At 33.0% G+C, this 288,358-nt stretch overlaps 1 pseudogene; it reads right to left on the bottom strand.

Moving 5' to 3' along the window:
- Positions 1–99,728: 99,728 nt before the first annotated feature.
- LOC141540596 (baculoviral IAP repeat-containing protein 2 pseudogene) lies at positions 99,729–254,731 on the bottom strand (annotated as a pseudogene).
- Between the last annotated feature and the right edge of the window lie 33,627 nt (positions 254,732–288,358).

Below are 288,358 nucleotides of genomic sequence, written 5' to 3'. Positions count from 1 at the left end.
GTATCTCAGAGTTGTCTTAATTTGCATCTCTCTGATCAGTAGTGATTTGGAACACTCTTTCTTATGAGTGGATAGAATTTCAATTTCATCATCTGAGAATTATCTGTTCATATCCTTTGACCATTTATCAATTGGAGAATGGTTTGATTTCTTATAAATTTGGGACAGTTCTCTCTATATTTTTTTAAATGAGACCTTTTTTGATTTTATCTTGGTATATGGTGTTAAGTGTGGATCTATATCTAATTTCTGCCATACTAATTTCCAGTTTTCCCAACAGTTTTTTCCAAATAATGAATTTTTATCCCTAATGTTGGTATCTTTGGGTTTGTCAAAGACTAGATTGCTATAGATGTACCCTTTTTGTCCTTTGTACCTAATCTGTTCCACTGATCGACTGGTATATTTCTTATCCAGTACCAAATGGGTTTGGTGACTGCTGCTATATAATATAACTTTAGATCAGGTACACCTAGACCACCTTCATCTAACTTTTTTTTTTCATTAGTTCCCTTGCAATTCTCGACCTTTTATTCTTCCATATGAATTTTGTTGTTATTTTTTCTAGGTCATTAAAATAGTTCCTTGGGAGTCTGATTGGTATAGCACTACATAAATAGATTAGTTTGGGGAGTATTGTCATCTTTATTATATTCACTTGGCCTATCCAAGAGCACCACTGAATGACTTTCCAATTATTTAAATCTGACTTTATTTTTGTGGCAAGTGTTTCGTAATTTTTCTCATATAATTCCGGACTATTCTTTGGTAGATGGATTCCCAAATATTTTATACTCTCAACATTTGTTTGGAATGGAATTTCTCTTTGTATCTCTTGCTGTTGCATTTTGTTGGTGATATATAAAAATGCTGAGGATTTATGTGGATTTATTTTGTATCCTGCCACTTTGCTAAAATTCTGAATTATTTCTGATAGCTTTTTAGCAGAGTCTTTGGGGTTCTCTAAGTATACCATCATGTCTTCTGCAAAGAGTTATAGTTTGATTTCCTCATTTCCTACTCTAATTCCTTGAATCTCTTTCTTGGCTCTTATTGCAAGGCTAGTGTGAAACAGGATTTTCAAGCATTCATGATGAAAAGACCAAAACTGAATGGAAAATCTGATTTTCAAATACAGGACTCTGGAGAAGCATAAGGAAGTAATCAGGAAAGTTATATCATAGGGAACTTAATAATTTTTATTTGTTTACATTCCTACACAGGAGAATGATATTTATAATTCATTAGAATGTTCTCATATTGTGGCAGTTAAAAGGAATATATATATATATATATATATGAGCAGAGGGTATAGGTGTGAGTTGAATATGAAGGACTAATACCTTTTTTAATGATTTAATTAAGGGATGAGAGAGGAAAATTATTACACTTTGAAAATTAGTATATTTTGTCACTATAAAATCCAATCACAGTCTTGATCTGATGTTGATCTGAGGGAATCTGAGGAGACCTCAGGCAATGTCCTGGCTTCTCTCTGCCATCCTGCTTCCACTTCCCCTATCCTCCCATCCCTTTACCCCTCCATTCTTTGTTTAGAAATATTTTATGACAAAAATGGGACTTGTTTAAAATATTCCTCTAATTTTAATTCTTACCTAGGAAAAGAAAATTGTATTTTTCATATTCACATTCATGTTTAAAGAGAAGTAGGAAAAGCATCTTGTAGATTGTCTATAAGAGAGACAGATATAAGGCCATACTATCTCATTCCAACTTTCTTTGCAGACTAATATTTGACTTGCTATGATTATACCAAAGGAATTTTTATGGAACATCTCAAACTCAATTTATGTTTTAAAAATACCATTATTTCCCCCTAAAATCCATATTTTTCTTTTTTTTTTTTTTTAACATTTTTGTTAAAGGGGTCACCTATTTCTGTCACTGGCATTAGTTATGAAGTTTTGGCAAAATTCCAGTTACAGATGTTCTATAGGATAATTAGAGATGCAGGACTAGAGACAAAGAAAGATTTAAGTGCAGGAATCAGGAATTAGGGAGCCACCAATTTAGAAATAAAGGATTTCCAAAGAGAAAAGAATGGAGAGAAAAGGACTGAAAGAAAAACTCTAATATTTTGAAAAAAAATTAGAAAGAATAAAGAAAGAATGATTAAAGAAAAAGGAAATAAAAGTGAAGGGAAGATAAGAAAAAATCTTAAATAAAACAAAATTGGTTGCAGAAATAGAGGAATTTTTTTCAACAGGTGAATATGGAGATTATTATAATTATTATATACCAGATAAGTGATGCATTGGATAAAAAAAATGGATTTCAAAATCAGGAACACCTGAATTCAAATTTGGTCTCAAACAATTAATATTTGTGTGACCCTGGGTAAATCATTTAACCTCTGTTTCCCTCCATTTCCTCATCTGTACAATGGAATGATATAGGACTTAACTCCTAAAGTTAATGTAATAAAAATGAAATAATCATTGCAAAGCACTTAGTGAAGTATTGTTGAGAGCCAACGGCTTCGGCCCAGGTGTCTCTCCCCACTAAGTGGGTCTGCCCAGGTGACTCTCCCCCCTAAGTGGGCATTACCCTCAGACAAATTGTTCTGAGAATCGGCCGACCACAGGTGGGCATTACCCTCAGACAAATAGTTTCAAGAATCGGCCGACCATAGAATATTCCAACTTTGTATACTGTTCCTGTTCATTGAACCAGTCATCCCCATGTTCCTTTCCCAGGCCCAACCCAACTTCTCCATCACTCATGCTCCTTTCCCAGGCCCTACCCAACTTCTCTTTCTCATGATTTTTGCTATATAAGCTGTACCCCAAGAGCAATAAACTGAGACTTTGACAAGAATCTGCTTGGTCTTTCTCTTCTTTCTTGCCCGTTTCTCTTTCAGGCTGGGTCCCCTTCTACTCCCCGAATAACTGAGTCCCACTGGACTGGGACAAAGTATCTTGAATATAGTAAGCACTATATAAATGTTTGCTATTACTAGTTTGGGGAAACCCTATATGTAAAACTATTCAGACTAAATTTAGATTGTAACATACTGTTCCCAGTGAAAGAAGAAAAGGTAGTATTTCATAGTATTTTGTTTAAAGATTATTATAGGAAGCAGCTAGATAGAACAGTGGATAGATTGGCAGCCTTGAAGTCAGGAGCACCTGAGTTCAAATTAGCTTCAAACATTTAACGCTGCCTAGCTATGTGACCATGGGCAAGTCACTTAATCCCAATTGCCTCATAAAATAAAAAATAATGATTATGGGAAAAATCATTTACCATCACCAAAGACATTTCATATTTATATTTTCTTATATTAATTTGCTTAAAGCTTAAAAGTCTCTATAAACTTTTATTGAGCAAAGATGGCAATTTATATTTTCAAATGTTTATCTAGATAATGCTGCAATCCATGTTGTTTTTACATTTTGGGGGGTCATCTGTCTCAGCATGGGTTAAATTAATTTGCTTTGTAATCTTTATTCCTAAATAGTTGAACTCATTTTTAGAACTGAAGAATTTTACCTTCTAATTTTACTGTTGTTGTTGGTGGTGGTGTGTTTTTTTTTTTTTTGTTTGTTTGTTTTTTTGATTTGTCTATATTTGTTCAAAGTCTTTGAATTTGTTTTTCTTTTCTCCCCAGATTTTTTGGTAATTTCTCCCTCCCTTTATTTTCTGTAGCACTTGGAATTATCTCCCTTGTTATTATCATTTTAGGAGGGTTTGATGTTTATTTGATTACAATTGTGCTGGCACTAGGGTTATTTGCCCCAACATTGTCACTTCAGAACATTGAAGCACTGATACTAAAGTATTATGGCCCTTGGCAGACTTTTACTCCTAAAGCATTATAGACATCTTACTATTCATAACAGTCACAGCATCCAGTAGCCATGGGAGGAGTAAGCTTAAATTTAAACCTTTTGTCATACCAGGACAAGTTTGTGCAGCATTGCTAAGAGCCTTTTAAAGCATAGGAAAAAAGAAGAGGACCCCAGAAGGGTAGTAGACATTCTTTTAAGCCTATGTATAGCATATTATTATTTTGCTTACATATTTGATCATCTTGGGAGGTGAGGGGAGTAGTTCTGAATGAGTTCAGTTTCAGTAAGCATCAGTTCATCAGTAAGGACTAAATTTTTGGATTTTAAATGTCCTATACCATGAAGAAAGATGAATTTATTAAACTTTGAAGCATAGTTACTGTTTTAGAGAGGTGTGAGATGTAGGATTGAAGAAAATATTTAAAATTCATATGGCTGCTCAGATGACCGATAAATCCTTAAAATAGCAAATCAATTATGTCTTACATCTTTATTGTCTCAGATAAAAACAAAATAAAATGCAACCTTATACATCAAATATTTGAGAAAAATTATATTTTTCATCCAAGTTATTACTTAATATGTATTTGGATAAATACATCTTGGTTTGTTATATGTACCATACTAATGTTTTTTTTTTTCATTTGTATCAAACAAAGATTATTGAATTACATTAAAATTTAAAATAAGAACCATTGATTCTAATCATATTTTCATGTTATACATATGTATATGCATATAAAATATACTACATATATATATATATGAATATATACCTATATACACATAACTTTATTATATGCACATTTATGCATGCAAACTATGGATACATGTACATTTACACAACTGATCAATTAAGTTATAAAAACACTCTTTTTAACCAGGAATGCATGATGCCTTTAGCTTCATTAGAGCTCTGTACTTTGTAGGCATACAAAGAAAAGAAATATAAGTTCTGTTGAGCTCATTACTCCAAAACTTGGAGAAGGCCTTAGGACACACCATATGGTAAAAATCAGTTTTGCTTTGTAGGGGACATTAAATGTGATTTGAGAGTGAAGACAGATGGTATGTTACTGTCCTGTGTCCAATTCATCCCCATAATGAAGAATCCAGCCATAAGCTATGTCTATAGATCCTCATGAACAAGTGCACATGTATTATATTGACTAGATTCAGTGAAAAACACAACTTAAAACAATTATAATGCCAAAAAGAAATCATAAATTCATACCAAAACATTGCCTATTAAAAGGAAACAATATCAACAATTGTTTTAGTCATTTTTATTTGTGTCCAACTCTTCATGAGTCCATTTGAGATTTTCTTAGCAAAGATATTAAAGTGATTTGCTATTTTCTTCTCTGGGTTATTTTATAAATAATAAGGCAAAGAGGGTTTAAGTGATTTGTCCAGGGTCAAACAACTAATAAGTGTGAAATGCCAGATTTAAACTCAAGTAAATAAGGTTTCTAAATCCAGATGTGAACGTTCTAGTATTCTTATCCACTGTACTAATGACAAACAGAATTTTAATTATGTTTTATATAGAGTCTGATCATAGCTTTCAGGTCAAAGATGATAAAATAAAAAGAACTTATTGAGAAGTCTTTCCAAAACTCATTAGGTATGTCCATTAATATGTTTCAATGAGAATGTTTTCATTTAAAGGAAAATGGAAAACCATGAATATCATAGCAGCAACAATCATTAATTATTGAATATTTATCCTACCTACTCTTTTTTGACAGTTAAAATTCTAATATGCTTATTTATGAAGGATTAATCCAATGATAGACCTTACCTATGGAGAATTCTACTTAAGTAGGTATTAACATCACTCTTCCCCTTTAATTGCTTCTCTATCTCCCCCACAATGTACACAATTGTATCATGTTAGAAACAAAATGAAATTAATTGAATATGTATCACCTATTACATATTTTGATGAGCAGGCTGATTTCAGAAAATCAGCCTGCTCAAAAACCTACTTGAACTCATATTCAATGAAGTGAGAAAAACCAGGAGAACATTGTACACAATAACAAAAATTTTGATGAACAACTGTGATGGGCTTGACTCTTCTCAACAAGGGAGTGATTCAAGACAATTTCAATAGACCTGATGAAAAATGTTGATCACATCCAGACAAAGAAATATGGAGAGTGCATATGAATCAAGAAATAATATTTTAACCTTTTTTTTCTAAAACTTGTTTTTTTTTCCCTCTTTTGGTCTGATTTTTCCCTGCACAATATCACAAATATGAAAATATGGACAAAAGGATTGTCCATATGAAGGTTCTATTAAATTGGTTGCTGTCTTGGAATGGGGGAAGGTAAGGGAGGGAGGGAAAAAATTTAAACACAAAGTTTTACAAAAATGAATATGAAAAAACATCTTTACAGGTATTTTCCTTCATATTTCTGTTTTTCTTAGGAATTTTTATTACCCATTGTCAGTAATCATTTAACTTTTACAAGTTGTTTTATGGATTAACAATTTTTCCCCTATGCATTATTTCCTCTTGACTATACAATAATTCTGTTATTATCTTTCATATATATATATATATATATATATATATATATATATATATATATATATATATATATATATATATATATATATATATATATATATATAAAACCATCTGAATCTAGGGTTATGATCATGACAAATTCCTCTGTCATGTGTACTTCTTCCCAATTTAGAAAGAAAGAAAACAAAAAATCGTTAGATTCTAAACTATTTTACTGTCTAGGGAAAATAACATTGAATTTAAAATCACAGGACTTGATCCTAATTTTGCCTTTGAGATTTATAGCCTAGAAAAATCACCTGGCCTTGCTGTTCCTCAGTTTCCTCATCAGTAAAATAAGGAATTTGGACTAGATGGCTTCTATGATATTTTTGATCTCTAAGTCTCTAATCTTATGACATATTAAAAGAACAGAATTTGCTATGATTTTGATTTCATACTCTGGCCTTGCCCTATTTTCTTTTTTTCTTCTTTTCTTTCCCCTCCTTTTCTTTTCTTTGTGTTTACTCTCCTTCTTAGTTGTAAATTAATCTTTTTCCTCCAACTACACCTGCCTCCAATTGAAAAGACTTAAAACAAAATAGAAAGAAAGAAACAATAATTCAAACTTCATAATATATAAACACATAATGGGTTAATGAACAGATTCCCCCATTAGTTTAATAAAAAATTGGAAGACATTTTCACCAATTTAAAGTTACCCTCAGTCTGGAGGCCAGTGATTTGTTTCATTTTTATTTTAAATACTAGATTTACTATTGAGTTGATTAATGAGAGAAATCCGTTTTAAAGTCTTTAAACTTCTTTTTCTATGTATTGCTATAATTGTTTAAACCATTTCATTTTGTTTCACTTTGCTCTATACTAATTCATAAAGATTCTTCCAGCTTCCTCTGAAATTATCAAATTCATCACTTCTTATGGAGCAACAATATTTCATTGCATTCATTTATGACAATTTGTCTGTACCGTTTCCCATATGGAGGCATATCCAGTTTGGGGCCACCATGAAAGGAAGTGATATTGTCACAATGCTTTGAAAATAGTAAATGCTTAATGCATACTTGTTTCCTTCCTTCTTCCAAATATTTGTGCATATAATAAATCATTTTTCTTCTTTGTTTCCTTGAAAATATCATTTGCCATGACCTTCATTTATTTATATGAGGCTAGTTCAAATATGTAGGTCAAAAAATTGAGGTTTGAGGATAGTGAGAAATAGTTGGAGTTTTGTTTTTCCCCATATGTTTCTATTTTTCTTAGGAATTTTTGTTTCCCATTGTCAGTAATTATTTATTTTTACAAGTTGTTTTATGGATTAGCAATATTTTCCTCTGTGTGTTATCTCTATTTGACTACAAAATAATTCGATATTATTATATTATACACATACCCACCTGAATCTAGAGATATGATGATGACAAATTCCTTTGTCATATGTTCTTCTTCCCAATTTAGAAAGAAAACTATCTAAAGAGAGATCAGAACTCAAAGGCAGGGCTGAATGGGAGGGAGGAAGAAGTTGTTTTGCATTTTGAAGAAAAAAGTGCAAGACATGAGGAGGGGAAGAGGAGAAGAGCTTAGAAGGACAAGAGCCCATACTTCAAAGCAAGTAATCAGAGTTCCTTACCAAAAAAAAAAAAAAAAAAAAAACCCAGAACCTGGGAGGTGAATTCTGAATGAATACTAGCCTCATATAAATAAAGGTCATGACATGTTGCCCTTCAATCGCAAAGAGGACCAAAATTATGTCACTATATTATAGTCAAGTCACAGTGTGTCCAACTGTGATTAATCAGACCAATATGAACTCAGAATGCTCAACCATAGGTCCACCAAAAATAATCTATGTGAATATGTTGGATGGACTCTATAAATTAAAGTATCTTGAATTTCTTTTGAGCTACTTCAATTATGATTTCCTAATAGAAGAGAACACCTCCTCAGATGGAGGCACTGCTTGGTAGTAAGTCTAATATTTCCTCTCTTCCACTCTTTCCCAAGGAGCCTTGCAAAAACTGGGCTAGCTCTGGCAATGCATGTGCCAATTTCATTATACATGTGTATATCCCTGGAACGTCTACTGCCAAGGCAATGGGACTTATCCACACAATACTCAAAACTTCTCCGTTTGCTGTAATCAATGATTCCATAAATGGATGGTATGGTGCTAGCTAATAGAGCAGCTGGGTTTTCTTGGTATTAATTGTTAGGTCAAAATTAACAGAAAGAGCAGAGAACCAATCCATACTTTTTTGAGTCTCAGCTTCAAAAACTTCATTGACTGCACAATCAGGTGTAACCAAAATATTACATATGAATACCTATCCACTTTAGTTTCGGCTTATAAAGTTTTCAAGTGGAAGAATCTGTCATCAGTACATATGATCTTGAAGCCATATGTAGCTTCATTGAAAGCATTTAACATGCCTGAAAACCTCATGCTAAAAAGAATGGAACCAAACATACAGCTCTGTTTAACTTCACTGGTGACTAAGAAAGGGCAAGAACTTTGTTCATTATTCAGAACCCAGGCCAAAAAACAAAAACAAAAACAAAAAACACCATGTAATTGATATAAAGTCCTGATGAATTTCTCTGGGTAACAGATTTTGGTATAGTTTTCCATAAGACCTTGCAACTGGTAGTATTAAAGGCCTCAGTCATATCTACAAAAATTGTGTACACAACTCTGTTCTGCTCCTGGCATTTCTACTGGAGTTGGTGGGCATCTTATACCCTATTCACTTTTCATTGGTACTTTTTGAATCCATACTGGCCGTGAGATAGATGACCACCTTCCAGTTAAAGAATCTATCGATTAAGAGGGAATCTGGTCAGAATCTTGCCAGAAATGACTGAGAGAGAGCACTGTGTGAATGTCACAGGACAATCTATTTCCTTTTTCTTTATAGATTTGGACAATGGAGGCATCTTTAAACTCCTGGAGAATAGTCTCCTCCTCTTGCTATATAACCTGGAAATTTTCATTCAGCTTTTGTATAATTAATGGATTCCCATTTTATAAATCTTAGTTAGAATACTATCACATTAAAGGAGCCTAATGATATTGAAAAACCTCTTCTTCAGTTGAAATTTGAAACAGGAAGTAATTGATTTCAACCTGATATAAACAATTAGTGTCAGTTGTTCCAGCCTTGAATGATGATGTTCTGTTGAGAACATTATGAAAGTGTTGAACCCATTTCTCTAGGATCATGTCCTTATCTCTAGTTAATGTCCCTCCATCAGCATTGAATAATTAAAATACTGCATAAGTCTTTGACCTACAATTTTCCTCAGGGCATCACAAAAGGGTTGTTGAGTATCACTATCACCATAAAACTGAATTGCATCTGTCTTCCTATTTATTCAAGAATTCTACATCTCTCTAAGCTTTGTTTTATTTTACCTTTGATAAAATCCTCTTAAAGATGAAGAACTATCCTCCTGTTAAACCCTGGAGTTTTCATTTTTTAGTAGCTTAACAATTTCCCCATCATTTTCATCAGACCAGTAGTGATGTTCATGAGTATTCGACCTGAATGATACAATGCAGTAATGTACATCAAATCTCTGAAGCTGTCCACTTCTTTTCTGCTCCATTGTTGCAATTGTATGTTGTCTCACTCTACCTCCAAGTGGCAACAGTTACACTTCAGAGACGAGTATTACTTGTATCTGTTGACATGAATTTTTCTGGTAGTGTTTTTCTTGGAGTCTACCAACTTTGTGAATGCAAATATCTCAGCTACAAGTATAAGTCTATAATCTGTCCAGCACCCCATGCTGGATCAATCATCCTGCTTCTCTAATCTTCTTCTAAATATGACATAGTCTATTAAATGTCAATGTTTTCTGCAAGACTGCATCCATGAACATTTAGATAATTGGTAATAAGAGTATTATGAGATGTTCCAATCTTCAATAAAAAAATCACTACAGCTATTGCTGTTTCCAACTCCATTCCTCCCAAGGGCTCCCTTCCCTGTCTGATAATATGAGCTGACACTAGTTACACAGAATTATAAACTTGTCCTCTTTTAACAGTGATGGCAAAACTTTTTTTTTTTTTTTTTTATAAAACATTTTATGTTTACCTTATCAGTGTAGCTTGGTGGCAGCATAGACATTGCTGAAGTTAACATGGCGTTTTCCTGCAAGTGGCAATCTCATTGGTCATAGGTCTATATTTTATTCCTTTTGGTAAGCATACACGCTTGTTGAGTAGATGGGGTTTTATTGAAAAATCATGAATCATGATACTTGCTTTCCTTGTGGTCACCCCAGAAAAATATGCTTGCATCTCTGACATCGGTAAATTGATTTTCATTACCAGCCTTTTTTCACTCATGAGTATTTGGATGCAATACTTGCTAAGTTCTCCTGAAACAAGAGTTGTTCATCTTTCAGGACTACTTTTTTTTAATACGTGCATGCACATTCCATGTATCAATTTAGTATAATCATCTTTGCAACAATTTTTTTTGTATATTTTTGTGTGTGTTTTCAATCACAGAATGGGATCTTTACCTGCTGTGATAATGAGGCCAGGGTTGGGAAAACTAACAACTTTTAGGGCACCTTTTAAAGCCTTTTCCTCATAGCAGGAGATGAATAGTGAGGGTATTCAGATGATAATGCTGAATCCCACTGTTGCTACCATTGAGAAGACATGGACTACTTATAGGCAGGGTTCTGACTACAGCTCCCAATGTATTTGCATTCCCTCCTTCATCACTTGCCTATAGTTATAGGACTTTGATATATGCAAAATTGGTGAAATGGTATAATTGATGTCTTTATTTTTGTGTAATTTGAATTTAAATGAGGCAGAGTTGTATGAAATCAACCGCTCAGTCTCTTTTCCAGTGCAGTCCAGTGACAGAATATAATCAAGATGATTAGTGATGTCTCTACATGCAGTAATTACCTTGGATTCTTCAATGTATAACCAAGCTGAAAGAACTCCATAGTACCTGCTTGAGCTGCCTTCATACCTATTGGAACAAATTGTTCTCATCTATCAGAGGAAGTATTCATATGCTTAGGATAGACACACCCCTAATTTACCAATGCATTTGAGAGCCCCTGATTAGCTTCAAACTGATTTAGCTTTTCTGCCAAAATGGTTTACCAGGAATGTGGCTACTTGAAGCCACAGGTGATAGTTAGGTGGATCGGGTGAACACCAAAGGTAGTAAGTAGTCCTGAAAAGGGTTCAGCCATCCAAACACCAGAGGTACTAGTATTTATCCTACATCCCCATGGACATTTATAATAATTTTGTTAGAATGCTCATTTGCTAGTTCTAAAAATAATAATACTTTTATAAACATCTGTACTTATTTTTTTTTCTTTATGCTTTTTGACATACTTTATTTGTGACTCGAGGTCATATGAAACACAATGGAAACCATTCTAGGGAGAATAGACTTTCTTATTAAGGTTGAAGAACTAGTGCTCCATTGTTGGACAATTCCTCACCTAAATGAGGCTATAAGCACAAACCATTTCATAAGCACAGAATTGCTACAAATCTGTGCCCTCTGGCAGAAACTGACCTCATAGACACAAACCAAGGTTACAAATATATTATTTCAATTTTACAGATAAGTACATTAACATTGAGAGGTCTGTTGGCACAGTGAGAACTCCAACCCACATCTTCGGATTCCCACTCCCAACATTCATTTCCCTCCAAAACACAACCTCTCAAGTAAAAACTCCTCATTAATTTGGTATTGTAAAATATCTCTGAAATGTCTGGATTATATATTGTTATCACTGTACTTAACATCATGCTTTACATGCCAATCATTTACTGCCTACTATAAATTCACCATGTTCATAGCATTTTCAATGTAAATTATGCCTTTGATTTAAAACATAAAATGTAGAGCTCTACTATAAAACATTCAGGCATGCAACAGTGAATCCATTAACGAAAGAGCTGAATGACTGCTAATTTGATTACCAGCAAATATTTGAGTCTCTGTATACAGCAGGTAAAGCAGACAGTGATTGCTTTCATATTGGGGTGGATAAAAGTCATTGTTTAAAAACTATGCTTATTAATGAAATGAGAATGACTGAGTATCCAATGCAATAAATATAAATCTAAATAAATCTAAAATACCTGAGTACTTTATAGGAAAAAAAAAAAAACAGAAGAAATCTGTACAGAATGTTTGAGTAAAGACAACAAACTATTGATTAGTGAAACCATTTTGATCAGAAAAAGGAAAAAAGGAGCAACATACAATTCAGGGCACATCATAGTAAAATTGAATAATGTCATTAACTATAAACATCTAGAAGAAAGAACTTGGTGAATAAAGGAAAGAGAATTCAAGTAAGCCAGGATAATTTTATAGTCACAAGAAAAAAATAAATAATTGTTTTAATCCCCAAAGAAAAAAAGTTCAGATTGTGAACTGGATAACATATCCTGTAAATCTATAGCCAATTATAAGGAAAATATGCTCTTGATAAGAGAGGCATTTGAACATTTCTACAAAACAAAACAAAAATAAGTAAATTATTATACACACAAAGATTTCACACACACAGACACACAGACACACACACACACACACACACACACACACACACACACACACACACAAACCCCAAACCAAGACCAAAAATAAAAAATTTACAATATTCCTTTGGGCAACATTTGCTAAATTTGTTTTGCCCCTGGAAAGTTGACTCTTCATGAGTGCTGCTATCTATTATAGTGTGACTCTCTGCTCTTTTCAGTTTAGGTGTTTTAAAGTTTTTGAAATAGAATAATTATCGTTACCTTTGGATCCACAGAAGCTTCTTTTTCTTATTTGCTCAGAACAGAAACTGTGCAGTTGTTTATCACCTTTATATAAAAGGGGAAAAAAAAGGTTGTCCTATAGACATTTTTTTTTCTTTTATAAAATTTTCCCTACTAAAAACCCCATTTTCCATTGTATATGCTTAAGTCTTTAGCTGGGATTCTTATGTAAATGAGCATCTAGAAAGGAAGTTTTAAATGCAGGAAGAAATAAAACATTTCTTAAGAACCTACTGTGTTCCAGGGGACAGATACTATTATCATTTTGATTATAGAATTGAGAAAGCTGAGGCAAATAGAGTCCAACTGATTTGCAAAGGGTCACATAGATGGGAAATGTCTGAAATTGTATTTTAACTTATATTTTTCTAAGTCCAGGCCTATCATTCTATATACTAGGATATTTAGCTGTCTGTGTGACCTAGAACCAAGTTTATTATTTTCCTAGCTCCCTCACATGCTATTAAAATATTCAAGTCTTCCATCCTTTTTTAGGGTGAACAACTCTTTTGCATATTCAGGTTTTTCTTTTATATATTAATGACTCTGCCTCTTAGCCACTGCAGACCTTCAGCTTTTGCTAAAGATTTTTTGGGAAATCCCATTATGAAGATCAAAAAATATAATTATCAAGCAAAGGCTATGGATAATGAAATAAATTGTCTCATTCTAATAGATTTTTAAAGAGAAATAGACATTTTGACAAAGATAGGGATAGACAAAAAAGTGATTTGGGAAGTAAAAGAAAGAAATAGGATCATCAAAGGACAAAATTAATCCAGGGTACAAAAATTTTAAGAATTAATAAAAGGGAAAAATTAAGAGTTAAATAAGTATTCCATAGGCTAAATAGCTTGAGACATTAAACATTTGAAAGGAGGTTATAAACAGAAAGATTTGCAAATGAGAAAATGGAAGAAAAGTGATATTGATTATCCATCCATAAGGGAACGATCATCCCAAATCCTAATCCTCCCAAAAATCATGTTAGGAATGTGCAAAAATAGCATGAATACAATTGAGGGTAAATAATAAAGTATAGGGGAATAGATGCAAGAACAAAAGTGAAATATCACATAGCACAAGTCAAGATGGAAAGAGATTTGCTGTAAAACAATATTTCAAAAAGGAAAGATTTATATGTGTGCAGTAAAAGCCAGAGGGAAAATTAGAATGAGTTATGTGGATTATAATCTGCCCATTACAAAATTGATGAATTCAGCAAAATTAAATATGTATTATATATATATGTACATATATATATATATATGTATGTATGTATATATGTATGTATGTATACATATGTGTGTGTTTGTTAAAAAAAAAAAAAAAAGTATGGAAACAAATACATAGACACGTTGCACTCCATGGTGACTGAAAAGACATTCATTATCCAAGCATGATGTTGTGAAACCAGTTTATAATATTTATGAACTCTCTGGGCACCCAAATTTTACCAGAATCTTCCACAAGCCCTTACAACTAATAGTATCAGAAGACTTGGTCTGATTGATAAAAGTTGTACATAGACATCTCTTCTTCTCCTGGCATTTCTCTTGAAGCTGTCAAGCAGCAAATACCATATTGACTATTCTTTGGCCCATTCTGAAAGCACACTGCCTCATAGATAAATGAGTATCTTCCAGATAAAGGATAATATGATTAAAGAGAAGTGTGATAAGAATTTTGCCATCAGTAACTAAGAGAAAAACACCCTTGTGATGCCACTGGATAATCTATTTCATTTTCCTTTATAGGCATGGGAAATGGAGACATTCCTGAATTCCTGGATTAAAAACCTCTCTTTGCCATATAAACCAGAAAATTTCAGTCACCTTTTGATTGAGCAATGGAACCCAAGCCTTGATGTTATCAATGAAAATAGTATCAGCTCCAGCACTTTGCCAATAGAAAAGAGACTAATAGGAGCCAAGATAGCAGAAAAGGTACATGCAACTTTCTAAGTTCCTCTCATGCCCTCATGACCAATTGTTGAATTCAGCCTCAAAAACAGAGTTTGACTGGTGAAATTCACAAAGATTAAAGGTACAATGACTTACCATATGAAGATAATCTGGAGGACCACCAGAGCAGGTTTGTCCTGAGGGGCAGGGACAGACCAGTGGCAGGCAGGGAGATAGGAAAGACTAGCGTACTGAGCAGACCAGAGACGGGGGTAGCCTCTGTGGCTAGAAAAGTAGTGGAGACAACTCTGCCATAGGCTGATTGCTCTGCCTTGATTGCAAAGCAGTGGACCAGCAGAGAGATTAGAGCCAGAGATACAGGGTACTCTAAAAATGCCAGAACCTAACAGGACATGGCTGTACCCACCCAAAACTGGAAGTGCCTCAGCATAGACCAGCACAATTGTGCAGCTGCATTCTGCAGCATGGCCAGGGCAGTTGCAAATCTACATGGCAGAGGGGCGCAGCCCAGGGCAGCCTCTAATCTTCACAGTGGGGGCTTGGCTGAGGGCAATATAACTTCCTCGGTATGACAGCCCTTTCTAGGGCAGAGCCATTTCCAATGCCTTGGGGAACTATTCGCTGGGCAACTACTAATACCCACAGCCCCACAATGGGCTTTGGCTTGGGACAGTGACACTTTCACTGTTCAAATTCTTGTCCCAGGGCAGTTGCTAATCTACATAGCAGGGTTCTTTGCAGGGCATCTCCACAGCTCAGCAGTGCAGGTCTGAGTCATTTCTGTTGGGAAATTATTTCCCAAAGCACTCCAGAACCTGGCCACTCTTTGTAGCTGGTTGGCAGGCCATCTATACAACTACCCCTGTTCTACAGAGGAAGCTGGTGAACTTGTGGCCCTGAAAATAGACTCTACAGGCTTTAGAAATGAGTAAGAAAATCAAAAGGAGAATTGCTAGCTTCCATACAGAAAGAGAGCAGGTTTTCAACCCCGAGGAGACTAATAGCAGACAGTCTCAAGACAATTGCTGGTCCTCAACACAAAATGATCTCCTAGAAAAGACTATTAAAAACCTTAAAAGAGAGCTAGAAGAAAAATGGGGAAAGGAAAGAAAAGCTATGCAAAAGAGTAACAACCTCCTTAAATGTAAATTGGCAAAGGAAAACAATTTCTTGAAATGTGAATTGGAAAAGGTAAAAAACTCCCAGGAAGTGCAAGGACAATTGGAGTGAATTGGAAAAAGAAAATAACTCATTAAAAAAATTAGTGAAATGAAAAAAAAATTCCATAGAGCAAAACAACTCATTTAAAAACTCAATTGGACATATACAAAAAGAAGTTAAAAAAAAAAAACAATGAAGAAAAAACTCATTAAAAATCAGAACTGAACAGATAGAAACAAATGATTCATTGAGACACCAAGAATCAGTCAAGCAAAAAAAAAAAAAAAAAAAATTAGAAAGAAACATTAAATAGTTATTGGAAAAACAACAGAGCTGGAAAATAGATAAATAGATCTAGGAGAGATAATCTGAAGATTATTGGACTTCCTGAAAATTATGATGAAAAAAGAGCCTAGATACTATTTTACAGAAACGATCAAAGATAACTTCCCAGATATAATAGCACCAGGAGGTAAAATAGGCATTGAAAGGATTCATAGAGAAACATTCTGAAAAACACTCTAAAACAAAAACTCCATGGAATATTGTGGCCAAATTTCAGTACTATCAAATTAAGGGAAAAAATATTACAAGCAGGCAGGAAAAAAAAAACAATTCAATACCAAGGGGTCAAAACAATGGTCACTCAAGATCTGGCTGCTTCCACATTAAAGGATCATAAACCCAGAATCTGATATTCTGAAAGGCAAAAAACTTGGAATGTAGCCAAGAATAAACTACCCAGCTAAGCTGAGCATTTTTTCTATGGAAGAAGATGGACATTCAATGAAACAGATGAATTCCATTTGTTTCTATGAAAAAAAAAAAACAGATATAAACAACAACAACAAAAGAAAAAATTATGTCCAATCATAGGACTTAAGAGAAGCAGAAAAAGGTAAAAGGAACTCTTGAGAATTATATTTCTGTTGTGGATATACATAAAGAACACATGTATAATTTGATTGTACTGATGCAACATAAAAAGGGAAGTAGAAATGAAAAGGGGATAGAGTCACAAAAAAGGCAAAAGGGTTGATAAAAAGAAGGAAACTCTACCCCAGGAAGAGGCCAAGGAAACCTCTCATATCTGAGGGAACTTAGAGGGAGGAATATTGTTAGAATATTATTCTTATCAGAGTTGGCTCAAAGAGAAAATAATTGATATATTTGTTTTACAAACAATTCTCTCTCAACTCATTAAAAAGTGGGAGAGGAAAAGGGAAAAGGAAAAGAGTAATGAGGGAAGGGTACAAGAAAATGGAAGGGATTTAAAGGGAAGAGGGCGGGATCCTAAAGAGGGAGAGATGTGTGACATAAATGGGGCCCATAAGTTTAATACTGGGGAAATAGGTAAAGTTGGGGCAAGGAAAAAAAAGAAGAATAATCAAGGGAAAATATGATGGCAGGAAATTCAGAATTAGTAATTTTAACTGTAAATGTGAATGGGATGAACTCCCCAATAAAGTGGAGGCAGAAAGCAGACTGGATCAAAAGTCAGAACACTACAATAGGTTATTTACAGCAAACACATTTAAAGCAGGGAGATGCATACAGAGAGAAAATAAAAGGCTGGAGCAGAATTTCTTATGCTTCAGGTGAAGTTAAAAAAAAAAAAAGGAACTGTAGTCTTCCTTATTGGAGATCAAGCAAAAGCAAACATTAATCAATTAAAAGAGATAAGGAAGAAAAGTGTATCTTGCTAAATGATAGCATAGACAATGAAGCCATATCAATAGTAAACATATATGCACCAAGTGGTATAGATCTAACTTCGGAAAGGACAACTTAAGAGAGTTGCAAGAAGAAATAGCAAAACTGTAATAGTGGGAGATCTCAACTTTACACTCTCAGAATTAGATAAATCAAACCACAAACCAAATAAGAATGAAATTAAAGAGGTAAATAGAATATTAGAAAAATTAGGTATGAGAGATCTTTGGAGAAAACTGAATGGTGACAGAAAAGAGTATGCTTTCTTCTCAGCAATTCATGGAACCAATAAAAAAAATTGACCATATATTAGGACATAAAGACCTCAAAATTAAATTCAGGAAAGCAGAAATAGTAAATGCTTTATTTTCAGATCACAATGCAATAAAAACTATATTCATCAAAAAGTTAGGGGTAAATAGACCAAAAAGTCATTGGAAACTAAATAATCTCAAGTTAAAGAATGATTGGGTGAAAGAGGAAATTATAAGCACAATTAATCATTTCACTCAAGATAATGACAATGATGAGACATAATACCAAGATCAGTGGGATGCAGCCAAAGCATTAACAAGGAAAGATTTTTTAGCTTTAGAGGCTTACTTGAATAAAATAGAGAAAGAGAAGATCCATGAATTGGAATTGTACCTTAAAAAGCTAGAAAAAGACCAAATTAAAATCCCCCAATCAAATACTAAACTTGAAATTCTAAAATTAAAAGGAGAAATTAATAATATTGAAAGTAAAAAAAAAAAAAAACCTATTGAATTAATAAATAAAATTAAGAGTTGGCTTTATGAAAAAACAAATAAATTAGATAAACCTATGGCAAATCTAATTTAAAAAAGGAAAGGGGGGGCGGAGCCAAGATGGAGGAGAAGAAACACACGACTCTGTGAACATCCTTACTCCCTCACAACCAATTAGATAAATCAGCCTCAGAAATAGCACTGGACTGATAGATACCACAAGAACTGGAAGCACAACTTACCAGCTGAAGAGAATCTGGAGTTTCAACAGAAAAAGTTAGTTCCCAGGGGAGGAAGAAGAGAGGCCAGCACAGACAGCCGGGTGCTAGCATACTGCGCCGTTCGTGCTGGGAAGGGCTCTGGGATCAGAGAAGCCACTGAGATAAAGGAATCAGGCACAGGCTGTTAGCTCTTCTCTGCTTATAATATAGCAGTTCAGAAGAGAAATCTAAACTACTTTAAAAATTCAGATAGATTAGATCTTCCCGGATCCTGGGGGTGACTCAGCAGATCTCAGCACTGGGGGGTATGGCCCCTAGTCCCTGAGACTAGTTAAGAGATTGAGAAGTGGGCAGATATGGCCCAAGGCACAACACACTGCCTAGCTCAGCTGGAGGGTGTGGAACTCAGGTCCGGAAGTCCCAAAGAAGCTGTACCTTTGAACTAGGGACCATGGTTTCTGGCAGACACTTCCAGTTTGAGCAATGGGGCTTTTCACTTCACCTGCTGCAGACATCCACGCCCCACTGGGACTCATAGGCTGGGCTTTGTGCCTTCTTTACTGTTCAATCTCAAACCTCAGGGAAGCCACTAGAACACAACACCCACAAGGCACAGCAGTGCTAGTCACCTCTGAGGCATTTCCAGGGAGGGGGTGGGGAACTCTCTCCCAGAGCTCTCTCTTAGCTCAGGCTCAGGAGCCACTGCATCCATTAGGTCTGAGAGGAAGCTGGTAAATAAATAAATAAATAATTTCCTACCCCAGGGACAGACCCCAAAAGATTTTTCAAGTATGAGCAAAAAGCCCAGAAAAACCATAGAATCCTTCTACACAGAGAAAGAGCGGGTATCCAACCCCAAGGAAGTTAACAGCAGAGAGTCAGCAGATTACAACCTAAAGGGGAACGATTCCTGCCCCCCATCACATAACTCTCTCCTAGAAGAGACTATTAAAAAGTTAAGAGAATTTGAAGAAAAATGGGGAAAGGAATGGGAAGCTATGATAGAGAATAACAACGTTCTGAAATTGGAGTTGGAAAAAATAAAGAATTCACAGGAGATGCAGGGAAACAAAATTTGTGAATTAGAAAAGGTTAAAAAATCACAGGAAAGTAGGATTTCTGAATTGGAAAAGATAAAAAAGTCTCAAGAAAATAGAATTTCTGAATTGGAAAAAGAAAATAATTCTCAAAAAAAATTAGGGAAATGGAAAAAAATTCAATAAAGCAAAATAATTCATTTAAAAACGAAATTGGGAATTTACAAAAAGAATTAAAACTGTGAAAGAAGAAAATAACTCCTTAAAAGTCAGAATGGAACAAATAGAAATGAATGATTCACAGAGAACCCAAGAATCAGTCAAACAAAAAAAAAATGATCCGCAGGTTATCTCTCATAGATCTATTTTCCAGGTCTATAGATTTTCCCAGTAAGTATTTGACGTTGTTCTCCAGCTTCTCATTTTTTTTTTTTATTTTGTTTGACTGATTCTTGGGTTCTCTGTTTCTTGGTTTCTTCTTTCACAGTTTTTAGTTCTTTTTGTAAATGCCCAATTTCGTTTTTAAATGAATTATTTTGCTCTATCGAATTTTTTTCCATTTCCCTAATTTTTTTTTTTTTTTTAAGAATTAGCTTCCCTTTCCTTTCCCCATTTTTTCTTCAAACTATCTTAGCTTTTTGATAGATAGACTCTTCTAGGAGAGAGTTATGTGATGGGGGGCAGGAATCATTCCCCTTTAGGTTGTTATCTGCTGACTCTCTGCTGTTAACTTCCTCGGGGTTGGATACCTGCTCTTTCTCTGTGTAGAAGGAATCTATAGTTTTCTGGCTTTTTTGTTCATACTTAAAAAATCTTTTGGGGTCTGTCCCTGGGGTAGGAAATTATTTATTTACTTCTTTACCAGCTTCCTCCCAGACCGGATGGATGCAGGGGCTCTTGTGCCTGAGCTAAGAGAGAGCTCTGGGAGAGAGTTCCCCACCCCCTCCCTGGAAGTGCCTCAGAGGTGATTAGCACTGCTGTGCCCAGAGGGCGCTGTGTTTTAGCGGCTTCCTTGAGGTTGAGATTTAACAGCGGCTCAAAGCCTAGCCTATGAGTCCCCGTGGGGCGTGGATGTCTGCAGCAGGTGAAGTGAAAAGCCCCATTGCTCAAACTGGAAGTGTCTGCCAGAAACTGTGGTCCCTAGTTCAAAGGTTCCGCTTCTCTGGGATATCCGGATCTGAGTTCCACTCCCTCCAGCTAAGCTAGGCAGTGGGTGTTGCCTTGGGCCATATCCACCCAATTGTCAATCTCTTAACTATTCTCAGGAGGGAGCTGAGGCCACACCCCCTGGTGCCCAGATCTGCTGAGTCACCCCCAGTGTCCTGGAAAATCTGATCTATCTGAATTTTTAAGGTATTTTAGCTTTTTCTTCTGAACTGCTATATTATAAGCAGAGAAGAGCTAACAGCCTGTGCCAGATTCCTTTATCTCAGTGGCTTCTCTGATCCCAGAGCCCTTCCCAGCACGAACGGCGCAGTATGCTAGCACCCAGCCGTCTGTGCTGGCCTCTCTTCTTCCTCCCCTGGGAACTGACCTTTTCTGTTGTCAGTGCAGGGCTATTTCTGAGGCTGATTTATCTAATTGGTTGTGAGGGAGTGAGGACGTTCACAGAGTCGTGTGTTTCTTCTCAGCCATCTTGGCTCCGCCCCCCCCCAAACTATCACTTTTTGCAGATGACATGATGGTATACTTAGAGAACCCCAAAGACTCTGCTAAAAAGCTATTAAAAATAATTCAAAATTTCAGCAAAGTGGCAGGATACAAAATAAATCCACATAAATCCTCAGCATTTTTATATACCACTAACAAAATGCAACAGCAAGAGATACAAAGAGAAATTCCATTCCAAACAAATGATGAGAGTATAAAGTATTTGGGAATCCATCTACCAAAGAATAGTCAGGATTTATATGAGAAAAATTACAAAACACTTGCCACAAAAATAAAGTCAGATTTAAATAATTTGAAAGACATTCATTGCTCTTGGAAAGGCCAAGTGAATATAATAAAGATGACAATACTCCCCAAACTAATCTATTTATTTAGTGCTATATCAATCAGACTCCCAAGAAACTATTTCAATGACCTAGAAAAAATAGCAACAAAATTCATATGCCTGTCATCGGGGGGAGGGAGTAGAGGGAGGGGGAGCATAATTTGGAAAAATGAATACAAGGGATAATATTATAAAAAATATTTATAATAATAATAAAAAAAGGAAAGGGGAAAATCAAATTGTTAATCTTAAAAATGAAAAGGGGGAACTTTCCACCAATGAAGAGGATATTAGCGAAATAATGAGTTATTTTGCCCAATTTTATGCCAATAACTTTGATAACCTAAATGAAATGGATGACTACCTCCAAAAATATAGGCTTCTCAGATTAATAAAGGAGGAAGTAAATTGCTTAAATTGTCCCATTTCAAAAAAAAAAAAAAAAAAAAAAATCAAACAAGCAATTAATCATCTCCCTAAGAAAAATACCCAGGACCAGATGGATATACATGTGAATTCTATGAAACATTTAAAGAACAATTAGCCCCAATGTTATATAAAGTATTTGAAAAAATAGGGAATGAAGGAGTCCTACCAAATAGCTTGTGACACAGACATGGTACTGATACCTAAATCAGGTAGTTTGAAAATAGAGAAAGAAAATTATAGACTAATTTCCCTAATGAATATTGATGCTAAAATCTTAAATAAGATATTAGCAAAAAATGACAGAAAATCATCCCAAGGATAATACACCATGATCAAGTAGGATTTATATAGGGAATGCAGGGCTGGTTCAATATTAGGAAAAGTATCAGCATAATTGGCCATATTAATAATCATATTAACAAAAACCATATAATCATCTCAAGATGCAGAAAAAGCATTTAATAAAATCTAACATCCATTCCTATTAAAAACACTTGAGAGTATTGGAAAAAATGTACTTTTCTTTAATATAATCAGTAGCATTTATTTAAAACCATCAGTAAGCATCATATGTAATGGGCATAAACTGCAACCATTCCCAATAAGATCAGGAGTGAAACAATGTTGCCCACTATCACCATTATTATACAACATTGTATTAGAAATGCTAGCTTTGACAATGAGTTGAGAAAAATATTGAAGAAATTAGAATAAGTCATGAGGAAACCAGACTATCACTCTTTGCTGATGATATGATGGTATACTTAGAGAACCCCTGCGATTCTACTAAAAAGCTATTAGAAATAATATACACCTTTAGCAAAGTTGCAGGATACAAAATAAACTCACACAAATAATCAGAATTCTTATATATCATTAACAAAATCAGAGCTACAAAGAGAATTTCCATTTAAAGTAACTTATAATAGTATAAAATATTTAGGAATCTATCTGCCAAGGGAAAATCAGAAACTACAAAACACTTTTTTCACACAAATAAAGTCAGATCTAACCAATTAGAAAAATATTAAATACTCTTTTATAGGGCAAGCAAATATAATAAAGATGACAATACTACCTAACTAATTAATTTATTTAGCGCTATACCAATCAATTTCCCAAAAAACTATTTTAATGATCTAGAAAAAATAACAACAAAATTCATATGGAAAAACAAAAGGTCAAGAATTTTAAGGGAATTAATGAAAAAAAAATCAAATGTAGGTGACTTAGCTGTATCAGATTTAAAATTATATTATAAAGCAGTGGTTACCAAAACCATTCAGTAAGAAATAGACTAGTTGATCAGTGGAATACGTTAGGTATAAAAGACAAAACAGCCAATAACTTCAATAACCTGGTTTTTGACAAACCAAAAGGCCCAAGCTTTTGGGATAAGAACTCACTGTTTGACAAAAATTGGTGGGGAAATTGGAAATTATTATTGCAGAAACTAGGCATTTATGCACACTTAACACCATACACTCAGGTCAAAATGGGTTCATGACATAGGCATTAAGAATGATATTATAAATTAGAAGAGCATTGAATATTTTACCTCTCACACCTGTGGAAAAGGAAGGAATTTATGACCAAAGAAGAACTAGAGGTCATTATTGATCACAAAATAGAAAATTATGATTATATCAAATTGAAAACTTTTTGTACAAACAAAACTAATGCAGACAATACTAGAAGGGAAACAATAAACTGGTAAAAGATTTTTACAGTCAAAGGTTCTGATAAAGGGCTCATTTCCAAAAAATATAAAAAATTTACTCTAGTATATAAGATATCAGGCCAATCTCCAATTGATAAATGGTCAAAGGATATGAACAGACTTTTCTCAGATAAAGAAATTGAAACTATTTCTAGTCATACAAAAAGATGCTCCAAATAATTAATAAACAGAGAAATGCAAATTAAGACAACTCTGAGATACCACTACATACCTGTGAGATTGGCTAGAATGACAGGGAAAGGTAATGCAAAATGTTGGAAGGGATGTGGAAAAACAGGAACACTGACACATTGTTGGTGGAACTGTGAATACATCCAGCCATCCTAGAGAGCAATTTGGAACTATGCTCAAAGAGTTATCAAACTCTGCATACTCTTTGATCTAGCAGTGTTAGTACTGGGCTTATATCGCAAAGAAATTTTAAGGAATGGAAAGCGACCTGTATGTGCAAGAATGTTTGTGGCAGCCCTCTTTGTAGTGTCCAGAAACTGGAAGCTAAGTGGATGCCCATCAATTGGAGAATGGCTGAATAAATTGTTGTATATGAATATTATGGAATATTATTGAAATGACCAATACGTTGATTTCAGAAAGGCCTGGAGAGGTTTACATGAATTGATGCTGAGTGAAATGAGCAGGACCAGGAGATCATTAAATACTTCGACAACAATACTATATGATGGTCAATTCTGATGGACGAGGCCGTCTTCAACAATGAAATGAACCAAATCAGTTCCAGTAGAGCAGTAATGAACTAAACCACCTACATCCAGCGAAAGAACTTTGGGAGTTGATGATGAACCACTACATAGAATTTCCAATCCCTCTATTTTTGTCCACCTACATTTTTGATATCCTTCACAGGCTAATTGTACACTGTTTTAAAGTCCGATTCTTTTTGTACAACAAAAAAAACTGTTTGGACATGTATCCATATATTGTATTTAACTTATGATTTAACATATTTAATATGTATGCATCAACTTGCCATGTGGGGGAAGGACGGGAGGAAGGAGGGAAAAAGTTGGAACAAAAGGTTTTGCAATTGTCAGTGCTGAAAAATTACCTATGCATAATTTTTGTAAACAAACAAACAAAAACAAATATTAAAAAAAAGAAAAAAAAAAGAGCCTAATAGAATTCAATATTTCTTTTTTATTTGAAAGTTTGGCAAAATAGCAATTGTCTTCAACCAGAGGTATACAGTCAATGATTTCAATATTAATTGACAACAAACTCTTGAAAATTCTATGGAGGAATTTAAAGTCTATCTCTCTAGGATCATGTGGTCATTACCAATCAATGTGGTTCCATCAGTGATGAGTAGTTGAGATACATAATAATTTTTTGTCCAAAAATATTCGGCAGGAAATCACAAGAGTACTTTGAATTCTTGTTACCATCATAAAAAAGAAGGTCATTCTGTCTTCTTACTGAATCCTGAATCTATATAAGTTTTGCGTACACTTTACTTTTGATGAAATTAAAGAATGCTTGGACAAACTTTCCCAGTGGTAACCCTTTGTGTATCCTTTTTCTTCTTGTTGTTTTTATTTTGCTTTGTTTCTATTTAGCAATTTCTGAATTTCTCTATTATTTTAATAAAACAAATATTCATGTTTGGGAGTGTTCTAGCCCATAACAATAAATTTATTGGAGAGATTTAGTGTTAAATCTCTGAAAGCTGCACACTTTTTTCTGCTCCTATCCTGCCAATTTGGTATTGGTTCTGTTAGAAAAAGAAGAAAACAGAAACAAAAGCTTGTTTATGTGTTTAGGCACTAAAAATCACTCCAATCTGTTGACATTAAACCTTCTGGTGATCATCTTGCCCTGTTACCATTGCTTTTATTGAATGTGAAGGTTTAGCTTGGAAGAGAAGTCTATATTCGTTCTGCCAACTATCTACGTCATCTTTATCACTCTTGAATCCCATTTGTCCCTTCTTTTTATAATGACATAGTGTATTAAATGTCAATGTTTGTTGAAAGATCATATCCACAAAATTTTTATTGCAGTGAAGTAAATAGAAGACATTGTTGGTTATGAGAATTTCATGAGACACATATTTTTTTCAGTAGTAAGTGACCATCAGAGTTGTTTGTTTTTTGTGTTTTTTTTTGACTCCCTTTTGCTCAAGGATTCCTTACAATGTCTCAAAGTTTCTGCCTACTTTGTTACTAAAGTCACCTAAAATTAAAATTTATCTTCTTCTGGTACATCATAATGAGAATCTAGAGAACTTCATTTTTTTTTTTCTTTGACCACATCAGGTTTCATTATGGTCAGAGTATACATATTGATGATGATGGTGTGACACATTCCTGCAAGTGGCAATTACATTGACATGAATCTGTCTTTGATTCCTTTTGAGACTTATAAAGGCTTATTGATTTGATTAATTTTGAATGCAAAACCTTCAGAAGCTTCACATTGTTCTTCATTTCTTTGATTACTTCACAAAAGCATGCAATAAGACTGACTTTGGTAAGTTGACCTTCATTGCTAGTTTTATTGCACTCAGGGCTTCTGTTTGGATGTGATTCCTGATAAGTTCCCTCATAATAAGAGCTGTTTGTATTTTAGCTCTACTGGATTTCATATTTTCCATAAGAATGCACACATTCCATGCACACATAATGAGTTGACTCATCTTCATAAAAGTTTTTGTACTGTGTGTGTGTATGTGTGTTTGTGTCAACTTCAATGTGGAAACTCCACTTGCCACGACAGACAATTTTAGGGCACTTTTTCTAGCCCCTTCCTAACACTGAATATGAGAGCAATGTGGTCTTTTGAAAAGATTGCTTAGACAACTACCGAACTGCTAAATTCCACTGATGCTTCAGAAGAATAACAAGATGATCCTGTGGCCTGATTCCTATGCAGGCTTGTGATTAAACTTATTAGTGTTTTCACACATGCAGCTTCATACTTGGAGGTAGGTTAAAAATAATGATCTAGAAAATAAATCCAAAAGAAGCAATTTAAAAGTATTGGCCCAAAGAAAAACCATGATGAAAAAAAAGGAGCCTGGCCAGCATCTTTTAAGCGATCATCAATAACAACTGCCCTGATGTCCTAGAACAAGAGAGTAAAATAGTCATTGAAAGAATCCACTGAACACCTCCTGAAAGAGACCTCAAAATGAAAACTCCAAGGAACACTGTGCCTAACATCCAGAATTATCAGATTAAAGAAAAACCATGGTAAGCAGCCAGAAAAATTCAAATGTAGAGGAGACGCAATCAGAATTACTCAGGACCTGGCAGTTTCCACATTAAAGGATCTCAGGGAAAGGAACATAATATTGTAGAAGGTAAAGGAGCTGGGATTAAAAGTGAAAATCAACTACCAAGCAAAACAAAATTTTTAAAGGTTAACATGTTTATATCCCAATATGGGAAAATGATAATTGTAACTCTTGAGAATTGCATTTTGTCAAGGAAGTTAGAAGGGGTATACATTGGCAGAACATATGGGTATAAGTTCAGTTTAAGATGATTATATAAGAAAAGAAATTAAAGAATCAGAAAAAGGATTACCCTGGGAAAAGGAAAAAGGAGAGTTAAAATAGGTAAGTTATATCACATGAAGAAAGAAGGACAGAAGTAAAAGAGGAAAGGGATAAGAAAAGGAGGGACTGATAAAAAGGAGGGAATATTAAAGGAATTGGGGATCAGAAGTAAAGCACTGGTGAGAATGGAAGGAGTGAAAGGAGAGAGAAAGTACATACAGGGAAAAACAGGATAGGAGGAAATAACAGAATCAATACTCTTAACTGTGAATGGGAATGGGATAAATTCTTCCATAAAACCAAAGCAAATAGCAGAGTGGATTAAAAGGCAGAATCCTACAATATGTTGTTTACAAGAAATACATTTTAAGTATAGAAATAAATATGGAGTAAAGGTAAAAGGCTGGAGCAAAATATACTATGTATCAGCTGAAGTTAAAATAAATGAATAAAACAGGAGTCTTAGACCAAGTAAAAGTAAAAATAGATCTAAGTAAAAGATATAAGAAAGGAAAGTGTATTTTACTGAAAAGTAACAAACATAATGACTTATTGTCAATACTAAAGATACATATGCACAAAATGGTATAATGTCGAAATTCTTAGAGAAAAAGCTGAATCACAGAAAAAAGAAATAGTCAACAAAATTATACTAGTAGGGGATCTCAATCTCCATTACTCAGAATTAAATAAATTTAGCTACAAAATGAATGAGAGAAGTTAAAGAAGTGAATAGAGTTGTAGAAAAGATAGAAATGATAGACCACTGGAAATAATTGAATGGGAATATAAAGGAATATACCCTTTTTTCAGTAGTACATAGCACTTACAAAAAAAACCTAATCATATATAGAGTATAAAATCTCACAATTAAATGAAGAAAAGCAGAAGTATTAATTACATTCTTTTTAGATCATTATGCAACAAAACTATTTATAATAAAGAGCCATGAATAAATAGACCAAAAATAATTAGAAACTAAATAACTAAATCCCAAAAAATAAGTGATTCAAATGACCAATATTAGAAACAATCAATAATTTCATATAGGGAAATGTCAATAATAAGACAACATGCCAAAATTTATGAGATCAGTGAAATATGTTAAGTTTACAAGTTATAATAATCAATGACAATAGAAATCAAGTGTTTGATAAGCTCAAAGATTCCAGCTCCTGGGACAAAAACTATTTGGCAAAAAATCTAGAAAGTATTAATTTTTTTACAGCCAGTGTTTCTGATAAAAAGCTCATTTATAAAATACATAGCGAACTGACTCAAATTTATAAGAATACAATTTATTCCTTGATTGATAAATGGTCAAAAGATAAAAACAATTTTGCAACAGTGACATTAAAGCTATTTATCATCTTAAAATGCTTTATATCACTATTGATTAGAAAAATGCAAATTAAGGCAAACAAAAAGTACAATCTCACACCTCTAACAAGCTAAGATGACAAGAAAAGATAATAAGTGTTGGAAGAAATAGGGGAAAACTGGGACAGTATGAATTTTTGGTAGAGTTGTGAAATGCTATTTTTTTGACAGTACATATGCATGAGTACTTTTTTTATAACATTATCCCTTGTATTAATTTTTCCAAATTTTCCCATACCTCTCTCTACTCCCTCCCCTCGATGACAGGCAATCCCATACATATTACATGTGTTACACTATAACCTAGATACAATATATGTGTGTAAATCCAATTTTCTTGTTACCCATTAAGAATTGGATTCTGAAGGTATAAGTAACCTGGGTAGAAAAACATTAGTGCTAACAGTTTAAATTCAATTCCCAGTGTTCCTTCTCTGTCCATCATTGATCAACTGGAGGTGAGTTGGATGTTCTTTATGTTGAAGACATCCACTTCCATCAGAATATATCTTCATAAAGTATTGTTGTTGAAGTGTATTATGATCTTCTGGTTCTGCTCATTTCACTCAGCATCAGTTCATGTAAGTCTCTCCAAGCCTCTCTGTATTCATCCTGCTGGTCATTTCTTACAGAGCAATAATATTCCATAACCTTTATATACCATAATTTACCCAACCATTCTCCAATTGATGGACATCCATTCATCTTCCAGTTTCTAGCCACTACAAAAAGAGCTGCTACAAACATTTTGGCACATACAGGTCCCTTTCCCCCCTTTAGTATTTTTTGGGGATATAAGCCCATTAGTACCACTGCTGGGTAAAAGGGTATGCACAGTTTGATAACTTTTTGGGCATAATTCCAGATTGCTCTCCAGAATGGTTGGATTCTTTCACAACTCCACCAACAATGCATCAGTGTCCCAGTTTTCCAACATCCCCTCCAGCATTCATCATTATTTGTTCCTGTCATTTTAGCCAATCTGACAGGTGTGTAGTGGTATCTCAGTGTTGTCTTAATTTGCATATCTCTGATCAATAGTGATTTGGAACACTCTTTGATATGAGTGGATATAGTATCAATTTCATCATCTGAGAATTGTCTGTTCATATTCTTTGACCATTTATCAATTGTAGAATGGTTTGGTTTCTTATAAATTAGGGTCGGTTCTCTATATATTTTGGAAATAAGGCCTTTATCAGAACCTTTAACTATAAATTTCCTAATTTGTTACTTCCCTTCTAATCTTATTTGCATTAGATTTTTTTTGTTTGTTTTTAAATACAGAAGCTGTTTAGTTTGATGTAATCAAGATTTTCTATTTTGTGATCAATAATGACCTCTAGTTCTCCTCTGGTCATAAATTCCTTCCTCCTCCACAGGTCTGAGTGGTAGACTATCCTCTATTCCTCTAATCTATTTATGATCTCATTCTTTATGCCTAAATCATGGACCCATTTTGATCTTATCTTGGTATATGGTGTTAAGTGTGGATCCATATCTAATTTCTGCCATCCTAATGTCCAGTTTTCCCAACAGTTTTTTTTTTCCCAAATAATGAATTTTTATCCCAGATGTTGGTATCTTTGGGTTTGTCAAATACTAGATTGCTGTAGTTGTATCCTTTTTTGTCCTTTGTACCTAATCTGTTTCAGTGATCAACTCGTCTATTTCTTAGCCAATTCTAAATGGTTTTGGTGACTGCTGCTATATAATATAGCTTTAAATCAGGTACAGCTAGACAACCTTCATCTCACTTTTTTTTTCATCAATTCCCTTGAAATTCCATACATTTTATTCTTCCATATGAATTTTATTGTCATTTTTTCTAGGTCATTAAAATAGTTTCTTGGAGTCTGATTGATATAGCACTAAATAAATAGATTAGTTTGGGGAGTATTGTCATCTTTATTATATTCACTTGGCCTATCCAAGAGCACTGAATGTCTTTCCAATTATTGAAATCTGATTTTATTTTTGTGGCAAGTGTTTTGTAATTTTGCTCATATAATTCCTGATTTTTCTTTGGTAGATGGATTCCCAAATATTTTATACTCTCGACATTTGTTTTGAATGGAATTTTTCTTTGTATCTCTTGCTGTTGCATTTTGTTGGTGATGTATAAAAATGTTGAGGATTTATGTGGATTTATTTTGTATCCAGCAACTTTGATAAAGTTGTGAATTATTTCTAATAACTTTTTTATTAGAATCTCTGGGGTTCTCTAAGTATACCATCATATCATCTGCAAAGAGTGACAGTTTAATTTCCTCATTACCTCCTCTTATTCCTTTAATCTCTTTCTCAACTCTTATTGACGAGGCTAGCATTTCTAATACTATATCGAAGAGTAATGGTGAGTGTGGGCAACCTTGTTTCACTCCTGATCTTACTGGGAAAGGTTTCAGTTTTTCTCCATTGCATGTTATGCTTACTGACTTAAATATATGCTCCTGAGTATTTAAGGAATAGTCCATTTATTCCTATACTTTCAAGCATTTTTAGTAGGAATGGATATTGGATTTCATCAAATGCTTTTTCTGCATCTATTGAGATGATCATATATATTTTTGTTAATTTGATTATTAATATGGTTAAGTATACTAATAGTTTTCCTAATATTAAACCAGCCCTGCATTGCTGGTATAAATCCTACTTGATCATAGTATATTATCCTGGGTATGATTTTCTGAAGGCTTTTTGCTAATATCTTATTCAAGTTTTAGCATCAATATTCATTAAGGAGATTGGTCTATAGTTTTCTTTCTCAGTTTTCAACCTACCTGATTTAGTTATCAATACCATGTCTATGCCATAAAAGGAGTTTGGTAATACTGTGCTTCATCCCCTATTTTTTCAAATAGTTTATATAACATTGCAGCTAAGTTTTCTTTAAATATTAAATAGAATTTACATGTACAATGTACATCCATCTGGTCCTGGGGATTTTTTTCCTGGGGAGTTCATTGGTGGAAAGATCCCCCTTTTCATTTTTAAGAATAACAATCTGATTTTACTCTCCTTTTTCTGATCAGATTTACCAAAGTTTTATCTATTTTATTGGCTTTTTTATAAAACCAACTCTTGGTTTTATTTATTAATTCAATAGTTTTTGTTTTTTTTTTTTACTTTCAATATTATTGATTTTTCTTTATAATTTAAGTATTTCAAGTTTAGTTTTTGATTAGAGGTTTTTAATTTGGTCTTTTTCTAGTTTTTTAAGTTGCAGGCCCAATTCATTAATCTTCTCTTTCTCTATTTTATTCAAATAAGCCTCTAAAGATATATAATTTCCCTTTATTACTGCATTAGCTGCATCCCACAAATTTTGGTATGATGTCTCATCATTGTCATTATCTTGGGTGAAATTATTAATTGTTTCTATAATTTGCTGTTTCACCAAGTCATTCTTTAAGATGAGATTAATCTTTTTCTAATTACTTTTTGGTATATTTACTCCTAACTTCTTATTGAATGTAGTTTTTATTGCATTGTGATCTGAGAAGAAGGCATTTACTATTTCTGCCTTCCTGCATTTAATTTTGAGATCTTTATGTCCTAATATATGGTCAATTTTTGTATTGGATCCATGAATTGCTGAGAAGAAAGTATACTCCTTTCTATCACCATTCAGTTTTCTCCAAAGGTCTATCATACCTAGTTTTTCTAATGTTCTATTTACCTCTTTAATTCCTTTCTTATTTGTTTTGTGGTTTGATTTATCTAATCCTGAGAGTACAAGGTTGAGATCTCCCACTACTATGCTTTTGCCATCTATTTCTTCTTGCAACTCTCTTCACTTGTCCTTTAGGAAGTTAGATGCTATACCACTTGGTTCATTTGTGTTTAGTATTGATATGGCTTCATTGTCTGTGCTACCTTTTAGCAGGAGATAGTTTCCTTCCTTATCTCTTTTAATTAGATCAATTTCTGCTTTTGCTTGATCTGAGATAAGGATGGAATACCCTCTTTTTTGGCTTTACCTGAAGAATAATAGATTGTGTTCCAACCTTTTACCGTTACTCTGTATGTATCTCCCTGTTTTAAGCGTATTTCCTGTAAAAAAAAAAAAAAAAATATATATATATATATATATATATATATATATATATATATATTGTAGGGTTCAAATTTTTGATCCAGTCTGCTATCAGCCTCTGTTTAATGGGAGAGTTTGTCCCATTCACATTTACAGTTAAAATTACTACTTCTGTATTTCCTGCCATCATATTGTCCATTGATTATGCCTTTTATCCCCTTGTCCTCCCCTGAACTCCTTCCCCAGTATTTATTTTATAGACTCCACTTGTTACATGCAGCCCTCTCTTTTTAGTATCCCTCTCCCCCTCCTTTTAAGTCCCTTCCCCTTACTCGTACCCTTCCCTTATTCTCCTTTTCCTTTTTTTTCTTTTCCTCTCCCCCCTTTTAATGAGGTGAGACAGAAGTCTCTGGAAAACAAATTTATCAATTATTTACTCTTTGAGCCTTCTCTGATGAGAGTAACATTCACTCAATGTTTCTCTCCCTCTCTAAATTCCCTCAGATGTGGTAGATTTTCTATGCCTCTTCCTGGGATATAGTTTCCCTCTTTTAATCTATACTTTCCCTTTTTCAGATACTATCCTCTTCCCTTTACTACTTCCCTTTTTTTATATTATATCAGTAAAATCAAATTATCCATGTGGACTTTCTCTATATCTACAACAGAGATACAGTTCTCAAGAGTTCTTTTCACCTTTTCTTCTTCTCTCCAGTCTTGTGAATGAAGATCAAATTTTTTGTTTAAATTTGGTTTTTTTCTTCGAAACAAATGGAATTCCTCTGTTTCATTAAATGACCATTTTCTTCCATGGACGAAAATGCTAAACTTAGCTGGGTAGTTTATTCTTGGTTGCAATCCTTGTTTTTTTGCCTTTCAGAATATCAGATTCCAGGCCCTTCAATTCATTAATGTGGAGGCAGCCAGATCTTGAGTGACCCTTATTGTGGCACCTTGACATTTGAATTGTTTTTTCCTAGCTACTTGCAGTATTTTTCCTTAGTTTAGTAGTTCTGCAGCTTAGCCACAATGTTCCTTGGAGTTCTTTTTTTAGGGTCTTTTTCAGAGGGTGTTCAATGAATTCTTTCACTGCCTATTTTCCCTTCTGTTTCTATTATCTCTGGACAGTTCTTTTTGATGATTTCCTGTAAAATAGAATCTAAGCTCTTTTTTTGATCATAGTTTTTGGGAAGTCTAATGATGCTCAGATTATGTCTTCTAGATCTATTTTCCAGGTCTATAGATTTTCCCAGTAAGTACTTGACATTATCCTCCAGCTTTTCATTTTTGTTTTGTTTTGTTTTGTTTGATTGATTCTTGGTTTCTCAATGAATCATTCATTTCTATTTGTTCAGTCCTGATTTTTAGTGAGTTATTTTCTTCATTCACATTTTTCAGTTCTTTTTGTATATACCCAATTGAGTTTTTTTTTTTTTCCCCTCCCACACAGCGGGGTCCTTCACGGGGCATTCCTCAAAGCTTCAGGGGTGCTAACCACCTCTAAGGCATTTCCAGGCAGGGGAGAGATGCTGTGTGACCTAGCTACTGCCCTGAAGTTTAAGGCTGAACAGTGAAAGCATCACAAACCCCAGCCAAAGCTTCCTGTGGGGCTGTAGATATCATCAGCTGATGCAAAACCCCCTGAGGTCAAACCATAAGTGAATGCCCAGAAACCGCAGTCTCTACTTCAAAGGTTCTGCTTTTCTGGGAATTCCCCTGCTGCTAGAATTCCACTGCCTTTAGAAATAATTCAGAATTTTAGCAAAGTTGCAGGTTACAAAATAAATCAAACATAAATCCTCAGCATTTTTATACATTACCAACACAATCCAACAGCAAGAGATACAAAGAGAAATTCCATTCAAAATAATGGTCTATAGTATAAAATATTTGGGAATATATCTACCAAAGGAGAGTCAGGAATTATATGAGCAAAATTACAAAACACTTGCCACAAAAATAAATAATTGGAAAGACATTCAGTGCTCTTGGATAGGCCGAGCAAATATAATTAAGATGACAATACTCCCTAAACTAATCTATTTATTTAGTGCTATACCAATCAGACATCCAAGAAACTATTTTAATAACCTAGAAAAAATAACAACAGAATTCATATGGAACAACAAAATGTCGAGAATTTCAAGGGAAGTAATGAAAAAAAAAAATTAAGTGAAGGTGGTCTATCTGTACCTGAGTATTATAAAGCCACAGTCACAAAAACCATTTGGTATTAGCTAAGAAATAGACTAGTTGATCAGTGGCATAGGTTAGGTTCACAGGGCAAGATAGTGAATAAAAATAGCAATCTAATGTTTGACAAACCCAAAGATCCCAAATTTTGGTATAAGAATTCATTATTTGACAAAAACTGCTGGGAGAACTGGAAATTAGTATGGCAGAAACTAGGCATGGACCCACATTTAACACCACATATGAAGATTAGATCAAAATTGGTCCAAGATTTAGGCATAAAGAACAAAATCATAAATAAATTGGAGGAACAGGGGATGCTTTACCTCTCAGACTTGTGGAGGAGGAAGGAGTTTGTGTCCAAGGGAGAACTAGAGACCATTATTGATCACTAAATAGAAAACTTTGATTACACTAAATTAAAAAGTTTCTGCACAAACAAAACTAATGCAAACAAGATTAGAAGGGAAGTAACAAATTGGGAAAACATTTTTACAGTTAAAGGTTCTGATAAAAGCCTCATCTCCAAAATATACAGAGAATTGACTTTAATTTATAAGAAATCAAGCCATTCTCCAATTGATAAATGGTCAAAGGATATGAACAGACAATTTTCAAATGATGAAATTAAAACTATTTCCACTCATATGAAAGAGTGTTCCAAATCACTATTGATCAGAGAAATGCAAATTAAGACAACTCTGAGATATCATTGCACACCTGTCAGATTGGCTAAGATGACAGGAACAAATAACGATGAATGTTGGAGGGGCTGTGGGAAAACTGGACACTGATACGTTGTTGGTGGAGTTGTGAAAGAATCCAACCTTTCTGGAGAGCAATCTGGAATTATGCCCAAAAAGTTATCAAAATGTACATACCCTTTGACCCAGCCATACTACTACTACTGGGCTTATATCCCAAGGAAATACTAAAGAAGGGAAAGGGACCTGTATGTGCCAAAATGTTTGTGGCAGCCCTTTTCATAGTGGCTAGAAGCTGGAAGATGAATGGATGTCCATCAATTGGAGAATGGTTGGGTAAATTATGGTATATGAATGTTATGGAATATTATTGTTCTATAAGAAATGACCAGCAGGAGGAATACAGAGAGGCCTGGAGAGACTTACATCAACTGATGCTGAGTGAAACGAGCAGAACCAGAAGATCATTATACACTTCAACAATGATACTGTATGAGGATGTATTCTGATGGAAGTGGGTATCTTCAAAATAGAGAAGAGCTAATCCAATTCCAATTGATTAATGATGGACAGAATCAGCTACATCCAGAAAAGGAACACTGGGAAATGAGTGTAAACTGTTATTTTTACCTTCTGAATCCAATTCTTCCTGTGCAACAAGAAATTTGGTTCTACACACACACACACACACACACACACACACACACACACACACACAAAAAAAATTCCACTGCCTTAGGCTGAGCCCTGCAATATGTGGATTAGAGACTGCCTTGGGCTGTGTCCCCTACTGTTCAGGCTCTCAACTACCCCCAAGGAGAAGCCCTGGGCAGCAGAAGGTGGCTGCACAGCAGTGCCAAGATTGGTGTTAGGTCACTCCCAGATTGGGGTGGATTTAATATCTGGCTTAAATTTTAAAGTAGCTTGATTTCTCTTCTGATATGCTGTTTTATAAGCAGAGAAAAGCTATCAGCCTGTGCCAGATTCCTCTATCTCAGGGGCTTCTCTGATCCCAGAGTTCTCCCCAGTCCATTGGGCACAGTGTGCTAGCACCTAACCCTGTCTGTGTTCATCTTTTTTTCCTCCCCTTGGAACTGACCTTTTTTGTTGAAATTCCAGATTCTCTTCAGCTGGTAAGTTGTGCTTCTAATCCTTGAGGTTTTTATCAGTCCAGCGTTATTTTTGAGGCTGATTTAACTAGTTGGTATTGAGGGAAGAAGGGAACTTACAAATTTGCATGTATCTTCTCCACCATCTTGCCTCTGACTCCCCATGAAATGCTATTTTGGACAGCAATTTGGAACTATACCCAAAATGTTATAAAATTGTGCAGTCACTTTGATCCAGCACCCCACTACTAGGTCTTTATCAAAAAGAGATTATTAAAAAAGGAAAATGACCCAGTGATGCATATACATATATATATATATATATATATATATATATATATAAACTTTTATTTTTTAGTGTCAAAGAACTAGAAATTGAGTAGCTGCCCATCAGTTGGGGAATGGTTGAAAAAGTCAAGGTATTGAATGTAATGGAGTAATATAGTTCTATAAGAAATGATTAAAAGGATGATTTTTGCTGTTTTTTATGATATCTGAGAATACTACAGGATTTATTATTCTTTTTTCTTTTTTTCCTACTTATTTTCTTTCAGGTTATAATATGTTTTTACTCTGTTATAGCTTTAAAACATTCAATATTTCTTCTGTTTTTCATCAAGTCACTATTGGTTTGCTTTTATTCTATTTACATTCAAATATAATCTTTCTGTCTCAGACTTCTCATTTGTAAACTTTTTATTTCAGTATCTTGTCTCCAGCTTCTCTTTTTGCACTTTGACCTGTCCTCTTTTTTCACTTCAGTGCATATATTTATTTCTTTATACTCCTACTTTAGATGTTCGTGTTCTGCTCTTTTTAGAATGTTTGGGATTTAACTCTGCATTACCTCCTCAGGGAGAGAAATTGTCATAGGTTAATCATCATAACTAGGCTGATAATTCCTGTTATAATGGGCACTTGCATCCCTTTGATTCAACCTGCTTTGTGTTATTATGTCTTCTGCCCAGACAGACTATAAGCCTATATTAGATGTGTCCAGGGATACAGTGCCTCACAAAATAATTGACATTTTGCATCTTTTTTTTTGTTTAATTGTTATTTAAAAACAATTATAGTTAACTTTGTTTTAATAAATTTGATTAACAAATGTCCTCCTTTCTGATTAGAATTTATATAATTGTTTATCTTTTAAAAATGATTTTGTGGATATTTACAATCAAATGACATCATGTTTCCCCTCTACTCCCAACCCCATTCCACTGGTTTTTTTTTTTCTTCATTCACATACCTAAGAAGTCTCACTATTACCCATTACTTATAAGATACACAGAGTGAAGATTGGGTGATTGTCATGGAAGACAGGTTAGTTGCTGGAGCATATTGGATTAGCCACCACAATATAATGAAATACAAGCTTGTCAGATTGTTTGGACTAGCTTCATTCAGTGTAGAATGTAAATACTCTTTGATTCAGGATTGTTTCATTCATTGTATTTCTAGCATCTCACATAATGACTGGCATAGTATTCAATAAATACTTGTTTATAGATTGATTAATTTTTGGAAGAGACTGAGGTTTACTAAAGTGAATAGGAATTAAAATATTTTAGATTTGTAATTATATTTCTAAAGTTGCATATAACTTGATTGTTTCCCTCTTGATTTGCTAATGCAAATTACCTCTTCCTTCCTTTGAAGTCATCATGCTGAGCAAGTTATTTAAATAGCCACCCCTAAAAGAAAAAAAAAAAAAAAAACCTCCCCTAATTTGCCAATCACATGACTTGACAAAATTAATTAAACAAACTCTGCTTTTGTAAATTGAGATCTGAGGCTATTCACTTATAGATACACACACATACACATATGTACAATTACTTAGTTGTGTCTTCTATTGCCTATGATATCTGTCTTGGCAAATATGTGAGAGCCATTTTCTTCTCAATCAGTTTAAAATCGTCTAAGATAGAAGAACTTTGGTAAACTTAGTTCTATCATTTATTAGCTTTATATTATATTATATTATATATTAGCTTTTTTATAAGGTGACAACTTCTATTAAGCTTTACTTTTCTCATTTGTATTGATGGGCCCTAGATGTAAAATTAGATTTTTTTTCTATAAAACTATATTCGGAAGCATACACAAAACCAATTAAATGGATTGATTCCATTAAAATTGTAATGCAAGATGTTAAGGATTTCAAATAATAGATTCCTAAATAAGGTTACTATTCTGAAAGCTGAAGCAATCATCCAAAGGTGATAAGGTTCTAAACTTGAGTAACAATTAATATACATCTGGTAAAATTTAAAAAATAGAAATGTTTTTATTTTTCTTTTTTTCCCCTCTGTCCAGCTCTTAGCACATAGAGGATTTTTCTTGTATCTAAAAGTTTTAAAAAAGCAAACTGGTCTCAAAGCATTCTCAAACTATCAGATTCATAAGATACACCATGGCATGAATATTGATAGCATACAAACTTCATAAGGTAAAGAACAACGAGAATTAAAGAGCTCTGGTTATATTGTTACTAGAGAGATCTTGATATTTTGATATCAAAAGATAAAGCAAATAACCATGTTGAAATGTATGTGCTAATTTTTAATAGTCTGAAGATAATTAATGTTTGTGGATTTTTACATTAGAAAAGACAAGTGGTATAGTTTTGTTTACTTGTTTGCATATATATATATATATATATATATATATATATATATATATATATATATATATATATATTCCAATCTAGGGAAAGAGAGTCCAGCTAACTTTGAATAAAATAATCATGAAGAAGTGAGAAGAAAACAAGGATTGACAGATTTCCTTTAGTATCAGAGACTGCCATCATGAACTTTTCAGTCACTGTATATGATCCTAATTATATGGTCCTCCCCTTCAGAAGAAATTATGTAGAAAGTAAATAGGATAGGCTTCTGGGGGCAAGGCCAAGATGGCAGAGACAACACTTCTTTCTTTCTGGACTTTTGCTATAATCCTCAGATTAATTAGCAAATCCAGCCTCTGAAATAGCTCTGGACCGGCAGAAGCCAAAACTATTGGGAGTGCAACAAATTATCAGCAGAAGATAATTTTGAAGATTGCCAGAAAAGGTCTGTTTTAATTGCAAATGGGAAGTAGGCCTTTTGGGGCAATATAACCTGGTCCCTATCATACAAGGCTCTTCCAGAAGAAATTAAAAAGGATCTTTAAAGTGAGCTAGAAAAAAATGGTGAAAGGAAATGAACAATTTACAAGAGGATTTGGAAAAGGCAACACAGAAACTACCTGAAGAAAATTCACTATAAAATAGATTTAGTGAAATTGAAAAAGCATATAACTCTTTAAAAAATAAATTTTATAAAATGGGAAAAGAAGCAACTCCCAGAAAAAAAGAATTAGTGAAATGGGAAAAAAATCCATAGAGCAAAACAATTTATTTAAAAATTGAATTGGACAAATACAAAAAGAAGCAAACATAGTAAATGAAGGCAATAACTCACTAAAATTCAAAATTGAACCAATAGAAATGAATGATGCAATGAAACAAGTAGAATAAGTCAAGCAAAAACAAACAATGAAAAAATAGAAAAAAAATGTAAAATACTTCATTGGGAAAACAACCAACTTGGAAAATAGATCTAGTAGAGACAATCTAATGATTACTAGATTCCCTGAAATACATGATGAAAAAAACAGCCTAGATGCTACCTTTCAGGAAATCATCAAAGAGAACTCCTTGATACCATAGAAATAGAAGGTAAAATGACAATTGAAAGAATTCACTAAATGCTTCCTGAAATAGACATCAAAATTGAAACCCCAAAGAATATTGTGGCTAAATTTTAGATCAAGAAAAAAAATATTACAAGCATCCAGAAAGAAACAATTCAAATACCAAGGAGACACAATAAGGATTATTCAGGACATAGCAACTTTCACTTTAAAGAACTGAAGGGCCTGGAAACTGATATTCCAAAAGATGAAGGAACTTGGAATGTATCCAATAATAAATTACCCTGCTAAACTGACCATTTTCTTTCAGGAAAGAAGATGGACATTCAATGAAACTGGTGAATTCCATTTATTTTTGATGAAAAGACCAGAGCTAAATGAAAAAAATTTGACCTCCAAATACAGAACTCAAGAGAAGCATAAAAAGTTAAAGAGGGGAAACAACAACAACAACAACAACAACAACAACAACAACAACTCTTGAGAACTGTATTTCTGTTATGGGTATACATTGAGAGTACATATATAATCTGATTTTCCTGTTATAATATATTTAAAAAAAAACTAGATATGGGAAGGGGATTGTAACAGAAAGTAAATAGGATAGTATACTGGAATCAGGAAACATTATTTCAAATTCAGCCTCAAATATTTACCAACTGGGTGATCTTGCATGAATCACTAAACCTTAATTTGTCTCAATTTCCCTAATTATAAAATGGAGATAATTTTATGCACCTAATTACTAATGTGGATTTTGAGTTTCTTTTCTTTACTTCTCAGAAAGAAGCCAAAACTACTATCATCAAGTATAAGTAAGACTCAATCTATTCTATTTGTACATTGTGATTGTGAAAATGAAGCAGTTTTTGTTTTTGCAATTTTATTTTGGTGAGGAAATTGAAGTTTAGTGACTTGCCCAGTGTAATACAGCTGATAAGTATGAAGTATCTGAGGTCAGATTTGAACTCATGTTCTTCTGACTTCAGGGTCATTACTCTATTCACTGCACTATCTAATTTTCCCAAGAATGGAACTCTTTATTATCTTCTATCATCTATCCTTCAAACCTCTGGGCATCTTTAAATAATCTTTGAGATGTTGTTTAACATGTTTAGACAAGTCTGTGATCTAGTGGCCAGTTATATTCCATCTGGCTCCTCCTTGATCCATCCCTCTGCACTATCAAACTATTCCCTGCTCCTCTCTAAGAAGCCCCCCAGATTGTATTTTCCCTATAAAATACCTGCTCAAATGAAAATATTGCTAAGCTCTTTTCAGGACTAAATCCACTTTGAAGTATTCTTTCTTTCTCTCGTCTTCATAGTGTCTTCTTTTTAGTGGCATCTTTCTCCTTACTTTAGCTAATTCTTGTTAATCTGCTAAACTCTTCTATGGATCTAACATTTCAATCAATGGCATATTTAAATGTCATGGTATATTCCTCTAATGAATTTTTCCAAACTCCTTTCCTTGGTAACTCTTTTGCTTTCCATTTCTATTTCATATATGTTCCTCCTAGTATCTACTTTACCTTACCACTTTGTCTGTAATCTCTTGTCTCAAATAAGCCTACCTTTTTCCAAACAGAATTGTTTTTGTGAATTTGTCATATGTTTACTTCAAAAATAGAAATTATTATTTTGACCATTACTACCAAGAGGTTCTAAACATTTAGTTCAACGCCCTTTTAGGACAAGGCCTAAGTTTGTATGTCAGGTAGTGATATAGAAGAATAGATACAGAAATATATATCCCTGTGTGTGTGTATGTGTGTGTGTGTGTGTGTGTGTGTGTGTACAAATTCATATATGTGTTGGTATCTAGTAGCTAACAAATACAATATACTATTGAGCTCCACATTGCTTCAAAACTAACCATGGAACAAACAAGAATTATGTCAAATTCAATTTAATTGCCCATTAAATATTTTTGCAATCTCCATGAAGGTGTTAAGAATCTAAGCACAGAAACAAATCAGTGACTGCCTTTAAGGAATTTATGTTTTATTGGGAGTGAAGGCAGTAATACAGGATAAGACATGTATTCAAATAAGTACTTCAAATAAATAATTTAAAGAAAGAGAGAATGAAAGAAGATCATGAAAATTTCATTTTACTGAACTTAAACCTGAAGGCAGAGAAATTTTTTGAACTATAGAGATGAATATACAGTACACACCAAGTCCAAGAAACTTAATGTATTATCCTTTGGCATTTTTTCCAGGGCTGACCTTTTGCTATAATATATGATTAAGTAAATCCAAATTTACTCTGTCATTAAATAATTGCTTACCCCCAGAACAGAAGATTAAGAAGATACTTAGCATCCCTCATAACCCTCCACTCTTCCTATCTTCTTGCCTTCTACTGAAAGTCTACATATAAACACTGCCATTGTACTCCAACCTCCCCTACTTTCCATTTCTTTCTCTGAGCAGTAAGTACCATCATGAAACAAATACTATTTCCTTTCTGGAAAGACTATATCAATTGACTCCCACTACATTCTGAGCTCCTTGAATGAAAGGATTCTGTGTGTGTGTGTGTGTGTGTGTGTGTGTGTGTGTGTGTGTGTGTCCATGCATGTGAATGCTCACTCAACTTTCTTTGTATCCATTGTTTAAAATACTTTCTGGAACATAATGGTGTTTTAAATAAATATTAGTTAAATGATTAGTTGACTGATACAATTTTCTATGGCCATGATCCCCATTCTTTTGATTTGCCTAATCAATACCCCCTTCTTGTTCATGTGTGTTATTTCCTCCTTTGAAAATGTAAAATCTTTAAAAATAGGTTCTGGGTTGCTCGTTTACTTTTATTTTTTAATTTGTATTCAGTGCTTATTTTTGTTTATAGTCCTTGATAAATGTTTTCTTTTTCTTTTTTCTTTTTTTTTTCATTCAGGCATGGAGAAAAGCCTTAATAAAATAAATAATAATATATAGTATTTATGGATCAGAAAGTTTCCATTAGTCCATTTAACTGTAACATATAATCACAAAGAAAAATACTATAACACAAGGCTTGACACCAAGGTACAAATGAAACTCTCAAAGAGACTTATCAATAAGCTGAATAGTTTTTGTTTTAGCTTAGAAGCAATAGGGAGTCACTGAATGTTTTTACATTGAGGAGTGATATGTTTAAATTTGTGCCTTGGGGAGATTGGAGAATGATTTGATGCGGAAAGAAATTAGATAGGGGGAAGCCAATTAGAGGCCTATTAATGTAATAGAAATGACAGGTACAAAGATAATAACTGATTAACTGAGTTGAAGGGTACAGATTGGAGATTTTATGGAGCTAGAAAGGATTTGTGAAAAAAATTGACAATTGATTAGATAGTGGTAAGAGGGAAGCCCCTCAGGTTATGAACCTGAATGAGTGAGGACTATGATGTCTCAACAGAATGGAAATAGAGAAAAAAAAAGTTTGGAATACAGATATATATTTCATTATGGATGTGGCAAATTTGAGATGCTACCATGTGCTGGAGATATGCAGCACGAAGAAAATAATTGAGACTACAATTCAAGAGTGGGATTACTAAATGAAAGCTGGTGAAATATTCTTATTAAGCTTTTTCTATGTGCCAACATAAAGAAGAAAACAATATTGCTCCTCTTTTAAGAAGGGACTATTGTAATCTTATAAAAGTAGTGTCAACACATAAAAACGAAACCAAGAAAAAGCAAAAATTATTGACATACTTTGGAATGGATGAGAAAATGACATGAATATATTATCCCAGGTAAACATAAAGGTTTTTTTTTGGTTTGTTTATTTTTTTGTTTTTGTTTTTTTGTTTTTTAGGGGGAGAGAGAGTTCTTGTAGAGCCAAAAATTAATGTGGTAGACTTTAGAATTTTATTGGCAGTATTTGAAATAATACAGGAAACATTGTAAATGACAGAAAAAAGGTAGTGGAAAAAGCACAGAGACCAAATTTCAACCCATAAAAGTTGATGAAAACAAAGGAAAAATGGAGATTACTATAAAGTTGTGGATGACACTTATGCTAAGATGGATAGTGATTTACCAAAGACTATGCTGAAGTCATTATCAGATAGAGAACTGCTTAAGAGCTATTTCATGAAAAAAATAGGAGGGGTTTCTAACAGGAAGGAGAAGTCAATGACATCAAAGACTATAAAGAAGAAAAGAACATGGACAAGGTCATTATAATTAGCTATGAAAAATATTCTTGGCCCAAGGTGTAAAGTAGATACAATGAGATATGTTTCCTTCCTTTCAGCAGAAAAGTTGAGGGAATTAATGAAAGACTGAATATAGATTTCATTCTCAAACAACTTATCTGTGTCAGGTAGTCTTGATTATTCATTTTTCTTTTTCACAAAATAGAGTTAAATCTTAGGGGTGAGAAATTACTGTGGCCTAAAGACAAAAGTTTTCCATAAAATATACTTTTCCAAAAGTCAAAATAGAGTCATACTTCAGAATTAATATAAATTATATATTAAACCTTGAACTTCTTATTAAAAACTATTATTAATTTTGAAATAATATTTTCAGTAGAAATAGGATGAGAAATAAAATTGCATGGTGGTATGATTTTTAATGGCATACATCTGTTGGGAAGTATGAAAAGAAAAGTCAAATGGTAAGGATAGTCTCTGTCTGAAGATTTGCAGGGCATGAATATGAAAGGACAATAGGAGGTGAGAAACTATGGTGAAGGACAATATATACTTCTTTCAGTAAACTGTTGGGTCAAGACAGAAGGAGTGAAAGTGAAATAAGAATGAGGGAAGGAGAGTAGGATCAGAGGGGAGATCAGAAAGAGAAAAGGAGAGAGAATTGTAGTCAGAGAGAAGGATTTGAGAGTTCAGAATCATGAAGGGAAAACAGATATGAATGGTGGTGAAGTCTTAGGCATTTGTTACTTGTGTGAACTTGTGCAAGTAATTTCACACTTTGTGACCATTTCTTCATTAGTGAAATACAGAAATAAAATTGCTAAGATTCTTTCAGCTGTTAAAAGAGATTGGATTCTGAGTTGATCATCTTGTCTGGAGTAAAGTCATGAATGCTTCTGGAGGGGAATTAAAATTTCATGTAGGGAAAAGAATACTGGAACTTACTGCACTCAATCCCAGTAAAATGGGGAGGTGGATAAATGGTCTTCCAGGTCTCCTGCAAAAACAAAACAAAACAAAACAAAACAAAACAAAAACTCTAGGATTATCTAAGTCTAGGAAGCACAGGAATTTATGCTGAAAGAATAGTAATAATTATATGAGGCAAATGTAGTTTTAAAAAATAATCTAAAACATTTTTATTAATTTTAAACAAATTTATTTACTTAGAATTTCCCAATATAAATTTGATCTTGGGAAATTTTAATTTTCTGAATTTTATTTTTCTCATTTGTAAAAGCATAGTGTTGAGCTAGCTAGCCTTCAAATGTTTCTTTTAGCTCTAAATTTATAATATTATGAACTTATGAGATAATTTTGAAATACTGACAGAAAATAAACAAACAAAAAATCATTTCAAGAAACTTGTTGGTTCATCAAGTTATCTCCTTTTATGCAATTTACATAATTAGTTGATATTTAAAACACCTTTAAGATTCTAGAGAGTTTTGTGATATATTCTCAATGATGACATTGTCATGTCTAGACTGTCCAAAACATTTTTGGGTCCTATTTAATTTCTATAAAAATAATAACAAAACTCCTAGACAACATTAGCCAAGCCATATATTTGGTTTCTCATTATGTTAAAATGACTCTGTCTTCAATCTTATGCTGATAACATCACGTAAGGAATGTTAAAATCGCTTACTAACACCCTGTCTGTCATGTCCTCTGGATGAATTATGATATGTGATTACAGTGGCATGGCCATTATGTTATAATGTCATTACATAGACTAAGTAGTTTCAGATATTGAATATTGTCCTCTCTAAGGCAGCACTGCCACATATCAATGTCATCAAATTCATTTTATTAAGAAACAGGTTCAACAATTTGTGTTCTGATATAACAGCAAAACTATCAGTCTGTGAAATATCCACTAACATAAAGCAGCTAATATTTCTGAAATAAAACTCAATTAAAATAAATAGGAAGATGTCATTATACAGAGTTTTCCTTCTAGAAGATATTTTAAGATACCAAGATAGTTATAGTTGCTGTCTTCCATGTTGCCAGCCTTACAAGGCCAAACCAACCTCTTTGTCAACTATTTTAATATGAAAAAAATACATTAATTTTAGTGATATTATAATTGAGATGGAATGAGCAATTATTTAAACTATTACCAAACATCACATGCTTCCAGATTTTTTATGATTTTAATTCTTAACTTTTCTATTCTAATTTCTTAATTTAAAAAAAAATTTTAATTATTTTTTAGTTCAAATAACTTAATAGGTCGTTAGATATGAGGGCAGTCTATTCCTGCATTCCAAAATTCCAAATTCTTTTAAAATAACATATCTGTGTCCTTGATTACCTACTGATAACAAAGCCTTGCTACTCCAACAGGAACTGACTTATAGTGAATTATTGGAGCTCTTATCTCTTGCTGTATATTTGTGAGGTTTTAGAAAAATCCAATGACTTAGACAACTGGAATTGCCTAGATCATTAGATTTGCAGTTAGGAAGACCTGAGTTAGGACTTGTCTCAAGCAATTAATATTATATGACCTTGGCAAATAACTTAACTTTTGTCTGCCTCTAGGGATAATGATAGCACTTATATCCTAAGATTTCTGTGAAGATGAAATATTTATAAACCACTTAACAAATTCTAAAGTACTATATAAAGGTTAGCTATCATTTTTAAATTTAATTTTATTTAGTTTTTAAAGTTTTTATTTTCCCCAATTACACATAAAAACATTTTATTATACACATATACTCATTTTTTACATATTTCTTTATCTTCTCCTTAGATGCTTACTTCTCCACTAACTCCTTAATTTATTGCATCTCTCACATAATCCTAACTTAGCCATAAATACCTCAAAACTGTCCTAAAAACCTAAAATATATATAAATATTTCACTTTTTTTTCCTGCTTCCTTCTAAGCAGAATAGCATTTTCTCATTGTTCCAGCATGTAAGCTTCTTCTTCTCAGGCAATAAATGCAATTATAGCATTTGAAAACTGTGATTGGACTCTAATTCATTCTAAGTACCCCTTTTGCATCTGGCATTTCTTAGCAGTTAAGAGGGGATTTTATTTTAATAGCATTGAATTTGTTTATCAGAAAAGTCCATTTAAAATTTGACCAGGAGTAATTATTTGAAGCTTACCTTTAACTTTTCATTTCTTCTGTCACCTTTCTGATTCAGGGTTTTATTACTTCATACCTGACTTACAGAATTTAATAACATGTAATATTTTTTTTCCATTTTTCACTTCCAATGTCCCTTCTTTCTATTCCACATCTACAGTGGATGGAATGATCTTACTTTTTTTCTTTTTTTCTTTTTTATTTTTGCCTTAAGGAGCTAGGGGTTTTTGGACAAAACACACAATAGGGGAGCAGTTTAGAGTAGGTATCCCCTTGGGGCAGGAGCTCAGCTAGCCAGCATGCAAAACTCCTAGTGCAGGGGTATGTTGTTCAAGCCTTTGATATAAGTGCTCAAGGCTATATCCCTTGGCTTCTTCACTGGGCACAATTTGAAACACTGGAGGATAGAGATGAGAAATAAAAAGACCTCCTTTCAGTCCAGAACTGCCCCTATGCCCATATGCCTCCTTCAAGTGAAGGTCATAAAGGAATTATTTGTTCTGAAGGCCTTTTTCTCATCCAGGAAGTTGGTCAGGTCAACAATTCTGGGTACTTGAAAAATAGCAATCTAGTGTTTGACAAACCCAAAGAGCCCTACTTCTGGGATAAGAATTCATTATTTGACAAAATCTGCTGGGAAATTTGGAAATTAGTATGGCAGAAACTAGGCATGGACTCACATTTAATACCACATATTAAGATAATATCAAAATGGGTCCAATATTTAGGCATAAAGAACGAAATCATAAATAAATTAGAGGAACATAGGATAGTTTACCTCTCAGACTTGTGGAGAAGTAAGGAATTTGTGTCCAAAGGAGAACTAGAGATCATTATTGATCAGAATATATAGAAAATTTTGATTACATCAAATTAAAAAGCTTTTGCACAAACAAAACTAATGCAAACAAGATTAGAAGGGAAGTAACAAATTGGGAAAACATTTTTACAGTTAAAGGTTCTGATAAAGGCCTCATCTCCAAAATATACAGAGAATTGACTTTAATTTATAAGAAATCAAACCATTCTCCAATTGATAAACGGTCAAAGGATATGAACAGACAATTTTCAGATGATGAAATTAAAACTATTTCCACTCATATGAAAGAGTGTTCCAAATCACTATTGATCAGAGAGATGGAAATTAATACAACTCTGAGATATCACTATGTCAGATTGGCTAAGATGACAGGAACAAATAATGATGAATGTTGTAAGGGATGTGGAAAAACTGGGACACTGATACATTGTTGGTGGAGTTGTGAAAGAATCCCACCATTCTGGAGAACAATCTCGAACTATGCTCAAAAAGTTATTAAACTGTGCATACCCTTTAATCCAGCAGTGCTACTACTGGGCTTATATCCCAAGGACATACTAAAGAAGGGAAAGGGACCTGTAGGTACCAAAATGTTTGTGTCAGCCCTTTTTGTAGTGGCTAGAAACTGGAAAATGTTCAGATGTCCATCAATTGGAGAATGGTTGGGTAAATTATGGTATATGAATGTTATGGAATATTATTGTTCTGTAAGAAATGACCAGCAGGAGGATTTCAGAAAGGCCTGGAGAGACTTACATGAACTGATGCTGAGTGAAACGAGCAGAATTAGGAGATCTCTATACACTTCAACAATGATACTGTATGAGGATTTATTCTGATGGAAGTGGATATCTTCAACATAGAGAAGAGCTAATCCAATTCCAATTGATCAATGATGGACAAAATCAGCTACACCCAGAAAAGGAACACTGGGAAATGAGTGTAAACTGTGAGCATTTTTTGTTTTTCTCCCCAGGTTATTTTTACCTTCTAAATCCAATTCTTCCTTTGCAACAACAACAACAACAACAAAATTCGGTTCTGCACATATATATTGTACCTAGGATATACTATAAGATATTTGATATGTATGGGAATGCCTGCCATCTAGCGAAGGGGGTGGAGGGAAGTAGGGGAAAATTCGGAACAGAAGCGAGTACAAGGGATAATGTTGTAAAACATGTTATAATTATAAAATTAAACAAAACAAAACAAAATAAAAACAATTCTGGGTACTTGAACTGGATCAAGTCTCAGAGTTCCAATGATCGATGAACAAGAATAGAATAAGGTGAGTGCCCTTGGATAGGAAGTAGCCACAAAATTGGTGTTTGGAGTAATGGCTTCAGGCCAGCCCATGAGTAAATATTAATGAGTCTAAAAACAAGAAAAGAAAAAGAAACAACCATTGGTTATCTTCTATTAGTTTGGTATATGTAGAAGTATTAGAATCATAAAGGTATCTAAATAGTATTGTGCATATTTTTTAATCGCCAAATTGAGAAATCCAAGGGAACTTTCTTCAATCCACTCTCCTTTTCTATAACACTAAAATAGAAATGTTTCTGATACTTATACCTTTGTGAAGATGTGTGGGAGAAATTCTTAATGCTTATATTTCCGCTCTAAATTCTCTTAGAAAATTGATTCTAAACTGCTATTGACCCCAAACACCCTGGAAAATAAATTTTTATTTATTTTTTTTTCTATGAGCATTACTCAATCATTTTGTCAATAGTAGTTTTATTTATTTATAATAAAAATGCTTATTTCAGTTCAAAAAATATTAATTGAACACAATTTTTGTTCAAGACAAGGCTAGGAATACAAAAGTGAAACAAAACAAAAATGGTTCTTCTTTACAGGTAGCTTGACAGTTAATTGAATGAAAAAATGCAAAAAAATTATAAAGATAAAGAACTATTTCCTATAACAAGTGGTCACCAAAGGAAATTCAGGATACAAAGAGAACATGAGAGGAATATTATATTTGTAATATCAGCTTCAATGGCCAATCTATTAGAGAATTTATATACTATTATTAAATTTTAAAGAATATTTAATCATAAGTATAATAATTTTATTTATAAAGGAAATCATGAGACCAAGTGGAATTTTTCATCATTGTAAGTGATGTTAACTATCACATATTAAAAAAAAAAACTAGAAATTTGAGATGAAGAATGGAAAGAACATATTTTCAATGTGATTAGATTTTATCAAGAAAAAATGAAAATAATTTGCATTAGAGTATTGAACTGATATTCATTAATGTTACTGTGTTTCTATAGTGATAATTAAAGGTCTATCTCTCAGAAATAAATATGTCTTTATTGTATTGTTTTCTATATTATTAATAGTCTAGTTAGTGACTCTATGTACCAAATATTATTTGAAAATAATTTTTCAGATAATTAAACAATATTGCTAAGTATCAGTTAGTAAAATGAGGTGTGGGTTCAGAACTAATTAAAAAGAAGAACAAGCAAAATAAAATTGGACATCAGGGAAAACACCCTGGTATGGGGAAAAATTAGACTTGGGGCAGAATAGAGGTCCTCCTGGGGCAACCCAGGAGGATCCAAATAAAGAACCCAGGACTAGAGATTCAACCTATGTGAAGTGTAATCACCACCAGGCTGGCTCATTAAAAAGATCAGGGGACTCTGAAATTTGTTGGGTTTGAAGTAGCCTCAGCCACAACCAAAAGAACTTTCACTTCAGTGACAACCTGAGGAAGACTGAGCAAACTTTTGCTGATTAGCAATGACAAGCTCAGCTGTGCTTCAGAAATGTAGTCCTAAGCAAGAAGAAACAAGCACAACCAATGAATGCAGAAGCAGTGGGACAGGATTATTGTTGCATGGGCACCTGCAGGAACTTGAAGCTATAGGTTTAGGATTTTAGGTCAGAGGGGAGAAGTAAAGTAAATTTAGATGCACTACTCTCTCACCCAAGGATTAGAGGTGCTTACAATAATAGTTCTTATTTTTTTTTTAAATGAAGAGGCAAAGAAGAAAGAAACAAACCAAATTTATTATTTAGTTAAAAATAAAAAACCTCTTCTATGCCAAAGAATTAAATGACTACCTATTCCCAAATATCTGTTTGTGTGTGTATGTATGTATGTATGTATGTGTATATATATATATATATATATATATATATATATATATGTGTGTGTGTGTGTGTGTGTGTGTGTGTGTGTGTGTGTGTATACATAAAAAAGACTTTAAAAGAGAGAGATTGAGGAAAAAACAAAGAATAAATAAATAAATGAAATAAGAACCATCCAAGAAAAACAAGTTTATGAAAAAAAAAAATAACCAATTAGAAAAGGAGATCCAGAGTATTAAAGAAGAAATTGATGCTTTGAAAATTAGAATTGGGAAAGAAGCCAGTGAAGTTATAAAAAAAAAAAAAAAACAAGAAATAACAAAACAAACTTATAAAAAATGAAAAAAAAAAAAACAGAATGTGACACATAAGAAAAACAATGAATCTGGAGAACAGATAAAGAAGAGAAAATATAAGAATAATTGGACTACCTGAAACAAAAAGAAAACCTTTAAATAACAATGCAAGAAATAATCAAAGAAAGTTGTCTTGGAGTGATAGAATATGAGGGAAGAGTAGGAATACAAAAATACATCAATCAACACCTCAAAGAGATCTTACATGAGAAAAAAATAGGAATATTATTTCAAAATTTCAAAACCCCAAGATCAAAGAGAAAAAAATAATTCAAATATGCTGGAGCTAAAATGGAAATTCTACAGTACCTATCAGCAGGTACTATAAAAGACTATAGCTACTGGAATAATATATGCCAGCAATAAAAAAAAAAAGAACCTAGGTCTGTGTTCAAAAAAATCATACCCAACCTAAGCATACATTGAATTAAAAAAAAAAAAAAAAAAACTGGACATTTAACAAATTTGTAGATTTTCAGGACTTTGTCTCAACCAAACCTGAACTCAATAGAAAATTTAACATGTAAAAGCCAACATCAAAAAAAAAAAATTTCAAGGGACTCAGGACAAATTCTATATACTTTTAAATGAAAATGATAACAGGTTTAAGATTGACATTAGTAATGATATACTTTTAAAGAAAGATTAAGGCAGAGCTGAGTATAATCTGGTTCTACAAAGCAAAACTGTGTAGGAAAGAGTAAAAATAGTAATTAGCATACACAAATCAGGTAGAAAGGAAGATTCAAAACAGAAGCTTTAGAAGAAGCAGGAGGGCTGGTAATTTTGAAAAACTACTTAAATCAGGAATGGGTTAAATAGGAAACTATACATACTTATACATAAATATGAAGATTATAACACCCTCAAAAATTTGTAGAGAAATAATGGTGGAAGGAATAGGAGAAGTAGGATATAGATTTATGACACTAGGACTAGCTGCCTGGAATAATTGGAAAGAAATAAAAAGGGAGAAAACAGTGTCATCAGGGAACATGGAGCACAGAAAAGTGTTTAGGTAAAAGAATAAGATAAGATTTGTAAATTAATGGGAATGGGATCAAGAGGGAGAGAAAAATTGAGGGAAGATGTTAAGGGAGGGATTGATGGATTGGGTAAAGTTAACAGCAAGGCAAGGTAAGGAGAAGAATTAAAATAGAAGAATTAGCAAGGATAGGAAATAAGAAATATATATTATGACAAGGATCATAGAATTATTTAAAAAACAAAAAAAGGTTAGTAATCACTGATCTCAGACAGAAGCAAAAGTAAAGATTCAATCACAATAGAAATCTACATTCTCTGTTAGATATATTAATACTGTTTTTAGATGCAAATTTACATATGTAAAATGTGTCTGTTTATATGAGTATATGTATGCTTGTAAGTGATGCTCCTGTGTATATAGATATGCATATATGAGTATAGGTTTGAACACACACACACACACACACACACACACACACACACACTCATGCTTACTTTTAGCCTGCTTGGGAGAAATGGGGGGGGGGGGATGAAAGAGGAAAAAAGAATGAAGTAAAAAATGCAAAGCAGAGAAATAAAAAAAATAATTTACCATGAAGTGAGAAAAGATGGAAAACTATGAATATATAATCTCTTCTATGATTATATTTTCTTTCTTGAAATGGAAGTCTATTGTTAGATAATTTAAATTCTTACTGATGTTCTACTGGTCACATGACAATGTTTTCTTTAAACTTTTTTTCATTTTCCTTTTCTCTCTTCTATTTTTTTCTTATTTTTATTTAGTTTTTAAACTAAATAAAACAAAATAAAAATTTAATGTATAAAGATCCTTGCCAATAGTAGCAAAATTATAATGATTTAATATAATAGTAATAATTAATGTGGTAATTAATGAAAGCCTGAACTGAGTTAATGTCCATGAAAGTAGAAAAAAATAACAAATATGAATGTATCTGAGAAATATTTGTAAATAAGGGGAAATATATAATTCATGTTGCTAAAATTTATTAGAGTGGGGGGAAATGAAGGAATGGAAAAACTAGGGTAGAAAATAACTCCAATTTGAAAAATTATATGAGAGGAAATTGGGGCTATCCTCAAAAAATATAGCAAAATTTGGAAGGAGGTGGATTTAATGGGAAATGATAACAACTTCTGCTTAGAGATCAATGGATTTTTGTTGTAGATTAATTCATTCAATGAAAATGCTTTAATTACTAATCTTGCTTCTCCCAATCTTGAATCAGCTAGAGAGAACTGGAAGTTCTTAAACTTAAGAAATATATTTATAGGTTCTATTTTGTAAAATGTAGTTTCATGAATATATAGCTTTAGACAGCAAATATTGGTAAATATGTAGCCAATGGTCACACATTCAGAGTACTTGAACATACAATATATATATATATATATATATATATATATATATATATATATATATATATATATATATATATATATATATATATATATATATATATATATAGACATACACATATATATACATATATATACACACATAAATATATGTATAATTTATATGTATGCATATATATATATATACATATGCTTTATATGTATGTATATATATACAAATATATTATACATATGTATGTGTAAAGTATGTACATATACATTATATGTATATATATATATATGTGTGTGCATATATATATATACACATAAATATGTATATACTTTATATGTATGCATATATATATGCTTTATATGTAAGTATATATATACAAATATATTATACATATGTATGTGTAAAGTATGTACATATACATTATATGTGTATATATGTGTGTATGTATGTGTATATATATGTATATATGTGTGTGTGTGTGTGTGTGTGTGTGTGTGTGTGTGTGTGTGTGTGCATATAAAACCCATGGAGGGCCTTAGCGTCAGTCAGCCAGAGTAAATTAAAGTCCTTGGTCTTTAGGGGGAAAGGTGAAGGAGGCAGACAAGAAAAATCCTGGATTCTGGAACCCAGAGTCACCAGCCTCTCTCTTCCTCATCCTCTTACCAAGAGCCTCTGACTTCAGTCCCTCTGCCCTCCAATCCTTACCTATGATTATAGTAACACCAAACATTCAGCAATACCAACTGTATATATATACATACATATATATATATATATATATATATATATATATATATATATATATATGTATATATATATGTATATATATACATACACACACACATATATATATGTATGTATACTAATAGAGTCATTGTCTCCTATCAAATAGATAATAAGCCTTAAGTGCTTGGTTGTCTAATTCAAGCATAGCTTTTTGGAGTTTCAGCCTGCTCTCTCTCTCTCTCTCTCTCTCTCTCTCTCTCTCTCTCTCTCTCTCTCTCTCTCTCTCTCTCTCTCTCTCTCTCTGTATATATATATATATATATATATATATATATATATATATATATATATATATACACTTCTGACTCAAAGACTAGCTTGTTATTTACTATGAAAACTGCTTCTTCTCATATGTTTAAATTGATTAAATATCAAAATATTGTATGGTATACATAGAAGTTGGATCCAATTTCTTCAATGCCAAAGCTTAAAGAAAGTCAGTTGAATAAAAATGGCCGTTAACCACATTAATATTTTAAAAGTTCACAAAATACAGAGCAAATTTGATAAAATGCTTGTTGAGACTAAAAGTAAAGATAATTCATAGAATCTATACCAGAAAAGTCCCTTTTAAATTGTCAGCTTTCTTTTTTGGCATGGAATATTTTGGAGAAAGAAAATGATACAATAAGTTTCTACCAAATTAGACATTTCAGGCAAATCCTTTGCAGGTTGATGAAAACACAATTCAGTATCAATTAGTCTAATAAAAATCAAATCAGATTGATCACATCAATGAATGTTAAGTAATAACCTACTTTTTTGTGAACGATAAATGTTTCAAATCAAGTGTCTTAAATTGGCACCACTGAAATTGACTTATTTGACATGTTATAGATTTACCCTTCTTTGTTCATTGTTTTAAGATTGTAGGTATGTTATCAGATAAAAGTCCGATAATATGACTTCCTTCGTTAGCATCATATGTAAAATTAGAGAGTACAGTGACTGAGACAAATTGAATAAATAAATAAGAAAGAGATAAGAAAATTGACTGCTTTAGGGTGAATTTTAGAAGCAATGAAATTTATAATTTGCTTATAGTTTTTAATATATGACATATCCCTTTTCTTTCTACTAATATTTACTGTTGAACCAACATTGATCAGCTTATAAAGTGATTTATATTATGTCTTATTTGCATTACTTAGATAAAATACCAATAACAAATAAAAGTAAAATAAATATATACAAGATAAATATAAAATAAAAATATCCAGATAAAACATATAATATACAAAAGTAATAGATGATATTTTTGAGTTAAACATTCTTTTCTACTGAAATTGCATTACAATTTATCCAAAATTGATAATTATCATGTTTAAAATTGTCCAAAGATTAGGAAAACTATAAGAATAACTGACCATGTTAAAAAACAAACAAACAAAAAAAAAAAGAGTTCATATGATTATCTCAATAGATGCAAAGAAAGTTTTTGATAAAATACAGCATCTATCCCTATTTTAAACACTAGAAAGCAGAGGAATAAAAGGAGGTTTTCTTAAAATGATAATCAAGATCTATCTAACATCATCAATAAGCATTATATCTAATAGAAATAATCTAGAAGTCTTCCCAATAAGATCAGGAATGAAACAAGGATGCCTATTAGCACAACTGTTATTCAACATAATAATAGAAATATTGGCTAATGTTATAATAAGAATGAAGATATTAAAATAAGCAACAAGGAAACAAAATGAGGACTATTTGTAGATGATATGATGAATTATTTAAAGAATGCTATGATTTCAGACAGTCCTGGAGAGACTTTCATGAACTTATGCTGATGAAGTGAGTAGAACCAGGCGAACATTATATACAGCAACAGCAAGATTATATAATTATTAATTCTTACAAATGTCTATATTTTCAACAGCGAGGTGATTCAAGACAGTTCCAATGGTCTTGTGTTTTTTTAATAATTTTGTATTATATATTTTTTATAATATTATCCATTGTATTCATTTTTCCAAATTATCCCCCCTCCTTCTACTCCCTCCCCCCGATGACAGGCAATCCCATACATTTTACATGTGTTACAATATAACCTAGAAACAATACATGTGTGTAAATACCATTTTCTTGTTGCACAATAAGTGTTAAATTCCGAAGGTACATGTAACCTGGGCAGACAGATATTAGTGCTAACAATTTACATTCACTTACCAGTGTTTCTTCTCTGGATGTAGCTACCTCTGTCCATCATTGATCAACTGGAAGTGAGTTGGCTCTTCTTTATGTTGAAGATTTCCACTACCATCAGAATATATCCTCATAAAATATTGTTGTTGAAGTGAACAGTGATCTTTTGGTTCTGCTCATTTCACTCAGCATCAGTTGATGTAAGTCTTTCCAGGCCTCTCTGTATTCCTCCTGCTGGTCATTTCTTACAGAGCAATAATATTCCATAACCTTCATATACCATAATTTACCCAACCATTCTCCAACTGATGGACATCCATTCATCTTCCAGTTTCTAGCTACAACAAAAAGAGCTGCCACAAACATTTTGGCACATATATGTCTCTTTCCGCACTTTAGTATTTCTTTGGGATATAAGCCCAGTAGTAGCACTGCTGGGTCAAAGGGTATGCACAGTTTGATAACTTTTTGGGCATAGTTCCAAATTGCTCTCCAGAATGGCTGGATTCTTTCACAACTCCACCAGCAATGTATAAGTGTCCCAGTTTTCCCACATCCCCTCCAACATTCATTATTATTTGTTCCTATCATCTTAGCCAATCTGACAGGTGTGTAGTGGTATCTCAGAGTTGTCTTAATTTGCATTTCTATGATCAGTAGTGATTTGGAACACTCTTTCATGTGAGTGGATATAGTTTCAATTTCTTCATCTGAGAATTGTCTGTTCATATCTTTTGACCATTTATCAATTGGAGAATGGTTCGGTTTCTTATAAATTAGGGTCAGTTCTCTATATATTTTGGAAATAAGACCTTTGTCAGAACCTTTGCTTTTAAAAATATTTTCCCAATTTGTTACTTCCCTTCTAATCTTGTTTGCATTAGTATTGTTTGTACAGAAACTTTTTAGTTTGATGTAATCAAAATCTTCCATTTTGTGATCAATAATGATCTCTAGTTCTCCTTTGGTCATAAATTTCTTCCTCCTCCACAGGTCTGAGAGGTAGACTATCCTCTGTTCCTCTAATCTGTTTATGATTTCATTTTTTATGCCTAAATCCTGGACCCAGTTTGATCTTATCTTGGTATATGGTGTTAAGTGTGGATCCATATATAATTTCTGCCATATTAATTTCCAGTTTTCCCAACAGTTTTTTTTTCCAAATAATGAATTTTTATCCCTAATGTTGGTATCTTTGGGTTTGTCAAAGATTAAATTGCTATAGATGTACCCTTTTTTTGTCCTTTGTACCTAATCTGTTTCAGTGATCAACTCGTCTATTTCTTAGCCAATACCAAATGGTTTTGGTGACTGCTGCTATATAATATAGCTTTAGATCAGGTACACTTAGACCACCTTCCTCTGAGTTTTTTTTTCATTAGTTCCCTTGCAATTCTCGACCTTTTATTCTTCCATATGAATTTTGTTGTTATTTTTTCTAGGTCATTGAAATAGTTTCTTGGGAGTCTGATTGGTATAGCACTAAATAAATAGATTAGTTTGGGGAGTATTGTCATCTTTATTATATTTGCTCGGCCTATCCAAAAGCACTGAATGTCTTTCCAATTATTTAAATCTGACTTTATTTTTGTGGCAAGTGTTTTGTAATTTTTCTCATATAATTCCTGATTTTTCTATACTCTCAACATTTGTTTGGAATGGAATTTCTTTTTGTATCTATTGCTGTTGCATTTTGTTAGTGATATATAAAAATGCTGAGGATTTATGTGGATTTATTTTGAATCCTGCCACTTTGCTGAAATTTTGAATTATTTCAAGTAGCTTTTTAGCAGAGTCTTTGGGCTTCTCTAAGTATACCATCATGTCATCTGCAAAAAGTGATAGTTTGATTTCCTCATTTCCTATTCTAATTCCTTGAATCTCTTTCTCGGCTCTTATTGCCGAGGCTAGTGTTTCTAGTACTATATTGAATAGTAATGGTGATAGTGGGCATACTTGTTTCACTCCTGATCTTACTGGGAAAGGTTGTAGTTTATTTCTATTGCATATTATGCTTATTGACGGTCTTAAATATATGCTCCTGATTATTCTAAGGGATAGTCCATTTATTCCTATACTCTCAAGAGTTTTTAGTAGGAATGGATGTTGGATTTTGTCAAAAGCTTTTTCTGCATCTATTGAGATGATCATATGGTTCTTATTAATTTGATTATTAATATGGTCAATTATATTAATAGTTTTCCTAATATTAAACCAGCCCTGCATTCCTGGAATAAATCCTACTTGATCATAGTGTATTATCCTGGAGATAATTTTCTGAAGTCTTTTTGCTAATATCTTATTTAAGATTTTAGCATCAATATTCATTAAGGAAATTGGTCTATAATTTTCTTTCTCAGTTTTCGATCTACCTGGTTTAGGTATCAGTACCATGTCTGTGTCATAAAAGGAGTTTGGTAGGACTCCTTCATCCCCTATTTTTTCAAATAATTTATATAACATTGGGGCTAATTGTTCTTTAAATATTTGGTAGAATTCACATGTGAATCCATCTGGTCCTGGGGATTTTTTTCCTGGGGAGTTGATTGATAGCTTGTTCTATTTCTTTTTCTGAAATGGGACTATTTAAGCAATTTATCTCCTCCTCTGTTTATCTAGGGAGCCTATATTTTTGGAGGAAGTCATCTGTAGCGAGCTGTCTTCTCTAGAAGCTGCTGGATTGCTCTATGGGAAGAGATCTGCTGTGTCTTCTACTCAAATCTCTCCAACAGATTCTTCTTCCTGTAATGAACCGTTGTCTCCAGGCAGTTGCTGTTAACTCTTGTCCTTAGAAGTGACTTCCCTTCCTGCAGAGAGCCCTGTCAAGCCTGATGCAATGCAGAGTCTTTCTTCTTGAATCCTGGCTCTGAATCTCCTCCAGCTCTTATCCTTCTCCAGGCCGATCTGCTCTCCAGGCCCAATATTGTGTCTTTTATCCTCCCAGAGAATGGGCGTGGGATAATGCAAGGGCTTCTGGGAAGAACCACCCCAGCCAATGAGCTTGCCCCCTCTATCAAGTCAATCTGAGTTCTCACCTTGTAATTGTCCAGAAAACCTGAATTCTCACCTTGTCACTGTCCAGACAACCCGAGTTCTCACTTAGTAATCCTAACAGTCATCCATTTCACTTAAGTTATCAAATTTATTGGCATAAAGTTGGGCAAAGTAACTCCTTATTATTTCTCTAATTTCCTCTTCATTTGTGTAAAGATCCCCCTTTTCATTTGTAAGACTAACAATTTGATTTTCCTCTTTCTTTTTTCTGATCAAATTTACCAAAGGTTTATCTATTTTATTTGCTTTTTCATAAAACCAACTCTTGGTTTTATTTATTAATTCAATAGTTTTTTTTTACTTTCAATATTATTGATTTCTCCTTTTAATTTTTGTATTTCAAGTTTAATTTTTTGTTGGGGGTTTATAATTTGGTTTTTTTCTAGCCTTTTACATTGTAAGCCCAATTCGTTAATCTTCTCTTTCTCTATTTTCTTCAAATAAGCCTCTAAAGATATAAAATTTCCCCTTATTACTGCTTTAGCTGCATCCCACAGATTTTGGTATGATGTCTCATCATTGTCATTATCTTGGGTGAAATTATTAATTGTTTCTATAATTTGCTGTTTCACCCAGTCATTCTTTAAGATGAGATTGTTCATTTTCCAATTACTTTTTGGTCTATTTACCCCTAACTTTTTACTGAATGTAGCTTTTATTGCATTGTAATCTGAGAAGAAGGCATTTATTATTTCTGCCTTCCTACATTTAATTTTGAGATCTTTATGTCCTAATATATGGTCAATTTTTGTATAGGATCCATGAACTGCTGAGAAGAAAGTATATCCCTTTATATTGCCATTCAGTTTTCTCCAAAGGTCTATCATACCTAGTTTTTCTAATGTTCTATTTACTTTTTTAATTTCTTTCTTATTTGTTTTGTGGTTTGATTTGTCTAAGTCTGAGAGTGCAAGGTTGAGATCTCCCACTATTATAGTTTTACTGTCTATTTCTTCTTGCAATTCTCTTAACTTTTCATTTAGAAAGTTAGATGCTATACCACTTGGTGCATATATGTTTAGTATTGATAAGGCTTCATTATTTATGCTACCTTTCAGCAGGATATAGTTTCCTTCCTTATCTTTTTTAACTAGATCTACTTGTGCTTTTGCTTGATCTGAGATAAGGATAGCTACCCCTGCTTTTTTGGCTTTACCTGAAGCATAATGGGCTCTCTTCCAACCTTTTACCTTTACTCTGTATGTATTTCCCTGCTTTAAGTATGTTTCCTGCAGACAACATATTGTAGGGTTCTGATTTTTGATCCAATCTGCTATCCGTCTCCGTTTGATGGGATCGTTCATCCCATTGACATTTACAGTTAAAATTACTAATTCTGTATTTTCTGCCATCATATTATCCCCAGATTATGCTTTTTCCCTTGACCCCCCTGATCCCCCTCCCCGATATTTAATTTACAGACCCCCCTTGTGACGTGCAACATTCCCTTTTTTTTTTAAGTATCCCTCCCCTCTCCCTCCAAGTCCCTTCACTTATTCTCCTTTTCCTTTTCCCTTTTCCTCTACCCCTTTTAATGAGGTAAGAGAAAATTCTCTGAAAAACAAATATGTTAATTATTTACTCTTTGAGCCTCTCCTGATGAGAGTAAGATTCACACAATGATTCTCCCCCTCATTAAATTCCCTCAGATATGGTGTATTTTCTATGCCTCTTCCTGGGATGTAGTTTCCCTCTTTTTATCATTCCTTCCCCTTTTTCTGAAACGACCTCCTTCCCTTTACTACACCCCCCTTTTTTTTCTTTTATATAAGTAAAATCAAATTATCCTGAGTACTTTTTATATACCCACAACAGAGTTACAGTTCTCAAGGGTTCTGTGTACCTTTTTCTGTTTCTCTTCAGTCTTGTGGATGTAGATCAAATTTTTTTTTAACTCTGGTTTTTTTCTTAGAAACATATGGAATTCCTCTATTTCATTGAATGACCATCTTCTTCCATGGAAAAAGATGCTAAATTAGCTGGGTAGTTTATTCTTGGTTGCAATCCTTGATCTTTTGCCTTTTGGAATATTAGGTTCCAGGCCCTTCTATCTTTTAATGTGGAGGCAGCTCTTTTTTTGGTCATAGTTTTCGGGAAGTCCAATGATCCGCAGATTATCTCTCCTAGATGTATTTCCCATTTCTATAGATTTTCCCAGTAAGTATTTGACGTTGTTCTCCAACTTCTCATTTTTTTTTTTTTTTGTTTTGTTTGACTGATTCTTGGGTTCTCTGTGAATCATTCATTTCTATTTGTTCCATCCTGACTTTTAAGGAGTTATTTTCTTCTTTCAGTTTTTAGTTCTTTTTGTAAATGCCCAATTTCTTTTTTAAATGAATTATTTTGCTCTATTGATTTTTTTTTCCATTTCCCTAATTTTTTTTTGATAATTATTTTCTTTTTCCAATTCAGAAATTCTAATTCCTTGAGACTCTTTTATCTTTTACAATTCAGAAATCCTACTTTACTGTGATTTTTTAACCTTTTCTAATTCACAAATTTTGTTTCCCTGCATCTCTTGTGAATTCTTTATTTTTCCAACTCCAATTTCAGGACGTTGTTATTCTCTATCACAGCTTCCCTTTCCTTTCCCCATTTTTCTTCAAACTCTCTTAACTTTTTAATAGTCTCTTCTAGGACAGAGTTATGTGATGGGGGGCAGGAATCGTTCCCCTTTAGGTTGTTATCTGCTGACTCTCTGCTGTTAACTTCCTCGGGGTTGGATACCTGCTCTTTCTCTGTGTAGAAGGAATCTATAGTTTTTCTGGCTTTTTTGTTCATACTTAAAGAAATCTTTTGGGGCTGTCCCTGGGGTAGGAAATTATTTATTTATTTATTTACCAGCTTCCTCTCAGACCTAATGGATGCAGTGGCTCCTGAGCCTGAGCTAAGAGAGAGCTCTGGGAGAGAGTTCCCCACCCCCTCCCTGGAAGTGCCTCAGAGATGACTAGCACTGCTGTGCCTTGTGGGTGTTGTGTTCTAGTGGCTTCCCTGAGGTTTGAGATTGAACAGTAAAGAAGGCACAAAGCCCAGCCTATGCGTCCTGTTGGGGCGTGGATGTCTCCACCAGATGATGTGAAAAACCCCTTTGCTCAAACTGGAAGTGTCTGCCAGAAACATTGGTCCCTAGTTCAAAGGTACAGCTTCTCTGGGACTTCAGGACCTGAGTTCCACACACTCCAGCTGAGCTAGGCAGGGTGTGTTGCCTTTGGCCGTATCCTCCCACTTGTCAATCTCTTAACTAGTCTCAGGTGGGAGCTGAGGCCTCACCCCCTGGTGCTGAGATCTGCTGAGTCACCCCCAGGGTCCTGGAAAATCTAATCTATCTGAATTTTTAAAGTAGTTTAGATTTCCCTTCTGAACTGCTATATTATAAGCAGAGAAGAGCTAACAGCCTGTGCCAGATTCCTTTATCTCAGTGCCTTCTCTGATCCCAGAGCCCTTCCCAGCACGAAAGGCGCAGTATGCTAGCACCCGGATGTCTGTGCTGGCCTCTCTTCTTCCTCCCCTGGGAACTGACCTTTTCTGTTGAAACTCCAGATTCTCTTCAGCTGGTAAGTTGTGCTTCCAGTCCTTGTGGTATCTATCAGTCCAGTGCTATTTCCAGAGGCTGATTTATCTAATTGGTTTTGAGGGAGTAAGGATGTTCACAGAGTCGTGTGTTTCTTCTCCGCCATCTTGGCTCTGCGTCCAATGGTCTTGTGATGAAAAAAGCCATCTTCACCCAGAGAGAGCACTAGTGGGACCGAGCATGGATCAAGTCATAGTAAGTTCACTATATTGGTTGTAGTTAGCTTGCAGTTTTTCTTTTTCATTTTTTTTTCCTTTTTTATCTGAGTGTTCTTATGCAGCATGATAACTTTTTAAATATGTATAGAAGAATTGCACATGTTTAACATTTATTGGATTATTTGCAATCTAGGGGAGGGGGTGGGTATAACGGAAGGAGAAAATATTTGGAACACAAGGTTAACTTGTGTTGCAACTAAATATAACTGGATGGATTTTATATCAGAGATTTGAGTCAGGGCAAATGTTGAAAATTATCTATGTATATATTTTGAAATAAGAAGGTTTAATAAAAATAGAATCCTAGGGAATCAACTAATGCCTACCTGAAATAATTAACAACTTATACAAAATTGCATGCTATAAATATACCCTTATAAATCATCAGCATTTCTATATATTACCAAAAAGTCCAGCAGGAAGAAAAAGAAAAAAAAAATCATTTAAAATAAATTTAGACAGCATAAAATATTTATGAATCTACCTCTCAAGACAAAACTAGGAACTATATAAACAAAATTACAAAATACTTTTCATAAAAATAAAGCCAGAGCTAAACAATTACAAAAATATCAGTTGCTTATAGGTAGAACCATAGATGATATCATAAAAGTGACAATTTTTACTTAAATTAGCCAACTCATTCATGCCATACAAATGAAACTTTGAAATAGTGTACAATTAGCCTGTGAAGGAAATCAAAAATGCAGGTTGACAAAAATAGAGGGATTGGGAATTCTATGTAGTGGTTCATAGTCATCTCCCACAGTTCTTTCCCTGGGTGTAACTGGTTCAATTAATTACTGCTCTATGGAACTGATTTGGTTCATTTCATTGTTGAAGAGGGCCATGTACATTAGAATTGATCATCATATAGTATTGTTGTTAAAGTATATAATAATCTCCTGGTTCTGCTCATTTCACTCAGCATCAGTTCCTGTAAGTCTCTCCAGGCCTTTCTGAAAATATCCTTTTGGTCATTTTTTAGTATTCCATAATATTCATGTACCACAATTTATTCAGCCATTCTCCAATTGATGGGTTTCCATTCATGTTTCAGTTTCTGGCCACTATAAAGAGGGCTGCCACAAACATTCTTGCACATATAGGTCTCTTTCCCTTCTTTAAAATCTCTTTGGGATATAAGACCAATATTAACACTGCTGGATCAAAGGTTATCCTCAGTTTGATAATTTTAAGCATAGTTCCAAATCATTCTCCAGAATATCTGGATGTATTCACAATTCCACCAACAATGTATCAGTGTCCCTGTTTTCCCACATCTCCTCCAACATTGTGCATTATCTTTCCCTGTCATTCTAGCCAATCTTACAGGTGTGTAGTGGTATCTCTGACTTATCTTAATTTGCATTTCTCTGATTAATAATAACTTGGAACATCTTTTCATATGGCTAGAAATAATTTCAATTTCTCCCTCTGAGAATTTTCTGTTAATTGTCTTTGAAAATTTATCAGTTGGAGAATATCTTGATTTCTTTTTTTTAATTTTTTTTACTAATTTTATAATTATAACTTTTTTTGGCAGTACATATGCATAGGTAATTTTTATAACATTATCCCTTGCACTCACATCTATTCTGAATTTTCCCTCCTTCCCTCTACCCCCTCTCCCCTAGATGGGAGGCAGTCTCATACATGTCAAATATGTTATAGTATATCTTAGATTCAATATATGTGTGCAGAACTTAATTTCTTATTGCATAGGAAAAATTGGATTCAGAAGGTAAAATAACCTGGGAAGAAAAACAAAAATGCAAACATTTTACACTCATTTCCCAGTGTTACTTCTCTGGGTTTAGCTGAGTCTGTCCATCAATTGGAACTGAATTAGATCTTCTCTTTGTTGAAGATATATATTTCCATCAGAATACATCCTCATACAGTATTGTTGTTGAAGTATATAATGATCTCCTGGTTCTGCTCATTTCACTCAGCATCAGTTCCTGTAAGAGTCTTCAAGCCTCTCTGTATTCATCCTGCTGGTCATTTCTTACAAAACAATAATATTCCATAGCATTCATATACCATAATTTACCTAACCATTCTCCAATTGATGGGCATCCATTTCTTTTCCAGTTTCTAGCTACTATAAAATGGTCTGCCACAAACATTCTGTCACATACAGGTCCCTTTCCCTTCTTTAGTATTTCTTTGTGATATAAGACCAGTAGTATGGTTTGATTTCTTATACATTAGAGTTGATTCTCTATATATTTTGGAAATGAGGCCTTTATCAAAACCTTTGACTGTAAAAATGTTTTCCCAGTTTATTGCTTCCTTCTAATCTTATCTGCATTAGTTTTGTTTGTGCAAAAATTTTTCGATTTGATATAATCAAAATTTTCTATTTTGTGATCATTAATGATCTCTAGTTCTTCTTTGGTCATAGATAAACTATCCTATGTTCCTCTAATTTATTTATAATCTCATTCTTTATACCTAGATCATGAACCCATTTTGACCTTATCTTGGTGTACAGTGTGCAGTGTGGTTTCTGCCATACTAATTTCCAATTTTCCCAGCAATTTTTTTTTCAAACATTAAATTCTTATCCCAAAAGCTGAGGTCTTTGGTTTGTCAAACACTTAATTCAGTTTCAGTTTCACAGATTATGAATGTTATTGACTGTTTTGTCCTTTGAACCTAACCAACTCCACTGATCAACTAGTCTATTTCTTAGCCAATACCAAATGATTTTGGTAACTGCTGCTGCATAATATAATTTTAGATCTGGTATATCTAGGCCACCGTCATTTGATTTTTTAAATTTTTTTATTAATTCCCTTGAAATTCTTGATCTTTTTTTTCCATATTAACTTTGTTGTTATTTTTTCTAGGTCATTAAAATAGTTTTTTTGGGAGTCTGGTAAAGAGCTAAGTAAATAAATTAGTTTCGGTAGTATTGTCATCTTTATTGGATTTGCTCAACCTATCCAAGAGTATTTAATATTTTTTTTTCCAATTGGTTAGATCAGACTTAATTTGATTCAGAAAGTGTTTTGTAGTTTTGCTCATATAGTTTCTGATTTTCCCTTGGCAGATAGATTCCTAAATATTTTATACTATCAGTAGTTACTTTAAATGGAATTTCTCTTTGTAACTCTGTTGGATTTTGTTAGTGATATATAAGAATGTTGATGACTTATGTGGGTTTATTTTGTATGAGCAACTTTGCTAAAGGTGTGGATTATTTCTAATAGGTACTTAGTAAAATCTCTGGGGTTCTCTAAGCTATACCATCATATCATCTGCAGAGCGATAATTTGGTTTCCTCGTTACCTACTTTCATTCCTTTAATTCCTTTCTCAACTCTTATTGCCAAGCTAGCATTTCTAATACAATATTGAATATTAATGGTGATAGTGGGCAACCTTGTTTCACTCCTTATCTTATTGGGAATGGTTACAGTTGATCCCCATTACATATGATGCTTACTGATATTTTAAATAGATGCTTCTGATTATTTTAAGGAAAAATCCATTTATTCCTATACTCTCCAGTGTTTTTAATAGGAATGGATGTTGGATTTTATCAAATGCTTTTCCTGCATCTATTGAGATTATCATATAGTTTTTGTTAATTTGGCAATTAATATGGCCAATTATACTGATAGTTTTCCTAATATTGTTAACTAGCCCTGCATTCCTGGTATAAATACTACTTGATCATGGTGTATTATCCAGGATATTATTTTCTGTAGTCTTTTTGCTAATATCTTATTTAAGGTTTTAGCATCAATATTCATTAGGGAGATTTGTCTATAATTTTCTTTCTCTGTTTTCAACCTATGTGGTTTAGGTATCTGTACCATGTTGGTGTCATAAAAGGAATTTTTAGGAACTGTCATTCCCTATTTTTTGAAATACTTTATATAGCATTGGGGCTAATTGTTCTTTAAATGTTTCATAGAATTCACATGTAAATCTATCTGGTCCTGGGTATTTTTTCTTAGGGAGTTGATTAATAGCTTGTTCTATTTCTTTTTCTGAAATGAGATTATTTAAGGAATTTACTTACTCACTCCTCTGTTAATCTGGGAAGCCTACATTTTTCGAGGTAGTCATCCATTTCACTTAGGTTATCAAATTTATTGGCATAAAGCTGGGCAAAGTAACTCCTCATTATTGCTCTAATTTCCTCTTCATTGGTGGAAACTTACCCCTTTTTCATTTTTAAGACTAACAATTGGATTTTCCTCTTTCCTTTTTCTAATCAGATTTACCAAAGGTTTATCTATTTTATTGGCTTTTTTCATAAAACAAGCTCTTAGTTTTATTCATTAGGTCAATAGTGTTGTTTTTTTAACTTTCAATATTACTAATTTATCTTTTTTAATTTTAGAATTTCAAGTTTAGTATTTGATTAGGGGTTTTAATTTGGTCTTTTTTCTATCTTTTTAAGTTGCAAGCACAATTCATTGATCCTCTCTTTCTCTATTTTATTCAAGGAAGCTTCTAAAGGTATGAAATTTCACTTATTACCACTTTGGCTGCATCCCACAAATTTTGGGTGATAATTCATTGTTGTCATTATCTTGAGTGAAATTATTAATTGTGTCTATAATTTGCTGTTTCACCCAATCATTCTTTAAGATGAGATCATTTAATTTCCAAATACTTTTTGGTCTATTTACCCCTAACTTTTTGATGAATGTAATTTTTATTTCATTGTTATCTGAAAAGAAAGCCTTTACTATTTTTGCCATTCTGCATTTGAATTTGAGGTTTTTAATGTCCTAACATATGGTCAATTTTTGTATAGGTTCCATGAACTGCTGAAAAGAAAGTATACTCCTTTTTGCCTCAATTTAGTTTTCTACAAAGATATAGCATACCTAACTTTTCTAGTATTCTATTTAGCTCTTTGACTTCTTTCTTATTTAATTTGTGGTTTGATTTATCTAATTCTGAGAGTGCATTTTGTCTGAGTAAGTTATTCTTGGCTACATACCAAATTCCTCAGGGTTTAGCAATATCAGATTCCAGGCCCTTTGATCCTTTAATGTGGATGCTGCTAGATCCTTAGTAATCCTTATTGTGGCATCTCTATATTCAAATTGACTTTTTTCTAAGAACTTGGAGATGTTTTTCCTTGGTCTGATAGTTATGGAATTTAGCCACAATATTTGTTGGAGTTTTGATTTTAGGGACCCTTTCAATAGGTGATCAATGAATTCTTTCAATGTCTAGTTTATCCTCTGTTTCTATAACATAACATTGGGATAGTTCTCTTTGATAATTTCCTGGAAAATAGTGTCCACGTTCTTTTTTTCATCATATTTTTTTCAGAAAGTCCAATAATTCTCAGATTATCTCTCCTAGAACTATTTTCCAGGTTTGTTGTTTTCCCAAGAAGGTATTTGACATTTTTCCCATTGTTTCTTTTTTTTTTTTTTTTTTTTTTTTTTTTTTGGTTTTGCTTGTCTGATTCTTGGTTTGTTCTCAAGTCATTTAATTCTATTTGTTCAATTCTGATTTTAAATGAATTATTTTCTTCACTCACTTTTTAAATTATTTTTGTAATTGTCCAATTGAATTTTTAAGTCAGTTGTTTTGTTCTATGGAATTTTTGTGCATTTCGCCAATTTTATTTTTTAGGAAGCTATTTTCTTTTTCCAATTCACTAATTCTGTTTTTTAGGGAATTGATTTATTTATCCACTCTATCTTTAAATGAATAGGATGACTTATCCAGAACCTCTTGCCAAGCTTCCATTTCCTTTTCCCATTTTTTTCTAGCCCTCTTGTGAGAACGCTTTTAATTTCTTCTATAAGAGTCTTATGTGTTGAGGACCAGATCATATTCTCCTTTGGTGATTTATATGGAGACAGTTTGTGTTTAGTATATTCAGGGTTTAAAGTCTGCTCTCTATCCATATAGAAACTATCAATAGTTAGAATCCACTTTAATTTTTTGTTCGTTTTGTCAAAAAAGTATCAAAGAAAACAAACTAACAAAGAAAGCAAATGTAGTCTGCTTTTTTTTTTTTTTTGGGGGGGGGGGGGCGTCGGGTGGGGGGAGACTGGATGGTATTACCAAACTTCCTCTACAGATTACAGGGACAGCAGTGAGGCACTAGGAGGACAGCAATTGCTGTGCTATGTATGCAGTCTGAGACTCTGAGATGCTGAGTCACTCCAGGTGGGTATGACCATGTCCTGAGAGGCCTTAGCATTTTGAGTTAAAGTTTTTACTGGCTTTGTTTATAGCTTCTCTGTTGATCTACTGGCTTGCTGCCAGGACAAAGTACCCACATTGTGGTAAAGTTCTCCTGGCAAAAATGGCTGAGATCACACCCCACCCTCCTCAGGTCTGGTCAGTGTGAGCTGCTTTCTGTACTCTCACTGCCTGCCTTCAGTCTGGGTCTGATCTAACTGTCTCCACCCTAAAACAAAAACAGACTTTTTTTCTGGCAAATTTTGAATTTTGAGGATATCTTCTGTTGGTAATATATTTGTGGGTTTTTTTCAGTCAAGCCCTAATTCTGAGGTCTTGTCATGAAATAAAGTATTCTGAGAACAAGAAGGAGCTTAGATAGATGTGTGTGTCCTCTCTGCCATCTTGGCTGGAAGTCTTGACAATTACTTTTAAAGCTCTTGTAAGTTTCCCTGGTTCAAAAAGGCCTTCTGCATATGAAGCATTATTTAAAACAATTTGGGAAGCTTAGGAACAATTGAGCAAGATGAAAGAAAGCATTACTTAGATTATAGAAAGCCATGAGTTTGATTCCAATCTGTGAAGCTTCCTAGCTTTATGTGCATGAAAGAGCAGTTTCACTTCTCTGAAATCGAGTTTCCAAATCTCTGAAGTGGAGATGATTCTTGTAGCACCTCAGAAGATTGTTGTGAATAAAAATTATCTTTTAAATGGTTGTTGTGTAAACATAAAGTGATATTAGGAGAAAAACACAAACATTGGCATAGGATATGTGAATATGTAAAAAGATAAAACAGGAAAGCCTTATCATCAAAATCAGGATTTCAACAGAGTCTCTGGCCAGGGAAATGAGAAAGCAGAGAGGAATAATGCAAGGAACTCCAGACAGAGGAGAGAGAGGAAAAGGAAAGGCACAGAAGTTGAAGATATATTAATGTATACAAAGAATAGCAAAAATTCCAGGGAAGCTCGACTCTAAAATGCTTAAGGTAGAAAATTAATAATTTCTAACAGTCTACTTACATAATCCTTCCCCTATTGATCCTTGTTTTCTACAAGTTGGGTCACAGTGTCATATTTTCCCAGTGTAAATGTTGTCAGTAGGCTTTGACTTCTGTCATTTTATCTCTAAAGGAACGTCTAGTGGCAAGCAGTGACATTGGGTGACTCGGAATAAGTTCAGATGCCATAAATAATAAATAAAACAATAAGAATCAATTGGTTATTAAATCTTATTCAAAAAAGTTGATAGGGAAAAGTAACAGAGAAGGAAAGTGGGAAGCAAAGTGAGAAAGAAATTCAAAACTTACAGAAGTATCTGCATCTTGCAAAGTATAGAAATATAGTGCTATTTACTTAGGAAGAATGGGATTTTGATGGTCTCATAGCTCTAGCCATTTTGAATGTCTAGGTTCTGGGAAGGCAGGGGATTTTCGAGGTATGCAAATACTGAAAAGAAAGAAAAATGGTCAGTTAGTAAGATATTATTTTTGGGGGTGGACCCAACATGGCAAAGAGGACAGATGCCATTTTTTGAACTCTTCCCACAACCCTCAGACTAACTACCAATTCCGGCCTCTGAATTAGCTTTGGAATTACAGAACCCATGAATATTGGAAGTATAACAAATAACCAACAAAAGATAATCTCAAATAACTAGAAAAGGTCTGTTTCAATCAGGTCAGAGGGAGAGTGGCGAAGTACAAGCAATCCAACCCAAGCACAGACCCAGTATGTACAGGGAGGAATCTAAACCAGAGTTGGCTACTCTGCCCTTGCTGCAAGCCAGCAGATCAGCAGAGAAGTTATAAAACACCCAACACAAAAGGTAAATAGTGAACCCCAAAACATCAGAATCTCATGGGACCTGGCCACACCCACCCAGAATGTGAAGTTAGCACTTACCCAGCTCAGCTGTAGCTGCTTGTAGAGGAAGCTTGGACAAACTGCTCCCCTTGTCCTAAAACCAGATCTCAACTTTTTAAAGAAAATGAGCAAAAAAGCATAACTCTGACCATAGATATTTATTTGTGGTGAAAGAGAAGATCAGATTTCAAACCCTGAGATCATTAAAAGTAGATATTCTACAAATGAAGCCCTAAAGGGTGATATAAATTGATCCCTATCATACAAGGCTCTCCTTGAAGATAGTAAAAAAAAAAAAAAAAAAAAAAAAAAAAAAAAAAAAAAAAAACTATTCAAAGGAAGCTAGGGAAAAAATGTGTCAAGGAAATGAAAACTCTGTAAGAGTTTTTGGAAAGGAAACACTGAAATTATTGAAAGAAAATTCCTTACAAAATAGACAGTGAAATAGAAAAAGTATTTAACTCCATACAAAACAGATCTGACAAAATGGAAAAAGAAAAGAATTCCCTGAAAAATAGAATTTGTGAAATGGAAAAAGAAAAGAATTCCCTGAAAAATAGAATTTGTGAAATGGAAAAAGAAAATGACTTCTTAAAAAACAGAATTTGTGAAATGGAAAAAAAATCCATAGAATAAAAAATTCATTTAAAAATTAAATTGGCCAAATACAAAAGAACTTTAAAAGCCAAAAAAGCCCATAAAGTGTAGAATGGCTGAATAAGTTATGTTATATTAATGTTATAGATTATTATTTTTCTATAAGAAATGGACAGAGGATGATTTCATTTAGACCTGAAGATACATGAACTGATGCTAAATGAAAGGAGCAGCACCAGGAGATCATTATACATGGTAACAACAAGATTATATGACAATCAATTCGGATGGACATGGCTCTCTTTAACAATGAGATAATTGAAACCAGTTGTAATTTTTTTTTTTTTTTTGTGATGATGAGAGCCACTACACCAAGAGAGAGGACTGTGGGTACTGAGTGTGGTTCATAAATAGAATTTTCACTTTCTTTTTTATTGTTTGCTTTCATTTCATTTTGATCTCATTTTTTCTGGTTTGATATGATTTTTCTTTTATAGCAAGACAATTGTATAAATATGTAAGCATATATTGCATTTCACATATATTTCTACCATGTTTAAAATATATTGGAGTACTTGCCATGTAGGGGTTTGGGTAAGGGAGGTGGGAAAAATTAGGAACTCAAGGTTTTGTGAGAAGTAATGTTGAAGAATTGTCCACGCATATTTTTGAAAAATAAAACTTATCAATGTCAATGATGGATTCTTGCCTCATTGGAAGAACCCAACTTAAGAAAAATATGCTGATAACAACAATAATATCCAGGAACCTCTAATTCCCATACTCAAAAATAACATCAATGTTAATACAAATGTCTTCATATATATAAATTGTGCATTTCTAATTCAGTGTTAATAGTTATGGTTTCTAGTTTTAAATAGATATTAGTTATAATTGGTTCTGTTTAGCCAAACTGTTCAATGAAATCATAGTGATAATAATCACATATTTCCCTTAAGGCTATTTTATTGTTATTGTAGTAGTAGCAATGGTACATTTATGTAGAAAACAGCTAGAGAAGAATTTCCCTCATGTAGACTTCTGCTCAGGGGGACTGGAGTCTTTATTCAGGCTTTCACTTTCCCCTGAAGCCTGAAAATATAGTCTTTTGTGCTTGAAAAAGGTTATTTTAGGAGAGGTACAAAATAATCCTCTTTACACTTGGATGCTTCTTTACACAACAGGTAGAAATATATAGGCAATGTTGCTTAAAATGATTCTGAAGGCAAAAAAAAAAAATAAAAACAAAACAAAACATGGGTTCAAAAAGATTTTTTGAAAGTTATGAAGGAGGTACTCAGCATGATACCAAAACAAGAGCACTAGGGTAGTTGTCAGATCAGTGTTATAGGATCCTGCTGAGCAGCTGAGTTAGCTGCATCTCCTTGGCTATTTTGTTGAGCTGCTTTGTTCATCAGTTCTTAAACTGTAGAAGGAAAACATTGGCCTAAATGGTTGATCTTTTGCATTACTTGTCTCTAAAATCTTTGGCTCTGTTTCTGGGTAATTCAAACTAATCCTTATTGAATACTTATTGTCAAGTTATGATTATTTAGAACACAACACTAACTCTAAGAATACTCTTTCTGTATACAGTTACTTATGGTTTCCTGTGGAAAAAATCCCTTACTAAGAGACTTGTTGAAAAAAATTGTGAGATGGGGGGAAAAAGGAGCAAACACTTGCTAGGTGTCTATCATGTATCAAACATTGTCGTAAGCTCTTTACAAATATCTCACCTGATAATTACAATGATTTTGAGAAGGAAAGGTTAGCTGGTAAAGAATATGAACCTTTGTCTTCTGATTTCAGATTCAATAATATTTAGGTTCTAACTCATAATTTCCCTTTGAAAATAACATTTAAAATATTTTAACTAAATGAGCATAAATGATATATAATTCATATTAACAGTTACTTGGGAAGCTGATATTTCCATTATAGCAGTATCCCTTTCTCCCACCCCACCCTTCAAAATAAAATATATGGCAACATATAGGAAGAAACCCAGTCACATTCAAGAAATAATGAATGTTTTTATTAGTTCTAAGATGTTCCCTAACACAAAACCTCATCTCACTAAAAACATTTCTATCACTGAACCATGCTAATTTGGTCCACTAAAAGAGCAAAGGGGAAATTCATTGTTGTCTTCAGTATCAAATTCCATAAAATTATTTGCATGTTGGAAATGACAATAAATATATCATTCCATAAATCTGAGAAAAAGTGGTGATTCACACTAAGATAAGGGGTGAAATAAGGATGCTCATTATCACCACTAATATGAAACTTTGTACTAGAAAAGTTAGCTTTAGCAATAGGAGAAGATAAATAAATTAAATGAATTTTTTATTATTAATTTTATAATTATAACATTTTTGACAGTACATACTTGCATAGGTAATTTTTTTTTACAACATTATCTCTTGTACTCCCTTCTGTTCCAAATTTTCCCCTCCTTCTCTCCACCCCCTCCCCTAGATGGCAGGCATTCCTATATATGTTAAATATGTTATAGTAGGGGGCGGAGCCAGATGGCGGAGAAGATACACTCGATTTTGTAAGCTCCCTTCTTCCCTCATTACCAATTAGTTAAATCAGCCTCAAAAATAGTCTACCTCTCAGACCTGTGGAGGAGGAAGGAATTTATGACCAGAGGAGAACTAGAGATCATTATTGATCACAAAATAGAACATTTTGATTACATCAAACTAAAAAGTTTCTGTACAAACAATACTAATGCAAACAAGATTAGAAGGGAAGTAACAAATTGCGAAAATATTTTTAAAGTTAAAGGTTCTGACAAAGGTCTCATTTCCAAAATATATAGAGAACTGACCCTAATTTATAAGAAATCAAACCATTCTCCAATTGATAAATGGTCAAAAGATATGAACAGACAATTCTCAGATGATGAAATTGAAACTATATCCACTCATATGAAAGAGTGTTCCAAATCACTACTGATCAGAGAAATGCAAATTAAGACAACTCTGAGATACCACTACACACCTGTCAGATTGGCTAAGATGACAGGAACAAATAATGATGAATGTTGGAGGGGATGTGGGAAAACTGGGTCACTGATACATTGTTAGTGGAGTTGTGAAAGAATCCAGCCATTCTGGAGAGCAATTTGGAACTATGCCCAAAAAGTTATCAAACTGTGCATATCCTTTGACCCAGCCGTACTACTACTGGGCTTATATCCCAAAGAAATATTAAAGAGCAGAAAGGGACCTGTATGTGCCAAAATGTTTGTGGCAGCTCTTTTTGTAGTAGCTAGAAACTGGAAGTTGAATGGATGCCCATCAATTGGAGAATGGTTGGGTAAATTATGGTATATGAAGGTTATGGGATATTATTGCTCTGTAAGAAATGACCAGCAGGAGGAATACAAAGAGGCTTGGAGAGACTTACATCAACTGATGCTGAGTGAAATGAATAGAACCAGAAGATCTCTGTACACTTCAATGTTGTATGAAGATGTATTCTGATGCAAGTGGATGTCTTCAACATAAAGAATATCCAACTCACTTCCAGTTGATCAATGATGGACAGAAATAACTACATCTAGAGAAAGAACACTGGGAAATGAATGTAAATTGTTAGCACTACTGTCTATCTACCCAGGTTACTTATACCTTTGGAATCTAATACTTAAATGTGCAACAAGAAAATGGTATTTATACACATATATTGTATCTGGGTTATATTGTAACATATGTAAAATGTTTGTGATTGCCTGTCATCAGGGGGAGGGAGTAGAGGGAGGGGGTATAATTTGGAAAAAAATAAATACAAGGGATAATATTATAAAAAAATTACTCATGCATATATACTGTGGAAAAAAATTCTGAATAAAATAAAAAAAGAAGTAAAAAAATTGTCTTTGCTTAAATACCTGCTATACTAAATAGCTTTTTTCTTCCTCTTTAAACTCAATGAAGATACACTGCATTTTTTTTTCATTTGTTTTGTTTTGCTGAAAGATTTGCATAATAATTAATATCTGCTACATGGGTGAGGAGCCATGACTGTCCTTTTTAGCTTGTCTTTTATGCTGGCTCAATTTCCTTTCAGTGCTAAGGAGGGAAATAACTTATGAATGTCAATTCTAAATTAGGTAGTTATCTATAAGAAAAGGCCAATACCTCTTTGTCTTGATATAGGTGTTTAAAAGGCATAATTTAGCCTGGAGATACTGTCAGGATTGTCCTAAATGATGAGCCTAGAAGCAGTTAGTGCTATTTTTCTATGCAGTACAGTGAAACAAAATATGCTATAGGGCATTTATAATCTTTTAGGGGAGAAAGGGCAGGAACATATATGTCAAAAAATGACTAAAGAGCAGTATAAAGAAAAATGGATTAAACTATTTTAGGGGAGCAGTTAGTGAATCATTAAGGTCTTTTCTTATACAATATATTTTATTCTATTTGTTTTCATTTTGTTTTCTTTTTTCTTATTTTCCTTTTAGAAGGAAAGAATACATTTGAATTGTATCTTGAAGGCTGAGTACCATTTAGAAAGTTGAAAATGAAAAAGGACATTCTATCTTGAAGACAGAAAATAATGGACCAAATTATAATGGGAATGAATAAAATATACTAGATGATAAAAGGACATACAAACCTAGCTACATCTGAGCTTTAATGTCAATATCACTAGGGATGGGAAGAATGATTTAAAATGCAGGTGGGAATAAATTGTTGAAGATCATGGATCAAAGACAATGACTTAAAATGTTAATCCACAGGTTATGGGATATTATTTTTGTTCAGTAGCTGTTTTGCATAATCTAAATATAATATGAGGAAGATTAATACAGTTGCAGCATGGAAGCTAAGAGAAGTAGTAGGACCACTTAAGGTAATTGTGTTAGTTTTCTAAGTATAAGGTAATAAAGTCATTTATTCCAATGTTGGGACTGTAAATTGAATGATCAGAATTTTTGTAACAAATACATTAAAAAAGCCCTCACCAAAAGAAAACAAAGCTAAACTCTGAATTAATATGCCTTAGATTCATCTATTGATTTTGTGCATATACATTTTCAAACAATGGGTATTTTCTCTTGAATTGTGTTACACTGTTCAAGCAACAAAGAATTTAATCCCAGGAAATCTGAATCAGATAGTTTTCATATATCAAAGGAAAAAAGGAAGGAATTTTGAGTGAGAATCACAATATCCCTTGATAACGCCAAATATGCAGAAAATACAGGGTGTTCCAAGTGTCTTAGTGGAGTTTTAAGGTCTTAAAAGAGAGTTCTTGTATATTATAAACCTTAAGTAAATATATTAGTCAAAAATCAAGATAGTATGCCTTTTTGAACTATGGCATATAAAAAGTTCAAGAAACATAATTTCTTGATAATTAATCATTTCATTAATAATATTAGCATTCTATTAATAAAAGAGGTCAGTGACACTCCTGAATGCTAAAAACCTCAACATGACAGTCTCACAACTTATGTGCTCTTGGAAAAGTTGATATTCTTGAGGATGGCAATCAACTCTAATTATTTAACAAGTAATAAGAAAATGAATATTATAATGAGTTGTGGACTCATTCTTGTGATAGTCTTGGGATTTTGTGAGTTGGGATATCAAGTCTTAGTCAAAAAGACATACATATATATATATATATATATATATATATATATATATATATATATATAAATCTATATCTATCTATCTATATTTCAAAGAGAAAATACATTTCCAGTCCAAACCTGTCAGCCCAAACCTGTTCAATGAAAGAACTTCATAACTTTTATGTGAGAATGGCAATATTCTGTAATGACTCCAAATATGCAGAAAATACAGGGTGTTCCAACAGTTCTGGTAGAATTTTAAGGTTTTAAAAGCAAGTTCTTATATATTACAAACTTAAGTAAATATATTAGTCAAAAATCAAGATAGAAGTAGAAAAAAATCTTGGTTCTAATTCAACAATAAGTTATTAAATACAAAAGAGCAATTATCATTTCAAAACCCAAGGGCAATGATAATGATGATGATAATTTGCACTTATAAGACATTTTAAGGTTTTCATAATATTTACAAGCATGTTTATTATAACATAATCAATATAAAAATGCACATGTTCTCAATCTAGTAACAAACTGAGTTTATAAAAGATATATATATATATATATGTGTGTGTGTGTGTGTATATGTGTGTTTGTGTGTGTGTATAAATATATATTATATATATATGTATATATATATATGTATATGAAATTGTCCCTAACTTTATAGTTAAGAAATCTGACCCATAGAGAGATCATGTGACATTCCCATAGCTTTGAGAGTGCAGTTTTAATTGTACATCTTTCTGATTCCAAATTCAATGCTCAATTCACTATGCCTCAGTGTTGATCACAGTGTTAAAAACAGATGGTTTATTTAATCAGTACATGCAGTTCCCAACTTACAAGTATATTATGTCCCAAAGTTCATTTTTAATTTGGTTGTTTTGACTTGGAACACATTTTCCCATGGAATTAATCTTTCAAATGGTAGGTCGAATCCCAAGGCTATTCCACAAAAGCCTATTTAACATAATGCATCTAAAATTGTATGTATTTGCAATTTAAAAAAAAAGTATAGGAAAAATAACGTGGAGGAGGAGAAGCCTACTAGTAGGGAGAATCTCTGTACACTAATGTCAGTACTGTTATTAGATCACTAAAGTTTTAATAAATCTCAACCTTAGGCTTTTAATTTGCTTCTCCATAAAACGGTGTGTATGTGTGTGTGTGGCTTAAATAATGATGAATTATGATTCTAAAACTATATTATTTTGTGAACCAAACAAAAATGGTTCAAACAAAAATTGATCACAGGGAACTTTTTAATCCCATTGATGGCATTTGTTTCTTAATTAATTTTTAAATTTTATTAAAATAAAATTGTTTTTATTTGAATTTTTAATTAATAAATATGGTAGTGCTTGAGGAAATTCTGATATAATTTTTATGGAAATTTTGAAGGGAACTCATAGGACTTTTAGGTCTTTAGTTTTTGATAAAACTGATTATTTTGTTTTAAATTATAGATAATTTTTCAATGGAACAAATATTCTTCTTCTCACTCGGAATAATAATATCTCAATCATATTCAAACTTTCATGCTCTCTCATGTGTTGAGACCCCAGATCTCTTAGAACCAGCAGGAGTCAGAATGAGCAAGAGTCTTTATTCTTGGTCTTTTGCTGTGGAGATCAGGGGATTAGATCTAGCAATCTCCACACCTCCTTCCTCTCTCTCCACCTCCAAGAGAATGAATCAATCTCCTCCTCCTACTCCATCCACTGATCTCACTTCCCCTTCTTTGTCCACACCCACCTAGCGAGTCCAGCACAGAATAGTTGAGTTGGGTCATCCTCCAAACATGTGGAGAATTGTCCAATTGGTAATTAGCCTCAAGTGCCAAGCTACCTTGCATCTGCTCAGTTCTAGCCTCTATATCTCTTGCTTTCTTTTGTTTTAGAACACAGATGGTCACACCATCCCTGACTTCTCAGGGAGGTGAGAACCCCAAAAAGGAGATGATAACACCCTCCCTGACTTCTCAGGAATGAAGGTGAAAACACCAAAAAGGAGGTGATTGTACTCCCCCTGACTTTTCAGGAAGGGAATTGAAAGCACTAAAAAGGAGATAATCATGCCCTCCCTGACATCTCAGGAAGGGAGATGAAAAGCATCAAAGGGAAATGGGGATTGCTAGTGGGTTTCTGCATTGAAGGACCTTATTAGAGACAAGTATGCACAATGTATTGTAATGTATAACACAAGCACATAGCAATAATGCAGAAGCTATTAATGATGACTCTCCCCACAGTCAGTGCAGGCTCGATGTGGTGTAACAAACATGAATTGTGCATATAAGTAGTGATATAACAAACAATATAAATCAACATGGTCTTGTAAAAGATTTCCAGAAGTCCTAGAAGGAGGGTATGTAAACATCAGTCACACATACACCTTCTTCAGCAACCAAGAGATAGTCTAAAACCAATTTATTTTCCATTGCTTCATGTGTCAGGGAATCCAATGATCCCCACAAATTTTTGAAGTCCTGCAACAGCCTTTTCATATGTTAGGGAATCCAATGATTCCTACACGTTTTGAAGTCCTGCAACAGTCTTATGTTGTAGAGAATCCAATGATTCCTGAGGGTTTTGAAGTCCTACAACAGTTTTATGATGTCTCCGAGAATCCAATGATTCCTGAGGACTTTCAAGTCTTACAATAGTCTTATCATGTCTCAGAGAATCCTGAGGGTTTTCAAGTCCAACAATTTTTGATGTCCATGAGTCAAATGCCATAACTGCCAGGCTCTTTCAGTGGTGGGCACAGTCAGCAGGAGAAGTACCCTTCATTTCAAGGGTCTGCTCCGTCTCTCTCCAATGGACAAGGTGAATACAGCTCATTGGCACCCATCTGAATCCTTCTCCATCTGTAGAGATACAAGCAAACCCTCTCCCCCAAGCAATTAACCTATAATTGCTTCCCTTCCATTCACCACTTTCTGGGTCTCTCCACATGACCTGGCAATTATGTAAAGACAGTGGAGCTGCTCCCCCTGGACACTGCCCTTCTGGTGGATTATAAAACCTGTCTGCTGGAGCCAGTGCATCTTTGTCAAAAATTAAAAAAAATAATGGTATAGAGAACTAAATTTAGAAGTTTTCTAGGGTTACCCATGGCTTCCCCTCTTTTGTTTTGAAGGAGTGTTATAATATCTCTGTTTCTTCTCTCTACTATTGCCTGAACTTGAGGATTAAAAGGTATGCCTGTGGTATGTGAAATCTTATACTGTGCACAAAAGTGTGAAAAATGTTTAGAAATATATGCAGGCCCATTGTCTGTTTTTATTGCTTGTGGCACGCTCATAATTGCAAATGCTTGTATAAAAAATTCAGTGACCACTCTGGCTGTCTCTTTTGCTGCTGGTATTGCAAAAGTGAATCCTGAAAAGGTGTCTACCACAACTTGGATAAAAGATAGATGACCAAAAGATTTATAATGGGTCACATCCATTTGCCAAATTTCATTAGGTCTCAAACCATGACGATTCTTCCCTGGAGGGAGTGTAGGAGCATGGAAAGGAAGGCAAGCTGGACAGGCTTTTACTATGCTCCTAGCTTCTTCTCTTGTTATTCCAAATTGTAAATGTAAAGCTCGGGCAGCATGATGATATTTAGAATGGGATTCTTGGGCTTCTTGAAATAAAGGAGTATTGGCCAACATATTAGAAGGCTATCTGCCTTTGAATTACCATCAAAAATAGGACCTAGAAGTCCACTATGAGAGTGAACATGCAAGATATAAAGCCTACCTGTATGTTTTCATACCAAATGTTGAGACCCTGGATCTCTTAGAATCAGCAGGAGTCAGGATGAGCAAGTCTTTATTCTTGGTCTTTTGCTGTGGAGGTCAGGGGATTAGATCTAGCAATCTCCACACCTCCTTCCTCTCTCTCCACTGCCAAGGGAATGAATCAATCTCCTCCTCCTACTCCACCCATTGATCTCACTTCCCCCTTCTTTGTCCACACCTACAGTATAGTTGAGTAGGGTCATTCTCCAAATATGTGGTAACAGAGAATTGTCCAATTGGTAATTGGACTGAAGTGCCAGGTTACTTTGCATCTGTTCAGTTCTAGCCCTCTACACTCATGAAAGATCTAGACCTTTTAACTTCTCACCTGGTATGCTGAAATAAGCTATTCTCTTGGCTCCAGACTCTTGACACCTTCCATTCTCTTCACTTCTAAATACTCTTCTATACTATTGAAAAAGTGATATTTTTTCAAGCAAGGATTTACCCATGTCAATCTTTTAGTTATTAAACTTCATAATGACAAATATTTACGTAACACATTAGTGTTTTTGAAACAGTTTTAATAATTTTTTTTTCAGAAAGACAGATTTCAGTTTAATCAAAGAAACAGCTTTTTGGAGAGGCAGTGAGGAGACAAGTTTGATTGATATGGGATATGGAGGGGGGAATAATGATTTTTTTCTTGTTCAGTCATTTCAGTCATGTCCAATCCTTCATAATCCGATTTGGGGTTTTCTTTTTCTTTTTCTTTCTTTCTTTCTTTCTTTCTTTCTTTCTTTCTTTCTTTCTTTCTTTCTTTCTTTCTTTCTTTCTTTCTTTCTTTCTTTCTTTCTTTCTTTCTTTCTTTCTTTCTTTCTTTTTTTCCTATACACTTATATTTATTTATTATTTTTTTTAAATTAATAATTATATATTTTTGACAGTACATATGTATGGGTAATTTTTTTACATTATCCCTTGTACTAACTTCTGTTCCAAATTTTCCCCTCCTTCCCTCCACCCCTTCCCTTAGATGATAGGCAGTCCCATACATGTTACATGTGGTATAAAATATCCTAAATACAATATGTGTGTTCAGAACCAAATTTCTTGCTGCACAGGAAGAATTTGATTCAGAAGGTAAAAATAACCTGGGAAGAAAGATAAAAGTGCAAACAGTTTACATTCATTTCCCAGTGTTCTTAATCTGGGTGTAGTTGTTTCTGTCCATCATTGATCAACTGGAAATGAGTTGGATCTTCTTTATGTTGAAGATATCCACTTCCATCAGAATACATCTTCATACAGTATTGTTGTTGAAGTGTATAATGATCTCCTGGTTCTGCTCATTTCACTCAGCATCAGTTCCTGTAAGTCTCTCCAACCCTCTCTGTATTCATCCTGCTGGTCATTTCTTACAGAGCAATAATATCCCATAACATTCATATACCATAATTTACCATTCTCCAATTGATGGGCATCCATTCATTTTCTAGTTTCTAGCCACTACAAAAAAAGCTGCCACAAACATTTTGACACATACAGGTCCCTTTCCCTTCTTTAGTATTTCCTTGGGATATAAGCCCAGTAGTAGCACTGCTGGATCAAAGGGTATGCACAGTTTGATAATTTTTTGGGCATAATTCCAGATTCTTCTCCAGAATGGTTGGATTAATTCACAACTCCACTAACAATGCATCATTGTCCAAGTTTTCCCACATTCTTTCCAACATTCTTCATTACTTTTTTCCTGTCATCTTAGCCAATCTGACAGTTGTGTAGTGGTATCTCAGAGTTGTCTTAATTTGCATTTCTCTCATCAATAGTGATTTGGAACACTCTTTCATTTGAATGGAAATAGTTTCAATTTCATCATCTGCAAATTGTCTGTTCATATCCTTTGACCATTTATCAATTGGAGCATGGCTTGATTTCTTATAAATTAGAATCATTTCTCTATATATTTTGGAAGTGAGGCCTTTATCAGAACCTTTAACTGTTAAAACATTTCCCCAATTTGTTACTTCCCTTCTAATCTTGTTACATTAGTTTTTTTTTTTTTTTTTTTTTTTTTTTTTTTTTTTTTTTTTTGTACAGAAGCTTTTTAATTTGATATAATGAAATTTTTTTAGGTTCTTTCAGAAGGTGTTTGATGAATTCTTTCAATGCTTATTTTACCTTCTGGTTCTATTACCTCTGAGCAGTTTTCTTTGATGGTTCCCTGTAAAATAGGATCTAGGCTCTTTTTTTCAATCATAATTTTCGGAAAGTTCAATAATCCTCAGATTATCTCTCCTAGATCCATTTTCCAGGTCTGTCAATTTTCCAAGTAAATATTTGACATTTTTCTCCAGTTTTTCAGTTTTTTTTTTTTTTTAGTTTTGTTTGTTTGTTTGACCGATTCTTGGTGCCTCAATGAATCATTTATTTCTCTTTGTTCAGTTCTGATTTTTAATGAGTTATTTTCTTCATTTACTTTTTCTATTTCTTTTTATCAATACTGATCTTTATTTCTCCTTTGGTTACAAATTCCTTCCTACTCCACATGTTTGAGAGGTAAACTATCCTATATTCCTCTTTTTTTTCCTTCTTTTTGTATTTATTCAATTGAGTTTTTAAATGGTATGTTTTGCTCTATGGATTTTTTTTTTCCATTTCACTATTTTTTTTTATTTCTATTTATGTATTTATTTATTTGTTCATTTATTTATTTGTTTGTTTGTTTGTTTGTTTGTTTGTTTGTTTTTGTTTATTTATTTATTTATTTATTTTAGTGAGTTATCTTCTTTTTCCAATTCACAAATCCTATTTTCTTGGGAATTCTTTAACTTTTCCAGTTCACAAATCCTACTTCCTACTTTCCGGGTATTTTTTTTTCAACCTTTTCCAATTCACAAATTCTGTTTCCCTGCACTTCCTGTGAGTTCTTTATCTTTTCCAATTCACATTTCAGGAGTTGTTACTCTCTTTCCTTTCCCCATTTTTCTTCTAATTCTCTTTTGAGGTTTTTAATAGTCTCTTCTAGTAGAGAATTATATAAAGTGGACCAGGTAACATTATCCTTCAGGGTATTATCTGGAGACTGTTTGCTATTAGTTTCCTCGGGTTTGTAAACCTGCTCTTTTTCTGTATACAGTCTATTGATTGTTCTCTTCATTTTTTACTCATTTTTAAAAACCTATAGGGTCTGCCTTCAGGGCAAGGAGGTTAGCAGTTTCCTCTGCAGAACAGGAATAGATATATGGACAGCAGCTGTCTCGTGAATGGGCTACAAAGGTACCAGGGTGCTCTGGGAGAGTTTGTCCTCCCCCACCCCCACTGTAAGTGATTCAGAGCTGGTTACCATGGGCTGGGCTGTAGAAGTGCCCAGTGAAGAATCCCTGCTGTGTGGCCTAGTGACTAGCCTGAAGTTAGAGGCTGAACAGTGAAAGTATCACAACCCCAGGCCAAAGCCCACCATGGGGATGTGGATATTAGCAGCTGTCCAGTGAATATCCCTCCCTCCACCCACCTCTTAAACAGACCGGAAGTGTCTCTGCCCTGGGAAGCCCAGTTACTGCTGTGGAAGTTTTGTTGCTGTGGAAGTTCCACTGTGCCCACTATACACATTAGAGGCTGCCTCGGGCTGTGTCCCCCCTGCTGTGCAGGTTCTTCACTCATTCCATTTAAAAAAAAAAAATAGAAAATTTACTATTCCATTGAGCTTTTTGGTTGATGATTATTTTTAAAAGGATAGAATAAATCAAAATATCTTCTAAGTTCTTTTACACTGAATTGTTTAATGTACATACATGAAAATTATTTGAGATTATTTGGAAGATAAAATAAGAAAAATAATTCATTTCTTAGGCAATCTAAAATAAATTTCAATTCAAGTATGAAATAAGGGCCTATATGATCACCAAAGATATTCAGATAACACTGTTGGACTACTCAACTAGCACTGGATACAGATCAAAAAAGGTTTTGTTTGGTGTTTTGTTTTATTTTGTTCTTGTTTATCAGTGATGTCTTCAAGATACTCTTGTTTGTAGATGACAGTGTAATGAGAACTTCAAATAAGTTAACATTGTAGAATTTCCTGGAAGAGAAATTTAATCACTTAAATAAATTTGGTTTATTCATTCATGATAGAAAAACCAAGTGGATTATAATACCTATAATTTGGTATTTGTTTATCAGTATGCATATCTGGTATAGATAGTACAGATGAATAATGAATTAGGTACAAAGATGACCAAAAGAAAGAGAGTAGAATGGATTTCCTTTGGGAAAACATAGAGTTTTATTTAATGACCTCAAATATCCCATTAAAGTACCTTTTAAGTTGATTTATTGTTGTCATATAACATCTAGTCTTGCTAAATAGCTATAAGCAGGGAATACAGATGAATCCAAATAATTCAAAATAAGCATAACACAACAGGTGATGTCACAAATGGTGTCACTGAGAAGAATATATAATACTGGACTTAAAGTCAGGAAGGACTGAGTTCACATCCCACAACTAAAACTTGCTGACTTTGTGAAGAAAGAAAAACTAATTAATTTCTCAGAGCCCAAGGCATCTGTTTTTAAAATAAGTATTTTAAGTTTTATCCCTGGCTTATTCTGAGTCTCAACACAAATTTCTTTCTGAACTTTTCCATGTGTGGGTGGGGAGAGTTTGTGAGTATTTGGATGTATGAGTGTGTGTGGCTTTGGGTGGGTGTGTAGGTAGGTAGTTAGGTAGTGGGTTTAAAGTAGGAAAAACTCATCTTTCTGAGTTTTAACCTGTCCTCGGACACTTGTTAGTTTTGTGATCCTGGGAAAGACTTTACCTTGTTTGTCTCAGTTTATCATATGTAAAATGAGCTGCAGAAGAAAATTATAAACTGTTGAGCACCATGTTTAAGTGTGGAACCCAGAGAGTCTGTAAAAAGTTTAGAAGGGACTGCACCATTGGGAGCAGGTCAGTTCTCCAGCCTGCACAGCTGTGAAGCACAGCACACTAGAGAAACTAAAGGAATGTTTTGTCATTACAATATTTATCTTACTCTCTGAAGTAGGACTGAGTCCCAATGAAAAACCAGCAAAACACAAAGAGTCAGAAATATCTGTCTGAAGGTCATAAAACAAATTTACTGATGCAGATTCTTGCTTGAAAAAGAATGTATGATTTTCTTTAAATAATAAAACTTTCTGTACTTAGAAAATATATATTCTGTGTAGATTTCAAATAAATCAGAGGTTAGAGGTCAAGAGATCTTCATTGCTAATGTCTCTTAATCTCTTTGTATATTATCATCTTTTCACATGACACAATCTATTCTTCTAGTCAGAATTAGATCCCAACAATCACTAGCAGAATGCACATAATATATGGTAACTTTGTTAAGAAATCCCCAGTGACTGAAAGTTTTTTTCTCTCCCCCCCCCTCTCTCTCTCTCTGTCTCTGTCTCTCTGTCTCTCTCCCCTTCTTTCAAGAGTGTATCTGTGAATATATGTTTGTATACATGCATGTGCATATATACACACATGTATATTAATGGATATATAAATATGCTGTAGTTAATCAAGAAAAACTCAGAACTCAAAATTTAAGAACATTTAGATTATAATTATCCTTTTACATCAAATCATCAAATTACCATCTCCTTCACTAAAATATAGGTAAGAATTTTTTTTTCTTATACTAAATGATAAACCTTCAGCAGTCTTGGAAAATGCTGCTTTCAACATTTCAATTAACTACTGTATTGAAAAAAACTCCTCTATTCCACACTTTAACCAACTTGGTCTGAGGTATTTCTTTTGGGACTTTAACAATATTAATCTAACTACACTTATGAAAGGTTGTTTTATTTCAAATTTTAAAACAAAAAAATTCAAAGGATACACTCACCACTATTCTTGTCATATTAATAAAATACAATGACAAGTCACCATTCTTTGCCACTATATTTCAAATGTCACCTGTAGTATGTGCCAGAAATAGTGAATGCACTTAAGATACATGTTCCCTTTTTCTTTAATTTGCCCAAGATTAGTTGAAAAAAAATCACCATTATAACAAGATTGTTTACATATTAATAAGAAAAGGGAACAAATGATCTTACATATCAATATATAACTGTAAAAATATGAGGGGAATGTTTACAATGTATTTTTCCATCAAAAATCTGAATGCAAATTTCAAACTGAGTGGATTTTTGACTCGTATAAATATATGCTGTATGTACCAGTTAGTGTGACATAAGAATGATTCCAAATCTTTTGTTCTAGGTACAGGTAAAAATCAATGCTTTTATATGCATCCAGGACATTTATGTAGAAATCTAGGACTTCAGATTTTGTGGGAAAGGAGATTACTTGTTATATATACCAGCAGGGAAGTCACTCTTTATACAAAGAGATTCTAAATCTTAATATAAGAACCCTCATATAAATGAAAAATTTCTTGCATAAAGTAAGAGTTAATATGTTGCTTGTTGAATTAAATAAAAGCTAACATTTATGTATAATATTTTAGAAAGCACCTCATTTACACTATCTAATTTAATTCTTACAAAAGCCTGTGAAGAAAGTACTTGAATCATTCTTATTTTTTTCAGATGAGGGATCTGAGGTTAAAAGATGTTCAAGCCTTACTCAGGATCACAAAACTGCTAAGTGCCTGAGGCATCGTTTAGACCCTAGATCTTCACAACTTCAAGGACAACATTATTTCCAAGGGACAAGACTTGCTTGAAATGTACTGAATTGGAAGGAAATAAAAAGATAGAACTTGGTCTTTTATAATTCTGCCTTTGATATGAACAGACAATTCCCAGATGATGAAATTGAAACTATATCCACTCATATGAAAGAGTGTTCCAAATCACTTCTGATCAGACAAATGCAAATTAAGACAACTCTGAGATACTACTACACACCTCTCAGATTGGCTACGATGACAGGAACAAATAATGATGAATGTTGGAGGGGATGTGGGAAAACTGGGACACTAATACATTGTTGGTGGAGTTGTGAAGGGGTTCGGCCATTTTGGAGAGCAATTTGGAACTATGCCCAAAAAGTTATCAAACTGTGCATACCCTTTGATCCAGCATTGCTGCTATTGGGCTTATATCCCAAAGAAATACTAAAGAGTAGAAAGGGACCTGTATGTGCCAAAATGTTTGTGGCAGCTCTTTTTGTAGTGGCTAGAAACTGGAAGATGAATGGATGTCCATCAGTTGGAGAATGGTTGGGTAAATTATGGTATATGAATGTTATGGGATATTATTGCTCTGTAAGAAATGACCAGCAGGAGGAATACAGAGAGGCTTGGAGAGACTTACATCAACTGATGCTGAGTGAAATGAATAGAACCAGAAGATCTCTGTACACTTCAATGTTGTATGAAGATTTATTCTGATGCAAGTGGATATCTTCAACATAAAGAAGATCCAACTCACTTCCAGTTGATCAACAATGAACAGAAATAACTACACCCAGAGAAAGAACACTTGGAAGTGAATGTATTATGTTAGCACTAATGTCTATCTACCCAGGGTACTTATACCTTCGGAATCTAATACTTAATGTGCAACAAGGAAATTGTATTTACACACATATATTGTATCTGGGTTATATTGTAACATATGTAAAATGTATGGGATTGCCTGTCATCAAGGGGATGGAGTAGAGGGGGAGGGGATAATTTGGAAAAATGAATACAAGGGATAATATTATTAAAAATTTACTCATGCATATATACTGTGGAAAAATTATAAATAAAAAATATATAATTCTGCCTTTGTAATTTAATACTTCTAAAAATGTAGTCTATCATTAGGAACATTAACTAAAGAATGTGTCGACTTCAATGCTTCTATGAAGGAGAAATGTTTCATTAAAGCAGACAGTGTTACATTTGCTTTATAAAAAGTCACTCCTCTCATCAGGATAATCTATAAACAAATCTTGATCCTACCTCTCATTGCCTGTGCCATCAGAGAGAGACATGACTCTTAATACCAATAGATCTCAATTTCTTCTATAAAATTAAAAGTTGGTACTAGATGATCTATAAATTCCTTATAACTTTAGCTTTTTGATATTATGGTCATAAGCATTTCATAGATATTAAATATTTCTATACATTATTTCTTTTATTTAAACTCCAGGAAGAAGTAAGTGTAAAGTTTTCCTGTTAAAGTGATTAAGTTATATCTTAATAATGTATCTGTAAAAATAGTGATTTGGATTTCTAGTGTTTTCTCCTTTCATATCTATCAGCATGTGGGGATTCAGCACAAAACATTTCTTGGACTTCCTCTGAGAGAAAAAGATCTGTTTCCCTCTAAACAATTAAGTTAGATGCTTAGCCATGGGAATAGGAACACATATGGCTAGGTAAGTTTGAACTTGAACCTCTTATATTTTTGTATTTCTTTCTTTGAGTGTAAATGATTTAAGAGAAAAACCTGAAGTACACATTTTTGGTCTTGGACAAAGTGTCATGATTTCAAGATTTCTGGAACTCTTGGGGCTTTGAATTAGAATTGGATTTTAAAAGGAGAATTTTTTGACAACAGCAGCAATTAGTTCTTAGTTCATAGTCAGTGGATCAGATATCTTTTTTTTAGTATAACTTTTCTTTTATTGAGAATTTTTTCACAGTATATATGCATGAGTAATTTTTTTATAATATTATCCCTTGTATTTATTTTTCCAAATTATCCCTCCCTCCCTCCAGTCCCTCCCCCCGATGACAGGTAATCCCATACATTTTACATGTGTTACAATAAAACCTAGATACAATATATGTGTGTAAATACCACTTTGTTGTTGCATGTTAAGCATTAGATTCCGAAGGTTTAAGTAACCTGGATAGATAGAAAGTAGTGCTAACAATTTACATTCACTTCCCAGTGTTCCATCTCTGGTTGTAGTTATTTCTGTCCATCATTGATCAACTGGAAGTGACTTGGATGTTCTTTATGTTGAAGATATCCACTTCCATCAGAATACATCCTCATACAGCATTGAAGTGTACAGGGATCTTCTGGTTCTATTCATTTCACGCAGCATCAGTTGATGTAAGTCTCTCCAAGCCTCTCTTTATTCCTCCTGCTAGTCATTTCTTACAGAGCAATAATATTCCATAACCTTCATATACCATAATTTACCCAACCATTCTCTAATTGATGGGCATCCATTCAACTTCCAGTTTCCTGCCACAACAAAAAGAGCAGCCACAAACATTTTGGCACATACAGGTCCTTTTCCCTTCTTTAGTATTTCTTTGGGATATAAGCCCAGTAGTAGTATGGCTGGGTCAAAGGGTATGAACAGTTTGATAATTTTTTGGGCATAGTTCCAAATTGCTCTCCAGAATGGCTGGATTCTTTCACAACTCCATTAACAATGTATCAGTGTCCCAGTTTTCCCACATCCCCTCCAACATTCATCATTATTTGTTCCTGTAATCTTAGCCAATCTGACAGGTGTGTAGTGGTATCTCAGAGTTGTCTTAATTTGCATTTCTCTAATCAGTAGTGATTTGGAACACTCTTTCATATGAGTGGATATAGTTTCAATTTCAAAATCTGAGAAGTTTCTGTTCATATCCTTTGACCATTTATCAATTGGAGAATGGTTTGGTTTCTTGTAAATTAAGGTCAGTTCTCTATATATTTTGGAAATGAGACCTTTGTCAGAACCTTTAACTTTAAAAATATTTTCGCAATTTGTTACTTCCCTTCTAATCTTGTTTCATTAGTATAGTTTGTACAGAAACTTTTTTGTTTGATGTAATCAAAATGTTCTATTTTGTGATCAATAATGATCTCTAGTTCTCCTCTGGTCATAAATTCCTTCCTCCTCCACAGGTCTGTGAGGTAGAGAATCCTCTGTTCCTCTAATCTATTTATTATCTCATTCTTTATGCCTAAGTCATGGACCCATTTTGATCTTATCATGGTATATGGTGTTAAATTTGGATCCATATCTAATTTCTGCCATATTAATTTCCAGTTTTCCCAACAGTTTTTTTTCCAAATAATGAATTTTTATCACTAATGTTGGTATCTTTGGGTTTGCCAAAGATTAGATTGCTATAGATGTACCCTTTTTTGTCCGTTGTATCTAATCTGTTCCACTCATCTACAGGTCTATTTCTTAGACAATACCAAATGGTTTTGGTGACTGCTGCTATATAATATAGCTTTAGATCAGGTACACTTAGACCACCTTCCTCTGACTTTTTTTCATTAGTTCCCTTGCAATTCTCGACCTTTTATTCTTCCATATGAATTTTGTTGTTATTTTTTCTAGGTCATTAAAATAGTTTCTTGGGAGTCTGATTGTTATAACACTAAATAGATAGATTAGTTTGGGGAGTATTGTCATCTTTATTATTATTCGCTCGCCCCATCCAAGAGCACTAAATGTCTTTCCAATTATTTAAATCTGACTTTATTTTGGTGGCAAGTGTTTTGTAATTTTTTTCATATAATTCCTGACTATTCTTTGGTAGATGGATTCCCAAATACTTTATACTCTCCACATTTGTTTGGAATGGAATTTCTCTTTGTATCTCTTGCTGTTGCATTTTGTTGGTGATATATAAAAATGCTGAGTATTTAGGTGGATTTATTTTGTATACTGCCACTTTGTTAAAATTCTGAATTATTTCTAATAGCTTTTTAGCAGAGTCTTTGGGGTTCTCTAAGTATATCATCATGTCATCTGTAAAGAGTGATAGTTTGATTTCCTAATTTCCTACTCTAATTCCTTGAATCTCTTTCTTGGCTCTTATTGCCGAGGCTAGCATTTCTAGTACTATATTGAATAGTAATGGTGATAGAGGGCAACCTTGTTTCACTCCTGATCTTACTGGGAAAGGTTGCAGTTTATTTTTATTGCATATTATGCTTACGGATGGTCTTAAATATATACTCCTGATTATTCTAAGGAATAATCCTTTTATTCCTATACTTTCAAGAGTTTTTAGTAGGAATGGATGTTGGATTTTGTCAAATGATTTTTCTGCATCTATTTAGATGATCATATGGTTTTAATTAATTTGATTATTAATATGGTCAATTATACTAATAGTTTTCCTAATATTAAAAAAGTCCTGCATTCTTGTTATAAATCCTACTTGATCATAGTGTATTATCCTGGGGATGATTTTCTGAAGTCTTTTTGCTAATATCTTATTTAAGATTTTAGTATCAATATTCAATAAGGAAATTGTTTTATAATTTTCTTTCTCAGTTTTCAATCAACCTGGTTTCGGTATCAGTATGTCTGTGTCATAAAAGGAGTTTGGTAGGACTTCTTCATCCTCTATTTTTTTCAAATAGTTTATATAGCATTGGGGCTAATTGTTCTTTAAATGTTTGGTAGAATTCACATGTGAATCCATCTGGTCCTGGGAATTTTTTTCCTGGGGAGTTGATTAATAGCTTGTTCTATTTCTTTTTCTAAAATGGGACTATTTAAGCTATTTATCTCCTCCTCTGTTAATCTAGGAAGCCTATATTTTTGGAGGAAGTCATCCATTTCACTTAAGTTATCAAATTTATTGGCATAAAGTTGGGCAAAGTAACTCCTTATTATGTCTCTAATTTCCTCTTCATTGGTGGAAAGATTCCCCCTTTTGATTTGTAAAACTAACAATTTGATTTTCCTCTTTCTTTTTTCTGATCAGATTTACCAAAGGTTTATCTATTTTATTTGCTTTTTCAGAAAACCAACTCTTGGTTTTATTTATTAATTCAATAGTTTGTTTTTTTTTTACTTTCAATATTATTGATTTCTCCTTTTAATTTTTGTATTTCAAGTTTTATTTGTGGTTGGGGGTTTTTAATTTTGTCTTTTTCTAGCTTTTTAAGTTGCAGGCCCAATTCGTTAATCTTCTCTTTCTCTATTTTCTTCAAATAAACCTCTAAAGATATAAAATTTCCCCTTATTAATGCTTTAGCTGTATCCCACGGATTTTGGTATGATGTCTCATCATTGTCGTTATCTTGGGTGAAATTATTAATTGTTTCTATAATTTGCTCTTTCACCCAGTCATTCTTTAAGATGAGATTATTCAGTTTCCAATTACTTTTTGGTCTATTTACCCCTAACTTTTTACTGAATGTAGCTTTTATTGCATTGTGATCTGAGAAGAAGGCATTTATTATTTCTGCCTTCCTACATTTAATTTTGAGATCTTTATGTCCTAATATATGGTCAATTTTTGTATAGGATCCATGAACTGCTGAGAAGAAAGTATATTCCTTTCTATTGCCATTCAGTTTTCTCCAAAGATCTATCATACCTAGTTTTTCTAATGTTCTATTTACCTCTTTAATTTCTTTCTCATTTGTTTTATGGTTTGATTTGTCTAAATATGAGAGTGCAAGGTTGAGATCTCCCACTATTATAGTTTTACTGTCTATTTCTTCTTGCAATTCTCTTAACTTTTCCTTTAGAAAGTTAGATGCTATACCACTTGGTTCATATATGTTTAGTATCGATATGGCTTCATTATTTATGCTACCTTTCAGCAGGATATAGTTTCCTTCCTTATCTCTTTTAACTAGATCAACTTCTGCTTTTGCTTGATCTGAGATAAGGATAGCTACCCCTGCTTTTTTGGCTTTACTTGAAGCATAATAGATTCTGCTCCAACCTTTTACCTTTACTTTATATGTATCTCCCTGCTTTAAGTGTGTTTCCTGTAAACAACATATTGTAGGGTTCTGATTTTTGATCCAGTCTGCTATCCATCTCCGTTTGATGGGATCGTTCATCCCATTCACATTTACAGTTAAAATTACTAATTCTTCATTTCCTGCCATCATATTATCCCCAGATTATGCTTTTTTCCATGACCCCCCTGAACCCCTTCCCCAATATTTAATTTATAGGCCCCACTTGTGACGGGAAGCCGTCCCTCATTTTTTTTTTTTTGTTTTGTTTTGTTTTGTTTTGTTTTTAGTATTCCTCCCCCCTCCCTTCACTTCCCTTCCCTTATTCTCCTTTTCCTTTTGCCTTTTCTTCTCCCCCCTTTTAATGATGTGAGAGAGAATTCTCTGAAAAACAGATATGTCAATTATTTACACTTTGAGCCTCTTCTGATGAGAGTAAGATTCACACAATATTTCTCCCCCTCTCTAAATTCCCTCAAATATGGTGTATTTTCTATGCCTCTTCCTGGGATGTAGTTTCCCTCGTTTTTGTCACTCCCTCCACTTTTTCTGATACTACCCCCTTCCCTTTACTACACCCTTCTTTTTTTCTTTTATATCAGTAAGATCAAATTATCCATGAGTACTTTCTATACACCCACAACAGAGTTACATTTTTCAAGGGTTCTGTGTACCTTTTTCTGTTTCTCTTCAGTCTTGTGGATGTAGATCAAATTTTTTGTTTAAGTCTGGTTTTTTTCTTAGAAACATATGGAATTCCTCTGTTTCATTGAATGACCATCTTCTTCCATGGCAAAAATGCTAAACTAAGCTGGGTAGTTTATTCTTGGTTGCAATCCTTGATCTTTTGCCTTTCGGAATATTAGGTTCCAGGCCCTTCTATCTTTTAATGTGGAGGCAGCCAGATCTTGTGTGACCCTTATTGTGGCACCTTGGTATTTAAATTGTTTTTTTTTTTTTTGTTCTAGCTGCTTGCAGGATTTTATCCTTTGTGTGGTATTTCTGCAGCTTAGCCACAATATTCCATGGTGTTCTTTTTTTAGAGTCTATTTCTGAAGTAGTTCGATGAATTCTTTCGACATCTACTTTCCCTTCTGTTTCTATAATCTCTGGACAGTTCTCTTTGATAATTTCCTGTAAAATAGAATCTAGGCTCTTTTTTTGGTCATAGTTTTCGGGAAGTCCAATGATCTGCAGATTATCTCTCCTAGATCTATTTTCCAGGTCTATAGATGTTCCCAGTAAGTATTTGACGTTATTCTCCAGCTTTTCATTTTTTTTTTTTGTTGTTGTTTTGTTTGACTGATTCTTGGGTTCTCAATAAATCATTCATTTCTAATTGTTCCATCCTGAATTTTAAGGAGTTATTTTCTTCATTCACAGTTTTTAGTTCTTTTTGTAAATATCCAATTTCGTTTTTAAATGAATTATTTTGCTCTATTGATTTTTTCCATTTCCCTAATTTTTTTAGAGAATTATTTTCTTTTTCCAATTCAGATATCCTATTTTCCTGTGATTTTTTGACCTTTTCTAATTCACCAGTTTTGTTTCCCTGAATCTCCTGTGAATTCTTTATTTTTTCCAACTCCAATTTCATAGCTTCTCTTTCCTTTCCACATTTTTCTTCAAACTCTCTTAATTTTTTTTAATAGTCTATTCTAGAAGAGAGTTATGTGATGGGGGGCAGGTATCATTCCCCTTTAGGTTGTTATCTGCTGACTCTCTGCTGTTACCTTCCTCGGGGTTGGATCTGATATCTTAAAGATAAAAGACATGTAACTTAATTGAGTTATTAGGAAATAAAGAACAAAGACTAAGGGGGGACAAAAAAAAGGATGATCACGAATTCCACAAATGCGACAACTAGATGGCTCAGTTATAAATATTTCAGTATCTTTGCAAAGAAAACATTAGATGGGCCATAAACAGTCAGACATGACTGAAATGATCAATAAAATTACATAACTAATTTTTCATTTTTAATGGTTTAAGCATTAATATCTCAGGATACAAGGATATAATTGATGATTTACTCTTATATTTAAATTATAACAATTATTTATCTTATTTGTCTATTTGTCTGTGAATTTTTTGCATCTTAAGAAAAAAATTTTGAAGAAAAAATTTTGGATGTGTCCTATAAGTAAATTCTACTTATTATTATCTATTATTAGATATTTATTTTGTCAATTTATTGTTAGGGAAATTCTAGACATGGGGAACAATCTACATTTTTAATACTTTTCTCATGTACTCCAGAGTGGGTTGTGAAAAAGAGCACAAAGACACAGAGTATGTATGGAAGAAACTAAAACTTCTCCTGAAGGATCAAGTTCTCCAAGGGCTTCATCTGGTTTGAGAATAAGCCTACAATCTCCTAGTGGAAAAGGAAATCACAGAATCATTCCCATCCCTGTGAGGTAGCTTAGTCTCTTCTTGCATTATTACTATTACTATTTTTTCTTGTTTAATTAAAATATATATTTCATTTAAATATGCAAACAACTACAGCCCCATGAATGATTTTAATATCTCCCAGATCAAAATAGAGTTGTCCATGAGTGGGTTTAAAAATTAAAATTTGTTTTTGTTTGCAAAATTTATATCTTTTCAATAATAAAACTATTGTAAGTAATAAGGGATCCATAAAAGGAGATAATTATTTCAATAGTTTGCCTAATCAAGAGGTCCAGAAATAATTGAAATTTTGTATTGAGAAAAAAAAAAGAATAAAAAAAAAAAAAAACGCCATTTAAGTGACTATGAGCACCTTCACTGAGACAAAGGAAAAAGCAAAATACATAAAACAAGAGATTACAATTTCTAATTATGCTTTCACATCCATATATATTTATATGGATACATAATTTATATATATATATATGGATTTATGATTATATTAAATATAACTATGTTATTTCCATATAATTTCAAATGTATTTCTTCTAGATTTCAAGGCTATATGGAATCCATTACTCATATGACAGAATAATTATTTAAGCAGAAAATCCTTCTTCATTCTTAGCTATACACAATGACATGGGGGTAATGCTTTTTTGTCAAAGAAGCATCCTGAAGACATCAAAAGATGTTCACAGTTCATTTGAGCATACATTTCACTAAACCTAACAAAGACAGGCTTCTGTAAACCATATACTATTCTAGGAGAATGAAAGTCTTCAGATTTGAAAATGAATACATGATTCTAAATGGAATTATTGCTCACAAGTCTACAAATTACTTATTTTCTATTTTTAATTATACTGTTTATTGTAATTTTGTTATAATATGGAAAGAACAACTGGAAAACCAGATATATAAGAAAACTTATACACTGACAGCTCCATTGAGAAAGCACAAATGTCACTGCTTCATTGCATTTATTTATTCTTTAATTAACAAATATGTATTGACTGACTATGACATGCAAAGCATGTAAGAAATACAAAGATGACAACTAGATAGTTGTAAATATCTTCATGCTAAGTGGTATCATAGCAAACATTTATTAAAACTACTAGCAGTACAAAGAATACATAAAACAAATAATTACAATAGATACACATTATAAAAAGGGACATTATTACTTAAGTTTCACAAAACAAATATAATTTACCTTATAAAGAATGTGGTATTATCATTCTACCACATCAGCAATTTGTTTTGTTTTACAATAAACATATACAACAGATATGTTTCTGAAACAGAATCAATGTAAAAGGCTAGTTTCTAACCTTATCAGTCCTAAATTCACATATTCAATTGTTAGAAAATTTTTGAGAAAATAACATGTAATCTGAAATTTCTTTCAGATTCAGACAAAAATACATTACTTTATATACACACATACACGTATATATGTATGTGTATATATGAATGTGTGTATATATAGGTATATATTAAATTGCATCAACTATTTAGTTTGTCTCTTTTAAAAAATTTTCTATTAATCTATTTCTCATGATAGGAAAAATTTTCACCTCAACTAATTAGACATAGTCTCTATTTTACAACAAATTGGCACCAGAATCATGACAAATTTGGGGGCTTCTGGTTCCCACAGTTATATAGTTATATAGTATTCAAATATTCTAGTAAGCAAACCAAGTTTGATAATCCAAAACTGCTGCATAAAAGTAGTATGTCTAAGTATGTCTATCTCTTATTATTATACTTTCAAGAACATAGTATCATATCCTGCTCTTCCAACATGAAAACATGCACATAAACATACATGTACACACATAAACACACAAACTTCCAAGGAATTAAGAAAACCAAGTAACTGATACCAAGGCATAATTATATTTTCATTTACTATTAAAAGGGCTTTAAATAAAGGGCTTTCTTCCAAAAGGCTTCTGACTGACCTTTTAAGAATCTGTTACATACAAATTTGCATGTATGAATTTTTTTCATGAAAGAAGTATATGAACTGTGTCTTTGATTATACCCCTGAAAATAGGGCACTTTCTCAAAGGATCATATTCTTTACATATTGCAAAATGATCAGAAAGAATAAATACAATAGAAACATCTTTGCCCATAAAAACTTTACTTTCTGTAATCTCCTAAACTGTTTTTATTTAATAGGAAGATCAGAAACATATTCTGTTGGAATATATTTCATTTTACTTTTCATTGATACAATTTCTTCAGTTTATCTCTCTCCTTCCTCCTTTTTTCATCTTCTGCACTGGAGAAATCTGATACAACCTCATTGACTTTTTTAGTTTTTCCAGTTGTTAGGATATTACTCTAACAACTTATTTTACTAGACTTTTATTGAAACCCATTTCCAAAGCAGCTTTAATCACTGGAATGTTCATTATGACTGCAACTTCAGAATTATTTTGCCAGGTTTAAATAAATAATTGGTAGATCAGCACTTTCATCCTTGGCCATCCTTGTATAAGAGGTGTTCAAGGAGATGAGGGTACCTAGCTTGAACTTGATAAACAAACTCTTGCTTTTATTTTTATTATTCATACCTTGGAACCATTTGGCATGTTCTACCCAAGGATCTCCTGATTCTCAATACCACAGTCAGTCCATCATCATAGAAAAAGCATTTGACATCATCATTTTGACCCACCTAATAAAAACCAGCACTTGCTAGCTAGATGACCTGGAATTGGAGGTGGTCAGGTCAAGTCACGAAGGTTTTTACATAGGCTACATGGGTTGGCATGCTCAGATCAGAAACACTTAACAATGATGTTTCTTAGATTTGATTTTCTAGGAAAGAATAGTAAGGACATTATCTTCAATGTTCTGACATGGCATCATCTATTGGTTCCCAATTACTCAAGTTTCTCACCACTGGCAAAGCAACTACGATGTCTCAAAATCCTATTTAATAAAAACCAGCTCTTTCCTAATCTAGTAGTGACAGACATGTCAATGGCCATGTCTGATAAGTTAAAATTCTGAAATCTTCAATACTCACTGAATGACTATGGGGATTGGTATTCAAAATGCCCAGATCCTCTAAAATTTACTGGCTCCAGTGGAAAACTATAATAAGAAACAAAGAAATATCAATTCTTTCCTGAAGTGGAAAATAATGAACATGTCACATTATTCACTGAAGAAGAAATGTAAACTGAGAAGATTTCAGGTTAACTGTAATCAACTTCTAAAGGTACAGGTAGGATAAAGCTGTTATGTTTGTCTATAGCATTGTCTCCTTGTTTTCAATTATCCAACATTAAGCTGCAAGAGAAACATTGAATTCTGTTGTTCACACCAATGTAATAAAATCTAGCCCAAGCTTTTAATATTCTTTTTTTCAAATTAGAATATTGACTGGAAAAGTAGAATATGTAGACATTCTATACAGTGCATATGACAAATCATATTATATTTAATTTCCATCATCATTCATCAAACCTGATAACAGCACGCTGTTCTTTCCCATGTTCATAATTGAGTATTTGTGAAACAAAATGGGACAAGTGTTTCTCTGAGAGGTAGTTTTGTGCAGAGGTTTGTAATATTAGTTATATATTTAGCTAAAAACTTAAAAGTGATTTTTATCTCTTAAAAAATTGTGTAAGCTTTCTGTTATTAGATGTTTAACATTAAAGTTACATCAACTTCTGTAAAATGTAGAATAATTCTCCTAAGTTACCTGAATGGCATCTACTGTTATACTTTGAATTTGGTTAACTCTTTTAGGTTATATTTTACCATCCTCTTGCTCATTTACTACAATGCTACCTCAACAGAACGAAAGTTGATGCACTTTTTAAAAATGTATATTTTAAACTTACATTTATGTAAATATACACATGTATGTTTCTATATTCAAAAACCTTAAGAAATATAAAACATTAAAAGTTCAAAAATGAAATTTGCTTTAAATAATCTATTAGATAATAGTTTGTCTTTTTTCCCACATTTTCAATAATGAATTTTTTTGTAATAGACTTTTGGCTTCAAATGAAATCATTGGCAGGAAAAGCATTTTCATTTCAACATTGTTTTTTATAGCTGCAATATGTTTGTACATAAGATGGAAGAATAATTGTGAAATTCAAAATAAAAAGTTCATTTTAATTGCTCACATAGATTTGAAATGAAAATGTTTACAAAGGATCCATGCATATCAATTAGGTTTTTAATTATTTGGTAGGTCACACTTAATTGTAAGAATTTGTAACGTGCTCTCCTGGCAGTTACAATTACTAGTCTGTCCTAGACCCACCAGAGTACCTTTGACCACTGTCCTTTGCAGTGTGAGCTCTACCCGGCTCGCCTCCTCTGAGGCCTTCTAAGGTCTCTGGCCACAATCTCTTGAATCTATAGCTTAATAACCGGTAGCGCACTCAAGAACAACCACATGTAATCTTAAAAGCCTTTATTATACCTACTCACATAATGCCTTAACTGATGCCCTGACTTGTTGGTTCCCTGGTGAACACCTGGTCAGAAGACCCACGTGTTCACTACCAAAATCCTTACCTCTTTCGGCTACCCATCTTGGCTTGGCCACCCAGGCTAGGAGCCAGGGTGAACAGCAGGAGGTTAAAGAGGGCGGTTGCTGCCTGCAGTGGGCTTATATAGGGCCTGTGAGGTCACACACACAGCCAATCAGCGAGAGAGTCACCCATTACAAAACTATCTCAATATGGCCAGGATCCCGCCCAAGGGCAGTCCTAATATCCACAGAAATTACTTCTGGGCCTCAATCCCGATGCACTGTGTCCGCCCATTTAAAGGGCCCTTACAATTCCCTTTCTCTTGTTTTGCGGGAACCGCACATCTCACCAAGCTAAACTTTTAGCACCAGCTGTAGTTCACTTGGTCCATGAGATGACAGAGTGTTATGCCCAAGGAGGAACAAAGCAGCAGATTAGTAAACAGAAGTATGACAATGAGAACCAGGCTCAACAGTGGCCCAAGTGTTCAACCCATTCATCAAAGTCATACTCGAGATAATATGCCAAAGAGGTTGGATGCCAATGAGGTAGGATGTCAACACTGAGGTGGGAAGTCAACAAGGTAAAACATCACAATTCTAGTTAACAAATATTAGTAGGTAGGTTGTCACAATTCTAGTTACATTTATCACAGTTCTAGACCAATTCTAGTTTCTTACAATTTTCTGTTGCACTTTTCACACTCCTAGAACAATTCTAGCTTATCACAATTCTCAATTGCACTTGTCACAATTCTAGAACAATTCTAGCTTATCACAATTCTCAATTGCACTTGTCACAATTCTAGAACAATTCTAGCTTATCACAATTCTCAATTGCACTTGTCACAATTCTAGAACAATTCTAGCTTATCACAATTCTCTATTGCACTTTTCACAATTCTAGAACAATTCTAGTTTCACAGGTGCACATAAGCAGTCATGTCCAGTAACATTGTCTCAATAACAATGGCAGGTGGGTGTGTTGGTTTTTCACCCACTAATTTAAAAGCATAGTCCTTCAATAGAAAGCATAGGGCAAAGCCTCTTCCCAGGCCACCATATGGCAAGTGGCCACGGGAGAAGCAAGCAGGCCCATTGTCCATTTACAGTCTTTATATTGCGTATCACCCAAAACAGTCCATTTCAGCTGCAACACTGGAACTGTGTCTGGTGTCTCTGGTCACGGTCAGGAGGGGCATCACTGCCATCAGCGTCTGAAGGGCTGCGGACATCTGGCAGGTCCCTCTGGACTGTTGTCTGGTCCTTCTCTTGGATCCCCAGGTTACAAATGTCTCTGGTGGGGATGAACTCTGCTGCTGGATCTGCACCTAGGAAGGAATGTCCCCGGGGCCCAACTTGGGCCTTTCCAAATGCCATCCAGGCCTTTCCACATCACAGTGGAAACAAAGTTGTTGTCAAAAAGATTAACAAGTCAGACAAAAGTCAGTCTGTCACTTAGCTGCACTTTCTGTGTATGCCCGAAGTGCATTGCTAAGGTAAAATGCAAAGAATTTAAAAATGTAAAACCAAAATAATTTAAAAGTGTAAAACCAAAATAGATTAAAAATATAAAACCAAAATAACTTTAAAATGTAAAATCAAAATACTTTGAAGATGTAAAATCAAAAGTGTTTAAAAATGTAAAATCAAAATTTAAAATTGTAAGCAATCACATATCCCAAAATTCCCTTCTCTTGTTTAGAAGAGATCTTGGGGATAGTCTGTGCAGTAATGACTTTACTAGAACATTCTGGCTATATCCCTGAATTCTTTTGCCTAAAAATCAAAGTTTGAGTTTCTGATACCGAATTGTACTCCAGGAGTGTGAATCAATAAATCTGATATTTTCCTCCTGGGTCAAAGATCACACACTGTCTATTTATTCTAGTGATTAAAACAGCAATTTTCCAACCCATTCTAGACATAGACACTGTTTTATAAGTACCCGTAGGGGGTTGGGAAATCAAGCTCACCTGTGGAAGTGGAAAATCCACGAGGTAAGAAAAGAGGAGTTCCAACTCTCCAAAGACGATCCTAGCAGTTTTACAAGTATAAAACTCCACTCTCTCTAACTGCAAGATCTTGTCCCTGTAAGGTTTCTTAAAAATTAACTGAACTGTATTTTTAAAACTTTTCTGACTATACTCAATACCCCACAATTCCTTTTTGCCTTGGGGCATAAAGCCTACTCCTGTCCTTTGAAATGAAGACACAGGAGTTTTAAATGGATTAATGGGCAGTGCTGATGGTATTATCGCCCTTCCATTTCCTCCTCCCCCTTCTCCCTTGGCCCAAAAAGGTGAGGCAGAGGGAAGAGGATTTGGAAAATTCCCCAAAGGCTGATTTAAAATCCAACCTGAGCTTTGCATATAAAAAGAACTAAACTTCTTCTCAATGGAATAGTAATCAATAAATTCCTTAAAACAACAATGCACAAGGTAAACCAACAAAATGCTAAGAAGAATTTCTACAACTTTAGTCCATGTGGTTCGTTTATTTCCTTCCTTAGTTTCTGCCACTGGTTTGAACTCTTCCTGTTCTATCTGTAGTAACCTAGCTTTTTCTTCTTTCTCTATCTCCATCTGTAGTTTAACCTGCAATTCCAGCAACTCTTGCTGTGGCATTTTGTACTCTATACTGTCATACATACGCATTAGCTCTAGGTTGCTCCCTCTCCTAGCTCTATTTACTGGGTGTGGGGATAGCCTTTGTGGAGCTTGATTACAAGCTTCCTGCTGTTCTTCAGTGGTGATCTTTGTTAAAAGATCTTCCATCTGGCTCTTTAACCTCTTTATATAATAAGCATTATGTTCAGCTGTGTCCTTGAGCCTGATCCCAGATTTACCTGGGTCCATATTGCTTCTCTGTCTTCCCTCTTAAGTGGCTTTTCTACCGGATCTTTCAGAATCTTAATTCTGAATATTAAATATTTTCAAAACCTGATAATTCCTGATGCGTCCACCACGTTGGGCGCCATTTGTAACGTGCTCTCCTGGCAGTTACAATTACTAGTCTGTCCTAGACCCACCAGAGTACCTTTGACCACTGTCCTTTGCAGTGTGAGCTCTACCCGGCTCGCCTCCTCTGAGGCCTTCTAAGGTCTCTGGCCACAATCTCTTGAATCTATAGCTTAATAACCGGTAGCGCACTCAAGAACAACCACATGTAATCTTAAAAGCCTTTATTATACCTACTCACATAATGCCTTAACTGATGCCCTGACTTGTTGGTTCCCTGGTGAACACCTGGTCAGAAGACCCACGTGTTCACTACCAAAATCCTTACCTCTTTCGGCTACCCATCTTGGCTTGGCCACCCAGGCTAGGAGCCAGGGTGAACAGCAGGAGGTTAAAGAGGGCGGTTGCTGCCTGCAGTGGGCTTATATAGGGCCTGTGAGGTCACACACACAGCCAATCAGCGAGAGAGTCACCCATTACAAAACTATCTCAATATGGCCAGGATCCCGCCCAAGGGCAGTCCTAATATCCACAGAAATTACTTCTGGGCCTCAATCCCGATGCACTGTGTCCGCCCATTTAAAGGGCCCTTACAAGAATTGTATAGTTTTATAGGAAATCAGTAAAAGAGCATGAGAATCACAGCATGATATTTAGTCAAATTAATGTATTTTTCTTTTTCTATAAGAGAAACTTCTAAAATAGCATACATTTTCACAAAGACCAGTTATTGCTCACCTCTATAAATACACAGTTATCAGTTGTTTAATTTTATTTAGACAATGATGGTATATTCTCCCTTGCCTGTTAATTATATATACACATTCATAAAAAGTATTTTTTCAGGGAAAGAGATTTTGAGTTTTAGAAATTCTCTACCTGTCATAGAGACATTTTTCAAAGTATTTTCATCAGGAATTAAGCCATCCTCCCCCTAAGGTTCTCTAAAACATAAATATTACAAAGTTACAAGGTTGGGGTTCTGGTTTAGCTATCTGATTCCACTTGGAGAAGTAAGTTATTGTGTAAAATAGTGCACGTTGTATTGGGAATTAATGCGGAAAAGTACAGATGAAGGATTTTCTAAGACACAATACTGAATATCCCCTCCATTTGGTTCTGGGCCCTGAAAGTAATATAATGTTTAGTCGTTGTATTTGTGAGTCTATACAAACATTTTTAAAGGGACTGTTCAGTGTCAGGCACTGAGATACAAAGAAAGACAAAACCAAGAAAAGAATATTTTTTTAAAGTCTGCACCTGCTCTCAACAAGCTTATAGTGTAATGGAAGAGACAACATAGAAAATCCTATACAAACATAATATACATACAGGATAAACTGGATATAGCTATCAGAGGGAAGACAGTAGAATTAAGAAATAATGGGAAACTATCTAGAAAAAGGACAGATTTTAGCTGAAACTTGAGGGAAGGCAGAGAATCCAGGAGACATAAATCAGGAGGGTTAGAGTTCCAGATATGAAGGCCAATAAATGGAAATGTATGTAGGGAAATACAATGTTCTGTGCATGGAATAGAAAGCAGGCCAGAGTCATAGAACCAAAAACTACATAGGCTGTGTCTAAGAAGCCTTGAAGGCTAAAAGTGGCAATGTAGTAAAGGGATTAAAGACAAATAGCAGTGGAATAGCAGTGACATGGAAAAGAAGAGAATACTATGGATGGATGTTACAGTGATAGAATCAAAAAGATTTGGCAACAAAGTAAATATGGGATTTGAGAAAAAATAATAGAGATTGATGCTTAGATTTATAGCCAGAGTAGCAGGGAGAAAGTGGTACTCTCTGCACTATTAAGAGTTAGGAATAGGCAAGGGCTTGTAGAATATAATAATAATTTATTTAATTAATAATAGTAAATTTGGTTTTGGATAATCCAAGTTTAATAAGTATGACAAAATAGGTTTTTCAAAATTTTTTGTAAAAGAATCATTTTTGGGAAGCAGCTAGGTAGCCCAGTAGATAGAGCTCTATCACTGGAGTCAGGAGGACTTCAGTTCAAAACCAGATTCAAGATAATGGTATTAAATAATACTATCTGTGTGACCCTGGGCAAGTCATTTAACCCCAATTATTCCCCCCACACACATACACACATAAGAATCATGTTTATTTCTATGCCCCCTTAGGTAGTTGAAGGAAACTGCCTTGATTGAAGTAGAAGTAACTGCTATTGATCTTTGGATGACAGAGGGAAAATTGACTACTAAGATGACAACAATGCAGATGGAGAGTTATTCGTATCCTGGAGTAAGTTTGAAGAATTTGATTGTTGTACAGGAATATAAGGGATTCTAATATTTTAAAAGTATATAATTAAAAGTAATATTATATAATCTAAATTTGAAATGTATAAAGTCATTTTATATTTTTTCCTAAGAAATGATTATCTAAATTTGTTGAAGATTTTACAATGTTCTAAGCTATTACTATTTTAAATATTCTAATCAGTAGGAGTTGTTTCCTATATAAAGCTAAAATATACCTTAAAATCTTCTCTTCTCTGGACTTTTCACTGACGACCAAATTTTGAAAAGTTCAACATGTTAGAATGATGTGAAATAATAAAATGATATTTAATAGAGATAAATGTGTTAATGTTGGACTTCTTCAACAAATAAAGAAAATTATTTGTGTGTGTGTGGGTTTCTTTGTGTGTTGATATATTGTATAACTAGATTTCTGTTTGTGTAAAAAAAATAGAATTTTAGTGAATTGTCAGATCCATGAGAATCATTAGTACTATTTAAAACACAATAGTTAATATTATCTCAAATTACACTTAGAAATGTATGGTATACATATTGTTCATAGCCACTTTGCAAATATCATGCTTCTTTGATCAGAATTTACCTAAATTTCTATGCATATTTCTAGACAACACATTTTGAGAAGCACATAACAAGATAGAGCATTCAAGATGAAAGCAAGTAGGATGATTAATATGAAAGATCATACATACCACTTGAGGATTTGCCCTATTAAACTGAAAAGATTTAGTCTGGAGAAGAGAAAATTTAAGTGAAAATATGATGACAAATTTAAAATATTCATATGAAATAGTGATGTCTTACATAATGGAACTTTTTGCTCCTAAAAGACTAAAGTAGGAATACTAAGAAAAAAAATATGTAGAAATAAATCTAGATTTTGGGAAAGAAATTATGCCCAATAATTAAAAACAAAAAAAAGAGTTATTTTGATATTCCTAAGTGGAATTAATTAATTAATTACCTTTATGTTGATATATTTATTTATTTATTTTAATTTATTTTTTTTTTATAATATTATCCCTTGTATTTATTTTTCCAAATTATCGAAACCCTCCCTCTACTCCCTACCCCCTATGACAGGCAATCCCATACATTTTACATGTGCTACAATAAAACCTAGATACATGTGTGTAAGTACCATTTTCTTGTTGCACAATAAGCATTAGATTCTGAAGGTACAAGTAACCTGGGCAGACAGACAATAGTGCTAACAATTTACATTCACTTCCCAGTGTTTATTCTCAGGGTGTAGCTAACTCTGTCAATCATTGATCAACTGGAAGTGAGTTGGATCTTCTTTATGTTGAAGATATCCACTTCCATCAGAATACATCTTCATACAACATTGAAGTGTACAGAGATCTTCTGGTTCTGCTCATTTCACTCAGCATCAGTTGATGTAAGTCTCTCCAAGCCTCTCTTTATTCCTCCTGCTGGTCATTTCTTACAGAGCAATAATATTCCATAACCTTCATATACCATAATTTACCCAAACATTCTCCAACTGATGGACATCCATTCATCTTCCAGTTTCTAGCTACAACAAAAAGAGCTGCCGCAAACATTTTGGCATATACAGGACCCTTTCTGCTCTGTAGTATTTCTTTGGGACATAAGCCCAATAGCAGCAATGCTGGGTCAAAGGGTATGCACAGTTTGATAAGTTTTTGGGCATAGTTCCAAATTGGCTGGATTCTTTCACAACTCCATTAACAATGTATTAGTGTCCCAGTTTTCCCACATCACCTCCAAAATTCATTATTATTTGTTCCTGTCATTTTAGCCAATCTGACAGGTGTGTAGTGGTATCTCAGAGTTGTCTTAATTTGCATTTCTCTGATCAGTAGTGATTTGGAACACTCTTTCATATGAGGGGATATAGTTTCAATTTCATCTTCTGAGAAGTGTCTATTCATATCCTTTGACCATTTATCAATTGGAGAATGGTTTGGTTTCTTGTAAATTAGGGTCAGTTCTCTATATATTTTAGAAATGAGACATTTGTCAGAACCTTTACTTTTAAAAATATTTCCCAATTTGTTACTTCCCTTCTAATCTTGTTTGCATTAGTATTGTTTGTACAGAAACTAATTTCCAGTTTTCCCAACAGTTTTTTTTCCGAATAATGAATTTTTATCCCTAATGTTGGTATCTTTGGATTTGTCAAAGATTAGATTGCTATATATGTACACTTTTTTGTCCTTTGTATCTAATCTGTTCCACTGATCTACCGGTCTATTTCTTAGCCAGTACCAAATGGTTTTGGTGACTGCTGCTATATAATATAGCTTTAGATCAGGTACAATTAGACCACCTTCCTCTGACTTTTTTTTCATTAGTTCCCTTGCAATTCTCGACCTTTTATTCTTCCATATGAATTTTGTTGTTATTTTTTCCTAGGTCATTAAAATAGTTTCTTGGGAGTCTGATTGGTATAGCACTAAATAAATAGATTAGTTTGGGGAGTACCGTCATCTTTATTATATTCACTCGTCCTATCCAAGAGCACTGAATGTCTTTCCAATTATTTAAATCTGACTTTATTTTTGTGGCAAGTGTTTTGTAATTTTTCTCATATAATTCCTGTCTTTTCTTTGGTAGATTGATTCCCAAATACTTTATACTCTCCACATTTGTTTGGAATGGAATTTCTCTTTGTATCTCTTGCTGTTGCATTTTGTTGGTGATATATAAAAATGCTGAGGATTTATGTGGATTTATTTTGGATCATGCCACTTTGCTGAAATTCTGAATTATTTCTAATTGCTTTTTAGCAGAGTCTTTGGGGTTCTCTAAGTATACCATCATGTCATCTGCAAAGAGTGATAGTGTGATTTCCTAATTTCCTACTCTAATTCCTTGAATCTCTTTCTCTGCTCTTATTGCCGAGGCTAGCGTTTCTAGTACTATATTGAATAGTAATGGTGATAGTGGGCAACCTTGTTTCACTCCTGATTTTACTGGGAAAGGTTGCACTTTATTTCTATTGCATATTATGATTACTGACGGTCTTAAATATATGCTTGTGATTATTCTAAGGAATAGTCCATTTATTCCTATACTTTCAAGAGTTTTTAGTAGGAATGGATGTTGGATTTTGTCAAATAATGTTTCTGCATCTATTTAGATGATCATATGGTTTTTATTAATTTGACTATTAATATGGTCAATTATATTAATAGTTTTCCTAATATTAAATCAGCCCTGCATTCCTGGTATAAATCCTACTTGATCATAGTGTATTATCCTGGAGATGATTTTCTGGAGTCTTTTTGCTAATATCTTATTTAAGATTTTAGCATCAATATTCATTAAGGAAATTGTTTTATAATTTTCTTTCTCAGTTTTCAATCGACCTGGTTTAGGTATCAGTACCATGTCTGTGTCATAAAAGGAGTTTGGTAGGACTCCTTCATCCCCTATTTTTTCAAATAGTTTATATACCATTGGGGCTAATTGTTCTTTAACAACATTTCTTTAAATGTTTGGTAGAATTCACATGTGAATCCATCTGGTCCTGGGGATTTTTTCCTGGGGAGTTGATTAATAGCTTATTCTATTTCTTTTTTCTGAAATGGGACTATTTAAGCAATTTATCTCCTCCTCTGTTCATCTAGGAAGCCTATATTTTTGGAGGAAGTCATCCATTTCACTTAAGTTATCAAATTTATTGGCATAAAGTTGGGCAAAGTAACTCCTTATTATTTCTCTAATTTCCTCTTCATTGGTGGAAAGATCCCCCTTTTCATTTGTAAGACTAAAATTTTGATTTTCCTCTTTCTTTTTATTGATCAAATTTACTAAAGGTTTATCTATCTTATTTTTTTTTTTTTTTTGGTTTATCTATCTTATTGGCTTTTTCATAAAACCAACCCTTGGTTTTATTTATTAATTCAATAGTTTTTTTACTTTCAATATTATTGATTTCTCCTTTTAATTTTTGTATTTCAAGTTTAATTTTTGTTTGTGAGTTTTTAATTTGGTCTTTTTCTAGCTTTTTAAGTTTCAAGCCCAATTCGTTAAACTTCTCTTTCTCTATTTTCTTCAAATAAACCTCTAAAGATATAAAATTTCCGGACTTCCAGCCAAGATGGCAGCATGGAGGCAGACAGCTGCTTTAGCTCCTCTTCTTCTCTCAGAACTTACTTCATGACAAGCCTCTGACTTAATGCTTGACCCAGAAAGAAATCCACAAAATATTACCAAGAGAAGACATCCTTGAAAGTCACCAGAAAAGGTCTGTGTTTGCTTGGGGGAGGGTCAATCAGACTGGGCGCAGACTGAGGGCAGGCAGCCAGAGCAAGACAGGCAGCTCACACAGCTCAGACCAGAGGGGGAGGGGTGTGATCTCTGCCGTTTCTGTGAAAGGGCTTTTGCCCCAGTGTGGATGCTCCGTCTTGGCAGCAAGCCAGGAGCGGTGGAGAGGGTGTAAACACCTGAGGTGAAGATTAAAACCCCAGAAAGCCAGCGTCTCTCAGAGCCCGGCCACCCCTAACCCCCACCTGGACTGACTTGGTGCGTTATCGGAGCCTCTGAGCACAGACTCAGTACAGTCATTGCTGTTCTGTTAGTGGCTCTCTGCTGCCTTACCCCCAGTCTGTAGAGGAAGCCCATTAATACCATCCAGCCCCATCCCCCACAAAACAGACCAATTGTTTCTCTTGTCAGTTTGTTTTCTTTGATTCCTACTCTGACAAAATGAACAAAAAATTCAAAAGGGCTCTAACCATTGACAGCTTCTGTGTGGAGAGGGAGCAGACTTCAAATACTGAGGAGAGGAGGAACAGACTGTCCCCAGATGTATCCCCTGGGAGGGATATAAGCTGCTCCTCAATACAAAAGAACCTCATAGAGGAAATCAAAAAGGCTCTCACAAGAGAGCTGGAAGAGAAATGGGAAAAGGAAAGGGAAGCTTGGCAAGAGAGCCTGGAGAAGTCATCCCATGCATTCAAAGACAGAGTGGATAAAGAAATCAAATCATTGAGAAACAGGATTAGTGAGCTGGAAAAGGTAAACAACTCCAAGGAAAACAGGATTAGTGAGCTGGAAAAGGTAAACAACTCCAAGGTAAACAGGATTAGTGAGCTGGAAAAAGAAATCAGCTCTCTAAGAAATAAAATGGATAAAATGGAAAAAAAATTCCATAGAAGATAAAAACTCAATTGGACAATTACAAAGAGATATAAAAAAAGTGAGTGAAGAAAATACATCATTGAAAATTAGACTGGAGCAAGTAGAAATGAATGACTCAAGGAAAAACCAAGAGGGAGTCAAGCAAAACCAGAGAAATGAAACAATTGAAAAGACTGTCAAGTACCTTACCAGAAAGACAACAGACCTGGAAAACAGATCCAGGAGAGACAATTTGAGAATAATCGGACTCCCTGAAAAATGGGAGGAAAAAAAGAGCTTGGACACCATTTTCGAGGAAATTATCAAAGAGAACTGCCCAGATGTTTTGGAAACAGAGGGTAAAATAGACATTGAAAAAATTCATCGATCACCTACTGAAAGGGACCCTAAAATCAAAACGCCAAGAAATATAGTGGCCAAGTTCAAGAACCATCAGACAAAGGAAAAGATATTGGAAGCTGCTAGAAAAAAACAATTTAGATATGGAGGATCCACAATAAGGATAACCCAGGATCTAGCAGCGTCCACATTAAAAGAACGCAGGGCCTGGAACATGATATTCCAAAAGGCTAAGGAAACTTGGTATGCAGCCAAGAATAACTTACCCAGCAAGAATGAGCATCGTTTTCCAGGGAAGAAGATGGACATTTAACGAAATAAATGAATTCCATCTATTTTTGATGAAAAAACCAGACCTACATAAAAGGTTTGATCTTCAAATACAGAACTCAAGAGATTTCTAAAAAGGTAAAAAGAAATCTTGAGAACTATACTTCTGTCAAAAAAATATGTAAAGAACATATGTACAATTTGTCTTAGAAACTAGAGGTGGAAAGGAGATTATATCATAAAAAAGTGTAAAGTGGTGGTACTACATCTCATGAAGAGGCAAAGGTAACCTATTATATCTGAGAGAAAGAAAGGAGGGAGATGAACATAGCGTGTATCAATAGACATATTTGATTTATGGTGAAACTTCTTCCACTTCATTTAAAAGTGAAAGGGAAGGAGTAAGCTAAGGGGAAGGGAATACAGTAATTTTGAGGAAAAGGGGTAAAATAAGGGGAGGATCTTTAAGGTGGGGGAGGGATCCTAAAAAAGGAGGGCTGTGAAAAGCAAGTGGTGTTCACCAGTTTAATACTGGATAGGAGGGTAAAAGGGAAGGAAAGGGGAAAAGCATAAGCAGGGGTTAATAGGATGGCAAGCAATATAGAATTAGTCCTTCTAACCATAAGTGTGAATGGGGCAAACTGCCTCATAAAGAGGAAGCAGTTAGAAGACTGGATTAAAAGTCAGAATCCTACTATATGTTGTTTACAGGAAACACACCTGAAACAGGATGAGACATTCAAACTAAAAGTAAAAGGGTGGAGCAGAATCTATTATGCTTCAGGCAAAACCAAAAAAGCAGGAGTAGCCATCCTCATCTCAGATCAAGCAAAAAAAAAATTGATCTAATTAAAAGAGATAAGGAAGGGCATTATATCCTGCTAAAGGGAAGCATCAATAGTGAAGCAGTATCAATATTAAACATGTATGCACCAAGTGGTGCAGCATCTAAATTCTTAAAAGAGAAATTAAGAGAGCTGCAAGAGGAAATAGATAGCAAAACTATAATAGCGGGAGATCTCAACCTTGCACTCTCAGAATTAGATAAATCAAACCACAAAATAAATAAGAAAGAAGTCAAAGAGGTAAATAGAATACTAGAAAAGTTTGATATGATAGATCTTTGGCGAAAGCTAAATGGAGACAGAAAGGAATATACTTTCTTCTCAGCAGTTCATGGAACCTATACAAAAATTGATCATATACTAGGGCATAAAAACCTCAAAATCAAATGCAGTAAGGCAGAAATAGTAAATGCATCCTTTTCAGACCATAATGCAATCAAAATAACATTTAATAAAAAGCCAGGGGAAAATAGACCAAAAAATAATTGGAAACTAAATAATCTTATACTAAAGAATGATTGGGTAAAACAGCAAATCATAGACATAATTAATAACTTCACCCAAGAAAATGACAATAATGAGACATCATACCAAAATGTGTGGGATACAGCCAAAGCAGTAATAAGGGGAAGTTTTATATCTCTACATGCCTACTTGCATAAAATAGAGAAAGAGAGGGCCAACGAATTGGGCTTACAACTAAAATTGCTAGAAAAGGAACAAATTAAAACCCCCCAGACAAACACAAAACTTGAAATTCAAAAAATAAAAGGTGAGATTAATAAAATTGAAAGTAAAAAAACTATTGAATTAATTAATAAAACTAAGAGTTGGTTTTATGAAAAAACCAACAAAATAGACAAACCCTTAGTAAACCTGATTAAAAAAAGGAAAGAGAAAAAGCAAATTGATAGTCTTGAAAATGAAAAGGGTGAACTCACCACTAATGAAGAGGAAATTAGAACAATAGTTAGGAGCTACTTTGCTCAACTTTATGCCGATAAATTCGATAACTTAAATGAAATGGAAGAATACCTTCAAAAATATAGCTTGCCCAAATTAACAGAGGAAGAAGTAAGTAGTCTAAATAGTCCCATCTCAGAAAAAGAAATAGACCAAGCTATTAACCAACTTCTTAAGAAAAAGTCCCCAGGACCAGATGGATTTACAGGTGAATTCTACCAAACATTTAAAGAACAACTAACTCCAATGCTATGTAAACTATTTGAAAAAATAGGGATTGAAGGAGTCCTACCAAATTCCTTCTATGACACAGACATGGTACTGATACCTAAACCAGGTAGATCGAAAACTGAGAAAGAAAACTATAGACCAATTTCCTTAATGAATATTGATGCTAAAATCTTGAATAAGATATTAGCAAAAAGACTTCAGAAAATCATCCCCAGTATAATACACTATGACCAAGTGGGATTTATACCAGGAATGCAGGGCTGGTTTAATATTAGGAAAACTATTAGTATAATTGACCATATTAATAATCAAATTAATAAAAACCATATGATCATCTCAATAGATGCAGAAAAGGCATTTGATAAAATCCAACATCCATTCCTACTAAAAACGCTTGAGAGTATAGGAATAAATGGACTATTTCTTAAAATAATAAGGAGCATATATTCAAAACCTTCAGTAAACATCATATGTAATGGTGATAAACTAGAACCTTTCCCTGTAAGAACAGTTGTGAAACAAGGTTGCCCACTATCACCATTACTATTCAATATAGTACTAGAAACTCTAGCCTCCGCAATAAGAGCCGAGAAAGAGATCCAAGGAATTAGAGTAGGAAATGAAGAAATCAAATTGTCACTTTTCGAAGATGACATCATGGTATACTTAGACTACCCCAAAGACTCTGCTAAAAAGCTATTATAAATAATTCAGAATTTTAGCAAAGTCGCAGGATACAAAATAAATCCACATAAATCCTCAGGATTTTTATACATTACCAACACAATCCAACAGCAAGAGATACAAAGAGAAATTCCATTCAAAATAACAGTCGATAGTATAAAATATTTGGGAATATATCTACCAAAGGAGAGTAAGGAATTATATGAGCAAAATTACAAAACACTTGCCACAAAAATAAAGTCAGATTTAAATAATTGGAAAGACATTCAATGTTCTTGGATAGGCCGAGCGAATATAATAAAGATGACAATACTCCCCAAACTAATCTATTTATTTAGTGCTATACCAATCAGACTCCCAAGAAACTATTTTAATGACCTAGAAAAAATAACAACAAAATTCATATGGAAGAATAAAAGGTCGAGAATTGCAAGGGAACTAATGAAAAAAAAGTCAGAGGAAGGTGGTCTAAGTGTACCTGATTTAAAGCTATATTATAAAGCAACAATCACCAAAACCATTTGGTATTGGCTAAGAAATAGACCAGTTGATCAGTGGCATAGGTTAGGTTCACAGGGCAAGATAGTGAATAAAAATAGCAATCCAGTGTTTGACAAACCCAAAGATCCCAAATTTTGGGATAAGAATTCATTATTTGACAAAAACTGCTGGGAAAACTAGAAATTAGTATGGCAGAAACTAGGCATGGACCCACATTTAACACCACATACTAAGATTAGATCAAAATTGGTCCAAGATTTAGGCATAAAGAACGAAATCATAAATAAATTGGAGGAACATGGGATGGTTTACCTCTCAGACTTGTGGAGGAGGAAGGAGTTTGTGTCCAAGGGAGAACTAGAGGCCATTATTGATCACAAAATAGAACATTTTGATTACACCAAATTAAAAAGTTTCTGCACAAACAAAACTAATGCAAACAAGATTAGAAGGGAAGTAACAAATTGGGAAAACATTTTTACAGTTAAAGGTTCTGATAAAAGCCTCATCTCCAAAATATACAGAGAATTGACTTTAATTTATAAGAAATCAAGCCATTCTCCAATTGATAAATGGTCAAAGGATATGAACAGACAATTTTCAGATGATGAAATTAAAACTATTTCCACTCATATGAAAGAGTGTTCCAAATCACTATTGAACAGAGAAATGCAAATTAAGACAACTCTGAGGTATCATTACACACCTGTCAGATTGGCTAAGATGACAGGAACAAATAACAATGAATGTTGGAGGGGCTGTGGGAAAACTGGGACACTGATGCATTGTTGGTGGAGTTGTGAAAGAATCCAACCATTCTGGAGAGCAATCTGGAATTATGCCCAAAAAGTTATCAAAATGTGCATACCCTTTGACCCAGCCATACTACTACTGGGCTTATACCCCAAGGAACTACTAAAGAAGGGAAAGGGACCTGTATGTGCCAAAATGTTTGTGGCAGCCCTTTTCATAGTGGCTAGAAGCTGCAAGATGAATGGATGTCCATCAATTGGAGAATGGTTGGGTAAACTATGGTATATGAATGTTATGGAATATTATTGTTCTATAAGAAATGACCAACAGGAGAAATACAGAGAGGCTTGGAGAGACTTACATCAGCTGATGCTGAGTGAAACGAGCAGAACCAGAAGATCATTATACACTTCAACAATGATACTGTACGAGTATGTATGCTGATGGAAGTGGATTTCTTCAACATAGAGAAGAGCTAATCCAATTCCAATGGATTAATGATGGACAGAACCAGCTACATCCAGAAAAAGAACACTGGGAAATGAATGTAAACGGTTATTTTTACCTTCTGAATCCAATTCTTCCTGTGCAACAAAAAATTCGGTTCTACACACATATATTGTATCTATTATATACTGTAATATATTTAACATATTTAAGAGTGCTTGCCATCTGGGGGAGGGGGTTGGGGGAGGAAGGGAAAAAATCTGAATAGAAGTAAGTGCAAGGGATAATGTTGTAAAAAATTACCCATGCATATGTACTGTCAAAAAAAGTTATAATTATAAAATAAAATTAAAATTAAAAAAAAGAAAAAGGAAACTCCTACATAAAATAAACATTTCCTTGAACAAAAAAAAAAAAAAAAAAGATATAAAATTTCCCCTTATTACTGCTTTAGCTTCATCCCACAGATTTTGGTATGATGTCTCATCATTGTCATTGTCTTGGGTGAAATTATTAATTGTTTCTATAATTTGCTCTTTCACCCAGTCATTCTTTAAGATGAGATTGTTCATTTTCCAATTACTTTTTGGTCTATTTACCCCTATCTTCTTACTGAAGGTAGCTTTTATGGCATTGTGATCTGAGAAGAAGGCATTTATTATTTCTGCCTTCCTACATTTAATTTTGAGATCTTTTATGTCCTAATATACAGTCAATTTTTGTATAGGATCCATGAACTGCTGAGAAGAAAGTATATTCCTTTCTATTGCCATTCAGTTTTCTCTAAAGGTCTATAATACCTAGTTTTTCTAATGTTCTATTTACTTTTTAAATTTATTTCTTATTTGTTTTGAGGTTTGATTTGTCTAAATCTGAGAGTGCAAGGTTGAGATCTCCTACTATTATAGTTTTACTGTCTATTTCTTCTTGCAGTTCTCCTAACTTTTCCTTTAGAAAGTTAGATGCTATACCACTTGGTGCATATATGTTTAGTATTGATATGGCTTCATTATTTATGCTACCTTTCAGCAAGATATAGTTTCCTTCCTTATCTTTTTTAAAGAGATCTACTTCTGCTTTTGTTTGATCTGAGATAAGGATAGCTACCCCTGCTTTTTTGGCTTAACCTAAAGCATAATAGGTTCTGCTCCAACCTTTTACCTTTACTCTGTATGTATCTCCCTGCTTTAAGTGTGTTTCCTGTAAACAACATATTATGGGGTTCTGATTTTTGATCCAGTCTGCTATCCATCTCCATTTGATGGGAGCGTTCATCCCATTCTTATTTACAGTTAAAATTACTAATTCTGCATTTCTTGTCATCATATTATCCCCAGATTATGCTTTTTCCCTTGACTCTCCTGAACCCCTTCCCCAATATTTAATTTATAGACCCCCCCTTGTGATGTGCAGCCCTCCCTCTTTTTTTTTAATATCTCTCCCCCCTTCCTCCATGTCCCTTCCCTTATTCTCCTTTTCCTTTTCCCTTTTCCTCTCCCCACTTTTAATGAGATGAGAGAGAATTCTCTGAAAAACAAATATGACAATTATTTATTCTTTGAGCTTCTTCTGATGAGAGTAAGATTTACACAATGATTCTCCCCCTCACTAAATTCCCTCAGATATGGTGTATTTTCTATGCCTCTTCCTGGGATGTAGTTTCCCTCTTTTTATCACTCCTTCCCCTTTTTCTGAAACTACCCCCTTCCCTTTACTACACCCCCTGCTTTTATTCTTTTATATCAGTAGACTCAAATTACCTATGAGTACTTTTTATATACCCACAACAGAGTTAGTTCTCAAGGGTTCTGTGTACCTTTTTCTGTTTCTCTTCAGTCTTGTGTATTTAGATCAAATTTTTTGTTTAAGTCTGGTTTTTTTCTTAGAAACATTTGGAATTCCTCTATTTCATTGAATGACCATCTTCTTCCATGGAAAATATGCTAAACTTAGCTGGGTAGTTTATTCTTGGTTGCAATCCTTAATCTTTTGCCTTTTGGAATATTAGGTTCCAAGCCCTTCTATCTTTTAATGTGGAGGCAGCCAGATCTTGTGTGACCCTTATTGTGGCACCTTGGTATTTAAATTGTTTTTTTCTAGCTGCTTGCAGGATTTTCTCCTTTGTGTGGTAATTCTGCAGCTTAGCCACAATATTCCATGGTGTTCTTTTTTTAGGGTCTATTTCAGAAGGAGTTCGATGAATTCTTTCCACATCTACTTTCCCTTCTGTTTCTATTATCTCTGGACAGTTCTATTTGATAATTTCCTGTAAAATAGAATCTAGGCTCTTTTTTTGGTCATAGTTTTCGGGAAGTCCAATGATCTGCAGATAATCTCTCCTAGATCTATTTTCCATGTCTATAGATTTTCCCAGTAAGTATTTGACGTTATTCTCCAGCTTTTCATTTTTTTTTTTGTTTTGTTTGACTGATTCTTGCGTTCTCAGTGAATCATTCATTTCTATTTGTTCCATCCTGACTTTTAAGGAGTTATTTTCTTCTTTCAGAGTTTTTAGTTCTTTTTGTAAATGCCCAATTTCGTTTTTAAATGAATTATTTTGCTCTATTGATTTTTTTTCCATTTCCCTATTTTTTTGAGAATTATTTTCTTTTTCCAATTCAGAAATTCTATTTTCTTGAGACTTTTTTGCCTTTTCCAATTCAGAAAGCCTACTTTCCTGTTATTTTTTAACCTTTTCTAATTCACAAATTTTGTTTCCCTGCATCTCTTGTGAATTCTTTATTTTTTCCAACTCCAATTTCAGAACGTTGTTATTCTCTATCATAGCTTCCCTTTCCTTTCCCCATTTTTCTTCAAACTCTCTTAACTTTTTAATAGTCTCTTCGAGGAGAGAGTTATGTGATGGGGGGCAGGTATCGTTCCCCTTTATGTTGTTATCTGCTGACCCTCTGCTGTTAACTTCCTCGGGGTTGGATACCCACTCTTTCTCTATGTAGAATGAGTCAATGGTTCTTTTTGGCTTCTTACTCATGATTAAAAAAATCTTTTGGGGTCTGCCCCTGGGGTACTAAATTATTTATTTATTTATCAGCTTCCTCCCAGACTGGATGGATGCAGCGGCCCCTGCACCTGAGCTAAGAGAGAGCTCTGGGAGAGAGTTCCCTCCCCCCTCCCTTGGAGTGCCTCACAGGTGATCAGCACTGCTGTGCTTTTAGGGCTGCACTATATTTCCTAGTGGCTTCCCTGAGGTTTGAGACTGAACAGTAAAGGCAACACAAAGCCCAGCCTATGCATCCCGGTGGGGTGTGGATGTCAGCAGCAGGTGACGTGGAGAGCCCCTGCACTCAAACTGGATGTGTCTGCCCTGAAACCAAGGTCCCTAGTTCAAAGGTTCTGCTTCTCTGGGACTTCCGGGGCTGAGTTCCACAGTCTCCAGCCAAGCCCACTTCTCAATCTCTTAACTACTCCCAGGTGAAAACTAGGACAGCCTAAGTCAACCACACCCACAGTGCTGAGATCTGCTGAGTCACCTCTGGGATCGGTGAAGATCTAATCTGGTTTTAAAAAAATTAAGCACTTTGGTCTATATATTTTTTAAAATTTAATAGATAAAATATATATGTTTTGATTTTATAGTACAAATAGAAATTATTGTCATATCTAGAGAAATCTCTAGTAAGGAAGAAAACATATAATAAAAAGGACTCATCTGAAAATGCATGAAATATTCAATATCTGAAATATCCCCACTTCTCTATATTTTTAAAATTAACAGATTTTCCTCATCCATTTATTTTTGAAAACCATTAAAAAAGAAAAGGAAAAAGAAATACTTTGTAACAAATATGCCCAATTAAGCAAAACTGATTCTTCCATTGGATATTTGCAAAAGTATATATGCCTTAAATATGTATCAGTTCTCTATACTCATAGAATTTTTTCTTATTGGTCCTTTGGAATCATGAATGTTCACTTTATTGATTATAAATGCAATAGCTTTAAATTTGTTTGTTTTTGAAGTGTTGTAATTGTATAAGTTGAATTTTCCTATAATGACTTTGACCCAGTTATACAATGTATTCACTGTCTTCACTTTCCTTTGTCCAACTAGATTGAAAGTACTTTGAAGATAGGGGGCTTATACTTCTTTATAACCTCTATAATTTAACACAATACTTTAATCATAGGCATTCAATTCAATTCAAGACAGATTTCCTATTTGTTAGTGAATGTATTGAGTAAATTAACACAGCCGATTTCATTCAATATTTACTCCTGTTATATTTAAAATACATTTTCTCAGTGATTACTGCAAGGAACAGTAAATTCATGTGTCCAGAAGGATAATATCCAGTAGATTTAAAAACTCACTGTTTTGAAACACTTTGATAATGCTAATATAGCATATTCTAAAGTGTGTCTTTCAAAAATATATTTAAATTGATTCCTTAGCACTTCAAAATACCTGAAGACTTTAGCTGTCAATGATGGTCTCACACATAATAAAATACATATATTATGTATTTTAAATAAACATAAAATCCAATATGCATTTAAATAATTACATCTGAAATAAATACAAAGGCATTACATTTTTCATTAAGCTACACATCTGTGTTAGCAGCCAAGTAAATGAGCAGGTGTTAAATTAGCAACCCTAGGGATCCCATATTGTTCACTGGAGGGTTTTGAAACATTGACAATAAAAATAAGAGTCAAAATCAGTCCAATAGAGTTCAAAGAAAGTGCATGTATGTATTACAATCAAATACTTCCAAGTTTATTAGAAACCAAAAATAAGAGAGTGAGCATTTTGAAATACTTAAAGTAAATGAAAAATTCAGATCTTATATTAACTGAGAAATAATCAATGTTCCTTTACTTTCTTATTTTCGTGGAGGGACAGGGGTATATTTTTAATAATCTACACTTTGAAACTTTATCTGCCAAAAAATGCTAATGAGATATGTGATTTTGAAGATACATAGAACTGTATTATTATGATACTGATGATAAAAATAGCATCCTATACTCTTAGAGATACATTAGAGAATTCCATATAAAGGATGGTTTTCTTTTTGTTTGTATAAGCTAATGATTTATAATAGGACCTTACTTTATTGATATTTTAAAAATTATTTATATTTCATATCATAGCTATATAACTAATTCTTTTTTTTCTAGATAAGTAATTGGCTCATGGATAATCTTAAATCATTTATGTAGTTCTTAATATGTCAATAAATGCTTGTAATAAATCCATGTAATATAAAGACAGGAAAAATCAATATGCTTGTAATAAAAATGTGAAGTACATCAGAGTCATAATTAGTAGAGTAGTCAAATGCTAAAATGTTGCCAATATTCTCAGTGCACATGCTGATATACATTGTGGTTAAGAAATAGTTTTCTGATTGAGAAATGCCTCACTTCTAATGGAAACATACAAATATTTGCAAATAACATCAATTTTTAAAATAAGTACAATGTTTGTGGGAATACTGAATTATTCGTTGAGAAAAAAATTGATGGGTGACAAACCTTCCTGCATATCCAGGAATGTAATCATTAATATTTTTTTAATACTCATGTATTCCTATTTACTTTGATTCTCTAGCTTCATGAATCCTTGATTTATTCTGTCTTCCCTCTATACCTAATCTAGACCTTTTTATTGCCCTTTGTGATTATTCATTCTGAACAATTGTTCAGAGAATCATGCATTTCATGATTAAGTATATATAGTGCATATAAGTTGGATGAAACATGCTGTGATATAAAAACAAATAACGAGCTCTGAGTAAGAAATATAAAAGACAGATCAGAAAGTTTTATTCCATATGAGGAGGTAGATTGGCTCCTGTGGTAAAAATTAGGGATTACATATACACATCCCAAGTGATCCATTGGAATCTTCCCAATTTTGGGAACTTCAACACATTATGGAAAATCTGTGGCAAACTTTTCGGAAAACATTTAAAGAATTTCACAGGATGGATTTTAATGGAAGAGTTACTACTTTTTTGTTTAGGACATCTCCAGTTCAAGTAAATTACTAATCTGTTTGAGAATTTGAACTAGTACCTTCATCAGTGTAGATCCCAGTTTCCCACACTACCTAATTCTATATATAATTTATATCTATATGTGTGTGTGTGTGTGTGTGTGTGTGTGTGTGTGTGGTGTATATATGTGTATTTCTCCCCATTATTCAATTAACACCCCCTTTAATATATAGTTGTTATGACATTCAGTGCATATATGTATATATTTAGTATTACTATTAATTTTTGTGAATGATATATTTTATTTTATTGTATTATAATGTGTGCACATTTTGATAATAGTTTGGGATTTACACCTGTCACAATAACCAGACAATTTTTAGGGAAGTTTTTCTAACTCCTTCCTCATAGCAGGAGGTAATCAGTGTGAAAACTAAAAGGCAACATAGTCAACAGGAGGCTGCTGAATCCCACTGCTTATATCAGAGAGAAGATGACTCTATGCTAGCCTATGCTTAATATGTGCAGGGTTGTGACTACAACACTCTATGCTAGCCTATGCTCATAGCAGGAGGTAATCAGTGTGAAAACTAAAAGGCAACATAGTCAACAGGAGGCTGCTGAATCCCACTGCTTATATCAGAGAGAAGATGACTCTATGCTAGCCTATGCTTAATATGTGCAGGGTTGTGACTACAACACTATGAATAGTAACTGTTACTTCAAGACTTGCCTGTTGTCTCAGGACTTTGTATATTATATTATACATATATTTAATATTATTAATTAACAGTAAATAAATTAATACTTATTAAATTATTATTATTATTATTAATTCATTATATATGTATTATCTTTTATTTTATTGAATTACCCTTTTGGTGGAGTATAGATATTATCTCTGTTATTTGGGCTGCTAATCCCTTTTCAAGACTGCTCTCCACCTGATCCACCTAACTCTCACCTGTGGCTTTCAGAAGTTATAGAATACACAGTGCTCACACTCCAGTAAACTATTTTAGCAGACAAGCTATACCAAGTTGAAAGTAACCAAGAGGAGTTGATATAGAGAAGGGTCCACCCCAAATTGTTGTAATTGTTATTTCTGCTCATAGTTACCTTTCTGTTTTGAAAAATCCTATAATGAATTATGAAGATTTGGTAGCATTCATCACTTAGACTTGATTGGCTCACCTAGGAATCTATCTTCTTCAAACTCTTCCAGATTCAGTCACTTTTTCAGGGAAATGTTATGCTATCTATTATGTTTTCCTTGTGTTTCTGTTTTAGTTTTTTACATTTTCTTTCAGTATAGCCGGGCTCTAGAATACCAGAGAATAGAGTAGATCATTAATCGACCTAAATCCTTTTAAGTGGTTCAAGGTCCTCTAGACTGCAGTGTCAAACATGTAGAAATCGGTCAGGAAGGAAGAATGAACTAAACAGTACATAAGAAACTCTGTGGACACATTTTGACAGAAAACTGCATATTAGCATTATCAACATTTTATTATATTCCTATTTATTTGCTTAAAAAACCTGAATTATATTTTAATCTGTTTCTGGCAATATGTTTAACACTTTTTCTCTAGGAGGCCCTAATGAACTTATGCCCAATAAAACAAGTTGATTATGAATCATATCTTCATAGCCAGTATATAGGTTACACTGATTTTATTTTAAAAGGGATTGAGATATCAATACTATATTGTTATACACCTGTTATAAGCCAAAACTTTGAATTTGAAACAAGAAGCTAAGTCAGTGTAATTTATGAAACAATGGTAGTTCAATACATGTACTTAGTATTTAATATAATTCTACAAGATATACACCTATGATAAGAGAGCATATAAGCTTGGATAAACTCAGCCATAATCAGAACAAGGGAAGACAGAGAAGTGATGGTGGTCCTCCTGCCTGCCCCACAAAAATCAAGACACATTCAGAAGGACCTCAAGAAAGCTGGCCCAGGCCTCAGTCAAGGAGATAATAAAGGATTTGGACTTTAACCCCAGGCTGCTCCTGTAGTGATTACTGAACTGAAAGGAAGGCTGCTCCCAGAGACCCCAAGAAAACCGCAACAAGAGAACATTACATACACCAATTAGTATAGCATCCTAATACCTAGAGGAGAATTAAAGAGAACAGAAAGAATTAATATACAGAAAAATTATACTTGTGGGGAATCTCACCCTTGCTCTCTCAGAACTAGATAAATTGAACCACAAAATAAATAAGAAAAAAGTTAAGGAGGTAAATAGAATTTTAGAAAAAGTTAGATATGATAGACCTTTGGACAAAAAATGAATAGAGACAGAAAATAATATACTTTTATCTCTGCAGTTCATGGAACCTATACAAAAACTGACCATATTTTTAGAGCAAAAACACTCAAAATCAAATGCAGAAAGGCAGATATAGTAAATGCATCCTTTTTGAATCATGATGCAATAAAAATCACATGTAATAAAGGGTCATGGAAAAATAGACCCAAAATTAATTAGAAACTAAATAATCTGATCCTAAAGAATGAATGGATGAACCAACCAATCAATAATTAATTATATCCAAGAGGATGATAATGATGAGACAACATAACACAATTTATGGCATGCAGCCAAAGTAGTTCTTAGGGGGAGTTTTATATCTTTAGATGATTAATTGCATAAACTAGAGAAAGAGAAGATCATTGAATATGACATGCAAATAAAATAAAATTGAGAAAAATAAAAGTAAAACTCCTTAAGTAAATATCAAATTCCAAAATTCTGAAAAGAAAAAGGAAGATTAATAAAATTGAAAGTTTACAAAAAACTACTAAAGTAATAAACAAAACTAATAGTTGGTTTCATGAAAGAAACATAAAACTTTAGTTAATTTGATCAGGAAAAGAAAAGAAGAAAATCAAATTGTTAATATCAAAATGAAAAGAAAAAAAGATAAAGTTTCCATCAAAGAAAAGGAAATTATAGCAATAGTTACGTACTGTTTTGCCCAACTATATGCCAATAATTATGATAATCTAAGTGAAATGAATATTTACAAAATTATAGATTGCTCAGATTAATAGAGGAGGAAACAAATTAATTAAATAGTCCCATTTTAAAAAGAAATTGAACATGTTATCAATCAACTCCCTAAGAAGAAATCTCCATGGCCAGGTAGATTTACATGTGAATTCTGTCAAATATTTTTATTATAGATTTTTATTTTCAAAACATATGCAGGTTTTTTTCATCATTGACCCTTGCAAAACCTTCTGTTCCAATTTTTCCTCTCCTTCTGCCCAACCCCTTCCCTAGATGGCAGCCTAATACATGTTGAATATTTTAATGTATATGTTAAATCCAATCTACATATACATATTTATACAGTTATTTTTCTGCACAAGAAAAAAACATATCTAGAAAAAAAGAAAAAAACAAGACGGAAAACAAAAATGCAATCAAACAATAACAGAAAGAGTGGAAAGGCTATGTTGTGGTCCACAGTCATTTCCCATATTTCTCTCTCTCTGGGTGTAGCTGATTCTCTTCATTACTAAACTATTGGGATTAGTTTGAATCATCTCATTGTCGAAGAGAGCCACATCCAGTAGACTTGATCATCATATAATTTTGTTATTGCTATGTATAGTGATCTTCTGGTTCTGCTCATTTCACTTACCATCAATACATATAGGTCTCTCCAGGCCTCTCTGAAATCATCACGCTGGTCATTTCTTATAGAATGATAGCATTACATAGCATTCATATACCATAATTTATTTATCCATTCTCCAATTGATGGATATCCTCTCAGTTTCCAGTTTGTAGCCACTACAAATAGAGCTACCACAAATATTTTTATAAATGTGGGTCACTTTCCCTTCTTTAAAACCTCTTTGGGATATAAGCCCATTAGTAACACTGCTGGATCAAAGGGTATGTACAGTTTGTTAACTTTTTGAGCATAGTTCCAAATCCTCTCCAAATTGGTTGGCTCTGTTCACAGTTCCACCAACACTGTATCAGTGTCCCAGTTTTCAAACATCCTTCTAACATTTGTCATTATCTTTTAATTTCATTTTAGCTAATCTGAGAGGTTTGTAGTGGTACCTCAGAGTTGTCGTAATTTGCATTTATCTGACAAATAGTGATTTGGGGCACCTATTCATATAACTAGAACTAGTTTCTATTTCTTTATCTGAAAATTATCTGTTCATATCCTATGACCATTTGTCAATTCCACCAAACATTTAAAGAACAATTAATTACAATATTTTGCAAACTCTTTGGGGAAATAGGGAAAGAAGGAAGTTCTTTTGTGGTATGACATGGTGCTGATACCTAAACCAGGTAAAGTCAAAACAGAGAAAGAAAAGTATAGACCAATTTCCATAATGAATACTGATACAAAAGTCTAAAAATATTAGCAAAGAATTACAGCAAGTTATTCACAGGATGTTGCACAATAACCAAGATATGATGTATACCAGGAGTGCAAGGCTGGTGCAATATTAGGAAGACCATTAGCATAAATGACTATATAAATATCAAAATAACCAAAACCACTTGATTATCTCAGTAGATGCAGAAAAAAAAAAAGCTTTTGATTAAATTCAACACCCATTCCTATTAGAAGCATTAGAAAGTATAGGAATAAATAGAGTTTTTAATAAAATGATCAGTAGCATTTATTTAAAACCATTAGCTAGCATCAGATATCACATATATATAACCATTCTCAATAAGATCAGAAGTGAAACAAGGTTGCCCATTAGCACCATTCTTCTTCAATGTTGTATTAGAAATGATAGCTTTGGCAATAAGAGAAGAAAAAAGATTAAAAGAATTATAGTTAGTAATGAGGAAATGAAACCAGATGATATGATAACATACTTAGAGAGTCAACTAAAAAACTTAGAAATAATCCACAACTTTAGTAAAATTCAGGATATAAAATGAGCCCACATAAATCACCAGTATTTTTATATATTACCAAGAAAGGCCAGCAACAAAAGATATAAAGAAAAAAGCAATTTAAAATAATTATCAATAGTATAAATATTTGGGAGTCGCTCTGCCAATGCAAAGTCAAGGACTATATGAACACAATTACAAAACACTTTCCACACTAAGACAGTCAGATCTAATCACTTGTAAAAATATCAAATGCTAATGGGCATGCTAAGTGAATATAATAAAAATGACAACACAACATAAATGTATTTATTCAGCGCAAAACCAATCAAATATCCAAGTAATTATTTTACAGATCTAGAAAAAATAATAACAAAATTAATCTAGAAGAACAAAAGGCCAATAATTTCAAGGGAGTTAACGAAAGAAAATGAAAAAGAAGTCTAGCTCTACTAGACCTAAAACTATATTATAAAGCAGTGGTCATCAAAACCATTTGGTATTGGCTAAGACAAAGAATATTCAATGAGTGTAATAGATTAGGTTCACAGGACAAAATAGTCAATGACTATAGTAATCTAATGCTTGAGAAACCAAAAGACCACATATTTTGGGATAAGAACTTACTATTTGACAAAAACTGCTGTGAAAATTGGAAACACACAACTGGAGCACTAATACATTGTGGATGTAGTTGTGAACTGATCCAACCATTCTGGAGAGCAATTTGGTACTATGCTCAAAGGGCTATCAAACTGTGCATACCCTTTGATCCAGCATTGTTTCTACTGGGATTGTTTCCTAAAGAGATCAGAAATGAGGTATAGGGTATTACATGTACAAAAATGTTTATGGCAGCCATTTTTGTAGTAAAAAACAAACAAACAAACAAACAAACAAACACACACAAAATATCCCTGGAAATTGAATGGATGCCAATTAGTTTGAGAGTGGCTGAATAAGTTATGGCATATGCATGTTGTGAAATATTATTGTTCTATAAGAAATGATCAGGGGGCGGAGCCAAGATGGCGGAGAAGATACACACAACTGAGTAAGCTCCTTTCTTCCCTCACAACCAACTAAATATAATCAGCCTCAGAGATAGCGCTGGACTGATAGAATTCACAAGGACTGGAAGCACGACTTACCAGCTGAAGAGAATCTGGAGTTTCAACGGGAAAGGTCAGCTCCCAGGGGAGGAAGAAGAGAGGCCAGTGCAGACAGTGGGGTAGTGGCACACTGCGCCGGTCGCACTGGGGAGGGCTCTGGGATCAGAGAAGCCATTGAGATAGAAGAATCTGGCACAGGCTGTTAGCTCTTATCTGCTTATAATACAGCAGTTCAGAAGAGAAATCAAGCCACTTTAAAATTTTAAACCAGATTGGATCTTCCCGGATCCCAGGGGTGACTCAGCAGATCTCGGCACTGTGGGTGTGGCCGACATAGGCAACCCAGGCTTTCACCTGGGGGTAGTTAAGAGATTGAAAAGTGGGCGGGGCGGTAACTCATAGTGCCTGGATCAGCTGGCGGCTGTGGAATGGAAGTCCCAGAGAAGTGGAACCTTTGAACTAGGGACTGCAGTTTCTGGCAGACACTTCCAGTTTGAGCGCAGGGGTTTTTCACGTCACCTGCTGCAGACATCCACGCCCCACCAGGATGCATAGGCTAGGCTTTGAGTCGCATTTACTGTTCAGTCTCAAAACTCAGGGAATCCGCTAGAACACAGTGCCCTCAAAGCACAGCAGTGCTGATCACCTCTGAGGCACTTCCAGGAAGGGGGCGGGGAAGTCTCTCACAGAGCTCTCTCTTAGCTCAGGCAAAAGAGCCGCTGCATCCATCCAGTCTGGGAGGAAACTGGTAAAGAAATAAATAAATAATTTCCTACCCCAGGGACAGACCACAAAAGATTTCTTAAGTGTGAACAAAAAGCCAAGAAAAACCATAGATTCCTTCTACACAGAGAAACAGTGGGTATCCAACCCCAAGGAAGTTAACAGCAGAGAGTCAGCAGATAACAACCTAAAAGGGAAAGATTCCTGCCACCCATCACATAACTCTCTCCATGAAGAGACTATTAAAAAGTTAAGGGAGTTTGAAGAAAAAAGGGAAAGGAAAGAGAAGCTATGAAATTGGAGTTGGAAAAAATAAAGAATTCATAGCAGATGCAGGGAAACAAAATTAGTGAATTAAAAAAGGTAAAAAAATCACACAAAAGTAGGATTTCTGAAATGGAGAAAATAAAAAAAGTCTCAAGAAAATAGGATTTCTGAAAGGGAGAAGATAAAAAAGTCTCAAGAGAATAGGATTTTTGAATTGGAAAAAAGAAAATAATTCTCAAAAAAAATTAGGGCAATGGAAAAAAATTCAATAGAGGAAAATAACTCATTTAAAAACGAAATTGGGCATTTACAAAAAGAACTAAAAACTGTGAATGAAGAAAATAACTACTTAAAATTCAGGATGGAACAAATAGAAATGAATGATTCATTGAGAACCCAAGAATCAGGCAAACAAAATAAAAAAAAAAAAAAAAAAAAATGAGAAGCTGGAGAACAATGTCAAATACTTACTGGGAAAATCTATAGACCTGGGAAATACATCTAGGAGAGATAATCTGCGGATCATTGAACTTCCCGAAAACTATGACCAAAAAAAGAGCTGCTTCCACATTAAAAGATAGAAGGGCCTAGAACCTAATATTCCAAAAGGCAAACGATCAAGGATTGCAACCAAGAATAAACTACCCAGCTAATTTAGCATCTTTTTCCATGGAAGAAGATGGTCATTCAATGAAATAGAGGAATTCCGTATGTTTCTAAGAAAAAAACCAGACTTAACCAAAAAATTTGATCTACATCCACAAGACTGAAGAGAAACAGAAAAAGGTACACAGGACCCTTGAGAACTGTAACTCTGTTGTGGGTATATAGAAAGTACGCATGGACAATTTGATTTTACTGATATAAAAAAAAAAAAAAAAAGAGGGAGTGTAGTAAAGGGAAGGGGGTAGTATCAGAAAAAGGGGAGGGAGTGATAAAAAGAGGGAAACTACATCCCAGGAAGAGGCATAGAAAATACACCATATCTATTATGCTTCAGGTAAAGCCAAAAAAGCAGGGGTAGCTATTCTTATCTCAGATCAAACAAAAGCAGAAGTAGATCTCGTTAAAAAAGATAAGGAAGGAAACTATATCTTGCTGAAAGGTAGCATAAATAATGAAGCCATATCAATACTAAACATATATGCACTAAGTGGTATAGCATCTAACTTTCTAAAGGGAAAGTTAAGAGAATTGCAAGAAGAAATAGACAGTAAAACTATAATAGTGGGAGATCTCAACCTTGCACTCTCAGATTTAGACAAATCAAACCACAAAACAAACAAGAAAGAAATTAAAAAAGTAATTAGAACATTAGAAAAACTAGGTATGATAGATCTTTGGAGAAAACTGAATGGCAATAGAAAGGAATAAACATTCTTCTCAGCAGTTCATGGATCCTATACAAAGTAGACCATATATTAGGACATAAAGATCTCAAAATTAAATGTAGGAAGGCAGAAATAATAAATGCCTTCTTCTCAGATCACAATGCAATAAAAGCTACATTCAGTAAAAAGTTAGGGGTAAATAGACCAAAAAGTAATTGGAAACTGAATAATCTCATCTTAAAGAATGATTGGGTGAAAGAGCAAATTATAGAAACAATTAACAATTTCACCCAAGATAATGACAATGATGAGAAATCATACCAAAATCTTTGGGATGCAGCTAAAGCACTAATAAGGGGAAATTTTATATCTTTAGAGGCTTATTTGAAGAAAATAGAGAAAGAGAAGATTAATGAATTGGGCTTACAACTTAAAAGGCTAGAAAAAGACCAAATTATAAACCCCCAACCAAAAATTAAACTTGAAATACAAAAATTAAAAGGAGAAATCAATAATATTGAAAGTAAAAAAAAAAAAAAAAAAACTATTGAATTAATAAATAAAACCAAGAGTTGGTTTTATGAAAAAGCCAATAAAATAGATAAACCTTTGGTAAATTTGATCAAAAAAAAAGGAAAGAGGAAAATCAAATTGATAGTCTTACAAATGAAAAGGGGGATCTTTCCACCAATGAAGAGGAAATTAGAGAAATAATAAGGAGTTATTTTGCCCAACTTTATGCCAATAAATTTGATAACTTAAGTGAAATGGATGACTTCCTCCAAAAATATAGGCTCCCTAGATGAACAGAGGAGGAGATAAATTGCTTAAATAGTCCCATTTCAGAAAAAAGAAATAGAAGAAGCTATTAATCAACTCCCTAGGAAAAAATTCCCAGGGCCAGACAGATTCACATATGAATTCTACCAAACATTTAAAGAACAATTAGCCCCAATGTTATATAAATTATTTGAAAAAAATAGGGGATAAAGGAGTCCTACCAAACTCCTTTTATGACACAGACATGGTACTGATACCTAAACCAGGTAGATCGAAAACTGAGAAAGAAAATTATAAACCAATCTCCTTAATGAATATTGATGCTAAAATCTTAAATAAGATATTAGCAAAAAGACTTCAGAAAATCATCTCCAGGATAATACACTATGATCAAGTAGGATTTATTCCAGGAATGCTGGGCTGGTTTAATATTAGGAAAACTATTAATATAATTGACCATATTAATAATCAAAATAATAAGAACCATATGATCATCTCAATAGATGCAGAAAAAGCATTTGACAAAATCCAACATCCATTCCTACTAAAAACTCTTGAAAGTATAGGAATAAATGGACTATTCCTTAGAATAATCAGGAGCATATATTTAAGACCGTCAGTAAGCATAATATGCAATAGAAATAAACTGCAATCTTTCCCAGTAAGATCAGGAGTGAAACAAGGTTGCCCACTCTCACCATTACTATTCAATATAGTACTAGAAACACTAGCCTCGGCAATAAGAGCCGAGAAAGAGATTCAAGGAATTAGAGTAGGAAATGAGGAAATTAAACTATCACTTTTTGCAGATGACATGATGGTATACTTAGAGAACCACAAAGACTCTGCTAAAAAACTACTAGAAATAATTCAAAATTTTAGCAAAGTCGCAGGATACAAAATAAATCCACATAATTCCTCGGCATTTTTATATATCACTAACAAAATGCAACAGCAAGAGATACAAAGAGAAATTCCATTCCAAACAAATGTTGAGAGTATAAAGTATTTGGGAATCCATCTACCAAAGAAAAGTCAGGAATTATATGAGAAAAATTACAAAACACTTGCCACAAAAATAAAATCAGATTTAAATAATTGGAAAGACATTCAGTGCTCTTGGATAGGCCGAGCGAATATAATAAAGATGACAATACTCCCCTAACTAATCTATTTATTTAGTGCTATACCAATCAGACTCCCAAGAAACTATTTCAATGACCTAGAAAAAATAACAACAAAATTCATATGGAAGAATAAAAGGTCGAGAATTGCAAGGGAACTAATGAAAAAAAAACTCAGAGGAAGGTGGTCTAAGTGTACCTCATCTAAAGCTATATTATATAGCAGCAGTCACCAAAACCATTTGGTATTGGCTAAGAAATAGACCGGGAGATCAGTGGAACAGATTAGATACAAAGGACAAAAAAGGGTACATCTATAGCAACCTAAACTTTGACAAACCCAAAGATACCAACATTAGGGATAAAAATTCATTATTCGAAAAAAACTGTTGGGAAAACTGGAAATTAGTATGGCAGAAATTAGATATGGATCCACACTTAACACCATATACCAAGATACGATCAAAATGGGTCCATGATTTAGGCATAAAGAGGGAGATAATAAATAGATTAGAGGAACAGAGGATAATCTACCTCTCAGACTTGTGGAGGAGGAAGGAATTTATGACCAGAGGAGAACTAGAGATCATTATTGATCACAAAATAGAAGATTTTGATTACATCAAACTAAAAAGTTTCTGTACAAATAATACCAATGCAAACAAGATTAGAAGGGAAGTAACAAATTAGGAAAATATTTTTAAAAACAAAGGTTCTGAAAAGGTCTCATTTCCAAAATATATAGAGAACTGACCCTAATTTATAAGAAACCGAACCATTCTCCAATTGATAAATGGTCAAAGGATATGAACAGACAATTCTCAGAGGAAGAAATTGAAACTATATCCACTCACATGAAAGAGTGTTCAAAATCACTACTGATCATAGAAATGCAAATTAAGACAACTCTGAGATACCACTACACACCTGTCAGATTGGCTAAGATGACAGGAACAAATAATGATGAATGTTGGAGGGTTTGTGCGGAAACTGGGACACTAATACATTGCTGGTGGAGTTGCGAAAGAATCCATCCATTCTGGAGAGCAATCTGGAATTATGCCCAAAAAGTTATCAAACTGTGCATACCCTTTGACCCAGCAGCGCTACTACTGGGCTTATATCCCAAAGAAATACTAAAGAGCGGAAAGAGACATATATGTGCCAAAATGTTTGTGGCAGCTCTTTTTATAGTAGCTAGAAATGGAAGATGAATGGATGTCCATCAGTTGGAGAATGGTTGGGTAAATTATGGTATATGAATGTTATGGAATATTATTGCTCGGTAAGAAATGACCAGCAGGAGGAATATAGAGAGGCCTGGAGAGACTTAAATCAACTGATGCAGAGTGAAATGAGCAGAACCAGAAGATCACTGTACACTTCAACAACAATACTGTATGAGGATGTATTCTGATGGAAGTGGAAATCTTCAACATAAAGAAGATCCAACTCACTTCCAGTTGATCAATGATGGACAGAGGTAGCTACACCCAGAGAAGAAACACTGGGAGGGGAATGTAAATTGTTAGCACTAATATCTGTCTGCCCAGGTTGCATGTACCTTCGGATTCTAATGTTTATTTGCAACAAGAAAATGATATTCACACACATGTATTGTACCTAGACTATATTGTAACACATGTAAAATGTATGGGATTGCCTGTCGTCGGGGGGAGGGAATAGAGGGAGGGGGGGTAATTTGGAAAAATGAATACAAGGGATAATATTATAAAATATATATATATATATATATATATATATATATATATATATATATATATATATATATATATATATATACATAATAAAAAAAAAAAGAAAGAAATTATTATCAGCAAATGAAAAAAAAAAAAAAAGAAAAACCAACTCACTTCCAGTTGATCAATGATGGACAGAGTTAGCTACACCCAGAGAAGTAACACTAGGAAGTGAATGTAAATTGTTAGCACTACTATCTGTCTGCCCAGGTTGCATGTACCTTCGGATTCTAATGTTTATTTGCAACAAGAAAATGATATTCACACACATGTATTGTACCTAGACTATATTGTAACACATGTAAAATGTATGGGATTTCCTGTCATAGGGGGGAGGGAATAGAGGGAGGGGGGGATAATTTGGAAAAATGAATACAAGGGATAATATTATAAATAAATATATATATATAATAAAATTATTAAGTAAAAAAAGAAAAAAAATAAAAAAATATTAAAAAAAAAAAAGAAAATACACCATATCTGAGGGAATTTAGAGAGGGGGAGAATCATTGTGTAAATCTTACTCTCATCAGAAGAGGCTCAATGAGTAAATAATTGTCATATTTGTTTTTCAGAGAATTCTCTCTCACCTCATTAAAAGGGGGGAGAGGAAAAGGGGAAAAGAAAAGGAGAATAAGGGAAGGGACATGGAGGGAGGGGGAAGGGATACTAAAAAAAAAAAGGGGAGGGCTGCGCATCACAAGGGGGGTCTATAAATTAAATATCAGGGAAGTGGTTGAGGAGGGTCAAGGGAAAAAGCATAATCTGGGGATAATATGATGGCAGGAAATACAGAATTAGTCATTTTAACTGTAAATGTGAATGGGATGAATGCTCCCATCAAATGGAGAGGGATAGCTGACTGGATCAAGAATCAGAACCCTACAATATGTTGTTTACAGGAAACACACTTAAATCAGGGAGAAACATATAGAGTAAAGGTAAAAGGTTGGAGCAGAACCTATTATGCTTCAGGTAAAGCCAGAAAAGCAGGGGTAGCTATTCTTATCTCAGATCAAGCAAAAGCAGAAGTTGATCTAGTTAAAAGAGATAAGTAAGGAAACTATATCCTGCTGAAAGGTAGCATAAATAATGAAGCCATATCGATACCAAACATATATGCACCAAGTGGTATAGCATCTAACTTTCTAAAGGAAAAGTTAAGAGAATTGCAAGAAGAAATAGACAGTAAAACTATAATAGTAGGAGATCTCAACCTTGCACTCTCATATTTAGACAAATCAAACCTCAAAACAAATAAGAAATAAATTTAAAAAGTAAATAGAACATTAGAAAAACTAGGTATGATAGATCTTTGGAGAAAACTGAATGGCAATAGAAAGGAATATAATTTCTTCTCAGCAGTTCATGGATCCTATACAAAAATAGACCATATATTAGGACATAAAAATCTCAAAATTAAATGTAGGAAGGCAGAAATAATAAATGCCTTCTTCTCAGATCACAATGCAATAAAAGCTACATTCAGTAAAAAGTTTATTTATTTCTGGAATTCCTCTATTTCATTGAATGGCCATCTTCTTCCATGGAAAAAGATGCTAAACTTAGCTGGGTAGTTCATTCTTGGTTGCAGTCGTTGATCTTTTGCCTAAGGAATATTAGGTTCCAAGCCCTTCTATCTTTTAATGTGGAGGCAGCCAAATCTTGAGTGACCCTTATTGTGGCACCTTGGTATTTAAATTTTTTTTCTAGCTGCTTGCAGGATTTTCTCCTATGTGTGGTAATTCTGCAGCTTAGCCATAATATTCCATGGTGTTCTTTTTTTAGGGTCTATTTCAGAAGGAGTTCAATGAATTCTTTCCACATCTACTTTCCCTTCTGTTTCTATTATCTCTGGACAGTTCTATTTGATAATTTCCTGTAAAATAGAATCTAGGCTCTTTTTTTGGTCATAGTTTTCGGGAAGTCCAATGATCCGCAGATTATCTCTCCTAGATCTATTTTCCATGTCTATAGATTTTCCCAGTAAGTATTTGATGTTGTTCTCCAGCTTCTCATTTTTTTTTGTTTTGTTTTGTTTGACTGATTCTTGGGTTCTCTGTGAATCATTCATTTCTATTTGTTCCATCCTGACTTTTAAGGAGTTATTTTCTTCTTTCACAGTTTTTGTTCTTTTTGTAATTGCCCAATTTCGTTTTTTAATGAATTATTTTGCTCTATTGCATTTTTTTTCCATTTCCCTAATTTTTTTTTGAGAATTATTTTCTTTTTCCAATTCAGAAATTCTATTTTCTTGAGACTTTTTTATCTTTTCCAATTCAGAAATCCTACTTTCCTGTGATTTTTTAACCTTTTCTAATTCACAAATTTTGTTTCCCTGCATCTCTTGTGAATTCTTTATTTTTTCCAACTCCAATTTCAGGATGTTGCTATTCTCTATCATAGCTTCCTTTTCCTTTCCCCGTTTTTCTTCAAACTCTCTTAACTTTTTATAGTCTCTTCTAGGAAAGAGTTATGTGATGGGGGGCAGGAGTCGTTCCCCTTTAGGTTGTTATCTGCTGACTCTCTGCTGTTAACTTCCTCGGGGTTGGATACCCACTCTTTCTCTGTGTAGAAGGAATCTATAGTTTTTCTGGCTTTTTTGTTCATTCTTAAAAAATCTTTTGGGGTCTGTCCCTGGGGTAGGAAATTATTTATTTACTTCTTTACCAGCTTCCTCCCAGACCTGATGGATGCAGCGGCTCTTGTGCCTGAGCTAAGATAGAGCTCTGGGAGAGAGTTCTCCACCCCCTCCCTGGAAGTGCCTCAGAGGTGACTAGCACTGCTGTGCCTTGAGGGCGTTGTGTTCTATCTGCTTCCCTGAGGTTTGAGATTGAACAATAAAGAAGGGACAAAGCCCAGCCTATGCTTCCCAGTGGGGCGTGGATGTCTGCAGCAGGTGACGTGAAAAGCCCCTGCGCTCAAACTGGAAGTGTCTGCCAGAAACCATAGTCCCTAGTTCAAAGGTACAGCTTCTCTGGGATTTCTGGAGCTGAGTTCCACTCCCTCCAGCTAAGCTAGGCAGTGTGTGTTGCCTTGGGCCGTATCCACCCACCTGTCAATCTCTTAACTATTCTCAGGTGGGAGCTGAGGCCACACCCCCTGGTGCCGAGATCTGCTGAGTCACCCCCAGAATCTGGGAAAATCTAATCTATCTGAATTTTTAAAGTCTTTTAGATTTCTCTTCTAAACTGCTATATTATAAGCAGAGAAGAGCTAACAGCCTGTGCCAGATTCCTTTATCTCAGTGGCTTCTCTGATCCCAGAGCCCTTCCCACAGCGATTGGCGCAGTATGCTAGCACCCAGCCATCAGTGCTGGCCTCTCTTCTTCCTCCCCTGGGAACTGACCTTTTCTGTTGAAACTCCAGATTCTCTTCAGCTGGTAAGTCGTGCTTCCAGTCCTTGTGGTATCTATCAGTCCAGCGCTATTTCTGAGGCTGATTTATCTAATTGGTTGTGAGGGAGTGAGGACATTCACAGAGTTGTGTGTTTCTTCTCCGCCATCTTGGCTCCGCCCCCCGGGAATTTTTTTCTTAAGGAGTTGATTAACAGTTTGTTCTATTTCTTTTTCTAAAATGGGATGATTTAAGTAATTTCTTTCCTCTTCTGTTAATCTGGGCAACCTATATTTTTTTGTAGATATTCCTCCATTTCACTAAGTTGTCAAATTTATTGGCATAAAGTTGGGCAAGGTAACGCCTTATAATTGTTCAAGTTTCCTCTTCATTGGTATATAATTCTCCCTTTTCATTTTTGAGACTAAAAACTGGATTTTCCTATTTCCTTTTTCTAATCAAATTAACTAAAAGTTAATCTATTTTGTTGTTTTTTTTTTCATAAAACCAACTCTTAGTTGTTTTATTTTTATTAATTCAATAGTTTTTTTTTTTTTTTTTTTTTTTTTTTTTTTTTTAGTTTCAATTTTATTGATTTCTCCTTTTTTCAAATTTTCAAATTTGGTATTTGATTGGAGGTTTTTAATTTGTTTTTTAATTTTGTTTAATTTAATTTAATTATTTTTCTAGCTTTTTTTAGATGCAAGCCCAATTTGTTGATCTTCTATTTCTCTATTTTATGCAAGTAAGCATCTAGAAATTTCAATTTCCCCCTTATTACCACTTTGGCTGAATCACACAAATTTTGGAATGTTGTCCCATTATTTTCATTCTCTTGGATGAAATTATTGTGTCTATTGCTGTTTCACCCATTTATTCTTTAGGATGAGATTATTTAGTTTCCAATTTCTTTTTGGTCTATTTTCCCCTTGCCCTTTATTGAATTTAATTTTTATTGCATTATATTCTGAAAAAAATGCATTACTATTTCTGCATTTCTACTTTTGGTTTTGATGTCTTTATGTCCTAATATATGGTCAATTTTTGCACAGGTTCTATGAAGTGCCGAGAAGAAAGTATACTCCATTCTGTCTCCATTCATTTTTCTCCAAAGATCTATCATATCTATTTTTCTACTATTCTATTTACCTCTTTCACTTCTTTCTTATTTATTTTGTGGTTTGAATTATCTAGTTCTGAGAGCAAGGTTGAGATCTTCCACTATTATAATTTAACTATCTATTTCTTCTTGCAACTCTCTTAACTTCTCTTTTGGTAATTTAGATGCTATATCACTTGGTCCATATATGTATAATATTGATATTGGTTCATTATCTATGGTACTCTTTAACAAGATATACTTTCCTTCCTTATCTCTTTTAATAGATCAATTTTTGCTTTTGCTTGTTTTGAGATCTAAATGAGTACCCCTACTTTTTTACTTCACATGAAGCATAATAGATTCTGCTCTAGCCTGTTACCTTTACTCTCTATGTATCACTCTGCTTTAAATATATTTCTTGTAAACAACACATTGTAGGATTCTGGCTTTTAATCCAGTCTGCTATCCATTATGTTTTATGGAAGAGTTCACTCCATTCATATTTACAGTTAAAACTACTAATTCTTTATTTCCTGTCATCTTATTAACCACAAATTATGCTTTTCTCTTTCCTTTTCCTCTTACCCTCCTCCCCAGTATTTTACTTATAAGCACTACTTGCTCAAGCAGTTCTCCCTTTTTAGAGATTCTCCCCTTTTTATTATACCTTTCCCCTACTAATTCTCTTTCCCCTTCTATTTAGCCTGCCACTTGCCTTTCCCCCTTCTCCCTCCTACTTTTCTATAAGATGAGAGATGTTTCTCATTGAAAGCAAAAATAAATGATATGCTTTTGCCAAAGTTGATGAGAGTAAGATTCACACAATACTCATAATTGTCCCTTCTTTCCCTCAATTATAATGTTTTCTTTGCCTTTTCCTGAAATATAATTTCCTTCATTTTACCCCCATTAACCCCTTTTTTTCTATTACAATCCCTTTTACTTCTCTATTTTTTATAACAGTAAAATCAGATTATACAAGTAGTCAATGTATATCCATAACAGAAATACAGTTCTCAAGAGTTTTTTTTTTCTTTTTCTTTTTATGCTTCTCATATTTGGAGGTCTATTTTTTTTTTGTTTGTTTAGCTCTGGTCTTTTAATCAAAAATACATGGAATTCACCTGTTTCATTGAATATCAATCTTCTTTCCTGAAAGAAAATCCTCAGATTAGTAGGGTAATTTATTCTTGTCTGCATTCCAAGTTCCTTTTGGAATATCAGATTCCAGGCCCTTTGTTACTTTAAAGTAGAAGCTTCTAAATTCTGAGTAATCCTTATTGTGGCTCCTTGTCATTTGAATTGTTTCTTTCTGGCTGCTTGTAGTATTTTCCTTAGTCAAATAATTCTAAATTTTATCCATGGCATTTCTTGGGGTTTTAATTTTGGGGTCTCTTTCAGGAGGAGATAGTATTATTATGATTGAATCAAATTATGTATTAGAATTTCTCATCTGAGAAGAATTTAACAGGTTCCCAAATAATGAAATCTCAGAACCAGGATTTTCAGATGAATTTTATGAAATATTGAAATAATAATTATACTCAATTTTACTTAACTTTTACTTTACTTACTCTTATTTGAAAAAATAGAAATGGAATTCTGTCAAATTATTTCTGTTGAAAAATAAAAACAAACAAAACAAAACAAATTATAGTCTTGCTTCTATATTTCCAAACTAGTGATATTCAAAACAGTGGAAGTGATATTTAAAACAGTGAAAGCAAACAAGAGACCAGTATCTCTAATGAGCATTCATAGAAAAAAATTTATATATTATCAGAGGCTTAGTCAGTATATCATATAAATTACACATTATGACCAGCACATTATGATCAGGTTGGAATTAGACAAGACAGGGCTGTCTATTTTTGCCACTTGTATTTGATATGGTACTAGCAATGCTAGCTGAAACAATGTGACAAGAAAGCTGAATAAGAGTATAAGTATTAGCAAAAATTTAAAAAAATAGTTTTGCAGATATGATGCTTTATTTAAATAGCTATAATCAAATAAAATATTATTAGGAAAAAAATTCTGCAAAGTTTCAATAATAAAATAAATCTAACCAATACCATTGCCACCATACTGCAAATACAATTCAGTAGAAAGAGACAAAGATAGTTCATTTTAAATAACTGCATAATGTATCAAATACTTGGGAATCTGTGGGCCAAGGCAAACACAGGAATTTTATGAATACAATTACCAAATACTCTTTACACAAATACAGAACTAATTCAAGAACTAGTAATTATTCCGCATAGGCTGTATAATATATTAATATATTAAAAATGACAATTTAACCAACATTTCTTTAATTTTTCAGTGCTATATCAATCAACCTACTAACAGATTATTTTATAAAGTTGTAAAACTAATAAGAGTAATCTAGAGTAAAAGTCAAGAATGCCTAGGGAATTTTTTTTTAATGGGATGAAAGGAGAGCTAGGTGATGTAGTGGATAAAGCAGTAGTCCTGCAGTCAGGAGGACCTGAGTTCAAATTTGAACTCAGACATTTAACACTTCATAGCTGTGTGATCCTGGGCAAGTCACAACCCCAATTGCCTCAGCAAAAAATAAAATAAAGAAATGGATTGTAAAGGGACCTAGCAACACCAACTCTCAAGCAATACAACAACGCATCAATTCTTAAAAGCAATTATTGATTAAGAATTAGAGGAACAGATGAAGTATATAATACACAGAAGTGAAAAAAATTTAGTATCCTATTGTTTGACAAAGATAAAGAAACAGTTTCTTGGATAAGGACTCAACATTTGACAAAAAAAAAAATGGTCGGAAAACTGGAAAGGAGTCTGGGAAAAATTATGCATAGGTATTTCATTACCATGCATAAATTACAACATTTTATAGAAATTTAAGGAGCAAGAAAGCTATTATTTTCCTGATCTGTGAATAGGAGAAAATAATCAAAGGATAATGTTCCCAGGAGATAAATGAAAACTTCCAATTATATACATTTTCCCCCAACAACAAGAATGATTACACACACACACACACACACACACATACACACACACACACACACACTGATATCCTTTTCCAAACCCTCTAAATTTCTCATTAGAAAGGGAAAACTGAAGAGAAAGAAACAGGTGAACTATGATTCTAGTATATGTTAATTATTTATAAATGCAAATAAGATTAACTTATCAATTCAAAAAAGGCTTCTTTAAAAATTATATGCAAGATGATTAAAGAAATTAAAAGGATTTTTAATAGTTCTGTAATTAATAACTATCTGTGGCAGGATTTGCATTTGGAGTTTTCTTTATTCCAGGTCCAAAATTCTTTCCTCTAAACCATGATAAATTAAATATTTTTAATAAATCATGTAGCATGGTAATTTTAAGTGTATTAAAAACAAATATAGGAGGTTTTTAAAGGAAAAGAAAATTAGAAGTTGAAATAAGTAACCTAAGAATGATAGCAAATCAGTCCAATTCTGCAAGACAATGGAGAAAAAGAAAAGAAAAAGAAAAAGAAATCAGTGAGTTGAAATGACATCTCTGAGATAAGAGTAGATTGAAATTTATTTTTGCTTTCTCCTAGAAAAACTGTCATTTTTAAAGTTTTAAAATGAGAATCAAAGGTACTGGGTGCTCATTAGGCATACCATGCGAGTCACTGAAACTTTCCTGGTAAAGTACATACTGGAATCTTAATCACTGCATGGTCTTTTCTTTTAATGAGAAATTCTTCAAATATTTCACAAAGAATCTTACAGTTTTTTCTTTTTTAGACTTCATAGTCAATTTAGACTGAGACTGTGGCAAAGAGCACTACATAATCATCCTAATTTGTATTTATTTCTGCATGATTTGTTAGATGACATTTAAAAAGACTGAAGAGAAAAAATTATCAGCTTTTTTAGTGATTAGAATAACTGATATCTACTGTCTAAAAATGATGTATTTTCATTCAAACTTGACCATATTTTTGCTTTGAAAGCAATATTAAAATTTACATGGGTAGAAAAGAGGGAAGTTAAAATTAACTTTTGTTTGGAATAGGAAATTCTTATAACTCAGAAAATCCTAGCCTATCAGAACAAAAACAGACTAATAATCTATAGATAAGGAAACCAAAGTTACAGAATTATATATAACTTGGTCATAGACACAACAACTAATTAATTACATATTCAATTGTTTGACAATCAGTTCAGTAAACTTTTTCATTCCTCTTTTATGGATATATAGGCCATATCAATCCTCAACATAAAAAAAAAATACTGAGAAGGTTTTGTGAAAATACCTTTCTTTTCTTTTACATTCTAATTGAATAGTATATATGTTTTGCTTCCACTCTTATAATCTTTGAACTTAGTAAGAATGGCCCTCAGTTAACATTCTCTCAGTTGTCATTTTGATAATTGGAAGTCTTATTGATTTGGAAAACAAACCTTGGGCATAGCCCTCTGGAAACTAGCATCATCTCCATGTCATGATAAGAATAAGAATAAAAATTAACATAAAGATACATTTCTTTCATTTTTAACAATCTCTTGATTTCATGATTGGATCAATGCATTAATATGCTATGTCTCTTGTCCATAAAATATCATAAATCTAGTATAGTGATTTACAGTGGAATATTTGAAATTTCCAGGTTATTGACAGAGCATGCAGAATCTCCTTGCTTCTTTCATTCTTGCTAAGAGAATGACCTATTTTTTGGGAAAGTGGGGAAGTGATGATTAGGAAAGAAATCATGTAAGTTCTTCATAACAACTTGTATAAGTAGCTAGGAGCTACTGTGCCTGGAATAAGGCAGATCACATTCAAAAACAGCCCAAGCCACTTACTAGCTACGTGACTCTGGGCAAAATCTCTGTCTGCCTCAGTTTTCTTAATTGAAAAATGAGAATCATAATAGCACCTATTTCATGTGTTTGTTATGAGTATCAAATGAAATATTTGTAGAGTGGTTAGCAGAGTTTGTGGCTTATTATCTTTTCTCCCTTCCCTTACTCCTACCTTTGCAACAACTTCTGTGCAATTCTTCATTTGTGATATATTGAGAAGTGCTCAGAGCCACCATGCACCTTTACTGTGCCCTTTGGAAGAACTTCAATTTTTACTTTTTAAAAACTGATATTATATGTTTAATAGCAATGCAGCATCATGAAAGAATATTGGTATTCAAAGGATAGAGCCTTGATTCATAGAGAAGCACAAGGCTATCAAACTATAAAATTTATCCAAAGAAATCAAGTCCCACTCTTCTGCTTTTATTCACTTCTGGACCCAGGCCATTATTAAGGAAGATGACTAAAATAATGATTTTTCTCATCCTAATTTAGTACATAGTGAAAATTAATATACTACCATATTAATAAAGAAAAAAAATAATACCTGTTGAGGTTTCATTTTAGGTTGGAAACTATTAACAAAGAGTTATTTCTCCTACTTTAATTATTGATCTCATTTCATTTTTTAAATTATGTTTCTCCTTCATATTTTGTCATTTCTACCAATTTTCACTGCCAATCCATATGCAATATTTCCCTATATTCAAATTGTATATACATGTCATTTCAATAGTGAAAATTTTTGCTTCTTTTGGAACCTTTGGAAAGCCACTAGGAACATGATGCAAAACATTTATAAAGTTAATTACAATGGGAGTATTATTACAGACAGCAAACATTTAGAGATGACACAAATTATTTTTATCAATTTACACCATATGAATTAAGATTTAATCTAAATATAAGATATTTTAGCTCATTTTTATTATATCTTTTCATATTTTATGATAACAAATAATATTAATATATTAATTACATATAAAATAATTAATTTATTTTATATGATATAAAATTATATTAATATGATATAGCATACAATAATAATTTAATATATGCTATTAAATTATATATTAAATAATTAAATAACAAGGTGCAAATTAATATGTTAATAATAATAAATAAATAAATCAAATGTTTTATCATATTTCTCAGAACTCAATCTCAGAACTTATTAGCAAAGAAACCAGACACTTCCTCTGGCCTATATATATTCATCCTTCCTTAGAGAAGATGGCCTAATACCACCTCTTTCTACTTCAGGAGATCATCCCAGTGTTGTTAGATTTAGTAAAATGAGTGAGAGTTACTCCCCTTGGATGATTAGAACTCCTAAATTCAAGCAGTTTACCAGTGTCAACTATCTTGGTAACAAAGTTTACAGTTGTGTGCCATAACATCTAACCTTCATTCTCAATTCAGATGAATATTCTTTTTTTTTTGCTTTCTTTTTTGACTTTCATGAGCAAATGCCACATTTATTCTTTTATTTTATTTTATTTTATTTTTGCTATATACCTGTTTAAGCAACATCTGCTGAGACTGAAATAGCTATAAATGTCAAAAGATGTGATTGACTGAATTAAAATTTTGGAATAATGTTAAATTATATTTTAAGTTAGTAATGTTCTACTTGCATAATTTGTTGGAATAAATAGAGTTCTTTCACTTAATAGCTACAGTGACTATATGAACTTTTAGAGAATATATAATCACTATGGCTCTTAGTTTCTTCCAAGGTATAATGAGAGATGTTTACTGGACTATTATAACATCTTCTTTAGTGCTAAAAAGCTATGATTCTATGAACTATTTTTTTTTCTTTTTGCCTTTCTAGATATCACAATATTCTAGAAGAGATGTATGATATCTCCAGTGTTAACATGATCAGAGACTGTGACAATTATCTCAGAAGCCAACCTAATCCAACCTCCTATTTTCAAATACCATAACTGAGCCACAGGGAGATTAAATAATTTGCCCAAGATCATACATGTACTAAAAGAGGGAAATGAGATTTAAACCCCAAGCCATTGAATCCTATATTTATCACTTTCTACTTCCTTGTGTACTTGGGGAATTGAATAAATGAATGATGAATTATCAACAAGGGCTTATTCTCAACCCCTTTTACTTTAAAATTAAGATAAAAAGAAGGGAAGAGTAAAACTTTCTCCCTACAATCTTATAGTACTTAAAAATGTCTCTGGTCTGAGGTGTCCATTAATTCTTCTCAATTTAACAAACATTAATATATATATATATATATATATTCAGTGGAGAACACTTTTTTTTTAGATGAGATTGGAATATTTAAGAAGGAATAATACTTTCCTTTTTAGTTCTTGTGTTCCAAACAAAGATATTATACAAATACAAAATGTATAAATAACATGAATTAACTACAGATCATTAGCATTGCAAAACAAAGTACAATGTGAGGTTATAGTGATAAAAGTGCAATATCAGGTGTGTGTGTGTGTGTGTGTGTGTGTGTGTGTGTGTGTGTGTGTGTATGGTAGTGGTGGGGTAGTTATGAGGAATGTGCTATACAGATATTTTCATTTGAGTTGAATTTTAGAACTCTAGGTCAAGGAAGGACACTTTAGAAATCAGGAATTATGAAAAATAGAAGCAGAAATGTTCATAGCATATTCATAAGAAAGAGAATGTTCTCATTTGGCTAAAACTTTGGGAACAGAAAAAAAAGGTATAAAATAATTAAAAGTATCATGGAACTAGATTGAATAGTCCCTGAGTATCTTAAGAAGTAATATACTTGTGTCTGTGTTTACAGAATATTGTTTTGGTAATGGAGTGAAAAATATATTAGAATGGAAAGAAAATGGAGGAAAGAGATGTGTTAGGAACCTATTGTTAAAGTATATTTGATTTTTAAGGAGGGTTTATGATGTTGACAAAATAAAGTGAGAGGTAGATTCTGATAGGTTCCAGGGCAATTTAAATAATTACTATTAGGAATAAAAATGTGTGAAGGAAATCAGGTCTCTCTAGAGTCTATAACTTCATTTTCTTAAGTATATACTTCTCTTCTTTCTCAGCATTCCCTAGCCTTTGATATTTTTTAGTCAACCTCTTTTTCATGAGTGAACTCCAATATCTATTGAGAGCACATCTAAATAGTTAGTTGTTACGGTGAGAAAAACAAATCAAAACAAAAAAGAAACTTTCAGATAGATTACTAATTTAATTATATTAATTATATTTGTGGCTATAAAATATGAAATTAATATACAATTTGGAAAGAGCGAAAAACAGGATAGAGGGATTGAGACACTTCGTTTCCTAGTAGTGGAAGGAATAAGAAGATAATGAGAAAGAAGGGAGTGGTAAAACAGTAGGTAGACACTGAGGTGAGAAGATGGGTAATTTTGTGATATTCTTTAAGAAGAATGACTTTTAAGAGGGGACACAATAATTGACTTTTATAAAATCATGCTATTTTAAAAAGCAACTGAAAATGAGCTTCACAAAATGATGTATAAAAACAATTTATAGTAAAACAGTAAAGATTTGACATGGAGTTACACTACAGGTTCAGGGCCCTTCTAACTTGGCCAAACTTACATTGATACAAATGCTCTCAGAACTTAAAAACCCAGTTGATGCTTCTGACTACACCAAAGAAAACTTTAAATATATTTATAGTAACTGAAAATCCTCTTTTGTCTTTGAAGCCTAAATAACCTGTTTGGGTAGGATTCAGTTAATTGGGTAGCTGTAATGTTCCTTTGAGTTCAAATCAGTTTTTAGCTATAACTAACCATACAAGAAGAAGACACAAGTTGCCTATGTACCATTCCATAAATTTGTGATTTCATGAGAATAGAGATTTCTAGATGAGTCAAGCATTTTCTGTTCATACTAGACAATTGATTAATACTATATAAGAAAATCTGTAAGCCACTCCTCTGGCCTGTGTCACTAAGAGGTTAACTTATTTGCTAAGACTCATGCAAAACAGCATGCTTCAGAGGCAGAACATTAACCAAACTCTTCCTGGCAAAAATTTCTATTTTTTATCATTTCATAACACACACACACACACACACACACACACACACACACACACACACATATATATATATATATCTATATCTATCTATCTATCTATCTATGTATATAGATAGATAGATAGATATAGATATATATATATATATACACACACACACACAAAAACCTTATCAACAACAAAACATCCAAATTATCTTTGTCTACTTCTTACATACTTACGTGTTTGTATAATGAAAGAGACAAAGAGTGAAGATGAAGAGTATTATGTGTTAGTAAAATGAAAGGGGGGATTCAAGGACTAGGAAGTCAATTACACAAATTGACTTTTGGGCAAGATTATAGCATCAACACTCTTTCACCAATATATAATGACATGAGTCAGGTGGGTCAAGACCTGAATTTTACAGCTTGCATGAATGATGGTCCATTGGGTCACATACTTCCACCATAATTATAACAAGTAATAATTAGATGATGTTCCTAGTAAAGTGTCCATAGGGGAAAGGAAATGCACAACTGTGCTAGAAAGGTGGAGTTAAAAAGGTCTCCACAAATACTTTCCTGCTTTATTCAGGAACAGATTCCAACATTTTCTTTTGTACACTCTGCAGTGCAACAAGAGTAATATTGCTCAGTTATAGATCACTATTAATCCTTCTCCTGTGACATAAGATTGTGAGGCAAGAATGTGGCAGAGTTCATTTTTCTTATAATTGGCCCATGTTATTGCTCCTAACATAATGATGAGTGTGAAATGTCACTTAACATAATCCTGCATTAGCCCCTATAATGTACTATTGCCTAGAACAGAGAGAAATAAAGGTCATGGGTAGAATTTATCAACAGTGTACCAAAAGCAGTATTCCCTCTTCCCTTCCTTCTCATGTATATACAGAAATTTTAAAAAATGTTAGTTGCGAGTCTCCTGCAATTAAATAAAATGATCTAAAAACAATTTTCAATAATTATTTGGTTATTTATGCAGAAAATTGCTGGTTATTTTTATAGTTTCTGTCCTTTCAAAATTTGAATGTGCATCTTCTTCCTTACCTAGCTATTTTTTTTATGAAATTATTTTTATATATATGAAAGACTTTATACTTTATGTGACACTAAAGGCAGGCTACACTGGATTTTAAAAGATCAAATCCTATGTTCAACACGATTATGCCAGGAAACTGCTCCAATAAAGGCAACTACAATATATGATATAGTGCTGGATGATTTCATGGGAATGACATTGCCCCTTTATTTAAGCATTCTTTTCCATTCCCTAATTCCATCTATCTAGTTGAGCTCAGCCTCTTTGATACATCTTTATTGTGTCTTTCTTGATCAAGCCTCTTAAGATACAGACTGCTTAACATCACTATTTGGAATAAAAAGTTGTACCGATAAGTGTTTTTTTAGATAGTTTTTAGGAAAGAAATAAATCCTTACAAACTATAAGTAGTGATGATTTTTCTGTTAATGAAAGTGATGTACTTAGCTAATTTTTGCACAAACTGAGCCACTTTTCTGTGGGATGTGTGTGACTTGGACCATAATTGTTCTGACTGAAATATCTAATGAGGGATGTGATTAGAAAAATGGAGGCTTAAGAGAAAAGTAGTAAGGCTGCTAACTCTGCAGTACTTTGAAGGCTTTCCCTTGATGCTTTCCTTTGATGCTTCATCATGATGTAGAGATGATGTTATTGATCAAAAGTTCTTGCTACTCCTACCCCAAAAGAGAAGCATTGAATTATGTTCTTTTAAGAGCCTGTTTCTCATGTGAGTGTCAGCCTTATTTAGACTCAAGAATGAACTATTTTGTTTTATTTTTGTTCCAACTCAGGAAACTAATTACTTACATATCAGTGTGGTTGAAATCTCTGTTAATACAATAGGAACCTGCATTGATGAAGCCCTGGGTCAATTAATTACTAAAGTAAAATGTAGAAAGAAAATTGCATTAACATAATATAAAGGTTGAGAACTTTTTTTTCTAAATTATTATTTCATTTGGATAAGATAGAAATGAATTTAAAATAAAATAGCTTGAAGTCTGAGCCTAGGAGATTAAGAATTTGTAGATTCCAAGGCTGGGACACTTAAACTTATGAGAGTAAAAACACACACAAAAAATGGATTTCTCTTATACAGTAAGCTGCATAAGAGATGTGATTCTATAAAGATCTATAAAAATATAGGTTTCTAAAAGCATAAGATCTCCTATCAACTTTGCATTCTTATGACATTCAAAAAAAAAATTCTCATTTATCCCTCCTACTCCAAAGCAAATGTTAAAAAAGATATAATAAAAAAAGACTTTAGAATCAATTTACCTGGTGCTACTTGTTAACAATTTTCTCATTGTTATGATACTTTATAAAATGTGATGTGTATAAAGTATAAATAAAGTGAACATGAACTCAATCATGATTGTTTTCAATGGTAAATTTGTAATATAGGAACAAAATCTGTATTGACTGAAATAAACAGGAAGTTTTGATATATAAAATATATGATTGTATTAAAAAAGTAAGAGGTCAAAAAGATTAGAAAAATATCAAAATGGGAGAAAAAAAGGGAAAAAAAAAAACAACTTTTGTTTTCTTTTTTCCTGAAATGGAGATGGTAAGTTACTTTATTAATGCAAATTTAGTGCTAATCTCTGATCATCTTATCACATTGTAGCTGAGACATGTTGAGCTCAAAAGGTCTGTTAGTAATAGCTTTAATGGTAAGTGCAATTACAGGAGTTTTCCATTAATCTCAACTAGCACTATTAAATTAAAATCTTATTCATCTTGTCCCGTTGCTCTATTGATACTGTTAAGATTGTCTTGACTCTTGATTTTGGAAATAAGCTGTCCTCATTTTGGTATCCAAGTGTTAGCAAGCTTTTGTTTTATGCACACATTGCATAAATTTGTCATCTAGGATTTCATATAAGGCCCTGATAATGTCATAAAGCACAGGCATAAATACAGATAAGTATGAAACTCTACTGGAGGCATTTCTCTAAGTTGATATATGCTCATTAATTTTTAATCAATTAATAATTTTAATATACATTGTTTTATGAAACGTCAGGAGACAAAAATCAGAACAAAGGGGGAAAAGCATAGGAGAGGGGAAAAATGAAAAAAAGAAGTGAATATAGCATGTGTTGATTTATATTTAATCTCCATAGCTCTTTTTTTGGAGGTAGATGTCATTTCCTCTTCAAAGTAGATTGGAATTGCCTTGGAACACTAAACTACTGAGAAGAACCAAATCATTCATATTTGATAATAACACCTTCTTGTTATTATTGTATATAATGTATTCCTAGTTCTGCTTGTTTCATTCAGCATCAATTGATATAAATCTTTCCACACCTTTCTATAATCAGCTTGTTCATCATTTTTAGAGAACAATAATACTCCATTACCTTCACATACCAAGAAGTTGTCCAGCCATTCCTTAGTTGATGGGTATTTGCTTATTTTCCAATTATTTTCTAACAAAGAAAGAGTTGCTACAAACATTTTTTACACATATGAAACTTTTTTCCTCCTTTATGATTTCCTTGGGATACAGACCCACAGTAGCACTGATGGATCAGATGGAATACAGAGTTTGAGAGCTCTTTGGGCATAATTCCAAATTGCTCTCTAGAATAAGTTGATCATGGATGGATCATTTCATAATGCCAACAAAAATGCGTTAGTATCCCAGTTTTCCCATAACACCTCCAACATTTATCATTACCTTTTCCTGTCAACTCAGCCATTTTGAAAGTTATGAGATGGTACCTCAGAGCTCTTTTAATTTGCATTTTTCTAATCAATACGGATTTAGAACATTTTTTGTTATGATTACAAATGGCTTTAATTTCATCATCTGAAAATTGTCTGTTCCTTTCTTTTGACCATTTATCAATGGTGGAATGACTTGTATTCTTATAAATTTGAAAAATATATATATATATATATATATATTTTAGAAATGAAACATTTATCAGAAATACTGATTGTGAAAAATTTTCCCAGCTTTGTACTTCCCTTTTAATCTTGTTTCTGTTGATTTTGTTTGTGTAAAACCATTTTAATTTAACATAATCAAAGTAGTCCATTGTATCTTTAATTATGTTGTCTAGTTCTTTTTTGGTCATAAATCCATCTCTTCTTCAAAGCTCCAATAGGCAAATTATTTCTTGCTCTCCTAATTTTTTCATAATATCACTTTTTATACCCAAACCATGTATCCCTTTTGATGTTATTTTGGTATAGGGTATGAGATCTAGGTTTGTACCAAGTTTCTAACATTATTTTCCAATATTTTACAATATTTTTGTAAAATAATGAGTTCTTATTCCAGAAGTTGGAGTTTGGGGGTTTATCAAATACTAGATTACTAAAGTGATTGATTATTGTGTCATGTGTGTATATAATCTATTCCACTGATCCACCATTCTATTTCTAAGCTAGTATCAAAAGGTTTTGGTAACTATTGCTTTATAATATAGTTTTATGTCTGGTACTACTAAGCCACCATCCTTTGTTTTTTTTTGTTGTTGTTTGTTTGTTTGTTTTTAACTAATTTTCTGATATTCGACCTTTAGTTCTTCCAGAAGATTTTTTTTATTATATTTTAGTCATATAAAGTATATTTGTCAGTTTTAATCAGTATGGCACTGAAGAAGTTGATCACTTTAGGCAAAATTGTCATTTTTATCTGTCTACTCATAAGCAATTTATAATTTTCCAATTGTTTATATCTGACTTTATTTTTGTGAGAAGTGTTTTGCAATTGTGTTCATATATTACCTGGGTTTATCTCAACAGGCAGACACCCAAATATTTTATTTTGTCTACAATTACTTTCAATGGAATTTTTTAAATCTCTTTTGTTTCTATTTATATAAAGAGACATAAATTAGACAAAATAACTCCTAATTATTATTTTAATTTCTTTTTTATTGGCAATATATTTACTCTTTTCATTTTTGATGCTAATGATTTTTTCCTTTCCATTTTCCAGTCAAATTAACCAAAAGTTTATCTATTTTATTGTTTTTTTTTCAATAAAGCCAACTCTTAGTTTTAATAATTAGTTCAATAGTTTTTGTTTTAGTTTCAAACTTATTAATGTCTTTGAGTTTCAGAATTTCTAATGTGTTATTTATTTGGGGCTTTGTAATTTGTTATTTTTCTAGCTTTTTCAGTTTCATGCCAATTCATTGATCTCCTCTTTTTCTATTTTATTTGTGTAACCATCTAGGAATATAAAATTTCCCTTATCAACTGCTTTTGCTGCATCCCATAAGTTTTGGTATGTTGTCTCATTATTGTCATTCTCTTGGATGAAATTATGACTTGTTTCTGTAATTTGTTGCTTGACTTACACTTTCTTTTTTTTTTTTAATTTTTTTTTATTTTATTTTATAATTATAACATTTTTTTGACAGTACATATGCATGGGTAATTTTTTACAACATTATCCCTTGCACTTACTTCTATTCAGATTTTTTCCCTTCCTCCCCCAACCCCCTCCCCCAGATGGCAAGCAGTCTTATATATGTTAAATATATTACAGTATAATTTAGATACAATATATGTGTGTAGAACCGAATTTTTTTTGTTGCACAGGAAGAATTGGATTCAGAAGGTAAAAATAACAGTTTACATTCATTTCCCAGTGTTCCTTTTCTGGATGTAGCTGGTTCTGTCCATCATTAATCAATTGGAATTGGATTAGCTCTTCTCTATGTTGAAGAAATCCACTTCCATCAGCACACATCCTCGTACAGTATCATTGTTGAAGTGCATAATGATCTTCTGGTTCTGCTCGTTTCACTCAGCATCAGTTGATGTAAGTCTCTCCAAGCCTCTCTGTATTTCTCCTGTTGGTCATTTCTTATAGAACAATAATATTCCATAACATTCATATACCATAGTTTACCCAACCATTCTCCAATTGATGGACATCCATTCATCTTCCAGCTTCTAGCCACTATGAAAAGGGCTGCCACAAACATTTTGGCACATACAGGACCCTTTCCCTTTTCTAGTAGTTCCTTGGGGTATAAGCCCAGTAGTAGTATGGCTGGGTCAAAGGGTATGCACATTTTGATAACTTTTTGGGCATAATTCCAGATTGCTCTCCAGAATGGTTGGATTCTTTCACAACTCCACCAACAATGCATCAGTGTCCCAGTTTTCCCACAGCCCCTCCAACATTCATCGTTATTTGTTCCTGCCATCTTAGCCAATCTGACAGGTGTGTAATGATACCTCAGAGTTGTCTTAATTTGCATTTCTCTGATCAATAGTGATTTGGAATACTCTTTCATATGAGTGGAAATAGTTTTAATTTCATCATCTGAAAATTGTCTGTTCATATCCTTTGACCATTTATCAATTGGAGAATGGCTTGATTTCTTATAAATTAAAGTCAATTCTCTGTATATTTTGGAGATGAGGCCTTTATCAGAACCTTTAACTGTAAAAATTTTTTCCCAATTTGTTACTTCCCTTCTAATCTTGTTTGCATTAGTTTTGTTTGTGCAGAAACTTTTTAATTTGGTGTAATCAAAATGTTCTATTTTGTGATCAATAATGGCCTCTAGTTCTCCCTTGGACACAAACTCCTTCCTCCTCCACAAGTCTGAGAGGTAAACCATCCCATGTTCCTCCAATTTATTTATGATTTCGTTCTTTATGCCTAAATCTTGGACCCATTTTGATCTAATCTTAGTATGTGGTGTTAAATGTGGGTCCATGCCTAGTTTCTGCCATACTAATTTCCAGTTTTCCCAGCAGTTTTTGTCAAATAATGAATTCTTATCCCAAAATTTGGGATCTTTGGGTTTGTCAAAGATTAGATTGCTATTTTTATTCACTATCTTGCCCTGTGAACCTAACCTATGCCACTGATCAACTAGTCTATTTCTTAGCCAATACCAAATGGTTTTGGTGACTGTTGCTTTATAATATAGCTTTAAATCAGGTACACTTAGACCACCTTCCTCTGATTTTTTTTTCATTAGTTCCCTTGCAATTCTCGACCTTTTATTCTTCCATATGAATTTTGTTGTTATTTTTTCTAGGTCATTAAAATAGTTTCTTGGGAGTCTGATTGGTATAGCACTAAATAAATAGATTAGTTTGGGGAGTATTGTCATCTTTATTATATTCGCTCGGCCTATCCAAGAACATTGAATGTCTTTCCAATTATTTAAATCTGACTTTATTTTTGTGGCAAGTGTTTTGTAATTTTGCTCATATAATTCCTGACTCTCCTTTGGTAGATATATTCCCAAATATTTGATACTATCGACTGTTATTTTGAATGGAATTTCTCTTTGTATCTCTTGCTGTTGGATTGTGTTGGTAATGTATAAAAATCCTGAGGATTTATGTGGATTTATTTTGTATCCCGCGACTTTGCTAAAATTCTGAATTATTTCTAATAGCTTTTTAGCAGAGTCTTTGGGGTTCTCTAAGTATACCATCATGTCATCTGCGAAAAGTGACAATTTGATTTCTTCATTTCCTACTCTAATTCCTTGGATCTCTTTCTCGGCTCTTATTGCCAAAGCTAGAGTTTCTAGTACTATATTGAATAGTAATGGTGATAGTGGGCAACCTTGTTTCACTCCTGATCTTACAGGGAAAGGTTCTAGTTTATCACCATTACATATGATGTTTACTGAAGGTTTTAAATATATGCTCCTTATTATTTTAAGGAATAGTGCATTTATTCCTATACTCTCAAGCGTTTTTAGTAGGAATGGATGTTGGATTTTATCAAATGCCTTTTCTGCATCTATTGAGATGATCATATGGTTTTTATTAATTTGATTATTAATATGGTCAATTATACTAATAGTTTTCCTAATATTAAACCAGCCCTGCATTCCTGGTATAAATCCCACTTGGTCATAGTGTATTATCCTGGGGATGATTTTCTGAAGTCTATTTGCTAATATCTTATTTAAGATTTTAGCATCAATATTCATTAAGGAAATTGGTCTATAGTTTTCTTTCTCAGTTTTCGATCTACCTGGTTTAGGTATCAGTACCATGTCTGTGTCATAGAAGGAATTTGGTAGGACTCCTTCAATCCCTATTTTTTCAAATAGTTTACATAGCATTGGAGTTAGTTGTTCTTTAAATGTTTGGTAGAATTCACCTGTAAATCCATCTGGTCCTGGGGACTTTTTCTTAGGAAGTTGGTTAATAGCTTGGTCTATTTCTTTTTCTGAGATGGGACTATTTAGACTACTTACTTCTTCCTCTGTTAATCTGGGCAAGCTATATTTTTGAAGGTATTCTTCCATTTCATTTAAGTTATCGAATTTATCAGCATAAAGTTTAGCAAAGTAGCTCCTAACTATTGTTCTAATTTCCTCTTCATTAGTGGTGAGTTCACCCTTTTCATTTTCAAGACTATCAATTTGCTTTTTCTCTTTCCTTTTTTTAATCAGGTTTACTAAGGGTTTGTCTATTTTGTTGGTTTTTTCATAAAACCAACTCTTAGTTTTATTAATTAATTCAATAGTTTTTTTACTTTCAATTTTATTAATCTCACCTTTTATTTTTTGAATTTCAAGTTTTGTGTTTGTCTGGGGGTTTTTAATTTGTTCCTTTTCTAGCAATTTTAGTTGTAAGCCCAATTCGTTGCCCCTCTCTTTCTCTATTTTATGCAAGTAGGCATGTAGAGATATAAAACTTCCCCTTATTACTGCTTTGGCTGTATCCCACACATTTTGGTATGATGTCTCATTATTGTCATTTTCTTGGGTGAAGTTATTAATTATGTCTATGATTTGCTGTTTTACCCAATCATTCTTTAGTATAAGATTATTTAGTTTCCAATTATTTTTTGGTCTATTTTCCCCTGGCTTTTTATTAAATGTTATTTTGATTGCATTATGGTCTGAAAAGGATGCATTTACTATTTCTGCCTTACTGCATTTGATTTTGAGGTTTTTATGCCCTAGTATATGATCAATTTTTGTATATGTTCCATGAACTGCTGAGAAGAAAGTATATTCCTTTCTGTCTCCATTTAGCTTTCGCCAAAGATCTATCATATCAAACTTTTCTAGTATTCTATTTACCTCTTTGACTTCTTTCTTATTTATTTTGTGGTTTGATTTATCTAATTCTGAGAGTGCAAGGTTGAGATCTCCCGCTATTATAGTTTTGCTATCTATTTCCTCTTGCAGCTCTCTTAATTTCTCTTTTAAGAATTTAGATGCTGCACCACTTGGTGCATACATGTTTAATATTGATACTGCTTCACTATTGATGCTTCCCTTTAGCAGGATATAATGCCCTTCCTTATCTCTTTTAATTAGATCAATTTTTGTTTTTGCTTGATCTGAGATGAGGATGGCTACTCCTGCTTTTTTGGTTTTGCCTGAAGCATAATAGATTCTGCTCCACCCTTTTACTTTTAGTTTGAATGTCTCATCCTGTTTCAGGTGTGTTTCCTGTAAACAACATATAGTAGGATTCTGACTTTTAATCCAGTCTGCTAACTGCTTCCTCTTTATGAGGCAGTTTGCCCCATTCACATTTATGGTTAGAAGGACTAATTCTATATTGCTTGCCATCCTATTAACCCCTGCTTATGCTTTTCCCCTTTCCTTCCCTTTTACCCTCCTATCCAGTATTAAACTGGTAAACACCACTTGCTTTTCACAGCCCTCCCTTTTTAGGATCCCTCCCCCACCTTAAAGATCCTCCCCTTATTTTACCCCTTTTCCTCGAAATTACTGTATTCCCTTCCCCTTAGCTTACTCCTTCCCTTTCACTTTTCAATGAAGTGGAAGAAGTTTCACCATAAATCGAATATGTCTATTGATACACGCTATGTTCAATCTCCCTCCTTTCTTTCTCTCAGATATAATAGGTTACCTTTGCCTCTTCATGAGATGTAGTACCACCACTTTATACTTTTTTATGATATAATCTCCTTTCCACCTCTAGTTTCTAAGACAAATTGTGCATATGTTCTTTACATATTTTTTTGACAGAAGTATAGTTCTCAAGATTTCTTTTTACCTTTTTTAGAAGTCTCTTGAGTTCTGTATTTGAAGATCAAACCTTTTATGTAGGTCTGATTTTTTCATCAAAAATAGATGGAATTCATTTATTTCGTTAAATGTCCATCTTCTTCCCTGGAAAACGATGCTCATTCTTGCTGGGTAAGTTATTCTTGGCTGCATACCAAGTTCCTTAGCCTTTCGGAATATCATGTTCCAGGCCCTGCGTTCTTTTAATGTGGACGCTGCTAGATCCTGTGTAATCCTTATTGTGGATCCTCTATATCTGAATTGTTTTTTTCTAGCAGCTTCCAATATCTTTTCCTTTGTCTGATGGTTCTTGAACTTGGCCACTATATTTCTTGGCGTTTTGATTTTAGGGTCCCTTTCAGTAGGTGATCGATGAATTTTTTCAATGTCTATTTTACCCTCTGTTTCCAAAACGTCTGGGCAGTTCTCTTTGATAATTTCCTCGAAAATGGTGTCCAAGCTCTTTTTTTCCTCCCATTTTTCAGGGAGTCCGATTATTCTCAAATTGTCTCTCCTGGATCTGTTTTCCAGGTCTGTTGTCTTTCTGGTAAGGTACTTGACAGTCTTTTCAATTGTTTCATTTCTCTGGTTTTGCTTGACTCCCTCTTGGTTTCTCCTTGAGTCATTCATTTCTACTTATTCCAGTCTAAATTTCAATGATGTATTTTCTTCACTCACTTTTTTTATATCTCTTTGTAATTGTCCAATTGAGTTTTTATCTTCTATGGAATTTTTTTCCATTTTATCCATTTTATTTTTTAGAGAGCTGATTTCTTTTTCCAGCTCACTAATCCTGTTTTCCTTGGAGTTGTTTATCTTTTCCAGCTCACTAATCCTGTTTTCCTTGGAGTTGTTTACCTTTTCCAGCTCACTAATCCTGTTTTCCTTGGAGTTGTTTACCTTTTCCAGCTCACTAATCCTGTTTCTCAATGATTTGATTTCTTTATCCATTCTGTCTTTGAATGCATGGGATGACTTCTCCAGGCTCTCTTGCCAAGCTTCCCTTTCTTTTTCCCATTTCTCTTCCAGCTCTCTTGTGAGAGCCTTTTTGATTTCCTCTATGAGGTTCTTTTGTATTGAGGAGCAGCTTATATCCCTCCCAGGCGATACATCTGGGGACAGTCTGTTCCTAGTCTCCTCAGCATTTGAATCTGCTCCCTCTCCACACAGAAGCTGTCAATGGTTAGAGCCCTTTTGAATTTTTTGTTCATTTTTTCAGAGTAGGAATCAAAGAAAACAAACTGACAAGAGAAACAATTGGTCTGTTTTGCGGGGGATGGGGCTGGATGGTATTAATGGGCTTCCTCTACAGACTGGGGGTAGGGCAGCAGAGAGCCACTAACAGAACAGCAATGACTGTACTGAGTCTGCGCTCTGAGGCTCTGAGAACGCACCGAGTCAGTCCAGGTGGGGGTTGGGGGTGGCCGGGCTCTGAGAGATGCTGGCTTTCTGGGGTTTTAATCTTCACCTCTGGTGTTTACACCCTCTCCACCGCTCCTGGCTTGCTGCCAAGACAGAGCATCCACACTGGGGCAAAAGCCCTTTCGCAGAAACTGCAGAGATCACACCCCTCCCCCTCTGGTCTGAGCTGTGTGAGCTGCCTGTCTTGCTCTGGCTGTCTGCCCTCAGTCTGTGCCCAGTCTGATTGACCCTCCCCCGAACAAACACAGACCTTTTCTGGCGACTTTCAAGGATGTCTTCTCTTGGTGATAATTTGTGGATTTCTTTCTGGGTCAAGCATTAAGTCAGAGGCTTGTCATGAAGTAAGTTCTGAGAGAAAACGAGGAGCTCAAGCAGCTGTCTGCCTCCACACCGCCATCTTGGCCGGAAGTCCTCAATGCTTTTTGTATGGAGAATGCTCCAGATTTTAACCTTCTGATTTGATGTACCTGACTTACACTTTCTTTAGAATTAGATTTTTTTAATTTCCAATTGGGTTGTGGTCACTTTCCCTGGCCCTTCATTGGAAATAATTTTGATTCCACTGTCATCTGAAAAGGAAGCATTTATTATTTCTTTCATTTTGTAATTGATTGTAACATTTTAATACATGGGCACTTTTATATGTAGGTGCGATGTAATGTCAAGAAAAATGTTTATTCTTTTCTTTCTTTATCCAATATCCAATCTAAGTTTTCTAGGATCCTATTAACCTCCTTAGTTTCTTTTTTATTTATTTTCTGGTTAGATTTTTCTGATTCTGAGAGGGGAAGACTGAGATTCCCCACTAAACTAGTTTTGTTGTCTATTTATTTCTTCCTGTAACTGGCTTAACATCTTCTATAAGAATTTGGATTTTCTACCACTTGCCATTTACTATTTAGTGTTGTACTACTTCATTGTTTATGGGATCCTTTAACAAGGTGTACTTTCTTTTCTTATCTGTTTCACTTTCCTTTATCTGAGATCAGAACTGCTGATCTTTTTTTTTCCCCCTACAGTTGAATGAAGCATAATAAATTCTGCTCCAGCCTTTTCCTTTTACTCTGTATGTGTTTCTCTGTATCAAAGGTGTTTCTTGTAAATATTACAGGGTTCTGTTTTTTTTTAATCTACTCTTCTATTTGCTGGAGTTTCATAGGAGAGTTCATCTCATTCACATTCATAGTTATGATTACCAGCTATTTATTTCACTACATTCTATTTTTTCTCCTGTATATATTTGTTTTTTTTTTATTTGTTAATTCAATAGTTTTTTTTTACTTTCTTTTTTTATTAATTTTATAATTATAAAATTTTTGACAGTACATATGCATGAGTAATTTTTTTTAATAACATTATCCCTTGAATTCATTTTTGTAAATTATCCCCTTCCTCCCTCTACTCCCTCCCCTAGATGACAGGCAATCCTATACATATTACATGTGTTACAGTATAACAAAGATACAATATATGTATGTAAATCCAATTTTCTTGTTGCATGTTAAGAATTGGATTCCGAAGGTATAAGTAACCTGGGTAGAAAGACAGTAGTGCCAACATTTTACATTCAATTCCCAGTGTTCCTTCTCTGGGTTTAGTTGTTTCTGTCCATCATTGATCAACTAGAAGTGAGTTGGATCTTCTTTATGTCGAAGATATCCACTTCCATGAGAATATATCTTCATACAGTATTATTGTTGAAGTGTATAGTGATCTTCTGGTTCTGCTCATTTCACTCAGCATCAGTTCATGTAAGTCTCTCCAAATCTCTCTGTATTCCTCCTGCTGGTCATTTCTTACAGAGCAATAATATTCCATAACCTTCATATATCATAATTTACCCAACCATTCTCCAATTGATGGACATCCATTCATCTTTTAGTTTCTAGCCACTATGAAAAGAGCTGCCACAAATATTTTGGCACATACAGGTCCCTTTCCCCTCTTTAATATTTCTTTGTGATATAAGCCCAGTAGTAACACTGATGAATCAAAAGGTATGCACAGTTTGATAACTTTTGGGGCATAGTTCCAAATTGCTCTCCAGAATGTCTGGATTCTTTTACAACTCCATAAACAATGTATAGTGTCCCAGTTTTCCCACATCCCCTCCAACATTCATCATTATTTTTTTTCTGTCATCTTAACCAATCTGACAGGTGTGTAGTGGTGTCTCAGACTTGTCTTAATTTGCATTTTTCTGCTCAGTAGAGATTTGGAACACTCTTTCATATGAGTGGATATAGTTTCAATTTCATCATCTGAAAATTGTCTGTTCATATCCTTTGACCATTTATCAATTAGAGAATGGTTTGATTTCTTATAAATTAGGGTCAGTTCTCTATATATTTTAGAAATGAGGCCTTTATCAGAACCTTTAATTGTAAAAATATTTTCCCAGTTTGTTACTTTCCTTCTAATCTTGTTTGCATTAGTTTTGTTTGTACAGAAAGTTTTTAGTTTGATTTAATCAAAATCTTCTATTTTGTGATCAATAATTATCTCTAGTTCTCCTCTGGTCATAAATTCCTTCCTCCTCCTCCACAGGTCTGAGAGGTAGACTATCTTCTCTTCCTCTAATCTATTTATGATCTCATTCTTTATGAGTAAATCCTGGACCCATTTTGATCTTATCTTGGTATATGGTGTTAAGTGTGGATCCATCTCTAATTTCTGCCATCCCTGTATATAGTTGTATTTTCTTTCCACCCTGTCTTTAATAGTTTTTTTTTTAACCCACTTCACCCACTACCTTATTTTCTATCACCCTTCCCTCTTATAATCTTCCCCCCCACTAGGTTTTCAACTTTCCCTTCTATCCAGCTTTTCCCTTGTCTTTCCCATTTCTCATCCTACTTCTTTATATAATTAGATAAATTTCTATACTCAATTGAATGTTTAAGTTATTCTATCTTATAGCCAAAACTGATGAGATCATACCTCTGACAATGCTTATTCCTCTTCCTTCTTTCCCTCAATTGTAATAGGTCTCTTGTGCCTCTTCATGTGGTCTAATTTGTCTCATTATACTTCCTTTTTCTTCTTCACTTAGTACAATTATTTTCCATCCCTTAATGTATTTTTCTTTAGTATCATAACATCATAGTCCATTCATGGTCACATGCTCTGTTTAAGTGATGCCCCCTTTTATCTGGTCCCAATAACAGATACAGCTTTCAAGAATTACAGATATCATTTTGCCATCAGGAGATGCAAACAGTTTTGTCTTTAAATAACAGATGTTTTCCCCAATTTACCTTTCTATATTTCTTTTGAGTCCTATGTTTTTGTTTAATTCTAGGGGTTTTTTTTTTAAGGCAGTCTCTTTCTTCATTGAAGATACATCATCTCCCCTCAAAGGTAGTTATATCTCGCTATGTAATTAATTCTTGTTTGTAACCCCAGTCCTTTACTCTCCAGCATAATGTTATTCTAAACCCTCATCCTTTATTGGATATACTGACTGTTGCTTCTTCGTACATGAATTGTGCTTATCTGGCAACTTGTAGTATTTTTTCCTTGAGACTGTAGTTCTGAAGTTTTGCAACGATGTTCCTTGGTGTTCTTTCATTCTTTCAATGACTAATTCCCCCTCTGTTTCTGGAATGTTGTGGAAGTTTTTCTTGATGACCTCTTGAAGAATGCTATCCAGGCCCTTTTACTTTTTTGGTCATGGACTTTAAGTAAACTAATAATTTTTAGATTTTCTCTTCTGCTATCTATTTTCTAGGCAGCTATTTTTCTTATTTGGTATTTTACATTTTCTTCCATTTTTTCATTCTTTTTAATTTGTTTGATTGAGTTTTGATGTCTTGTTGAGTCATTAATTTTTATTTGTTCTGTTCTAGTTTTTATGTATGAATTATGTATGATTTTTATCTGTTAGCTTTTGTATCTCTTTTTTCCATTTGGTTAATTCTACTTTTTTTTTCCCTGAGGCAATTGAGGTTAAGTGACTTGCCCAGGGTCACACAGGCAGGAAGTGTTAAGTGAGGCAAGATATGAACTCAGGTCCTCTTGACTTCAGGGCTTCAGGGCTAGTGCTCTATCCATTATGCCACTTAGCTTCCCCTTGCTTAATTCTACTTTTGATGGTTGTTTACTTCAGTGAATTTTTTTGCATTTGGTCAAATAAAATTTTGGGGAATTGCTTTCCTTTTCCAAGCTGTTAACTCTCTCTTGCATACCTCTTATTTATTTTCACATGTTTTTCTTCTACTTCTCTTATGTATCTTTGAAAGTCTTTTTTATGAGCACTTCCAAGAAGCCTCTTTGGGCTTGAGATCAATTCATATCACTTTTTGAGATTTCCTCTGTGGCCAGTCTATCCTCATCTGAGTTGGTGTTTTGGTGCCTCCTGTCACCATAGTAACTTTCTATGGTTAAGATTATTTTCTCTTTCTTGCTCATTTTCTTTTCTTTTTTGCATTTTCTCTTTTTCTTACTATTGTGGTCAATCTCTTCTCCTGGGATGAAGGGGGCACTGTCCCAAGTTTTCTATACAGTTCTGAGCCTTAGCTTTGAGCACAGGGACTTTTTTGTTGCAGGGGGTAGCTTTATCTGTTCTTTCCAGGAAATAGCCTTGTTTAACAGAATTTGCCTTTAAACTGAGTCTGGGACCCACTGGTTTGCTCTGCTTCTGAGCCAGGACCAAGGGTCTCAGTTGCTGATCTGTTGTGATTAACAACAGATGTGTGGCTTTCCTTGACTGTCTAAACTGGGCTGAACACCCCTTTCATTCCAGTGAAACTGAATTTTCTTGAATTTTTTACAATCTATCTTGAGCTGCAGAGTAGTTTCATTCCATCACATTCTATTCAGAGTTTTGGTTTCATGTTGATATTGAGGGAAACTAGGAGAGCATCCTAGCTTTATTGTGTCATCATGGCTCTATCCCAATATTTGTTCATTAATGCTCTGGATCCAATTGACAGTATCATTATCTGCTCTATATCTCTCCTTTTTGTCTTCAAGGACATTGTCAAATGCTTGTTGACTTCCTTTATTCCCTACCCAAATGCCTTTCACTACATTGAACTCATTTCCTTCTTCCCTAATCCTGAGTTCTTAAATTTCTTCATGTGTGTAATTTTTAATATGATATGCTATTTCATCAGCTAACATATATTCTGCTCCTTGAGGATAAACACTATTCTTATTGAGATACAATCCCACCAAATAACATGTCATTTAGTCACATAGGGTCCTGGGTCTGAAGTCAGAAAAATCTGACTTTATAGATAGCCCCAGATAACTTACCTACTGTGTGACACTTAACCTCTTTTGGTTTAATCCTCTAGAGAAAAGCACCTTAGCATTCTTGCCAAGAAAATCCCATGTGATGTCATAAAGATCATACATGACTGAACAACTAAACAACTCAATATAAAAATTTTCTTTTTTATTCACCTTAATTTGTGTATTTTCCTATATATTTCTTGAGGGCTGAATTTATACATTAATATTGAGTATACTGCATGATTTTCCCATTACTTACTCTTCACCTTTCTGGCATTTTCCTTCTTTTCTCTTGCTATATTTTATGAAATGAGGGTTTTCAAATCTCTATGGGAAGTTTTGCCAACACTATTTTTTCCTTATTAAAAGATCTTTCAGCTATATTCTTAAAACCTCAAATGTACCAGCAAATATTGGGTTATCAGTGGTCATCAGTAGTCTTAGAAAGCTGTCAGTATTATTCTTTTTTTTTTTTTTTTTTTTTTTTTTTGGCTCCTCATATTTTCTTTTCTTTTCTTTTTTTTTTTTTAATTTTTAATTTTATTTTATAATTATAACATTTTTTGACATTACATATGCATGGGTAATTTTTTACAACATTATCCCTTGCACTTACTTCTGTTCAGATTTTTTTCCCTTCCTCCCCCAACCCCCTCCCCCAGATGGCAAGCAGTCTTATATATGTTAAATATATTACAGTATATTCTAGATACAATATATGTGTGTAGAACCAAATTTTTTGTTGCACAGGAAGAATTGGATTCAGAAGGTAAAAATAACAGTTTACATTCATTTCCCAGTGTTCCTTTTCTGGATGTAGCTGGTTCTGTCCATCATTAATCAATTGGAATTGGATTAGCTCTTCTCTATGTTGAAGAAATCCACTTCCATCAGCATACATCCTCATACAGTATCATTGTTGAAGTGTATAAAGATCTTCTGGTTCTGCTCGTTTCACTCAGCATCAGTTGATGTAAGTCTCTCCAAGCTTCTCTGTATTTCTCCTGTTGGTCATTTCTTATAGAACAATAATATTCCATAACATTCATATACCATAGTTTACCCAACCATTCTCCAATTGATGGACATCCATTCATTTTCCAGCTTCTTGCCACTATGAAAAGGGCTGCCACAAACATTTTGGCACATACAGGACCCTTTCCCTTCTCTAGTAGTTCCTTGGGGTATAAGCCCAGTAGTAGTATGGCTGGGTCAAAGGGTATGCACATTTTGATAACTTTTTGGGCATAATTCCAGATTGCTCTCCAGAATGGTTGGATTCTTTCACAACTCCACCAACAATGCATCAGTGTCCCAGTTTTCCCACAGCCCCTCCAACATTCATCGTTATTTGTTCCTGTCATCTTAGCCAATCTGACAGGTGTGTAATGATACCTCAGAGTTGTCTTAATTTGCATTTCTCTGATCAATAGTGATTTGGAACACTCTTTCATATGAGTGGAAATAGTTTTAATTTCATCATCTGAAAATTGTCTGTTCATATCCTTTGACCATTTATCAATTGGAGAATGGCTTGATTTCTTATAAATTAAAGTCAATTCTCTGTATATTTTGGAGATGAGGCCTTTATCAGAACCTTTAACTGTAAAAATTTTTTCCCAATTTGTTACTTCCCTTCTAATCTTGTTTGCATTAGTTTTGTTTGTGCAGAAACTTTTTAATTTGGTGTAATCAAAATGTTCTATTTTGTGATCAATAATGGTCTCTAGTTCTCCCTTGGACACAAACTCCTTCCTCCTCCACAAGTCTGAGAGGTAAACCATCCCATGTTCCTCCAATTTATTTATGATTTCGTTCTTTATGCCTAAATCTTGGACCCATTTTGATCTAATCTTAGTATGTGGTGTTAAATGTGGGTCCATGCCTAGTTTCTGCCATACTAATTTCCAGTTTTCCCAGCAGTTTTTGTCAAATAATGAATTCTTATCCCAAAATTTGGGATCTTTGGGTTTGTCAAAGATTAGATTGCTATTTTTATTCACTATCTTGTCCTGTGAACCTAACCTATGCCACTGATCAACTAGTCTATTTCTTAGCCAATACCAAATGGTTTTGGTGACTGTTGCTTTATAATATAGCTTTAAATCAGGTACACTTAGACCACCTTCCTCTGACTTTTTTTTCATTAGTTCCCTTGCAATTCTCGACCTTTTATTCTTCCATATGAATTTTGTTGTTATTTTTTCTAGGTCATTAAGATAGTTTCTTGGGAGTCTGATTGGTATAGCACTAAATAAATAGATTAGTTTGGGGAGTATTGTCATCTTAATTATATTCGCTCGGCCTATCCAAGAACATTGAATGTTTTTCCAATGATTTAAATCTGACTTTATTTTTGTGGCAAGTGTTTTGTAATTTTGCTCATATAATTCCTGACTCTCCTTTGGTAGATATATACCCAAATATTTGATACTATCGACTGTTATTTTGAATGGAATTTCTCTTTGTATCTCTTGCTGTTGGATTGTGTTGGTAATATATAAAAATCCTGAGGATTTGTGTGGATTTATTTTGTATCCTGCGACTTTGCTAAAATTCTGAATTATTTCTAATAGCTTTTTAGCAGAGTCTTTGGGGTTCTCTAAGTATACCATCATGTCATCTGCGAAAAGTGACAATTTGATTTCTTCATTTCCTACTCTAATTCCTTGGATCTCTTTCTCGGCTCTTATTGCCAAGGCTAGAGTTTCTAGTACTATATTGAATAGTAATGGTGATAGTGGGCAACCTTGTTTCACTCCTGATCTTACAGGGAAAGGTTCTAGTTTATCACCATTACATATGATGTTTACTGAAGGTTTTAAATATATGCTCCTTATTATTTTAAGGAATAGTCCATTTATTCCTATACTCTCAAGCGTTTTTAGTAGGAATGGATGTTGGATTTTATCAAATGCCTTTTCTGCATCTATTGAGATGATCATATGGTTTTTATTAATTTGATTATTAATATGGTCAATTATACTAATAGTTTTCCTAATATTAAACCAGCCCTGCATTCCTGGTATAAATCCCACTTGGTCATAGTGTATTATCCTGGGGATGATTTTCTGAAGTCTATTTGCTAATATCTTATTTAAGATTTTAGCATCAATATTCATTAAGGAAATTGGTCTATAGTTTTCTTTCTCAGTTTTCGATCTACCTGGTTTAGGTATCAGTACCATGTCTGTGTCATAGAAGGAATTTGGTAGGACTCCTTCAATCCCTACTTTTTCAAATAGTTTACATAGCATTGGAGTTAGTTGTTCTTTAAATGTTTGGTAGAATTCACCTGTAAATCCATCTGGTCCTGGGGACTTTTTCTTAGGAAGTTGGTTAATAGCTTGGTCTATTTCTTTTTCTGAGATGGGACTATTTAGACTACTTACTTCTTCCTCTGTTAATCTGGGCAAGCTATATTTTTGAAGGTATTCTTCCATTTCATTTAAGTTATCGAATTTATCGGCATAAAGTTGAGCGAAGTAGCTCCTAACTATTGTTCTAATTTCCTCTTCATTAGTGGTGAGTTCACCCTTTTCATTTTCAAGACTATCAATTTGCTTTTTCTCTTTCCTTTTTTTAATCAGGTTTACTAAGGGTTTGTCTATTTTGTTGGTTTTTTCATAAAACCAACTCTTAGTTTTATTAATTAATTCAATAGTTTTTTTACTTTCAATTTTATTAATCTCACCTTTTATTTTTTGAATTTCAAGTTTTGTGTTTGTCTGAGGGTTTTTAATTTGTTCCTTTTCTAGCAATTTTAGTTGTAAACCCAATTCGTTGGCCCTCTCTTTCTCTATTTTATGCAAGTAGGCCTGTAGAGATATAAAACTTCCCCTAATTACTGCTTTGGCTGTATCCCACACATTTTGGTATGATGTCTCATTATTGTCATTTTCTTGGGTGAAGTTATTAATTATGTCTATGATTTGCTGTTTTACCCAATCATTCTTTAGTATAAGATTATTTAGTTTCCAATTATTTTTTGGTCTATTTTCCCCTGGCTTTTTATTAAATGTTATTTTGATTGCATTATGGTCTGAAAAGGATGCATTTACTATTTCTGCCTTACTGCATTTGATTTTGAGGTTTTTATGCCCTAGTATATGATCAATTTTTGTATATGTTCCATGAACTGCTGAGAAGAAAGTATATTCCTTTCTGTCTCCATTTAGCTTTCGCCAAAGATCTATCATATCAAACTTTTCTAGTATTCTATTTACCTCTTTGACTTCTTTCTTATTTATTTTGTGGTTTGATTTATCTAATTCTGAGAGAGCAAGGTTGAGATCTCCCGCTATTATAGTTTTGCTATCTATTTCCTCTTGCAGCTCTCTTAATTTCTCTTTTAAGAATTTAGATGCTGCACCACTTGGTGCATACATGTTTAATATTGATACTGCTTCACTATTGATGCTTCCCTTTAGCAGGATATAATGCCCTTCCTTATCTCTTTTAATTAGATCAATTTTTGTTTTTGCTTGATCTGAGATGAGGATGGCTACTCCTGCTTTTTTGGTTTTGCCTGAAGCATAATAGATTCTGCTCCACCCTTTTACTTTTAGTTTGAATGTTTCATCCTGTTTCAGGTGTGTTTCCTGTAAACAACATATAGTAGGATTCTGACTTTTAATCCAGTCTGCTAACTGCTTCCTCTTTATGAGGCAGTTTGCCCCATTCACATTTATGGTTAGAAGGACTAATTCTATATTGCTTGCCATCCTATTAACCCCTGCTTATGCTTTTCCCCTTTCCTTCCCTTTTACCCTCCTATCCAGTATTAAACTGGTGAACACCACTTGCTTTTCACAGCCCTCCCTTTTTAGGATCCCTCCCCCACCTTAAAGATCCTCCCCTTATTTTACCCCTTTTCCTCGAAATTACTGTATTCCCTTCCCCTTAGCTTACTCCTTCCCTTTCACTTTTCAATGAAGTGGAAGAAGTTTCACCATAAATCGAATATGTCTATTGATACACGCTATGTTCATCTCCCTCCTTTCTTTCTCTCAGATATAATAGGTTACCTTTGCCTCTTCATGAGATGTAGTACCACCACTTTATACTTTTTTATGATATAATCTCCTTTCCACCTCTAGTTTCTAAGACAAATTGTACATATGTTCTTTACATATTTTTTGGCAGAAGTATAGTTCTCAAGATTTCTTTTTACCTTTTTTAGAAGTCTCTTGAGTTCTGTATTTGAAGATCAAACCTCTTATGTAGGTCTGGTTTTTTCATCAAAAATAGATGGAATTCATTTATTTCGTTAAATGTCCATCTTCTTCCCTGGAAAACGATGCTCATTCTTGCTGGGTAAGTTATTCTTGGCTGCATACCAAGTTCCTTAGCCTTTCGGAATATCATGTTCCAGGCCCTGCGTTCTTTTAATGTGGACGCTGCTAGATCCTGGGTTATCCTTATTGTGGATCCTCCATATCTGAATTGTTTTTTTCTAGCAGCTTCCAATATCTTTTCCTTTGTCTGATGGTTCTTGAACTTGGCCACTATATTTCTTGGCGTTTTGATTTTAGGGTCCCTTTCAGTAGGTGATCGATGAATTTTCTCAATGTCTATTTTACCCTCTGTTTCCAAAACGTCTGGGCAGTTCTCTTTGATAATTTCCTCGAAAATGGTGTCCAAGCTCTTTTTTTCCTCCCATTTTTCAGGGAGTCCGATTATTCTCAAATTGTCTCTCCTGGATCTGTTTTCCAGGTCTGTTGTCTTTCTGGTAAGGTACTTGACAGTCTTTTCAATTGTTTCATTTCTCTGGTTTTGCTTGACTCCCTCTTGGTTTCTCCTTGAGTCATTCATTTCTACTTGTTCCAGTCTAATTTTCAATGATGTATTTTCTTCACTCACTTTTTTTATATCTCTTTGTAATTGTCCAATTGAGTTTTTATCTTCTATGGAATTTTTTTCCATTTTATCCATTTTATTTTTTTGAGAGCTGATTTCTTTTTCCAGCTCTCTAATCCTGTTTTCCTTGGAGTTGTTTACCTTTTCCAGCTCACTAATCCTGTTTTCTTTGGAGTTGTTTACCTTTTCCAGCTCACTAATCTTGTTTCTCAATGATTTGATTTCTTTATCCATTCTGTCTTTGAATGCATGGGATGACTTCTCCAGGCTCTCTTGCCAAGCTTCCCTTTCCTTTTCCCATTTCTCTTCCAGCTCTCTTGTGAGAGCCTTTTTGATTTCCTCTATGAGGTTCTTTTGTATTGAGGAGCAGCTTATATCCCTCCCAGGGGATACATCTGGGGACATTCTGTTCCTAGTCTCCTCAGCATTTGAAGTCTGCTCCCTCTCCACACAGAAGCTGTCAATGGTTAGAGCCCTTTTGAATTTTTTGTTCATTTTGTCAGAGTAGGAATCAAAGAAAACAAACTGACAAGAGAAACAATTGGTCTGTTTTGCGGGGGATGGGGCTGGATGGTATTAATGGGCTTCCTCTACAGACTGGGGGTAGCGCAGCAGAGAGCCACTAACAGAACAGCAATGACTGTACTGAGTCTGCCCTCTGAGGCTCTGAGAACGCACCGAGTCAGTCCAGGTGGGGGTTGGGGGTGGCCGGGCTCTGAGAGACGCTGGCTTTCTGGGGTTTTAATCTTCACCTCCGGTGTTTACACCCTCTCCACCGCTCCTGGCTTGCTGCCAAGACGGAGCATCCACACTGGGGCAAAAGCCCTTTCACAGAAACGGCAGAGATCACACCCCTCCCCCTCCGGTCTGAGCTGTGTGAGCTGCCTGTCTTGCTCTGGCTGTCTGCCCTCAGTCTGCGCCCAGTCTGATTGACCCTCCCCCGAACAAACACAGACCTTTTCTGGCGACTTTCAAGGATGTCTTCTCTTGGTGATCATCTGTGGATTTCTTTCTGGGTCAAGCATTAAGTCAGAGGCTTGTCACGACTAAGTTCTGAGAGAAAACGAGGAGCTCAAGCAGCTGTCTGCCTCCACGCCGCCATCTTGGCCGGAAGTCCTGTCAGTATTATTCTTCTGGAAGAAAACAACCTGGAATATTATTTATGAACCATTTCTGAAAAACTTCACTTAGAGGAGTATGCTAGAACTAGCTCAAACCATTTACTGAGCTGATTATTAAATTTTCAATGTGAGTATTCACAAATTTGAACTCAGAAGATGTTAAATATTAAGGCTTGATTTATTGTTTTGTTAACCATCTTGATATCAGAAATTAGTGGAGAAAATACTAATAAAGCAGATTAATAAAAAAAAGTTGTATATACATTATTTTTCCTCAGAGTTGTTAAACATTTACCAGCACATCACTATTAACAACAACAATTTGTTTCTTCTTCCTAATTTAATAGGTGATATCCCACCTGATGGTATTGCTGATCCATAGCAGGACATCTTAGACCAAAATAAGCTACTTCCTCCAGAGGTGGGGAATGTTTGGCTCTAGGGCCATATAATATCCACAAAATATTTTGCTAAGGCAACCACAGGGGTTGAGCTTAAAGCTAGGTACGACAGCCACCCACTGCTTGAGTTTTATAAGTTCATAATTTTGTATGGCCCATCAATGATGTTATAAATAATCAAATGGCCCTTGACAGAAAAAAAAAAATATTCCTTAGCTTGGTCCTAAGAGAATAAAAAATTAGTCACAGTGCCTATAGGGAGGCCATATCTACTAGTTACTTTCAAATATTTAATAGTTCTCTCTGTGTCTTAAAATTCATTCTCCAATCAGATTCTGGACAGAATTGAACCTTGCCTCATCAGATTCTTTTATTTTGTTTCTTTCTTGAAGTACTTAATTTTTCATTCTTTCAAATAGAAATTTATTCTCCCTGATAAGCTAGGAGACCACAGATATCTTGTTTCCAGTTGTGCATTTATTTTTGCCTATAGTAAGGAGCTGAATTTGAATTTTTGTATAAAATAATATTATCTGGGACTAGAATCACAGATTTTAGAACATCCTGTTTTGTAAATCACTGAAAATTATTTTTCCCATAAAGACTTGATACCTGATTGAATGTCTTTTGTTTTTCTTTTCTATAACTCTCTTTGCTGATCCTTGAGGCTAGATGCTGTGGCAAACATCAAATTTGTCATTACTGATTTTGTTTAGAGTATTTCTTTTCTAAGGTCTCCTGAGCAAGGCTTAATTTATTTAGGCTTAACTTCTTGCCTTTTCTGGCAGCAGAGTGACCTGATTAGCTCAGGTGATTTCAATTGGCAGGTAGCAAGTTGTTACTATGCCCTAAAGCAGGCAGAAGCAAACAAATACTGATTTACAAGAATATCCAATTAGATAATTAGATCTACCCACCTTTTCTCACCTTACTAATGATCTCTAGAAATTTCCTTGCATTGTCCTAATTGCTCTTCATAATGAGAAACAAGAAACAAAACATAGAATTCAGTGTATAGATGAAAGTATGATATCAATTTTCTGTATAGATCTACCTGATACATTATTCTAAGTTGCTATTTATCTATAGATATTGCACCATATTTCTTGACCGCTAAACTATTTTTCTTCTCCTTTTCCACTCCTGCAAATTTTCCCAGTCTTTCAAACATCACTTAAAGTACAATTTCAAGTATAAAAATTTCCTTGAATCTAGTCCACATTAGTCTCCTTGTTGTCTGATTTCCATTTCACATAGTCTGTGCAATGCAATGTTACATTTTGTAAATATATTGCATTGTGGATTATGTCACGCACATGTATATATGTTGAATATATATATATATGCATGCACACATATAATATATATAATATGTATATACATATTAATAACAGTACCTATGAGATAATAGGTATTTTTTATTATTATCATAGCTTTTTATTTTCAAAACATATGCATGGGTAATTTTTCAACATTGATCCTTACAAAACTTTCTGTTCCAACTTTTTTTCCCTCCTTCCCCAAACACTATCCCCTAGATAGCAAGTAGTCCAATGCAAGTTAAATGTGTTAAAGTTGTTGTTAAATCCAATATATGTGTGCATATATATATATATATATATTTACAGTTATCTTGCTGTGCAAGGAAAATTGGTTCAAGAAAGAAAGAAAACAGCTTTAGAAGGAAATCATAAATTGAAGGAAACAGTAATAGAAAGAGTTAAAATGTGATATTGTGGTCCACACTGAGCTCCCATGGTCCTCTCTTTGGGTGTATATGGCTCTCTTCATCACTGAACAAGTGGAACTGGTTTGAATCATCTCAATGTTGAAGGGAGCCACATCAAAGTTAAGTATCATATAAGCTTGTTATTGCCATTCTGCACATTTCACTTAGCATCATTTCATGTAAGTTTCTCCAGGCCTTTCTGAAATCATTCTGTTGGTCATTTCTTACAGAAAAATAATATTCCATAATATTCAGATACCATAGTTTATTCAGTCATTCTCCAATTGATGGGCAGCCATTCAATTTCCAGTTTCTAGCCACTACAGAAAGGGCTGCCACAAACATTTTTTGCACATATGGGTCCCTATCCCTTTTTTAAGATCTTTTTGGAATATAAGGTCAGTAGTAACACTGCTGGATCAAAGGGTATGCAGTTTGATAACTTTTTGAGAATAGTTCCAAATTGCTCTCCAGAATGGCTGGATGTGTTCACAATTCCACCAACAATGTATCAGTGTCCCAGTTTTCCCACAACCCAACAACATTCGTCATTATCTTTTCCTCTCATCTTAGCCAATCTGAGAGGTATGTAGTGGTATCTCAGTTGTCTTAATTTGCATTTCTCTGATCAATAATGACTTGGAGCACCTTTTTATATATCTAGAATTAGTTTCAATTTCTTCATCTGAAAATTGTCTCTTATAAACTTGAGTAAATTCTCCATATATTTTAGAAATGAGGTCTTTCTCAGAAACATTGACTGTAAACATGTTTTCCCAGTTTATTGATTCCCTTCTAATCTTGTCTGCATTAGCTTTGTTTGTACAAAAATGTTTTAACTTAATATAATCAAAATTTTCTATTTTATGATCAATAATGATCTCTAGTTCTTCTTTGGTTACAAATTCCTTCCTCCTCCACAGGTCTGAGAGTTAAACTATCCTATGTTCTTCTAATTTATTTATATAATCTTATTCTTTATGTCTAGATCATGGAACCATTTTGACCTTATCTTGATATAAGATGTTAAATGTGTTAAGTATGGGTCAATGCCTAGTATCTGCCATATTAGTTTCCAATTTTCCCTGCAGTTTTTTGTCAAATGGTGAATTCTTATCCACAAAGCTAGGGTCTTTTGTTGTGTCAAACATTAGATTATTATAGTTATTTTGCCCTGTGAACCCAACCTATTCCACTAATCAATTAGTTATTTTCTTAGCCAATACCAAATGGCTTTAATGACAGCTGTTTTATACTATAGTTTTAGATTTGGTAAAGCTAGGTCACCTTCATTTGATTTTTTTATCTTTAGTTCCCTTGAAAGTCTTGACCTTTTGTTCTTCCAGATGAATTTTATTGTTATTTTTTCTAGATCAGTAAGATAGTTTCTTTGGATTGTTATAGCACTAAAGAAATAGATTAGTTTAGGTAGTATTGTTATCTTTATTATATTCGCTTGATATATCTAAGACCACTTCGTATTTTTCCAGTTGTTTACATCTTACTTTATTTGTGTGGAAAGTGTTTTATAGTTTTGCTCATGTAGTTCCTAACTTTCCCTTGGCAGATAGAGTCCCAAATATTTTATACTATCAACAGCTGTTTTGAATGGAATTTCTCTTTGTATCTCTTGCTGTTGGATTTTGTTAGAGATGTGTAAAAATATTGATGATTTATGTGTATTTATTTTGTATTAACTTTGCTAAAATTGTGAATTATTTCTAATACCTTTTTTGTAGATTTTCTGGAGGTTTCTAAATCTACAATTATATCATCTGCAAAAAGTGAAAATTTGGTTTCCTCATTACTTACTCTAATTCCTGTAATCTCCGTTTCATCTGTTATTGCCAAAGCTAGCATTTCTAATATATTGAATAGCAATATTAAATAATATTGTATAGCAATGGTGATAGTGGGTAATCTTATTTCACTCCTCCTCTTATTGGTTCCAGTTTATCCCCATTACAAATGATGCCTCCTGATGGCTTTAAATAGGCTACTGACTATTTTAAGGAAAAGTCCATTTATTCCTATACCCTCAAGTGTTTTAAATAGGTGTTGGATTTAATAAATGCTTTTTCTACATCTATTGAGATGATCATATGGTTTTGTTAATTTATTTATTGATATAAACAACTATTCTAATAATTTTCCTAATATTAAACCAGCCCTGCATTCCTGGCATAAATCCTACTTGGTCATGATGTATTAGCCTGAGGATGACTTTCTGTAATCTCTTTGCTAATATTTTATTTAAGACTTTTGCATCAATATTCATTAGGGAGTTTGGTCTATAAATTTCTTTGTCTTTTTTCATCCTACCTGGTTTAGGTACCATTACCATATCTGTGTCATAAAAGGAATTTGATGAGTCTTTCATTCCATATTTTTTTCAAATAATTTCTATAGTATTACAGTTAATTGTTGATTAAATGTTTGGTAGAGTTCACAGATTAATCCATATGGGCCTATGGATTTTTTCTTAGGGATTTGATTCATAGCTTGTTTTATTTCTTTGTCTAAATTGGGACTAATAACGCAATTTATTTCCCCTGTTAACCTGGGCAATCTATATTTTTTAGGTATTCCTCCATTTCACTTAGGTTATCAAATTTATTGGCAAAAAGTTGGGCAAAGTAACTCCCACTTATTGATCTAATTTCTTTTTCATTAGTGGAAAGTTCTCTATTTTCATTTTTAAGACAAACAATTTGATTTTTCTTTTTCTTTTTTCTAATTAAATTTACCAAAAGTTTATCTATTTTATTCATTTTTCCATAGAACAAACACTTAGTTTTATTTATTAATTCATTTTTTTAGTTTCAATTTTATTAATCTGTCCTTTTATTTTTAGAATTTCAAGTTTAATATGTGATTAGGAGACTTTAATTTACTTTTTTGCTAGCTTTTTAAGCTGCAACCCCAGTTCTTTCATCTTATCTTTATTTTATTTAAGGAAGTCTAGAGATATAACATTTTCCCTTATTACCACTTTGGCTGCATTCCACAAATTTTATTATATTGTCTCATTATTGATCGTGGATGAAATTATTAATTGTATCTATGATTTGTTGTTTCATCAATTCATTCTTTAGAATAAGATTACTCATGCATATATACTGTCAAAAAATTATAATTATAAAATTAATAAAAAAATTTTGATGGAAAGCAAAAAGAGAGAAAGAGAGAGAGAGAGAGAGAGAGAGAGAGAGAGAGAGAGAGAGAGAGAGAGAGAGAGAGAGAATAATTGTTCCTTACATATTTGTTAGAATTCACTTGTAAATCCTTTTGGTCCTGTGCGATTTTTTTTCTTTTTCATAGAAAGCTCACTGATGGCTTGTTCAATTACTTTATCTAAGAAAGTGTAACTTAAGTATTCTAAACCAGTTCGTAGTTTTATTTATTAGTTCAATTTCCCCTAAATTTCACTTTTATTAATTCTCCTTTGATTTCCAGAATTTCCATTTTGTTCTTTAATTGAGGATTTTAATTTTTTCCTACTTCTTAAAAGTTTGTTTTTTTTGTTTTGTTTTGTTTTTGTTTTTTGTTGTTTTTTAAAGGCAGTCAAGGGAAATTGAGCTCTCTAAGGCAATTTGGTTCATTATGTTACCTGCCCATGTCCTACAATCAGTTTTCTCTCACTTCAGGTAAATGCACTTGGCATAGGATGGCATCTATCTGGTAGGAAATGTCCAATATATACTGCAGCTGAGTGAATCTCCAGTCTAAGGCTTCACATGAATTAGTAGATCTGTCAGGAGCAAGTTGTCCATAAACACAGCCTCCACATCCTAGGACCTGTAGGGCTACCAAGCCCCTACCAATAAGTGATCTTTCATCCTTATTGTACAATGACCCATGGGACCCAGAGGTATTGAGCAACACCAGTCATTGCTGCCACCTAATGAGTATCATCAGTGAGGGACCCTGCCCCCCAGAACAATTCCTAAGATTTGCTTAAAATACAGTGGGCTATCATTGTCACCCAGTGCTGCAACTTCTGGTCAAAGTTTTCACTTGCCTGCTCTCTGCTCCACCTCTTCCTCCAACCAAGCACCCTCTGGTTTTCTCTTTAAGCTGGCTTCTGCTATAGGGATAGCCCAGTTAATTTTAATCTTTGTTTTCATGGCCATTTAATGAAAGTAATATTTATTGCATTATGGTCTAAAAGAAGTGAATTTAGTATTTTTTATGTTTTATGAAGGTTTTTCTTCTATATTCAACTACGTGGTAAACAATTATCAAAGTATTTCATGTACAAATGAGAGAAAAGTATATTCCTATTTTGTTTTCCCAATAATTCAATAATAACCAAATGTTCTAAAATTCTCCTCAACTTCTTTCTTATTTAGTCTGTGTTTATATTTAGCTTACTGTGAGAGTGGAAAGTTAGAATTCTCAAAAAGAACTGATGCATTTTGTTATATTCAGATGTAACTGACTATTTTAAAAGCCTGGCCCCTATCTTGCACTATGCCTCTCTAATTTTCTCAAATTCAAATACAAATTAAAATTTCTCTTCTTTTTCTTTAAACTATTCTTTGTTGCCTGAAGCTTTTCATGCCCTGGTCAGCAGTTTTTTTCCAAATAAAGGATTGTGTGTTCCTTGTTCTGTGTGGTTAAAAAGCAAGACTCACACATGGGTCTGTGATCATCCTCACAGAGGATTTTCTCTTATTTCCTATGTTTGACCCAGTTTAGGTCCTTGATGCTGCTTGATCCAAGCAATTTGCCAATGATGGCCAGATTTTATAGCTTTCTATTGCACAAAGTCCCCAAATAGGATTATTACGGTGTCCTCTGAGAAGATTTTTGGAGTTAGCTTGCTCCCAGTACCTGAAAAGGTAATCTTTATTAAAACCATGGCAAAAATTGAAAATCACCAAGGCAGTAAAACAGCTTAAGCATACAGGGCAGGTGAGATCTACGTTGAAGCTTTCAAATAAGGTTTTTACAGTCATATTCCTAAGAAATCTAATCTTTTCTTCAAAGATATTTGACACAGTAAGAGTAACTGAGTTGTGGTACCAAAAAATTAAAGGACTAAATTTTGGAGTTTTAGTCCTTCTCCTTACTATGTCAATAGAGTATGACTTGGTAGGTTCCTGGTCTCTGCTTTAGGTAATATTGCACATGTTATTGTTTCACTTGGGTTTAAGCTTAGTAATAGGGCACAGTGTTTACAATGGTGTTCATGTATAAGCAATTTAAGCCAAAATTATCTTTTTTTTTAGATATGAACAATCATAAAAGATACTTAAATGAATATATACAAATATATATCTGTGTATATATGTTCCCAATTATATGGAAAAATAGCTATCATTTAAAAAAAATGAGTTTCAAGTTCTCTCCCTCTATCCTTTTCCTCACCTTTGAGAAGATAAACAATTTCATATCAATTATACATGTAAAATCATGCAAAAATATTTCCATATTAGCCATGCTGCAAAAAAAGGAAACTAATTAAATAATAAAAATAAAGAGTAAAAAGAATGTTTCTATATACATTTAGAGTTCATCATTTTTTTAAACACTCCCTTTAATCAGTGTGGATTGCATTTTCAACCTGGGTTCTTTGAAATTGTTTTAGATCATTGTCTTAATCAAAGTAACTATAATTGATTATCTGCAGGAAATGAAGTCTTAGCATTTTACAATGTTGCTTCAGTAGTGAGTAAAAAAGAAGAGAAAGAGAAAGAGAAGGAAACAAAGACAGAAACAGACACATAGATACACATGCACATCTTCAGACAGATACAAAGAGAAGCACAATGTGCTGTGTATAATGTTTTCCTTATTCTGCATATTTTGCATAAATTCATAATCTTGCTAGGTTTTTTTCTGAAATCATTTACTCATCATTTTTTATAGCTCAATAGTATATCATCATGGTCATATACCACAACTTGCTCAACCATTCCTGAAGTGATGAGGATCCCCTTGATTTCCAAGTCTTTGTCATCACAAAAAGAACTGCTGTAAAATTTTTTGACAAATAGATCATAGGAAAAACGGATAATTTTGATGACATGAAATTAAAAACTTCTTGGGCAAACAAAATTAATGCGGTAAAAATTAGAAGGAAAACATGAATTTGTAAAAAAAAATACAGCAAGTTTCTTTTTTCTTTGATCTCTTTGGGATCTAATAATGTTATTACTGGGTCAAAGGATATGCACAGTTTTATAACTCTTTGGATATAATTCCAAATTGTTTTCCAGAGTATTTGGATTCATTCATAACTTCCCAAATAATGACTTAGTGTCACAGTTTTTCCACAGCCTCTCTAGCATTTGTCATTTTCCTTTTCTACCATATTAGTCAATCTGATAGGTAGTTTAATTTGCATTTGTAGAATTAATAATGGTTTAGAACATTTTAATGTAATTTTTGCTTATGTTAATTTGTTTTATTTATGTCTTTTTTACCTTTTATCAACTGGAGAATGACTTTTTATTTTTATTAATTTGGCTGAATTCCAGATAGATAGATAGATAAATATATATATATACATATATGTACTAGAGAGCCACAGACAGTGGAGCAACTCTCAGTGAGGTATAAACCCTTCAGCCCAGAGGGAACCTGCTGACTATGTCTGGTTCATCTCTCATCTTCTCTTGGAGAGGCTCACCCTTCCTGAAAAGGAGGTATGACCATCTGTGTTCTACTTGAAGCAGAGATACTTGCAGTAAAGAGAGTCATTTACATATCAATACCAGGGTGCTGATAGCACATGCTCAGTGTACTATAGTGATGTAATTGTACTAAGGTATTTAGGGGCTGGAATGACTGGAAATAAATGGACTTCTTTTTTGACCATCAATGCACCTCTTCAGCTTCATCACTCCTCCACTAAGACCAAGGACTTCTTCTGGTCCCGAGATCCTCCAGAGAGCTAGTCCAGACTGTATATTTTGCCCCCACCCAATGGAAAGTATTGTACATTTTGGAACACCAACTTGACTGCTCTAGAAAACGCATTACCATATATATGAGACCTGATGTAATTTTATGCAAAAAGCTTTTTAATTTCATGTAACCAAAATTATTCATTTTTCTTCCTATGATGATATTTCTTATTTTGTCATAAAAAATCTTCCCTTAACCATAGATTTATGGATACATTTCCCCATGTTCCCTTAATTTACTTACAATATGATCTTTTATGTCTAGATAATTTATTTATTTTTACCAGTACTAGAGTGTTTGGATAACTACCATTTTGTGATATAAATTTGACATCTGGAACTACTAGTCATTCCTCCTTTATTTTAAAATTGACTTCTTTGATATTTTTTTATCTTTTGTTCTTTCAGATGAATTTTGTTTTTTATTTTTTTTCTAGTTCTATGAAATAATTTTTGATAATTTGGTGTGATTTGTAACTTTTATTATATTGATTCATGAGCAATGAATATATCTCCATCTAGTTAAATTGGTCTTTATTTGCATGAAAAGTCTCTTGTATTTGTGTTACTATAATTACTATGTTTCTCTGAGAAGGTAGATTCTCAGGTATGTTATATTGGCTGCCCCTCTAATGCTTTAGACTTTTTTTATATTATTGTTTTCCTAGTGAGTTCTGGCCATTTGAAAGTTTTTGGTGTTTTCAAAGCAGTATAATCTAGAAAGATGTCAGGGGGTGTGTTCACTGCTCTCCTGATCTGTACTTTGATCCTTACTCAAGAAGGGCTCCAGATTCCATGGAATTACACTAAATATTTCTATACCCTGGAAGAAATTCTGTTATTCAGGTTCCCTGACTCCTTCAGAGTAGAATTGGTACTTTTTCTCAGACTCCTTGAACCCCTGTGACCAAAACTGATACTGTCTTTTGGGGCTGCCCTTCACTTGTGACTGAAAGTGCTCTTCTTCTCTTTGCCCTTAAAATATAAACTAGGAATGGGTTTAGGAAATGTAGTTTTCACTCAGCAATTGATTCTATATCTATATGGCATTATTTTGTAGTTGCTTGGAGTGGGATTTTAGAATAACTCAGCTGAGTTCTATCTGCATTCCACCATCATGGCTTTACTCTTGAAAGCCCAGTAATATTTCTCTCAAGGCTGCTCAGTCAGATTCAACTGAAAAAAAAAAAAAAAATGCAGACAGCTAAACATATGTACTTCCAGGAGCTCAGCTTAAATTTGCTTGTTTGTGTTAGTGAACTTAATTATTATATATTTTACATATTGAACTTTCCTTAACTAATAATATATTTATTGCTCAATACCAAATAACAATATAGGAAGCATTATTATTTCAGTGTTTTCAATGATAAAGTACACAAAAAGAAGTTAGTTACATAATTTGTACAAAAATGCATTGAAAACTAATAATATTACCATATTAATTTTTTCTCTATATACAAATTAGCTTCATAATTTGATATTTTTCTCTTTAAATTCATGTGCCTAATGGTTTTGTTTTAATATATTTTAAATTTAACAAATAATCATCAATTGCATCAGCTAAGAAATTACTAATTAATACTGATCATTTTATTCTTCAATATGTGGATTATTGATATTTCTTATTTGTCCTTCATTCTTGAAGACATTGATGACATTAGAAGGGTGATGCCTTAACTTGCAAGTGAATTGGATGTAATTGAGTTTGGGCAGTACAAAGTTATCAGCCTCAATTTCTCCTTCAGAGTCACCTGAGTTCAATGGCAAAACATAAGTAAAGACTACTGACCCAGGCCAGGAGACAATGATTGACTTTGATCTTTTTAAGCTAAAGTCTTGCTGGGGTCACAGTTTGACTGAGGCAACAATCACTTAATAATTAAAGACTAGATAAGAATGGAGGCAAAAAATATCCAGTAGACATTGTCTTCATAAAAGAATCATTCAGGAAGGGGAAAACTCTCAGAGTTTCTGGCAAGAACAAAGACAATTGCTATTTATACTCACTCTGAGACATAGACATAAAAACCCAAATAATGAGCAAATGAGCCTTGGGCTGAAATTTATTTTTGATCAGCCAGGAAACCTAGAATAATGTGCCAGTCAAAGGCATTGTCAGTTAGCTTCATTTGAATCTTGATGGATTTTATCAAAGCCAAGTTTTCCAAAACTACATTTCAAGAAATCACAAATGAAAATTACATGAAGCAAATAATTATTTGTTTAAGTTTTTAAAACAATAACAACAAAAGAATAAATAAATAGGGAAGGAAAAATATCTAACCTTCAAATCCCAAGGTACCTTAAGAAGTATAAGTAATTAAAATACATATTCCTTTGGATAGTGCATGCAGTGCACATGTATTACTCCCCACATGATAGAGAGAGAAAAAGAAAAGGAAGAGGAAGAGGGTACCATGGAAGAAAGAAGGGAGATAATATTAAAAGAGTTAATGGAATGGATCTTTCAATTATAAATGAGACAACTGGGCTCTCCATAAAATTCCTGAAAATGGGAACTATTTTTATTTTTTTATTTTTCCAGAGTGCTTTAGATAGTGCCTCACACATAGTAGCTATGGAATAAAATGATTTTGTAAATATCTATATCTATATCCCAAATATTAGACTAAATATTATAAAATATGATGATGGTGGTGGTGGTGATGGTGGTAGTGGTAGTATGTGTATGTGTCTGTCTATGTGTGTGTGTGTGTGTGTGTATCTTTGTGTGTAGTTCTGGGAAGAAAAAAATGCTTCATAGGCATCTGATATTTTTTTTTTTTTGAGAATACTCATCTTTAAAAATAATTGCAAGACATAAATTTAAACTCCTGAAACATACCATGTAATTGACTAAGCTGATTAGGAGATAGGGTTACAACTACAATACCCTCAATAATCCTTTGGGATTTGTTAAATTTATTTTACTTTTTCATGTTATCTTTTAAAATCTATAAAATAATTTGTATATTGCTTATCTGAGATATTGTTAAGTTGGCTTTTCTACTTTTAAATTTTTCTTCATAAGCCATTTATTCCAGACAAATATGATAAGTATGGCAAGTATGACCAAATATTAACCATGTCATTATCAAAATAATGTTTATACTCGAACACAGAGTACTTATATACTAGAGAAAAAAGTAGACAAACAAGGTTTTGAAAAGATCAATAATTTTCTATTATGAGTGTTATTAAATCAATCACTTCATACTGAACTCTTATAATTGAATGCCAAGTCCTTATCATGGAACCTTATTATGGGTGAAATGTTGACAATTAATTCTCTAGATTGACCTAAGTATATTACCTTTACAGTACAGCCTGAATCTGTTTATTCATTCTCATTCTAATTCCATTCCAATTCTTATAATCTCTATACATTGTCCTAATTAAATCTCCATGGATTATAAAAATAATTTTCTAACAGGTCCCCTCACTTCTAATCTCAGAAACATATTAAATGCAGTGATATATTCAAAGTATTTCACTGCTAAACAGAAAAGAGTTATTTCTCCACTGTTTATTAGACATCCACCATTTTCTTTTTTGGCAGAGTAGCTGGGAGTCAGAGAGAATTATCTTCCTGAGTTCAGCAGAGGCTGAAAAGTGGAAAAAATTACTTTAGTATTTTTGCTAAGAAAACTCCAAATGCGGCCAAAAAAGAGTTGAACACAACTGAACCACAATACAAAAAGTGGTAATAGCAGTAATAGTGACAGCATCATCAGTAACAGAAGTAGTGGTAGTAGCAGCAACAGCAGCAATAGTAGTAGTAAAAGTAGTAGTAGTAGTAGTAGTAGTAGTGGTAATTATAGCCATAGTGTTAGCTGCTGTTAAACAGAAAAAATAGAATACAAAACAAGTGAGTGATTATCAGAGAAAGCTAAGGAAGATATTTGAAGGAGCCAATTTTGCTAAGAATTCAAGTGAAAGAGAATAATGGAAATCAGTCTGGAAATATAGGATAACCAATTATTGATGAGCTCTAGATTTAGGGAACCAAAATGAGATTAGGGTTTCTGGTGGTCAGGAAGTTAGATGATAAGATCTAGTGGCAGGTTCGGGGTTCAAGGAACCAAATGGAGAGGCTTGGTTCCTCTATACTCCCTTGGGAGTTGGCACAAGGGTTGGGAGTTTTGGGGAACCCCCTTCTGGTGGCACAGAGATTCTCTATGAAGGAATTTACAAACCCAAAACCCCAGATTGATAAAAGAGGTTTATAATAGGGATTGGGAAGTAAGGTTAGAAATCCTAACAGAGAGGCATAAAGAATCCTTCAGGAAATAGGTGAGGATAAAGAGAAGGTAGAAATGGAAAAGAATATTATCCAATGGACAGAGGATTCCTTGTTATAGCATGGCATAGCATAGCCTGGCATGTTTAGAACCTCTGCAAAGAAATGTTTTTTTAATTGCCATTTTTATAAGGAGGTCTTTGGCAGTAAGTGAGGCCTGCTCCCCCTCCCAATGAAGTAATGGGTGGAGTTGAATTGGATAGAAGATCTTTAATTGAACAGGATTGGAATTTTTTTTTTTTTGCTCTGGACTGAACCAACCCCACCTAGATAACAGAATGAAGCTGTTTATCTTATTTCCCTCAGGCAGGGTCCCTCACAGAGGCAGAGACAAGGAGAATTTATCCTTCAAAGAGTTTTAGAGTTTCAGGGTCCATTCTTCATTATGAAGTTCTTTAAATGTTAATAAAGGATATATTTTTACATTTTTGTGTGTTTTTTAATTTATAATTTTGTATTTGTGTATTTTTATAATTTCATATCATTCATATGTTTGTTTATTTTTCAAGGGAGGAGTAGTAAGACTAGGAGCAGAGAGCCAATATTCAAAGGGCTGGAATGGAGAAAAATATGCAAATCCCAATTCTTTCATTTAGTATTTGTGTGTCTTTGCTGAAGTCATTAAATCTTGCTGATTCTCAGTTTCCCAGTTTATTAAAGGACAGCCTTTAATCCTTTCAGGATCTATCACTGTAATCTAGAACTATATACTGTATAGGGAACATTGGATGGCCTCTGTTTCTCACCCCACCACATTCCTTTCCCACTTCCTCAAATAAAGTGTTATTTGAAATCTGAGGCCTTGCATTTCTCAGGGATTAGTTAACTATAACTTAAGAGCCTATAGACTATTAGTTAATTTACAAAAATATACAGGGATACAAAACATTCACCTTCAATGCATTGTTTTTAAGGAATTGAATTTCCTTTTATGATAGTGTAAACCATAATGTAGATGAGGAGCAAGAATATATAATATCTAAGCATGAATGATACTTTCAATTTTATACTTCTAACCTACATTGATTGGTCTATGTAGAAAAATGCTTGCTTATACTATAATTTTGTTTTGCATTTTTCTGACTTGGACAAAAATTATAATCCACAAATGATTATCGAGCCATTGGCAAACTTGGAAATAGAAAAAGACAGATGTGCCCATGGGAAAACAAGTAGTCTCTCTCTGGTGTTTGGGCCTAGGATTATTTCACCTAGCACAAATAATTGAAAAATATTATGATTAAAATTATTGATGACAATAATTTGAACAAGACCCCTCATACAATGGGAGAGGGTAATAGAATTCAAACTGATATGATAAATTAGAGAGAAGAACCATCTACAATACAATAAAATTCATTATAAAATAGCACAAGTTCATTCACATCCTAATTAAATTAGAGAGTATGAAACATGGAAAACATAATAATGATATCTTGACAAATGTAACATGTTTCTTTAATACCAAAAGCTGATTTGTTTTAAATAATTATATATAAAATGAAGAATTAAATAACTGTGTATAAAGTGAACCTCCTAGAATCTCTAACCTTTCTTATTTCAGTGAAAAGACAAAATTAAGATTGTCTCATAAAAAGGTAGGTAGACAAAACATTTAATAACTGCCTTTAGTCACAAAGTTGATTAAAAATGAATGTTGGTAAAATAGTAATTATTTTTATAAATAAAAATAAAATTGGGAAATATATATAAAAGTCAATATATTCATATATTTTCTTTATAAAAAGAGAACTAAACCCATGTACACACAACTCCCTCCTATATACACATATATACACACAGTTTCACTTTATCATATTCAATGTACAGTAAGTGTTAGTTACAATATAGCATTGTCAAACTAGATTCTGGAAAGCTTGATTAATTTTTTTTAAGGATAGATAGGGAACTGACCCCAATGGAAAAGTCATGGGAAAGATATAAAGTAAAATACAGTATCTGAGTTCAAGGAGCACTTTCACTTTAATTTTGAAAGATTATAAAGCCTTATGTGAGTACTGAGGCTTTACATTTTTATAGCATTTTATAGTTGGGTAATATAGACTAGAGAGATTGGATGTTTAAATGGATAAACATCAGGCCCCAGAATCAAGAACAGAATCTGGACTCCAGTTCTATCTTTGATAATGCCATCTACAGTAAGTGCCTGCACTTTTTCTCCTCACTTTGTGCTTCCTTTCACCTTTACTATCGAACCTTGACTTGCATCAAATTGTTTTTACTGAAGTTACCAGTTGACCCGACCTGCGGGTCTCGAACTAGGGGGGTCTGAAGCCCTGTGCCAACCTGTAAGCAAAGCTCGTAAGGCGACAACCTGGAAATGGGTGAAGAAAGCAAGAGGCGGAGACAACTCTGTGTAAGGCAGAATAGCTCATTTATTGAAGGGAAATACAAGGTTTATATATGTTTCCAGAGTATAGGTTTGAAAAAATAGTTCTGTGACTATTTGATGATTAAAGAACATCTGGTGGTAGATATGTGTGTCCTTGTGATGTTTTATGGCAGGATGCTCTCAGGCTAAGAGAGAATGTTTTATTGCTAACACCTGGGCTTAATGATCTTCAAGGCAGGATGTTCTCATGCTTCACTGTATTGCTTATCAGTTCTTTGGTATTTGGGGTGTGGGGCAAGGGGCTCCAGCAATCAGTGGTCTACTTCAGAAATACAGTGATCTTTTCTCATCCCCCTACTTGACCTTTCTCCAGTTATTGGCATTGTTAATCACTCTTTCCTCCTTGATACTCCCTTCAATGTGTATTTTCAGACACTACTATCCCTCTTTGTTTTCCTCATACCTAGCAGATCCCATCCCATGGATTTAACTACCACCTTTGTGATGATGATTTTCAAATTTACATATCCAGCCCCAGACTCCCTTCTCTGCTGAACTCCAAGGTACCCTATAGAATTCCCTTTCATACATCTTATACTGGATGTCCAGTCAACCAAACATGTACAAGATGGAAATTATTGTCTTTCTCCCTAATTCTCTTCCCTTCCTTTCCTTTTTTACTATAGAGCACAATACCATTTTCCTAGTCTCACAGGTTGGTAACATAGAAGTCATCCTTGACTCCTCACTATCTTTCAGCCCCCAAATCTAAATTTTTGCCAAGTCAATTTTATCTTTTCAATATCTCTCAAGTATATACTCTTTTCTCCTCTGACACTAATTGTAGTTTAGTGTAAGCAAATCTTCATCACCTTATGCCTGCTGGTTTCCCTAACCAAATCCACCAAAGTGATTTTCCTCAATAGCAAGTCCAACCATATTTAATAGATGCCAGTGGTATAATATCACCTTTTGTATCAAATACAAAACTCTGAGTTTGGAATTCAAATTGTTTCTTAACCTATCCTGCTCCTACCATTGCTGTCTTCTTTACTCCCTTCTAAGTACTCTTCAATTCAATGGCACTTCCTGGCAGGTCTCTGAATGAAAAATTGAAATTTCTTGACACCTTTTTTCTGACTGTCCTACATCTATGCAATACTTAAGTTCAAACTCCTTACTTCCCTGTGTTCCTAATGATAAACTTCATCTTTTTTTCAGAAAGCTGTCCCAACACCTTCTTATTTTTTAAAATGCGCTATCCACCCTCTAAATTATTTTTCTATATCCTGTAGATAACTTATTTGTATATATTTGCATATTGTCTTCCCCAATAGATTGCCAGCCCTTTGTATTTTTTGTATACCTAGCACTTTACACATTGGTGCATTGTAGATGCTTAATAACAAATTTTTGATTAATTAATGATTGATTGTGATCCTGGGAAATTCAAATAATATCCTAGTGTTTCAGGTAGCTCTCAAAGATTATAAATTCAAAAACAGTTGCTGCAAAGGACTAAACATCTGTTTTGCTCTGATTATATTTATAGGATGGTAGACCCTAAAAGAGATATGGAGATACCAAATAAAGAAGGGCAAGCCAAGCCAATGTAGGTATATATATGCAGGCTTATTAGATTTTATTGGGTTAATTGGAGAAGCTTTGGGAGTTTCCTCATTAGACCAATCCTTGAGCAGGAGAACTGAATAACAATTCTCCACAATTTGCTTAGGTCAAGTCACATAATACATAGAAACAGAATAAAGAATGGCCTGAAGTCACATGCAAGTTTTCCCATGTAGTAGATAGAGTTTCTTTTTCTGTTTGCATTCAATCAGGGATAGTTTACCGTAACTGTAGAATTACATGTCATGTTTTTACATTCTCCCAACCACTGTGCAGTGGACAGTCAGCAGCACTAATAGATGTATTTTCCTATACAAATCAACCACACTCAGGTAATTCCTTATGGTGAAGATTCTGGCAATCTTCTTTGGCTTTGCCAAATTATTTCTTGCAACTGCTTTTCTTTCAAGATAAGTGTGACTTCAGATAGAGGTACATATAGTAAAATAGAAAAGGATAGCAAGGTAATGTTAAAAATACTTATCATTAAAAAAAAACAAAACAAAAAAACCAAAAAAAACAAAAACAAAAACCTTTCAGTATGATCTTCACTCCCTATTGTGCCCAGAATTTTGGGCACCTTCAGCCTAGGCCAGTATTCAAGGTATAAGGAGAGACAAACCAGGTTAATAAGGAAAATGAGGGAGAAATATTAATCCTACTCCCCTCACCTACCCAGAACTTTTTAGTTCTGTCACAGGAGTATCTCACCTGGCCCTGAAGCTCTTCTTCCTTTCAATATGCAGAATTTGGCACACTGCGATGCAGTGGTGCAGCAGAAACATAACCCAAACAAAGACTGTGGCTCACTCTGCTTTTCTATGATGCCTACAAGCAATCTAGGAATGGTAGATTGAATAGTCTCTTTGTCAGAAGAGTTGGCAACATTACTGAGCAATTTTCCGCTTGGTCCAAGGCCCAGAGGAAATGGTAAAAGGAAGAACTCGGAAATGCTTGGAACGAGGCATTGCTAATGTTTTCAAAGACACAAAAGAAAGACTCAGATATTATTACTTTTATATTCCTTTTAAAACCACATCACAGATAAGTCATATTTAAATGTTCTTTATTTAATATCTTTGTTTAAAATTGAGTGAACAGGATCTTAAAGAAATTTATTTTTTGGAACCAATCATAATTCAGTTAACTTTGCAATTTCTCAATTAAAATAAAGTTACTCACTCCATTACCTTTCATGCACACACATTCTGCTAGGCAAGAAAGCTAATGGCAGTTTTTTTTTTTTGTTTGTTTTTTTTTAACCACAGATGCAGCAGTTACTAGCTAAATGAACAAGGAAGGAATTGGGTACATAAATAATGCAAAGCATCATATCTTTCCACATGTGCATATAGCTTCTGAATTGTATGATATAGATTGAAAGAATTATTTTTATTTTACACTTAAATGTTTACTGGAGTTCTATAAGATGAAATTGATATTTGATTCAATTTTTCAGATAATTCAGACAAGATCATTACTTTTGTCTTATTTATCCAGGGTTTAAGGAAATTACAATTGGGGATTATGTTATTTGGATTGTTCAATTAATTATACAATCAAATCTATAAGAATTAATAATTACATTTTTCTAGGCACAGAAGAAAAAAATATATATATATATATATTATTCCTGCCCTTAACAAATTTGTATTCTAATAGAAGATGTAACATTTACATAAGTAAAATTACATGTGAATTATATGTAAAGTTATTTTATGCAGTTTTTTTGGATGGATGAACAAATTAACACATGCAGAAAATAAATGAAATACATATAATATAAACTTGACAAAAATCTGATTATAGAAATCAAACTCTAAAGAAATTTTAGTTAATATCAGCCAGCCATAAATATTTATTAAATACCTACTATGAGCTAACCACTGCCTAAGCCTTAGGGATATAGAGAAGGGCAAAAAGAGAGTCCTTTTCCTTGAAGTGCTCACAATGTATATGAATGAAAAGATACAAGCAACTATACAAACATGATAAATAAAAGATAAATTGGAGATAATCAAAAGTCACTAACTCGCATTATAGACCTTCCTCTGTTCCTATTCTGAGAGAATAGATTACATAATATTATGCTTAACATAATTCCCTAAATCTTTATGGTTACAAATATATATTATCTATCATACATATAGACAAATATGGTCATGTAGTTCAGTTAATATATAAGAAAAATAATAGACACATAATCCTATGCTGCAGATTCAAACATCAAAAAAAAAAAAAAGTCTTATCAACAACCACTCAGATATAATATTTTTGGAATAAAATATTATACAAAACAAAATAGGTAAAATATTGATTCATAAAAATTTAAAAAGCTTTTAAATAGGTATTGCTGTACTTACTATTTGTATTTTCAAGTAGAATGAAAACTTTTCAAAATAAGGAGACCTAGATATTAAAATTAGATAATAACAGGATAAAGTTCATTTGTCCTTTGTTATCCTGTCTGGCACCAGAGTTATTCTAAAGGTGCTTTCAATGAAAATGAACTTGTATCTCAATTGGTAATTAAAAAAAAAAAAAAAAAAGGGTGTGTTTTATACATTTGCTCACTAATCTGAAGATAATTAAATAGGAAGGTTAAATAAAATTAAATAATACTTTAAGCTTGTTAAATCACTTTCACATATATTATCTCCTTTGATCCTCACAGCAATATGGCCAGGTAGGTCTTAATATTATACCCATTTTACAGATAAATATGTTGAATTTAAGAGAGATTAAATATCTTTCTTTGGGTAATATAATTCATAATTATCTGAAACAAGATTAAACCTGATTTTTTTCTTCATTACACGTAAGGTATTTTCAGCATAGTGACTTGTAAATGCTAAACCATACTTAAAGATCCATGCATGCCACATAGTGACTTAGAAAAACATATATAATAAAAGTTAAGCATTATTACTTATACAACTACTGCATTCCAGTCACTATGCTAAAAACTTTATAATTATAAACTCATTTGTTCCTAACAATAACCTGGGAGATAGATACAATTATAAATCCCATTTTACAAATGAGAAAACTGAGGCAAATAAAAGTTATATGACTTGCCTTTATTCATAGGACTGATAAGTGTCTGAGACCAGTATTTAACTTGGATCTTCTTGAATTTAGGCTCAATTATCTATCTATTATGAAAATTCATATTGTATTATAAAATTGACTTTCTTAAGTATTTCCCAAATAAATTTTAATATACTTTGGGTAGCACTTGAGAGTGTTGAAGGATGAACTACCAATTGGCTAGTGTTTGACACACTGACTTTAATGATATTTTCCAAAAAGCACATAAGAAGAAATAATGTGTAACAGCATTATTTAGTAAGTCACCTAGTAGACACTGAAACCAAAACAGTATAAAGAGATCTAGAGTAAGACTCTTTAAAATTAAGGGTGGAACCTCTGTAGATGATTTATGATACAAAATAAACAAGAGCCACAACATGTGAAAGTGAGTAAGATTTGGAAGAGCTGTCTACATCCATTAAGTTGTAAATCCATTCATCTATCAACTTATTAAAATTATCAGAGATTTTTATTTTATGTAGTCAAACTGACAAAGGAATAAACAATAATTTTATTTCTCGAAAACTAACAGATTTGTTTTATTTTCCACAGTAGACATAACTATAGGAGATTAAGAGCATTTACTTGCCTATTAATGCACTCACACTTATTTTGCAAAAAGATTATGACTATATGCCAACATATCAAATATGTCACCCCAACTACAGCGGAGACAAGGTTAAAACCTCAGTATTTTTTGAAATGTAAATCTTTTAATTTTTTTTCAAATATTTAAAGAACCAAGTGACGCTGCTTTTTCCAGAAAAATAAATTAAGAATTATATGTTTACTTTAGTAGCCCCATAGCTGAGGGGAGATGAAGAAAATGTATTCTACAATGCCAATAAAATAATCACAACACTGAAAAGAGAGTTAGTAAAGGGAGAAAATATCAGAAACCTAAAGCTTCGTTTTTACTGTGGGAAGGGAAACATTATTTAATCCCATTAAATGTCACATACACTTCAGTCCAACATAGCCTCATTTATTGGTTTTATATAACATACAAATTGCTACACTCATCAGAACTACAAACCAGGTAGACTATTTTGTCAATGAGGCATATTGTAGATATGAAACATGATGTGACAGCTTATTATACGGCAAGAAAAATACAAGATAGTGTATTTTTTTATATTTAAATATATTTGAGAATTGCTGAAGTATACATTGCCCAGTGAAAAGGAATAAGATTTTTTTTTTTAAATAAAAATAGTGTATTCTTACAAGATTAAGGCTCAATTAAACTTTTCAAATCATCTTGGTAAGAAAACAGGGAAAAAAGTGATCCTTAATAAAATATATATGCCTTTTATACTTGCATTACATTTGTGTTCATAATTGTCACACTGTTCCCTTTCACGTTCTTTGCTTTGGTCAATATATAGAGTCATGACCATCATTCATTTCATTTATATTCCATCCCACTGGCCTTTATTATATTCCTACAATATGCTGGGCCCCATGCAGTACAAAAAGAAAAAAAAATGGAAACTGTCTCTATCCTCATGAAAATGTTTTATATTTATTTATATTTTGATGATTAACTCATCAAATTGATTTGTTGCATTGGGAGTTAAATGGATAGAGTACTAGAATTATACCAACCTAGATGCATCATCTATAAGAAAAATTAATAAAGTATTTTGCACATATAATTAGATGAATATGTAATTAGTTGGATGGAGATTCAAAGAGTTAAACAGTAGCTACTTAAATGTCATCAGTTCTGAATATCATCAAAGTCATCATATTCTAAAGGGTTTTTTAAGAAAAATGTTCTTAGCCCTAAATCTAATTAGATGAAATATAATAAGAAAAAATATATAACCTTATAGATAGGTACAAAAATGCACGATATAGAAATGCCTTGTTAGAAAGTAGTTTGTCTAAAAAGAGATCCAAGAATTTTTATAGTATGACAAGGTTAATATGACTCAGCAATGTGATACTCTGGTTCAAACAGTGCAAAAGCAATCTTGGACTCCATGAAAAGTGACATAGCTTTTAAGAACTAGGAAATAATGATACCTCTATGCTTTGTTCTTAAGAGGTTTCACTGAGAAAATTTTGTCCTATTTTATGTGCCATGGTTTCAGAATGAATAAATAAATTTAAAAGGAATATATTAAGTGCTTACTATTTACCAAGCATTGTTCTTAGAATTGGAGACTCCAATAGAAAAAGTAAGATAATCTTTGCTATAAAGAGACATGCATTTTAAAAGGAGACTAAACATACATAAGAAGATTAAGCAGTGAGTCAGATTTGAAAGTCCAGTCATCTGGAAGTTACAAATTGGAAAGATTACAAGACTGCAACTTCATCCTTTTTTTCATCAGAAAGTGAAGTTCTCATATATATTTCTTGAAGAGGAATGAGATACTTTATATCCTTGTCTAATCACTTAAAGAAGAAGCTAAGGAATAGCATCTAGAGAAGATAAGAAGAAGCAGTTAAAGAAATTGGAGATATTTAGTCGGGAGAAAAAAAAAAAAAAAAAAAGAATATCTAAGCCAGAGCAGGGATACATGTGATAGGTAGTTTTAGGTATTATCAAAGTTGTGCTGCAGAAGAAAATGAACTTTTGGAGCTTGTGTTTAAAAGGGAGAATAAGAAAGATGGAACAAAAATTGGAAAGAGTTAATTTAGGTTTGACTTAAAATTTTATAACAATTAAAATTTATAAAAATCAGATTTCCTTCAAAAAATATGAGTGCACCATTCTTTGGAGCAGAGGCTGGATAACTGCTTATCAAAATTTTATGGTAGGTCTCCCTTCTATTTTAGTATAGATTTTTAGTAAATCACTTCCAGACATTAATTTCTGAACAAGTGGTGATTGGTAGCCTATCCTACAAATTATATCCTGCAAGAAGAGAGAATTATTTAGCCCTGAAGCTATAATTTGTAGATACCTAACAATTTGGAGTAAAGTGGGAAATGGTGATCACAAAAAGATAACTGGAATAATGATCAAAGATAATATGTCTCTAATTTTCATATTAGTAATTATGTAATATGTATCCATAATCTTTAAATATATATGTATATATATTTACAACTGTAAGGCAAGACAATAATTCTGAGTTTTAAAAGTTATGTTAGCAGGACTTGAGTTTGAGCAAAATTTACCAGTGTAGAAGGGTAGATTTAAGATTTACATGTCTACTGTCCAAACAACTGACTAAGTCATAGAGAAGCTCACAACCAGCTTAATAAATGTACAAGATTGGTTTTGTTGTTGTTATTAGTGCTTAGCAATATGCATGAAGTAGGCAAAAAATACTACATAGTCCTTTGATCCTTTGAAGTGGCTTCAATTCAATTCTTATTCCTAACTATAGAAGGTAAAACAATAGATTCTGAGAGGCACAGTGGCATGTCTTTGGATACTTTACTTTCAAGTTGGCTTTGGATGTTGTGTGTACAAACACAATAAGAATCATGTCTTTATTGTATATTTCTTAAAGTATTTTCTTTGAGTATAGACACATAAAACAATACCAGCGTCTTGTTTTACTTCCATCTTTTCACCATATAATCAAGCATCCTTAATTCTTACCCCCACCTGTACTGACCTTGGATTTTTCTTCTCAAGACCCTATCCCCTTATTCTGATAGGTATGCTTTCAACTTACGCTTTCAACTTTGTTTAGTCATACATCTCCAAGCTATTTCCTGTCTATTTCCATCACATGCCACCTATAATCTAACCATCTTTAATTATCCTTCCCCTCCTTCCATGAGTGTTGAACCCTAACTCTGGATAGTTCTTTTGATTTTGATAGGAAAGGTTTGCTGTATTTTATCAAGCACCACTTAGGTCTTTTAGCTCTCCTTTATGTATTATGTTTTTCTCTTTAGAATGTAAGTTACTAGATGTCAGAAATTGTGTTACTCATTTATACCTTTTTTCCAGAGTTTAGCACAATACTTTGCATGTGAGTAAAAATATATATTATATATTATATCTCTATTTAATATATGTGTATATATATAACATAAATGCTTGATAAAAATATATCAATAAACATTTTTCTTTAAAAATAAATTGACTTTTGCATTGAAAACCATTTGCAATAGTTTTTTCTTTGTTGTGATTATCTTAATTGGAATGCTTCCTGATTTCCATTTCCATTAAGTTGTAGGATTAATACCAATTTCCTAAATTTAGGTTTTGTTTTTTTTTTTTAGAAATTTACTATAATATAATGAAGTTGATTTTAGAAAGTTTTTTTTGTTGTTGTTTTCTGTTCTAAAGAACTTTGAAACTTTTCAGATTCATAATTATATTGGATCGTTTGTCTTTCGAAGATGACATGAAATCTCAATTGAATGATTTACAGTAATTTTCTCATTTGATCTTCAGAAAAACCAGAACATTATGAGATAGATATTGGAAATATCAGTGTTCTTATTTTACAGAAAAGAAAACTGAGACTCATTGAAATTAGATGATTTATTCCTTCATTACAGTTAAAATTAGTCAAAATATTATTAGATAAAGTATAATATTCTCATATAAACATTTCTGTTGAGAAGGATAAATGAAAGAACTTATATAGGAAAAAAAAAAAGTTGTATGTTATTGGATGATAAATTAGAGGTGTTTGTCAGGGAAAATGATTGAATTAAATACTTTTCATATCATAGAAAGTTATAATCCCAAAGAATCTTAACTCATCAGGCCATTCTGACTTAAAAATCAAAGCAATCATATAGAAGGAATACACATATTAAGATGGAACCCAAAACAAGCAAAAAACAACAGCAACCAAAAAACCTAAAATGCAATCATTGGAAATAAACTTATTATTTATGAAGTTAAAAAAATTCAATTCCAAGAACATTTATCAAATACATTCTAATTAAATCTCTTTTCCAGAAATTAGAGCTATAAAGATACTGATGACAGTGTGTTCTTAGGGATATTAGAGTGTAATAAATAACATTTTGAGACTAGTTGATGAAACTAGGAATAACTTAACCTAGAGAAGAGAAACATAAAGTAGATTTTTATTACATTGAAATAAATGGATATTTAACTAAGCTTACATGTGCATATGCATATCTGCATACACATTTATTAAGTACACAAAAATGCTCATAGATTTTAATATAATATATATGCATGTATAAGAATTGCATTAAAGATGTTAAAATAATATTCATTTAAATAATTTTTCTAAGTGTATTAATAAAAAATAATAAAATATATACAAATATGTGTACACATATTTGATTACTTTTATTTTTATATTTATATAATTCATATATTTATATTACATATAATAAAACAGGACTTAAACAAGTATGCTTATACTTATCACTTTTATTATGCATAATATAAAATTCTAGAGATAATAAAAATTAAAATAAGTTGCAGTTATAAACACTGGAAATGAGAAGATTAAACATTATTATTTGCTTAATGTATGTTTACAAATGCATAAATATTAGAAATTAAACAAAACAAAAAATAGATATAATAAATGAGTTTGACAAAAGAAAAGAATAAAAGAGAGACCTTGAAAGAGAATTCTTGTTTTGTATATCTCTGATAAATAGCAATTTTTATTATTATTTTTAATGGGGAGTAGTAGGATGGTAGAGGCTAACACAAATTAGCTTTATGAATTAGGAATCACTATATACTTTGACGAAAAGACAGGAAAGGAAAGGAAAATGTTGACTCCTTTTTTTCTTTCTTCAGCCTAGAAGCCAGGGAAGGGGAAGGGAGCTTGTGGAAATATCTGTTGTCATAATATACTTACTGTGTCTCTGTTCATTATTGTATTAAAAAATATTTTTAAAACAAAGTAAAATAGCTTTTTCATATGCTATTGAACAATCCAATATTCTTCTTTTGAGTAACATACAGATACAAAAGTGAAGAAAATGACATTCACGTCTAATTGTGAAGAGAACATATCTACTTAATTGTGACAAAACTGATTATGTGACATGAATTTTAGTGACTCTAAAGAGTGTTTACTATCGCAATGAAACATTTCAATTTAATTGAAATTACTGTCTTGTCTGTCAGTCTTTAAGATTATAGTGAATTGTTACCTCAAATTTCTATGTGCATTAGTCAAGCTGTCAACAAGTATTCACATAGTGCCCATGGGGTTGTCTCAGCATCCATTTTGGACTATTTCCATCATCTATTATGGCAACTAAATGAGTCAATATTACTTTAAAATAGTTTGGTGGCTGTTTTAATCCTTTCTCTAGTGAACATTTTTAAAGCTTATGTAAGGAAACAATTCTCAATCAACTGAATGCATGGGACACAATTATAGTAATTGTAATCTATTCCTCATCAAGTGTGTTTCCATAAAGGTGTTGTGGTGGTTTGCATTCTGAGAAACAATTACATCAGTAGTATTTCTGGTTAGAAAAACTAACTCTTCATATGCAACTTCTAATTTCTCTCTTTGGGATATCATAGAGTATAATTTGTATTTCCAATGTCATACTTAATAATGGGTTAATGTTTTTCTATTATTTCTCCTGCATTGGTGTGTAATAATGTTTATACTAATTTTTTATGTTCAGTTTAAAATGAACTTTACTATTGATATATTGTTCTACCAAGCTCTAACTACTTAGTTCGGCTATTGGCAATATCCTTTCAGTTTATTCTCATAAGACCAGTTTAAGTGAATCACTGCTTACATTAAAGTAGATAGCACAATTCACAGGTTTTCTTTTCCAATCTTTAAATGAGATAGTAAGAAATAATACCAGATGAGTTAAATATTTCATATTGTAAGTCCGGAAATAGAGATTTTTTGTTTTTTGAAACATATTAAGTCAAGAAGTTTCATGGGAAAAAAATGGTTTGCTAACAGCCATCCTAAAGTTTATAAAGATAAGTGACTCTTGTGTTAAAATATTTATCTGATAATCACATACATAAGAAACAAATTAATTATTAATATAAGACAAAATATTGATTGCAGAGCAATGAACACATCTTGCCAGAGTTCCATTTCTTTTCTTTATTACATTTCTTACAATCAATCCTTTCAATTGCAGATTATAAAACTCTGAAAATTGAAGATATGAAGGTTTTATTTTATAGATACTTCCAGGACTGACCTATTTTCTGCATATTAGTAAGTTGGCTATCCTTGAGAACTGAAGATTTGAAGATAACAAACTTGTGTAACATTTCTAAAGAGGATTGTATTTCATGTAGAGATTTGCTCTGGTAGCAGATATAAATTAGTTGAATATTATTTATAATTTTGTTGTTCTTTTTATTTACTGCTTTAGGATCATGAAGATATTTTAAAACAGAATAAAAAAAGATAAAATAACATTTTTTGGGAAAAAATAGTCGTTGTCGACCAGTTAATTAAATGTAAAAAGCTGATTTTCTATGGTTTTACAGGATATATTACACAACTACTCAGGTATACATCCATGTCTTTTTCCATCTTCTTTGCCAAGAAAACCTGAAATAGAATTACAAAGAGTCAGACACAACTGAAATAATTGAAGAAAAACACATTGTATTATGATATGTGTATACATATCAATGTCTAATTATGTATCTATAACCTATTATTATAGTCAGATCAAAGAAATAAAAATACAAGACAACTGTCTCCTGAAAACCTAATATAATAACTTGTCTTACCCACTGTTTAATTGTATTTATATTTCAGAGATATTTCCTTTTGATTCATTCCTAATTTATATTTTTCACATAATTTTTATCAATATTTTTTTTCTGCTTGAATAAGAAAACTCATTTAATTTGCCACATTATTAACAGCTTAAATGACTTCTAGAACAACCATTTAGATGAGATAGATATGTAAACATTTAAAAGGTAAACTACTTGCAAGTTATTGTATTTTAATTTGAGTGGTGATATAACAGATTTATTTCTGATAAATACAGCTCATCAGGATATATGGAAGGAATCAGTCCAGCATATGCATATAATAAAAAGTTTGAAAAGGAAATTCATGATTATATAGAATCAAAAAGATTGGCTCTTAACTTTGAAATATGTTCAAGCATTCTATAACTATTTCCTATCTACTTATTGAATAGTAAAGAAAAGCATTTTTACTGGTGTGAGCTGGAAGTGAGTTCGAAAAAAAAAAAAAGAGGAAAGGGAGCAAATTGGACAAATTACAAATTATCTCTTGCCTATGGTGATTAAAAGAATTGAAAGAACTGCTACAAGACTTGTGTGTCAGAAAGTAGTAGTACCAGTGACCTACACATTACACTAGGACAGAAATTCATGGTGTTTCTTTGCTCTTAGCTTTTCATAGATGAAGGAGCATTGGAGACAATTATGATGTTATAACTTTGAACAGATAGAAGAATGAGTTTCCAGAGGTTAGGAAATGGAATCCATACAAGAGTGATTTACAGCCAAATCAGGTGAAACAACACTCACCTAATTTTTAGAGAATTAGCTATATATAGAAGTAGAATTGATTAAATTCTTTGTCCACCTGCTATGTTATATTTTGAAATGAATTTATTGATTTAAATTATTAATGGTAAAAACTTTAGGTTTCAATAATCTCTACCCAGGGATTAAGAAAATATGCTATCCTGGTCATGGGGAAGGAATATTTTTGATAATTCAATTCTTCTTATATATATTTAGTAAATGTCTCTTTAAAAAAAAAAACTAGTTGAGATAAATTTGTAAAATTCTAGTAGAGTACTAATATTGTCAGTCGATGATATGACAAAATATTAATTGTAATTGATCAAGTGATGTTGGGAAAATGCACTAGATTGGGGTTTTGAATTGAGGGCATTAAGAAAAAATTGTCACCAAATTTCAAAAGGATACCTCTAGAACCAAGGACCCATATTACCAAGGAGGTGATTTTCTTATCCAACCCTCTATGTATTTAATTCATTGTTTGCATGAGAACCAACATAGTATCAAATTAATTTAGTAAGAAGCCAAATGTACATACAAAAGCACAATCAAATCATTTTGATTTATTGATTCAAATGTGTAGGCAATTTAGTTAAAATTGCCTATTGAGAAGCTTCATATAGATATTTATATATATCATATTATATTTTTCTTCCATTCTAATGTTTCATTTTGGCATGGGTATAAACCTTGTTTCATGAAGCACCAGCTTAAGCTGCTTCTGTCAAGGAAGAAAAACTTTTTGTGTGGGTCAAATATCAAAATATGGCTTATAGCTAAAAACTGAAATATGGCAGATTACATAGGTAATTATCACAGTCATGGAAGGAGTAGAGATGCAAAATAACTCTCTGTATTATGAAACCTTTTCAATTTCTGAAAAGATTGTGAGAAGAAAGAATGAGAGGAGTGTGGGGGGGTGATGTGTGTGAGGGGGGTAGAGGATGGTAATAAACAACACAGTTCTTTGATAATTTACAAATATTACTATAAATGAAAGTACTCAATTTTTTTATCTTGCTTAATGACTAATAGGGTCAAACTCTAATAGAAAAACTGGAATGATACATATTGATCTATTAACAAAAGTAGAAGATGTAACAAAATATTATAGAAAAAAGAAAGATAACTCACAACTTATATGTTCTATGACCATTCTTTAAATATCACTTGTTGATTTGACCAATTCTCAAATTATTTATGCCTACAGATACATTTACTGTCTATGCACCTTGCAGCTCTACATTGTGAGGAGTTAGAATGGAACTGCTTACCTTTAGGGCCACTTTCTAAAGAGTTTATCAAGAATATATATGAAAATCTCCATTGATTAATTTTTATTTCAATTGTAATTCCCTTTATATACAGAGTATTACAAAAGTGTAATGGCATTTTAAGATTTACAACCTGAAAATTACACTAAGCCTTTGTGACATCCTATATTATTAAAACATTTCTAGGATATAAAAGCTTAGACTAACAGTTATAGATTATAAATAACAATTAGATTAAATTTCTTAAAAGGTCATTTGAATTGCCCAAGTTTAACAGATAAGTTGTATTTTTAAAATACCAAATATTTATATGAAACAGAGTGCACATCTTGTCCTCCCCCTGCTCCTAGTATTTTCCTTCCTTTTGCTCTTCCTCATCTCCTTTCCTCATCCTCCTCTCCCTTTTTATTTTCTTCTTTATTTCCTTCTCCTCCTCCTTCTTTTTATCTTGTCTTCCACTTCTCCTGTCTCCATTTCCTTCTCCTTCTTTTCTTCTTTTTCTTCTTCTTCTTCATCATCATCATCATCAAAATGGATGGATTGTAAAGCACTTTCCCTAATGGGAAGTGTCCAAGAAAAGTATGGATTATCACTTACCAAGCATTAATCACACAACCAACAAACTTTGTTAAGTGTATATTCTGTGCCAGCAACTGTCCTAGAGAGTAGGAATACAAAAGGAGGAATCAAACAATCCCAGCTTCTAAGGGGTTTAAATTTTATCAATTTTGTAGCTGTAGATGCTGAGTTCAAAGCTGACCTCAGACACTTCCTAGCTACGTAACCCTAAACTTAACCCTGCCTGCTTTGGTTTCCTCATCTGTAAAATTAGCTGGAGAAAGAAATAGCAAACGTTTCCAGTATCTTTGCCAAGAAAACCACAAATGAGGTCATAGGGTTAGTCAAAACTGAAAAGCAACAATGGAGACCCTTCCTTCTTTTATATTATATTATTGAGATTTTCTTTATTTTTATTTGGAAAGGGAGCTGCTGAAGGGATGTTTATTCATTTTTGGAATTACAATTTTGCTTTCTTTGTGATGAGTCATTAATCTATGACTTCATTAACCATTGTTTATGGGGGGGGTTGTATTTTGTTTTACTTCATAGTTTCTTAGTTAATTTGCTTCACAGTACTTTTAGATGTAATTTAGAATTAAGCACAGTTCCTGGCATACTATACATACTTAAAACATCTTTTGTAACTAATTGGTACTGTTAATTCAGTATGACATTATCTTGTTCAATCATTTTCTTTTTTTTTTTTTTCAATAGATATGAATTTGTTGACATTACATAGAATCTGTGCATGAAAAAAAGCAATGCATTTGACATAAATGGTATTTGAAATGACTATGAGGCTTGTAAATGTTGCAGAACTGTAAACCCTGACACTAATTACAATAATAAAATGGCTCATGACTTAATAGGTACTAGAATATAATTTTATCAACATTGATCAGAAATAATATTGACTTTCTGTTCTTTTCACTGCCTAGTTTATATCACATATATATTGCACATGCTGTTAACATTCAGGGATATATTTTTATGTTAATATCCTTGATTTTCTAAGATTTGTTTATGTTGGAAACTATTAGAAATATTAAATTGTCTAGAAAGGGGAAAAACTAATCTGTAAGGGCCCTTTAAATGGGCGGACACAGTGCATCGGGAGATTGAGGCCCAGAAGTAATTTCTGTGGATATTAGGACTGCCCTTGGGCGGGATCCTGGCCATATTGAGATAGTTTCGTAATGGGTGACTCTCTCGCTGATTGGCTGTGTGTGTGACCTCACAGGCCCTATGTAAGCCCACTGCAGGCAGCAACCGCCCTCTTTAACCTCGTGCTGTTCACCCTGGCTCCTAGCCTGGGTGGCCAAGCCAAGATGGGTAGCCGAAAGAGGTAAGGATTTTGGTAGTGAACACATGGGTCTTCTGACCAGGTGTTCACTCGGGAACCAACAAGTCAGGGCATCAGCTAGGGCATTATGTGAGTAGGTATAATAAAGGCTTTTAAGATTACACGTGATTGTTCTTGAGTGCGCTACCAGTTATTAAGCTATAGATTCAAGAGATTGTGGCCAGAGACCTTAGAAGGCCTCAGAGCAGGCGAGCCGGGTAGAGCTCACACTGCAAAGGTCAGTGGTCAAAGGTACTCTGGTGGGTCTAGGACAGACTAGTAATTGTAACTGCCAGGAGAGCACGTTACACTAATCCATTATTTTAACAGTCAAAACAGTACTACACCTTGTAAAATCTATGATTTGTCATGTAACTTTTCTATCATCTCTGTCCTTATTGTAGTAAACTTATATAAAATTCCATGGGTCTTTCTGAACATGGCATAATGGACTCAAAGTCAATTCTCTCTTTCAGCTTCTTATTTCATACATTGTGTAATGTGCAGCTACTTTACACACTATGGCATTCTAGAGAACAAAAATTATTTGAATGTTATGGGGTTTAAGTGTATTCATCTTCATATTTAGCCTTAAACCTCAGATATCACAGAATTTCTGTATACATATATAAAAATGTGAAAGTTGTAGAGAAAATTATTTTTTAGAATTCTGTGAAAAAATAGTTTCCATGTTGTTCCTTAAGTTATCCCTCTTATCTAATTATTTTGCCATAAAGCTACTAAAAATGATATTATAAGTGTTTGAGTAAGGGAGAAGTAGGTGTAATGATGAGCATTCTTGGATGATGGAATCCACCCAAATGGAAGATAATAGAGAGATTACTTCTAGATAGTCATGATCACATATTATAAAAGTGCCATATTTACAGATTCGAAACATGTTCAGTCATTCTGTTTCCATGTCTTCTAACCAAGTGATTAATAGATACCTTTTTATTGAATGTGGGGCTGAATTTTGGTGATTTCAAAAGCTACTGATCAGCAAAAGCAATTCCTTCAATTTTATCTGGCTCTAGGAAAGGCCTACCTGATTGTTACAATGAGAGAGAAACCATGTTGTTATGGTAAAAATCATGGGGACTAAATATCTGAGGTTGTTTTCTGTGGTTATTGTGGCCCTTTAAAATGCCTGTTGAAAAATAATCTGCCATTCCTTTCCTTTATGTGGTTTTTCCCTCCTGGTTTTAGAAGAATGTTGGAGACAGGTCTGAGGGTGTGAGTTGAAAGTTCTAGGATCCAGAGCACACATGAAGTTCTGTGTCCAATCATCCTATTAGTGAAGCCCTGAAAAATAACCTAAGTGATCCAGGCCATCTTTATTAGAGATGTTGAATTTATTCTGGGAGAGTGGGTTCAGAGTTATCTCGACTATATTCTTAAAGAATATATTGGATGTTATCACACATCTACTTAAAATGCTGGAATTCAAACTCTCTCTCTCTCTCTCTCTCTCTCTCTCTCTCTCTCTCTCTCTCTCTTTTTGGTATATGAACTTTTCAAAATTTATTTTAAGTCTTCTTTCCACACTTATATGTCATCTTCCTTCTCAAACTTTTATAGTCTAGTCAGATTGGCCTATTTAATATTCTCCATATACACCATTCTAATCCCCAAATCTTTTTATTAGCTGTTTCTATGTCTGAGGAATTCTCCCCTTTCCCCTGTGACTCTTGTGATCAATTTCTACTTCCTTTCAAATTTCAATTTAAGTACCACTTCTACTTATACCTTTCTTTATCTCTCTGGTTTCTGTGATGCTACTGAAATTATATTTACTCATGTATTTTATGCAGTTACACTTGTTTGTTTGTTTGTTTTTAACACTGATACAGTATCAGTTCTTTGAGAACAAAGATTTTTATTACTGAATTCTCAGTATTCAGACCTGTACCCAACAAAGAGAAATATAGTAGTGATAAACTGTATAGAGCCACAGAGTTTCCCCACTATCTGCGGCCCTCTACTATAAACAAAGTTCTTCAGAAATGTTTGCTAATTCCTTAATTGAATGTGATTTAGTAACTACTGTCTCTCCATAGTATGAGAAACTACCTATTGGGCTATGTAATAGGTCACAGAATTAATATAATTTATTTACTATTCACTAGTAATAGATCTGTTATTCAGGAAAAAAAAAATTATTTCTGTTTTTGCTGAGGCAATTGGGGTTAAGTGACTTGCCCAGGGTCACACATCTAGGAAGTATTAATTGTCTGAGAAAAGATTTGAACTCAGGTCTTCCTGATTTCAGGGCAGGTGCTCTATACAGTGCACCATCTTGCTGCCCCTGAAAACATGATTTATTTATTCAATATTTGGATGTATGATCTTCTATTAAAACTACTCCGATGTCTTTTAGGGAACATGATATTCAAAGTTGAAGGCATTGCTCAACTACTAAACTTTGAGTCCAAGGATAACTAATAGAATCTCTTTGTTCAAATAAAATTGATAGCCAAGGTCAGAAATGCATACTTGAGAAAATTATCAACTAGATAATATGATATGTAGTAAGTTTTGTCTATAGCTATTTATGTAGACTATATGCACTGTTGAAATCATAGATCCTAGAAGTAAAGGTACTTTGGCTTAAACATGGGATAAACAAAAAGAGAGAAAATATAAGAAAGATACTTCACATAAATTAATTGGATCTTTTCGATATGTTATAATGCCCCTGGGGGATTTTAAAAGATTGTTGTTTATCTTAAAAAGGGAAAAGAGAATCATTAAAAAAAAATGCAGGGCAATTTTTGTGCCCAAAAGAGTTAATAATATCTCAACTCTTTAATTCAGTATAGTGTTACTCCATGATTTTGACTTAATATATCTGCTGATTTTGTTAAAAAAAAAAAAAAAAAAAGAATGGATTGTCTTGTTTTCAAAATCTTGACACAATCAGTAGAATGAATCAGTCAATCAATAAACAGTAATTTATTTTGCTTATTATTTACTAGCCACTTCATTGATGCTACATATATTCAAAAGTTTTTGCTTTAAATATACCATGACTTTTCCAATTATTTCTAGTCCATATAGCCTATTACTACTGAGAATATTTTAAATAAATCATTTTAAATAATGAAAACAGCAAAGTTATATTTATATTAATGAAAAGATGGGAGGAAAACATAAAACAAATATAAGAAGTGAGTAATATTTCATTGTACTTTACAACATAACTTTTTTGGGAAGTTGCTATCACCATTGTTTTATTTTTTATTATTATTTTTAATATTATTCTCAGTTGTGCTAGCTTTTAAATTGTCATTAAAAATTGTCACTTCCCCTTTATCCCCCCAACCACCAGTGGAATATTCCTTGTAATACAGTAGTATAGCAAAGCAAAACAATTCAACACATTGGTCATTACTACTCTCCATAGAGGATGGAAACATATGTTCACATAAGACACAAAAGAGTACTGAGTCTGGCAGGTTGAATACAGAGAGGGTTGGAGAGACTTACATGAACTTATGCTAAGTGAAATGAGCAGAACCAGAGATTATTTTATACTTCAACAACAATACTATATGAGGATATATTCTGAGGGAAGTATCTATCTTTGACAATGAGAAGATCCAATTCAGTACTAATTGATCAATAATGTACAGAACCAGCTTCACCCAGAGAAAGAATGTGGGCTACTTGCATTTTTTTTCTTTCCCAGGTTAAATTTACCTTTCCAAATCCAATTTTCTCTTGTGCAACAAGAGAACTGTATGGATGTGTACACATATATTGTATTTAAGATATATTTAACATGTTTAACATATATGAGGCTGCCTGCAATCTAGGAGAGGGAGTGGAGGGAGGGAAGGGAAAGTGATTGCAAGAGACAATGTTGAAAAATTACCCAGGCACATGTTCTGTCAATAAAAAGCTATAAAATAAAAAAGAGTACTGGGTCCATATGATTATAAGATTATAGATTTAGAGTTAAAAGGAGCCTTAGAATTCTTCTGGTCTAATGCTGTCATTTAAAACAAATGATCAAATTGAAACACAGAGACATTAAATAATTTACCTAAATTCATGATACTAGTAAGTATTTGAGGCTGAATTTCAACACAGGTGTTCTACAATTCAGATCCAGCATTTTATGTAGTAGATCTCATTGCTTCTACATATAATAGATAATTAATTAATTTAGGGAGTGGCAGCTGGGACTTTTCTGTGCTTTAGGTCTCAATTATGAATTTCAGTAACACATGGATGACATACTCATTTTTGAATATACACCTTAAAAGACATTTCATAATCAATATAATTTTGAGATTATTGTGATTAATTGAATTAAATAGATTTGATTTTCCTTTTTCATCCTCATTTCTTTTACATTCTGAATATGTGGCTTATGATTCATTTTAAATAGTTGCCAGGTATTAGTAATGCTTTTCTTATATTGACATTATGTTTCTTATGTTTATATTATATTTATAATATAATATAATTATATTTCTTATGAATATAAGAAATATCTTATATATAGAAATAGGCATATATAATATATAGAAATATAGAAATATATATATATATATATATATATAAGAAATACAATTCTTATAAATTATATTTTTTTATGTTAGCAAAAGAAACCTTGTGAATAGATTGGAACTTTTTATAAAACTTGGAAAAGTGTTGCAAATATTATAATAAAAAGCAGATAAAGTATAAAAGTCTGACACATTTTCTATATTTATTAAGTTTATTTCTTAGATTTTCTTTTGTGTAAAAATATATATATGTATGTTTATGTATGTATGTACATGTATGAACAAAAATACATTGGTCTAAATACATGTGTGCATGTACATGTGTGTATGCACTGCATAGGTTTTATATCTCTATCTATACTATATATAGGCATAATCTATGTCTGTGTATCCAATAGGTGGTTATCTGAATCAAATTTAGAATATTGATTTATGTTATTCTATAATATCACATATAGCTAAGAAACAACCTTACTTAAAATAAAATTTAGAGCTTATTGAAAACACAAGAAAAGAAGAAAAATACTTTTAAGTAAAATTTGAGTATTTGCACATTTTAAGCAATTTTAATAAACTCACTAGGGATGAAAATAATAAAATTCTAATTTCAACATTAAAACTGACTACCAAAGAAAATTAAACAAAAATCAAACCCTTAAAATGTCACTAGAAATTTTATTGCTTCATTCACTTAAATTGATAAAGCCTTGCTGTTTTGGTGGAAGTTATCACTGTAAACTTAAATGTACATGACTGTCCATGCACTGTTTGTTATAAACCACTGTTCTAATATGAATAAGAGAACACAAATTAAATGAAAAAAGTTAGAGCCCTATATGACCTTCCTTGCTTCACATGTGAACAATAATCCATGTTCTTTAACTCCCTGAGGCTACATATGGAATGAAAAATGGAACAAAGTATGTTTATTTCCAGCTGATGACATTTTTAAGCCAAATAAATCCAGCTTGTTAAAACTCAGAGATGAACCACCCTGTTGTGTAAAGTAAAATATTCCTTTTTACAGATTACTGTAATTTTTATGGATTTATGTTTTCCTACAAGTAACATTTATGCAAGTTTCTGTGTGGTGAATTTCTATTTAGAATGATTGCTGATATCCACTTAGCAAAAGCCACATTATGACTTCAATTATTTATATTACCATATCTAGCTACCTAAAATAGTAATAAATTCATCTAGAAATTAAGGATGGTACAAGTAGAAAATTGTAATGGATGATCAACAAGAAGGAGAACTAATTGTTTTTTTTTTTGTTGTTGTTTGTTTGTTTTGTTTTGTTTTTGTTGTTGTTGTTTTTATGCTCCAATAATTTTCAAAAAACACCCTCTTGTACCAAGAGAGGAATGATGTTCCAGAAGCAGAATAATTACTACCATGTCCACACATTACAAAAAGACATATAGTAAGGAAATAACAGGAATTAGCAGTGGAGATTGTTAAAACTAGTCCCTAACACACTCATTTAGCATCAATCTCCTCACTAACTTCCATTTGCTCTGGAAATATCACCTAACTGAATGCTTTGGAACTTACTTTCTAATATCCTAATTAGTGCTATAGTCCCTATCACCACAGCTTACCCTTGCACTCACTAAATCATTACCTATCTTGGATATCAATTATATGTAGAAACTTCAAAGGAAAGGAAGGTAAAACTAAACTCTTCTTGCATTGGCTTAAAAAAAAAAAAAAAAAGAATGGGTACTGTAACAAGTATGGGACTGTAAGGATGCACTAAGTATGAAGTTAAAATAAATGAAGTGGTATGTGACTGGAAATGTGGTTTGTTAAAAGTAATATCCCCTTCATGATAGGAGGTTAAGTGACTTTTAAGAAGTATATTTCAGGAGTAAATTTGTAGCCAAAGAGAAAAGAGTCATAAAGTGAGTTATAAGGGAATATCAAAGTGTAGGGAGAGGGGAATACAATCATCTCAAGATAAATAATACTCAGTTAAAAACCAAGAGCATATACATCACCAATGAAGTTATTAAAACAAAAGGGAATATAGAAAAGAATGCATGTCTAATATAGCAAAATAAATACTGTAAGACAAAGGAAACTGAGCCACAATAGCATGAGAAAACCATGGGGATTCCCAAGAGTATATGAAATGCAATATGTTATTTTTTAATTATAGCTTTTTATTTACACAACATATGTAAGGGTATTTTTTCAGCATTTACCCTTGCAAAACCTTCTGTTCCAACTTTTCTCCTCCTTTTCCCCAAACCCTCCTCCACATGGCAGGTAGACCAATGCTATGGTCCGGTCTAGCTCCTCTGAAGGGCTCAGAATAAGTCCTTGTCAGGATAAGCAAAAGTCCTTCCCCCACATTGGGCGCCAATATGTAATGTGCTGTTGTCTCCAGAAACTGCTGATAACTCTCTGGTCTAGAGGAGAGACTTCTTCCTCCAGAGAGCCGCCTCAAGTCTGGCCCAGACTTGAGGCAGCTCTCTGGAAAAATGAGAAGGAAAACAAAAATTCAAGCAGACAATAACAGAAGTGGAAATACTATGTTGTGTTTCACACTCGTTTCCCATTCTTCTTTTGATGGCTGTTCTCATCATTAATGAACAACTAGAACTGATTTGGTTAATCTCATTGTTGAAGAGAGCCATGTGCATCAGAATTGATCATCATATAGAATTGCACTTGAAATGTATAATGATCTCATGGTCCTGCTCATTTCACTTAGCATCAATTCATGTAAATCTCTTGAGGCCTTTCTGAAATCATCCTGCTGGTCATTTCTTACAGAACAATAATATTACATAGCATTCATATACCACAATTTATTCAGCCATTCCCCACAATTTATTCAGCCATTCCCCAATTGATAGACATCCATTCAATTTCCAGTTTCTAGCCCCTATAAAGAGGGCTGTCACAAACATTTTTGCACATGGGTCCCTTTCCCTTCTTTAACATCTCTTTGGGATATAAGCCCAGTATTAACACTGCTAGATTCAAGGGTATGCATAGTTTGATAACTTTTTGAGCATAGTTATGGTATATGAAAATAATGGAATATTACTGTTCTATAATGATGCTGAAAAAACTGATTTTTAGATAGGCTTGGAAAAGTTTATATGAACTTATGCTGAGTGAAACAAGCAGAACCAATAATACATTGTATACTATAATAGCAAAAATGTGTGATGATAAACTATTATATACTTATTCTTCTCAGAAGATCAGTGATCCAAGGCAATCCCAATAGTTTGTTGTTGTTGTTTTTTCCTTTTGGACTGATTTTTCCCTTCCAACATGTTTCATAAAGTATTAAAAATAAATAAAATGAGATCATTAATAGATTGGAGGAACAGAGGATAGTCTACCTCTCAGACCTGTGGAGGAGGAAGGAATTTATGACAAGAGGAGAACTAGAGATAATTATGGATTACAAAATATAAGATTTTGATCACATCAAACTAAAAAGTTTCTATACAAACAATACTAATGCAAACAAGATTAGAATGGAAGTAACAAATTGGGAAATATTTTTACAGTTAAAGGTTCTGACAAAGGTCTCATTTCCAAAATATATAGAGAACTGACCCTAATTTATAAGAAATCAAACCATTCTCCAATTGATAAATGGTCAAAGGATATGAACAGACAATTCTCAGATGATGAAATTGAAACTACATCCACTCATATGAAAGAGTGTTCCAAATCACTATTGATCAGAGAAATGCAAATCTGAGATACCACTACACACCTATTAGATTGGCTAAGATGACAGGAACAAATAATGATGAATGTTGGAGGGGATGTGGGAAAACTGGGACACTAATAATTGTTGGTGGAGTTGTGAAAGAATCCAGCCATTCTGGAGAGCAATTTGGAACTATGCCCCAAAAGTTATCAAACTGTGCATATCTTTTGATCCATCAGTGCTACTATTGGGCTTATATCCAAAGAAATACTAAAGAGGGGAAAGGGACCTGTATGTGCCAAAATGTTTGTGGCAGCTCTTTTCGTAGTGGCTAGAAACTAAAAGATGAATGGATGTCCATCAATTGGAGAATGGTTGGGTAAATTATGGTATATGAAGGTTATGGAATATTATTGTTCTGTAAAAAATGACCAGCAGGATGAATTCAGAAAGGTTTGGAGAGACTTACATGAACTGATGCTGAGTGGAATGACCAGAACCAGAAGATCACTATACACTTCAACAACAATACTGTATGAAGACATATTCTGATGGAAGTGGATATCTTCAACATAAAGAAGATCCAACTCACTTTCAATTGATCAATGATGGACAGAAACAACTGCACCCAGAGAAGGAACACTGAGAATTGAATGTAAACTGTTAGCACTACAGTCTATCTACCCAGGTTACTTATACCTTCAGAATCCAATACTTAATGTGCAACAAGAAAGTTGGATTTACACACATATATTGTATCTAGGTTATACTGTAACACATGTAAAATGTATGGGATTGCCTGTTATCTGGGGAAGGAGTAGAGGGAGGGAGGGGGAAATTTGGAAAAAATGAATACAAGGGATAATGTCATAAAAAATTACTCATGCATATATACTGTCAAAAAATTTTATAATTATAAAATAAATAAATAAATAAATAAAATTACTAGAAAAAAATTTAAATTATTTAAAATATCTTTTCATATGACTCTAGATGGCTTTAATTTCATCATCTGAAAATTTTTCTGTTCATATCATTTGATCATTCATCAATGAAAGAATTACATGTATTCTAATAAATTTGACAGAGTTCTTTATATATTTTAGAAATGAGACCTTTATCAGAAATACTGGCTGTAAATTTTTCCTCCAGATTCGTACTTCCATTTTAATCCTTTTTCTATTGATTTTATTTGTGCAAATTTTTTAATTTAATGTAATCAAAGTTATTCATTTTGCCTTTCATGATGTTCTCTAATTTTTCTTTGATCATAAATTCTTCCCTTCTACAAAGATCTGATAAGTAAATTATCTCTTGCTCTAATTTGTTTATAGTATCACCATTTATTCCCAAATCATTTAATCATTTTTCTCTTATTTTGGTATGGGGTGTTAGAGGTAGGTCTATGCTAAGTTTCTGACATATTATTTTCCAGGTTTACTAATATTTTTTGTTAAATAATGACTTCTTATCCCAGCAGCTGGAGTTTGAGGCTTTATCAAATCCTAGATTATTATAGGCATTATTAATGTGTCATGTGTATCTAATCAATTCTATCAAACATTCTATTCCTTAGACAAAACCAAATTATTTTCATGACTGCTATTTTATAATAGTTTTAGGTTTTGTGCTGCTAAGCCACCATCCTTTGTATTTTTTTCATCAATTCCCCTGATATTCTTGATGTTTTATTCTCCCAAATGAATTATGTTATTATTGTTCTAGTTTTTTTTTTTTTTAATACTTTTTTTTGCAGTTTGGTATGGCACTGATTAAATAAACTAATTTAGGCAGAAAATTCATTAGTTTTTCTAAAGAAGAAAATTTTAGTTACTGAATGGAATGCAAATAAGGTAATTTTTCCCCTTTATTAAAGCTTTTTGTTTTTCTAAATATATGTGAGGACAATTCTTCAATAATAGCACTTGAAAAACCTTGTGTTTCAATTCCCCCCTTCCCAATGCCTTCCCCTAGATGACAAGCAGTTCAATATATGTTAAACATAGTAGGAATATATGTTAAATCCAATATATGTAAATGCATTTAAACAATTATCTTGCCACATATGAAAAATCAAATTAAACCAGAAAAAAATAAAAGAGAAATAAAATAAAATGAAAGCAAAAACAACAAAGAGAGTGAAAATGCTATGTTGTGAAACACAATCGTTTTCCACAGTCCTCTCTCTGGGTGCAGATGATATTCTTCATCATTAAACAATTGGAACTGGTTTAATCACCTCATTGTTGAAGAGAACTATGTACATCAGAACTGATAATTGTATAATCTTGCTGTTGCTGTATATAATGATCTCATGCTTCTGCTCATTTCACTAAGCATCAGTTCATGTAAGTCTCTTCATGGCTGTCTAAAATCACACTGATGGTTGTTGCTTATAAACCAATAATATTCCATAACATTCATATACCATAACTTATTCAGCCATTTCCCAATTAATGGGCATCCATTCAGTTTCCAGTATTCTGTCACAACAAAAAGGGCAACCACAAACATTTTTGCACAAGTGTTCCCTTTTCCTCCATTAAGATCTCTTTGAGATATAAGTCCAGTAGAAACATTATTTGATCAAAAATATGTATAGCTTAATAACTTTTTGACCATAGTTCCAAATTGTTCTCCAGAATAGTTGGAGCTATTCACAGTTCCACCAACAATGTATTAGTGTCCCAGTTTTTTCACGTTCCCTCCAACAATTATTGTCTTTTCCTGTCATTTTAGTTAATGTGATAATTATGAAGTGGTCTCTCAGAATTGTCTTAATTTGCATTTCTCTGATCAATAGTGACTTAAAGCACCTTTTCATATAACTAGAAATAGTTTCAATTTCTTCATCTGAAAATTGTCTGTTCATATCCTTTGACCATAAATCGGTGAGTGACATGAATTCTTATAAATTTGATTCAATTTTTTTATATTCTTAAGAAATGAGGCCTTTATCAGAACCTTTGAATGTAAACATGTTTTCCCAATTTGTTGCTTCCCTTCTAATCTTGTCTGTGCTAGTTTTGTTTCTACAAATTTTTTTAACAAAATATAATCAAAATTATCTATTTTGTGATCAATAATGATTTCTAGTTATTTTGTCACTACAAATTCCTTCCTACTACACAGATCTGAGAAGCAAACTATCCTATGTTCTTCTAATTTGTTTACAATGTCATTCTTCATGTCTAGATTATGAACCCATTTCAACCTTATCTTAGTATATGGTGTTAGGTGTCGGTCAATGCCTAGTTTCTGCCATACTAATTTCCAATTTCCTCAGCTATTTTTGTCAAATAGTGAGGTTTTATCCCAAAAGCTGGGGTCTTTGGGTTTGTCAAACACTAGATAACTAAAATCATTGACTATTTTATCCTTTGAACCTAACCTATTTCACTGATTGACTATCCTATTTTTATCCAGTACCAAATGGTATTCATGACCACTGCTTTATAATATAGTTTTATATCTGCTACAGATAGGTGACTATCCTTGGCAATTTTTTTTTTCATTAGTTCCCTTGAAATTTTTGAACTTTGTGCTTCCATATGAATTTTGTTGTAATTTTTTCTAGGTCAGTAAAACAGTTTCTTGGGAGTTTGCTTGGTATAGAACTAAATAAATAGATTGGTTTAGGTAGAATTATCATCTCTATTATATTCACTCGACATATCCAAGAGCCCTTGATTATTTTTTTCTAATTGTTTAGATCTGACTTTATTTGTGGGAAAATCATTTTGTAGTTTTGCTCATAGTTCCTGACTTTCCATTGGCAGATAGATTCCCAAATATTTTATACCATCAATAGTCATTTTAAATGGATTTTCTCTTTGTATTTCTTGCTGTTGGACTTTGTTAATGATGTATAACATGCTCATGATTTATGTGGATTTATTTTGTATCCTGCAACTGTGCTAAAGTTGTGGTTTGTTTCTAGTAGTTTTTAGTTTAGTTTAGGGTTCTTTAAGTATACCATAATTTCAACTACAAAGAGTGATTATCTGGTTTCTTCATTATCTATTTTAATTCCTTTAATCTCTTTTATCCCCTTTATTGCCAAAGCTAAAATTTCCAATATAATATGAATAGTAATGGTGATAGTGGGCAACCTTGTTTCACTCTAGATCTTATTGGAAATGGTTCCAATTTTATCCTCACTACATGTAATGCTTGCTAACTATTTAAAGGAAAAGTCCATTTATTCCTGTATTCTCTAGTGTTTTTAATAAGAATGGATATTGAATTTTTTCAAATACTTTTTCTGCATATATTGAGATAATCATGTGTTTTTTGTCACTTTTGTCATGTCATTGATATAGTAAGTTATGCTAATAAGTTTTTCTAATATTGAACCAGCCCTGTATTCCTGGTATAAATCCTACTTGGTCATAGTGTATTATTCTGGAAATGATTTTCTGTAATCTTGTTGTTAATATTGTATTTAACATTTTTGCATCAGTATCCATTGGGGAAATCAGTCTGTAATTTTCTTTCTCCGTTTTCATCCTACCTGATTTAGGTATCCTTACCATCTCTCTGTCATAAAAAGTATTTGGTTGGAATTTTTCTTTCCCTAGTTATTCAAAAAGTTTATATAATATTAGAGTTAATTGTATTTTGAAAGTTTGATAGAATTCACATGTAAATCCATTAGGTCATGGGGATTTTTTTCTTAGGGAGATGATTTTCTATTTCTTTTTATAAAATGAGATTATTTAATTAAATTATTTCCTCTTTTATTAATCAGGACAATCCATATTTTTGTAGGTATTCCTCCATTTCATTTAAGTTATGAAATTTCTTGGCATAAAATTGGGCAAAATAACTCCTTATTATATTTCTAATTCCCTCTTCCTTGGTGGAAAGTTCTCCTTTTTTTTTTTTTTTTTTTTTTGAGAATAACAATTCGAATTTCTTATTTCCTTTTTCTAATAAAATTAACTAAAAGGTTGTTGCTTGTTTATTTTGGTGGTTTTTTCATAAAACCAGCTCTTAGTTTTATTTAATAATTCAATAGTTTTTTTTTTAATCTCTCCATTTATTTTTAGAATGTCAAGTTTGGTATTTGATTGGGGTTTTTTAATGAGTTCTTTTTCTAGCTTTTTAAATTGCAAGCCCAATTCATTGATCTTTTAGTTCTCTATTTTGTGCAACTAAGCATATAGAGATATAAAATTGCTCCTTATTACTGCTTTGGCTATATCCCATAGATTTAGGTGTGTTGTCTCATTATTGTCATTTTTTGGATGAAATTATTGACTACATCTATGATTGTCTACTTCACCCATTCACTCTTTAGGATGAGATTATTTAGTTTTAAATTACTCCCCTGGCATTTTACTGAATGTAATTTTTATTGCATTGTGATCTGAAAAAATTCATTTACTATTTCTGTCTTTCTGCATTTGATTTTCAAGTATTTATGCCCTAATATATGGTCATTTTTTGTTTAGGTTCCATGAACTGCCAAGAGGAATGTGTACTCCTTTCCGTCTCCATTCAATTTTCTCTAAAGATCTATCATACCTAATTTTTCTAATAGTCTATTTACCTCCTTAACTTCTTTCTTATTTATTTTGTGATTCAATTTATCTAGTTTTGAGAGAGCGTGGTTGAAATCACCCAATATTATAGTTTTGCTGTCTTTTTCTTCTTACAGCTCTCTTAACTCCTTTCTTTAGGAATTTAGATATTATACCACTTGGCGCATATATGTTTAGTATTTATATTGCTTCATTGTCTATAGTACCCTTTAGTAATATAGAGTTTCCTTAATTATCTCTTTAATTAGATCAATTTTTCTTTTTGCTTGATCTGAGATCAGGATGGCTGCCCCTGGTTTGTTTATTTCACCTGAAGCATAACAGATTTTGTTCCACCCTTTTACCTTTACTCAGTATGTATTTTTAAATATTGGTATGTATCTGTATGCTTTAAATCTATTGCTTGTAAAGAACATATCTTAGGATTCTGAGTTTTAATCCAATCTGCTATATATCTTTGCTTTATGGGAGAGTTTACCCCATTCACATTTACAGTTAAAACTACTAATTCAGTATTTTCCACCATCCTATTTGCCCTAAATTCCACTTTTTTCTTTCATTTTCCCTTTTTTCTCCTCCCCAGAAGTTTATTTATGAACACTACTCAAGCAGCCCTTCCCCTTTTGAGCCCCTCCTCCTTTCTTATACTTTTTCCCTACTATTTCTGTTTGCCCTTCCATTACCCTACCCATTGCCTCTTCTCCTTTCCTATCCCATTGTCCTATAAGATGAGATTCTATGTGAAACCAGATATGTCTAATGTTATCTCTTATATGTTCAATCTTTTTCTATATATATATATATATATATATATATATATATATATATATATATATATATATATATATATACACATACATACATATATTCAAACTTTTGCAAATACAATTCTACTCACTATTAGTATATAGAATTCACACACATTTATAGGCAACACAAAATCCAGTAGACTTGAAAGATGAACAGCTCTTCTGTCAAAAAAACTCAGCAGGTATCACCTCCAAATAGCAGCAGGAGGTGAAACAACAATTGCAAATGAAGGCCAACTTACTGATGTCAAAGCTAGATATAAAATTTTCTCAAGTAGATGAATGAAGGGGAGCACTATTAAGCTAATATAGATTTTTGTGTCAAAAGTAATCTAAACAAGATTCAATAATACTAAATTGAATGAATGACAGGTTGATGACAATGTGATGATCATTTGTAGGAAAATATGCATCACTGATTTTTGATAAAGTCAAAGACACTCAAGAAAGTCGAAGAAAAAATTTATGAAAACCTGGAGATCCTTATCAGTGTGACAAAAATGTCACATATATAAGCCAAAAGCTTATAATTCTACTAATGCTAGAGTAGGACCAGACTACAAGACATGGCAAGGAGTTCTTGAGAGAAATGGAATTGGATACAGCAATAGCAATGATCACTTAATACTGAAGATTTGTGCATATCACAACTTATTTATCACCAACTAAGAGTGTTTTCCATTTACCTAAATATTATTAAACTATGTAGATGCACCCCTGTAGAAAACATTGCATTTAATAGATTATGTGATTTTAAGGAAAAGAGAAGGCAGGGTGTGAGAATGACAAAGGCAACATGTGATGCAGAGTGCCGGACTTATTATGGACTTATCTTCATAAACTAAATATTTGCATTGAACAAAAATGGCAGCTGCTCAGACAAAATGACTTCCAGAAGAATTAGTATCAACAAATTAGAATACTTCTTTAAGTAGGAACATTTGTTGCTGTTTTGAAGGGAAAAGTGAGCCAACACATAGTTGGAAATAATGGAGTAGAGAAGTATAGGGCAGCTTTCATGAGTTTTGATGTATAACATTGCATTTGATCATTTGGGCCAGAATAATAGCAAATATTAAGAATGGTTTCATTAAATAATGGGGAAATTCAGAATTAAAAATGAAAACTCTAGGGTTTATGACTAGGATAGTTCATTCATTTCTATGAAGACAGTATTGAATTTAATGAAAAGAAAACTCCTAGTGAAGCTTAGAGATGCAGGATTCTTGGTTCAAAAAGAGGCAGATGAAATTCCATTTTATGCTGACAGTAACAATTCAAAATGCTGTTTGTGGGACAAAGATCTATGGTCCATCCCGACTACACAGTAGTGATGGAGCCACTTTGATTAGTAATAAGGACATGATCCTTGAGAGATAGGATGAATGATTCCATAATGTTCTTATTAGACTGTCATCACTTTTTTTATTAATTTTATAATCATAATTTTTTGACAGTACATATGCATGGGTAATTGTTTTACAACAATATCCCTTGTACTCACTTCTTTTCTGAATTTTCCCCTTCCTCCCTCTACTCTCTCCCCTAGATGACAGGCAATCCCATACATGTTAAATGTGTTACAGTATATATGTGTAAAACCAAATTTCTTGTTCCATGATAAGAATTGGACTCAGAAGATAAAAGTAACCTGGGGTAGAAAGACAATAGTGCAAACGGTTTACACTCAATCCTGTGTTCCTTCTCTGGGTGTAGCTGATTCTGCCCAACATTGATCAACTGGAACTGAATTAGATCTTCTCTATGTTGAAGATATCCACTTCAATCAGAATACATCTTCATACAGTATCATTGTTGAAGTGTATAATGATCTCCTGGTTCTGCTCATTTCACTCAGTATCAGTTCATGTACGTCTCTCCAAGCCTCTCTGTATTCATCCTACTGGTCATTTCTTACAGAGCAATTAATATTCCATATTACTGATATACCATAATTTACCCAACCATTCTCCAATTAATGGGCATCCATTCATTTTCTAGTTTCTAGACACTACAAAAAGGGCTGCCACAAATATTTTGGCATATACAGGTCCCTTTCCCTTCTTTAGTATTTCTTTGGGATATAAGCCAAGTAGTATCACTGCTGGATCAAATATGATGATCACTTATGATGGACATGCCCCTCTTCAACAATGCAATGAACCAAATCAATTCCAATAGAGCAGTAATGAATTGAATGAGCAACATTCAATGAAAGAACTCTGGGAGATGACTATGAACCACTACATAGACTTCCCAATTCCTCTATTTTTTGTCCACCTGCATTTTTGACTTCCTTCACCGGTTATTTGTACACTATTTCAAAGTCCAATTCTTTTTGTACAGCAAAATAACTATATGGACATATATACATATATTGTATTTAATTTATACTTTAACATATTTTACATGTATTGGTCAACCTGCCATGTGGGGGAAGGGGTGGAGGAAAGGAGGGGAAAAACTGGAACAAAAGGTTTTGCAATTATCAATGCTAAAAAATTACCCATGCATATATCTTATAAATGAAAAGCTATTAAAAAAAAAAGAAATTTCTTACTTCTTTTTCCTTCTCTTCCTCCTCCTCCATTATTCTTTTTTCTCTTTCTTCTCCTTTTATTTCTTCATTGTCTTCTGATTTTGTTTTTATATTTATTTAGGACTTAAATAATTATTAACTTTTATTTGATCCATTTTAATTTTCAGATTATTAAATCAATACTGTTTTGTACCTCTTGTGCTACCTCATGAATTCTTTCTAGCTCTTTCTTCTATAATTCATTTCTTTTATTTCTTTTTTGTAGCACTGTGATGTCATTTATAAAATTAGTTTTACAATTTGTTAAATAAAATGATTTATTTCTTCTAGAAATCTTAATGAAATTTGCTTTTTTAATTGATAGATATTTTAAAATTATTTTTTCATATTTCTTTGTGTCTTAGGTGTTCTTATCAACTCAATATCTCTTTATGATCATAATCTTTTTTTTTTTTGCATTACTTATTCTTATTGTCTTGCTTCCTGAATTTGGATTTTTTATTAGGATTGGATTCTGTGTGAATTTATAGGAAAGGTCTATGCCTTGCTTGCATCTGTTTCATATTATTTTGAGGCTTGCTGAATTGTACCCCAGATATTGAAGTGCAGATACACAACATGTAGACCTTGCCCATGTTTAAAATGTGTAGTCTGATCTGATTAAAATTGCAGTCTTGGTCTGGATATTGCAAACTTACACCCCCTAGGTTGGATCTGGTCAATACAGTTTTGAGGCCGTGCTTTATTGAATTTTCAGTTTGCTGCTAGAAATTTGCAGATCCTCTTCAGCCTGAACTTTCTTCCATGGCTATCATATTACAGGTTTGCCATCTATCTCCAAACTTAGCTTTCTGAACTATACATCTGTTGTTTGCATGTGATTCTACTCTTTGCCTTGTAGACAACCTCTATCCAGTTCCTACTCCTTGCTCTGGTTCAATGACCTAGATACAGATCCTTCCTCAAATTCTTTTAAATCTGGGATCTAGTTCTGGAATATTAACAAGAAATTTTATATTTGATCCTTAATCCCTTTTGCTACACAAAATTGGGTCCATACGTATTTAATTCAAGATGTCTTCTTTCCTTAGTACACAACCCTTGGCTACAGTTCTATCCCAGTGCTAGAAGGCATTGTGACCTTTGGGCTAGATGAGGTTTCCAAATATCAAGACACAATTCTCAGTGTGAGTGTCAAAACATGGGCTACAAATACTTCACTGTGAATTTTTTTCTCTTATGATTTCTGGATTAAGACTAGACCTAAAGTAGTTTTGTTTTCCTTTATGGAATAGCTTGCAGGTAGATAATAAGGCTGGATTATGCTGCTTCCTCCTACTCCAATGTTTTTCCCCAGAAAAAAGAAATAAAAACAAACAAAAATATGTTCTAAATCTATGTCTCAATCATCTTTTAATTATGAAGAGAGGAAAGTAATTATTCAATCTCCACTTGAATATACATACACAGAAAAATAGGAAATTCATTATATCAGGAATTACTTCATTGGATGTTTAATATTTCTTTACTTTATATCAATTCTAAATTTTTTTCTGCATTTTTCATCCATCATTCCTATAACCTTATATGGTTCTTTAAGCTTAATTGTAGTTTGGCAAAGGAAATGTTAATTTGAAAAGAAAATTGTTGTTGCTGAGAGACATAAGTATTTCTCTGCTTACATTGTGTGTATTCTAAAAACTAACTCTTTTCATATCATATCAATTGTATTAGTTAATTATTTGGCTAATATGGAATTGAACAAAGGCCAAGACTACACACAGAAAATAGATAAATGTCTTAGATTTGTGATCCACCTTTGTCTCCAAATGATACCTTCTCTAAACACATATTCTACCAAGATCTCACAACACTTTCTTAGCTTTCCCAACAAATTCCCAAGAAAACATTCCCAACCAATCAGATTATGTGAGTGATTTTGATTAACACCTTTGTGTAGAGGGCCACAGATAGTGGGGATCCTGGGCTAGGTATAATACCCTTCAGTCCAGTGAAAAGAACCCTGCTGACAGTGTCTGGTTGGCTTACCACTCCCCCCCCCCCCAAGGGCTCTCAGACTTGAGAAGTCAGGGGGAAGTGACAATCTGTGTTGTAATTAAAGCAGAGCTATACCAAGTGGCAAAGAGACATCTACACACAATAGCAAGCTGTTTATTAAAAGGTTTTATGGTATATAAGGCTGAAATAATTTGGAATAAATGAACTCTATGTTTGATCATCCCCATGAGTCCTGTAGCTTCACTCCTCTAATAAGATCAAGGACTCAGGCAGGTATTGAGATCCTCCAGAGAGCTAATCCAGTCATTACACCTTTGGAAGTTAAAAATGGGCCTATGACATAGGAAAATAGATATGGTTTTGAATATCAATTTTCTTCTTTTTGAATGGTAGTTTCAGCAAAGCGTTTTCTTGCAAGTACCTTATTTTCACTTTTAAAGGCATTGAGAGATTGCCTCTGAAAACATGAAATGCTAGGTAAAATGAAGGGAGAGATCAAGAAGAAAGCAAGGATATTATGAGCTGAATTACCTCCAACTGCAAAGGCTCTGTGATCACATTTTTACCCTATCTAGACTTGAAATTCTTGTCAATGTTTTCTAAAAACATAGGTATATAGCATTGACCCCATCAATGGCATTTTTGAGAAATTGTGACAATTACATCTAATAGCTGAATAGCATAAAATATTTAAGTAAATTTTATAAAATTGTAAAGAAAGCACAACTGCATAAATTTATAAAATTTAATATATAACTTCATACAATGCAATTACCAGAATTATCTACATTTCTTACAATTTATTTTTCATCTCTATTTCTCTCTCCTTCGTTCCCCCCTTTCTTTTGTAAGGTCATCCTCAATTTTATCAATACCTGATTTCTCTTTTCCCTTTGGAGTAACTTCACTACCTCCGCTGTAAGTTGGAGGTTTTTATTTTTTTTTAATTTTTGGTTCTGAGGATTAGAATATTTAATAAATGATGATGTTATTTTTCTGTCTGATTTCTGCTTAATATTGGTGTTATTTACTAGGACAAGGGAAAATATAAGATTTAGGCTTATGTTTCTATAATTCACTCTACCTGTATTTTATAAAATAAAACAAAAATAAAATCAGAAAACTACCAGAGAATTATCTTTCAAGTTCTCTTAAAATCAGAATTACTTTAATGTTAATAATTTCTATTGATATTGTGAAATTTATGAGTAAAATTATTACAACATCTGAATAATTTGAATATTTTTGAAGAAGTAGAATCTTAAATTCCAGCAAATAAGAAACTTTTACAATCTCCTTTTACAAAAAGCCTCCCTGATGTATTACTAAGCAGTGATAATTTATGACATGTGTATAGTTTTGAATTATGAGAACACACTTTTGACAGGGGATTGCCACTCCAAGCATGAAAGCTGCCATATGAATGATTAAATTGCCTAAGCATATAACAGTCATATATATTTCAATTGATATGGTCCAGTTGGTTTCATTCTTATCATATTGAAACCTTCGTACTTTCAATGACTCTCCTTGTAATTTTTTTCTGTTACTAATCCATGAAATTTAGAAAAGCAAACATGTCTTAGATTTAAGATTCAACCCAGACCTCTGTCAAAAACTTTAACCTTTCTTAGGTTGATAAAAGTTTTAAATGGATTTTGCTAGGCAAGTAAAGACAGTTGAAGCAGTTTTCTTTTTGAGTCCTGAATCTTCAAGATAGTAAAAGCAAAGGTGTATCCTCCTCACAAATAATGCCTGTCAATTTAGAAAGAGAAGATATGAGAAATTTTACAAGAAAAAAAATGCTGAATTTACCATTTCTTCCAGAAAAAGGTTGATGTTGCAACACCTGATAATTTTCTTGTTGTATATTTCCTTCTAAGTCTCCGATGATTACATTTCCTGAACAGATGAGGCTAATAATGGGAAGATCTATTTTATAAGTTTTCATAAACTGAAAGTTTATATCAACTTTATAACCTATTGTAAATATTTTACAGTATGACATATTTTGACTAGGAAGGGAACTTAGAGGTCCTCTAGTTCAATGCCCTTATGTTACAAAAAAGGGAAATGAGACCCAGAAAAATTCTGTCTAGAAGATTATGCCTGGGACTTAAACCCTTTTATTTTCACATGATTGCCCTGCCCCTACATCATTAATGTCCTACTTAGTAGATTCCTCAACTAAGCTCAGTATTGGCTAGGCTTAATTAGTTCCTCTCTATCTCAGTGAAAATTGCTTTGCTTTTGCTCCCACATATCTTTGCCCTTTTCTGTTCTGAAGCAAAACACTAGTCAAATTGGCATAGTCAGTACTATTGAAATGGGTATATAACTCTTCCATTACTCCCACCACAATTTGTCTAATTTAGCCACCAAAATATCCCTCCCTAACTATTATTCCCCACATAAATTACCTCCTCAAAAGAGTATGAGCTCTTAAAGGACACAAATTGTCTTCATTTTTATCTTTGAACCCTCATTCTTACTACAGAATTTGTGACATGTTAAATGCACGAAAACATTTTTAAAATATTCATTCAGTGAAGTCCAAGTGCCCAGTTTCACATAGCTAGTAAATAACAAAAGTGAACTTGAACCTATCATTTCTGACACCAACTTTATTATTTTTTTCTATTGTACCAGACTTTTATTTTATTTTCTAAAGAGGTATAACATTTTAAAGGTATTTTTTCTATTTAAGAAAAGGCCAACTAATGACATGTTTTCATTATTGATTAAAATTTGCATTAAATGGGTTTATGAAAGATTTACCAAAAAAGAAACAATTTTAATTTTTATTTAGCTGTCTTTTTAAAAAGAATTAGCTAGTAATATGCAAAAATTGTGCATTAACATATTCATTCAATGTAAAAAGTAAGTTAGTATCCTAAATCCAATAAACTAAAAGGAAAACAAATCTCTATGTATATACTTGTTCTATGTTCCAAAATTAAAAATGTATTTGGCAGTAAGGGTTATATTTTTATAGAATATATGCTATACAATTTTGTGAAACTTTTTCAGCTTGATTAAAACTGAGTAGTACTCTAGATTTAATTTCAGATGATTTTTCTCCTCTACTCCATTAAAATGGAAAGGCAGCCAGGCATAGTAGATAAAGGTCAGGAAGTAAAGCTCAAGCCTTTCTTTTGACATATACTAGCTTGTCTTTTACTGACATATTCTAGCTCCCTCATTTTAGGCAAGTCACTTAATCTCTCAGGGCCCAGACAATATTCTAAAACTATAGATTTCAGAGAATGTCCTCATTTATATTTGCAGTAGAAGAAAAAGTACCTCAGTGAAACTCCCAACTTCATTAAAGTCACAGACCCCAGTAGCAGCAGCAACAGCACCTTGACAGAATTATAGGATTACTACAGAAGTTAAATCTCAACCAAATAGGTCCTGGTAAATCTTAGTGGCCAACACTAAAATTTCAATATAGGACTCTAACTATTTGATTTCAATTTCATCATATATAAAATGAGCTAGAGGAGAAAATAATAAATATTACAGTATTTTTCCAGGAAGTTTTAAGTGGGATCATGAAAAGTTACACAAGACTGAAAAAATTGAACAGTTGCAACAATTAGGGAGAGAGATGACAAAATTACAAAAACCCTCAGGACCTGTAAATCATCTCAATAAGGATATAGCCACAGAAGATTTTCAGGAACAAATTTATTTGAACACAAAAAAGACTATTTCTATTTGGATATATTTGTAATTATAAAACAATGCTATTTCTCTGGATATTAATATATGAGTGCCTGAGTGTTTCAGTGAAAACAACAGGTCCAGATATGCTGAAACCTCAAAGATAAATAAATTTTACAATATATGGAAATGTCAACAACTTTAAAGTTTCAAATGGACTTCTTTTGTTAATGATATTGGTATGATCTTGAATTTTAAACTGTACTTCATTTTAAATATATATATATATATATATATATATATATTTAAAGTTCCACAAAATTGTATAGCATATATTCTATAAAAATATAACCCTTACAGCCAAAGACATTTTTAATTTTGGAACATAGAAAGAGTATATACATAGAGATTTGTTTTCCTTTTAGTTTATTGGATTTAGGATACTAACTATATATATATATGAAATCTTTTTTCAGTCTTCAACAGTTCAATCTTTATTGTTTTGCAATTGATTGGTATTTTTCCCATTCATCATTAGTGAATTAAAAATATATTTTTAGAATCATTCAAACTCCAAGAAGCCTATATGACTGACTATACTGTAATAAAATGTGTAAGAGTTCTTCCAGATGAATGGTTTGTCTTATTATTAAAGGATAAATAGGCCGTTTTACAGCAGTGATTGATCAATTACTGGCATTCTTTTAATGTTTTTAACTGTGTTTTCCTTAGTCCTTCAGTGTGACTGATCTTGTTGCATTTTTGTGAGGTTGAATGACCTTTGAAATGTTTGATTTTTCATCCACAATATCTTCCTTATAACTCTAAGAGTGACTGAAGTATGTTTTTAAGAACTATAAACTTTGCATGAATTAACAGACTACAATATGTTATAAATTAGTAGATCTTCAGGAAATCAATATTGTGGCTCTGGAGCCATTTAGTCACCTTTCTTCCTTGTTTTTTTTTGTTTTTTGTTTTTTTTTTTTTTTTTTTTTTTTTTTTTCTCAACTGTTCAAAACAGTGCTTCTTTATATTATCAACTCTTAATTAAAATTTAAATCTATATAATACAATTTTATGGCATTCAATAAAACATATTATCATATTATATTGATGAGTCTTTGAGGTTAATGTAATAGCAGAAGCCTTCCTTGTTATCTTCTCATTAATAACATAAAATTTCAGCATTTATATCAGCATTTGTCTAATCTTCCTACTGACAGAAATATAATAGATAGACATTGTAAGATAGATAATTATTTCAGACAGTGCATACAAAGTAATAATAAGTGAAAATAAACTGCTTAAAAGATTACTATATATATATATATACACATACATACATATATAAACTCATTGGAAATAGTTACTTTGGATATTAGTATTTTCATTTTATAGATAACCAAACTGAGTCTTAGAAATAAAATGACTTCCCAGAGTGATGCATGGAATAAGCAGTGTTTTCTAACTGGTCTTTCCAGACACTAAACTCACTGAATATTCTATGATATAATAGGATTGACCTTGAAGCTCTCCTTAAAATTCTATTATTATCTAAAATCTACAGACGATTAGCATTATTTGTACAGGTATTTAATAATACAGACTGGTAATTCTCATCTTCACTATCTTGTTTCTTGTACACTCTATTGATAGAAGAGCTGATTTACTAGAAATAGTATCTTTTCTAGATCACTTCAAAAGGAAATGATGTGGAAAAACTCTATTGGAGGGAATAAGTATCCCAAAGGAAGGTCATGTACTTATATCATCATGAATTGAATTTAAACACTTTTAGCTTTTTTTACTGCAGCCTATAAATTTAAACACATTCTCATATAAAGACATACAGTATTTTTTTTATTTTTTTCTTTATTTAGATTTCATATTACCATCCATATACAAGAGTAAATCTCACTGAATGATTTTATTTGAATAAAATATTGTTTCCATAAAAATAGCACAATATGAAAAGAGTGCTGATCCTCTCCTCAAAAAAGTCTAGGTTTAAATCCTCACTTATGAATCTTATGCAAATATCTTAGAATCTACGATATAAATGGGTTTATATCCCAAGTTACCAAACTGAGGAAATCGTTGGTACTTGATGGTGTAAGGAAAGACATAAAATAAAATCAATATTTGATGTACATGGAACATAGCCAATTTTTCTTCATAAAAGAATCTGAAATAATCTATTGGTTTTCTCTCTCTCAATAATAAACATTTTCTTCTCATCTTAACACATTTTTTAAATAATATGTTTATTGTTCATTCATTTCAGTTATGTCTGATTCTTTGTGATGCCACATTAATTTTCTTTCTGTTTTGTTTAGTAAAGATGCTGGAATGATTTGGCATTTCCTCCTCCAGCTTATTTTACAGATAAGGAATAAAGAAGCAAGAAAAGGAGGAGAAAGAGAAGAAGGCAGAACAGGATTAAGTAACTCAGGTTCACCTAACAAGTGTGGGAGGTCAGATATGACCACAAGAAGATGAATCTTTCTGATTTTAAGCGTAACTGTACCACTTAGTTTCCCTTTAAGTAATGTTTATGACTAAATTTGACGAGATTTAATTAAACAGATTGAATTTTGAAAATAATTTAATCATTCTCCTCCATTCATTTAACACCTTCATTTTCTTTTTAAGTTTCATTTCTATTTGCTAAATAATACTTTTTCATTGATTTCCTGAGAATCTTTCTACTGGTTCCCTGGTCCACCTTCTATTCCAATAAAACACACACACACACACACACACACACACACACACACACACACACACACAGGTCCTTATTATATGGAAGTTAAAATTTACATTAATAGAATGGATACTGATATTATAATTGTTTTTCCTTAAATGAAGACATGGTAAATTGGACATTGAGGCAAGAAAGACATACTATCCATGGATTTGTGGTCATACTAAATTTAACTGCTCATAATTTTGTTTTCTCAGAGGTAGCTAGTGAAATGTTCAATATAGGACTGTATATAGTTTCAGGAAATTCAAATAATGTCTCAGTCATTTATTAGCTGTGTGATTTTCAGCTATTCACTTAACTTCTGTTTGCTTCAGTTTCCCCAAATGTAAAATGCAGAAAATAAGAACACCTACCTTACATGGTTGTTGTAAGGATCAAATCATGTAATATTTGTAAAGTATTTTGCATATTACCTGACACCTAGCAGATTCTCTATTTATATTTATTCTTTTCTTCTTCTCTTGAGATACTACAAAATATTCTCATGATAGAACTAAAACATATTATGCTACAATTGACTGATTTTTATTGTTTGAAATCTTTTATCCATCTAGATAGAAGAAAGAGGAATCACTCACCAAAAAGAGAATTTAACAAAAAAGGACAAACAATTTACTTAGATTATTGAGATTAAAAAGGAGAACAATATAAAAACAATCTGGACACCTGGGAAGATTAATTAAAGCCAAGTTTGAAGTGCTCTAAAATATATTTTGATCCTAAAAGCAACTAAGATATACTGAAATCTGGTTTCTATTGTCATGACCATATCTGCATAGACAATTGTATATAGAGGAGGGATTAGAGAAGGAATAAACTTGAGGATTATAGCCCAGAATTGGCCTCTTATCTTGAAGTGTGGTGGAATCAGGACTGATATCGTTCTTCTGACACTTAAACTCTCTTAGCATTAATTTCTTCATTTGTTAACATGAGATGCATTTACTTGATATCCTTTGGGATGCCTTCTGGTGGTAGATGATAATCTAAATGAGAGCTAATGAGAACTTGAAGTAAATAGGTAACTGTATAAATAGAAACAAATCCTATTTCAGTGATGGTAGAAACAAGACTTTATTCCTGATTTGGTGTGTGGGAAGGAGGAAAGCAAGAAAATGAGGTTAACATTGTAGATTAAGAACCAGCGATACTAAAAGAATTGTATTGCATTTTGCAGAAATAGGTAAGTTTGGAATATCTTGATTTTAAAATCTCTCTAAGACAAAGTTTAAAATATATAATAAGCATTCAGGGAGAGATTAGGATGAAATATATAGATTTGTGAATCATATGGGTAACTCTAATTAAATATGTGGTTATGAAGAGATAAAATATAGAAAGAGGGGATATGAGATGCTAGGAAAGTTCCTTGGAATGATGGATGAAAAGTCCACAGTGAGACTGAGTACTCAAACAGGAAGGAAAAAAATGAGGAAAATAGTGTTATGAAAACCACAAAAGAAATATTATGCAGAAGGTTTCCTCACCAATGTCATGAAAAATAAAAACTTATGTAAGGCTATAATAGTTGTCAATTAAAAGAGCATACATAATTTTGGAGGGAATAATATCAGCTGAGTGATGATATTGAAAGTCAGATTAAAATAGTTCAGTGATTGAGAAAAAAACATATGTTAGGGAAATAAATTTCATAGTTTTATTTTCTAAAGAAATATGGCTAAAGATATAAAAAAGTATATAAAATATTTCTTGAAGCAATGGCAGGATATAGTTAGTAAAGGTAATTTGTCTATGAGGAAGAATGATCATCTTTGAAGGCAGCTGAGACGAAACCATTAGAAAAAGGGAAATCAGAAACTAAAGGAGCTAGAGTGATGGGACATTTTACTTAAGAATATGGAAATAAATAGTTTGGCCTTGTCAAAGAGAGAATTCCCTCCCTATTAAGGAATGGAGGAAAACAGTAGAAAATGTGAAATTATTTTAAGAGTTTGAGATGAAAAGGAGTTGAGAAGTACATAGCTAAAGACCTCAATTTTTGTCATAATGTGATTGTATTAATTTATATTGTCATAATTATCTAGCGACCTCTAGATTTGAAATCAGAAAAGCAGAGTCCTCTTTAGAGTTGTCCTGACAATAAAGCAAAGATATCTAGATACCAGATAAATATATGAGATATCTGAGATTCAAAATGTGAGATTGTGTGCATACTGAGAATGGGTTACTAGAATTTAAGAAGACAATGTTATTGATAATTATTGTATTACTTTGAATGGTTTATATTTAAGGTTTTGTTTTTGTGACCTTGGTGACATATAAATCTCCCTCTTAAAAGTAAACTAATGTGAACCCTCTAAATAGTTTAATCTGTACTTGTTTGATCGTGTAATTATGTAGTTATTAGAATTATGAGAAGACTTTGTTGAATCATTTGAACCTAACCTTACTTTTCATGGCTAGAGATCTGAACTATCTCCATGTGCTTTTTTGAGATCCTTACCCAAGGACCTATGTTATGCTGACAAGCACCTCAGATCCAAAGATTAATATAAGGAGTTTTCTCACAATTGTCAACCCATGTGTCATTTAAGAGTGCCTTTGAAGTCCTTCTGAGTAATCTTACAACTATCAAATCAGTGAATACATTCTCCTTCATCACCTGAAAAAAGCCCCTGCTCTTGAGTAGATGGAAGAAGCCCAAAGGATCTCAAAGTTCAGCTTAGCAGCCAATACCCAGACAAGGCAGTTGTCCCCAGATTCCGGATGAAAGCTGAATATACTGTCCTAATTGTTTCTCCTCTTCCCTTTTTTTATGTACCCTGTTTATTGAGACCCTGATTCAAGAATAAGTTGGCATTTTCTTCCTTTATATTCTTGCCGTCCTCTCCTATTTTCTGTTTGAAAGCAAAAATGGCTGGCAATGATAACCGGGCAACATTTCCTAGTTATTTATGTTCCTTAAGAGTCCAAACCCCTGGGCAACATCTTCTTCTGACCAAATTGGCTTCTGTTGCTATCTTGCCTTATATCTACCTGTCCCTTATTGGCCAGAAGAATGGGAGGGGTTTTCAGACCTGGCTAAAAGGTGAAAATGTCAAGGTATTAGATGTGCTGTTTTACAAAGCCAAGATCCAGAAAACAAGCTATGCCCTAAATTTGGCATAATATAGTCCTTTACATTTACTTTCTGACAATGATGATCCCTGAGTTTGGCTAAGCTCCACCAGACAAAATCATAAAGCCTTGCTACTAAAGGACAATTTGTCACTGTACCACATTGCCTCATGATTGCTGTTGTGGTTCACCACTGTTGCTATACCACAATTTTGATTCTTTGTGTAGGCCAAATATATAAATCAAGCTTCAGCCACACTAAAATAGATCCTGTCCAATAGAGGCAGATGCTGACTCATATATCTAATCTGCCTCATTGCTTGCAGTTTCTCTCACTTTGAAATAGAACTTTATAGTACTTCATAGTTTTATTTATTTATTTATTTGTTTATTTATTTATTTTAAATTATAGCTTTTTTATTTACAAGATATATGCATGGATAATTTTTCAGCATTGACAATTGCAAAATCTTTTATTCCAATTTTCCCCTCTTTCCCACACCCACTCCCCCAAATGACAGATAGACCAATACATGTTAAATATGTTAAAGTATATATTAAATACAATATATGTATATATATATATCCCTATATTTAATCTGCTACACAAGAAGAATTATACTTTGAAATAATGTACACTTAATATGTGAAGGAAATAAAAAATGCAGGTAGACAAAAATAGAGGGATTATAAATTCTATGTAGTGGTTTACGCTGATCCCAGACTTCTTTTTCTGGGTGTGGATGGTTCTATTTATTACTGAACAATTTGAACTCATTTGGTTCATCTCATTGTTGAAAAGCAACATGTCCACAAAAATTAATCATCATATAGTATTGTTGAAGTGTATAACTATCTCCTCGTCCTGCTCATTTCACTTGTTGAAGTGTATAACAATCTCCTCGTCCTGCTCATTTCACTCAGCATCAGTTCATCTAAGTCTCTCCAGGTCGTTCTGAAATCATCCTGCTGGTCATGTCTTACAGAACAATAATATTCCATAATATTCATAAACCACATTTTTTTCAGCCATTCTCCAATTGATGGGCATCCACTCAGTTTCCAGTTTCTAACCACTACAAAAATGTCTGCCACAAACATTTTTGTACATACAAGTAGATCCCTTTCCCTTCTTTAAGATCACTTTGGGATATAAGCACAGTAGTAACGTTGCTGGATCAAAGGGTATGCACTTCCAGGGTACTGGAAGTGTCTCTGCCTGGGGACCTTAGTCAAGCTGGGGAAATTCCACTGCCCCAGACTGAGCCCCTCCCCACTGTGCAGATGGAAGCTTCTTCGGGCTGTGTCCCCTACCGTACAGATTTGTAACTGTCCCAACAAGAGCTCCTAGTTGCAGAATGCTGTTGAAGAGCTGTGTTATGTTCTGCACTGAGTCCTGGGTGGGCGCAGCCAGATCCTGTTAGGCTCTGGTGTCCTTCAAAGTACCCTCTACTCTAGGTTCTAATTTCTTTGTTACTCTGCAATCAAAGCAAAGAAGTCAAGGTATGGCAGAGAGCTCTATGTAAAACTTCAAACCAAGGAGGCTACCCCCACTCCCAATTCTATCCCTGCCTATGCCAGTCTTTTCCCACCACTCAGTACAAACCTTTTCTGGGGATCATCCAAATTATATTTGACTGGTAAGTTATTGTACTTCCAATCTTCATGAATCTTACCAGTCCAGTGCTATTTTTGAGGTTGACTTTAAAAATTGGTAATGAAGTATGAGAGGATCTTAGAAAGTTGCATGTGCCTTCTCTATCATCTTGGCTCAACCCTCGTCTGTCAAGTGTTTTTAATAAGAATGGATGTTAGATTTTATCAAATGCTTTATCTGCATCTATTGAGATGATCATATAACTTTTGTTAATTTTGTTCTTGATATAGTCAATTATACTAATTGTTTTCCTAATATTGAACCAGCTCTTCATTTCTGGTATAAATCCTACTTGGTCATGGTTTATTATCCTTGGGATTATTTTCTGTAATATTTTTGCTAATATTTTATTAAGATTTTAGCATCAATATTCATTAAGCCACCCCTGCTTTTTTGACTTCACCTGAAGCATAATAGATTCTGCTCCAGCCTTTTACCTTTCCTTTGTATATATCTCCCTGCTTTAAATGTGTGTCTTGTAAACAACATATTGTATGATACTGTATGAGGATGTATTCTGATGGAAGTGGATATCTTCGACATAGAGAAGAGCTAATCCAATTGCAATTGATCAATGATGGACAGTATCAGCTACACCCAGAAAAGGAACACTGGGAAATGAGTGTAAACTGTTAGCATTTTTTGTTTTTCTCCCCAGATTATTTTTACCTTCCGAATACAATTCTTCCTTTGCAACAACAATAACAATAAAATTCAGTTCTGCATATATAATATATATATATTGTACCTAGGATATACTATAACATATTTAATATATATGGTTATGCCTGCCATCTAGGGGAGGGAGTGGAGGGAAGGAGGGGAAAAATTCAGAATAGAAGGGAGTATAAGGGATAATGTTGTAAAAAAATTACCTATGCATATGTACTATCAAAAAATATTATAATTATAAAATTAATTTAAAAAATAATAAATAAGTAAATGAATAAATAAATAAATAAGTAAATGAACGAACAAACAAATAAATAAATAAATAAATGGAATTACCTTCTAGTAAAAAAAAAAAAAATGGTTCTGGCTTTTGACCACTTGCCTTATTCAGCCTTCCCTCTTTAGAACAACTCCCACCCCCTTTGAATTCATTCCTCTTTCTTATACCTTTCCCTTATTACTCTTTTCCTTTTCCTTTTTCTTCTCACTTTTTAATGAGGTGAGAGAAGTTTCTCTTTAAGCCCAATAGGTCAATTATTTTTTTCTTTGAGCCAAATCTGATGAAAGTAATATTCACAAAATGTTCCTCCCCCTCCCTAAATTCCTTCAGATATGATAGATTTTCTTTGCCTCTTCGCAGGATGTAGTTTCCTTCTTTTTATCTCCCCTTTTCGCTTTTTCTGATACTATCATCTTTCCATTTCTACTTCGCCTTTTTTATATTAAATCAGCAAAATCAAATTACACATGCACTCTTTATGTATGTCCACAACAGAAATACAGTTCTCAATAGTTCTTTTTTACCTTTTGCTACTTCTCTTGAGTCATTTATTTGGAGGTCAAATTTTTTGTTTAGCACTGGTTTTTTCATTATAAACAAAAGGAATTCATCTATTACATTAAATGGTCATCTTCTTCCATGGAACAAAATGCTTAGCTCAGCTGGGTAGTTTATTCTTGGATTCATTCCAAGTTCTTTTGCCTTTCAGAATATCAGATTCCAAGGCCCTTTGATCATTTAATGTGGAAGCAATTAGATCATGAATGATCCTTAGTGTGGCTCCTCAGTATTTGAAATGATTTTTTTTCTGGTTTCTTGTAATTTTTTTTCCTTAGTCTGATACTTCTGAAATTTGGCCACAATATTCCTTGGAGCTTTTATTTTAGGTTCTTTTTCAGAGGGTGTTTGATGAATTCTTTCAATGCTTATTTTACCTTCTAATTCTGTTACATCTGGTCAGATCCCTTTGGTGATTTCCTGTAAAATAGTGTCTAGTTCCTTTTTTTTCATCATAATTTTGAGGAAGTCCAATAATCCTCAGATTATCTCTCCTAGATCTATTTTCTAGGTCTGTTGTTTTTTCAAGTAGATATTTAACATTTTTTTCTATTTTTCCAATTTGTTGATTTTGCTTGATTGATTCTTGGTGTCTCAATGAATCATTCATTTCTATTTTATCATTTCTGATTTTAAGGAGTCATTTTCTTTTTTTATTAATTTTATAATTATAACTTTTTTTGACAGTACATATGCATAGGTAATATTTTTTTTACAACATTATCCTTTGTACTCCCTTCTGTTCTGAAATTTTCCCCTCCTTCCCTCCACATCCTCCCCTAGATGGCAGGCATTTCCATACATATTAAATATCTTATAGTATATCCTACGTACAATATATATATATATATATATATATATATATATATATATTCTGGGTATATATATATATATATATTCTGGGTGTAGCTGATTCTGTCCATCATTGATAAATTGAAATTGGAATGGCTCTTCTCTATGTCGAAGATATCCACTTCCATCAGAATACGTCCTCATACAGTATCATTGTTGAAGTGTATAATGATCTCCTAGTTCTGTTCATTTCACTCAGCATCAGTTGATGTAAATCTCTCCAAGCCTCTTTGTATTCATCCTGTTGTTCATTTCTAACAGAACAATAACATTCCACAACATTCATATAGCATAATTTACCCAACCATTTTCCAATTGATGGACATCCATTCATTTTCCAGTTTCTAGGCACTTCAAAAAGGGCTGCCACAAATATTTTGGCACCTACAGGTCCCTTTCCCTTCTTTAGTATTTCCTTGGGATATAAGCCCAGGAGTAGCACTGCTGGGTCAAAGGGTATGCACATTTTGATAACTTTTTGGGCATAATTCCAGATTGCTCTCCAGAATGGTTGGATTCTTTCACAACTCCACCAACAATGCATCAGTGTCCCAGTTTTCCCACATCCCCTCCAACATTCATCATTATTTGTTTCTGTCATCTTAGCCAATCTGACAGGTGTGTAGTGGTATTTCAGAGTTGTCTTAATTTATACTTCTCTGATCAATAGTGATTTGGAACATTCTTTCATATGAGTGGAAATAGTTTTAATTTCATCATCTGAAAATTGGCTGTTCATATCCTTTGACCATCTATCAATTGGAGAATGGCTTGATTTCTCATAAATTAAAGTCAATTCTTTGTTTATTTTCTTTTATTAGCTTTTTAATTTTTTTTGCATATGTCCAATTGAGTTTTTAAATGAGTTGTTTTGCTCTATGGATTTTTTCCCATTTCAATATATAGATAGATAGATAGATAGATAGATAGATAGATAGATAGATAGATATAGATATATATATATTTTTAACTGAGTGATTTTCTTTTTCAAATCTATAAATTCTACTTTTATGGGAATTCTTTTATCTTTTCCAATGCACAAATCCTACTTTCCTGGGAGTTATTTATCTTTTCCAATTCACAGATCTGTTTCCTGGGAGTTCTTTTACAATTTTCATTTCAGGAAGTTGTTTTCTTTTTCCCCTTTATCAAAATTTTCCTTAAATGAATTATATGCTTTTCCCCTACTCTCTTGCAGAGCTTCTCTTTCCTTTCCCCATTTTTCTTCTAGCTCTCCTTTAAGATCTTTTATAATTTCTTCTAGGAGAGCCTTGTGTTATGGGGACCAGGTTACATTGCCCTTCAGGGATTTGTCTGGAGACTGTCTACTATTAGTCTCCTTGGGGTTGAAAACCTGTTCTCTTTCTCTATAGAAGCTATCAATGTTTAGAATATGTTTGGCTTTTTTACTCATTTTTTTAAAAAGCCCTTAGCATCTGCCTTCAGGGCAAGATACCAGTTTCCTCTGCAGAGCAGCGATAGATACATGGACCATTATGGCCCTTAACAGGCTGCTAAGGGGGCTGAGTTGTGGAGGTAACCTGGGAAAAGCTCCACACAGAGGAAGTAACTCTGATGTGGGAAGAGCTCCCCTGTGGGGAATCAGCAGCTGCCCTGGGAATAGCAGCTGAGCAGAGAAAGTGACACTGCCCCAGGCAAATACCCCCGCTGTGGAGATCAGTAGCTGCCCTAGGAAGAGCCCTGAACAAGAAGTGTTTCTGCCCTAAGAAGTGCAGTGCCACTTTAGAAGTTCTATTGCCCTGGGCAGAGCCCTTCTCCTGTGCAGGTTTGTGGCTGCCTCTGGCAAAAGCCCTGTGCTGCACAGCTGTGCTGTGGTCTGAGCTGAGTCATTTTCAGTGCTGGGTGAGTTTTAGGTTCTTACTAAGTGCTAATGAGATAATGAGATATTAGGTTCTTACTAAGTGCTAAATCAGTACTTGACAATTCTCTAGTTCTGGACATGACTGGGAGTTTTACTTGTGAATTTCTGAGGAAGAGCTTGCATGCTTAGGAGGAGCAAGTTCATTAGTTGAAGTAATTTTTCCCAGAAGCCCTTGCATTATCCCACAGCCATTCTCTGGGAGGATAAAAGAGGGAAGTCACTACTCTGGACCAGAGTTAACGGCAACTGTATGGAGACAACAGTTCTCTACAGGAAGAAGAATCTGTACGAGATATTTGAGTTGACACGGCAGATCTCCTCCCAGAGGGTGATCAACAGCTTCTGGAGACAACAGCACGATACAGGTGAGTGTGTAGCCAGATCCTGTTAGATTCTGGCTTTTTTTTTTTTTTTTCTTTTTTTTGAGTATGCTCTAGCTTTGGCCTTTTTGTAACTTCTCTACTGATCTATTGGTTTGCAACCAAAGCAGAGTAGCCAACCTGTGGTAGAGTCCTCCCTCCAAAATCTTCTTCTGGGGAGACTGCCCCTGCCCCCTGTTTCCTCGATATGCTAGAGTCTGTGTTTTATCTCCCTGCTGGACTGGCCTGCTCCCACCCATCACAATGTACCTTTTATGGTTATTTTCCAGATTATCTTTGGTTGATAGTTGTTGTACTCCCAATGTTGACTGGTAAATCCAGTCAAGCACTATTTCTGAAGCTGAATTTGGTAATTAGTAGTGAGAGTAAAGAGAGGAGATTAGAATGACGAATAGTGTCATCTCTGCTATCTTGGTTCTACCCTCCTAGGGCTTTTTTATCAACTTTTTAGTTTTATAATTAATATAATGACATTAATATAAGTTAATTATTTAATACATAATTAAGTAATATAAACTTATTATTATTCTATTTTTTCCCAATTACATGTAAAGATATATTTCAATTTTTCTATTTTTTGTAAAATTTTGGTCCATTTTTCTCCTTCCATCCTTTATCACCCTCCTCCCCAAGACAACAAGCAATCTGATAAACATTATATATGAATATTAACTTAAACACATTTCCATATTGATCATTTTGTGAAAGAAAAATCATAATTAAAGGGGAAAATCATGAAAAAGAATAAAAAGTGAAAATAGTATGCTTTGATTTGCCTCCAGTCTTCATAGGCTTTTTTTTTTTCCCCTGCATTTTCCATCACTAGTCAACTGAAATTGTCTTGGATAACTGTGTTGAAGAAAATACCTAGATTTATTATAGGTAATCATCATACAATGTTTTGTTACTGTGTACAATGAACTCCTGGTTCTACTCACTTTAATCACCATAATGTCATGTAAGTCTTTCCAGGTTTTTATGGAATTTGCCAGTTTATCATCTCTTGTAGAATTATATTCTATTTTATTCATTTACCGCAATTTATTCACTTGCCAACACAAAATAACTGATACCCACATTTTTTTTTATTTTTTAATTTTTTTTACACATGGATCTTTTCAATTTTTTATGAACTCTTTGGTATTCAGACCTAATAGTGGCACTCTTCTATTAAGGGGACTCATATTCCAGTGTAGAAATGTATATAGCTTAATATTATTGGATAACATTTTTGTTCTTTTCTGTTTACTTTTTTAAATTTTTTTTTCTTTCTTTTATTTGAAGATCCAATTTTACATTCAAGTTTAGCCTTTACAACAGAAAAGTTTGAAAGTCCAGTATTTCATTGCTTGTACAACTAAATTTTGCTGAGCATTTGATTCTTGGTTGTAATCCATGTTCTTTTGCTTTCCTGAATATCATATTCCAGGCAATCTGATTCATTAATGTAGAAACTGATCAATCCTCAGTAATCCTTACTGAGGCTTCACAATATTTTATTTTTATTTTTCTGACTGACTGCAGTGTTTTCTCCTTGACATGGTAATTCTACAATTTGGCTATCATAGGCTGTGCAGTTTTCTCTGTGAAATCTCTTTCAGGAGCTGGTCAGTGGATTCTTTCAATTACTATTTTGAACTTTAGTTCTAGGATAATTGGAAATGATTTAATAAGTGTTGTCCTTTTTTTTTTTTTTTTTTTTTTTTTTTTTTTTTTTTTTAATTTTGGTTGTAGGTTTCAGTTAATCCAGTAATTCTTAAATTCTTTCCTCTGATTCTATTTTCCAAGTCATTTTTCAAGGAGATATTTTATATTTTCTTCCATTTATTCATTCTGTTTATTTTGTTTCATTGATTCTTGATATCTCATAGAGTCATTAGCTTCCACTTGTCCAATTCTGATTTTTAACAAATTATTTTCTTGTTAGCTTTTTCAAAACCACCTTTTCCATTTGTCCAATTATATTTTTAAAGAAATTATTTCCTTCAGTAGATTTTTTCCCATTTTGTCAATTTTATTGTTAAGAATCTGTTTTTTTCAGTCTTGTGCTTTATTTTCCAAGTTGTTGAGTCTTTCCCCCCTCATAATTCACCTGAACAACTTTCACTTCTTTTCCGATTTTTTCCTACCTCCCTTATTTTGTTTTTGAGGCTTCACATGTTGGCATTTTGCCATTACTGTCCTCTTCTCAGTTTGTTTTCTGATATTTTTGTTGCCATAGTAGCTTTTATGGTGACTTGGTTTTTTGCTAATTATTTAAAATTGAGTTCTGCTGGGGCCTGATGTGCTGACAGATTGCTCCCTGACCTGGATTGGCCCAGTCTAATCATTGTCTATTGTTCTGGGGTTCTGAGGCTTGCAATTTGACTTTTGTACTGGGGTACATTTTACACAGTGGACCTGCTGAGCTAGGACTGAGGGGCCTCAGCTTCTGATCTATGCTGTGGCTAAGAACATCCTACTAAATTGCTCATAATGAGCTTGTGTTGAGCCATGCCCCCTTTTACCCAAGATAGACTGACCATTCCTGATGTCCTTCTAAGTGATCCTAAGCTGAAAAATTGTTTCTATCCATCTTTACATAGGTTCTGTCACTCCAGAATATGTATAGAGACTTGATTTAGTGTTGTTTCTGAGGGAAACTAAGGAGAACTCAGGAAACTTTAAACCTTTTCTTTACCATTTTGACTCCAGAAAATGAAATTAAAATATTATTTTATTTTTGATCTTCCTCTTTCTAGCCTACTCTGTTCAGCTCTGGCCATCTACAGATTAGAGACCATTTAGATTCAATTGACATTAAGGAACTGAATTGGTTAACTCTAAGGTCATAAGTAGGAAGGGAAGTCAGTAAGGACAAAGCAAGGGTAATGGCCTAAGAAAATACTAAGGGATGGAGAGATTTAATGCCACAAGGAGGATGACAAATAAATATAGCAGGTGTTAATGATAAAAAGAAATGAATGATAATTACAATCAGAGAGCAATATCAGAGTTCTTGATTAAGGAAGTAAAATAATGATGAAATCCAGGGTGCACCATCATTTTATGGGGATGAGTTGAAGTAGGGAAGTAAGCAATATAATTTGAGGAGAATGAGTAATTTAGGAGGCTAAAGAATTTAAATGATTATCAAAAATATATTTAAAAAATCCTCTAGGAAAATGGCAGAAAGTAAATAGAAGAAGACAAAGAGCCAGTTTTTGAAACTGCTTGAGAAGAGAAGGAGAGTGACCTAAAGTTTTGAAGATAGCATCTACCATGACCTATACAGAATATAAATTTTAAATAAAATAAACTTCAAAGGAGAAGCTACTAAGTGATTATAGCCAGGCTAAATGTTTGAAGGCAGAAGCAGCCTCAAGTTAATTTGGGATATTAAGAAGTAATATTTTTAACATTTATTTGTGAGTACAGAAATGAATCAAATTCCCTCAGCACATTTACATTCACACATAATTGTTTATATGCCCTTAGTTTTTAGTCTTCTTATGATTATAAAAATTCATATAATAGTGAAAACTGAACTATATTTGGAGTTCATAGGTTTCTCTCTGATTTTTTTTTTTACTTGTTAACTATTTTTTCATAACAAGGAATGAGCAATAATGTAATTCAGAGCAATATGGGAGGGGAAAAGCAGATAACATGAATTTTAAATAATTGCTTATGTTATGTAAATTACTTCATTAATCAGGAGCACATACTTATGAAGTACCTCCTATATACAAAGTGCTATTTTGGGAAATAGGGAAGATCTTTGAATTATACTCACAGAGTTAGAATAAGCAGAAGCATGTGTAAATTCCCCCTAGAATGCTACTAAGCAAGCCTATAGAAGCTCAGAGAAAGAAAGCAAATCTTCCCTGAAGAAATTAGATAATGTTTCTTCAGAAACTGGGGTATGAATTGTACTTTGAAAAATGGATATTATTCAATATTCAGTTACATTGTTTGGGAAAAGCAGACCTGGAGTTAATGAATATTTCTTTTTTTTATTATTTTTATTTTTTTATTCATTTTTCCAAATTATCCCCTCCCTTCCTCCACTCCCTCCCCCCGATGGCAGGCAATCCCATACATTTTACATGTGTTACAATATAACCTAGATACAATATATGTGTATAAATACCATTTTCTTGTTGCACATTAATTATTAGCTTCCGAAGGTATAAGTAACCTGGGTAGATAGACAGTAGTGCTAAAAATTTACATTCGCTTCCCAGTGTTCCTTCTCTGGGTATAGTTAGTTAATGAATATTTCAATTTGATTTTAGCACTTTTTTTGGCTGTGAAAAATAAGGACTGGCATAACCTATAGGGCTAGAGTATGAAACAGCTCAGAGATTTAGACTTAATCTGGAAGAAATGTCAATATTTTATTAGTGTTGCTTTTACTATTGCAGCTGTTGTTGTTGATATTGTTATTGTTCTTGTTTGTAAAATGTGTAGAATGACAAAAAAGAAAACATAATACATTGTACTAGATTAAGAGTTAAGAAACCATTTACTAGCTTTGTGACCAAGGATAACTTACTTTGCTTGAGCTTCACTTTCCTCAACTCTTAAATAACAAAGTACCTAACATTAGGGGAGTCAGAGGACAAAATATATAAATCACATTACAAATTTTAAAGTACTATATAAATTTCAATTAAATTTCAGAAGAATTCTACAGGCTTTATCAGAATTACAAAAGGTACATGGTTTATAGAATGTTAAGAACCCCTTTTTCTATGTAGTCTATTAGTTTCCTTCAGATCTAAATTTGTGCTCCTGTGTTATCTTATAGGTTCAACAAATTACCTAAAAAGTATAGGAATATAGATGCAGCTAGACAAGAGTGTAAAAAAATGTTATGTTTTAGCTTAACATAAGTCAATGTTGTCTCATTCTATCAGAAAAGAAAAGAAAAATTCAAACAATACAAGAATCACCAATTTGATATTAAACTGTTAAGAGAAACAGAATTCATAACGAGGGATGTGACTGTTTGGATTTTCTCTCCTCTTGTTGAGGTTCAAAGGGAATCATCAAAATGCAGGGGTTGTAAACGTTTTGATGTGTCTCAAAAGAATTTGCAGGCTCACACCTATCTCCAATTCAAGGGGCAAATTTTATTGTAAGTGTAACTCCAATTAGAACAGGTTAAATTCCAAAAGAAGTTAACAAAGAGTAAGCAGATAAACTTATAGGGGAAAGGGAGAGAAACCAGTTGTTTTATGTCATTGATATACACATTTTATGATATAAAGATGGATTTTAAGAGTGGTCAATTTTCTACTTTATGTGCAGGTGCCTTACCTTTGGTTCCCTGGGCAGAGTTCATGGTTCAAGGGGGAGAGGAGGGGAGAAGAGGTAAGTTTCTAGAATGTGTCTTTAGACCTGAAATATCACTAAGTTGAGTAGAACCATCAATTTTGTACTGTAATTGTATCAAGTAGTTGGGACGCAAATTCAATTGGGTCCCATCTTCTGGGGCTGCTTCAGGATGCTAAGGGGCATAAAGTTGGTCCTGTGTAACAGAAGAGGGTATCTGGGTTGAGTAGATAATTGAAAGTGCATGATTTAGTGATCCCATCACTCTGATTTACTATATAGGGAATGTATTGTTAATTTCTAATTTGACAGTCATATTTTATAAGGATATTGTTAAGCTGACTAGCTTTCAGAAGAGAATGTCTAAGATGGTAAAGTAATGAAAACCCATGCAGTAAGACTATGGGAAAATCAAAAGAACACTGATTATGAAGTCAGAGAATGTGAGTTCAAATTCCAACTGTGGCATTTAGTATCTGGATAATCTTGAACTAGTCAATCTCCCTGTGCTTTTGTCTTCTGAGCAATAAAAATATCAACTTTGGACTAGATTACATTTGAGTTATCTTATAAACATTATAGACATTTAAACAATAATTAATAATTAACTCTTACATTATTTTTGCAAGCAATGGAACACTGTTTCAAGAACTCTTATCAGTCTTAACAAACGAGTATTTAGTAGTAGAAATCTTCGAAAAAGAGATTTCTAATACAGGGCCACATGGAATGCTTTACTTTATTAGGTATTGCTAAGTATTTTTAATTAGTAGGTTTACAGAAGATATAGCTGATAAAAAGGAATAAGATATATAGATCAAAGGACTAGAACAATTTAGATGACTGAATAAAGAAGATGAAAACAAAAATCTTACCAGCTAAAACACTGATCCTTCAATCAAATTTCCATAGCATAATAGTGTTTGAACTTGGAGTCCAGAAAGCCAAATTGTCTTTTTATAGATACCATTGTCATAGGAAACGTAGAGGAATCAGATGCCCAATCAATTATCTTTTAGTCTTCATAATTTAGTCTTAAACCTTATATTCCTTCTACTGAACAGGCTATCATTAGGACAATGATGTAGCTTATGTGCACTCATCATAAGTCCATCCATTCAATTTGGATCACCTAACACTTTCAACCTTAAAGATGGAAGTGTTTCAAGATCCATAAACATTTAGCAATGTCTATTAAAAATATGGATCTTTTCACTAAAGAATAATTGGGGATTGCTTAAAATATCACACAATTTCCTCAAATGCAGCATAGCCTATTCTTTTATTTCTTTTAATTTTTTTAAGTATCCATTAGCAAGATTTTATATGTGTATATGCATTATATAAACCAAATATGTCTTAATTTTAGATATACATTTTTATCAATTTGGTCTTATTTTAAAAGGATTAATAGGTTGATATATTTTAATAATCATGAATCTTACTGTAGCCTATGCTATTTTAAGACCTGATGTCATTACTCAAAATGATAAATCTGAAGGACTCTCTCACCTACCTGGAATAATACAAAGGGTATACATAGTCAAGGATAAGTTGACCTATGATGACTTTAAGGTCTCTTTCAGTGTTGTGATATTATATGGTACTATGTACATATGAACATTAAATTCGGTCTCCTAAATTCACGATTTAATTTTATCAAATGATTTATCAAAATGATTTCCTAAATGCAACTTTAAAATGTCTAATCATTATTTACATTCCTGGAAGAAATTAAGAAAATACACATTCCTTTTTATCATATCATAATTCTCTTATGATAATTCTTCTATATTTCTGCTAAAATGAAGGGAACTTACTTACAATTTTTATGCAACCTTATATATTTTAACATTCTTATATATTAAGTATATATCTCTGAAAACAATGCAATTAGTACTTAGAATGCTACTCATTCAGGTTGGATGTAAGCAACCATGTACTATAAAATATATTAAAATCTACAAATAGTTTGGTATATATTTCTGAAACATATACTTCCCTGAATTTGTTTTTATTTACAAATACTTATTCATTCATGCTTTTTATTTCTATATTTACACTAAAATTTATAAGCCATGGCTATTATTACTGCATTATTGGGATGGAGAGAGAAAATCTGCACCACTACAACAACAAAAACAACATCAATTACCAAAATATTTTAATGAACATTGTATTTGTCACATTTATTGAAAATGTTATAAATGTAGCAATATTTCATTCTAAGAACAAATAAATTACCAAAATAAACATTTTAGCTAAATGAACAGATGTCACAAAGTTTATAAACTAACACTTAGACACTTGATTCAGAAAAGAGTAATTCTTTACCTAACATAGACTATGTTTACACTGTTTTATCCCAGTTCTAACAAGTCATACATTCAGAAACCACAGCTTACAAATGGTAAGAAGAATTTCTAAGGTATTTACATCAAGACATAATAACTCATAACTTGACAATGAAGGAAAATGCAGAAGGGTAAATGCTTCAAAATGTATGCATAAGAACTCAAAAGACAGGAAAGCATCATGTTATTTAATGTAATGGCAAACAACCCTATAAAGCTTAATGACCACCAAGGTTACTGATGAACAACCATCGAGCTTATAAATGATGTTCATAATGATTGCCTGAGGCATCAAGAAAAGGTTAAATTGCATATGTAATATTCTATTTAAAGAGGTTTGAAAATATGTAACACTTATGAAATACATTTCCATGTTAAATTGTTAAAAAAAAATTATTTTGTCATTTAAAGATGGTAAATTCTCAGTTTTATAAGGGAGATGACCAGCTAAATCTCCTATTTATCTGGATTACTGCTATTTCTGACATTTGCCTTTAAACTGTCACTAGTCACTTTCACAGAATCATAGATTATCAGAGTTTGAAGGTAAGTCAGAAATGAAAAAGAGGAAAAGAAAGATGTTCAGAAAAAGAGAAAGAAATAGAGACAGGTAAAGGAAGAGAGGAAAAACAGACAGAAAAAGATTGAGAGATAGAGGCAAGAATAGAGAAACAGAGACAAAAAATACAAGTATAGAGACAGAAATAGAAAAAATAAAGCAAAATAAACAAAAGCTAAGACAGAGATAGAGGACAGAAACACAGAGACAGAGATCTCGACATTATACCCAGCACATGGTTACCCAAATTAAATGTTCTACCTGTTAAAATATTTTTGGATCCTATTTCTGTCATCTAATGTGTTAGCTACATTTTTCAGGTTTGACAGCACAATAAATATTCTCTTTTTTTGCATTTATCCAAGTTATTAATGAAAAGGTCAAACACTATGGGACCAAGAACAGAATGCCAAGAACATGCCACCAGAGACTTCTTTCAAAGTTGACATGGAACAATTAATTAATGACTTCTCTTGGCATCCAATTATTTAACCACTTTGAAATCCATCTAATTGTATTATCATTTATCTTTTCATCTTATCCAGAATAACATGGGAGAATCTGAAAACAAACCAATTTCAAAATGACTGTAAAAATAAAGTTAAAAGGTTATGACAGTTCCCTGATCAAGTAAAAATATTTTTAAAAAATTATATTATCTAACATAATAAAGGAATTTTTCATAAGGAATTATGGTTCTGTGATCATCTCTTTCTTTTCTAACTATTCTGGAAATATTCCTTTAATAATTGGTTACCGAATTTTGCCCAGAATTAAATTTAAGCTTATTAGTATATTATTTGCAACCTCCATATTATTTACCTTTTTAAAAAATGATTCTTCTTTAATAATGATATTTCAGAGCTAGAAGAGCTCTCAAAGATTATGTAGTTCAGCTCCAAATTTTACAAACCCATAAATAAATTCAGAAAAGGTAATTGTCTTGTTCAACATCATAAAAGTAGTAAACTTCAAAAGAAAGACGGAAACTAGGAAATTTTTAGTTTGCTTTGTTTACTCAGAATTCAGTGCTTATTCTACTGTACCACACTATTTTCCAACTTTTCAAGATCTCTCCCAGTTGCCACAATCTTTTAAAAATATTAAAAGTTATTCAGCAATTTCATCTACCAATTCTTTTAATAAACAATGAAATTATTTAAATCTGTCAAAATAATAACAAAATATATAATTTTAGTAAATCAAATAGCAATATTATTTTAGTATGATAAATATTACTGCAAGCTGAAACTGGTAAAGTTTTTTTTTCTTTTTTCCACTCTGTTCATTAGATAGGAATAATTTGAAAAGATGTAATAGATTCCAATGGTTTAATTCTAAGCTTCCCATATAATTCAATTTGAATGGTTACTCTTATCTAACAAACAAGACCTATTAATTTAAAGTTCTTTCAATTCTTCAGAAATTGATACTTCAAAATGACCCTCTATGAATTGGTAGATGATATTTGTGACTTGTGTAGCCAAAAATCTCATCATTATAAGGCCTCCTAATAATGGATTTCTCCAACATTATCTTGGGTAAACCTCTAATAGTAGATATATATTATCACTAGAAGACATTTTGAATTTGTCTTGTCTGATGAAACCTGCAGATGTTGGATCCTATTGCTAGTGTCTTAAGAAATTCAAACTTTCCCCCATGTCATGATAAGGGTGTGTTGTAGCATTTTATGGTCATATCAATAATATTTTGAGCCACATTTCAAATAACATTTCAAATATTTTATTATAAATTTGCATGCCTATTTCACAGTGCTTAGATAAAAAAGAGAAAGCTATGATTTAGGAATGCAACTATTTATGCTTCCCAATTGCTCCCACTCTACTTTGCATTAGCCTTTTACATTACTCTTGCATCTATTAGACTCTAATTACATTTTATTATTCCACACAAAATACTTTTTTGATCTGCTTAACGGAATCAAACTATAGGCTCTCCAGTAAAATGTTAACAATTTTGTTCTTAAATTAACTCATTTTATATAAATACCAATTTAGTAGTTCTCAAATTCTGTATTTGAACAACGGAAAAAATATTAACTTTTTTGTGAATTTATTTTTCACACTTTAAATCATACTACAGTTATTTATCTAGGATGTTTTTATTGGTAATGACAATGAACAAGTTAATTAAACGTGCCTCTTCCGAAAAGAAAAGTTATTCAGAAAAGTTTCATTTGTATTTTAACTATTAAAATTATTTTCTATCTCATGTTAATTCTATTCAACTACCAAAAATTCTTGCTTATAAAACATCTGGTGAGATCATCAAATTCTCTCATTCATAAAAATGATTTTGTCCTTCTTCCATTGTTTGAATTTAATAGGATTTCTATTACATATTATTGAGAGAGTTCCTTCTAAATCATAAAATTTCATAAGAATTAACACAATAACTATTTTAAAAGAGTCTATTATGTATCAGGAACAGTGTAAGACAATGGAAATCCAAAGACAAAAAAAGTTTCTTATTAAATTATCTTTCATTGTTATCAGAAGGATATGATATAAATAAAAATAAGTACAATTATAAGCAATATATTTTAGTTTTGAATTACATAAGTAATTATTTAGTTCTGGCTCAAAAATTGTGGATAAATTGTACTGAAAAATTGATTGATGATATTTTTTAAAAAGATTTTTCAAGAAAGAACACTTACAGCATGAGTATCAAGAAAGCAAATGGTAACAATTAACATCTATGCAATTCTTTGCATGTACCATCTTTCCATGCCTCTGATTCCTTTCAGGACAGTTAAACATCGTCTTCTACAGGAAACCTTTATCTGTTTTCCCAACTCTTATCTCCCTCCCTTTCAAATGTTCCTTATATTTATTTCATATATTTATGTTTATGTACATATTATCTTTAGTTTTAGACTGAAGTTCTTTATGGGTAGACTTAATATATTTATATTTGTACATTGCACACCTAGCCAAGTCCTGCCAAATAGTTCTTTAATAACTGCTTTGTTGATTGATTGATTACTTTAATGAAAATTAAGCATTCTGAGATGTGAAGATAGGAAATGAATGTATTTTGGACTTGAAAAGAATATTTTATGTTGAGAAAACCTAGAAAGCAAATATGAGTAGAACAGAGTGTGTAAAGTGAAAGTAACATGAAATAAGGCTAGAAAGCCAGACCTAATACAAACAAAAATGCCCATACTCCCATTATATGAATTAGGTAATCGTTTCACATATTTTTATATGTTATTTTCCCAAGACTGACATCAATTGTCCAACTTTGCTGTAGCTTTTTTCATAGTTTCCAAAGGATAAGCAAGCTAGATAATAATAATGAAAGCAGAAAATTTTAATTTGCCTCTTTTCTATTCACAAATGGCAGTAAACCTACCTTAAATCATAATGGAGAATGAGAAGGGAAGCAAAGGAAGAGGAGATAAGGGCTGGATCACAAATATTGGAGGGACAAGAAAGCAGTTGGATTTTTATAAAGAATAAGATAAATTTGCTACATAGTCAAAAGTGGGGAAGTAGGACTTCGCTGAGATAATCTTTACATCACAAAAGGAAGAAGTGATTCATTGAGCATTATCTACCAGTCATAATAGCCCAGGTTATCTCAGGTGCTCATTAACCCTAGAAATATAGGATAGCAATATTTTTCTTTGATTTGAGGATTTGCATAAGGACCAAAGGATTTATAATAAGGTATGTTTTTTTTTTCATGTATATAATACATTTTTCACTACTGCTATCATAGGCAGGGTATCACCAAAGATTGACTACCAATCTAAAAGTTTCCAAAATGAAATATCCTACATATAGAATTTTCAGGGGAAAAAAATGCAAGTATATTGAAAAAAGGGATGGAGAGTGGATAAAGATAACATACCCTAGAATCCAAAACACAAACAATAAACAATCAAGTTTTTTAATATTTATTATTCTGATACTGGATTAAGGTGAAGTATTTGAAATATGGTATAATTAACATGGATTTGGTCTTGAGTTAATCTGGAATGTAAAAACTAAAGATTTACTTTTTTATGTTTAGAAGAGGAAAAAAAATAAAATCTATCTTCAAGATTTTATGAAGTCAATTTTTTATCTCAAATCTACTGGAATTGTTTTGGATCACTACATTGCTGAGAAGTCCTAAGCTTATCAAATTTAATTATCACATAATCTTACTGTTACTGTGGTCAATGTTCTTCTGGTTCTTCACTTCACTCAGCATCATTTTAAGTAACGCTTTTAAGGCTTTTTCTGAAATCGGCCTGTTCATAACATCTTATACAAAAAATACAATTTTATTATATACATTTCTCAATTGATGGGCATTTACTCAATTTCCAATTCCTTGACAATACAAAAAGAGCTGCTACAAATATTTTTGTTGTGGGTCCTTTTTTCCTTTTTTATGATCTCTTTGGAATACAAATCCAATAATGCCACTTCTGGACCAAAGAGTATGCAGTTTTATGTAGTCTTTTGGCCACAGTAAAGAAGGATTTTTTTTTTTTGGTCAGGAAAACTTGATAAATAATCAATTTTTTGACTTGCAAACATTTATTAATCATTTCATGTCAGGCATTTTTTAGTGCTTCAGATACAAAAGAAAAAGTGAAAAAAATCATCAACTTAATTCAACACTTTATGTTGGACATTACAGCATTTAAAAAAGATTATTAAAACAGCATACACATTGTAAGAAAAAAGCTCTTAATTTAATAAAAGAGGAATAAGTGTATTAAAATTACGATTAATCTAGGTAACATATCAATTTTGAACAGTACAAATGGGCATAACATATCATAGAAGGGATAATGAGTACTTTGGCTTGTGATGATCAGGGATGATATCATGGAGAAAGTAGCATTGTAGAAAGATCCTAAAAAATAAATACAAATGCAATAGTGATTGGTATTTCTCGGTGGAGAGATGGACATAATCAAAAGCATAGATGGATGGAAATGAAACTTACATATGAGGAAAAAACACACCAAACAATACATTAATAAATCATTTATTAAATTATTTATTCCAGTATTAGGCACTGGAACACAAATGTATCAGTAAATTACCTGCCTAATCTCAAGGCACTTACAATATGCTCAGGGACATGCACATATATAAATATATACCAGAAGAATGAAATAATTTGACAGAAAGGCACTATCAGCTAAGAATAGTCATAAAAGAGGAAGATAGATTGTGTAACTGAATGGAGTTGGAAGTTAGAATAGTTCAAATATGAAAAGTAGTTTTAATAAAGGCAAGTTATCATCAGTTCTAATATATATATACATATATACACACATACATATATACATACATTATATATATGCATATATATATATATGTATATATAAATGTAGGTTGACAGAAGATTGTGAAGGACTTTAAATATTAAAAAGAAAATGCTTAATCCTAGTGCTCTAGGAGCTGTGATACATATAAAGGTCCCATCAACTTCATTGTCTAATGCAACTTCTTCAGCTGTTGGTTATTAGAGAGATTTTTTCTAATAAAATTAGAGTGATTTTTAAAGAAAGCTCCTTGAAGTTATTGTGAAGTACTCACAGACATTGCAAACACAATACTGTTAGCTGGTGGTTCACACATGGTGAAGGGGCAGCATGTTACTGGGTTTTGAAGACAATCAAAAAGCCTATCTGCATCAATCAGAACTTCTCTTTGCTTCTTCTCCTTTCTTCATTTCACTCAGTGATTCATTCCTCCTTTCTCAGGAGATAGTAAGAGAACATGACACCAGGTAAAATTCTTAAAGCTTTCACCCCTCCCTCTGATGTCATGTAACCCATCTTCTTTTTTGGGGGGTTGCTGGTTTTTATGTTGTTATTCATTTTTCTATTACAGGTTGAAAAAAATGGAGTCTCACTACAAAATGAGTTTGCAAAGTTGTCAAAGCCTGCTATATCATCATGTCATTCCAGAGTCTGTTCTACAGAGACAAAGTGACATCAATGACTTGAAGAACAAAGTTCAGTCCTGATGGGTGACCCTTTACATCTCCAGAACAATGGAATGATTCTCCTCGAAATGAAACTGGAGGTTCCAATGAAGGAATTGAGCTAAGTTACGAGAATAATGTTTGTGAATATTTCCACCTCCCACCCTCTTACACACAAACAAACACAATATTGAAGAAAATAATTCTACTTTGGTTTTGCTATACATTCAACAAAAATATTTCTTCAGTGTTAAGTGTTTAAATGTAAAATGGGTATTATTTATCAAAGGCAGTTAGGTAGCACAAAGGATCGAGTATCAGACTTGGATTCAGGGAGATTCCAAAAAAGATAGAGATGGGAAGAGGGCCAGAGAGATACATAGATACAGACAAATAAAGACAGACAAAGATACATAACAACAAGGAGAGAGAAGAGAACAGAAGAGAATACTGGACCCTGTCAGAAAAAAAAAAAAAAAAAGATGTTTCCACTGGTCTTCAAAAGGAAAGACCCCAAAAACAGTGCTCATAAGAACTTGGATGGACTTTTCATCTTTTCATGCTTGTAGGAACTGAGAAGTGTAGAGAAAAGAGGATTTTTTTTTTCTGGAGCCTGAGGAACAACAAAATGCTGGTTCATATCTGCAATTTGGGTTGGGAAGGCTTAGTCTCATGAATCACTTGCATTCAGGTTCTGAGATGTGATAAGGTTACACCTAATCAAGGATCTACACAAAGATTGGTATCAAAATCATAAGCCCACAAGAGTTAGGAGTTACCAGGATGGCAAACAAGGGTTAAATAAATGTTTGTATTTCAAACTCTTTTTGACCTTACTTGAGGTTTTCTTGGCAAAGAGACTTAAGTAGTTTATCATTTCCTTTTCAGCTCATTTTAAGAAATGCAGAAACTGAGAAAAACAGGGTTAAGTAATCTTCCCAGGATTACATAGCTGATATATGGCTGAAGCTAGATTTAGGAAATTTAGGAAATTTAATTTAGGAAAGTAAGTCTTCCCAATTCCAAACCCAGGGCTCTATTCACTGTGTCATCTAGCTGCAGGTTCAAGCTTTCTTGTTGGTCATTGGTAGGATGGTCTTTAGTTGGATAACTACAGTTATCTATTCCATACTGCATGATTGCACTCCACTACAAAATTGAAAATATGTTTTAAAATTATTAACCTTCTTTTCATATCAGATTTTTTTTCTTATTCTCTTATGGGCTGGTTACAGCACCTTATTATAAAATTTCAGTTGATATTACAAAAGACTGTACATCAGTTTTATACATTTCTGAGTTTCTATACTTTTTCTGTCTTCTTCTTACCTTTGCATGTGCGTCTTCCACAAAACTCCCAAAGAATTTCCATTTACTTTCTTATGCCAACACACAATATATCAAAATCATGATGGTGAAAATAGTGATGTAGAAATCACAGAGAGAAAAAAAAAGACAGATACACTCAGAGACAAGAGACAGTATAAGAACTAGAGAAAGAGAAGAGAGATTTAAATCTTCTGGCAAACATATTTCCCAGGTTACCATGGTCAAGTTATTTTTGCTTCAGTTCCCCCAGCAACTCTCGAAGAATGGATGGCAGAGTAAATGCTAATTTGCACTGGCAAAATGAATTTCATGGATGAATCAATCAAATTTAGATAAATGTGTGTGTGTATAATGTATATGTGTGCAGATGCATACACATATAAATGATAATAAAACTGAAAAAAAAACTATATTTTTAAAAAAGAATCTTGGAGCTGAACTGATAATTTTGAGTTAATTTGTAGCTGTTTCCACTCTGATTTGGAAGCTGAAACAGCAAACAAGAGCAATTGAGTATTGGTACTGATTTTTTACTGGAAGAATGCAATGTGAGAACTGACCTCTCCTTTTCACATAAAATGTTCAGTTTGATTTGGCTCATCTACAAGTTAACAATGAAACCTTCTGGCATGTCACATATCATGCATGTTTGTGAAAGCCCATCAGTTTAGTTTTAATTGTGTGGAAATTTGCGTGTGAATCTGAGAAAATACCAAATTAATTAACAGAAGAATGGCTGCAAAATGTGCTTAGATTAGGTCAAGGCAAAATTCTACTTTCAATATGTTAACAATTTCACTCAAATATAGAGTTTAATTTCCTTCTCATTCGGATGTAAAAAAAAATGAAATAGATAAATATATTCATGCTGTCATCATTATGAAAAGAATAGCAGTAACTGTCTCCTTCACCCCTTGCTGTCCTTTTTATGAAAAGGACAAAGGCATAATAAATAAGTATTGATCTACATCCAAGACTGCAGATACACGTAATCCTGATATCATAACAATTAACACCTTGGTTGGCAGACCTAGACCTGCTAAAGAGTGAACACACATACAAATTAAACCACGCTCACCTTGGCCACCACCAACAGTGTTTTATCTTAGAGATTTTATTCTCTAAAACATCCCATCTGGTAACTCTCAGGAAAATCTTATTAAAATTTTATTAAACATTAAATCTCATTTAACAAACGTTAATAATAAATAGCATGATTTCCCCCAAAATCAGCTTTATTATTTATAATGACCGTACATATAAAATTTCCCAGAAAAATTGAAAGATATTAGATTTGAAGTCATACATTTTAGGTTAGAATAACAAATCTGTTTTTCATTATCTTTGTTTGTCAAGTCAGCATTCTGTTTTCCTATCTCTAAAATGAATCAGATGATCACTAAGTACCTTCTAAAGTTGATGATTTCTATACACATTTTATTTTCTTTCAAATTGTGGTATAAATAAATAAAATGGAGTTATCATTTTGAATAGCACATGTTTACATGACACCTGTTTTCTAAAGTCATAATTGTCTTTATTTAAGTATAATAACATCACCCTTCTCAAGATCCATTATTTAAAATATGACAGGGACAGATTTTTGCAGGTGCAGGAATTATCAGATTATAGAATGGTTCAGTAAGTTAAAAAGAAGAGTCACTCTTCAAATGAATAGAAGAACTTGGTAAAGAAACCTATTATCTGGATTTTGGTTTATTTTTGAGACCTTATATTTTTCTATTTGGCACACTGTTTGGAAATTTTACACTTAAATTGTACAGTTGACATACTGGTCAATGATACTTCTTTCTCTATTTACTATTTTTGTAAAGAGAGTTGGGCAGAAATGTATATGTAATGTCATTTATTTTTATTATTCACCTCAGCTTCAACAATTATGTTTAAGATTTATATGGAGTGATTTAAGATTGCAAAATGTTTCACATAAATGATGTCACATTTTACTCAGCAATTCCATAAGGTGGATTTTTATCATCTTTATTTTATAGATGAAAAAAAATATGAGGCTGAAAGAGAATAAAATTAACTTATTAGGTTAACACAGCTAGTCATGGTCTAAGGTAGAATTTGACCTCATATTTTCTTAATTCCAGAACCATCTTTTTCCTTGATTCTAGCCAGAGGTGTCACAGACAGCAGGTTTCATTTTGGTTCACAACACTTTCAAATGTTACACTTTGAATGTGTTTTGAGCTTGAACCAGATTAATACAGATTTGGAAATTATTTTTAAATGTATAAAAATGCAATTGAAATAGATGATGTTAACATGATACTTAATGGTTCCTATTTCTGTTGAATTATGACACCACTTCTCTAAGCCACTTAGCTACCTCTTGATAGATCCTGATAACTGTTATGACTCCAAGCAGCTGTTGAAAATAACACTCAATTTTATTGATGATGCTTAAGAGCCTGATGGCAAAAACAGTAAGAAATTATAAAACACTTTAGAAATGCAAAACATTGTCTCAGTTATGTTTACAACAATTTTATCAGATAACTACGAAAGGAATTATGATGCCCATTTATTTGATGAGGAAATGGTTGAAGTTCAAGAGCATTAGTGATTTAAAACGATTACAAAACTTGAAACTATCAGAAGCAATATATGAAACTAATTCTCTTCTAACTCCAAATCTGTTGATTTTTTATATTATATAAAACTACATTCCAAAATTAGTGCTGTTTCAGGTCCAAAGTATGAATAATTGATTCCTTCTGTCCATATTACATTACTTCTTAGCAGCAAATAATATTCTAAATATATGTGTATATTTTGTTGTTGCTGTTGCTGTTAAATTTGGATCTACAACTTGATGTAAACAAGCAAACCTAAGAACAAAACTTGAACTCCCAAACAAGATATATTAGAGAATGTATGTGTATGCTTCCAGTTGAATTGTCTTAGGAAGATTCTGAAGATCACCTGGATAAGATACCAGAAATTGAAGACCTTCCCTGAACTAAGCTTCAAAGCATTCTAACTCTTACTGCAGAGAGCACAACTCCAATGGGCTAGACACATTGTTCCAATGACAAAGGTATGCTTGCCTATAATGATAATATTATAAAGGACACCCCCAGACAAGTGGTAATAAAAAGCAATGCAAGGACCCTCCCAAAAGGAAAACTTAAGAACTTTATAATTTACTATATGGCATGGGAGATACCAGCATAGGATCATGCAGCATAGTTGTCTTTCATCAGAGAAGGTGTGTCCTCCATGAGCAAAGCAGAATTAAATTTTTTATTGATTTTTTTTTAATTTGTAAATTATATGCAAGGATAATTTTTTTCAACACTGACCCTTGAAAAAAACTTGTGTTGGGGGGGGGGGGGGCGGAGCCAAGATGGCAGAGAAGAAACACACGACTCAGTGAACGTCCTCACTCCCTCACAACCAATTAGATAAATTAAGTCTCAGAATTAGCTCAGGACTGATAGATACCACAAGGACTGGAAGCACGACTTACCAGCTGAAGAGAATCTGGAGTTTCAACAGGAAAGGTCAGTTCTCAGGGGAGGAATAAGAAAGACCAGCACAGACGGTGGGGTAGGGGCGCACTGCGCCCATTGCGCTGGGAGGGGCTCGGGGATCAGAGAAGCCACTGAGGTAAAGGAATCTGGCACAGGCTGTTAGTTCTTCTCTGCTAATTATTTAGCAGTTCAGAAGAGAAAGCCAAAATATTTTAAAACTCAGATTAGATTCCCCCCCCCCCCACCCTGGGGGTGACTCAGCAGAGAATCTGCACCAGGGGGTGTGGCCTCAACTACCTCCTGAGAATAGTTAAGAGACTGACAAGTGGGTGGATACGGCCCAAGGCAACACACACTGCCTAGCTTAGCTGGAGGGAGTGGAACTCAGCTCCAGGAAGTCCCAGAGAAGCGGAACCTTTGAACTAGGGACCGCGGTTTCTGGCAGACACTTCCAGTTTGAGCGCAGGGGCTTCTCACGTCACCTGCTGCAGACATCCACTCCCCACCCGGACACATAGACTGGGCTTCCTGCTGTCTTCACTATTCTACGCCCTCGAAGCACAGTAGTGCTAATCACCTCTGAGGCACTTCCAGGGAGGGGGTGGGGAACTCTCTCCCAGAGCTCTATCTTAGCTCGGGCGCAGGGGCCGCTGCATCCATCCGTCTGGGAGGAAGCTGGTAAAGAAGTAAATAATTTCCTACCCCAGGGACAGACCCCAAAAGATTTTTTTTAAGTATGAGCAAAAAAGCTAGAAAAACTATAGATTCCTTCTATACAGAGAAAGAGCGGGTATCCAACCCCGAGGAAGTTAACAGCAAAGATTCAGAAGATAACAACCTAAAGGGGAACGATTCCTGCCCCCCATCACATAACTCTCTCCTAGAAGAAGCTCTTAAAAAATTGAGGGAGATCGAAGAAAAATGGGGAAAGGAAAGAGAAGTTATGATAGAGAATAACAATGTCCTGAAATTGGAGTTGGAAAAAATAAAGAATTCACAGGAGATGCAGGGAAACAAAATTAGTGAATTAGAAAAGGTTAAAAAAACACAGGAAAGTAGGATTTCTGAATTGGAAAAGATAAAAAAGTCTCAAGAAAATAGAATTTCTGAATTGGAAAAAGAAAATAATTCTCAAAAAAAAAAATTAGGGAAATGGAAAAAAATTCAATAGAGCAAAATAACTCATTTAAAAACGAAATTGGGCATTTACAAAAAGAACTAAAAACTGTGAAAGAAGAAAATAACTCCTTAAAAGTCAGGATGGAACAAATAGAAATGAATGATTCACAGAGAACCCAAGAATCAGTCAAACAAAACAAAAAAAATGAGAAGCTGGAGAACAACGTCAAATACTTACTGGGAAAATCTATAGACCTGGAAAATAGATCTAGGAGAGATAATCTGCGGATTATTGGACTTCCCGAAAACTATGACCAAAAAAAGAGCCTAGATTCTATTTTACAGGAAATTATCAAAGAGAACTGTCCAGAGATAATAGAAACAGAAGGGAAAGTAGATGTGGAAAGAATTCATCGAACTCCTTCTGAAATAGACCCTAAAAAAAGAACACCACGGAATATTGTGGCTAAGCTGCAGAATTACCACACAAAGGAGAAAATCCTGCAAGCAGCTAGAAAAAAACAATTTAAATACCAAGGTGCCACAATAAGGGTCACCCAAGATCTGGCTGCCTCCACATTAAAAGATAGAAGGGCCTGGAACCTGATATTCCCGAAAGGCAAAAGATCAAGGACTGCAACCAAGAATGAACTACCCAGCTAAGTTTAGCATCTTTTTCCATTGAAGAAGATGGTCATTCAATGAAACAGAGGAATTCTATATGTTTCTAAGAAAAAAACCAGACTTAAACAAAAAATTTGATCTACATCCACAAGACTGAAGAGAAACAGAAAAAGGTACACAGAACCCTTGAGAACTGTAACTCTGTTGTGGATATATAAAAAGTACTCAAGGATAATTTGATTTTACTGATATAAAAGAAAAAAAAGGGGGTGTAGTAAAGGGAAGGAGGTCGGTTCAGAAAAAGGGGTAGGAGTGATAAAAAGAGGGAAACTACATCCCAGGAAGAGACATAGAAAATACACCATATCTGAGGGAACTTAGTGAGGGGGAGAATCATTGTGTGAATCTTACTCTCATCAGAAGAGGCTCAAAGAGTAAATAATTAACATATTTGTTTTTCAGAGAATTTTCTCTCACCTCATTAAAAGGGGGGAGAGGAAAAGGGAAAAGGAAAAGGAGAATAAGTGAAGGGACTTGGAGGGAGGGGGGAGGGATCCAAAAAAAAAAGAGGGAGGGTTGTGCGGCACAAGGGGGGTCTGTAAATTAAATATCGGGGAGGGGGATCAGGGGGGTCAAGGGAAAAAAGCATAAGCTGGGGATAATACGATGGCAGGAAATACAGAATTAGTAATTTTAACTGTAAATGTAAATGGGATGAACGATCCCATCAAACGGAGACGGATAGTAGATTGGATCAAAAAGCAGAACCCTACAATATGTTGCCTACAGGAAACACACTTAAAGCAGGGAGATACATACAGAGTAAAGGTAAAAGGTTGGAACAGAGCCTACTATGCTTCAGGTAAAACCAAAAAAGCAGGGGTAGCTATCCTTATCTCAGATCAAGCAAAAGCAGAAGTAGATCTTGTTAAAAAAGATAAGGAAGGAAACTATATCCTGCTGAAAGGTAGCATAAATAATGAAGCCATATCAATACTAAACATATATGCACCAAGTGGTATAGCATCTAACTTTCTAAAGGAAAAGTTAGGAGAACTGCAAGAAGAAATAGACAGTAAAACTATAATAGTGGGAGATCTCAACCTTGCACTCTCAGATTTAGACAAATCAAACCACAAAACAAACAAGAAAGAAATTAAAAAAAGTAAATAGAACATTAGAAAAACTAGGTATGATAGACCTTTGGAGAAAACTGAATGGCAATAGGAAGGAATATACTTTCTTCTCAGCAGTTCATGGATCCTATACAAAAATTGACCATATACTAGGACATAAAGATCTCAAAATTAAATGTAGGAAGGCAGAAATAATAAATGCCTTCTTCTCAGATCACAATGCAATAAAAGCTACATTCAGTAAAAAGTTAGGGGTAAATAGACCAAAAAGTAATTGGAAACTGAATAATCTCATCTTAAAGAATGACTGGGTGAAAGAGCAAATTATAGAAACAATTAATAATTTCACCCAAGATAATGATAATGATGAGACATCATATCAAAATCTTTGGGATGCAGCTAAAGCAGTAATAAGGGGAAATTTTATATCTTTAGAGGCTTATTTGAAGAAAATTGAGAAAGAGAAGATTAACGAATTGGGCTTACAACTTAAAAGGCTAGAAAAAGACCAAATTATAAACCCCCAACCAAAAATTAAACTCGAAATACAAAAATTAAAAGGAGAAATCAATAAAATTGAAAGTAAAAAAACTATTGAATTAATAAATAAAACCAAGAGTTGGTTTTATGAAAAAGCCAATAAAATAGATAAACCTTTGGTAAATTTGATCAAAAAAAAAGAAAGAGGAAAATCAAATTGATAGTCTTACAAATGAAAAGGGGGATCTTTCCACCAATGAAGAGGAAATTAGAGAAATAATAAGGAGTTACTTTGCCCAACTTTATGCCAATAAATTTGATAACTTAAGTGAAATGGATGACTTCCTCCAAAAATATAGGCTCCCTAGATTAACAGAGGAGGAGATAAATTGCTTAAATAGTCCCATTTCAGAAAAAGAAATAGAACAAGCTATTAATCAACTCCCCAGGAAAAAATCCCCAGGGCCAGATGGATTCACATGTGAATTCTACCAAACATTTAAAGAACAATTAGCCCCAATGTTATATAAATTATTTGAAAAAATAGGGGATGAAGGAGTCCTACCAAATTCCTTTTATGACACAGACATGGTACTGATACCTAAACCTGGTAGATCGAAAACTGAGAAAGAAAATTATAGACCAATCTCCTTAATGAATATTGATGCTAAAATCTTAAATAAGATATTAGCAAAAAGACTTCAGAAAATCATCTCCAAGATAATACACTATGATCAAGTAGGATTTATTCCAGGAATGCAGGGCTGGTTTAATATTAGGAAAACTATTAATATAATTGACCATATTAATAATCAAATTAATAAGAACCATATGATCATCTCAATAGATGCAGAAAAAGCATTTGACAAAATCCAACATCCATTCCTACTAAAAACTCTTGAGTGTATAGGAATAAATGGATTATTCCTTAGAATAATCAGGAGTATATATTTAAGACCGTCAGTAAGCATAATATGCAATAGAAATAAACTGCAACCTTTCAAAGTAAGATCAGGAGTGAAACAAGGTTGCCCACTATCACCATTACTATTCAATATAGTACTAGAAACGCTAGCCTCGGCAATAAGAGCCGAGAAAGAGATTCAAGGAATTAGAGTAGGAAATGAGGAAATTAAACTATCACTTTTTGCAGATGACATGATGGTATACTTAGAGAACCCCAAAGACTCTGCTAAAAAGCTACTAGAAATAATTCAAAATTTCAGCAAAGTGGCAGGATAGAAAATAAATCCACATAAATCCTCGGCATTTTTATATATCACTAACAAAATGCAACAGCAAGAGATACAAAGAGAAATTCCATTCCAAACAAATGTTGAGAGTATAAAATATTTGGGAATCCATCTACCAAAGAAAAGTCAGGAATTATATGAGAAAAATTACAAAACACTTGCCACAAAAATAAAATCAGATTTAAATAATTGGAAAGACATTCAGTGCTCTTGGATAGGCCGAGCGAATATAATAAAGATGACAATACTCCCCAAACTAAATTATTTATTTAGTGCTATACCAATCAGACTCCCAAGAAACTATTTTAATGACCTAGAAAAAATAACAACAAAATTCATATGGAAGAATAAAAGGTCAAGAATTGCAAGGGAACTAATGAAAAAAAAACTCAGAGGAAGGTGGTCTAAGTGTACCTGATCTAAAGCTATATTATATAGCAGCAGTCACCAAAACCATTTGGTATTGGCTAAGAAATAGACCGGTAGATCAGTGGAACAGATTAGATACAAAGGACAAAAAAGGGTACATCTATAGCAATCTAATCTTTGACAAACCCAAAGATTCCAACATTAGGGATAAAAATTCATTATTCGGAAAAAACTGTTGGGAAAACTGGAAATTAGTATGGCAGAAATTAGATATGGATCCACACTTAACACCATATACCAAGATAAGATCAAAATGGGTCCATGATTTAGGCATAAAGAGGGAGATAATAAATAGATTAGAGGAACAGAGGATAATCTACCTCTCAGACTTGTGGAGGAGGAAGGAATTTATGACCAGAGGAGAACTAGAGATCATTATTGATCACAAAATAGAAGATTTTGATTACATCAAACTAAAAAGTTTCTGTACAAATAATACTAATGCAAACAAGATTAGAAGGGAAGTAACAAATTGGGAAAATATTTTTAAAAACAAAGGTTCTGACAAAGGTCTCATTTCCAAAATATATAGAGAACTGACCATAATTTATAAGAAACCGAACCATTCTCCAATTGATAAATGGTCAAAGGATATGAACAGACAATTCTCAGAGGAAGAAATTGAAACTATATCCACTCACATGAAAGAGTGTTCCAAATCACTACTGATCAGAGAAATGCAAATTAAGACCACTCTGAGATACCACTACACACCTGTCAGATTGGCTAAGATGACAGGAACAAATAATGACAAATGTTGGAGGGGATGTGGGGAAATTGGGACACTGATACATTGCTGGTGGAGTTGTGAAAGAATCCAGCCATTCTGGAGAGCAATCTGGAATTATGCCCAAAAAGTTATCAAACTGTGCATACCCTTTGACCCAGCAGCGCTACTACTGGGATTATATCCCAAAGAAATACTAAAGAGCGGAAAGAAACATATATGTGCCAAAATGTTTGTGGCAGCTCTTTTTGTTGTAGCTAGAAACTGGAAGATGAATGGATGTCCATCAGTTGGAGAATGGTTGGGTAAATTGTGGTATATGAAGGTTATGGAATATTATTGCTCTGTAAGAAATGACCAGCAGGAGGAATACAGAGAGGGTTGGAGAGACTTAAATCAACTGATGCTGAGTGAAATGAGCAGAACCAGAAGATCACTGTACACTTCAACAACAATACTGTATGAGGATGTATTCTGATGGAAGTGGAAATCTTCAACATAAAGAAGATCCAACTCACTTCCAGTTGATCAATGATGGACAGAGGTAGCTGCACCCAGAGAAGAAACACTGGGAGGGGAATGAAAATTGTTAGCACTAATATCTGTCTGCCCAGGTTGCATGTACCTTCGGATTCTAATGTTTATTGTGCAACAAGAAAATGATATTCACACACATGTATTGTACTTAGACTATATTGTAACACATGTAAAATGTATGGTATTGCCTGTCGTCGGGGGGAGGGAATAGAGGGAGGGGGGACAATTTGGAAAAATGAATACAAGGGATAATATTATAAAATATATATATAATAAAAAAAAAAAAAAGAAAGAAAAAACTTGTGTTCCAATTCCTCCCCCCCCCCATTTCCTCTCACCAACTCCCTTTGACGGCACATAAGCCGATATATGATAAACATGGTAAAAATATGTTAAATGCAAAATAGACATTCATGTGTATACAATTATCTTGCTGCACAAGAAAAAAACAGATGAAAAAATTAGAAAGGAAATAAAATTCAAGCAAAGCACAGCAAAAGGAGTGAAACGCTATGTAGTAATCCATACTCCGTTCTCACAGTCCTCTCTCTTGGTGTAGATGCCTCTTAGCATCACAAGACCCTTGGAACTGACCTGAATAATCTCATTGTTGAAAAAAGCCACCTCCATCAAAATTAATCATTATATAATGCTGTTTCCTATAATGATCTCCTGTTTCTGCTCATTTCATTTAGAATCAGTTCATATAAGTCTCTCCAGGACTCTTTTAAATCATCCTGGTGATTTCTTACAGAACAATACTATTCCATAATATTCATATACCACAATTTATTTAGCCATTCTCCAATTGATGGGCATCCACGTAGTTTCCAGTTTCTGGCCACCACAAAGAGGGCTGCCACAAATATTCTTGCACATACAGGTCCCTTTCCATCCTTTAAAATCTCTTTGGGATACAAACCCAGTAGGAACACTGCTAGGTCAAAGGGTATGCTCAGTTTGATAAAGCTTGAGCATAGTTCCAAATTGCTCTCCAGAATGGCTGGATGTATTCATAATTCAACCAACAATGTATCAGTATCCCTGTTCTCTCACATCCCCTCCAACATTCTGCATTACCTTTCCCAGTCATTCTTTCCCTATCATGTCAATGTGTAGTGTTATTTCAGAGATGTCTTAATTTTCATTTCTCTGATTAAAAATGCCTTGGAGCATCATTTCATATGACTAGAAATAGTTTCATTTTCTTCATCCGAGATTGTCTGTTTATATCCTTTGACCATTTATCAATTGGAGATTGGCTTGATTTCTTATAAATTAGAGTCAATTCTCTATATATTTGGGAAATGACGACTTTATCTGAACCTTTGACTGTAAAAATGTTTTCCCAGTTTATTTTTTTCCCTTCTAATCTTATCTGCATAAGTTTTGTTTGTATAAAAACTTTTCAATTTGATATAATCAAAGTTTTCTACTTTGTGATCAATAATAATCTCTAGTTCTTCTTTGGACATAAATTCCTTCTTCTTCCACAGGTCTGAGAAGTAAACTATCCTATGTTCCTCTAATTTATTTATAATCTCATTCTTTATTCCTAGGTCATGAACCCATTTTGACCTGGGTTTGATATACGGTGTTAAGTGTGGGTCAGTGCCAAGTTTCTGCCATATTAATTTCCAATTTTCCCAGCAATTTTTGTCAAACATTAAATTCTTATCCCAAAGGCTGGGATCCTTGGGTTTGTCAAACACTAGGTTATTATAGTTATTGATTATTTTGTCCTTTGGACCTAACCTAGTCCACTGATCAACTAGTCTATTTCTTAGCCAATACCAAATGGTTTTGGTAACCGCTGCTTTATAATACAATGTTAGATCTGGTACAACTAAGCCATCTTCATTTGATTTTTTTTTTATTAATTCCCTTGAAATTCTTGACCTTTTGTTTTTCCATATGAACTTTGAAGTTATTTTTTTCTAGGTCATTAAAATAGGATTTTTTGGAATTCTGATTGGTATAGCGCTAAGGAAATAGATTAGTTTAGGTAGCATTGTCATTTTTATTGTATTTGCTCACCCTATTCAAGAGCATTTAATATTTTTTTCCAATTGGTTAGATCAGACTTAATTTGTGAGGAAAGTGTTTTGTAGTTTTGCTCATATAATTTCTGATTTTCCCTTGGCAAATAGATTCATAAATATTTTATACTATCAGTAATTACTTTATATGGAATTTCTCTTTGTAACTCTACCTGTTAGATTTTGTGAGTGACATATAAGAATGCTGATGATTTATGTGGGTTTATTTTGTATCCTGCAACTTTGCTAAAGGTGTGGATTATTTCTAATGGCTTTTTAGTTGAATCTCTGGGGTTCTCTAAGTATACCATCATATCATCAGCAAAGAGTGATAATTTGGTTTCTTCATTACCTACTCAAATTCCTTTAATCTCTTTCTCCACTCTTATTGCCAAAGCTACCATTTCTAATGTAATATTGAATAGTAATGGTGATAGTGAGCAACCTTGTTTCACTCTTGATCTTAATGGGAATGGTTGCAATATTTCCCCCTTACATATGATGATGCTTATTGATGGTTTTAATTAGATGCTGATTATTTTAAGGAAAAGTCCGTTTATTCCTATACTATCAAGTGTTTTTAATAGAAATGAATGTTGGATTTTATCAAATTCTTTTTCTGCATCTATTGGGGTGATCATATGATTTTTGTTAAATTGGTTATTAATATGGCCAATTATGTTGATAGTTTTCCTAATATTAAACCAGCCCTGCATTCCTGGTATAAATCCTATTTGATCCTGATGTATAATCCTGGGGATGATTTTCTATAATCTTTTTGCTAATATCTTATTTAAGATTTTAGCATCGATATTCATTAGGGAGATTGGTCTATAGTTTTCTTTCTTAGTTTTTAACCTACCTGGTTTGGGTATCAGTACCATGTCTGTGTCATAAAAGGAATTTGGTAGGACTCTTCATTCCCCATTTTTTCTCAATTTTTTATTAATTTTATAATTATAATTTTTGACAGTACATATTCATGAGTAATTTTTTACAACATTATCCCTCGTATTCATTTTTCGAAATTTTACCCTCCCTCCCACTACTCCCTCCCCTAGATGACAGGCATTACACATTAAATGTGTTACAGTATGACTTAGATACAATATATGTGTGTAAATCCAATTTTCTTCTTGCACGGTAAGAATTGGATTCCAAAGGTTTAAGTAACATGGGTAGAAAGACAGTAGTGCAAAAGTTTACATTCAATTCCCAGTGTTCCTTCTCTGGGTGTATCTGTTTCTGTCCATCATTGATCAACTGGAAGTGAATTGGATCTTCTTTATGTTGAAGATATCCACTTCCATCAGAATATGTCTTCCTACAGTATTGTTGTTGAAGTGTATAGTGATCTCCTGATTCTTCTCATTTCACTCAGCATCAGTTCATGCAAGTCACTCCAAACCTCTCTGTATTCATCCTGTTTTCATTTCTTACAGAGCAATTATATTCCATAATGTTCATATAACATAATTTACCCAATCATTCTCCAATTGATTGTCATCCATTCATTTTCCAATTTCTAGCCACCACAAGAAGAGCTGCCACAAACATTTTGGCACATACAGGTCCCCTTCCTTTCTTTAGTATTTTTTGGGGATATAAGCCCAGTAGTAGCTCTGCTGGATCAAAGGGCATGCACAGTTTGATAACTTTTTGGGCATAGTTCCAAATTGCTCTCCAGAATAGCTGGATTCTTTCACAACTCCACCAACAATGCATCCATGTCCCAGTTTTCCCAAACCTCTCCAACATTCATAATCATCTTTTCCTGTCATTTTAGCCAATCTGACAGGTGTGTAGAGGTATCTCAGAGTTGTCTTAATTTGCATTTCTCTGATCAGTAGTGATTTGGAACACTCTTTCATATTAGTGGATATATTTTCAATTTCATCATCTGAAAATTGTCTGTTCATATCCTTTGACCATATATCAATTGGAAAATGGTTTACATTCTTTTAAATTAGAGTCAGTTCTCTATATATTTTGGAAATGAGGCCTTTATCAGAACCTTTAACTGTAAAAATATTTTCCCAATTTGTTACTTCCCTTCTAATCTTGTTTGCATTCGTTTTGTTTGTACAAAAGCTTTTTAATTTGATTTAATCAAAATCTTCTCTCTTGTGATCAATAATGATCTCTAGTTCTCCTCTGGTCATAAATTCCTTCCTCCTCCACAGGTCTGAGAGGTAGACTATCCTCTGGTCCTCTGGTCTATTTATGATCTCATTCTTTATGCCTAAATCATGGACCCATTTTGATCTTATCTTAGTATATGGTGTTAAGTGTGGATCCATATCTAATTTCTGCCATCCTAATTTCCAGTTTTCCCAAATAATGAATTTTTATCCCTAATGTTGGTATCTTTGGGTTTGTCAAAGACTAGATTGCTATAGATGTACCCTTTTTTGTCCTTTGTACCTAATCTGTTCCACTGATCTACCAGTCTATTACTTAGCCAATACCAAATGGTTTTGGTGACTGCTGCTATATAATATAGCTTTAGATCAAGTACAGCTAGACCACCTTCATCTGACTTTTTTTTTATTAATTCCCTTGAAATTCTCGACCTTTTATTCTTCCATATGAATTTTGTTGTTATTTTTTTCTAGGTGATTAAAATAGTTCCTTGGGACTCTGATTGGTATAGCACTAAATAAATAGATTAGTTTGAGGAGTATTGTCATATTTATTATATTTGTTCAGCCTATCCAAGAGCAATTGAGGTCTTTCCAATTATTTAAATATGACTTTATTTTTATTGCAAATGTTTTGTAATTTTGCTCATGTAATTCTTGACTTTTCTTTGGTAGATGGATTCCCAAATATTTTATGTTCTCAACATTTGTTTTGAACAGGATTTCTCTTTGTATCTCTCGCTGTTGCATTTTGTTGGTGATATATAAAAATGCTGAGGATTTATTTGGGTTTATTTTGTCTGCTGCAACTTTGCTAAAGTTGTGAATTATTTCTAATAACTTTTTTTTAGAATCTCTGGGGTTCTCTAAGTATACCATCATATCATCTACAAAGAGTTACAGTTTGATTTCCTCATTACCTCCTCTTATTCCTTTAATATCTTTGTCTGCTCTTATTGCCGAGGCTAGAATTTCTAATACAATAATGAATAGTAATGGTGATAGTGGGCAACCTTGTTTCACTCCTGATCTTACTGGGAAAGGTTCCAGTTTATCTCCATTACATATTATGTTTACTGACTGTCTTATATATATATATATATATATATATATATATATATATATATATATATATATATATATATATATATATGTTCCTGATTATTTTAAGGAATAGTCCATTTATTCCTATACTCTCAAGTGTTTTTAGTAGGAATGGATATTGTATCTTATCAAATGTTTTTTTTCTGCATCTATTGAGAAGATCATATAGTTTTGTTAATTTGATTATTAATATGGTTAATTATACTAATAGTTTTCCTAATATTAAACCAGCCCTGCATTCCTGGTATAAATCCTATTTGATCATAGGGTATTATCCTGGGGATAATTTTCTGAAGTCTTTTTGCTAATATCTTATTTAAGATTTAACATCAATATTCATTAAGGAGTTTGGTGTATAGTTTTCTTTCTCAGTTTTCAACCTACCTGGTTTAGGTATCAGTACCATGTCTGTGTCATAAAAGGGGTTTGGTAGGACTCCTTCATCCCTTAATTTTTCAAATAGTTTATATAACATTTGGGCTAATTCTTCTTTAAATGTTTGGTAGAATTCAGATGTAAATCCATTTGGTCCTGGGGATTTTTTCCTGGGGAGTTGATTAATATCTTGTTCTATTTCTTTTTCTGAAATGGGACTATTTAAGCAGTTTACCTCCTCTTCTGTTAATCTAGGAAGCCTATATTTTTGGAGGTAGTCATCCATTTCACTTAAATTATCAAATTTATTTGCATAAACTTGGACAAAGTAACTCATTATTTCTCTAATTTCCTCTTCATTGGTGGAAAGATCCCCCTTTTCATTTGTAAGACTAACAATTTGATTTTCCTTTCCTTTTTCTGATCAGATTTACCAAAGGTTTATCTATTTTATTGGCTTTTTCATAAAACCAACTCTTAGTTTTATTGATTAATTCAATAGTTTTTTTTTTTTTTTTTTTTTTTTTTTTACTTTCAATATTATTGATTTCTTCTTTTAATTTTAGAATGTCAAGTTTAACTTTTGGTTGGGGGTTTTTAAATTGGTCATTTTCTAGCTTTTAAGTTGCAAGCCCAATTCATTGATCTTCTCTTTCTCTATTTTATTCAAGTAAGCCTCTAAAGATATAAAATTTCCCCTAATTACCACTTTAGCTGAATCCCACAAATTTTGGTATGATGTCTCCACGTTGTCATTATCTGGGGTGAAATTATTAATTGTTTCCATAATTTGCTGTTTTACCCAGTCATTCTTTAAGATGAGATTATTTAGTTTCCAATTATTATTTGGTCTATTTACCCCTAACTTCTTGTTGAATGTAGTTTTTAATTCATTGCGATCTTAGAAGAAGGCATTTACTATTTCTGCCTTCCTGCATTTTGAAATCTTTATGTCCCAACATATGGTCCATTTTTGTATAGATTCCATGAACTGCTGAGAATAAAAGTATACTTCTTTCTATCACCATACATTTTTCTCCAAAGATCTATCAAACCTAATTTTCCTAATACTGGATTTACCTCTTTAATTTCTTTCTTATTTGTTTTGTGGTTCGATTTATCTAATTCTGAGAATGCAATATTGAGATCTCCCCCCATTATAGTTTTGTTGTCTATTTCTTCTTGCAACTCTCTTAACTTTTCCTTTAAGAAGTTAAATGCTATACCACTTGGTGCATATATATTTAGTATTGACATTGCTTCATTGTCTATGCTACCCTTTAGCAAGATATAGTTTCCTTCCTTATCTCTTTTGATTAGATCAATTTTTGCTTTTGCTTGATCTGAGATAAGGATGGCTATCTCTGTTTTTTTAACTTCACTTGAAGAGTAATATATTCTGCTCCAGCCTTTTGCCTTTACTCTGTATGTATCTCCCTGCTTTAAATGTGTTTCCTGTAAACAACATATTGTAGGGTTCTGACTTTTGATCCACTCTGCTATCTGCCTCAATTTAATGGGAGAGTTCATCCTATTCACATTTACAGTTAAAATTACTAAATTTGTATTTCCTGCCATCAGATTATCCCCAGATTATGCTTTTTTTCCCTTGCCCCCCCCGAATCCCGTCCCTAGTGTTTAACTTATGAGCCCCACTTGCATTTTGCAGCCCTCCCTCTTTAGTACCCCTCCCTCCTTCCTTTAAATCCCTTTCCCTTTCTTGTTCCCTTTTCTTATAACTCTTTTCCTTTTCCCTTTTCCTCTCCCCTTTTCAATGAGGTGAGAGAGAATTTTCTGTAAAGCAATATGTCAATTATTTTCTCTTTGAGACAATTCTGATGAGAGTAAGGTTCACACAATGTGCCTCCCCCTCTCTAACTTCCCTCAGATATAATAGGTTTTCTTTGCCTCTTTGTGGGATGTAGTTTCCTTCTTTTTATCTCCCCTTTTCCCTTTTTTGTGAGACTATGTCCTTTCCATTTCTACTTCCCCCTTTTTTTATATCAGTAAAATCAAATTATACATGTAGTCTTAATATATATCCACAATAGAAATACAGTTCTCAAGAGTTCCTTTTACCTTTTTCTGCTTCTCTTGTGTCCTATAATTGGTGATCATTTTTTTTTTTTTTTGTTTAGATCTGTTTTTTTTTCCTTAGAAACATATGAAATTCATCTGTTTCATTAAGTGTCTATCTTCTTCCATGGAAGAAAATCCTAAACTTAGCTGGGTAGTTTATTCTTGGCTGCATTCTAACTTATTTTGCCTTTCAGAATATTCAATTCCAGGCCCTTAGATTCTTTAATGTAGAGGCAGCCAGATAGTGAGTGACCCTTATCGTGGCAGCTTGGTATTTGAATTGTTTTTTTTTTTTCCTGGCTGCTTGTAATATTTTTTCCTTAGTTTGATAGTTCTGAAATTTAGCCACAATGTTCTGTGGATTTTTTTTTTCTTTTTTTTTTCTTTGTTTTGTTTTTTGTTTTTTTTAGGGTTTTTTTTTCAGAAGGTGTTTGATGAATTCTTTCAATGCCTATTTTACCTTCTGATTCTATTACTCTGGGCATTTCTCTTTGATGATTTCCTATAAAATAGTATCTAGGATCTTTTTTTCTTCATATGTTTGGGGAAGTCCAATAATGCTCAAGTTATCTCTCATAGATCTGTTTTCCAGGTCTGTTGTTTTGGCAAGTAGATAGTTGACATTTTCCTCCAGATTTTCATTCTTTTGGTTTTGCTTGACTGATTTTTGGTGTCTCAATGAATCATTCCTTTCTATTTGTTCAATTCTGATTTTTAATGAGTTATTTTCTTCATTAGCTTTTTTTACTTCTTTTTGTATGTGTCCAATTGAGTTTTTAAATGAGTTATTTTGCTCTATGGATTTTTTTTTCCATTTCACTAAATTTGTTTTTTAGTGAGTTATTGTCTTTTTCCAATTCACAAATCCTACTTTCTTGGGAATTCTTTATCTTTTTCAATTCACAGATCCTACTTTCCTGTGATTTCTTTACCTTTTCCAATTCACATTTCAGAAAGTTGTTTACCTTTTCTAATTCATATTTCAGAACATTGTTATTCTCTTGCATAGCTTCTCTTTCCTTTCCCCATTTTTCTTCTAATTCTCTTTTTATAATTTATAGTAGTCTCTTCTAGGCAAGCTTATATGGAGTATTGTCTGGAGGCTATTTGCTATTACTCTCCTCAGGGTTGGAAAGCAGCTCTTTTTCTGCATAAAAACTGTCAATCATTTTCTTCATTTTTATACTCATTTTTTAAGCTTTCAGGGTCTGCCTTCAGTGCAAGGAAGTTACCAGCTTCCTTTGCAGAGCAAGAATGGGTATATGTACAGTATCTGTCCTCTCATTGGGCTGCAAGGAATGGCCGAGCTGAGGCAGGGCTCTGGGAAGAGCGCCACGTGGACATGGGTATGCCTGAGTATCATGGGCTGGGCTGTGTAAGTGCCCTGCAAGGAGCCCTGCTGTGAGAATTAGTGACTAACTTGGGGCTAGAGGTAGGGAGCAAAGGTATTACTGTCCCCCTACAAACACCTGCTTTGAGTATTAACAGTTGTCCTATCCCTCACCACACCAGAAATGTCTCACTGTGCAGATGAAAGGCTGCCCGGAGCTGTGCCCCTGCTGGGTATGACTGCCCCCTAACAAGAGCCATGAAGAGTTGTATTATGATTTGTGCTGAGTCACTTCCAGTCCTGTGTGGCTGCAGCCAGATCCTCTCAGATTCTTGGGTCCCTCAGAATACCCACTACCCTAAGCTCCAACTTCTCTGCTGGTCCACTACTCTACAACTGAAGCAAAGCAGTCAGGCTATGGCAGAGAGCTCTATGTAAACCTTCCAACCAAAGAGGCTGCTCTGCTCCTGTGTCTATCTCTGCTCTGTGCTGGTCTACTCCCACCACCTCAGGTTAAACCTTTTCTGGTGATATTCCAGATACTCTTCCGCTGGTAAGTTGTATTTCCAAAATCTGTGGGTTTTACCAGTCAAGTGCTGTTTTTGAAGCTGAATTAAATAGTTGGTAGAAAGGGAATTAGAGAGCTTAAAAAATTGTGACTGGCTTCTCTGCCATCTTGGCTCCACCTCCCTGAAGGTTACTTTTCAGAGGAAAATTAAAAAGCTGGAGTTTTCTAATAGAAGGCAACTAGAATGATATGAATACTAGAAAGTGTGCCACATATAATATTAGTTGGGAGGAACAGGAATGTTTAATTTTCAGGAAAGAATACATAAGGGAGTCAAGACAATAATTTAAAACATTTGGAAATCTGTCAAATGAGAAAAAATGTAAATAAATTATACCTGTGTACAAGATGATGAAAATCGTCCCAAATAAATTTGTCTAAGTGCCAAATGAACAGTTTTCTATTACTATACATTTCTAAGTAGGTTCTGGATGATCTTTATTTGAGATATGTTTTAATCGGCTATTCATGACATTAATCTATTAAGGTCCCCACTGTATTAAGATTCCTCTGTTCCATATTAAATAAGAACCAGAGCAAAGCATTTAAGAAGGTGCTTTTGGAACAGAGATTCTATAGGTGTGTTGGGATTGTCTCACATAATCTATATATGGAAATAAGAACATTTAAAGTAGCTTTAGAAGAGAAAAAAGAGAGACCCACTCTGAGTTCTTGTAGCTACTATGATTGAGAGAGAAGACTAATTAAACCTTTAACATAATGAATGCAGAAAGATTTTGGGAAGAAACCAACACATAGAAATGTAATCATATATTTTTAGTTTTGGTCATCATTGATTTTTAAATTTTATTTATTATTTTATTTTCCTCAGTTACTTAGTTACATTAAAAACAGCTTTTAACATTTGTTATTAAGTAAAGATAAATGTTGGAGGAGAAAACTAGGACACTAATACATCGTTGGTGGCATTGTGAACTGATTTAACTGATTGAATTGGAGATTAATTTAGAACTTTCCCAAAGTGTTATCAAACTGTGCATTCCCTTTAATCCAGTAGTGTTTCTAATGAGCCTGTATCTCAAAAAAGTCATAAAAAAGGGAAAGGACCCCTATATGCAAAAATGTTTGAAGCAGCCCTTTTTGTAATGACAAGGAACTGGAAGATGAGTGGATGTCTAACAATTGGAGAGTGGCTAAATAATTTATGATATATGAATATAATGGAATATTATTGTTTTATAAGAAACAAACCTCATTGTATGGTATTGCCTGTCGTCGGGGGGAGGGAATAGAGGGAGGGGGGGTAATTTGGAAAAATGAATACAAGGGATAATATTATAAAATATATATATATAATAAAAAAAAAAAAAAAAAAAGAAACAAACCTCAGGATGATTTCAGAAAGACCTAGAGAGACATACATGAATTGATACTAAGTGGATAGAACGAAGAGAACAGTGTACATAGCAATAACAAAATTATGTGATGATTAACTTTGATGGACGTTGCTCTTTTCACCAATTAGGTAATTCAGGCTAATTCTAATATACTTATGGTGGAGAGAGCCATCTGCATCAAGAGAGAAAATGAAGGATACTGAATGGGGTCTGCAACATAATATTTCCACCTTTTGTTGTTGTTTACTTGCTTGCTGTTTTTTTTTCTTTCTCAACTTTTTTCCCCCCTTTTTGATCTGATTTTTCTTGTGTAGCATGATAAATGTAGAAATTTGTTTAGAAGAATTACATGTTTAGCCTATATTGGATTGCTTGTTGTCTAGGGTAGACGAGGCAGGAGGGAGGAGGGAGAAAATTTTGGAACCCTAAATTTTTTTAGAAATGAATGTTGAAAACTATTTTACATGTAATTTGGAAAACAAAAAGCTATTATTATAAAGAATGTTTTTAAAACTTTGGGTTTCAATTTTTTTCCCTTCCTCCCTTATTATCCCTGACTCCTTGTTGAGAAGACAAGCAATTCTTGCCATGTGTAGCCATGTAAAACATTTCAATAATACTTATGCTGTTAAGGAAAATATAGACAAAACAAATCCCTCAAAAATGTAAACTTTTTTTTAAAAGTATACTTTAATCTGTATTCAAATACCATCATTTTCTTCTCTAAGGAAAGAGTATTTTTCGCCATAAGCTCCTTCACAACTTTCCTTTCACAACTCCTTTAGAATTATCTTGGATCACCAAATTTCTGAGAGTAACTAAGTCATTCACAGTTGATCATCTTACAATATACAATGTATATTACATTATACAATGTAGAATGTACAACATGCAATATACAAATGTACAAAGTACATTTCACTTTTATTTGGCTTATTAAAGTCTTTTTCTGAAAGCATACTGTAGTCATTTCTTATAGCACAATAGTTTATCATCATAATCATATACAATTTGTTCAGCTATTTCCCCAATTAATGGAGATCCCCTCAATTTCCAATTCTTTGACCCACATAAAAAAAGAAGCTTTAAATATTTTGTGTATATAGGTCTTTCCTTTTTTTAATCTCTGTTAGGATACAGACAGGAATGTTATCGCTGGGTCAAAGGGTATGCATTGTTGTATAGTACTTTAGGAATACCTTCAAATTGCTCTACAGATTGATAAAATCAGTTCATAAGTCCACCAACTGTAATATTCTTCTCTAAAATATAATGTTCTTTGTTGAGGTTTTCTTGGGGTCTCTGGGAGCAGCTTTCATTTCAGTTCAGTAATCACCACACACACATAGCCAAGGATTAAAGTTCAAATCCTTTATTGTCTCCTTCAAAGTCTTGTCTCCTTCACTTGGGGCTCGGCTAGTTTTCTGGAGGCCTTCCCAATCTTGGTTTCAGTGAAGAAGTGAAGGAGGGGAGCCTGCCACCACTTCTCTGTCTTCCCTAGTTCTGATTCTGGCTGATATATGCTTATATGCTCTCTTATCAAAGGTGTGAATCTTCTAGAACTATAGGAAGTACTAAGTACATGTACTGAACTAGAGAACTGTTAAGCACCATCCTAAACAACGATTGTCTCTATCAATTTTACTGACTTGTTTCAAATTCTGGCCCATAACAACCAACGATGTATTAATGTCTAATTTTTCCCACATTCATTCTATAATTTGTCATTTACTTTTTCAGTTTTATTAGCCAATCTAGTAAGTATGAAGTAGTATTTCAGAATTGTTTTAATTTGCATTTCTTTAATCAACACTGCAGAGAATTTTTTTTTGATGTGACTATAACTAGCTTTGATTATTTCATCTGAAAACCATACATATCTTTTATTTATTTATCTATTGGGGAATGACTATTGTTTTTTTATAAATTAGACTTGATGATCAGAATATAATTTTTGTCTTCAGTATTTGTGCCTGTGGCAGAACTGAGACTTTTTCAGGCTCTAAATTGTGCTGAATTATGAACATGTATTGCTAAATGCTGTAAGAATAAGAGTGAAAACTGACAGGAAGAATTCTAGATGAAAGTTCATCATGGAAAAAGGAAAGTAAGGGAATAAACAGGTTAAGTTTCTGAAAAATACCTTAGAAGAAACAATTATCTGGTGATGGATATATTTGGAAAAAGAGATGATTTGAGGCAGATCAATGAAATTGTTGCTTAAGGTTATACACGCAGAGTGTGTGGGGGGGTATCAGAAATTGGTGGAAAGAAGTATAGTCAGGATAGCAGAATAATTCAGGGAAAGCATGTTTACTGTGTAAACTAGAGTAGCAGTTGTGTAAATTACTATTACTTATTCACTTGCTTCAAAGCTTATGTATTCCATAAATCTTTATAATTCTATATGAATCTATATATTTATATTTCCACCACTTGTAAGTCATCTTTCCTTTTGCAAATTTTAAATCAGTTCCATGAACCAAAAATATTAGGAAAAGTAGAGCATTAATTAGAATCCATCTACTATTTGGATTCGTATAGGACACCTTGCATGAATGAAGTGAATACCTTATACAAGCATGAATACCTTATACAAACATGAAGTGAAGAGTGTTTAAGTTTTGTTTTTATAATAGTATATATTTTTCAATATATATGCAAAGATAGCTATCAATATTTACCTTTGCAAAATCTTGTGTTCCAAATTTTTCTCCTTCTCTATTTTCCTTTCTCCTTCTTCAAGACAGCAAGCAATTCAGTATATGTTCAACATATGCAATTCTTCTAAATATATTACATGTGAGTCATACTCTCTGTAAGAAAAGAGAAAAATCAAAAGGGAAAAATATTAGAAAGAAAAAAGCAAGCAAACAAAAACAACAAAAAGGTGAAAATACTATGCTTTGATCCACTTTTAGTTTCCATTGTTCTCTCTCTACATGAAGATGACATTTTCCATTACAAGTCTATTGGAATTGCCTTGAAATACCTTATTGTTGAAAAGAGCCAAGTCTATTACAGTTGATCATAATATAATCTTGTTGTTACTGTACATAATATACTCTTACTTCTGTTCACTTCCTTTAGCATCAGTTCATGTAAGTGTTCAGAATGTTTATAAATGAATCCAGTTGTTTCATATAAAAATAATAAAGATCCTATAATCTGTATTACCTAAATACAATGTATAATTTTCTGAGAGAAAAATGAAAACCATTTAGAGGAGAATTGAAACCCTGAGGAAGAAGGGCAAGAACAAGAATCACAACTAATATGTCAAGAATAATTACTAATAATATTTGGAAATAGTAAATGAGGGCTAAATCAGCAAATCATAGTAATATAATATAGTAATATATAGACAGATGATATGTTCAGAATCTTTAGAAATATCCTCTCTTATCTTTCCTTTCCTTTTCACCAAGACCATGTTAAATAAATAAATAAATAAATAGTTCAGTGCAGGCATACTCTTTTTTTGGACTCATCTTTATGTGACCAAGACTTGAAATAAAATAATTAAAGTCAGCAGGTATGGTGAATCAACAACAACAAGGAAAAAGTTTAATATCTTATAGACTGAATACTATAGTAAGTATAATTTTGATCTTGAATGTCTCTTGACCATTGCCAGTCAGACCGTTCCCAACAAACTATTGTATATGCATTTTATAGGAGAGAAGCAACTCAGTATAGTAAAAATACCTTCAGATAAAATGGAAACTAAACAGATTTTGGAATAAGAATAATTTAGGATCACATGTACTCTATGTAAGATTGTAAAGAATAATTCAATCTTAGAAGCCTACATTTTGTCATTCAGGAAACTAGTGAAATAATATTTAAAATGTGCCCTGGCTCCCTAGGTGATTGTGAGAACTGAACTTGGTAAAATTGAGTATTAATATGATAATTGATTTATTTACAATGACATAAAGGTTTATGTTGGACGAGAGTGAGGATCTTAAATATTTAAAGATGCCTTTCTCCAAACCTATAGCACATATATTTCAAGCAATAATCAAAGTACCACCACTGTTCCTGAAAACATTCTTGTAATTTCACATCTAACAGAAGATCAATCTTTAAAGTATACTTAGATAGGTAGTTGAAGATACATCATTGCAAATATTGCTGTGATAATGGTACTATTTTCAAAATATAAAATCTAAATATATTTAATAAAAGAAAAAGAAGACTGTATATCTTGCCAGAATTTTAAATAATTTTGGTAGCAGAACAATGTTGCTTTTAGCAATCAATGTTTTTTTTTTTCTAAATGCCTAAGGAGAAAGGAGAAAGAGAGAGAAGAAAAGAAGAAAGGAAAGAAGGAAGAAAGAAATGGAGGTAGGGGGGAAGGGAGCAAGAAAAGAAAAATTTTCATTCTTCTTCTTTTTTGTTATGTTAGATCTTTTTGATGAATGACAGAACACTCAGCAGATCCATGGAACAAGTTACTTTCCACCCACCCCTCCATCCTCATATCTGTTCAAAATAGACGTAAGAAAAATATTTAATAGTATTGCACTGAAGAAAATGGCATTCTTTCATAACATTTCCTAGTCTTAAAAATTATCATCATTCATCCAAGTTACATGTTTCAGACTGTTTTAATATGCCACAAAATGTTCACTTGACAACCAATCTCTGTATAACTTGATTCATCAGTCAATCACAATCTAGAAATTCTATAAAAATCATTTCAAAACAGACAAGTCTGTATATACAGTTCTTGGCTTTATAAGATTTCATGACATGATAATGAAACACAATACTTGTGATCAGGATGTTATTACAATTTTAGAAAAGATAATTTTAGGTTCCATCATTAGTTTTGTCACTTTGCTATGGAAATAGTACAAAATTAAGGAAAAAACCTGGCTGAAAATTGAAGAAAAAAATAGAAGAGTTATGAAAATAAGTTAATTTTAAAAGAGACCTGTTTGGCATCTGGATATCTAATTATAATAATTTTTTTTAAAAAGTAATGTTTTCCAAAAATTCAGAAGAAAGGAAAATGGGATTAAAACTGAATTGTTATAAATAAGCACTTATTCTTTACCTCTCTATCTTGCAGAAAATTTTATTTCCTTTTCTTGCCCCCTCTTTCTCCTTTGCTACACTTCCTTTTCTTTACTTTTAACTTCTTCAGAGAATTGTTAGAATTCCAAGAAAAATAAGTTTGTTTAGTTATTAACATTTAAACTGTGTTAATATGTTATATAAACATATAAAGCAATCTTGGAAAATTCTCAGGATATTACAATTTCATGAATCATTGTAGGCCACAGCTTCTTCTCTATCTTTGGACAAATAAAAAAAAAAAAAAAAAAATCAAAGTATCCCTACAGGATTTGAGGCATAGAAAGAAAACTTATTTGTTGTATATGTAAGTCATCCATTCAATTGTTCATTTATACAAATAAATGAATGATAAATAAATTCTTAAATATCATAAAGTTTAAAAATTAAAGTTCCAATTTATTGCCTCTCAATTTCACACACACACACACACATACACACACACACACACATACACACACATACACACACACACATATATATATATATATAAACTTTCACTAATATATTGATAAATAGCACAGTCCTGAATGCTGAAAATCAAATACAACATATTTCCTCTTAGTTATATTATGCACTAAATTGCAAAATGAGACATTTTAGAGATAGCTGCTATAGGAGTTTATTTTATTGAATTAAAATATTTGTTGTGTATGTTGGTTTTCTTTTTTTAATTGTCCAATGTTTGTGGACAGTGAGAAATAGAGTAAATACTCTTAAATGAAATATATGTTTTATCTATTTTAAAATAATGTTTGTAATGACCAGCTGTTAAAATATAGCTTAGAGACTTTAAGATCTTTTCTTATAAAATAGCAAGTGTGAATTTTAGTAAGAAAATTTTGTTTTATGAGTTCCAATTTGCCTTTTTAAAAATTCCCTTTCTAATTTTTTCCAAAAAAAGGGTAGTTATATGTTCTTCCATTGCTACTAGTTGCACTTCACAGAAGGTAAAATCTATCTTGTTAATGTCTTTTTCCCTCGCAAGAAATACAAGTAAATCAAATTGGTATACCAAACAGTTTTTATAGGGAAAAAAATATGTTATATCTTCCCAATAAAATGTTTTTTTATAGCTGTAGTTCCTGCCAAGTCAAATGTTTCTAAACCACCCAGAGAATCCTAAAACAGCTCCTTCACAGCATTTCTAGCACTCACTTTGCACACAGAGGGCTCTGTATTATGTTGCAAATGAAAATTGTTTTGTTTTTTTTTATTCTGAGATATAATTCACTTTATATCAATTACATATGAAAAAAAGAAAAAAATAACTATTTTAACAATTTCAAACAATCAAAAAAATAAAAGTCAAAAAATACATCTCTTCAAGTCTATTTTTATTTTTATTCATACTAATGAATTGACTTTGCATCGACTCTATTCAAACTCTTTATAAGCAAGAATAAAAATCCCCTGAAGACTCTGAATACTAATTATAAAATTCAACTGATAAACTATTATTGGTTGGGGGTTTAGAAGCTTACAAGATTTTAATGTACTTTCAGCTTTAAGTTTAAAAAAAAAAAAAGAATCATTACTAAACCAGTTCCTCTTCTCTAGAGAAATAGTCTTATTTAATCAGTTAACAAAACCAGGCTAGAATTATGGATCACAGATTGGTTTCAAACTTAATGATCTTTTTACATTACCATTATCTTTAATCTCCTTAAAATCCACTAATTAAAAACTATTTCTGGATCTCTTTAGAGGTGATCTTTCTCATTATTGCTTAATCTTTAAATATATATTATATATGTATATATGTATATGTAATATACATATATACATATATAATATATATATTTCTTTTTTCCAATTATATGTGAAAATAGTTTTTAACATTCACTTAAAAATGAGTTCCAAATTTTCTCTCTCCTCTACTCTTTGAGTGAAAATGCAAGCAATTTGATATAATTCATATATGTAATTTCATGGAAAAAATATATTTCCATATTGGTTGTTTTGTGAAAGAAACAAAGAAAAGAAAATTTTATTATAGTTGTGGCTTTTTTTAAGTTGTTTCTGCATTTAGACACCCCATCAATTCTTTCTCTGGAGGTGATGGCATTTTTCATTAAGTCTTTCTAAATTGTCTTGGATTGATTGTTTGTTGTTCTTTGTTCTTGAAGAAGATCAAAATGACATTGCCTTTTTAATGTCAAGTTATAGTGTGTCTGACTGTGGCTCAACAGACCAATATGAGCTTGGAATGTTCTCCTACAGGTTGGATACAAATAGTCTCTTTGAACATTCTCCAATTTAGTGCATTTGGTGTTTTTTTTCTGAGCTAATTTAATTCTGTTTTACTCAAAGAGCATACACCTTCTCAGATGAGGGGACATCATGGTGAATGGTCCTATTTCATTTGTCTCCCATGTCAAATAATTAATCTATTTATACGTTAAATTCTAAAGTTATAAAATTCTGAAAAATAACTTGAAAACTTGTATTGCCTTTTCTGACAACCTTGTGAGCACTTGCCCTGTGTGAGTTCTCCATAAAGTACTTTTTTTTTTTTTTTTTTTTGGCAAGCATATATCTGGTCAGCTTCGGTATGGTCTGCCTGAGTTGTGCTCTCTGAAGTGGAGTTGGAATGCTTTATAATTTAGTTTGAAAAAGGAATTCAGTGTCTGTACTTGAACAAACCAAAATTGACATGGAAGGAGTATTGCTGCACATTTTGTTTGTTTGTTGTTTGTTTACAGATGAGATCTGAACCTGAATTGCAACAAAGTGTAGATTGTACCTCTGATGCTTCTGCTAATTTTGGTATAAAAATTAACACTAAGAAAATACAGGTATTGTGTCAGCTAACACCACACCATATGTGGAACCACCAGTTACAGCAAATAGTGAAGTTTGAATGCTATGGATGTTTAGTTACCTTGGCAATATACTTTACAGGAATGTCCACATTGATAATGAGATTGATACACTCATTAACAGAGCTAGCTCAGTGTTTGGAAGACTGAAGGAAAATGTGGTAGAGGAGAGGTATTAAACTGGCTACCAAACTGAAGGTCTATAGAACTGCTGGGATGACCTCATTGTTGTATTCCTGTAAAACCTGAACAGTATACTATCACCATGCCAGGAAACTGAATTACTTCCATCTGAATTGTGTTGGATTACTGTATTGGTGAGAATAGCCAAGTTATTCACATTTGCTACCATGTTGCATACTGTTGTGGTCCTGCTCACTTCACTTTGCATCAGTTCATGTAAGTTCAGGTTTTCTGAAAGTATTCTGCTCATAATTTTTTAGTAACTCAATAATATTCCATTACAATCATGCCATAATTTATCTAGTCATTCTTCCAAATGATGGGCATCTCCTCAATTTCTAATTCCTTGCCTCCAGGAAAAAAGCTACTATAAATATTTTTCTTCATATACTTATGTTCCTACCCGCTTTCCTTCCTCTTTCCCTCCTCTTTTCTTTCTTTGTTTCTTCCTTTCTTTCTTCCTTCCTTCCTTTCTTCTTTCATTCCTCTTTCTTCCTTCCTTCATTCCTCTTTCTTCCTTCCTTCCTTTCTTCCTTCCTTCCTTCCTTCCTTTCTTCCTTCCTTCCTTCCTTCCTTTCTTCCTTCCTTTCTTCCTTCCTTTCTTCCTTCCTTCCTTCCTTCCTTTCTTCCTTCCTTCCTTCCTTCCTTCCTTCCTTCTTTCCTTCCCTTTCTTTCTTTCCTTCCCTTTCTTTCTTTCTTTCTTTCTTTCTTTCTTTCTTTCTTTCTTTCTTTCTTTCTTTCTTTCTTTCTTTCTTTCTTTCTTTCTTTCTTTCTTTCTTTCTTTCTTTCTCTCTTTCTTTATTTCTTTCTTTCCTTCTTTCTTTCCTTCTTTCTTTCTTTCTTTCTTTCTTTCTTTCTTTCTTTCTTTCTTTCTTTCTTTCTTTCTTTCTTTCTTTCTTTCTTTCTCTCTTTCTTTCTTTCTTTCTTTCCTTCCTTCCTTCCTTCCTTCCTTTCTGACAAAGACCTAATAGTGGTATTGCAGATTAAAGAGTAGAGACATAGTTTTATAGCCTAAAGGGCATGTTACAAATTTCTCTCCAGAAAAGTTGGAACTGTGCTTTTGTGTTTTTTTTTTCACATTCCCTCCAACATTTGTCACTTTCTTTTTCTATCATATAAGCCAATATGCTATGTGTGACATAAATATCAGAGTAATTTTTTCTTATCAATACTGATTTAGAACATTTTATATGACTATAGATGATGGACTTGAATTTTTATTAATTTGACTCAATTCACTGTATTTTGGAGATATTAGGCTTCAACATAGAAACTCTTTGTTTTTTTCAGTTATGATTAGTAACAGTATGCTTATCTCCATTCTAATTTTCCTGATTATCATTTTCTCTCTCTCCTTTCCCTATGACCATCCTTCAGAGTTCTGCCCATTGCCTACTTCAATTTTCTCTCCCTTCTACTTCTATCAGTCTTTCTTTTCTTTTATTCCTTTTTCTTCCTGTTCCTTGTAGGGTAAAACCAGTTTCTTTACTCAAATAAGTGTGTATATTATTCCTTTTCTTAGTCAATTAAAAGGAGAGTTAGGTTTAGTGTTGTCTTCTATCCTTCCAACTTCCCCTCTACCACAAACAGCTCTTTCATACCTCTTTTGCATAAAAGATAATTTATCCCTTTCTACCTCTCCCTTTTCCACTTTCCCAATAGGAAGAGGACTATAGCTCTCATTAACCTTGTCCATCTTTTTCTTCCTTTTTCTGTTATGGTCACCTTCATCTTCCATCACTTCTTGCTCTATTCAGAGCAAATGGCTGCTACTTCTTGGACTCATTCTCAAATTTAGATTTAGGTCAAAATTCTCAGATGATGCTATTAAAATTATATCCACTCATATGAAAGAGTGTTCCAAATCACTACTGATCAGAGAAATGCAAATTAAGACAACTCTGAGATACCACTACACACCTGTCAGATTGGCTAAGATGACAGGAACAAATAATGTTGGAGGTGCTGTGGGAAAACTGGGACACTGATACATTGTTGGTGGAGTTGCGAAAGAATCCAACCATTCTGGAGAGCAATTTGGAACTATGTCCAAAAAGTTATCAAACTTTGATCCAGCATTGCTGCTATTGGGCTTATATTCCAAAGAAATACTGAGGAGGGGAAAGGGACCTGTATGTGCCAAAATGTTTGTGGCAGCTCTTTTCGTAGTGGCTAGAAACTGGAAAATGAATGGATGTCCATCAATTGGAGAATGGTTGGGTAAATTATGGTACATGAAGGTTATGGAATATTATTGCTCTGTAAGAAATGACCAGCAGGATGAATTTAGAAAGGTCTGGAAAGACTTACATCAACTGATGCTGTGTGAAATGAATAGAACCAGAAGATCACTGTACACTTCAATGTTGTATGAAGATGCACTCTGATGGAAGTGGATATCTTCAATATAAAGAAGATCCAACTCACTTCCAGTTGATCAATGATGGACAGAAACAACTACACCCAGAGAAGGAACACTGGGAAGTGAATGCAAATTGTTAGCACTACTGTCTATCTACCCAGGTTACTTATACCTTGGGAATCTAATACTTCATGTGCAACAAGAAAATGGGATTTACACACATATATTGTATCTAGGTTATATTGTAACACATGTAAAATATATAGGATTGCCTGTCATCAAGGGGAGGGAGCAGAGGGAGGGAGGGGATAATTTGGAAAAATGAATACAAGGAATAATGTTATAAAAAAAATTACTCATGCATATATAATGTCAAAAAATTATAAATTTAAAAAAAAAAGAAAAGAACTGATGCTGAGCAAAACAGCAGAACCAGGAATACATTGTACACAACAGCATCAAGAATGTGTGATGTTGATTTTTCTCAGTGGTTCAGTGATCCAAAGCAATCCCAATACACTTTAGAAAGAAAATGTCTTCTGCATCCAGGAAGAAAATACAATAGAGATTAAATGTAAATAAACACATGCTATGTTCAAAAAAAAAAGAAGATTTAGGTCAATATCTTTAATTTTTTTATGCCATATAATCATAATTAACTTATATCAAGAGCCCCTGTCTATGAATGTTCTTTCTAAATATTCTAATAATTATACAGTTCTTAAGATTTACAAATATCTTCTTTTCATGCAGGAATGTAAATCATTTAACTTTAATGAATTCATTCTGATTTCTCTTTTATATTTACCTATTTATGATTTTCTTGAGTTGTCTATTGAAAATAACATTTTCTATTTATTTTTTGTCCTTTTCATCTGAAATGCATGAAAGTCCTCTACTTTCCCCCATATTCCAAGCCCTGTGCTCCTTTAATATAGAAGCTGATATCCTGACTGCAGTTCCACAATATTGAAATTATTTTTCTCTGGCTACTTGCAGTTTTTCCCTTGTACTAAGAACTCTGGAATTTGGTTATATAATTCCTGAAAGTTTTCAATTTGTAATCTCTTTTAAGAGGGAATCAGTTAATTCTTTAACTTTCTATTTTAATCTCTAGCTCTAGCCTATAAGGGCAATTACATTCCATTAACTATTATAATGTGATGCCTAAGCTCTTTTTTTTTTTTTTTAATTTTGACTTTCAAGTAGTACAATAATTTTTAAATTATTTTTCCCTAATATATTTTCCAGGTCATTTGTTTTTCAATGAGATGTTTCACATTTTGTTTTATAATTTTTCATTATTTTGATTTTGTTTTATTGTTTCTTGAACTCTAATGGAATCATTAGTTTTAACTAGTTCAATTCTGCTCTTTCTAGTGCTACTCCTTCCTTTGGAACAGTGACCCAAAGCCATGTATATGCAATGCAAAAGAATTATATATCTAGTAATATCAAAGGCTTCCCTATAATCTCCTTTTGATGAGTTGATTACTCCCTTTCTTACATGTGGCTCTGGATGCTAACACTGTAGATTATGTCACTGTCCTGTATTCACTCAAGGCCTACTACTAGCTTGCCAGTTCAGAACTTGTACTGGCATGGCTTGTGCTGAACTGTGCTCCATCTAACCCACTTTCCTGCCTTTTTTTTGATTCGGGATGGAAAATTATTATAGGAATAACAAAAAGAAAGAACCGTTTAGGCTCTATAAATACAAAAGCAAAATTGAATGTTACCTTCATCTTAAAGGGCTTACAATAACATCACTTAGTCAATAAGTAAACAAGCATATAATAAGTGAAATGTTTCATGTCCTAGCCATTGTCAATTCTTGCAGATTTAAAGAAAGGCAATTTAGGCAGAGAAGGTAGCATGTACATAAATAGATAAATACAAAAATAGAAATCAGATCATTTGGGACAGGAGGCACTAGTAGATTGTAGGATAAGGAAAGGCAAGCTGAAACTAGAAATAAAGACAGATATAAAAGGGAAATACATTCCAGACATAGAAAATAGATAGTACAAAGGCTTAGAGATATAAAGACATAGGGAAAGAATAGTATACAAGTTGAGTTTGTCTTGTGTACATCCTTATATATGATCCTAGAAGTAATAGGGACCTACTACAGTTCACTGAATAGGGAAGTCACATGATCAGATTGTGCTTTAGAAAAAT

Source organism: Sminthopsis crassicaudata, chromosome 4 (assembly GCF_048593235.1).
Source record: "Sminthopsis crassicaudata isolate SCR6 chromosome 4, ASM4859323v1, whole genome shotgun sequence".
In the NCBI taxonomy this organism is placed as follows: domain Eukaryota; kingdom Metazoa; phylum Chordata; class Mammalia; order Dasyuromorphia; family Dasyuridae; genus Sminthopsis; species Sminthopsis crassicaudata.
Note: the sequence above shows the minus strand (reverse complement) of the source record. Positions and strands in the feature narration are given on the sequence as shown.